The 243,793-nt window shown below is 43.9% G+C and overlaps 1 protein-coding gene across 5 annotated transcripts; it reads left to right on the top strand.

Annotated features, from left to right (window-relative positions):
• Positions 1–1,987: 1,987 nt before the first annotated feature.
• On the top strand, positions 1,988–188,714 carry LOC144679959 (adhesion G protein-coupled receptor B1-like). 5 transcript variants are annotated; one of them, XM_078540965.1, is made up of 18 exons: positions 1,988–2,157; positions 21,516–21,619; positions 33,766–33,868; positions 43,086–43,236; positions 49,973–50,042; positions 83,701–83,767; positions 83,908–83,993; positions 93,513–93,611; positions 113,516–113,687; positions 135,994–136,089; positions 141,466–141,505; positions 143,153–143,236; positions 144,287–144,930; positions 154,155–154,226; positions 160,906–160,941; positions 161,045–161,149; positions 186,277–186,330; positions 187,799–188,714. In XM_078540965.1, exons 2-18 carry the CDS (start codon positions 21,519–21,521, stop codon positions 187,991–187,993), a joined length of 2,175 nt encoding a protein of 724 aa, XP_078397091.1. In that variant the 5' UTR covers positions 1,988–2,157; positions 21,516–21,518; the 3' UTR covers positions 187,994–188,714. The 5 variants fall into 5 exon arrangements, with proteins under 5 accessions (XP_078397091.1, XP_078397095.1, XP_078397093.1 ...); XM_078540969.1 differs by lacking the exon at positions 93,513–93,611; XM_078540967.1 differs by lacking the exon at positions 143,153–143,236.
• The last annotated feature ends 55,079 nt before the right edge of the window (positions 188,715–243,793 follow it).

Genomic DNA, 243,793 nt, shown 5'->3' with positions numbered 1-243,793 from the left:
GTGTTGATTTTTGTGATTTTTATTCACTTGTAAGACTGATCTTGGCTCACTAATACCGACTGTAACACGTGACATACACCGTCACTTTATCTGTTACTGTGCAGGGATAAATCTTAGGGATTTTTTTTCTTATGGCGCTTGCTCTGCGGTTGCCAGTTTTCTGCCATATGGTAAGGTTTTTTTAATGGGTGATCCAGAAATTTCAACTGTGTGAACCCAGGCATCGTTTGTGACATGCATCTATCACTCATTTAAGATTAATAAAGTTTCAATGAAGATTTATCAGAAACAAGAAAAACCGCAAAACTCAACCCCAAATCCATTTCCCCTTCACTGCATGAAACCTGGCTAGTTTGGGGCAGCAAAAGATGGTAGCCCTTTAAGCATAGATGCTTAGCTATTAATGAAGCTGAAGGTTGATATTGTAAATAAATCTTTTGAAGGCTGCTTCGGACACATGCAGATACATCTGACTGACATGAACATGGGTTCAGATAACCCCCCACCCCCAAAGACCTGCAAAAATCAGACATATCTCCCTCATCTCAACTGAAAACAGACGTGTGTGTGTGTACACGGTTGTTAAAGACTGGATGCATATTTTCTGCACTAGGCAAATTTTGAAAACAGCAAGTTGTTAAATGTAATTTTTTTAAAAAAAGCCACTATCTTTTTGTGGTTATAGCTGCAGGTATATTGCACATGATAATTGTATCTAGTACAGAGGAACAATGTGTCCCACTGACTATTCACACATCTATTTCAGGAGAGACAGGTGTCATTAAACCCAAAATTTGTTCTAGCAGGAACAATTTGGATCTGAGAAATTGCAGCAATTTTAATTTGAATTCGTCCCTAAAGTGCAATGTGACTTTTTAAATTTTCAGTTTTGCGCTGTGACTGAGACTTAAATTATTTGTTAATTATTTATATGAAGAAATCATGTACACTCGAGAAAAGTTAAGCTCGAAAGCTCCTTTGCCATGGGTTGTTGCCAAATCCGTCACCGGCTCTTTGACTCATCACTTTAATGATGGCATACTTGCTTTTCTTCAGTGCATTTTGTTTCCCCCCCTTCCTTTCATTGCTTCCTTTCCTAAGTAGCTCCCAAACCCTTGGAACACTGTTACAGTGTGCATTTCTGTTTTAAGTCTGTGCTATTGGTAATGGTGCTATAGTGCTCTTGTTTTGGAAACAGGTTTGTGCGTGCACTTTTTGTTTAGTGTTTGTAGAATTGATGACTGTACAGTACCTAAATTATTTGGCATGTTTTCAGATGAGTTCTTTTTTTTTTGAAAAAAAAAGGCAATGTAAATTGGTGTTTGATGCCTGGGAAGAAATGTTAAATAATCTTCAAAAGGACAGCTGTCTTAGTATTGCCTAGACAACCTGTGGGGGGGCCAAAGTAAACTGAAAGCCGGCTCTCAGGTAGCAAGTAAGCTGCTGAATTTTATTAAATTTTCGGCGTCCTCCATTCAAAGGGATGAATCGTCTACCTTTTTAGATGTTATTTTGCTTGTCTTTCGTGCCGGTTTTTTTTTATAAAAAGGGGAAGCCGTCCTTCCGATATCACTCGGACTATTATAGACATTAATACATTGTTTTCTCTCTCTTTCTGTAAATAGCGGGACCTGTTAAAGAGACCGGGATTGTCTGCAGTCCCCGTCTCAAATGTCACTTTTGTTATACCCTGGCATGCAGGATGTGGGGAATTGAGTGTTGACTTTTATGTTTTGGTCTGGGTAAGGGCTTGCTGCTGCTGCTGCTGGTTCTGTGGGGAGAGGAATTGTCGTCCAAGTAATTGCAATCATTGCGTCCGTCGCTGTTTTCCTGGAAGGAAACTTATTCATTAAATGTTACTCGTGCGGTGCCGAGCTGATGCATCGCCTTGTTTTGATTTTATTATTATTATTATTATTATTGTTTGGGGTTTTTTCTCTCTCTCTGGTACATGCGTGAGATTTGTCGCATTTGTTTTAGCTCTTCATTTAGAGATGTGTATCTGTGTTTTCTCTTTTGGAAATTGTCAGCTTTGCCGTACAGGGGGTCTGGTCGAGTCGCGGCTGCAAGACATTCCCCATTGACTCGTCACGTACAAAATGCCAGTGTGACCGTCTCTCCAGCTTCGCCATTTTGGCTCAGCTCTCTTCAGATTCGGTGAGTCCTTTTTTACTTATTTTTATTTTTGGAAGGGAGAAAAAAAAAATGGTGCATTTAGCCTCTGGGAGAAAAAAATAAATAAACAGCATAAAATCAGCAGTCGAATTCATTGCAAGTGAATGCAACATCAAAAGAGACATGTCAGCTGTGATTAAAGGCTGGCATTTCATTTTTGAAATATATATTCATATATGGATGTGTGTGTGTTGGTGGCTGCTGCGTCTATTAAGAAGCTGGTATTTACGACGGCACCTTGGCATTGGAATACATTGCAATCAGCATTTGTTAAGATGCTCTTTAGATGCTTTCACATGATATTAGGCTGAATTCTCATTTTCTGTGGTCAGTTGCCTGAAATGTGTAGGAGTAAAATGGTTTTAGCACTCACAAATGCTGCCAAACGCCAATTTGTTTTATTCATCAAGTAAATATGTTCCAAATGTTGCGCGATACTAGTGCACATCTTGCAGAATTGTTAAATTCCGTCTGTGGCTGTGGATGGATTGTACATGACATCCAAAACATTTCCTAGAAATATAAACGGGTTGTCTCAATAAATTTTTTATTTCGCTACGTAGTATCCTCATCACAATATTCTTTAATGTTATGATGAGCATTAATACTTCATGTGATTAGGCGTGTTCCAAATACCAAATGCCAATTTATGAACAATGCAATTGGACTTCATAGTAAATATTATTGATATAAATCAACAGTGACGTAAGGGATAAATAGCAAGTGATTTTACGCCAGGATGATAAACTAAGTGTCACAGCTATCAGATGTACATCTACTAAACGTTCTGCCTTATGTGTGTTTCTTTTTTCTCTCTCTTCTCTACTGAATTTAAATAAACAGTTTAGGAAACAATTGAGTCTGGCACCATGTGTCAACACAAGCCCATTCTATTTGCAACTACTATCCATTATAATAGCCTAGGGAAGTAAAACTTTGGTACTCAGCTGCATATGTTAAATATACACACATGATTCCCGATCAGATCAACTCTGTTGTCAGTATAGAATGTGAAACTATTTGAATTGTTTTTATTTGGCGTGGCATTGCTAATGGAATTGGCCATTTATGTGAATGGACTAAGAATAAAATGGTTGCTGGTCATGTTCTCAGATAGAAGCTGTTTAGAATGGTCTAAAACATAATTTAAACACACTGTGATGATTCAGAATGTTGCCGTGAATTATTATCAATATAAATTTATTATTTTTGTTTGTTGGCGAGAGATTATGACATCTGCAAAAATTAATTTTCTTTTGCTTTATGGACAAGTGATTGTCACACTTTAGTAGCTAACATTAATTATTATACAATGCTTCATTTATACATGTTTTACTTTATGATTCTTGTGTAATTAAATCTCCAGTTTCATTATGCTTACTTTTATATGATTGTATCTGTAACTTAATGATAATGACAGTTGTTCTAATGGTTATTATATAGTGGCTTGTATATGGAAAAAAATGCCAATTTTTATGCGTGATACAAATATTGAATGTATATACAATATGGATTTTATAGATTATACCGATATCTACATAGACAAAAATACACTTCTAAAATTAATCGAGAAGAATAAATACTGGATCTGCACAAGACATTTTTTAATGCGAAATTAACCAGTTGGTGTATGCTATTGGGCTTGTAGAATATTGTGAATTTACCATCAGGCAATTGTTTTTGCATTCAGAGGATATATTTTTGTGCATGAGAAATGAGTAATAGTATAAATAACGACAGGAAGTGCAAAGCACATCAGGCAGCATCTGAAAGGGGAGGATGAAATATTATTGAAGGTGTGACCTGTAGTTCGTTTGAAAGGTCTGACCTGAAATGCTGACACCTGTTTTCTACTTCAGATGTTGATCCACCTGCTGTGCATCTCCAGCTTTGTCTGCACTGACTTAAGATTTCCCACCTTTGGAGGTTTTCCTTACAATCTTTACCAGTATAAGGGGCAGTATTGGCAGTTCATTTTCTTAGCAAACACGAGTTTGACTCCATTAGTAATTTCTTGCCCAAGTGATGTATAGCTGTGGAACAAATTAATCATTACAATCAGCTTGGTCTATTGCAAAGTTATTGATTGTGAGAGAAAAATTATTCCATCAAAGGAGCAGTATTGCTTCAGAGGCATGGTTGGTACTAATTAATTTTGTGACCAACAACCTTCTGGTGTACTAAAGATATGGGCTCGGAGGGTCCTGGGTAAATCCTGGTCCCAACAGACATGGGCCAGCAGCTCAAACTGCTGCTAATTTGACTTAATTGGCATTTATTCAATCAGCTGGATTTTATGGCCCGCCGCTGGGCGTGTTTTCGGTGAGGGGTGGTGAGCGGGGGGTGCATGTAAGATATGTCTGCTGGCTAAACCACCATCTTCCCGTCCACCTCTGACCATGTCCCATGTCTCCATAATGCGGGTGGGGGGGGGGGAGGGGCATGGGGGTCTGTGCTGGGTAAGGTGCCCACTAGGCCACTCGCCCTTAGGTCTATTGAGGTCCTTAAATGACTAGTTAAGGCCCACTTAAGACCATCAATCTGCCCCCACTGAGGTAATACGTTTGACAGTGGCAGGCAGGCGAGAGTGAGAAGGCTTTTGTTTAACACAGGTGGGAAGGAAGAAGGGATACGTCCTCCTGGGGGTGCTCTGTGCATCTGGGGCACCCCTCCCCGAAGGTATTACCCCTCTTTGTGCCTCCCCACCGGGACACCAAAACTCGATCTGCCACCCACCCTTGCCCCCCTCCCAAGGGTGCCCAATCCCTTCTTGCCCTAAAAGTCAGACTTACCTTACTCGGGTCATCACTGCTTTTCTTTGTGGTCATGCTTGCAGGCCCAGTAGTGACCACTACTGAGTTCTGGCACTGCTGGGGCTGCTAGATTTGCTGGTTGCTCAGATTGGCTGCCAGCTGTCAAGGGAAGGACTTCCTCTTGTTGAGGAGTGAAAGTCAGGCCTTCACCTCATTAAGGCCGCCCGACTGCATTATGACTGTGGGGCAGCCTTGTTTAAAGTTGGTTGGTTTGAGACCAACCTTTCTTCCTGTGGGGTGGGTGGGGAGCAGGGATGGGATTTTGAAGTTATGGGGATAGGATGGGGAAGTGGAGTTGGTATAAAAGTTCAGCCAGTATCTTATTAAATGATGGAACATGCTTGTGGGGCTATATGGCCATCTGTTCCTATTTCTTGTGTTCTTAAAGCTGAGGCCCATTATTTGGTTAGAGCGAAGGGAATTTTCATTCCATATACTAACATCCCTCTACTCTGGCCCCATAAAATCTGCAAAATAAATTATGTATGTAGTTGCCTCCTCTAACATTGCCTAGGCTGCTCTATGAGACAAACCTGATAATCGTGATTGTGTCTGCTGTCTAGGTTACACAGTAGGGAGTTAGGACAGTCATTGAGTTATGGTGGCAAAGAAAAGGGCTATTGGGCCCATCAAGTCCATGCCAGCTCTCTACAAAAATCCAGTTAAGTCCCATTCCCCCACTCCATCACCGTAATCCTGAAAATGTATTTCCTTCAAATGCCCATCCAACTTCATTTTGAAATCATTGATTTTCTCTGTTTCCACCACCCTTGTAGGCAGCAAGTATTAAATTATTACCACCCGCTACATAAAAAAAGACTTATTCCTTATTTTCCCCTGTATCTGTGGACAAAACCTTAAACCTGTGTCCCCTAGTCCTTGTACCATCAGCAAATGTGCATAGCATTTATTTGTCTACCTTATCTAAATCTGTCATTATCTTGTACACCCCTAGCAAATCTCCCCTCAACCTCGCAGAGATGAACTGAAGCAACTCTAGCAAAACGGAATATTAAAAACAAGCCCAGTGTTTATCACTATGTTTAAAAATTATATTAAAAATTATATATAGGACCTGGCAACATCGATCACTTGCAGTTTATTGCCTGGTATTCTTCAGAGTATTCTGTCACCATGGGCAGGATTTTCCATTTTGAATGGGGACCCTGACATTGAGATCAAATGGGGGTCCCAAAACTGGATTGTATCTGGGACAGTAACCCAAAATCAACGTTTGCTGGATTGGCTAATTAGTAGCTAGAAGGCATGCTTGAGTTAGGAACAGCTGATAGGCTCTCAAAGCTCGCGGGGCGGGGGTGGGGGTGGTTGCAGTAGGAGGCCCTTTAGAACTGAGAGAGCTTTCCAGTGCAGGGATTAGACAGAGAGGGGGACTTTCTGCACTATTAACATATTCAAAATTAAAAATGGCCATAGCTGCCGCCAACATTATGAAGAGAAAACCCTCAGGTATTGCAACTGTGGGGGGAGGCCTCAAAGTGATTCTGGAGTGCTAGTCCCTTGCTGGAAATTTCAATTTAGCCTCTCATCATTGGCCTTAACTGGACTTCTAATTGACTCAAACTACCCATTGCTTGTGGGCGGGTAGCTAGGCACAATCCAGCCCCCATGAAGACAGCTGGGAGTTGGGACTGTGGTGGGGATGCCGGCTGGCATAGGGAAATCCCATGCCTGCCAGTCTCTGTTCTTGCCCTCAACCGGGGCCAAAATGCTGCTCTATGGCTCAGTTGATAGTCCTCTCAGTTCTAGACCCAAAGATTGCTGGTTTGAGCAGCACAGTGGGGCTTGAGCATGTGAATGCTGATGGAGTGGTGCTATGTGGAAGAAAGTGTCTTTTGGATGAGTTGTTAAATGGAGGTTATGGCGTCTTCAAGGGCACATTGAAGATTGCATTCTTTGAAAAAGAGCAGTGAGTTCTCTTGGTCCTCTGACCAACATTTCTCTGTACTTCAGTAACAGCAAGTAAACAGATTTACTGATGTTCCTGTCACTGCTGTTTTGGGAAAATTGTTGCTGCAGAATAGATTCTGCCTTTGCCTATGTTTAAATGGTGACTGCACATTAAAAGTACCTCTTTAACTATAAGGTACTTTGGGAAGTTCTGAGGTCATAAAAGGCACTTTATAAATGCGAGTTATTTCTTTCTGTTGCAAAAGCCTTCCATTCCAAACAGCGTGAAATGCTTTCCGATATTTCAACAGTATGGTAAGGCTCTTGAAGAACATTAGTTTTTATTTGTACCTATTTAAATTCAAGGTAGGAGTTTAAGTTCTCTTGTTAGGCCTATCCTCCTGCAACTAAGCAGCCTTGCATTCTTTCTAACTGGACAACACAGTTTCTCCAATGGTAGTAAGTATTGAATTTGCATTTACATTGCACTATTCATTTTCTCAGCTTATCCAAAGCACCATGTTATGTGTGTAAACATGGTAGCTAAGTCGCTCACAAGACAGCCCCACAATCACCAAGTGAGATAAATGATCAATTACCTCCATTTTGATGTTTTTGGTTGAGGGTTTGGTATTGGCCATGACATTGAGAGTACCTCCTGCTCTTTTGCAAATAGTACCATGGGATCCCTTATGTCCACCTGACCAGGCAAGAAGGGACTCTGTTTTACGTTTCATCCAGAAGACACTAACTCTGATGGTGTAATGCTTCCTTGGTACTGCATTGATCTGTAATCCTAGATTAATATGATTGGTCTGACTCAGAAGTGAGAGGGCCACCAATGAGCCAAATTAACATGGCAGGTGCCATCTATATGCAAATGCATTGGGCCCATTACTCACTCTGATGCTGCACAAAATAAGATAGAACAATAATAAAGAAAATTAAACAGTTATTTATCTTCATTTACACTATCCTGATATAGGTGGACTGAAACATCTGTTCCAGAGCTGTTACTTGGTGGAACTATTTTTTTTTATTCTTCCTTGGAATATGGGCATTGCTGTCAAGGCCCACGTTACTTGCCCATCCCTGATTGACCTTGAATGAGTGGCTTGCTCTCCCATTTCACAGGGTGGTTAAGAGCCAATCACATTACTGTGGGTCTGGAGTCACAAGTAGGCCAGGCCAGGTTGGGATGGCAGACTTCCTTCCCTAAAGGACATTAATGAATCAGGTGGGTTTTTACAACAATGGTCACCATTACGAAGACTAGCTTTATATTTCAGATTTATTAATTGAAATTAAATTACACCAGCCACCGTGGTGGGATTTATACGCATGCTCCCGGAGCAATTTTTTTGTTCAAGGGACTCCAAATGGTGTAGTCAATCAACCTTGAGAAGTTAGATCTGTTAGATTGAGATTTCAAGATTTTAGTGTTGAGGACAGGAGCTTTTAAAATGTAAAATAATAAATAAATAATGAAACACAATATTCTGTTTACTTCCTGGTAATTAAACACAAGGATACACAGCCAGCATGCTTCACATAGGAAATTGGCTTGGTGCTAAGACTGAATCTGTTATGTGTTCTTACTTCTTATATTTAAAAAAAAATATGTTGATACATATGTTACAGATGAATATATTTCAGAACTGACTGTATGAATTGTATTGTAAGGACTCCCAGATATTATTTGGGAATTTGCAGTAAACAGTGAGGAGGAAAGTAGCAGACTTCAGGAGGACAGGATGATGAAATGGGCAGGCACATGCCAAATATAATTTAACACATAGAGGTGTTAATGTATCTTGGTAGGAAGAATAAACGGAGGCAATATAAACTAAATGATCCAGTTTTAAAGTGGTTACAGGACAGAGAGAACCGAGGTGCACACATACAAATCTTTGAAGGTGGCAAGGCAAGTTCAGCAGGCTATTTTAAAAGCACATAAAATCTTGTAAGAAGAAAAGCAATGAAGTTATGCCAAACTTTTATAAATCACTGGTTGGACACCGCACTTTAGGGCAGATGTAAAGGCCTTGGAGAGGATGCTGAGGAGATTTACTAGAATGGTACCAGGGATGCAGGACCTCAGTTTTGTGGAAAACCTAGAGAAGCCATGGTTATATTCCTTGGAGCAGAGTAGGTCAATGGGAGGTTCAGTAAAACGGTGATCAAAATCATGAGTAACAAGGAGCCTCTGTTTTCAGCGGCAGCAGGGTCTGTTTCCAGTGGACACAGATTTATGTAATTGGCAAAATAACCAGTGGAGAGATTAAGAGAATGTTATAGCTGTTAGGATATGGAATCCAATGTCTATAAAGGGTAGTGGAAGCAGATTCAATAAGAACTTCCAAAGGTGAATTGAAGGGGAAAAATTGCAGGACTCTGGGGAATAGGTAGGTGAATGGAACATATTGGAATAGCTTTTTCAAAGAACTGGCATAGACATAATGGGCCAAACAAACTCCTTCTGTGCTGTATCATTCTATGATTCTACGATGGGTACCCCTAATCAAATCATTGTTGTAAAGTGACTTCTCCTAGTTTCAAATCAAGCACACACCAGTGCTGTGAAACTCTCTGCCTACTGACATCATACAAATATGTTCCTGATTTGGCATTAGCTGGCATTAAAATGACAAAGTTACTCAGAGAGGCCATAACATGACACCATAGAATGGGTATTCCATGTTAGGTTCTCTGAGGCTGTCCTCCGTTTTGAATAATGTTGCAGTGGTTCACGCTACAGTACACGTGTCATTTATTATGGCATAAACATACCCAACAGCAAATATAAAGCAAAATTTTTGTTGCAGTTTTATTGACTGTTCTGGAAACTAAACCTGTCTGAAAATTCACATTAAAATAAGATGTATTCCTTTAAAAGACGACCAGCAAGACAACATTTTCAGATAAATTGAGGCACTTTAACCTTGAAATGACTGCAATTTAGCTAAAAACACTTAACACATTGACATGGTATTTCTGTCAATTATTTTAACATGGCATTAATTGATTTAAGTGTGTTGGTGCCTGCTTCAACGTGAGAGGCAAAGAATGTCATGTGAAAAGTTAGCGCGTTCATACGCCAATATTGCATGCAGTAATTTAGAGGATCTTGCATCTTGATCGTTTGTTTAATTACATTGAAACCTGTCTTAGAGGCCATCTGCTCAGAAATCTGTAATCTGATTATTCAGACTTGAACTTCTGTATGGAATCTATTTTTGGAGACCCTATGAAGTTGCTCTTGAAGATGATCGTGGTTGACATCATTTTTATTGTTATCAAGTAAGAACCGAATACCATGTAATTGTCAGTGGAACAATAATGCAATTAAAACTTAATAAACATTTGTTACGACCCCAGATGAGGTCCAATATTTGTTAAATTCCCAGAGGAGATCTCCAATTTGTTATGACCGGGACGGAACCCCAATTTTATGATCCCGGGTGAGGAGGAATGAGCTGGCTCCCTTTCTTTATTCAACCCCCTCGGTTGATCGCAACAAGGTTAATTTAAAAATTCTTTCCCCCGTGGACACCTTTTACCAGTCCAAATTTATTTACTTTTCTTATGGAGCCAATTTAACAGGGCTTTCTTGATTCAAAGAAGGAGTAAGTTTATTAGTTACTAAAACCTGAGAAAAATAATGAAAACGCGACACACATACACACAGATCAGAAATGAGAAGTTAAGAGTCCAAATAAAAGTTAAAAAAAATTACAAATCAGTCCTTTGCTTGCCTGCAGGGAGTAGACGCCAGTATGTTGCGGCCATTAGGTTGGATGAGTCGAGTAGAGCTGACCGTGGCAGATTCTCAGTTAGCTGGAGATACTTAGAGTGAACTTTTACATCACCTCCTGCTGGTGAAATTTTCTGGCCCCACCAAAGTCAGTGGACTTTGGAACAGCTGGCCGCATTTTATGGCTCTGCCCCCCGTTGCAACAGGACTGTAAAACTCCACCCTTCTGCAGGGTAGCTGAAGAGGCTATCTGATTTCCTTTCGAAGATGGCTTCTGCTGAGCCTTGCCTACAACAACAAAGAAAGAGACAGAGAGAGCGAGAGATTTCGCCTGCAACCCGCAGGGGCACTTGCTTGGTGTTTCTTCTTGTTTCTGTCACTCACCCACTGTCCTTCGGCCAGCTTTTTAACGCACTTATCCCTGTGTATTCCCAGGAGGGGAGGGGTGTGGGGGGGCAGGGGGAACGGCATGTCCATGCCCAGAATTCATTTTTTCTTTCACCTCACACAATTTTACACATTCTCACGGCGCAATTGACTCTGACTTTTCATGGCCTGTCCAACCTTTCGTTTGGCTGACGGACGAATCGGCCAGGCGGCCTTTGCATTTTTCATCAAACCTCATCCAAAGGCGGGATGAAATTTCCGTGATGAAATAAAATAAAAATAAATCTGTGCGGATAGCGTTTTTATCAGCTATATTTTCAAGTGATTGATTATGATGCATGGACACTTTTTTTTTTCAGCTTTTAAAACATTTAGTTTAGCCTTTTCAGGTCTCCAGCTCCCCAAGACAGCTGTCTGCCTCCAGGGACCTTTATCACAGCGCTCACCTGCGCCTGTGGAAATGTCATCGCCCGCCCTCTTCCTGCCCCCACCCCAGCATCACTGAGCTTTTCAGCTTGTGTTTCGCGCTGGCTGGCCATTAATTGGTCAGCCGGTGTGAGATTACTGTCAGGGGCCTGATTCCCAACTGCTCCCGGCCCCACCGATTGGGCGCACCCGCCAAAGGTAAAATTCAGGCCTCTGAGTTATAAATTAACAGGAGATGGATTTTTGAGTGACTGCTGAGACGTATAAATCAGTCTTTTGTCTCCGCAACCACAGGAGATTAAAGTTCAGTCTTTTGCATATTTCCTATCTCCCTTTCAAGTGTCTCTGCTTGAAGAAGGCCATGACACCTTTTTCAGGCGCAACATTCCATGTTCTCTCAGGACAGGCCTGTCAGTATAACCCACATAGGAATTTTCCGGAAAGTGGTCACTTTACATTATCAGCCATCTTTTGCTCAGTGTCTTTGCTTGTGTTTCTTTTAAAAACCACAGGTCTTCCTTTAAAAACTTCAATATGCCCATAAGTAATTTGTGGCTATAATCTGCTTTTCATGACATAATGTATATCAATTATTGCAGCTTCAACATGTAATAAAATGTTTTGCATAATGCACAGGAATGTGAAAGGGATATGGTAATATGAGATAAATACCAGCTTCATAACTTAGGGAGAACATGAACATTTTTTTTCTCACAAACTGAAGTGTTTGTTTCTCCTGATGAATGGGAGGACAAAGTGGGAGAGGAAAGGTAGAGAAGAAGTGAGGTGACATTAAAATAGAAAATTTCAGAGGCTTAGCAGCTGGAGAACTTTGATAGTTATCCACTATTCTTCCCATTAAACATTTTTCATGTTAGTTTTTCATTATATTGTAAGGAAGCTAATGCTGTACAAGAAGGGGAGAATAACTATATGGCTAGGTTTAAGAGAGGTTTCTGCTGAAAACTGTGGGGTACTATGATCAAAGAAGATGTAAAGAAACTTAAAGGGAGAAGTTACATAAAAGTATGCTGTTTTAACATCATAGTGGATTGGTGTACTGATCCATAGCAATCTTGACACACAGAATTGATCCCATTACACTGCTGAGATCCTGATTTTGGCTGTGCCGCTGTTAAGTAGAGATGTTAAGTAGATGCCAGACAATTTCCCACTCCTCCACCTGCACCCTCCCACACCACTGACATGGAAAATGTAAACAACCCAAGCTGTCATGCCTGTCTAAGCAATAGCTTTGTAGTAGCCGAAGCTTGAGAGAAGACCCCTGAACATTATAATCATAGTCTTGACATGTCCCAGGGAAAGAAACAGGGGGAAGAATCGACTGGGTGAAATTGATTTGGAATAAGTTTAAGCTGTTCAGCTCAGTGCTTTTCTGTGATGTTGATTTGTTTGAAAGTTGAAAGCAATGACAGTGTAATACAGAGTGTATCAAAACAGTTACTTTTTAAAACCTCCGAATCCTTGAACTCAACATGTTGCGTAATGGTACTTTAACTTTGGGGGTCACTCATTACTAGTGCCACCTAACTACCTTGATGTCAACATAGTGTCCTTTCATTAACATAGTTCTACAGAAAACCAATAATTAAATTTCCTTCCAATCACTAACGGACATTATCCACGTATATCCATCACAATCACTTACTTAACTGTGATCTGATAGTGAAAGCAGTACACTCGTTGAGAACTCTCACATGGGGAGTGTTTGTTTTTTTCAACTGTAGATCTTTCTTCCATCAGTCTCTTGTCAATCAAATAAAGCATTGAGGCCCCAAAGTGCGTAGGAAGAGAAGAACATATCAAAGCCATGTAGCTCCTTAAGCCTGTTCTTCCATCCTGTTAAATTATGGCTGGAAATGTACTTTACCTCCATTTACCTGCCTTTGCTCCATATCCCTAGATACCCTTACCTATTGTAAATCCATCATTCCAAGTCTTCGAAATTGCAATTAAGTGAGTATCTTTTGGGAAGAGTTCCAAATTTCCACCATATGCGCGATGGTAAACATGTGCTCCTTGAATTCACTCTTAAATAATTTAGCTTTAATAATCAGCTTGGTCTGCATTTACTCACCAGAAGAAATCATTTCCCTGTCAAATTTCTTAATTATTTTAAAGATCTCAAATAGATCACCTCTCAACCTTTTAATTTAAAGGGAATGCTAACCTAGTTTATACAACCTTTATTTGTGACCTATCCTTTTAAGCCCTCGTGTCATTCTGTTGATTCTGCACTGAAACCCCTTAAAGGCTTTTCCTGAGGCTTGGTTCCAAAAATTGAATGCAGTAGTCCAGTTGGGGTCTGATAAAGGCTATGTACAACTAAAGCCTTTTGTCAGCCTTGACTTAGAGCTAGCACACCCACGTTTGAAGGTTGTGGGTTGAAGCCCCACTCCAGAGATTCAAGCACATAATCCAGGCCGATGCTTCAGTGCAGTACTGATGGAGTGCTGCAGTATTGGAGGTGCCATAACTCAGATGAGGCCACGAGTGTCCGCTCAGGTTTAGAAGATCTATAGCGTTATTTGAAGTGTCGATGACCTGGCCAACATTGCTCACTCAACCAACAGCATTAAAAAACAATCTGAGCATTAATCTCATTGCTGTTTGTGGGACTTTGCTATGGCTGCTGCATTCCCCTTTATTACAACACTGACTACATTTCAGAAGTACTTCATTGATTGTGAAGTGCTTTGGGATATCCTAAGATCATGAAAGGCACTATATAAATGCAAGGCACTCCCTGCGTATTTACTCATCCTGGACATATAAGGTATTCAGAACCTCCTACATCCTGCAGGTTTCACAGCTTGTGGGCTTCAGCTACCCCATCCCCCACACTAAACTCAGTTGTTTAGCTCTAACAAACCCCCTCAATCTCATGACTGTTTGTCGGACCTTGCTGTGTGCAAATTAACTGACACGTTTCCCCACATTACAGCAATGACTACGTTGCCAAAGTACTTAATTTAGTTGTATAAAGCTTTGGGATGTCTGAGATTGTGAAAGACTCTAAACAAATGTAAGTCTTTCTTCTCTGAAAGCATCATTCCCTCACCTTTATATTCTTTTGAGATAAAGGACAACATGATATTAGACTATTTGATGACTGTCACCTGTGCACTAGTTTTTAGTGATTTTTATACATGGATGCCTCAATCTCTATGTGCCCTAGTTTTTCCCCACTATGTCTTTATTTCTTTGTAACTTCTTTCACGCATCTGCACAACTTTCTGTAGCATATTTGGATATACAATGCTGTATTCGCACATCCAGCTAATACATATGCTGAAGGCCAAATGCAAACCTATGAGGAAGACCACTTATTGCATCCTGCTCATCAGGATTATCTCCACTGTCACCGCCTTCCCAACCAGTTATTGATGCATGCCCCAGGTAAGCTCAAATTCCATGAGCTCTCGTTTTTGATTTTTGTGAAACTTTTTCAAATGCCATCTCACAATGCTTGTATTCGCTTCCCGATTCACTGTCCTACTAACTCCTAAGTGTGGCTGAAATTGGGAACTCCTCTTCACATTTGGTATATGTCCCACCAGTCTGAGGTGACTGTACTGGTCAGTGCTCTAACATGTTACACTGGAGTGTTACTTCTATCACAGCAGTAATTATTTTGTCACTCTGTTTCCCTTAAGTTGAACATAATCCTTATCATGGTAAATCTCTTGGTAACATAGAATCATACAACGCGGAAGGAGGTCATTCAGCTCAGTACATCTGTAGGGTACATCTGTCCAACTAGCCCCCACTGCCCTGCAACTGTTTTCTCTTAAATAATTTATCTAGTTTCCTTCCAGTGCAGTGCATTTCAGGTCACAACAATTTACTGTATTATTAAAAAAAAGTCCACATGGTACCTTTGGCTCTTTTGCCAATTAGCTACAGTCTGCTCTAGTTATTCAACTTTCTGCCACTTCAAAACAGTTTGCCTTGATTTCCTCTATCACAACAGTTCATGATATCTATCAAATTTCCTTTTAACTTTCTCTACTTGAAGGAACACAACCCCAGCTTTTCCAGTCTCTCCATATGACTGAAATCCTTTATCCTCGTACCATTTGAGTAAATCTCTTCAGCACCCTCTCTAACACCTTTACATCCTTCCTGAAGTGCGGTGCTCAGAATTGAATATACTACTCCAGCTGAGGCCTAATGAGTGCTCAATAAAGTCTGAGCAGCTTCCTAGCTTTTGTACTCTATGCCTCTCTTAATAAAGCCAAGGATTCCATTGCTTTTAAGTAGCCTTCTCAACTTGGCCTGCCACCTTCAAAGATTCATGTACATATACTCCCAAGTTTCTCTGATCCTGCACCTCCTTTAAAATTGTCTCTTTTAGTTTATATTGACTCTCCATATGCTTCCCACCAAAATTCATTACTTCACGCATTTCTGTTAAATTTCATTTGTCATGTGTTTGTCCATTCATGCATCAAAGAGAGCAGTGTTCCTCATAGTGATTCCTGGGGAACACCACCACATGTTTCCCTCCAGTCTGTAAAAACAACCATTCACTACTACTCTTTGCTTTCTGTCCCTTAGCCGATTCAGATCCAAACTGCCCCTGTCCCTTTAATCCCATTATCTTTCAATTTTCTTACAAGTCTATCAATGTGGTACTTTGTCAAACACCTTTTGAAAGTCCATATATGCAACATCAGCTGCACCAACCTCATCAGCCCTCTTCATTAACTCATCAAAGAGCTTAATTAAGTTAGTCCAACATGATTTACCTTCAACAAATCTGGCATAACTTCTGTTCATTCGCCAATGCATTTTGAAATGCCAATTAAGTTGTCTTGCATTATTATCATTAAAGATTTTTCCATCATCAACTTTAAGCTGACTGGCCTATGGATGCCGGGTTTCTCCATCTCCCCTTTTGTACACAAGGATGTAACATTTGCATCCCCTAGTGCCCTGGCACCACCCCTGGTCTAAATCTAAAGAAGATTGGAAGATTGTGGTCCAAGCCTTCATAATTTCCACCCTTACTTCCCTCAGTAACCTCAGATGCATCCTTGCTGGACTTTTCTACTTTGCGAGCTGCCAACTGTTTAAGTATCTCCTCTTTATCTATCTTTACCCAATTCTAGATCCCTATTACCTGCTCTTTCACTGCGACATTTTCTTCTTTAGTGAAGACAGATGCAAATTACTCATTTAACACCTCAGACCTGCCCTCTGCCTATAATTGAAGATCTTGTTTTTGACCTCTAATTGGCCCCATTCACCCTTTGACAGCTAATTCATACATTTATAAATTCATGAAAGACCCTTATATGTTAGCCACTAATCTGTTGTCAGACTCTCTCTTTTCCCCTCTTATTCCCTTATTTAGATCTCCTCTGTTCTTTACATATTCAGCTTGATTTGATTCCATATTATGTACTTTATTTCATAGCAGATTTTCATTTGATGTTCCAGAGCATCACCAATAAATACTCTGAGCAGTGTAGGGTAAAATCTGGTGTTGGAATGGAACTTCCTGTGTTTCAGCCATAGGGAAGAATTTTCCCCCCGTCAGCAGGGGAAGTGCAGGAGCAGGCGCGCCTTTGATCGGTGCCCCCGATTGGGGGCGCGCCGCCATTTTACGTGGGCAGGCCAATTAAGGCCTCCCAGCGTGACGTCCGCCAGGAAGCGCTATGCGCTCCCTGTGCTGGTGGGGGGGATTCCATCAGCCGAGAGTGCGCTCTTTCACGCATGCACGCGAAAGAGCTCACATCTCCCTGAGACTAAGTGCTGTCTCAGGGAGATTGGTGCCTAGTTTAAAAATGGTACATGTACAATAGTAAAATTTCTCTGACATGTCCATCACTTTTAATCAAACCTTTGTAAATTTTTTAAAACCCTCATGAAACCTCATCCTGCCCGAGGATGAGGTATCATGCTTTTTCTGAAGTCCGCCAGGGCTCCCGGCCTGCCCGCCAACCATAGCTGATTCGGCTGCTCCCCCGCTGACCTGAAAATTGAAATAACGCAGGGTGGCATCAGGAGTTATCCTGACGTTATCCTGCGTCATTTTACGTGTCGGCGAGCGGGTCCTGCACCCCCCCCCCCCCCCCCCACCACACCCGCTCGCTGACCTAAATATCCTGGCCGTAGTTTATGCAAATAGGAATCAGATGCATTTGATCTTTGCTAAGAGACTAGATTTATTTTCTTTTTTAATCGCTAGATGCAATTCTGCAGATATTTGCTATGAAAACAGTAACTGTATATCTTCTCGTTTAAATTAACGTAAAATTATATTTGGGCGTATTGTAATGTGTAGAATAGTCATCACAAAAGTTTAAGGCACAAAAGCATAACTGTTGCCCCAGTTATAAATGTAATGTTAATACTAGAGTGGGCCTCCATTGAGTCTCCAAAAGCAGATAACAGTAAATGTGACGCGGAAGTTATCTTTATAAAATTGTTTGAAAATATTCCATTTATCTCACTGCTCCTTTGAGATGGATGTTAGAATAAGTGACAGCAGCATCTTTAAATTTGCATTTCAGCGACAGTCACATAGGGCAGAACTTTCTCTTCGGCGTGCGGGGGCGGGCCGATGTGTAAAATGATGCGCGCCCGCCGAACTGGCAAAGGCCTGTTAAGGCCATTAATAAACCAAATTGACAGGGCTTGTCCATCCAACCTTAATTTTGGTGGACAGGAGAAGAACCCAAGTGGCCTTCGCATTTTTCATGAAACCTCATCCACGGGCGGGATGAGGTTTCATGACGGGTTTATTAAATTAATAAGTATTTTTTAAACATATCGTAAACATGTTCCTGCTTACGTGACACTGTCACATGAGGGGACATGTGTAAATGATTTTTAACTTTCTTTATTTTGAAGTTTCAAATTGAACTTAATCTCCCTGAGGCAGCTCCATGCCTCAGGGAGATTTCTGCGCTCTTTCGCGCGTATTCGACCAGCCCACCCGACAGGCAGAAGATTCTGCCCTTGGCTTTTTTAACTTAAACAAACACATGCAAGAAATTAGGAAAATGAACATTGAGATTCACAGTCATTTTTAGGGTATGCATGTATACAAGCACTCTTGTCTGCACTTTCATTGTGAGCTGGCTACTCATGCTTTGCCTAATGGATTTTGTTTGAGTTAAAAACAGGAAATACTAGAATTGCATCAAGACACTTTAACATTGCAAAATGAAAAAAAGAGTAGGTTAATGTACCTGATGAACATTATACGCATATAATATAACTATCTGGTCTCTCAGTTATTACTTGACCACTTTCTTACTTCTCCTACTTCGGTGTTATAGAAAGGACTGCGCTGTTGAAGATAGAATGCTATTTGACAAGCACTATCTAACTTGTGATCCCCTATGCTATTGTCCATGTGCAATCAAGAATCTGCTACATGGCTGTGATGTTTAGCTGCAAACCTGGTCTTCCCCTTTAAAGGCCCCTACTCTTAACAGACAAATCCAAAAAATTGCAACAACTTACAAACTGCCAACATCAATCAGAGGAGAACTGTAGCTGATTTTAAATTTTAGTGTTTAGTTATGACTGATATTTAAAATTATTTTTGAGATGGTTTTTATTGCAACAGAATGTGCCATGTCTAAAGTCTGATTATTGTATACTGGATATAAGCTTTTATTTTTGTACTAGTTGATGTACGATGACATTGCACACGGGGAACATTAGACCAAGTGCTACCTTCAGACGAAGCAGAATTCGAGAGCAGGAAACAATTGGAGCAGGGCACACAGATGTACTCAGTATCCATTTTAAAGTCGTACATTCTGTCCTTATTTTTGTATCCCGTTATAGATTCCTGTATCCCACATTTATTATGTAAAGTTGCACACTGTAATTACTGTGACAATGCTGGCATTGCAGCACCTCCACTGAAGGGGCGGGTTGGGGAGAGTGGAGTTACAGCCTAACAAGTTTTATATAACCAGTTTCCATTCTAAATGTGAACATGGGAATTATAATGGAAAATAAAATTACAGGCAATGTACATAGATATTAGATCCTTACTCTATTAGGAATAGATATGGTTTTACAGTACATTGATCAGACAATTATACGGTCACCTGTCCTCTTACTTGGCTTTATTTTTATTCAAGCATCATCTAGTGATGGCAGCATGGGCAGGTATCCAACTCTAAGCCTGTTCAGTGCTACTCCGCCTACAGGAAGATGGAGTTATCTGCCTGACTTTCCCTCCCTGCTCATCGCGAAGCGATTTATCTCTTTGATGCTTCCTGATTAGGATTTCAGCAAGTTAGAGAGATTGCAAAATGTAGAGGTTTTTAACCTCCACTTTACTGAGTTGCATTGTTACCTTTGTTTTAACTTTGAAATCCTTCCACGTGAGTGATTGGATAAATTCAGTAAACGATTTGGCATTGACAAGGCAAGAAGGTCCTAGCTTTGATTCCTGTTGGGTGGTGAATAAATTGATCTCCACTGGGAAAGCAGTTGGGGTGTTGACCACTGTACCGTACAGAAGGAGGAAAATATCAGCCTGGGTTCCTCCATTTGATTCAAGCCTTAATGGAAGATGTACTTGTGTGGACATTGGAAGCCAACGAATCAAGCTCTTGTTGATACATTGCACAATTGAATATTTTCTTGACATTAGGAAGGGATAATATTGAACAAAAAGGGATATAATTGGTTTGGTAACTTTGGTAACAAAAGTCTCTGTGAGCACATTTCAGGAACCAAAAATACCTGAAAGCCGTCCATTGTGACAAGAATTCTGGCATGATTCTCCCTGTGCGATCCTGAACACTGCCATCAGGCTGAAATGTGGATCAGAAGCCCGTGTTGTGTGGGAAACAGTCACTCATTGTGATTTTCCCTGGAGTGGCCAGTTAATGGTCAGAGAATGGACTCGCCATCTAATTAAGGATGGCGGGCAAGCCCTTGAAGCTGGAGGGCCAATCAGAAGTCTTCCAGCTTGAATGCAGCAACAGGCTGTGATGACAGGTAAGTAACAGAGAGGGCGCTAAAAAAGGTGGTGGGGAGCAACCCTCAACAGGGCAGCCTATGGCTGCCGCAGCACTCAGGCAGACAGGGAGGGCCATTAAAAGCCTGCCTGCAGCACTGGCCTCCTGCTCTTCTGCTGGAAGACTGCCTCCAAGCAGTTAAACTGGCCCCTGCTGCCTGTGGAGACCTGGGGCAGAATTTTCCCCCCACTGGGGGGGAAGTTGATGGGCTGGCGTGTGCGGGCATGCTTCCGATTGGCGCGCCGCCATTTTACGTGGGGGGGCCAATTAACACCCACCCAGCGTGATGTCCGCAGGGAAGTGTTATGCGCTCCCTGTGCGGGCGGGGGGAATCCCTAAAATCGAGAGTTCGTTCTTTTACGCATGCGCATGAAAGAGCGCACTCATCTCCCTGAGGCTATGTGCTGCCTCAGAGAGATCGGCTCTACTTTCAACAATATTAAAAATAGAGAAAAAAAAAATTCCTTTACATGTCCCCTCATGTGACAATGTCACATGAGCTGGGACATGTTCATAATTTCCATAACAACTTCATTAAAATTTTTAAAACCCTACATGAAACCTCATCCCGCCCGTGGATGAGGTTTCATGTTTTTTCTAGTTGCCGCTGGAGCTCCTGGCCTGCCCGCCAACCTTAAGGTTGGACGGGCAGGTCCTTTAATTGCTTTAATTCATCCTGTCAATGGCCTCAATTGGCCATTGACAGGTCGGCGGGCGTGCAGCTGATTTTGCTGCGGGCCCGCCTTCTTGGAAATTTAAATCGGGCGCGGTGACATCAGGAGTTCTCCCCCGACGTCACCACGCATTACTTTATGCGTCGGGCCGACGGTAAAATCCTGCCCCTGGAAGTCGACAGGAAAATCCCAGTTGGCCAGACCGAGTTCCTGAGATGAGTAAGTGATTTAAGTTGCTGGGGGGAAATAAATTTGCTTTACATCTTGTATTAAAACATGATAATGATAATTTATTGCATAAAGATGTTCACTGTTAGCTCTGACTTCTAACAATTACTCTATTCTGGCTTTCTCATAGAACATGGACAAAACGATCCTGCCTTCGGTCACTCTAATCGTTGGCTGTGGAGTTTCCTCATTGACTCTCCTGCTGTTAATCATTATTTATGTATCTGTCTGGAGGTAATGACATTGAATTTTGTTTTATTAATTAAACTGCATTGCAACCTATATTCAAAGGATTATATTGGCTGATATATATAGTCAAAAGGCCTGACATAATTACCAGCTTTTGATCCAGCGGAGAACTTCTTTAAGAAGTGACCTACCTAATGCAGCCTGTATCTTTATGGCCTTGACTAAAGGGGTCAATATAAAGAATTTAAATCAATTACCGCTATATAAATGTCACATGTTTTTCGTGACTTGCTGTTCCATATATTCATTTTGGTAGGAAGAACGCGGAGAGACAATATAAAATAAAGGGTAAAGTCTAAAGGGGATGCAAGAGCAGAGGGACCTGGGTGTGTATGTGCACATACCATTGAAGGTGGCAGGACAGGTTGAGAGTGCAGCCAATAAAGAAAAGGCTTTATTAATAGGGCCATAAAGTAGAAAAGCAAGGAAGTTATGTTAAACTTATGTAGAACACTGGTTCAGCCTCAACTGGAGTATTGCTTCCAGTTCTGGGTGCCAAACTTTAGGAAGGATGTGAAGACATTAGAGAGGGTGCAGAAAAGACTCATGAGACTGGTTCCAGGGATAAGGAACTTCAGTTACATAGAAAGATTGGAGAAGTTGGCACTGGTTTCCTTGGAGAAGAGATGGTGAAGAGGAGATTTGATAGAGGTATTCAAAATCATGAGGGATCCAGACATATAAACAGGGACAAACTGTTCCTACTTGTTTAAGGACTGAGAACAAGAGGGCACAGATTTAAAGTAATTGACAAAAGAAGCAATGGCGACATGAGGAAAAACCTTTTCATGCAGTGAGTGGTTAGGATCTGGAATGCGCTGCCTGAGAATGGAGGCAGGTTGAATCGAGGCATTAGAGAGGTAATTGGATTATTATCTGAAGAGGAAGAATGTGCAGAGCTACGGGGAGAAGGCAGGGGAGTAGCACTAGGTGAATTAGTCCCCCTGAGAGCCAGCACAGACACAATGGGCTGAATGACCTCTGTGCTGTAAACATTGTGCGATTCTGAGCTGGGATGTCAAAAAAGCGACTTGCTCTGGTCCCCAACCAGTACGACTCTTGAGTTGATCACTTTGGCCATCCTCATATGTTCAGAGGTCTTCATCACCTAATCTTCCCTCTGTGAAATCAAGTTTGCTGCCTAATGGCACATGGTTCCTGAGATCAAAAATGTTTAATTTGCTACTGTACTTGCTTCAGAAATGTTGCTGTTTGTTTTATTTGTACATTTATTTCCCTTCTCTCTAGTTGTTATTAAAATGAGAAGGCAGTGGAGGACATAATGCAGAATTGCAATGGCTCACTGTCCTTTCCTACTAGGAATATGGTTAAAATTGATTCCAGGTTAATAGGATTTGGATTTTCTCTCCTCCCTGGCAGCAAGAGTCGCACGTTGAATCAATTTAACCAATTTAAGCCCAGTTGCTACCAAATGAGAACTTGTCGCATAAAACTACATTGGCAATCTCACCCAGAAAGGCTCCAAGGATGGCTGTGAAATAAGAGATGCTTTTTTTAATATTGAAAGTAGAATGTAAATTGTTGGGAGCGTTTGGAGTAAACTTTATTCTGTATCTTAAGCATGTTAAATCTAATCTGAATCTGCTTAACATTGATGCTGACTGTTCAAAATGGAAAGATATTCCAGCATTCGAACTAGGAACAGGAGTGGGCTAATTGGCCCCTCAAGCCCGCTTCACCATTCAATAAGATCATGGCTTATCTAATTGTGGCCTTAATTCCACTTTCTTTTCAACCCCCTAAACCCTTTGACTCCCTTGTCAATCAAGAATCTATCGAACGCAGCCTTAAATATTCAATGACCCTGTCTCTACCACTCTCTGGAGAAGAGTTCCACAGACTCACAACCCTGTGAGAGAAAAAAAATTCTCCTCATCTCCATCTTGAATGGGAGAACCCTTATTTTTAAATTGTGTCCCCAAGCTCTAGTCTCTCCCACAAGGGGAAACATCCTTTCAGCATCCACCCTGTCTAGTTCCCCTCAGGATCTTATATGTTTCAATAAGACTGCCTCTCATTCTTCTGAACTCCAATGGATACAGGCCCAACCTGTCCAACCTTTCCTCAGGATAACCCCCTTATCCCGGGGATCAGTTGAGTGAACCTCCTCTGAACTGCTTCTAATGCAATTATGTCCTTTTTTAAATAAGGAGAGCAAAACTGTACACAGTGCTCTAGATGTGTTCTTGCCAATACCCTGTACAACTGTAGCAAAACATCACTACTTTTATTTTCCATTCTCCTTTCAATAAACAACAACATTCCACTTGCCTTCCTAATCACTTGCTGTACCTGCATACCAACTTTTTGTGATTCATGTACAGACGGCCAGATCCCTCTGCTCTACAATCAGAGTTCTACAATCTCTTTTCATTTAAATAATATGCTGCTTTCCCGCCAGCATAAAATTCCGCCTCTTATGTCCTCTTCACAACTTACTTTCCTACCTATCTTTGTGTCATCAGTAAATTTAGCAACCACACATTCAGTCCTATCATCCAAGTCATTAATATAGATTGTATATAGTTGGAGCCCCAGCACTGATCCCTGTGGCACTCCACACATTACATCTTGCGAACTCGAAAATGGCCCCATTTAAGCCTGCTGTCTGTTTCCTGTTAGCTAACCAATCCTTTATCCATGCTAATGTGTTACCCTTTGCACCATGAGCTCTTAGTGTAGTAGCCTTTGAAGTGGCACCTTGCCAAATGCCTTCTGGAATTCTAAATACACCACATACATAGATTCCCTTTATCCACGTTGCTTGTTACTTCATCAAAGAACTCTAATAAATTAATCAAACATTATTTCCCTTTCACAAAACCGTGTTGACTCTGCCTGAATGCATTGAGATTTTCTAAGTGTCCTTAATAGTAGTGCCAGCATTTTCCCTATGACAGATGTTAAGTTAACTGACCTGTCATTTCCTGCTTTCTTCCTCCCTTTTATCTTTTGAATAGAGGAGTTACATTTGCTACTTTCCAATCTGATGGGACCTTTCCAGAATCTAGGGTCTTTTGCAAAACCAAAGCTAATGCATCTACTATCTCAGCAACCACTTATTTTAAGGACCTGGGATGAAGTCCATCAGGACCTGGGGATTTGTCAGCTTTTATTTCTAATAATTCCCTCAGCACCCTTTCCCTGGTGATTGTAATGGTTTTCAGTTTCTTTCTCCCTTTCACCTCTTGATTCACACTTATTTCTGGAATGTTATTTCTATCCTACAAGATGCACTGCAGAAATTCACCAATGCTCCTTAGACAGCACCTTCTAAACCCACGAACACCACCATGTAGATGGACAAGGGCAGCAGACAGATGGGAACACCGCCACCTGGAAGTTCCCCTCCAAGGGGAACACTCACCATTCTGACTTGGAAATATATTGTTGTTCCTTCACTGTCGCTGGGTCAAAACCTTGGAACTCCCTCCCTAACAACACTGTGGGTGTACCTACACCACAGGAGCCGCAGCGGTTCAAGAAGGCAGCTCATCACCCTTTTTCTCAAGGGCAATTACAGATGGGCAATAAATGCTGCCTTTGCCAGGGACGCCTACACTCCATGAATGAATTTTAAAAATCCTCAATAATGAAGACAACTGCAAAATATCTGTTCAATTCACCTTCATTGAATATTCATGTCCCCAGCCTTTGTCATCTTGCAGCCATGTCTCTGTAACGGCTTTCAGATCATACATATTTATTTATTTCTATTTGAAATAAATGCCTAGCACGAATGTCAGCATGTATGGCACGAATAGTTCTCGGAAGTGGAAAAACTCTCTCAAAAAATAAATGATAAACAGAGTGAGCACCCTAGGCCAAACTTCGTCAGAATAAATTCTATTGAGAGAAGACTTATTTTAAAATAACGAGTAGAATTTTGATCCTTAGTACAGGGGCTCTCTGGATTGGTCATTTCTGGTATATTGTTTGAAAAAGATGACTTACAAAATTCATTATTAATTCTAAAGTTTTCTGAACGTTTAATTAGTTTGTATTAATTTAAATAGGTAGGATTATTTTTTATATATTACCCACATTGATTATAATGTAATTAATAACTGCTTCCTGGCCTATTAGGCTCTAATTCTTAGAACAGGTACAAGATCAGTAGAATTAAAGTGACTCCAGGGTCCAATAAGGTGATTCACATCATTGCAGTCAGACAACTCCTGCTTCATGTATTGGTGGAAGACCTGTACAACAGAGCAAAATGTGCTCTTCACATTAATATTTAAGAGAGAAAAAATTTGCATCGTAATTATTTTGTTCTTTCTCAAGGAATCAATCTAAGTCAATGAAGTTAAGGACTTAGTGTGGGATAGAATATCAGGAGCTGAGTTTTGGATAACTGAAGTTTATGAAGGGTGCAAAGTGGGAAGCTGGCCTGGCGAATATTGAATAAAGTGAAACAAAAGCAAAATACTTTGGATGCTGGAATGCTGTAATAAAAATGAAAATGCTGGAACATGCTCAATAGCATGGCTGGCAGCATCTGTTGAGAGAGGGAAACAAAGTTAACAGCTGGGATTTAGATCCCGTGAAGAGGTTCCCCCTGCACTGGTTGGAGAATCAGTGGCAGCCCCGCGTCGTTTCCGTGGTGGAGGCCCGATGCAATTAACTGCCCCATCGGGCACTTAACTGGCCAGCATCAGGCCTTCCATGGGATTTCGGACCCTGGGGGCGGACATCCCCTAGTGAAAGACCAGCAGCTCTCTGTTGCTCTAGGCCCAGCCCAAGTTCACCGCTGAAGCCAAGATCACAGCTGAGTGGAGACAGGATGGGAGTCGGAGGTTGCCAGAGAGGAGGGTGTTGGAGGCATCAGAGGCAAAGGCAGGTACGTGGCTTTGAGTGCCTCCCCCTTCCTAATGCCGGGTCCCAAGATTGGGCACTGAGTGCCTGACAACATGGGACCACCCGCTACAAGGCCACAGGTAAACCTCACGGTTTGTTTTGTGGACTTCAGGATGCACATGCGACTCCCATTAAATCCCTGAGTCACCACTGAATTCCAGTGGGCTCAGAAATAATTGGTGTCAAGTGGCTCGTGAATGAGCCTAATTGACATACTGCCTCTGGTGAATGGGATTCCTGCATCAGGCCCTTCCTGCCCCCAACTTAATTGGGGCCAATTTTCCTGACGCCAGGAACCCAGTGTGGGTTCTCCTGCCTGATTCCCCTGGCATCCCTTATCCCTGCCATCATGTACGCTCCAGTGGGTTCAGTTACATTGTGCCCAATGTATCAAGTCAATGACCTTTCTTCAGAATTGGGAAAAGTTAGAGATGTAACAGGTTTAATGCAAGTGAAATAGGAGGTGGTGGGGAGAAAGATCTGAAAGGAAGATCTGTGATAGGTTGGAAGTCAGGAGAGATTCAATGACAAAAGAGGTAATGGTGCAAGGCCAAAGGGAGAGGTAATGGGACAAGTAAAGAAACAAAAGATGTGCCTAGAGGTGGTGCGAATAGCAGGATAATGAATAGCTGCCGCCTGAAAGCAAAAACAATGAAAAAAGAAAGAAAGAAGAGACAAGAAAAGTAAAGAAACAGGAAACAAAATGGGACAGAGGTTACAATTTAAAATTGTTGAACTCAATGCAGCGAATACAGTATATTACATTGAAAGAAGAATAAGTAAATTATCGTCATCTGGAAGGAGTGTTTGGGGCCTTGAATGGAGAGATGGGAGGAGGTAAATGGGCAGGTGTTGCATCTCCTGCGCTTACACAGAAAGCTACTCATGATGTGATCTCTGTGTCGGGGAAGCTGAACACAGACTGGGTGACCGCTCTGCAGAATGCCTTTGTTCAGTCTGCAGGCATGCCCTGAGATTCCTGTTGTCTGTTGTTTTATTCCCCACCTTGTTCTAGCTCTGACTTTTCTGTTCTCTGCCTGCTGCAGTGTTCCAGTGAAGCTCAACCCAAGCTCAAGGAACAGAGCCACATCCTTCAAATGGGCATTTCTGGTCTCGACGTTGAGTTCAACAATTTTATTTTATAACCTCTGCCCCTTTGTTTCCTTTTTTTGGTGTTTTTTTTTTCATCTCTGTTCATCTTCCTGCCATTCACACCTCCTCCAGGCACATCTTTTGTTTCTTCACCTGTCCCATTACCTCTCCCTTTGGCCTTGCACTATCATTTTTTTTGTCATTTAACCTCTCCTGCCTTCCATCCTATCACAGACCTTCCATTTTGCCTTTTCCCGCCCTCCCCCATTTGACTTGCATAAAATCAGGGTACATCTCTAAGTTTTTCCAGCCCAATAGAAAGCCAGCCTGAAACGTTAACTCTCTCTCTGCAGATGCTACCAGACCCGCTTAGTATTTTCAGCATTTTCTGCTTTTATTGGATTAGTTGAATCTTGAGGTGGCAAAGGCATGAATTTATGTTTCAGTGGTCATTTGGCTGAGTTAGGGGCAGAGGTGGGCAATGTTGAAAAAGTGGCCTTTATATTGGAGAATAGCTAAAGTCAGAAACTCAGCTTAGGGTCAAACAGTATATCAGAAGCTGAAAATAACTTTGTTTAGCTTGAGACAATGTCTGGGGAGAGAGAACACAGTTGATGGCGAGGTTACACAGTTTATAGTGGGGGCCAAAGACAATTGATTTGTTCTTCCCAGTGTTTAGTTAGAGTAATTACAACTCATCTAAGACCAGGTGCCAGGCATGCAGCCTGATATTCATTAATAGGAATTCTTCAGGCTGCAATTTACACTGTTGGAATCTTAACCAGGAAATGTATGCTGAGATCACAGCCTCAGCTTGCCTGGTGGAGTGTAGGTGATATTATGACCTGGTTGTCTGGGAGCGGAGTGAAACTCAAATGTGGGCAGCAGCCCCTTTTCTGAAGCATACATGGTGGGTTGATCGAGCATTACCTTGAAAATATCTGTGGGCATGTCTCTGGTGGGCTGGGTTAACTTGCCCTCACACCCAAGGAGAATATAGCTCCAGGGAATAAAATAGAGTAAAACATAACGAAAGGGTGAAAAAGAAATGGGGAGCCACGATGAAATCTAATAGTAAAGCAGTAGTAATTTTTACTTTGACAAACCATCATTTTTATTTGGAAATTTGCTATAATAGTTTTTACTTAGACTAGTGCAGCAAAAAAAAAATCATCTTTACAGGTATTCTTGGTTGAATAAATGCAAGTCATGTCATTCGACTACTAATAGGCTGCCCAATACAGATCTAAAATAGAGGTTTTCCCTCAGTCTCAAAGATACATTTCTGCTCCCCTCCGTGACCTCTCTTTTCAGTGGAGACCATGCTGAGCAGGCCTTTGTTGTATATATCTATCCAACTGAAGCCCTTCAGCAGGTTTTTGGACATTGATTGGTTTCTTGTTTGACCTGTTACTCCAACCCATCTAATTTGTAGTGTGAGCAGCTGGCTGAACATTTGTTAGTGAAGAGAAAGTTACCCTCTCAAACAAGGGGTGTAAAACGTACTTTTCACTGGGAGAGGCAAGGAGGCAAACCCCTCTGTCACAAATCAAAACCTAGCAGTCTTTTACATTTCAAATATAACTCTGGCACAGCAGTTGTATATTTTGATAGATGGATGTCTTGTTGGTCTAGTCAAGCCAGGGATAGCTCAACAGATGAGTTTTGAGAGGCTCCAACACAGATTGTACAAGTGTTGAAATCAATACCAAAGGTCAAAGTTACATCGATCCAGGCAGGAGATGTAGGAGGGAGATTATCAGTATCAAGGATTAGACTAGAAAGGCAGAAAATTGGTTTGGAGATTGGAAATAAAATAGGGTCCAGAAAGGGTGAAAATCTGCTGAACCAGTTCTGTCCTTGAGTTCCTAAATTGGATCAATGATTTCAATTATGTATTTTGGGGAAGAGGACCTAACATGGAGACAGAGCATTGATATAATTATATTGTGGGATGTAGTGTGAACTACAAAGTAATCCTGACTATGTGTAATCTATAAGTTCAATATCAGAGGCAACTTGCAGTACAACAAAGCCTTTTGCTCTGTTACAAAGATGTATCAGTATTCATTTGGTGTAGTTATATCCATGTATGATCATATAATTCAGAACAGTTTAAAGATTGCACCTCAGCCTTCCTAGGCTTTATGTTTTTAAACCATATTGTGAACCAGTACATTTACCTGCTGAACTACAGCTTATTACTCCTTTAACAAAATGCCTATAATATATTCTAAATAAATATGTTTAACGAAAGACAAGATTTTCATACCTGTAAAAGCTAAGGGCACATAAAGTAACTACTTGAACACATTGGCGTTCTTCACTGCTTCTTTCTACTTCAGTGAATAGTAAACCGTTTATTGATTGAAAACCTGAACCATGTTTATGAAAGCTGAGGGTCAATCACCCAGCCCTTAGATTAAAGTCCTTGACTCTGAATGTTTTACTTTGAAACTCTGTTGTAGTTGACATTTACTCTGTATAATCAGTAAACCAACCATTTATTTGGAAGTCAAATCCATCATGATTGAAACCAATATAGAGTTAGATTGCCCCGAGATTGACTAGTTTATTTCTTTTTAACTGAAGTTGAATTGAAGTTAAAAGGTCATTTGTAATCCAAAAAAAAGATTTACTATGAACATTGGAAACTGTAGATTTTGAAATTGTCATCAACCAACCATGTTTGTGATATTCATGGCAGCACAATATTTATTGGAGATTGTGATTCAGGACCTTGGAGAGAGAAAGAGAGAGAGAGAAGCGCACTTCGAAATATTTCTGGTCCAAGTGAATGTACCTTATGCTGCTAAACTTTAAAGATTCCCCTCAGTCTTCCAACCTTCAGTGACAACATCCCACCCCCACCCCTTCCAGGCACCCCCGCCCCACTCCCTCAGCCCCCAGATCATCCTATTCTGTGAAGCTCGACTTCTTGCTACAATATGGTCACTGCTCACCCCCTGGTCTATTGACAAGCGAAATGGCTATTTTTCACATGTGAGTCTAGTGATTGTCAACAGGCTATTTGACTGCAGGAGCATCTCAGCTGAAGCTGATTCTGATCTCACCCAACTTTCACATGTGCACACTTGTAGTAAATTAGGATTCAGAATTCTTCCCTAACTCAAAGATGTTGGGGTCAGTTATGGTGCCTCTGTCACCACCCTAGCTCAGCTCAGAAAGCTCGACACAGATTCGGGACCAAACTTGAAACCTTCCTGAGTTCTATAGTTTATATGGCACAAATTGCTTTGCCCATCCAAGTTATTGGGGAGCCAAATATGTAACCTTCATTCGCTTGTGTTGCCATGACAGAATTCTTACGATTGAGGTAAAGGACGATGTGTCCAGATGTGTATGCAAGGATGAGCTGAGATTTTGCAAACCTCTGGCCAGAAGTGTTAAAAAGACTTTCAGGATTACTTTTCCCACTGGGAGAGTCCATTATAACATCTGTGTCACTCAGTTGCTCTCCAAAACGCTGGGCAACTAGCCTCCCTTTAACCTTATAAGTCTCATCTGCAGGACCTTTTCCATACAAAGCTGTCTATGCAATGAGGCTGGCTGTCCCCTATCTGGTGCTTCAGAATAAACTCCAAATTCCATCCAACTAATTCCTTTTGTTTTGCCTGTCTGATTAGTTTACCCTTTAGTTTATTGGCAGCCACCAAAATCCTCACCGTCATGAGGATGTCTGTTTCTAGTCCTATATTGAGACTGTTCTGTGGCCCTCCTTTCATTGTGTAATCTATCTGAGCCGCAGCCTCTACTTGCACTTTGATGTCTTTTGGGACAACTACTGTAAGATCTCTCTCTCGCATGAGCAGAAACCCGTTCACAGGCATCTAACACTGCACAGTTAAATAACTCCGTGACTAATACATTCATCACTGGAATAGAAGTTCTAGTGACGAGTACAATTCCTTCAGTCTGATCATCATCTTCAGCCTCTGAATTTTCTGTGTCATGCATCACTTCAAGAACTCTGCTGTTCCATTTGGGGCAGCTCACAGCATAATGATGTTTTGAGTCACGCCTGAAGCACCTGCTAAATGTTCCCCAGGTAGTCCTGGGATTCATTCGCCTGTTGCTGCCCCAATCCTGCCGTCTGCTGTGGTATCCAGCTAAAAATACTTTCATCCTCGTTCCTTTTATCTGCAACTCTTTCTTTGTACTGGTGCTTGCATCCAGATCCTGGATGATCTAGAAACGCTGCAATCCTAGAATCCTCCATCTTTTATGACATCGTAGATGCTGCTGGATCAAGGCTGCTGGAAATGACTGCTTCCCTAGGGTTTGTTTCAGGACAGTGGACAGCTACTCTAGAAGGGAGTCACTTTTCTGAGAACTGAGCCCCAGTTCAGACCTGTCTGTATGTGACACCTTCGCACAATCCAGTAATTTAACTGCAAGAACTGAACAAGGAATCTCCAAGTTGAATTCCAGTGGTCTTTTATACAGTCTGCTGAAGTCTGAAATATATTCCTCCATGGAATCTCTGTCTATCTTTTGAAATCTTATCAAAGTCTGACCACATCTCATAGCCATTCAATAGATCATCTCTGCTAAATTTCATCCATGAAATCTAATAAAAGAATCAAACCTTCCTCAGTATCCAGCTGACTGGCTTCCAGCTTACAAGATTTGTTTGGAAGCAACAGCGCCAAGGCCATACCTTGTTTCCTCTTCAGTAGGAATGTAACTCTTGTCCACATATCCACGTAATTCTTCAACTGGTCATAAGGTTCAGGCTCTGAGAACTTTGGTGGGTAATCATACCCATTCTTCATAAAAGCTACTCAGATTGTAAACTTCCGTCTTAACAAAAAATTCTTACTTTCCAACCTTCACCATGCAAAACTTTTTAACAGCCAGTTGGTGAAAGAAGAGCCCAGGAGCCAATTTTTACTCAGTTTTAGATTTATTCACAAGGTGAGCTGTTACAAAAGAATAACTGCTAACTCTAGAGCGCCCCCCCACCAAACAGTGTCAGTAAGTGCCTTTTTATACCCTTTGGAGTAGAACAATAAAATAAACAAATGAAATAACAGTGACGCAAACTAATTAACAGCCCCTTAAAGGGGCACTGTAACAAAAAAACTCCAAAACTTTAAGGGAAACTTAAATTAAATTAAACTAACATCCTTGGGGTTGATGATGCACTTCAGCCCCTGTGGTGTCATCAGTTGCGGAAGGCCTCAAGCATACCAGCGGACAGAGATTGCCTATCAATCGTGTGGCAGAGTGAATGTGGAGCATGGTGATGTGAGCAGCCTCTGCTAGCAGCAACAGCACCTGGCATTGCCAAATGGTCCCCCATCCGAATACTAACCAGGCCTGAGTCTGCATAGCTGCTGAGATTAAACAAGATTGGGCATTTTCAGGTTAGCACGGCTATAGCCAATTGCTTTTTTATACTCTATTGAGTAAATCAGTAAAAAAAAAAATAAACTAATAAACAATAATAAAAACAGAATCTCAGCAGGCCTGGCAGCATCTGTGGAGAGAGCAGCAGGGGCCGGGATTTTCCGGTCCCACCCATTGTGGGTTGGTCCGTCACATTTTTCGTCCCACCTGCGATGATTCCCGTCATGCGCGGGACTGGAAAATCCTGGCCTGAGTCAGCGTTTCGAGTCCAATACAATCCTTCTTTGGAACCCGGAGTTCTGAAGAAGAGTCATATTGGACTCGAAACGTTAACTCTGTTTCTTTCTCCACAGGTTCTGCCAGGCCTACTGAGTCTTTCCAGCATTTTCTGTTCTAATTTCAGATTTCCAGCATCCACAGTATTTTGCTTTTAAATGAATAAACACGTTAACAGTCCCTTAGACAAAAAGACAAAACTTTAAAGGAAACTTAGTAAATTAAATTAAAATGTCATTTCTGGGGCTGATGATGTACCCCAGCCCCTGCAGTCATGGAAGGCCTCAAGTGGACATCGTGTGCTCCTTTTCTAGAGACACCCAGGTGCGAATGTAGCTGTGGAATAGGGGGGGACAGTCTGGTTGAACAAAAGTGCCTTTTTTTCTGTGCACAAGTAATTATCCAATGAATGCCCCCCTCCTCCCTACCTGAAGACGCTTAACCTTAATTTATACAATTAGCAAAGTAATGTCATAGATTGTAACTTTTGTTTCTAATGTACATTGCAGGTACATTCGGTCAGAACGGTCGGTAATTTTAATAAACTTCTGCCTGTCAATCATTTCATCAAATGCTCTCATCCTGATAGGACAAACTCAGACAAGAAATAAGGTAAGTGGTTGATTTTTAACGACATGCACTGTGTGTGCATGTTATTTAGCAGGCATGCGTCTGGGTGTTTTAACCTTAACATTTTCACTCTAAAGAGATTCAAGATATGATGAAGGCAGTTAGAAAGCTGAAATCTGAGCAAATAATTGTGGTTTATTCATGACTGCGGCTATCAGCCTTGGTTCGATTGGTTGTAGGTTCAAGTTCCTCTGAAGAGTCTTCGGCACATAATCTAGACTGGCACTTCAGTGCAGTACTGAGGGACTGCTACGCTGTTGCACCTGCCGGAGATGTTAAACTGAGGCCTTGTCTTCCCTCTCAGGTGAATGCAAAGGACCCCAAGGTACTATTTGAAGAAGAGCAAATGTTTCCCAACATTTATCCCTCAAGCAACACCTAAAGCAGATAATCTAGTCATTATTTCTTTGCTGTTGTTTAAATTGGCTGCCGTGTTTCCTACATTCCAACAGTGACTGCACTTGGGCTGTGAAGCACTTCGGGGTGTCCTGGGATCATGAAAAGCACTTTACAAATGCAAATTCTTTCTTTAGTTTCCCTTTAAAAGAAAGGCTTGCATTCTCAAAGTGCTTTATCAGGACTCAGAAACATCTCAGATCATTTCACACGCACTGAATTACTTTGGAATAGCGCAATAACTGTTCTTACGTTGGCACAGGTGGAACAAATTTTGCTTGCAGCAAGATTTAACAGCAATCGGCTGAATCACCATTGACCATTTTTTAAAATTAATGTTGCTTGTAGGAGAAATCCTGCTCTTTAGAGAGTGGCAGAGGACCTTTCACTTCTACCTAAATCAGCAGAACATGGTTTTCATTTGATAGCTGTCTCAAAGGACAGTGCAGTTGACAATATGACACTGGGAAAGTCAGCCAGTTTCGTGCTCCAGTCTTGGAATACATCATTCTTGCTCCAAGGCAGCTGAGCCAAGCTGATATTTTTAATGCCATTGACTCCTTTTGTTTTTTTTTAATTTAAACTTGGTGCTGCAAAAATGTATCAAATATACGCTGTAAACATTCAGCATGGTCCAAATCCTGAAATGATAGGGACTCTAACTAAAACATTGATATATTAGAAGTAGAAACACAAGATTTATAAGATGTTTCACAGAATTGCCCAAAACAAAAAAAAAAGTGGGTGTGAGCAACAAATTAAGATCACCAAACATGTTAAATCCAAGAATAAAGAGAATTTCCTGTTGTTATTTCAGATTATCAGTAACTGCAGAATTTCTTTCTTGTCTACGAGATAAGTACTTGTAGAAGTTTTCAGTTTGCATGCTATATTCCTGAAAAAAGTATTACAGTAATTCAAGGCATGATACGCTAAGTACATAGCATAATGTAATGTAATATAATATGAAATTACTCCAATGTTGCATTTTTTAACTTTGATATTAAGTAAATAAATCGGAACAGAAGGTCCAAGTTTAAGACATTTGGCACTAGAAATTGGATTGCTCGGTGCACATTTTCCAGGCAAAGAAAGGGGGCTGATGGTCCAATATCACGTGGCGGAATCTTGCCCCTCGTATATGGCAGTGACAGGCCCACCAATACACATTGAACTGTGCTGTTTTCCTGCATACCTATAAGCTGCCTGAATTTAATGCTATAATGAAGGATCCTATGCCTGGAGCCATCTGCCATACTGGACAGAAACACGTCGGAGCTCGCGCAAGAGAAGCTCCTCCGACTGTTCTCATTTGTTTCCACAGTGGCCCAACCTGAAAGTGATTGCTGAAACTTGTGGAAGAAACACATGGATAAGGACTCCAGTTGCTATCTAATGATGCAGGAGGTCACATGGCCCTCTTGTCCATTCATTGAGGCACCATGGTTGTTGCCATTGCTTGGACTGCACCCAAAACAGTGTACAACTTACCAGGCCTTGATTCCTGCTTATTCTTCCCACCTAAATTCTTCACTCTCTCATCTATCTATATTATTTGAACTAATTTTTATTTTTAACTAATATATACTCTCTATACATTTTTTGAATTCATTCTTGGGATGTGAGATTCACTGGCAAGGCCAGCATTTATTGCCCTTGAGCTGCCTCTAACTGAGTGATTAGCTTGGGCTATTTCAGAGGGCAGTTAAGAGTCAAGTACATGGTGTGGATCTGTAGTCACATGCAGGCCAACCAGGTAATGCAGATTGCTTCCCCTTAATGTGTCAGATGGGTTTTTTATGAGATTCCAATAGTTTCATGGTCAATATTGATAAGAATAATATTTTAGAACCATAGAGTTATACAGCACATAAACAGGCCCTACACCCATTGTGCCTGTGCCGGCCATCAAGTACCTATCTATTCTAATCCCATTTTCCAGCACTTGGCCCATAGCCCTGTATTATATGATGTTTCAAGTGCTCATCTAAATACTTCTTAAATGTTGTGAGGGTTCCTGCCCCTACCACCCTCCCAGGCAGTGCGTTCCAACATTCACATTCCAACCACCCTCTAGGTGAAAAGATTTTTCCTTAAATCCCCTCTAAACTTCCTGCCCTTATCTTAAATCTATGCCCCCTGGTTATTGACACCTCCGCTAAGGGGAAAAGTTTCTTGCTATCTACCCTATCTATGCCCCCTATGAAGCCCATGTAGACTACATCAACTGCACTATCCTCATCTACACAACTAGTCACCTCCTTGAAAAACGTATTCAAATTTGTTAGACATGATCTCCCCCTGACGAAGCCATGCTGACTATCCCTGATAACCCTTGCCTCCCCAGGTGGAGATTAATCCTGTTCCTCAGAGTTTTTCCCAATAGTTTCCCTACCACTGATTTTAAACTCACTGGCCCGTTATTACCCGGTTTATCCCTACTACCCTTCTATGGTTTATTCCAGATTAATTATTGTCTTAAAGATGTAATTAACGAAATGCAAATTCTCCCAACTGCTGTAGTGGGATTTGAAACTTATGTTACTGGACGATGTGTCCAGACCACTGGATTACTAGCCCAGCAGCATTGCCATTATGTTACCACCCCCCTCCTCAAGCATCAGTTGTTCTACCTTCTTTTATGTTCAAGCTGTCTTCAAGCTGTTTTCTTTGGCATCTCTGATTCCACTGTCCTCCTGAGAGATAGAACTTGGATTGAAAATCTTAGGCTATGATTGCCTAAAATCTAGCCCTGGAGGTCATTTTGTCGCCTCATTGAATGCTTGAATCTGACAAGAATGTATGAGTCAAATTGAAATTGCAATCCTCAAGAGTAACATTGAAATGGAAGTTGACTAATCTGCAATACAAGTAGCCCAGTCAGACTTGGATGAGCTAACTCATAAGTCGGCCAATTAGGGTTATATACACATGACTTGCTCATCAAACACATTCATGTTACATACAGGAAGCAATTCTGCACACCCAGTGGCAGAGATGGGCACCAGGGAATATAGATTAGTAATCCTATCTCCATTTGCTCCCAGGAATGAGAAATTTGAACCTCAAAAAGTCAATAAGTTGCCCTTTTCAAATATTAACTGATTTACTGTTGCGCATTTCCAGTAAAATACCTTCAGTCCTGTTTAAAGAGTTCCTTTCTATTGAATAGCTGATTTCATTGTTGAAGTCTGCAATTTCTCATTCCATCTTTCACATTTCTGCCCTATTTTCCCCTCTCAGGAGAGGAGGGTGCTTTTTAAAGTCTGTAATGGGATGTAAGGTCATTGGCAAGGCCAGCATTTGTTGCCCTTCCCTACTTGTCTCTGAAAAGGTGGTACTGAGCTACCTTCTTGAACCACTGTAGTCCATGTGGATTAGGTTAACCCACAGTGCTGTTAGGAAGCAAATTCCGTGATTTTAACCCAGCAACAGTCAAAGAATGGGAATATAGTTCCAAGTCAGGATGTGTGTGGCTTGATGGGGAACTTGCAGATGGTGGTGTTCCCATGCGTCTGTTGCCCTTGTCCTTCTAGGTTGTAGAGGTTGCGGCTTTGGAGGATGCTATCACAGAACTATTACAGTGCAGAAGGAGACCATTTGACCCATCGTGTTTATTGAAAGTGCCTTGGTGAGTTGCCGCAGTGCATCTTGTATATGGTACACACTGCGGCCACTGTGTGTCGGTGATGGAGAGAGTGAGTAATTAAGGTGGTGAATGGAGTGCTGAAAAAGCGGACTGCTTTATCCTGGTTGGTGTTGAGATTCTTGAATGTTGTTGGGGCTGTACTCATCCAGGCAAGTGGAGAGCATTCCATCACATTCCTGACTTGTGCCTTGTAGCTGGTGGACAGGCTTTGGGGAATCTGGAAGTGAATTGCCTGCTGCAGAATTCCCAGCCTCTGACCTGCTGTTGTGGCCACAGTATTTATATGGTCCAGTTCAGCTTCTGGTCAATAGTAACCCCCAGGATGTTGATGGTGGGGAATTCTTGGTAATGCCATTGAATGTCAAGGAGAGATGTTTGTTGGAGATGGTCATTGCCTGGCACTTTTGTGGCACAAATTTTACTTATCACTTGTCAGCCCAAGCCTGAATGTTGTCCAGGTCTTGCTGCATATGGACATGGGCTGTTTCAGTGTCTGACGAGTCATGAATGTTGCTGAATATTGTGCAGTCATCAGTGAACACCCCCAGTCCTGACCTTATGATGGAGGGTAGGTCATTGATGAAGCAGCTGATGATGGTTGGCCCTACGTCACTGTCCCACAGAACTCCTGCAGCAATGCCCTGGGGCTGAGATGATTGGTCATCTTCCTTTGTACAAGGTTTGACTTGAACAGAGTTTTCTTTCTGATTCTCATTGACTTCAGATTTCCTAGGGCTCCTTGATACCACACTTGGTCAAATGCTGCTTGTATGTCAAGGGCAGTCACTCTCACCTCACATCTGGAGTTCAGCTCTTTTGTCCCTGTTTAGACTAAGGCTGTAATGAGGTCAGGAGCTAGTGGCCCTGGCAAAACCCAAACTGAATGTCAGTGAGCGGGTTATTGCTAAGCAAGTGCTGCAATATCGATGACCCCTTCCAGCACTTTGCTGACGATCGAGAATAGACTATTGGCCAGTAATTGGCCAGATTGGATTTATCCTGCTTTTGTGGACTGGACATATTTGGGCAATTTTCCACCTTGCTGGGTAGATGCCAGTTTTATAGACTGGCAGTCCTCTAGCACCATGACCAAACCTCCAGTCTCCATGCACGAGCACAAATGGTGAATGTTAGCAGATGATTTGGCCGTCTCACGCAATATCAGCTCACACTTGCTTTCCAGCAGAGGCCTGGTGAATGAAAGAAGGAAAAAGAACTTGCCCCCATCAAGCTCCTTTCACAACCTCAGGATATTCAAATATGCTTTAGGTCCAATGAAGTCATTTTTGAAGTACAGTCACTGTTTAATGAAGAGAAGCATGGTAAGCAATTTGTGCATAGCAGGGCCCCACAAATGCCAAAGAGATAAATGACTATTCAAACTGTTTTAGTTGATTGAGTGATAGCTATTAGAGTCATGGGGTGGAATTTTACAAGGCCATAAAATGCGGTGAGCTGTTCAATAGTCCATTGACTTCGGTAGGACTGGAAAATCCCGCCAGCAGGAGGGGCCATAAAATTCCGTCATGAATTGTCCTTCTCCTGTGCTATAACCAGTCAGCCTGCTGCATTCATGCCAGCAAGAGCAATTTAGCTAGTCCCACCTCCCAATCCCTCACCCCTTTTGTCGCAGCCCTGCAGAGCTTGTCTCTTCAGCTGCTTATCCAATTCCCTATATCAAAAGCCATGATTTAGCCTGCCTGCACTCCACTCTCAGGTGGTGCATTCCAGATCCTAACCACTCGCTGGATAAAAAAGCATGGTGGAGGCAGATACGACCAGGGCTTTCATAACAAAATTGGATAAGCACCTGAAGAGGGAAAAATTGCAGGGCCATGGGAAAAGCTTGGGGAGTGTGACTAGCTGAGTTTCCTTGCAGAGGGCTGGCATTGTTGGCTTCCCTCCATGTTGTAACCATTCTATGATGCTATGTACTAGCAAGGATTGAGTTATTATTAAAATGCTATTGATGATGTTAAAATATGGTCAACCTGGTGGATAAAGCTGATTGTTATCATATCTTGAAAATCCCGAACCATATTAATTGAGATAACAGATGGATTAAGAGGATCAGAGGCTATTGCATGCATTTCATTTGACAGAAAAGGCTTCTATTTCCCCAAAGAGATTACATGAGCAATGGGACACTGCTGCAATTCGTTGAAATTTTTGATGCAATTTTAAATCTGTAGAAGTCATACAGGACTATTCAGGGTATAGCCAGCAAGCCAAGTCTCTCTTGCTCCCATTTTCCAGAATTCCTGTTCCATTTTATGCTACATAAATATAAACTCTGAGCCAGTTGCTTTCCTTAGCCTAAAGAATCTAGTTTCCAATGCCTAAAGCACTGAGTGGAGCTAATCAATGCAGCTGCCAATTTCACCTTGAGACAGCTGTATTTTTTGTGAATGAATGATTTTGGCTATGGGACAAAGCCAACTGGCCAATTTCATCTGCAATTCAGAGTGCCTCATCTAAGCGTAATATTTATTGGCAAATTGATGTGTTTGTCAGAATTCAGCTGTGTAAGCAGACCATAACCAAGTTTTTTTAAATTTAGTACTGGTAAAATTACTGCTGATGAATGAAAGTCTTGAGTTGAAGCACTTACTGTAAAACAGGACCCTATTCTGCAATGTTAGCCAATTTTATCTTTCACTTGCTTCATTCACTCACTACCTCTCCCGGTTTTAAATCTCTTACTGGTTTCCGTGTTTTACACCAGTTTTCACATTATTATTCAGGATTTTTTTGTCCAATTTTCCACAGCAAGATTGTCTTTTAAACACTGGGTTTTTAAAGAAAAATATTCACGCAATCCCAAAAGATGGTGCAATGCTAATGAAAGTTGTTTTCCTGAAGGATTGTAAACAATAAGCACTTTGTTTTTCTGTCTTAATAATCAAATAAACACTCATGCTCATTGTGTGAAGCACCTCATCCTGGGTGTTCGCCAGGGATTGGCTGGAATAGGCTCTTCCATTTGGCAGAGATAAAAACAGACATGGACAGTTGGTTAATTCCAGCAAAGACTATAAAGTTAGTCAGATTTGAAATAGAAAAATACAAGGGTAACCTTTGACCAGGTGGAGTTTAGGTGGGCAGATTGTCAAATTACTTGGCTTGATGAACCACTGATATGAGGAAGCATAGTGTGTTTATTATTTTGTTTTCTCAGTTCACCTTTAAAAAGTTTGAAGATGCACGCATGCAAAAGACACAAATATCCATTCAGATTATTGATAAGCCCTAAGGTTATGCTATTGTATATTGGTTTATGTAAGATGGGCCAATCACTTAAGGGGGTTGGGGAGGAGGTGGGCTGCTGACTAGCATTGCTGCACCTGAGCAAAAATCTGAGGCAGCACTTTAAAAGTGTCATTTTGATTTCTGGCTGCAGTGACAAACAGCTGTCTCACTCCCAGCGGTTTCATTGCTGCTGTCCACAAGCAAGCGGGAGGAGGCGCTTGACTTTAATTCAATTTGTTCAGCAACCTGTGGAAAACTCTTTTGCTCTGCTTCTTCCCTCCCTGATGATCTGGTAGAAATGGGGAACTGATAATGTGGGACATTTGCAGGGACAGATCTGCCTCAGTCCGCTTCAAGAGCAACACAGTAGGGTCCATCAATCCATAGTGTAAGTAAATTGATTGGACTGACCATTTTAAAAATTAAAGCACAGGTTTCTTCATGTAAGAGCGATTTCTTCTGCTAAACCAATGTTATTGAATGAGCATTACTTAAGAAAAAAGCCGATCAAAAAAGTCAAGCCGGCCAGCCACAATTCAATCTTTTTTAACTCCCAGGAAAGGGCATTTTATTATCAAGGATATTTTTGGAATTCCTGCTTTACAATGATCCAGTTAGCAAACGTACATTGTACTTGAAACTGTTCAAAGGAAACTGCTCCAAATGTTTCTGTAGACTTGCTGCTGCCATTTCAACACCCTAAGATACAGCACCTGCTAACTGTAGAGGTTGCTGTACACAGTGCTCCATTGAAAGGAATTAACTCCTATTATCACACAGCTGCAAAATGACATTGACCCAAATGCATCTCGTCCTTGTGCATTGGCAGATTTGCCGCCAAGGAATTAGACTCTTTTTTTCATTAAGCAACCAATTCACTGCATTAGTTGATGTGCTGGCAAAGAGTGTGAGTTAAACTCCATTGGAATGACAAAAGTGGGAAATGTTGAAAGATAATGTGGTTTAAAACAAGAAATTGCAGATTGGGTCAGTGTGGCTTTCATCCTTATGTGAAGTAAGCTGCTTCGGAATACTTTTGGTTCAGTTCCCAGAGTTCTGAAGATAATCAGGTTTCAGAATATCGACAACAATTAAATTCTACGTCTAACATATTATTTGATGCACTCCAAAATAAAAATCATCTTTATAGTGCTGCGGGCGGAATTGAATAACAGCCAGTGCTTTCTGTGCATGAGGACTATTCATAGGAACTTTGCAATGTTGCATCCTGTACCATGGGATTTAGTGGGAAATGAGTAGTGACCAGGTACTGTATGGGGACTCAGCAGCGAACACTTTAAGTAGCAATAGTGGAATGAAAGGTATTCTGTATTAAGGGTTTTGGTAGGAATTAAGCAGTGAGCAAGTCTTTCTTCATCAAAGGCTTTAGTGGGAACTAAGCAAAGAGCAGATCTTTCTGTATGTAGCACTTGACTAGAGACTGCATAATGATAACTGTATATGAGGCTTTATTGATAATTAGCCATTCACAGATCTTTCTGCATAGAGGGCTTAGTGGGTCCTGAGGGAAGAGCAGATCCTTCTATGCAGGGACTACACAATGGCAGGATAATCTATATAGAGCACTTTAATGGGCATTTAACTGTTAGTAGATCTTTCTGTAAATGGGTTCATTGGAGTCTAATTGATTTCTCTGTAGAAGAGGCTTCAATGGGGACTGAACAGTGAGCTGGGAGAGGCTTTAGTGGGGTAAATCTTGTTGTAATTTTAAGTAAATGAACATTAAACAATTAAAAATGTGGGAATTACACAGCAGGCTATTTAGCCTCTGGAAGATCAAATCAGGGCTAACTTTGTAGGTGTCACCAACGTGAAATCAGTGATTTTATTGGGTCAGTGAAGATGTTTGCTAATCAATGTTCCTTTTACTTTTTATTTTACCAGGTGATCTGTACCCTCGTGGCAGCATTCCTGCACTTCTTCTTCCTGTCATCATTTTGCTGGGTGCTGACAGAGGCCTGGCAGTCATACATGGCTGTCACAGGAAGATTACGAAATCGAATCATTCGGAAACGTTTTCTCTGTCTTGGATGGGGTTAGTAGATAGCAATCTTTTATGTCCTATCACCGTGGAAAATATTGTGTTCCTTTATCAATTTTCAACCCCACTTCTGTTTTGCCATGGTCAGCTCACCCTTTCCATCATGTCCCCTTGTCAGGACAGGACAGTAAAAGTATTGTGGTCCTTTTCACAGGTTCTGGTTAATTCATCAGTAGCCACAATTGAGTATTTCAAAAAAGAAATCATTCACGGGATGTGGGCTTCACTGGCTGGGCCAGCATTTATTGCCTATCCCTAGTTGCCCTTGAGAAGGTGGTGGTGAACTGCCTTCTTGAACTTCTGCAGTGGATCATCTCACAGCTGGTATCACATCAGAAGGTGTCAAAGGCTCCCAAGATAACTGGGGATGCGGATAACCATTTGTCTTATTTTCACTTAACTTTCTTAAAATTAACCCTACATTTCTTGATCGTTGCAGAATGATTCTAAGGCTTTTGCCTCAACTGTCAAGCTCATTAGAACTGTTGAATTAAAAGAGTGAGCACAAGATAGTTGATGTTAGCTTTTCTGGCTTAGTGCACCTGCTAAGTTTGGGCATTGATTTAAAACCAATCGTTGACTGTGCAAATTCTTCAACCCTGAGACATGATTGACAGTGCTTTGACAGGGCCCTGAGAGGTTGCCAGAAGAGCAAGTTGTAGACTGATTTGTCTTCTGACCTTCCCCTTGGGGAAATATCTGGCTGCCTCTTGGCCTCTGCCACTGAGTAAGAATGAGCTATGCCATTGGGATGGGCTTCACTTAAACCAGGCTGGGACCTGGCCAACCGTATAACTAGGGCTTTGGGCAAGGCTTTAAACTAACAAAAATGGGGGTGGGGGGAGGGTTTGGGTGAAGGGAGAATTAGAAATCCAAAGAGAAAGGTCGAAGCATTGAATCAGTATAGCGATGTGGGTAAAGGCAAACAGAAAGGGAAAAGAAGGGACAGAGAGTTTATCAGAAATCGCACGTCTGCAAATAAAGCCTTTTCAGGGAATTGAAGTAAAAAAAATTAAACTAAAGGTTCTTTATCGGAATGCATGAAACATCTACATAAAATGGATGAACTAGTGGCACAAGTCGAGGTAAATGATTTAGATCTAATCGCCATTACAGAAACATGGTGACAAGGTAATTAAGGTGGGGAAATAAATATTCCGAGGTGCACAATATTTTGGAAAGACAGACAGAATGGCAAAGGACGAAGTGTAGCCCTGATTGTAAAATATGACATAAGGTTATTAACGAGAAAGAAGATGAAGTAGAATCAGTATGGGTGGCAATTAGGAGTAGCAAGAGTCAGAAAATACTGGTGGGAGTAGTTTATAGTCCGCCTAACGGTAATTAAGACCATAAGACGTTGAAGCAGAAATAGGCCATTTGGCCCATCGAGTCGAATCAATGAGATAAAGGCTGATCTGATAATCCTCAGCTCCACTTTCCAGCCTTTTCCCCATAACTCTTGATTCCCTTACTGATTAAAAATCTGTCTATCTCAGACTTGAATATACTTAACGACCCAGCCTCTACCGCCCTCTGCAGTAAAGACATCCACAGCTTCACTACCTTCTGAGAGAAGAAATTCCTCCTCATCTCTGTCTTAAATGGGCGACCCCTTACTCTGAGATTATGCCCTCTGGTCCTAGACTCTCCCACAAGGGGAAACAACTTCTCAGCATCTACCCTGTCAAGGCCCCTAAGAATCTTGTATGTTTCAATAAGGTCGCCTCTCATTCTTCTAAACTCCAATGAGTGCAGGCCCAACCTACTCAACTCCTCCTCATAAGAAAACCCCTCCATATCCGGGATCAACCTAGTGAACCTTCTCTGGACTGCCTCCAATGCCTTATATCTTTCCTTAGCTAAGGGGACCAAAACTGTCCACAGTATTCTAGGTGTGATCTAGCTAGTGCCTTGTATAGTTTTAGCAAAACTTCCGTATTTTTATACTCCATTCCCTTTGAAATAAAGGCCAACATTCCATTTGCCTTCCCTGTTACCTGCTGAGCTTGTATGTTAGCTTTTTTGGGATTCATGCACGAGGACTTCCAAATCCCTCTGTGCTGCAGCTTTCTGCAGTCTTTCTCCATTTAAATAATATTCAGCTCATCTATTCTTCTTGCCAAAATGCATTACCTCACATTTTCCCACATTATATTCCAGCTGTCAAGTTTTTGCCCACACACTTAACCTGTCTATATCCCTCTGTAGACTCTGTGTCATCCTCACCACTTGCCTTCTCACCTATTTTTGTGTCATCCACAAACTTGGCGATAGTACATTCATTTCCCTCATCCAAATCATTAATATATATTGCAAATAATTGTGGCCCTGGCACTAATCCCTGTGGCAGTCTACTAGTTACAGGTTGTCATCCTGAAAATGCTCCCCTTATCCCAACTCTCTGTCTGCTATTACTTAGCCAGTCCTCTATCCATGCTAATATACTGCCACCAACACCATGGGCTCTTATCTTATTAAGTAGCCTTACATGTGGTACCTTATTGAATGTGTTTTGGAAATCCAAATATATTACATCTACTGGTTCCCCTTTATCTATCCTGCTTGTTAGCTCCTCGAAGAATTCTAATAAACTTGTCAGGCATGATTTCCCCTTCATGAAGCCATGCCGACTCTGCTTGATTATGTTATGCTCTGCTTTTACATCCTTCGCAATTTTCCCAATGATGGATGTTAAGCTAACTGGCCTATAGTTACATTTTTTTGTCTCCTTCCCTTTTTGAATAAGGGCGTTACATTGGAAGTTTTCCAATCTTCTGGGACTTTTCCAGAATCTAAGGATTCTTGGAAGATTACAACCAGTGCATCCACTATTTGTGTTGCTACTTCCTTTAATATCCTAGGATGCAACCCATCAGGTCGAGGGACTTATCGGCTGTTAGCCCCCATTAGTTTCCCTAGTACTTTTTCTCCAATTATAGTTATTGTATTTATTTCCTTTCCCCCTTTTGCCCCTTGATTATTTAGTATTTTTGGAATGCTATACCATTGAACAGAGCATTAAACAATAAATTATTGGAGCTTGTAACAAAAGCAATGTAATTATTGTGGGGGACTTAATCTTCATATAGACTGGGGCAATCAGATTGGCAAGAAGGATCTTGAAGATGAGTTTGCAGATGTTTTTGCAATAGTTTCCCGCAGCAAAACGTTATGGAACTGACTAGGGATACAATTATCTTAGATCAAGTATTGTGTGATGAAGCAGGATTAATTAGTAATGTCTTAGTAAAAGACCTAATGAGAAATAATGATCATAGTACCATTGAATTCCATGTTCAGTTTGAAAGTAACAGATTCCAATCATAAACAAGAATCTTAAACTTAAACAAAGCCAATTACATAGGTATGAGGGGTGCACTGACTAAGGTTAATTGGAGTTAGGAACGCAATGGGTTGTGGCCAATGTAAATCTGAGATTTAGGTCTGCAAACGGGGAGAGAAATTGCTTTTACACCGAGTGTTTCGCTTTCAGACTCTCTCTGAAGCTTGAACTTTCCTGTGAAATAATTGGCATTCTAAATAGTAGTGTTTGAAACACAATAAATAAATGCACTTCCCTTAAGGGTACAAAAGATTGCTCCACGACTGTAATGAGGAGCAATAAGGGAGAAAGGACATAAAAATGGTGCTATTTAAATATGGAGCAATATCTCATTGCACTTCTATTATGTGTTCCGTGTATTTCGAATTTTCTCAAATGGTGATAAATTATTCCACGTTATTACATCATCGTTTTAGATAACATCCGAAGCAGTTTGAAAATGAACAATAAAATCACATAGATACAGCTTTGTTTCATTGCTGGTAATGGCAGCAGTTCACTTTAGATATTTAAAATTCATGGCTGGCAATGATATTACTATATACAGTGACTATTATGCAGTGTCAGTTCAGCTTTTCCCAGGTTAATGTAAAGAATTGTTCTGATTTGAGAGCTGTAGATACAGATATATACAGAGCTATTAATATGGCATTAAATCAAACACTTTTTCTTGCAAAAGACTACGGTTTATGCACAATCGTAAAAGATGTAATGTAGATTTTACGCCCATTCAATTTCTTTAAGAAAAGCCTCTGTATAAAACAGTCATATCTTTGCAATCAGATCATCATTTTAGATTGCTTGTTTTATTTTTCCCAAGGTTGTGTAATCCATGCTGTGTTGTCACGTCCCGTAATTGTGATTTTTTTTTCAGCTCAGCATTCCAGGCTTGTGTATTTGAGACAAGCAGAACCAAAAACAAAACTGGTTGGCTGTTCTGTCCAACAAAGAAAAAAATTGATTTCATATCACAGTTTATTACCTTTTCTTTTGTGAGGGATTCCTTATTCCAGGCTGCAGACGTTTATATTTTAAATGGCTGACACACACTTGAGAGTGTTGCTTTCGATTTGTCAGTTCAGTACCCTGCTTAAATTATGGAAGCACTTCAGCATGGTGTAATTGCCCATTTTTACTTTAGACCAGGTTCAGGATAGCACCTACAAATTATCCACTATGTTGGATATGTCCATACCTCTATGCCATGTACCCCAAGCGGGATCAGGAGAGAAAGGGAAAAAATAAATTCACTACTATTGCCAATTTTTCTAACTCACTTGGACTTAGTCCAAATACTGAGTCCATTCTTTCATAACTCCTAAAGCAACATGAATTTATGGCAAAGTTAGAACAGAACTTAACATAATCAAGCCTCTTCAGTAAATGAACAAATGCATAGGGAAAAATGGAGCAATGAAAGACAATTCATTCCAGTGAGCCTGTCCCATCTATGTTTTGTATACATTCTACTATATAAAGATTCTACCCTTTATCCCCCAAGGAATGGTTTTGAGAAACGCATTTTTATCTTTCTTATCCTGCTGCCTTTGCCATGGCAGCCTGGCAAGATTTGAGAATGCCGGGCTATAGTAAAGCTTTTTGGCAGTGCCTGTTCTCATGTTCGCAGCTAGAAGACAGTTTCCATAAGCAAACAGCAAATTCCTATGAATTGAAACTTGCATCCGATTCATTGATATCTATTAAAAAGTGAGCCCAATATTAATTGTTAACTCCTAATTATGGTAGATCACTCACTGGAGATTATCTGGGATGACCAGTACTTTCTATCTGACTTGCAATAATGGAAAATAAAAAAAGTTAGCAAATCACTGCATACACTTCAAGTTACTTGGCCAAAATCACATGGCAAAACACTGGAGTAACACAGTAATCAAATTTAGAATATATGAACAGTTTATGGATTTTTAAAGTTCTTATCAATAGCTTCTGAGTGACATTAGGATGGGTAGAAGTAGTAACATTGGGCCTTGAGGGTAAGCATGGAAAGGCAGAACTTTGGGAATCAAATGGCTGGACAACACGCAGAGCTTGGTTGGATGAATTATTTATTGAATATGCAGAGAGCCAATCAGAAATTCATGTTTGCATTTATATTCTATGTTAAGGCAGTTTGGATAGTATTACTTGTAACTTGCACTCTGATCATGGGCATTTCTTGTTATCTTGTTTATAGAAGGAATAGAGGTATTGGATGCCATGAAGTTGTCCTCACTACCATTATGATCCCCATGGAGACCAACAAACCAAAAAAAAATCTACCGAACAACCCCAATAGCAAAAAAGGATGGACAAGATTTCACTTTTTATAACTTTTACTTTAGCAATTAAACCAAAACCAACATAAATGAAATATTAATTAACAGGCAAACTGCAGTCAACAGAGACTATAGATTATACTTTAAATAGCAGATAAAATGAAGATAGATCTATTGGATTCACTGGGCAGTCCTCTTAGCATATATGGCACTACCTTCAACTACAAAGTGCTTCAAGCCTCTGTCTTCCTCAGCTATCGTTCTAGTTTCTTTCTCCATGCAGGGTTTAACCACCGATTGTCCTCCAGCAGCTACTCCCAACCAACCAGAGTCCCACAGGCACAGTCTTCTCCAAAATGGCCAGCTCTGGTTAATTGGTCCCTTTAAAATAATTGAAGCAGATGTAGTAACTTTTCTTAACCCCGCTCCCGTATTTAGTCTTCAGGCTTCCTTCTTTTTAAATTACTCCACACACAACCTGCCTGCATTGAACTGCACTGCTGAGATCATCTCATTGCTCTGTACTTTGGTTTCAACCAGCTTCCATTTCCTTAAGAACCTGAAGTCTCAGCCCATTTCCCAAAAAGCTGAAGTCTTAGTTTCTCTTTCAGTTAGAGAATGTCTTTGGTCTCAAAGCTTGTTTTTTTTTAGAGTTAGTGCACCCAACAAAACATTCGACAAAGCCATCTGTGCAGATAACAACTCCCACGTGCTTCCCCAAAATGTGGATTTCATCACACTACCATCAAACACTTTCAGAAGCTAGTGAAGCAACTTTGGGTGCAAATAGCATGTGAAAAGCCTGGAAACTATTTAAGTTGTATAAAATACTTCTCTGTAACAGTGCAAAATAACTCACTGTTATAGAATGTGGTAACCCTTACAAAGAGCAAGCATACGTATATATAAAATGGGCCAAATAGTCTCCTTCTGTGCTGTAAACACTTATGGTTCTTTGGAATAATTTTGGAGCATTAATGATGATACACCTAAACTCCCCACAGTAGTGTGTATATTGCTATCTAATGCATATATAAGTAGATTGCAAATATAACTGTTTAGGCACAACTAATATATATGTACTTATTTTACCTTTAATTTGTTTTAGGACTTCCAGCCCTAGTTGTCGCAACATCTGTTGGATTCACCAAATCGAAGGGATATGGAACAGTAAACTAGTAAGTAGGTCATGGCATTCCTTAATCGCTTGTTTAATAAATGTATAATCATCTTTTTACTGAAGTTTTCATCATAAAGTGATTGATTGCAGTCTTTCAGTTCACTCAGGAGTCTTACCTATTGTGAGCAATTGGTGCAGACTGTTTCTGCCTCTCGTAATCTGCCAACCATTGTTAATCCTTCAATCCTCTAACACCAGCTTGCATTGCAGTCCAAAGAGAAAATAATGCAAAATCAAATTTCAGTGACTTTTTTACTTCAGCTTTTTATTCCCCAGTGACCTATCATGGCTTATTACTTGATGTATATATGACCATATATACAGACTTTGTTTGTTCTATTGGCGTTTTCTTAACTGCAAATTAGCGTAATAATGCAATACTTGTAACACTATTATGTGTCAGGGCTGTTAGTTGAAAAACACTGTATTTTACAGGTCTCTGACGCCTATTGTATATATCGTTTAAAGGAGATAGTTGGCTGGAGGGAAATATATAGCACTCATTCAGACACGCGCTTTGATAACTTGTAAATGATGATGGGGATCCATGGGCAATTTTCAACTGTTGGTGGAATCACCAAATCACATTACACATCTTAAACTCATGGCCAGTTACATAATATTCTTTATAGTATTGTATATGATGTGTATATTTAGTTTAAAAATAACTAGTGATGTAAAAGGAAGACTTGCATTGAAAAAGAACTTTTCCTGACCGCGGGACATCCTAAAGCACTACATAACCGGTGAAATACCTTTCAAAGTGTTGTTATGTAGGAAACACGGCAGGCAATTTGCAAATGTGTTAATGAATAAATCTGGGCCAGGATTTTTCAGTTGGCGTGTGGGGACGGGCGGGCGTTCCGAGGTCATTGCGCTGTCTCGCGATGTTTCATAGAGTCATAGAGGTCAACAGCACAGAAAAAGGCCCTTCAGCCCATCGAGTTTGCGCCAGTCAAACAAGTATCTAACTATTTTAATCCCACTTTCCAGCACTAGGCCTATAGCCTTGTTTGCCATGGCACCACAAGTGCACGTCCAAATAATTCTTAAATTTTACGAGGATTTCTGCCTCTACCACCCTTTCAGGAAGTGAGTTCCAGATTCCCACCACCCTCTGGGTGAAAAAATTCTTCCTCACATCCCCTCTAAACCTCCTGCCCCTTACCTTAAATCTATGTCCCCTGGTTATTGAGCCCTCCACCAAGGAGAAAAGTTCCTTCCTGTCTACCCTATCTATGTCCCTCATAATTTTATACATCTCAATCATGTTCCTCCTCAATCTCCTCTGCTCCAGGGAAAATAACCCCAGTCTATCCAATCTCTCCTCATAACTAAAACTCTCCAGCCCAGACAACATCCTGGTAAATCTCCTCTGCATCCCTCTAATGCAATCACATCCTTCCTATAATGCGGATTCCAGAACTGCACGCAATACTCTAGCTGTGGCCTAATCAGCATTTCATACAGTTCCAGCGTAACCTCCCTGCTCTTATATTCTAAGCCTCGGCTAATAAAGGCAAGTATCCCATATGCCTCCTTAACCACCTTATCCACCTGTCCCGCTAACTTAAGAGACTGATGAACATGTACACCAAGGTCCCTCTGATCCTCAGTACTTCCCAGGGTCTTCCCATTCATCGTGTATTCCCGTGCCTTGTTTGTCTTGCCCAAGTGTATCAGCTCACACTTATCTGGATTAAATTCCATTTGGAACTGATCAGCCCAACTGACCAGCCCGTCAATATCCTCCTGTAATCTAAGGCTATCCTCACTGTTTACCACCCCACCAATTTTTGTGTCATCCGTGAACTTACTGATCAACATTCAAGTCTAAATCGTTTATATATACCACAAACAGCAAGGGACCCAACACTAATCCCTGTGGAACCCCACTGGACACAGGCATCCATTCACAAAAACACCCCTCGACCATCACCCTCTGCTTCCTGCCACTCAACCAATTCTGGATCCAATTTGCCAAATTGCCTTGGATCCATGGGTTCTTACCTTCGTTATCAGTCTCCCATGTGGGACCTTTTCAAAAGCCTTGCTGAAGTCCAAGTGGACTACGTCAAATGCATTGCCCTCAACTACACACCTGGGCACCACTTCAAAAAATTCAATCAAATTGGTCAGACATGACCTCCCCTTAACAAAACCATGCTGACTGTCCTTGATTAATCCCTGCCTCTCCAAGTGTAGATTAATTCTGTCCCTCAGAATTGCATCCAGTAGGCTCCCCATCACTGAGGTTAGGCTGACTGGCCTGTAGTTCCCTCGTTTATCCCTTCCTCCCCTCTTGAATAACGGTACCACATTGGCTGTCCTCCAGTCCTCTGGCACCCGTCCTGTGGCCAGAAAGGTATTGAAAATTATTGCCAGCGCCCCTATCTCCTCCCTTGCCTCACTCAACATCCGAGGATACATTTCATCTGGGCCTGGAGATTTATCTACTGTTAAGCCTGCCAGACCACTTAGAACCTCCTCCCTTTCTATGCTAATTTCTTCAATTATATCACAGCCCTTCTGCCTGATTTCCATACCCACGTCGTCCCTCTTGTTTCGTTCCGTGGGCGCGCACCAGAGTCGGCTGTCCGCCCGCCGATAATTGAAAGGCTTATTGAGGCCATTAATGAATGAATTAATGTCAAGTTAACACTGCCCATCCAACCTTACGGTTGGTGGGCAGGCAAAAAGGCCAAGAGGCCTTTATGTTTTTTAGGAAACCTCACCCACAAGTGGACTGCGGTTTCCTAAAGCTCTTATGAATTAAATAAAAAGTTTTCCTGAAAAATAAAAACATGTCCCATCTCATGTGACACAGTCACAAGGAGACATGTTTCATTAAATTTCTATTGATTTTATTTATTATTTTCAAAAGCGCTTCAGTCTCCCTGAGGCAGCTCCGTGCCCCAACTCTCCCTCCTCCTCCCCATCGCCTGCACAGGTAGCGCTGCTACCACTTGCGTATTATGCTGGGCGGGCCTTAATTGGCCCTCCTGCGTAAAATGGCAGCGCAGAGCCGATCACGGGCAGCGATCGGCTCTGCAATCGCTCCCGCCTAGCCTGCCTGATGCCAGAAAAATTCAGGTCCTGGTTTTCTTTGAGCTATTGATTGTGGGGTAAATATTGGCCGGGACACCAGTGATAACTTTCCTGTCATGGGATCTTTTATGCCCACCTGAGAGGGCAGACAAAGCCTTGGGTTAACTTGTGATTTCTCATCTCTGACAACACAGCATCTTCTTAGTACTGACCTAGGGTCTTAGCCTAGATTTTTGTACTCAAGTGCTGGAATGGAAATTGTACCCATAATCTTCTGACTCAGAGGTGAGAGTGCTATCCACTGAGCCACAGCTGACATACACTATGCCAGGTGTGCTGAGTAGAGAAGATGTACTTAAGGAAGAGAAAAATATTGGAAAAGTTGAAGGTACCTGACATCAAACACCTCTTGCAACGGTATTACTCAAGAATTTTTCTCACCAGAAATAGGCCTGCCATAATACTGTAATTAAATCAGATTGACTACGTACTATGTATTCAGTTTGAATAATAAGTGTGTGGGGCTATTGGAGTAGTATAGTAGGGACATATCAGTGTGATGAATTTATTTTACCCAACCATGGACTCCTTAGTAGCTGTGACAAGGTGCAAAATCCTAAAAGGCTAATCATCATTGATGTGATATTTTCCACGTATTTAAACGGGCCGAATCTCCCTTTTTAGCACATTCGTGCGATATTTTTGTCGGCGGGCGTGTGCCAGAATCAGCAGCGCGCCCACCGACAATTAAAAGGCCTAGTAAGGCCATTAAAAAGTTAATTAAAAGAAATTTTTCGCTGTCCATCCAACCTTACAGTTGACAGGCAGGCGAAAAGGCCAAGCGGCCTTTGTTCATTTTTGGAAACCTCATCCACGGGCGGGATGAGGTTTCCAAAAGCAAATAAAAATCAAATAAAAACTTCAATTTTTCATTAATGACATGTTCCTGCTCATGTGACAGAGTGACATGAGGGGACATGTTTCATTACATTTATAAAATCTTTCTTTTTTGGAAATCTGTTTATCTCCCTGAAGCAGCTCTGTGCCTCGGGGAGATTAGGAAGTGTGCACTCGCGCGCATGCACGAGGGTCACAGTCACCCAGCTCGCACCCCTCCTCACCCCCCCCCCCCCGGTCTGCACAGGCAGCACTGAGCGCCAAATTGTCTTCCGGCCCCCAGTCGTGGGCAGTGGTTGGCTTCCTGACCGCCCCCATGCTGATCCCGCATGCCAAGGGCAGTGATTCCGGCGAGCAGGACTCATAATGAGATGCTCAAGTACTGAAATTAGCTTCCCGACGTGTGGCAGCAGGAGACGCGGCCTGTTATTGACGGCTGGAGCGGACGATTGCAAACTGGTTTCACAACGGCCTAAAACCGATTTTTGGCCTTCTCACCATATTGCCCGCTCACGCCCGCCATGATGCCTGACGCCAACGGGACTGGACAAATCTGCCCAATGTAAGGGTCAACTTTCTTTTAAAGGACAGATGCCTTTAATGAATCACTGCATTATAACCTTCATTACAACACCCAATAATGGCATTTGAAGGTGTGAAAACACTTACCCTTCAGAATGTTCTCATTTTATTCACAAACTCTCAAACCTGCCGCGCTTTTAAAGGGCTTCCAGAACCCCACCCAACCAGATGAAAATGGCACGTGGGAGGAAATCCAATTTTTGTCCTCCATTTAAAATGGGGCACCCGACCTCAGTGGAGCGGGTATCTATTTTGCACACTAAGCATTCCCAAGCTGCCAAAAAGCCATAAGAAAATGGGGTCGGGAATAGGGAGGAAAATCTGTCTTCCTTCAAAAAGAAAGAAACCGAACGTGGCCATTCCTGTACCGAAGGGCATCTCTGTACCCAGATGGAAATTCGGCCCTAAATGTGAGTGACAAAGTTGGTGCAAATGTAAAGTTAGAGACTGTGAAGAGACCTTTGAGGGACCTAGTTGAGAAATGTTATCACAGATGAAATTTCAGGTTAATTACTTACCAAATGGTTGTACCCAACATGGAGGAAGGGTCTCCTTCTAGGAAATGTGAAGAGATTAATTTTTTCTGATATTTGTTCGTGGGATATGGGTGTCGCTGGCTAGGCCAGAATTTATTGCCCATACCTAATTGACCTTGAGAGGGTGGTGGTGAGCCACATTCTTGAACCGCTGCAGTCCATGTGGTGTGGGAACACCCACAGTGGTGTTAGGAAGGGAAGTGAGTGTTTAAAATATTGTGCCGGAGGATAGTAGGCTATATTTGACTAAGGCTTTGCTGCTAGTGCCTCATTCATAACAACATAGGATAATGATAGAACGCTTATGCTAACTCCACTACCCACTCCATATCCCTTCATTCCTTTAGTGCCAAAATGTATATCAGCCTTAATCTTGAATATACTCAATGACCTTAAGCAGCCACAGCTCTCTGGGGTGGGGAATTTCAAAGATTCAGAACTATTTGAAGAAATTTCTCCTCATCTCAGTCCTACATGGCTGACCCCTTATCCTGAGACAAGATCTCTCGTTCTGGAAAATCCATCAATGGAAAACAGCTTCTCAGCATCTACCCTGTCAAGCCCTCTCAATTGAAGTTTGATTGACAGATTAAGTGTCGAGGTCAGCTTGTTGCTTCGTGCTGCTCTGGGTTTTCAATTAAGTATTGGCAATTAAGCATGGCACAGTGCTTTAATCAGCACTCCCTTTGATTCAAGTTCTTGTCAGGAAACTTGTCTTGCAAAATCTACCTTAAGAGAGTAAGCCTTACTGATTTGCCTTTTGCATTGCTGCTATTAGCTTTAAAAGGAGAATGCGATCAGAATTATTATTTAGGAATGAAAACTGCTGTAGGTAAACAGAGAAAAAAAGTGTCCCTCTCTCTGCAGGGATGAGAAAATCACTTACACCAGCACAAAAACGTCTGAGGCAAATAACCAAAATCAAGACCACTTTAGTTGATGATGTGTTATGCAATCCATTAAAACTTTAATAGTTCAGGGCTAAAATTGAAAAGATCGGTCCCAAATTTTGATAACTTTGTAAAATAAAGTAATTTTACCTTTCAGTTTTTGATTCATTTCTTCCCTTTTGCACATTGATTAGAGACACACTTTCCAATTTGATCCAACCAAAGAAAAAACCCACACAAATGCTGGAATTCTGAAAATAAAAGGATACCTAAAAAATCTGTCAGTATTAGAAAAGGGAAGAGACAGGTTAGCATCTTAGAATAATGCTAAATCATTTAGCCCAAGAAATGTCGTGACAGGCTAACAAATGATTCCTGCTATTAGTTAGACTTACCTTGGTCCATTTAATGAGGAAAATATTTTGTGTGGCAAGTTGCTGTAAGTGAGGGATGAAAACAGTGCAGTGCCCTCTATAGGGCACCTGGGACCTGAGAGAACAGGGGAAGCAAACGTGTATCTCCTTAACCAATCAGATTAAAAGATTGTGAAATCAGCAGCACAGGATTGGAGAAGGAAGTGCAATTTAGAATGGGTGAACTTAATTAAAAATCAGGTACAGATAAATACAGGGAAGGAAAGTACGTTTGGATTATGAGAGAGAGGCAAAGAAAAGGAAAACAAAAAATGAATTCAAAACATTTCCGACATTGAATAAAGCCTTAAGCAATGAGACTCCACACGTAAAGTTAATTTTCAGTACCAGAGAGGTCAACTGATCGTAATTAATACTTATTCACATTCTTAAAAGGTTACTTGGACTTGCCTTTCTGTAGCAAATCTACTTCGGTATCGTGCAAGTATAGAAACACCATGTTGCTGAATTAATTTGAATGGGGAGCTAGACTGAGAGATGAAGTTTTCACATAACTAATGGTGGACCAGTGCAAAACCAACTGTAACTCCTCCATTTCTGAATTTACTATGGGATTTTCAAAAGTATAGCGATGAACCTATTAGCCTCACCATCATTTTGACAAAAAATTTTAAGCTATGAAATCCTTCATTGTGATCATCATTAACAATCCTGAATTTTAATTTTAATCTGCTGTTCTCCCCTTGCGTGTTCATTTTATTCAGTTCTAGAAATTGATTTACTTACATTTCAGTGTGACGTTCTGACAGAAGGCCCAATCTAGAACTGCTAATATGCCCTTTGTCTCCCTTTACCTCTGCTGCCTGCTTTCAGCATTTTTTGTTGTTGTTTTGGTATTCACTTATTATGTAGCAGGCCCCCCTTTAGCTGCTGGGTTAAATTTAAAGTGTAGATACAACCTGAGGTATGCAGCCTGATTAAAATATTTAAATGAGCAACCCATCTCCTGGGAGCAGGTTGGTTGGCTGTCCCCTGGCCTGCCTCCATTAAATCTGGAAGCGGGTGGGTTTGAGCTGGATTGTGTTCAGGTTTGATCTATTAAAAAATGTTTTTACATCTCACCTGATCTAACCCTTTTCGATTTTAGGGTTAAAACTCTCCTCTAGGGGCAGGTTTTTCTGGTCGGCGAGCGGGGGCGGGGCTCACTCGCCGACACGTCACATGACCCGGAGATACGTCAGGCGTGCGTCCCCACGTCACATAGACTTTCAGTTCGGCGGGTGTGCAGGCGCCCGCTATCACAATTCCCCCCCAAAGAGGTGAAAATGTTCCCCTAGGTTTCATAGCTTTTAATTTGCTGTTAGAAATCATTCATGTTATTTTGAACATCAAAAAATATATACCACACAGATATTTTGTAAATGTGTTACAGAACATGTCCATCAAACTATGGGTGTGCCACTTTGTTACACATGCAAATTCACTTTGACATTTATAAAAGGAAGCACTATAATTTGCAATCATGAAAGAAAGTCAAGATGACTACTAATTGACCTCATCATTCAGAATGTCCTCAAGTGCAATTAGCCTCTGACTGACTTCAGGAAGTTACAGTAATTAGACCTTCAACCCTTAAAGGAATAGGCCGCTTTACCCACATCTGCCTCTTAGCGACGGAGCAGGCAGTAGAACAAGTGATGTTCATAGGAAAGACAGAAGGAATTCTGCCTATCATGTCGGCATCAGCTTATTGCTAGAGCAATCCAAAATTAATTCAACCATCCCATTCTCTCCTTGCATATATTCTCCTTTAAAGAATATAGTGGCCTCTGCCTCAACAACTTCCTGTAGAATAACATTCACTGTACAGAAACTCTGTGGGAGGAATTTTACAGACCCCACCGCTGGTAGATTTGAAGCAATACCTGCCCCCACCTCCGTAAAATTTACCCCTTTGTGTAAAGGCTTTTTACTAACCCTCTTCCCTCACTTTCACATTGACCATTTTATATTGATGACCACTTGTGACTGACTCCCAAACAATGAAAATAGTCTTTCCCTATTCACTCTATCAGAATGTTGCATCATTTTAAAAACTTGTGCTAAACCTACTCAGAATTCTCGGTTCCAGTAGAAATAGTCCCCGTATCTCGAGTCTCTCCTTGTGACATATTTTTCCGTTACTGGTATTATACTAGCAAATCCATCCAATTGCTCTGTGCGTTTAATGTTATTTCTATAATAGGGTGACTAAGGCTACGCCCAGTAGCCTAACCAATGTTTTGCATAAATTGATAATTACATCTCTACTCTTGTACCTTATGTCCCCATTTATAAGACTTAAAATGCTGTTGGCCTTTTTTTAAATTGCTTTATCTACCTGAACCTGTATTTTCAGGAAATCATGTATTTGAATCTCCAGCTCCCTAAGGCATAAGGAGAGAGAAAAAAAATTAAATTCTGGCCCTCGGTATCTGGTTTAGCCCTGACTGAGCCCCAGGCGTGGATCGGATATTCTTTCCTCAGGCTGGGAAATTTCTATCAAGCCCTTGTTCACCTTGTGATAGTTACAGATTCAGTTTAATTAATCCTTGGGAAAGCCAGACACCTTGGCCAGGAATTTAATTTGTTGGTGTTGCCTGGCCTCTTGACTACACTGGAGAGATGTGGCCAACCTGGGGTAAGGAATTTTAGAAGTTGTTCCAATGTTCTGACTGCGGTGAAGCATCTTTAAAAAAAAAATCAGGCTGCCACTCTGGAATGGCATCCTGATCAAAATAGGAGACCTCCTGACGATAGCGGCCTGCAATTTTCTGACCACGTTTTAATAGTTGCAGGTTGAAAGAGGCACAGATTGTGAGCATGAAATTAAATTCTTGAAATCCTGAATGAACCTCCACACGTTGCCTTGCTTGCTTACATTTTTGTTGTCCATCAGCGGTTGGATGGGATGAGGACTGTCAGCGCAGAGCAGAAACAATTTGCAAAGTTAATGGGCTGTCTGCTGCTCGGTTATAGAGGGCACGGAGAGGAGCAAATTGCACTGGGTTCCCTTTTATCCCAAATGTCTATGGTGCCTGAAATTGACAGGTGCCCCCCCCCCCCTTCCCGTCCCCCAGGTAACTGAGGATTATGCATAGATATAATCTGAAAAAAGGTTTGGAAGTCAAACAGCATCAGTATTCATAGGAGTTTTATTTTCAGCTTCTTTGGGATCCTTATGAGGTAAGATTCAATCAGGCCAGCCTGACAGCTATTTGAGGATGTATAGGATGGAATTTGTCTCCTTTTTTTTAAAACCGTTTAGAGTTTGTGGGCCTCCAATTTATCAAATTTAAATGTCATTTAGTACTGAATATTATTTGCTATAGGCTGTTCTGAATGAGCAAATATCATCATTTATTGGTTAAGAAATGTTAATTAAAAAAAAATATCACATGGGTCGGGATTTTCCATTCGTTGGGTGGGCTTGACAGGCGAGGGAGGTCACGGAGCCGCCCGCGTTTGGCCAATTAAGGTCCCCCCCCCCGCGTGGATCGCGAGTCGTAGCGCTGAGCGCTACCTGTGCGAGTAGGGGGAGGAGGGAGAGTTGGGTCCAGCGCCCTTGCGTCTCATGCGCGCGAAAGAGCGCTTCAACCTCCCCGAGGCATGGAGCTGCCTTGAAGCGCTTCATTAAAAAATAAATAAATACAATAAAAAATTTAATGAAACATGTCCCGTCATGTGACTGTGTCACTTGCGATGGGACATGTTTTTATTTTTCCAAAAAAGTTTCTATTTAATTTGCAAAAGCTTTAGGAAACCTTATCCCACTTGGTGCATGAGGTTTCCTAAAAAACCTTGGCCTTTTCGACTGGCAGCGTAAAATTCAGGTTAATTTCCTGGTTAATGGCCTTAATAGGCTTATAAATTACTGGCAGGGCACAGCCGACTCCGGCGCACGCCCACCGAACGAAACATCATGCGACACCGCGATGATGTCGAGACGCATGCTCGACGTCACCACACATCATTTAACGTTCTGGCGTGTCGGGCGCACGCCCACACGCCGAATGGAAAAGTCTGCCCATGGCCTCAGCAGCAACAAGTATCGTTCTTTAAATACCTTGAAGGGAAGACTCCGACGTCTACCCAAAATCATTTTACATTTAACAAAACCTTTTCTCCCCTCCTCCATCAATGCTATTTCCCGCCATCCTGAAACAATGCATGTTTGAGGTACTGTAGCACACTGCATCCAGTTATCTGATATTTACTCAGCGGTCATGGTTTAGAATTTCTCAGCTCAACCCTGAATATCAGTTGCAATGTGGTGAAAGAATAGCACAATAAAAGAATGTTTATACAATAGAATGGATAGATTTTGAAGAAGTCAAGCAAATATTTTTGCGTGATTGAATTCAAGCAGAATGGCCATTATATGACAGCTTGATGTGTCCAATGATCACTCTGCATTTCATATTCCAGCACAATGTTTTAACATTGTGCTATTATTTGATTACATTGCAATTGATGTTCAGGATTGCAGAGTTAATGGGCTAAATTTAGAAGAGCCCACCGGAGAGGGTATGATGCAGTGTAAGCCGGGAGAATCTCACAGGAGTACCCACGACCCATTCCCAGCATGGGAAAACTGACACTAAGTTAGTGGGGTGTAAGGGCCTGAAATGGGAATCCTGCTTACTCGTGGTGGGGTGAAAGTAAGGCTTGAAATGATCCACTTAAAGCTAATTATCCCTGAGCTCACCAGGATTTAATGGTGGCTCGGGGATTTAATGGGTCTTGCACAGGTCTCCCGTGGCTCCCCAAGGCCACCCAGCAAACCCTTTTGGGTTTGCCGGCAGACTCTTGTTGCGCAGGGGGTGGGGTGGTTGGCTCATTGACAGGCACTCAGCACCCGATCAAGGGAGTGGCACCAGGAGTGGGGGCAGGGAGCTACTGAAAGCCAACCTCCTGCCCTTGTAGCCAACCCCCATCCAGCCCCACTCACCAGCAGCGAGCCTAACAACAGTGGCTACCAGGCTCTGATTGACTGGCTTCTCTCGGGTGTGGAATATTTGCCCTGCTCGGGCCTTGTGATCACGTGCGTTAAGTGCCTGATTGGACTTAAATTGTGTCAGGCCTCCGAGGCAGAAGTGATGCTGGCCTCCCACTGGTTCGCCAATCAGTGGGAGTGGAGGGAGCAGCCACCCCCTGCCACAGGAACTAAATTCTGCCCAACGTGTCAAGTCTATGACCTTTCATCATCATGGAGACGCTAGAGATGGAGGAAGTTTGAAGCACGTACAGTGGCAGGGAAGAGGTATGGGGACGGGAAAGGAGAAAAGGCAGAGGTCTCCGAGGGTGGATAGCAGGAGGCTTCCATGATAAATGTGATGATGGTGCAAAGTAAAATTAGGTGATAATGAGACAAGCAGTGAAACAAGTAATGGGTCAGAAGCAGGGTAAATGGTAGGAGCAGCAGAGTACAGGAGGAGGGAAGCAGGAGAAATCACAGAGAAAGCAACCATGGGCCAGAAATTGTATTGAAGAATGGTGAGAGGATCCCAGCGCTGTAAAGTACCCCACTCCCCTAACCATGTACCAATAGGGTTCTCCACCCCAAGCACCAGCACACACCTCCCCCATTTCCAGTGGTTCTGGTATAGCCATCCTCCATTACCAGCTTCTTCTGTCTGGCAAAAAATGAAATGGTTATTAAGATCCGAAATTGTTAGTGTTTAACATTGTTAGAAGTTCATTGAATATATTGAAAGGGCATGTGTTTGTTCTTTTCCTCCATGGGATGTGGGCATCATTGGCAAGGCCAGCATTTGCTGCCTGCCTCTACTCTTGAGGGCAGTTAGGAATCAGCCGCATTGCTGTGAGTCTGGGCTCACATGCAGGCCAGACCAGGTAAGGATGGCAGATTTCCTTCCTGCCCTAAAGGAAATTAGTGAACCAGATTCGTTTTTACAATGAATGATGATAGTTTCACATTCCAATTCCAGGTTTTTGTTTTAATTAATTGAATTTGAATTCCACCAGCTACCATGGTGCGATTTGAACCCACATCCCCAGAACATTAGCCTGGGCCTCTGGATTACTAACCCAGTGATATTGCCGGTATGCCACTATCTCCACACACTGGGTGGTGGGGTGGAAAATGGGGGGGCGGGGGGATTGGCGTGCTTTGCATTCTAGTGTGAAGGAACCATTCTCATGCACGATCAGGCATGTGATATCTGACTAAAGGTATACAGGACTTTGTAACTTCTACATTTATTTTGCATTTGATTAACTCAAATGTCAGCATCTGAATGTAGATTCTGATGCAGAATTACCTGGCACAGCATGATGATCTAAAAAGCACCTGTCATATTGGCTCACCTTGACTCAGATAATTGTGGTGGTTGATAGCCTGGGGGCAAGGTTTCAGCCATCTATTTCCCACTGAGGATGATCCTGGCAGTCAGCCACTCTCTTAGTCTGCTCTCTCTCCAGACTCGCTGCAGTGATGACTGGATTTGCTGACAGGAGAGTGGAAGGCCTACTGGAAGTCATCCCTCTTTCATCAAAGAAAACCTGCCCTGAAAAATGAGTTTTCTGTGACAGTAAAATCCCATGACATACCATGGGAGTCAAGTGAATTTGGAATTATATTTGCATGGTTGTTGTTTGGATTTCTTTTGTTTAAAAGGACTAGGAACGGTTAGGTTATGTAACTGCCCTGAAACCTTTTTTGTCGTTTTTGGGTGTCATGTTTATTTTGCATATATAGTAATTGGCTAAACGTCAAAGATAACTCTGATCTTCTGTGGTCCTGGTAAGATGCTAAATAAGTGCAAGTTTATTTGTTCACTCTTTAAGCAGATATTTCTTTTGAGTATCTGGGCTTCATTATGGGCAGTAATTTTAGCTCGGCAGGTGGGCGCACGCCCGACCCAACCGAGCATGAAATGACGCACGATGGCGTCGGCCTAGCGTGCCGACGTCAACGCGCACTCGCGCGATAGTTCAGTTTGCGGGCACACACCGGAGTCAGCAGTGCGCCGGCCAACAATTAAAAGGCCTACGAACGGCATTAAGTTCTCAATTGTGCTTAATTTTTCACTGCCTGCATTTTTTTGGAAATCACATCCACGGGCGGGATGAGGTTTTCAAAAGCAAATACAAATCAAATGAAAAGTTCTGAATTAAAAACATGTCCCTGCTCATGTGACAGAGTCACACGAGGGGACATGTTTTATATTTTTCTGTTTATTGATTTTTTTCAATTTCATCTTCATCTCCCTCAGGCATCTCCGTGCCTCAGGGAGATTATTCCGCGCTCTCTCGCGTGCATGGGCAAAGTTTGCACTAGGCCTGCTCGCCCTCCTCTACCCGCCTGCACAGGCAGCGCTCGGTGCTGCCGCTCGTGTATCACGCTGGCCGGGCCTTAATTGGCCCACCAGCGTGAAATCGCGCTGCGGTACCGATCGCAGGCGGTGTTCGACTTCCCGACTGCCGCTTCCGTCAATCCCGCACACCAAGGGCGAAGCTCTGCCTATGTATCAGCGTTGAGCTGTTGAATCTTCAGTGTTTTCTGCCAAGCAATAGAGCCTGAGACTGAATTGGCTGAGCCAAATCCTGCTGTGCATTGTTTCCTGAGGAGCCTTAGCAGTGGACATGCTGACTTCCTTTGTTGAACATTCCTTGGCATCCCTGAAATTTTGTTCATGTTGAACTTTGAATATATCAAGCCTTTCGTGTATGCTGCAGGCACATAGATTGTAATGTAGTTCAGCTTAATTACCATAGATTTTACCTTAATCATTTGATCAATTGAAGGAGCGTGCATATTCTTTTTTCCTTGATACCCAAAGCCAAGAATGCTGAGTTTCAGACCTGTTTATCTCTATCATGTGGTAAATGATTTGTTTGTGATCCTTTCAAATGAAAGGAAGTCATGACGTTCCTAGCTTTATGAGTTTGAGGAAACTTGATGGACTGCTAGTCTTTACTTGTCCATCGTTTTATATGCTAGAACTAATGAAACATTTTCCCCCACTCTTATGAAGTGTCTATATTTACAATGTATATCTGCAAATGTGCAAGATACACATTTCTCCTTTTAAATACTAAGGGATCTCCCATGTACTTCTGGGAATTCTACTTTTTGTTTCCAAAATCTTCAGGCGCGACAGGGATGGGGGTAAAAGAGGAGGAGGTGTTGCATTATTAGTTAAGGAGTCAGTTACTGCAGTAAGGAGAGATGATATCTTGGCGGGGGCATCAAATGAAGCTTTGTGGGTAGAGCTTAGGAATAAAAAAATGGGCCACTACATTATTAGGTATTTATTATAGACTCCCAGATAGTCAGTGGGAAATTGAGGAGCAAATATGTGTACAATTTGTGGAGGTGTATAAAACCAATAACAATAGGGTAATTATATTAGGTGATTTCAACTTTCCCAACATTAATTGGGATAGACATAGTGTTAAGGGCTTGGATGGAGTGGATTCCTTGAAATGTGTACAGGAGCACTTTTTAGGTCAATATGTAGAGGGTCCAACAAGGGACAGTGCATTGCTGGACCTAATTCTGGGGAATGAAGCCGGACAGGTGGCTGAGGTGGTGGTGGGCGAGCATTTTAGCGATAGCGACCACAACATGGTACAGTTTAAGTTTGTTATGGACAAAGAAATCGACAAGCTGCAAAAAAATGTTTTGGATTGGGGGAGAGTGGATTTTAGTAAAATAAGACAGGATCTGGCCAAGGTAGACTGGGAACAGTTACTTGTGGGGAAATCTACAGAGGAACAGTGGGGAGAACCATGGATGACCAGAGATATTCAGGTTACGATGAGAAGGAAAAGCAAGGCTTTTAGCAGGTACAAGGGAAGCAAATCAGCAGAGGCATTAGTGGAGTACAGACAGTGCAGGGTGGAGCTTAAGAAAGCAATTAGGAGAGCAAAGAGGGGATATGAGAAAGCTCTGGCTGGTAAAAGTAGGGCAAATCCCAAGATATTTTATAAGTTTATCAATAGGAACAGGGAAAGAGTAGGGCCCATAAGGGACCAAGGGGGCAATCTATGGGTGGAGCCAGAGGACATCGCTAGAGTGTTGAATGAATACTTCACATCTGTCTTCACCCAAGAGAATGAGGATGAAGGTATCGAACTCGGGGAGAGAGACTGCGAGGTTCTTAAGCAAATTGATATAGGGAGTGACAAGGTATTGGAGGTGTTGGTAGGCTTAAAACTGGACAAATCTCCAGGTCTGGATAATTTGTGTCCCAGACTGCTGAGGGAGGCAAGGGAGGAGATCGCAGGGGCTCTGACCCGAATTTTTTATTCCTCTCTGGCCACGGCGGAGGTGCCAGAGGGCTGGAGAACAGCTAATGTAGTTCCGCTATTTAAGAAGGGTTGTAAAGATAAGCCAGGGAACTACAGGCCAGTGAGTCTCACGTCAGTGGTAGGGAAACTATTGGAGAAAGTTCTGAAGGAGACTATCTATCTCCACTTGGAGAGGCAAGGTTTGATCAGGGATAGTCAGCATGGCTTTGTCAGAGGGAGGTCATGCCGAAGAAATTTGATTGAATTTTTGAGGAGGTGACCAGGTGTGTAGATGAGGGTAGTGCAGTTGATGTAGTTTATATGGATTTCAGCAAAGCCTTTGACAAGGTCCCACATGGGAGACTTATAAAGAAGGCAAATGCACATGGGATACAGGGTAATTTGATAAGGTGGATTGAAAATTGGCTTAGTTGTAGGAGGCAGAGGGTGATGACAGAAGGATGCTTTAGTGACTGGAAGCCAGTGTCCAGTGGCATACCACAGGGATCTGTGCTGGGTCCCCTATTATTTGTCATTTATATAAACGACATAGATGACTATGTGGGGGGTAGGATTAGTAAGTGTGCGGATGACACAAATATTGGCCAGATGGTTAACAGTGAGGCTGAGTGTCTTGGGCTACAGGAAGATATAGACGGGATGGTCAAATGGGCAGATAAGTGGCAGATGGAATTTAACCCTGAAAAGTGTGAGGTGATACACTTTTTAAGGAGTAATTTGACAAGGAAGTATTCAATGAATGGCATGACATTAGGAAGTTCTGAGGAACAAAGGGACATTGGCGTGTGTGTCCATAGATCTCTGAATGGCACGTTAGTGGTTTGGTGAAGAAGGCATATGGGACACTTGCCTTTATCAATCGAGGCATAGGTTACAAAAGTAGGGAGGTCATGTTGGAGTTGTATCGAACCTTGGTGAGGCCACAGCTGGAGTACTGTGTGCAGTTCTGGTCGCCACATTATAGGAAGGATGTGATTGCACTGGAGGGGGTGCAGAGGAGATTCACCAGGATGTTGCCTGGGATGGAACATTTAAGTTATGAAGAGAGGTTGGGTAGACTTGGAGCAGAGAAGACTGAGGGGCAACCTGATCGAGGTGTAAAAGATTATGAGGGGCACGGACAGGGTGGATAGGGTGCAGCTGTTCCCCTTAGTTGAAGGGTCAGTCACAAGGGGGCATAAGTTCAAGGTGAGGGGCAGGAGGTTTGGGGGGATGTGAGGAAAAACTTTTTACCCAGAGGGTGGTGACGGTCTGGAATGCGCTGCCTGGGAGGGTGGTGGAGGCGGGTTGCCTCACATCCTTTAAAAAGTACCTGGATGAGCACTTGGCACGTCATGACGTTCAAGGCTATGGGCCAAGTGCTGGTAAATGGGATTAGGTAGGTAGGTTAGGTGTTTCTCACGTGTCGGTACAGACTCGATGGGCTGAAGGGCTCTTCTGCACTGTGATTCTGTGATCCTGTAAAAATAAAAATTATTTTTCCAAAACTAGCCAATCTCATTCCAGAAATGATACTTATTTGTTTCTTACCCTAACAGTCTTCCACTAGTCACACCCTACCAACTTGAAAATGCTGCATTTATCCCTGCTCTCATTTTCCTGCCCATTAGCCGGTTCCCCATCAATATAACCCCCAACTCCATTTTGCATGTTAACCTTTTGTGTGGCACCTTCTTGGATGCCTTTTGGAAATTCAAGTATATTACATTGACCGGCTCCTCATTATCTACCCAATTAGCTACATCTTCAAAAATGCCTTAAAAATTGTCAAACACGATTCCCTTTCATAAAGCCATGTTAACTTTGATCATACAATAATTTTCTAAGTTGATTAAGATTTCCTTAATAATAGATTCCAGCATTTTCCTGATGACTCATGTCAGATTGGTGCAGGTGGGATTTTAAAAACTTTGACATGCCTTTTCTTTACACTTTAAAATTAATTTTATGAAAATTGATATTAATTGAATTATATTTATTGCATAATTGAATTGATATTAATGAATAAATATGCAACAATAGTTCCAAAGTGTTACAGATAAAATGAATTAAAAGTGTAACATTGAGTACAAAGGATAATGTTGTCAGGAAGATGTAATAATTCTCATAATATTATTGGAATTTATTGTAAAATAGAGTAATAATGGGATGTGTCTATATGTGTCTCTGAGACACGTGTGAGACTTAATTGAATTAGAGACAGCTGGTCTGGATGCTTTGATATAAGAAGATAAGTTCGGTCTGTAATGTTAATTAGGTGAACATGGGGAAGTTTAGAGACATAGGTGTCAAGGGAACATTTGCATTTTTAAATAAACCAGACTATATTGTTTTCAAAGGAGAGGTGAAATGTGTCACCTAGCCAGGTGAAGTTTAGAAAGAATGTGTTTATTTTTCCTAAAGATTACTGGTAAAACTTAGTGCTATGAGAGGTTTTTGTTATTAGGAAGATAAGGTCCAAAGACATAGTGAAACAATGGGTATTTGCATTCAAAGAGGAAAATATGTATAAAGGAGAGAAGACTGTAAGGGAAGGCATTTTAAGATCTTACAAGCGAAAAAAGCCTTCAGCATCTATGCCTCAACCTGCTGTCTTTGAAGGAATGAAGTTAAGAATACTCACTTTGAATTTGACTTGTTCAGGGTATTATATTTCTTTGCCTGGGTCTTTTAAAAACTATGTGTCTTACTGCTTTTTAAATACTAAGAGATCTCCCATATATGGTGTAACAAAAGTGTAACTGTAAGTTAGATTGATTTGGGGAATTTAGACATTATCATCATAATAATTTGCAGGTCTGCATATGTATTTAAAATCATTTCTCTTATTAATAAATGTTCAATCTAGTTTTGTAAAAACCTATAAGACCTATAAAACCTATAACCCTATAAGACTTGGGGGGTCTTATTTACTAATGAATCTTGAAATTTATACAAATTGTAAATAAGTTGTGGCAGTTGTTTCATGTTTCCCTCCAGGATTTGAACAATCCAGCATTTACCTACTGTTATGCTACAACAATATGCCTTGACCCTGATAGAAATCCAAGTAATTCAGTTATTTAAATATAATTGGTCAATAATGGTAGTCAAAGCTTTGTTTTTGTCTTTGGCTGGAAATGGATGTATTGGATTGACCTGGGACATAAGGATTTTGTTATCGGATTTAATGGCTGTTTATATGAAGAAGATCATTAGTTCTATCTCAACCTATCTATCTTGAGTAACAATTGAAGTCCTGCATCAAAGTATCCAATTTTTTTCTTGAATAACACAGGGATTTCACCTTCACCACGCTAACTGGACATCAGTTACACATGTTGATCACTCTTCGTGTGAAAAATAACTTTTATTAGTTTGAGCCTATGTCGTATTGCCCTAACAACACATTTTATTTGAAATAATGGCAGGGAATTTCCTTGGGATTGCTCTGGGTCCACTGCAGCAACTTTGGCAGAAGTCTGGCAGAAACCATGGCAAAGTTACCCTTCAGTTATTTTCTTGCTTATTCCCAGGTTTTACCCTGTAACCACACTGCTTTAATCTTAAATACTAGCCTTTAATCTTAAATGCTAGCCTTTCATGAGGGACATCGCCAAATGCTTTTGGAAATCCAAGTACATCATGTAGAGTTTTTGATATTAAACTTAGAACGTCCCTTCAAAAGCCAACAGTATTGGTCCGGTAGGATCTGACTCTATGTTGCTGTTATTTACTAGACAATTATCAACGAGTTAATTGTCAAGTTTGCTCTTGATAATAGTTACATTATTTTCATGGCACTGATGTAGGACTAACAGTTTTGAAGTTGCCCTGGGCCTGTTTCGAAAATGGACACCACTTCACCTGTTTCCCATTCACTAAGGTTTCCACAGTATTCAATCCTATGACCATCACTCCCTCACAAACCTTGTCAGTCAGGAGCAAGTGTCACCTGAAATTGTGGATTAATTTACTTCTAGCATTATGAGCCTATCGATGATTTAAATCAATTGTCCTTTTTACATCAATTATTCATATTTAGGGACAGCATATATCCATTTTTTTCTCTTGTAAATATGACTTAAAAACTTCCACCTACTCTTTGCTGAAGTGCTGGGAGCCTTCTCGTAAGATTATGTTTTGCGTCATGGTGGTCAACTATATGTTAAGCATTGCCTGGTGTAGCTCAGGATCCCCACTCTGGCTTGACATTGTCTGCTGCATTTGTTGCAGAGGAAGACAATGGGCTAAGAAGGTGCAAGAATCGCTGGCGTCTGTATTCTCTGGGCCCTCTTCTTGCCCAACTGAGGTTTTTGATTTTGCTCATTTCTTTCAGTGCATTTCCAAACAGTTAGCCTCAAGAGGTCACAACTGCCAGTGACTATCTCACCGTTGTCAATGTCAATATCCGCCATCTGCATATCTCACTTGCAGGTGTCATTGTAGTGGAGGTATGGAGGCCCAGGAGATCACGACCCAGTGGCCAGTTATCGTACAGAAGGCCTTTGAATGTACGGTCACCAATGAGTATATACTGATGGAATTAGTATGCTCCAGGACCTCTGAACTGGTGACCTTGTCATGCCAAGAAATGCTGAGGATATTTCTGAGACAGCGAAAGTGGAAACTGTTCAACCTATCTCCTGCTTAGTATATGTTGTCCAGGTCTCAGCACTGTAGAGGGATGTACTGAGGATGCAGGCTTGTTAGACTCTCAATATGGTATTCTCAGTCAGGTTGCAGTTGTTCCACATTCTCTTACTCAGCTTGGACATAACAGCTGCAGCTTTTGTGATACGTATGTTGATTTCAGCTTCGTGTCAGATTGTTGGTGATTTTACAACCTAAATGTGTGAAGCTGTCAAAAACCTTTAGCGTCACATTGTCAATGTTGATAGATGGGGGACCATGACATTTGTCTTCCTGATGGTGATGGTCAAACCAAATTCTTTGCGGCCTGCGAGATTCTGTCCATTTGCTGCTGCATGTGTTCCTCAGTATGGAATGTTAGTGCAGCATCGTCAGAGTGAAGCAGCTCCCTGGTGAGGACTTGGTACATCTTTGTCTTGGAACTTAGGCAAGCAAGGCTGGACAGCTTTCCGTCAGTCCTATATTGTAAATAGACACCCTCGATAGATAGCTTGAAGGCAGGTGACAGCAATAAAGACAAGAATATGCCAGAGTGTCAGTGCCAGAACAAAATCCTGTTTGACCCCTCTGTAGATCTCAAAGTGTTCTGGTGTTGCCCTGTATTTGCTGACCTTACATTTCATGTTGGGTAAAGTCAGCTAATATTGGGCAACATTGGAATCCTTTGATATCTTTGCTGAAGTGGTTTTAAATAAATTCCCCCAATTAAAATTATTGGTATTTCAACCTTTGACCTGTTTCAGACTGATGAGTTTAAATGTACACTATCAACATCCTGAGGGTTACCATTGACCAGAAACTGAACTGGACCAGCCATATAAATACTGTGGCCTCAAGAGCAGGTCACAGAGGTTGGGAATTCTGCAGTGAGTTGCTGTCCACCATCTGCAAGGCACAATTGAAGAGTGTGATGGAATACTCTCCACTTGTCTGGATGAGCGCAGCTCCAACAACACTCAAGAATCTCAGCATCATCCAGGATAGAACAGTTGGCTTTATCGTCACCCCATCCACCACATTAATCGTACACTCCCTTCACCACCGATGAACAGTGGCACCAGTATGTACTATCTACAAGATGCACTGCAGGAACTCACCAATTATCCTTTGGCAGCACCTTCCAAACCCACAACCTTTACCACTGAGAAGGACAGGGGCAACAGATGCATTGGAACACCACCTTCAAGTTCCACTCCAAGCCACACACCATTCTGGCTTGGAATGATATTGTTGTTCCTTCAAAATCGTTGGAACTCCCTTCCTAACAGCACTATGGGTGTACCTACACCACATGGATTGCAGTTCAAAATGGCAACTCACCACCACCTTCTCAAGGGCAATTAAGGATGGGTAATAATGCCAGCAACGCCCACATCCCATGATCGAATAAAATTTTTAAAAAAGCTTTATTTGTAAAACTCTGAAAAAAATACACACTATCCCAAAGAGCATAAGATATTTTCAAAACAACCAACTGCATTCCCACTGGTCTTAGTGCAACAATAAATGCTCTATAACTGTACCTTCTGTCCTTGAGTATTTCTAGAATATGAGAAGTGTTCTCCATGAGCTACGAGCCTTGGACTTTATGGTACTTATTGCGGATCTGTTACTGGGTTGGATTTATGTCCCTTTTATTTGCTGGGAATAGCTTTTGGAAACTCAGCTGGAGCTCTCATAAACTACGTTTATGGGACAGAATCACATTTAGTTCACATCAAAATGATCAATGCTAATTGTGGTCTACAAATGTTTATGAAGACACTTGAAGAGAAATGCAGATCAGGCTGGCCAAGTAATGCCATTTTGGGAACAGGTCTTTGAGGATAAAAAAAAGACAATTTGCCAACCTTTGTACATAGACAAATTTAATAATTTATTCATCACTCAGTCTAAATGAAAACCACATAAGGTGCAGAACAAAAATTAGCCTTCCTACAGAAGTGATGAAACTTCTAAAGTATGGCCCTGACCTTTAGGGGAAGTTAACAGCTGATTGATTGAGCATTGGAAAGAGTGGATAAAGGAGAAACACTTTATGTTAGATAAGAAATGTTATACACTGGAAATCAATGGTTTACCTCAGAGCTTCTCTAACTTCGGGGTGGGTGCTACATCTATCCAGGTGGGACGCAGCCTGTGGTTAAAGTGAAGCAGAATGTTTCAGGATGGTATCCAAGCTGCCTTTAAAATTGACCTTGCTACCATTGTGTTGTCTTCTGCCCAGCAGCTCTCATTCCTTACTGTCCACTTGTGAACAAGATCCTTGCCATCCATGACCTTATTGGGGATGCTTGCATTGACATCATGGCCATGACTCTCACTTGGTTCACAGATAAGAACATAAGATATAGGTGCAGGAGTGGACCACATGGCCCATCGAGCCTGCTCTATCATTCAGCACGATCATGGCTGATCTTGGGGTTTTACCGCCACTTTCCCGCTCCCCATATCCCTTGATTCCCCGAGAGACCAAAAATCTGTTTATCACAGCCTTAAACAACAATTGAGCAGCCACAATCCTCTGGGGCAGAGACTTCCAAAGATTCGCCACCCTGTGACTGAAGAAATTTCTCCTCATCTCAGTCCTAAATGATTGTCAACTTATCTTGAGACTGTACCCCCATATTCTAGATTCTCCACCCAGGGGAAACAACCTCTCAGTGTCCACCCTTTCAAGCCCCTTAAGAATCTTGTATGTTTCAATGAGATCTCCTCTTGTCCTTCTAAACTCCAGACAGTATGGGCCCAAATTACTCAGCCTTTCATCATAGGACAGCCTTCTCATCCCAATATAGGGAATCTTTGCTGCACTGCCTCCAATGCAAGTATATTCTTTGTTAAATATGGAGACCAAAACTGTAAACAGTACTCAAGATATGGTCTCACCAAATTCCTGTTGAATTGTAAGAAGAATTCCTTCTTGTATGCCAATCCTCTTGCAGTAAAGACCAACGTGCCAGTTGCCTGCCTAATTGCTTGCTGTACCTGTATAACCTTCTGTTGTCCTTGTGCGATGATGAAACCTTTTTGTCAATTCATTCCTGGGATGTGGGCATTGTTGATGAGGATGTCATTTATTGCCTTATACCTGATTGTCTTTGAGAAGGAAGTGGTGAGCAGAATCACAGAATTTTAATGGCACAGAAGGAGGCCATTCAGCCCATCGTGTCTTCACCGGCTCTCCAAATGAGCATTATGACCTATCGCCGTTGACCTGCCTTTTCCCTGTACCCCTGCACATTGTTTCTATTCAAATAATCATCTAATGCCCTCTTGAATGCCTCAATTGAACCTGCCTCCACCACACTTCCAGGCAGTGCATTCCAGATCTGAACCACATGTTGTGTGAAAATGTTTTTTCTCACGTCACATTTGCTTCTTTTGCAAATCACTTTAAATCTGTGCCCTCTTGTTTTTGATCCTTTTACGAGCAGAAACAGCTTCTCCCTATCTACTCTGTCCAGCCACCTCATGATTTTGAACATCTCTATCAAATCTCCTTTTATTTAGCCTTCTTCTCTCCAAGGAAACCAGATCCAACCTCTCCAATCTATTCTCATAGCTAAAGTTTCTCATCCCTGGAACCATTCTTGTAAATCTCTTCTGCACTCTCTCCAATGTGTTTACATCCTTCCTATAATGTGGCACCCAGAACTGTACACAATACTTCAGCTGATGTCTAACAAATGTCTTATATAAATTCAGCATAACCTCCTTGCTCTTGTACTCTATGCCCTATTGATAAAGCCCAGGATACTGTATGCTTTATCAACTGCTGTCTCCGCCTGTCCTGCCACCTTCAATGATCTATGTGCTTATACACTCAAGTCTTTCTACTTCTGCACCCCTTTCAAAATTTTACCCCTTATATTGTCTGTTCATGTCCTTCCTACCAAAATGCATCACCTCACACTTCTCCGCATTGAATTTCATCTGCCATCTATCTGCCCACTCCATCAACTTGTCTATGTCCTTTTGAAGTTCTACATTGACCTCCACAGTTTACAATACTCCCGAGCTTCATATCATCCACAAATATTGAAGTTGTCCCCTGCAAACCAAGATCTAGATATATATCAGGAAACGCAAGGACCCCAATATCAACCCCTGGAGAACTCCACTACAAACCTTCCTCCAGCCTGAAAAATATCCATTGACATCCTCTGCTTCCTATTTTTCAGCCAATTTTGTATCTACATTGCTACTGTCCCTTTTATTCCATGAGCAATAACTTTTCTCTCAAGTCTGTTGTGTGGCACTGTATCAAATGCCTTTTCAAAGTCCATGTATACCACATCAACAGCATTATCCTCAACGACCTTTTCTGTCACCTCTTCAAAAAACTCCAGCAAGTTGGTTAAACATGATTTCCCTTTTAGAAATCCACGCTGACTCTTTCTTATCAACACATATTTTTCCATGTGACTACTAATTCTATCCCGAATAATTGTTTCTAGAATCTTGCCCTCCACTGAAGTTAAACTGACTGGTCTGTAATTGCTGGGCTTATCCTTACAACCTTTTTCGAACAAGGATGTAATGTTTGCAATTCTCCAGTCCTCTGGCACCTCCCCTGAGTCTAGGGAAGACCAAAAAATTATGGCCAGTGCCCCTGCAATTTCCACTTTCACCTCCTTCAATATCCTTGGATGCATCTCATCCGATCCTGGTGCCTTGTCAACTTTAAGTACTGACAGTCTATTCAACACTTCGTCCTTATCAATTTTGAACCATTCCAGTGACAGAGTTTCCTTGCCTGTCACCATGGCCTGGGTAGCATCTACCTCCTTGGTAAAGACGGATACAAAGTATTCACTTAATACCTCAGCCATGGCCCTTTTGTCCATGTGTAAATTCCCTTTCAGGTCCCTAATTAGCCCTACTCCTCCTTTTACCATCCTTTTACTATTTATATGCCTGCAGAAGACTTTGGGATTCCCCTTTATTTTGGCTGCCAGTCTTTTCTCATAATCCCTCTTTGTTTCTCTAATATGTTGTTTCACCTCCCCTCTGAACCTTTTGTCCTCCTCTTGGTTCTCAATTGTATTTTCTACCTGACACCTGTCATAAGCACACTCTTTCTTCTTTATCTTAATTTCAATCTCTTTTTTCATCCAGGGAGCTCTGGATTTGTTTGCCCTACCTGCCCCTTTCCATGGAATATACCTTGACTGTGCCCGAATCAATTCTTTTTTGAAGGTGGCCCATTGTTCAGCTACAGTTTTTCCTGCCAATCTTTCATTCCAGTCCATCTGGCCCAACTCCGTTCCTGCTCCATTGAAGTTGGTTCTCGTCCAGTTAATTTTTCTTACTCTGGATTGTCTATCGTCCTTTTCTATCATCATCCTAAAACATACATTACAATGATCACTGTCTCCTAAATGTTCCCCCACTGACACTTGATCAACTTGGCCCACCTCATTTCCAAGAACCAGGTCCAATGGTACATCATTTCTTGTTGGATTGGACACAGAGAAAATTCTCCTGAATTCAATCTAGGAACTTTTGCCCCTCTCCGCCCTTTACACTACCACTGTCCCAGTCTACATTTGGATAATTAAAGTCCCCCATTATAACTAGTCTATAATACTTGCATCTCTCTGTCATTCCCCTGCAGATTTGTTCTTCCACGTCCTTCTCACTGGTTGGCGGTCTATACGCTACACCGAGCAATGACATTGCACTGTTTTTGTTCCTTAGCTCGACCAAATTGATTCTGTCCTTGAACCCTCCGGGACATCCTCTGTCTTCAGCACTGCAGTGCTCTCCCTAACCAATACTGCCACCCACCCCCTTTCCTTCTTTTCCTATCTTTTCTGAACACCTTGTACCCAGGAATATTTAACACCTAGTTCTGCCCTTCCTTGAGCCAGGTCTCTGTTATTGCCATAACATCATATTTCCACATTGCAATCTGCGCCTGCAACTCCCCAATCTTATTTACTCTGTGCATTCACATACATACATAGTAACACTGATTTAGATTTTGTTACTTTCTCCCTTACCCCGGCTTTACCTATTAACTTACTATTCTCTATACAGTGCTATCTGTCTCTCCCAGTATTTTGTGCACCCTGGTATTCCTCTCTAATATTTTCTCTGGGATCCCACACCCCTGCCATGTTAGCTCCCAACAGCACTGGCAAAATGCCCCACAAGGAACTCAGTCCAAGCTCTGTTTAGGTGCAACCCGTGTGGCTTGTACAGGTGCCATCTACCCCAGCAGCCTTCTTGAATTTAAGTGAATGACTTGTTAAGCCCTTTCAGAAGGTAGCAAAGAGTGAACCACATTACTGTGGGTCTGGAGTCACATTTAGGACAGACCAGGTAAGGATAGCAGATTTCCTTCCCGAAAGTGCTTTGGTGAACCAGATGGGTTTTTTAATGACAGTCCAGTGATTTCATGATTACCATCCCTGATTCTGGCTTTTTAGTCCAGATTTGCTTAATTAATTAAATTTATATTCCCCAATTGCCATAGTGCAGTTTGAATGCACGTTTCCAGGTTGTTAGTCCGAGCTTCTGGATTACTGGACCATTAATGTAATCAGCACAATATCGTCCCATGCCCTTAACTGAGCTCACGCCTCCATCTATTCTTTGCCCTGACCAAACCACTATGATGGCAGTGTGGCTCTTTTCGTGAAATCAAATCTCCTCTAGCTCTTTGCCTCCTTTGTCCATCACCAAGAGTGGTTCGGTAGCAACACTTCAGACCGAGCTGGCTGAGTCCTAAAGGACAAAGCTGCTAGGCTGGGTCTGCGTCAGGTGCTAAGGGAACCAACAAGAGGGAAAAACCAACCTGCCAGCCACAGATGCATCTGTCCATCTGACAGTATCAATAGGAGTGACCACCACATAGTCTTTGTGGAGATGACGTTCTGTCTTCACATTGAGGATACCCTCCATCATGTTGTGTGGCACTACTGTGCTAAGTGGGCTAGATTTTGAAGAGAGCTAGAAACTCAAGACTGGGCATCCATGAGGTGCTGTGGGCCATCAGCAGCAGCAGAATTGTGCTCAACCACAATCTGTAACCTCATGGTTATCCCACACTCTACCATTATCACCAAGCCAGGGGATCACCCCTGGTTCAATGAAGAGTGCAGGAGGGCATGCCAGGAGCAGCACCAGGCACACCTAAAAATGAGGTGTCAACCTGGTGAGGCTACCATTCGGGACTACTTGTGTGCCAAACAGCATAAGCAGCAAGTGATAGACAGAGCTAAGCGATTCCACAACCAATGGATCAGATCTAAGCTCTGCAGTCCTGCCACATTCAGTTGTGAATGATGGTGGAAAATTAAATAACTCACTGGAGGAGGAGTCTCCACAAATATCCCCATCCTCAATGATGGGGGAGCCCAGCATATCAGTGCGGACATAAGGCTGAAGCATTTGCAATAATCTTCAGTTAGAAGTGCCGAATGGATGATCCATCTCAGCCTCCTCAGGAGGTCCCCAGCATCACAGATGCCAGTCTTCAGCCAATACAATTCACCCCAAATGATATCAGGAAACGGCTGAAGGCACTGAACACTGCAAAGGCTATGGGCTCTGATAATATTCTGGAAGTACTACTGAAGATTTGTGCACCTACCCTACAGGCATCTACCCGGCAATGTGGATAGTTGCCCAGGTATGTCCTGTCCACAAAAAGCAGAACAAATCCAACCCAGTCAATTACCGCCCCATCAGTCTACTCTCTATCATCAGTAATGTGATGGAAGTGGTCATCAATAGTGCTATGAAGCAGCACTTGCTTAGCAATAACCTGCTCACTGACACTCAGTTTGGGTTCTGCCAAGGCCACTCAGCTCAGCCTTGATCTTGATTCAAACATGGACAAAAGAGCTGGACTCCAGAGGGAAGGGGAGAATGACTGCCCTTGACATCAAGGCAGCATTTGACTGACTGTGGCATCAAGGAGCCCCAGCAAAACTGGAGACGTTGGGAATCAGGGGAAAGCTGTCCACTGGTTGGAGTCTTGCCTAGCACAAAGGAAGATGGTTGTCATTATTGAAGATCAATCATCTCAGTTCCAGGACATCACCGCAGGAGTTCCTTAGGGTAGTGTCCTCGGCCCAAATATCTTCAGCTGCTTATTCAATGACCTTACTTCTATCATAAGGTCAGAAGTGGGATGTCTGTTGATGATTGCACAATGTTCAGCATCATTCGCGACTCCTCAGATAGTGAAGCAGTCCATGTCCAAATGCAGCAAGACCTGGACAATATCCAGACTTGGGCTGACAAGTGGCAAGTAGCATTCACGCCACACAAGTGCCAGGCAATGACCGCCTCCAACAAGAGAGAAGTTAACCATCTCCCCTTGACATTCAATGGCATTAGCATCGCTGAATACCCCACTAACAACACTATGGGGGTTACCATTGACCAGAAACTGAACTGGACTAGCCATATAAATACTGTGGCTACAAGAGCAGGTCGGAGGCTAGGAATCGTGCGACACATATTTCACCTCCTGATTAACCAAAACCTGTCCACCATCTGTAAGGCACAAATCAGGAATGTGATGGAATACTCTCCACTTGGCTGGATGAGTGCAGCTCCAACAACATTCAAGAAGCTTGACACTGTCCAGGACAAAGCAGCCCGCTTGATTGGCACTCCATCCACAAACATTCACTCCCTCCACCACTGACGCACAGTAGCAGCTGTGTGTACCATCTACAAGATGCACTGCAGGAATTCACCAAGGCTCCTTCGACAGCACCTTCCAAACCCATGACCACTATCATCTAGAAGGACAAGGGCAGTAGACACATGGGAATACTACCACCTGGAAATTGCCCTCCAAACCACTCACCATCCCGTCTTGCAAATATATCGCCATTCCTTCACTGTCTCTGGGTCACAATCCTGGAACTCCCTCCCTAACAGCACTGTGGGTATACCTATATAGCATGGACTGCAGTGATTCAAGAAGGCAGCTCACCACTACCTTCTCAAGAGCAATTAGGGATGGGCAATAAATGCTGGCCTAGCCAGCGAAGCCCACACCCCATGAATGAATAAAGAAAACAAATCTCACTTTATTCCACCTCTCTCACATCTTTTAAATTATTGTTCTCCACCATGCCCCAGCCCCCAACCCAAGTTTTCCCTGAAGCATTCTTCCTTTTTTCCTTAGCTTCTGCCCTCTGAGACCTCATTTTGTGATTTCAATCTCCATATCAACTCACCTCGACTTTCTGTCAGTGCACTCTATCTGATTCTTGAAGTTTAAGAACCACAGGTTTAATCTATTGCTACATACTCTTGCATTAGGACACTTAACGAGACCACATGACGGAACCTTTGAGAAAACAATTTTGGCATCATTTTTCTGTTTCTGTTTTGCATCTTTTTGAGAGGGACATGGCTATTGGTGTTTTTCATAACCATCTAGTAATCAAGATTTTTATTCTGTCCTCCCGTCAAAGTAGTGACTCTTGTTTCCATGGGTACGAGCTTCAGGATACATTACCAAAATTACCATTCTCTATGTGCAGTCATTGACAGTGAGTGCTGGAAGGATGTATAACAATGGGAATGAGCATCTTAGCCAATTCGGCTTTGCGAGCCCCACTTCCCACTCCAATTTTGCCATATAACAGTGCTAATTTTGTGCAAAATGGGGATATATGCTTCAGAGCTGCAAATGAGAGAGGGAAAAATATTTCAATAATGGCATCCTGGACAGTTACACCGCATGCAAGGTTATCTCAGCAATCTTCATCTTAAGTGTAGCATTGTAGCTGTTAACTAAAAGGAGTCATACAATATTGAATTGCATAGTTTACTTTAGTGGCTTCCATGCACATAGGTTAAATATCAATTAGCACCTTCATTCGACAGATCGGTGTTTGTTGAAAAGACTCCAGTGGGGGAAAAAATAGTAATGAGTTCAAATTTCCATCACAGTTGACTTCCCTATTTTTTACATTCCACCACAGGGTGGACTATGTTCTCAATTCGTTGTAATTTATTTATTAAAGGCTGCCCTGCATGCTGAGCGCTGAGCTTCATCAACAAATAGGGCTTAATGCATCATTCTTCTCACGGACATACTCCTGATGTTGAGTAATGAGTTTCTTTATCATATTTGACCTTAGAGCTGCTTTGCCAACCTATACTTAATTAATAAGCAAACATTATTAATGAAAAGTGCTCTCCATTAATCTTTGTTAAAAAATTCAAACTGTTAATGAGTATTGCAGTAAACAGATACAATTACTGGAGAAAAAAGGGCACACTTTGACTTAACTTTGTCAAGTGCAAAGCCTACAAATGTGTTATGTTAATTCACTAGAATTGTTACATTAGCCATTGTGGCTTCCCCAGGTTGTAACCTGTTCCAGTATTTTCAATTTTATCAATTTTCATTCCTGCTGACACTTGGTTGAGTCTTGGTAATCCTCCATTATCTTGCCCATGTGACAACTCTTCATCTTGAAAGTGAAGCTTGGGCTTTCCATTTTTGGTCAACTGTCATTGCAGCATTAGCCAAGGGGTGCAGTGGAAAATTCCGTCCTTTCAGAAATCTGCCCACTTTGTGCTTGAAGAAGGCTCAAGCAGTATGGAGCAAACAAACCAGTCCTTATGATGTTTTCATTTGAGGAGTGGACTGAGTTGTACTCCCCTCTGTGTTTCTCACTGAGCCCTTTGCTAGCTGAAGTTACTCCAGTCACCGCATGCTATGAGTAGGAAAAGTCTCAAGAGACAGAACTTGGACAGGAATGGACTTCAGCATTAGGAAAAGAAAGTAAAAGGCAAGAGGATGAGGGAATTGGAGTAAGAGAAGGACAAAGGTAAAGGGGGCAGGAATCATGGACAGAACAGAATGGTGAAGTGCACAGAGTAGGGTAGGGGAAAAATATGGTGGACTGGAGAGAGGGAAAAGTGGAAAGGCAAGAGAAGGAAGAGCAGTCAATGAAAAAGGAAAATGGATGTGGATGAAGGAAACAAGATGGACAAAACTGGAAACAGCGCTTTGTGATACAGGCAAAAGAGTGAGATTCACTGAGGGGAGAGGGCATTGAAAAGTATATTGATTCACTGAGAGCAAGGACGGAGACATGCCAGTATTAACTGTGAATGTTAAAGGGAAAATATGAGAGAAGAACATTTCAGCATGAATGGAGAAGTGAGGGGAGAGAAAGGAACATATACGCAGGGAGGGAAAGGAGAAATGTTGGACTGCAAGAGGATTGTGGGGAAGCAGAGTACCATGTTCTATAACATCTTTGAGCTAATGATTCCTTTATATTTCCTACCGGCCTATATTAAGTTAATTGGTCCTTAGTTCCCTGAACTTGTCCTATCTCCCAATTTCTGGATAGTAATCATATCAGCTGCATGCTAAACTCTAGCACTATTCCCTTTTGTAATGATTTTTTTTTACATGTATGTAACAGTGTGCCTGCTATCACTTCCCTCACTTAAACACATATGGATACATTTTATCCGGACCAAGGGTTTCATCCTCTCTAAGGGCAGCAGTTTCCCCCCGTTGGGGGTGTTGAGCGGGAGCGACCGTGAGTGGGCGGGTTCCCGATCGGCGCCCCCGCTTGGGGGCGTGGCGCCATTTTACGTGGGTGAGCCAATTAAGGCCTGCCCAGGGTGATGTCCGCTCGGAAGTGCTATGCACTCCCTGTGCGGGCAGGGGGGTTTCCCTCAGCCGGGAGTGCGGTCTTTCGCGCATGCGTGCGACAGAGTGCACAGATCTCCCTGAGGCAAAGTGCTGCTCAAGATTCAAAATTTCATCTAAGGCAGAAAAAAATATTCCTGACATGTCCCCTCACGTGACACTGTCACATGAGCTGGGACATGTCAATTTCTTTTATTTAGACATTTCATACAAATTTTAATACCCTCATGAAACCTCATACCGCCCATGGATGAGGTTTCATGTTTTTTCTGAAGGCCGCCTGGGCTCCTTGCCTGCCCGCCAACCTTAAGGTTGGATGGGCAGGTCCATTAATCAGTTTAATTCCTTTTTTTGATGGCATTAATAGGTCTTTGACATTTTGGCTGTGCGCCCGCCGAACTGAAAATCTAAGTGACGCGAGGTGACGTCGGCACACACACCCGACGTCACCCCGCGTTGTTTTATGCGTCAGCGAGCGGACCCCGTCCCCTGCTCACCAACCGGAAGATGCAGCCCTAAGTTTGACTAACTGATCAATCATGTCCCCCCTTTGTATCTTAAATACCTTTATTTTTTTTTGATCTCTTCTTCTGATGTCAAGTCCACGATGAGAAATAGTGAGGCAAAGTAATTATATAATACTTCTGCCATTAACTGAGAGTTTTCTGATGTGTGCCTTAGTGAACTTATTTGCTTTCTGATTTTTCTTTTGTTATTTATGTGTCTGCAGCAGAATTACTTACTATATTTATGTTCCTTGATAATTTAATTTAATAGTTTCTCATTCCTTTCCTAATTGTTGTTTGACTTGTTTCCTAATGTTTTTTGTATTCCCTTTTGCCATCCTCTCCTTTGTTGTCTGTGTACTTAGCGTGTGCCTTTTTTCTTTATTCATCCATCTTGTATCATTAAAGTTAATTTGTTCTTTTCCCCTGGACTCTTATCATCATTTTAAATGTTTCTCATTGCAGTTCTATTTCTCTGTCAGTAAGGTTTTCCAGTTTATTTTTTCATAATTCCTTTCTTATCCCTTTAAAATTAGATTTTTTTCTAATTTATTACTTTGTAATTACCCTTCAGGCTTTCGTTTGTTTATGATTTTTTGCCTTTGGTACAAGTGATGGAATATTAAGTGTACCTATAGCTTAAGTTAGATGCCCATCTAACAACTTGTTTTCAGGTGTTACGGAGATTATAGCCAGGCTTTGTTTTTGAGTTGTCAGGTTTTGGGAGCTGTGTTAACCTTATTTGAAACTGATGGTTTGCTTTTGCTAGTTTTCAAAGTTGGCTGATATTTATATTTATTCTGTACAGTGCTATTGACTGGCTAACTTTGACTAACATCTGCAGAAGGTGTCGGTCTTATATTGCAACCTAAAAATGGTTATCATCATTTGCTCAGTTAAAAATTGGACAGGGGATGATAGCCAGCAGCTGGGAATTTGTCTCAAAATATGGAAATTTGCCTTGATGTTGATGTAAGTCACGTGGAAAACTTTATGATGAATGACTCCTTATCATCAGATACTGAAATAAATGTAGATTTTAAAAATGTAATCCTATTTAAAGAAGCAGATGTCTATTTTCCATGTCAAAAATTTCTGGACATCTTCCTGAAAGACTAGGCTATCTAGTCATAAAGCAGATGCATGATAATTTTGCATTCTCCAGATCTCAGCAGACCCCACATCTAACCCTCTACCTTTGTACTGTTTCCTTGCAGTTGCTGGCTTTCCTTGGAAGGAGGTCTGCTGTACGCTTTTGTGGGACCTGCCGCCGTTGTTGTTTTGGTATCAAGTTTCCAATCTCATTTCAGTAACCATTGATTGCAGTCTCAGTAGTAAAGTAATGAAAGAAAAAGTTACATTTTGGAGCTCTGGTTGTTGACCGTAAAAAGATATTTTATGTTTATACATTTTTATTTCAACAGGTGAACATGGTTATTGGCATTCTGGTATTTAACAAACTTGTATCCAAAGATGGAATAACAGATAAGAAACTGAAGGAACGGGCAGGGTATGATTATAAATACATCATCTAGCATTTTATTATCCTTGAAAGATATTCACCATATTTCCTTGACTAGAAACAAGCAATACTGTCTTTTACTTCTGGAATACGAAGTTACATAACCTTAAATATACTTGCTCATAGTAACCTTGAAGTGTTAAATTATTAATGATTACCATATTCGGACATCATCGAACCATTGACATAGTATAATGTTCACACTGATACCATGTGTAGTCACCATATATTTTCCACGATGTTTAATTTTACTTCATAATTGGATCACCACTCTCTGTTGTGTTTGAAAGGAATGTTTGAATTTAAAGCAAAAGCATCATTTTTGTTGGCCAACAATGCATGCCTTGCTTAGCTAATAGGCAGTGTAAACTAGAGATAAAAACAAAAAACTGCGGATGCTGGAAATCCAAAACAAAAGCAGAAATACCTGGAAAAACTCAGCAGGTCTGGCAGCATCGGCGGAGAAGAACAAAGTTGATGTTTCGAGTCCTCATGACCCTTCCGCCGATGCTGCCAGACCTGCTGAGTTTTTCCAGGTATTTCTGTTTTTGTTTAGGCAGTGTAAACTCCTATTGCCCGACTGCTCTGGAATGAGCATACAAGGTTGCTGAACATAAATACAAGTGAAGGTGTACAGATCCTTTAAGCACAAATTCAAAATTTAAGTACTGCATCATTTAGTAGATTTTGCTGCTCATAGCACACATTTGGGCTATTTCATTGTATTAAATATTGATGCTTGGTATCATTTTAATAAAGTGTTCGTGTAATTATTTTAGAATTTTCTTTTCTCCCCTCCCAAAGGCTGTGATGCGTGCTGGTATACCATTCCTTAAGCATTAGCTTTCAATGCATCGCCTCATGTTTTAGTCTGTACAGTGTATGTATTGCTAAGATGTTCAGTCATGTGAAGCATTATAGGCAAGTCTGATTCTGAACTCACCTAGCAACTAGTCAGGCACACTAACAGGGATCTGAACAATTGGGATAATGTCCGTGGCTGGTTTTTAGCTTATGGAGGCTGATATAAATTTTGACAGTCACCACTGCCCTAGCTGAGATTAGCTAATTCAGCAGAGACCAGGGCCAGAATTTTCCCGTTGGCGTGCAGGGGCGGGCCCTGCACGCCCGCGCGTAAAATGACATGCGGTGACATCGGGCGAGCGTCCCAACGTCACTGCGCGCCATCGCAATATTTGGGAAGGTGGGCGTGCTCTAAGTTCAGATGCACGCCTGCCATCAATTAACGGGGAAGGAAGCAATTGATCTCGATTTTTCGCGGCCCAAGCGATCTTCAGGTCGTCGCACGGGCATAATGGGCAGGCGGATAGGGGACATTTGTATAAACCTCATCCAGAGGCAGGACAAGAGGGCTGAATAGGGTCGCGAATGTGATGTTTGAGGTATTTAAGTGTGAAAGTAACTTATACTTGCCTGAGTGAGCAGGAAGATTTCAAAACTCTTACCAACTGCTAGGACAGGAGTAAAAGTCTTGGTCAGGACTCTATAGTAGAGATTATTTCTGGGACCTGCAGCTTTCAGGAAGCCTTCCCTCAGCCTGGGAATGGGAATTGTGCTCTCCACTGGAGGCACCTGGAGGAGGAAGGGAAGGCCAGAAAAGGGAGGAGGCCAGGAGTCCACATTCAGCTTCCAGGGGAGCTACCTTTGGGAGGAGAGGCGCAGGGGCAGCAGGAAGTCCAAGGCAGAAGGGCCCACAGAAGACGCCACTATCCTGCTGCCAGGGTTTACAGGTGGCGAAGCAGCGACCTCAATATGTTTGGGGTGCAGTGCCGAAGGGAGACTGTCACCTCCATCTGTCAGAAGATAGGCCATGAGATCTCCGCAAACTTTGTGGGTGGACACCCCATGCCAGTGACTCAACTGCCCTCAACTTCTATGTCTCCGACTCTTGCCAGGGCTCGGTGGGTGATCCCTGTGGAGTCTCCCAATCAGCTGTCCACAGTTGTGTCAAGCAGGTGACTGACGCTCTATTCAGGCGTGCATTGACTTTCATCCACTACCGCTGGGACGATGCCAGTCAGACACAGCGAGCCAGAGGCTTCGCGGCCATTGCTGGCTTCCCCCGCGTCCAGAGTGCAATTGACTGCACACATCTGGCCATCAAGGCGCCAGCAGGAGAGCCCAGTGCCTTTGTCAAGAGGAAGGGCTTCCACTCCATGAACGTGCAGCCAGCCCACCACAGATGGGCCTTCAACACAGGCCAGGGCCGCAGGCTCCACACTCGATACCTGAGTGCTAAATCAGCCTGGATAGTAACATTAACTAAAGCCCTTGTCAATAAAGCTCAATGTCAAACAACTCACTCATATTATCATGGCTTCCCATACACATGCAGAAGTAAGGAATCACCCTGAGGCATGGCAACATGTCAAAATTTATTGAGTAAACAAAAATAACTTCATAAAGCAAAATAAAAACGGCATTGGACATCACACCAAGTCTTCCAGAAAGTATTATGGGCCAACATAAAAGCACAAGTGAAAAACCCGTGGTGTGCCTAAGGTGCCTTAAATTTACGTTTATGGGTGTTACATCTAGGTGCTGTCTCCTTGCTGGCACTGGCATCTGAGACAGCCTGCTCACTGTGCTGTCCTGTTGGCCTCAATGATCTTGGCGATCGTCCTCTGGCCCACGGAGCATTTGATGGCCCCGCCTGGAAGGGAGTGGCCAGTTCCACAGCTGGCTTCTCCCCAGTCATTGCAGCCTCATTGGATGCCACGGTCACTGGCGGAGGGGTGGAGGAGCTGCTGAGAGGAGCCCACAGAGACAACAGGCAGCTGCTGGGCTGACGTGAGGTTGCTTCGGACCTCCCTGCTCACCATAGATGAATGGGCACTGAGCCCATCTGCGGCCAATGCCACTGTAAGGGCTTGCAGGTCCCCAGAAGGACCTGATTGTTCTCCTGGAGGTGCCTCTCCATGAGAGTTGCCACTCTCTCCATGGAGTAAGCATGGCGCTCAGTCATGAGACTCATTGCACCGGTGATGCTCCACGTGGACTCCTCCAGCACGGGCACCATGCTACACATAGCCCCATGTATCCCCGCCAGATTGTCCCGCATACCCTGCTGCACCTCCAGCATGCGCTACCTCACAGATGACTCCAGAGGCACATCATCAGCCACCAACCGAGCAAGTTCTCCGACTGCCGGTGCCCTGGCCACTCTCTGTCTCTGCCCGCACCTCAAGCAACTTTGAAGTGCCCTCACCGCCGTGCCATGGGTCACTAGCCGAAGATCTAATTTCCACCGAGGTGCTAGTATCTGCACTGGTGCCTGCCTGGCTGAGGTGGTGTGATGCTGGTGAGTGCATTTGCTCAGGGGCTTCAGGGGTTAGAGGTGGGCCCTCTGCCTCCTCCTCCCGGCCCTGCTCCAGTGATGCTGAAAAGAAGAAAAACAGCATTTGATTAGTTACAGCGCAGACAATGTCAATTTGCATGCTGCTCCCCTGGATCATTATGTGCTCATCCTTCCATAATCAAGGCTAAACCCATGTTGTTAACTTCAATCACGAGCATTCAGCAGTGCCATGATTTCTGTGACACACATGGTGACCTGAGTGCTTGCTAAACATACCTCCCCGTGGCACCCCAGCCTCACCGCTACCGGTGGACCTGGGGGCATGGCGCCTCTCAAGATCCACGGCCTGCTGCTCAAAAGCCGATAGGATAGAAAACTGGGTCTGCCCTCCGCCAGTCCGCATTTGTTCCGATGCATTGTGCGCAATCTTCTCCTGAAAAGGAGAGAGGAGCATTGATTAGTCCAGCCTGTACCTGAATTCCCATCCCCAACCCAGCCAGAGTGGGACACTGCAGGGCTCCAGTGCTTCATCACCCTGCAGCTGCCGCACACTCACCCAAACAAGCCAGGGCTGACCACCCCCCCCATTGCCCAGATGCTGCCTCCTCCACATGTGGCACCACAAGGTGCCACTTTGCTAAGCAAGGACGCACAAGCATGTGGAGTGCAAGCACCAGAAGATGGATTGGTGCCCCGCCAACTGGAAGCTCCCCTCCCAGCATGTCAGCACCCTGACGTCGACATGCTTCCCAGTTCCAGCACTCTGCCTCGGTGCAGACCCTTGACGTTCAACCCCATTCTATACTCTGGGTGTCAGTGTCACACATGCTACGGATCTAGAACACATCCTAGCTCAACCCTCTCAGGGTGAACTGGGCATGGGCAGTCTCTGCTGTCACACCCAGCGAGGGATCCGTGCCATGAGGCATTCAATGATGTTACTGTACTCAGAGTTGGCGGGGTTGCTGGGGGGAGGGGTGCAGGGGTTCTTTTGGGGAAAGGGTGACGACTGCATTAAGTGACTTGGGGCAACATGTTACTCATCCTTCCTGAGCGCAGGAGATCATTGGACCTTTTGCGGCACTGGAGCCATGTACGCCGCACCACACAATGGGAGCTAATACTCTCAACTACCACTTCCCACGGAGGTTTGGTCAGGTAGGGGGCCTCGGCCTCCCGTCTCTCAGTAGAAGGACCTCCTGCCGTGCTGCCACCTCCTCCAGGAGGGCAGCTAGGCACTCGTCTGAAAAACGAGGGGCACGCTGCCCTGTTGGCCTACCCTCTGGCCTGGCCTGCCCCGATGGCCTACCCTCCAGACTTGCGTCACCAACATTGCCCCTCTGCTGAGTCCTTCTCCCAGCCATTGTGAGCAGCCTTTCCAAGGCTGTCAGACCTTTATACAGGCCGCCGGGTCGTCATTGGACCTGGTGGCCTGAGCGTGCCCGCCACCGCCCACCCACCTGCACCCGCTCCCGACCGGCCCGCCTGACATGGGGAAAATTCTCCCCCAGTTTGTGTGACTCAATTCCAGACGGATCGATGTATACACTGACTGAGCAATCAGAATAGCAAGATGTTTATCTTTGAAAAAGTGCATTTTATATTTTTGTGCAACTTAAACCTAGGATTTTCCATCAACATTAATTTTAACAAATTCATCAACTACATATGGCTATTGGTTTTTTTTTACAATTTCAGAAAGGCGAGTTGCTTTAGGAGTGAGTTAGTGTTTTAACCGTTGACAAGACAATACAAGATGTGCCTGGCCTCCTCATCTCTATTTTGTGATCTCCATGGTGATAGCAGAACAGTATTAAGTAAGGGTAAACTATTAATGTTCTTTCATTCAGGCTGCCGAAAACAAAATTAGTTCTTACAAAATGTGAATGCCATATATGGTGAGAGTTGCTGACTTCAAATATCCAAGACTTGCATTTAAATCCAAGGCCATTACGGTGAAAGGCCTGGCTTCTTCTGTAGCAACAGTCGACACATGTCGTTGCTTAGCAACCTACTTTCTCACAGTCGATGGAAAGAAAATGGGGACTAGCTGTGAGAACAAAAAAGATTTATCAGTAAAATATTATTTGCTATTGGAAAGTGTGGAATGGTGACACAAACAAAGATTTATATGTTTTACCGAAGGGATAACTGGAGACTCTGAAGCAAGGGCAGGAAATAAGTTGTAAAAATGTATGACTCCAGCTAGGTGGAGTTCCGCCAAGGTTGAGAATGCAGACCGTCAGCTCCTTCACATTCCCTGCCTGCCTTCTTCAACGCCTTCCGTGACTCCTTGCAGTCCTATATTTAGAGGGAGACTTGACTCCGCAGCAAAGCAACCAATGCTATAAAGCTGTATGGTGGCATTGTGAATATGTGTTAAGAGCAGGCTGCAAAAAGGATTTTTCAATTATTGACTGGAGCAGCAGTTTGCTCTGAAAGTTCAAATTCATGACAGTCATGTTGACCTTTACTGTAAATGTTCTTTAGAATCTGCATTCAGAAATTTGAGCAAGGAACGTTCCTATTAATACCGGGCATGCCGGTGCTAGGCATTGGACTGCGAAAGGCCCAAAAATCTTAGGACAAAATAAAAGGGGTGGTCTGGGATCCACCCCTTTCTCTTGACCGATGTGCCAGAAAAAATGGACGCTTTCAAGAAAGGGTCTGAAAAAATCGGCTGTAATGTATGCGATTGGGGTTGGTAATGGGGAGGTGGTGGTTGGGCAAGCTTATGCCGCAATGCAGCATGTTGTTGCTCCATTGTGCTATGCCACAATAAAATGTTTTAAACTTTGTTTTTAAATTTGTATGCTCATCTGAAATTTTTGGCAGCATTTCCGGGCTTTGAATAGGGCGAGAACACAAGTGGATAGGGATCGTAAAATGCTGTTAGGCTCATTAACTGCCCTGTTATCTCTAAAGGAGGCTGACTGGAAGTTTCTCACACTGGTGGGGAAGTGGGGTAGGGCAACGCTCCAGAGAGGCCAAGAAGCCTTCCCTGCTTGCCTGAGTATGAGAGCAGCCACATGCCACCCTGTAGAAGGGTAGACGGGTAGCCCCCCGCCACCCCCTCCATCTCTCCCCGCCCCCCAGTAGTAGCTTGGCTGCAAGAACTATATTTTGTTTAAGGTTTTTTTTAAAAATTGGTGTGAGGGCACCATGTTGAAGCAACCTCTCTGTTACTTACCATCCACTGCACGCTGCTGCTCCTCTCAAGCTGGAAGGCCTCTGATTGGCCCCGAAACTTTGAAAGCCTGCTTGCTACCCTTAGCTTCCCTGTCCAACTATCCCCATGGCAATTATTGAGATGCTTCTGTGAACATCCCAACCTGAGTGACTGTTTCCCAAGATTAGTGGACAGGAGCAAAAATTAGGTTGCAACCCCAAAGACGCGAGGGATCCACAGGAACGGCCCTCAACACAAAGTTGGTGATAGGGAAGTTTTTCTCTCAGGTGCTAGCCCTGGGAGAGAGAGGCAAGGCCAAGTCTAGGAAGGCCCAAGGACTCCTTGTGCGCTCGAGAAGAACATTCCTGCTCTTCATCTCCATCAAAGAATCTTTAGTAAAGTGAAATTTATACACTTACTATGTCCATGTCTTGCTATTCTGCTGTCTCCAGCCAGGTTTTGCTGTCAGGTTTGGCGCTCTGCGACCTTTGTATGTAAAATAGGTCCCTGCCCACCTAGGTTAAACAGCCCTTCCAGGTCTGATCTAACGTCAGTTAAGATGATGGAGGGACAGAAGTGCTTTGGCAATGTGGTGCGATCACCTTGTTAACTTAATGCCCCTGTCCGTGCCATTCCCACTGGGTGGGCAAGGTTAAAATTGACCTTGATCTGGGAGACTGTATGATTAATGTCGGATTGTTTGTTGGGAGTTTTAGGTCCATCATTCTACTCTTTTCTTTAGTTCCCCATCCTTGATCCCCTCAGCACCTCTCGTATTCATGAGAGAGTGGCATCAAAATCTGTGCTTATTCGGGTAGAGTATGGTTATTTGTGCACTTGCCTGCTCTCAAACACCTCAGTGGGCTGCAGCAATAATTTGTTCTTCTGGACTCTCAAGTCTGAAAGTGAGGTTTCGTAATTCAGCTAAATCAAGAGCTATATAGAATCCAAATTGAAATTATGAATTGCCAACCCCCTCAGAAACCCTTCAGTACTTCTTGCAGATAGTTACCATAGTGATAATAATAGAGATAAATTTGGAAATAAATACATTTCACCTATTAAAAAAAAACTTATTGCATCTTTTTCACACATCATTCGAAGTGAATTCAAACTATTGAAATAAATTGTTCAGCATATTCACGGATCAATGTAAATTGTGCAAAATTAAATTGCAAAGCATCTGTTTGGAGCATTGGCACTGAACATTAGCAGAGATGGCACAAGGGAGTGCGTGCAGGTATGCAGCCTGCTTTCTTCCACAAGCCTGAGGAATGCTCTGAAAGTCTCTGCGCAATCAGGTGCAATCACTTCGGGTGGCCCTGGTGAACTGCATTGTAAGGCTTAGAATCTGTCACTCATTGGCACTAGTTTAGCAGTCTCACTGGAGATCATCAGGAGCTGTCAAAGAGATCCAACCTGTCTCTGCACTGAAGTTGAACGCGGGGGCTCAGATAATGCTCCAAACCATGATGTTACTCTGCTCCTCCCAAGGGAATAAGAAAGGTCTAGTTGAAAAGGTTTTCATTCTTATATTTCACGCTTGCTTCTTCAAATTAGATCCCATTCTTTCTGTCCTGCATTTTTCTTACTATCTGCAGCTTTTTAAAATCAAGGTTAGAAACACCTCATTGTTACTGATTTATTACACCTTTCACCTTTTTCAATATTTAAATATTTTTTAAAGAAAAGTTCCATTCATTTAAATAGTTGGGTAATTGCAAAGATATCTTCATGGATATATTCAACACTTGAATTACAAGTCCTTCCTTTTATCCCCTACCCCATAAATCTCCAGCTGACATTCACAAAATTAGCCTGAAAGTGAAATCTAAATGCAGATGTATGTTAAAAATCCCAAAATAGTATGACCATTCATCCCATTGAATCTGGGTCAACTTTTGCAAAGAACAATCCAGTTAGTCCCACTTTCTGGTTGGTCCCAATCCACATATCCCTGCAATTCTTTCTCCTTCAGGTATTTACCCAATTCCCTTTTGAAAGCTAAGGTGCATCTGTAGCTGCCACACAACTGGCAGTATGTGCCGAATCCCAACAACTCATTGCTTAAAAAGGGTTTTCCTCATGTCCCATCTGGTTCATTTGCCAATCCCCTTAAGTATATGTCCTTTGGTTATTGGCCCTTCAGCCATTAGAAACTATTCTAAAAATTCTCTTTATCTAAACCCTTCATGATTTTAAACACCTATATCAAATCTCCGCTTCGCCTTCTCTGCTGTAGGGACAACAGCTCCAACTTCTTCCTGTAACTGTAATCCCTCATCTCTGGAACCAAGTCTAATATACCTTTCCCATACCTTCTCTAAAGCCTTCATGTCCTTTAATGACTGGTGCCCACAGTAAACTCACTACTCCAGCTCGGACCAAACTAGTGTTTTATACAGGTTTAGCATAACTTCCTGGCTTTTGGACTCAGTGGGCTGAATTTTATGGGGTGCCATGGTCCCTTCACCACTGGTGAAGACTTAGGACATGGAATTTGCAGCAGATTGATGTACACGACATTTTGACGAGGTAGCATATGTTTTGAGCGATTTATGTAGGAATTCAATAATATTTAACTAAAAAAATAGGCTCATGCTAAGGCAAATAAAAAGGATGCTCTCTTACATTTCTTTGATATTTAATTGATAAATTTAAAAGTAGCATTGGCACATGATGTGATAATTTACTTTTCATGTATTTACTTAACATATACCAGTTCACTAATTGGAAGAATAAAGTCTCAACACATTGCAGAAATATGTAAAATTGAAACGTGGGAATGGTTTTACTTCAGAACTTCATTGCATTGCCAGTGAAATCTTGCTTCCCTTCAAGGAAATATGGGATATTGCTTGTCATTTTAAGTGGATTTCTTTACTTGTGTGTCTTTCTTTTAAATACTGACAAAATGAACAATCTTTACAAAGTTTTATTTTTCTGGATGAATATTATTTGTCTCTGATTTTTGTGTTAAAGTTCAATTTTTGTTTCAGTCTTTTAATTTTAATTGCAGTCAGATGACAGTACCCCTTTACGGTATGACGCTCAAATGTTCCAAGTGTGGAGTTATATCTTCAGCTGAAGTATCGGCTACAGTCACCAGTAACGCCATGTTAGTTCTTGTAATTTCAATACTTGTTTTTATTTTTGTCTTCTGAAGGCCATACCAACAGTTGATCGCAGGTTTACTAAGCAGATTGCATGCGTGGGTGGTAAAATTTTTTAAAATCTTGTGCCGAAAATCAAATTGTGACTATATTTTAACAGCAATAGCAGCAGAGCTCCTGCTTTTGCTGCTGTTACACTCGAATGGTTTAAATTTTCCCTCATTTTAAAAGCCTTGAGCTACTGAAAAAGTTAAAAATCCAGCTAGCTATCTGTTTTCCCTCCCATTGTGGAAGCGGTCTCTAAATTTCTGTTCTAACCTTCCAATTAAGGTGGAATCAAATCTGTTCACTACCATGGATTGATGAATCTTTAGCTTTGTTCCTACCAGAAGTGGTTTTGAAATGTTCTTTCACATTTACAATTTTTAAAAAGCGGGCAGTGGTTAAAGAGGGAGTCCCTACACAGTTGTAACCCACGCAGTGCTTTGCTATCGACTCCCATCAATCCAAATGGCATCATTGTATTGGACATCTCTAAATTATTGCATCGCATGCTTCCAATTACTGTTGGATTATTCTGCCAATAAGTTTCCTCTCCACACTCAGCTTATTGACGTACTGTGAGCCATGGACCTTTTATAGATGGGCTATCAGATTTAATAGGCAGTTTGCGGTACACCTGGCTACTAACTGGAAAACATAAAGAAATTCCACTGCTGAAGGTTTAGATCAGGCAGCCGCAGTGCTTACAAAATGTACAACAACAACTTCAACTTTATGGTGCCTGTAATGTAGGAAAATACCGCATGGTGCTTGTTTGATGTTTCATTGCAAGAAATTGCTGCTGCTCTGTAATTGGATGTTGGATGAGCAACCTGACAAAACAGGGACAGTGGAGGCATTGAGAGAAGTGGTGGTGAGGTAAAGCTGGATGTCAGTGCATATGTAGAGCATGAGTTATTTCCTGGGATGATGTTGCCGAGGGCCAGCGTACATTTGTCTCGGACGCTAACCTTTTGACAGAGCTTGCACTTGGTCATTCACACTGGGAACATACTCGACTGCTACAGGAACTTGGAATGTGAAACCTCAGTGTGAATGCTGCAATTCTCAATTATTTTTCTTAAATGGGGAATTGGTAATAGTTGCAATTATGATAGGACAACTTTTTAAATTTGCCGCCCACTAATGGAACAAAAGATGTGTACAAATAAATGTGATGTAACAATATTCAGGCTTCAACATTACTGTTGCCAAACACCACCAATACTTTCATTATGCTAACATTTCCGGCAATACCTGCTCCATATTTAAGTGGAATACTTTCTCCATTCATTTTCATCAAATCATGGAATAGAATCATTGAATAGTTACAGCACAGAAGGAGGCCATTTGGCCCTTTGTGTCTGTGCTGGCCCTCTGAAGGGGCAATTTACTTAGTGCCTCCCCACTGCCTTTTCCCCATAGCTCTGCAAATTTTTCCTTTTTGGATAGTGATCTAATTTCCTTTTGAAAGCCTCAATTGACCCTGCTTCCACCACACTGTCAGGCAGTGCATTCCATTATTTGCTGTGTGAAAAAAAAATTCCCTATGTCACCATTGCTTCTTTTGTCAATTACCTTACATCTGTGCCCTCTGGTTCTCGATCCTTCTATCAATGGGAACAGTTTCTCCCTATCTACTCTGTCCAGGCACCTAAATTTTAAATACTTTTCAAATCTCCCCAACCTTCTCCCCAAGGAAAACAGTCCCAACTTCTCCAACCTTACTGTGTAACCGAAGTTCCTCATCACTGGAACCATTCTCATGAATCTTTTCTGCACCCTCTTTAATGCCTTCACATCCTTTCTCAAGTGTGTTATGCAGAATTGGACGCAACACTCCAGTTGAGGCCAAACCAATGTTTTATATAAGTTTAACATAACTTGCTTTTGTACTCTATATCCATGTTGATAAAGCCCAGGATGTCGTATACCTTATTAAACTCTCTCAACCTATCCTGCTACATGCAGTGATTTATCCATAGGATTTATCTGGAGGAGTCCGAATGGCACTGTAACACTTCTGTGATACAGCAAGGTCCCTCTGCTTCTATGCTACCTTTAGAATTGTAGATTTTATTTTATATCGTCTCTCTTGTGGACCAGAATCAGCTATTTTTCCCTTGTTTGGCACTCTTCATACAACAGATTATTCAGATTATCAATCTTGATGCTGTTTTCAGTTCTATGCGATGAGTGGAGTCCTGGGTGAATTTTAATTGTTGGGCCATTGACCAATTGAAGGTTTTTTCAGAGGTGACACAGCAATCTAGTGTAGGACTTAGCCAAACTGCTCCTGATACCCCGATATCACACTGCTTTCCAGAGTCACTTATTGGCTGTCAAGATATACATAAAAAAAGGGAGTGAGGGGTTCAGCTTAAATGTTGTTGACCACAAGAGATCCAGAATAGATATGATGCATCTCCTGCCCCATAATTACAGTGGAGAAGGCTAGTTAATTGTAATCAAAATAGCTTTCATAGTAACATTGGCTGTTTTTATTGCACAGAAGTAAATTGTTTTAAAGCACACAATCACCCAGATATAAATAAGAATCAGTCGAAAGTTCTAGATAAGTGAACACTGAACTATCATTGCATATTTCTTAATGTAAGAAGCGTTGACATAGGTTTTAATGAAACCTTTTGTATGCATATTTTAATTTTCTAACAAAAAACTATTTCCAGTTTTATTTTACATCTTTAAAAATTCCATAGAAAATCTTTAGTTCCACTAGTGCTGACTAATCCTCTAAAGCACTCGTAGCATCTGAAATTCTGTCATTTCCACTTTCCTGCGTAGTGTTTCTGAAGTTGATTAAAAAGGACTGTAACATTTCACTATAAATCACCTCCGTAGGGCCTAACCTCAGTATGCACAGAATATCTAAATGTTGACTCGGAACCAAAGGCCTGGAGCATAAACCTATGTGTATGCCTCTGCCACTTTCTTTTTTAAAGGGCAGCATTTTGGCACTCTGTGAATAATGAAGGTCCAGTTCAGTAAAGACTTCAAGGTTCGCCAAAGAGGCTGCAGGCTGCTTTCATGTGGGAAATATGCATGTGTACAGCACTGAGGTTCTGCGACTTTAGAGAACACTTCTGCAACAACAGTTAAGTTCAATGCTGTAGACCATGGCTTGCCTTCTATGATTAATGGGCCTGCATTTGTTAATTACAATTAATGATAACATTTTTTTATTCGTTCAGGGGATGTGGGCGCCGCTGGCTAGGCCAGCATTTATTGCCCATCCCTAATTGCCCTTGTTCAGAGGGCATTTAAGAGTCAACCACATTGCTGTGGGTCTGGAGTCACATGTAGGCCAGACCAGGTGAGTATGGTAGATTTCCTTCCCTAAAGGACATTAGTGAACTAGACAGGGTTTTAGAACAATCATTGATGGTTTCGTGGTCATCATCATTGAATTCAAATTTCAGCATCTGCCATGTTTGATTCAAATCCAGGACTTCAGAACAGTACCCTGTCCCCCAGTGTCCATACCACTATGCCATCACCTCCCCCAAAAAGTGTGATGAATTTTATTAGAGCTAATGCCAAATGTGCTGGTCTCTGAACACTTTTTCCACTCATTCAAGAGAATATATTGCCCATCCTCAGTTAAGAGTCACTGTAGGCAGACTAAAGGGCATGAGTGAACCACATTTATTACTGAGACTGTAATTGCTTATAGTTCCAGATATTTTTTTAACTCATTAACTGAATTTATATTCCACCAGGTGGAGTGGGATGGGGTTTGAACCCATGTTATCCTGGGCCTCTGGACTACCAGCCCAGTGACATTACCACTATTCCACCAACTCCCCTTAACGTTGTTTGCTGAAAGGGAAAGAGAATGGATGGTTCTCTAAAGGTCTACAGTCAGTGCCTGTAATTGTAGTGAAAATGAATAAGTTATTAGTATATATAGCTGATACAATACAGAACCAAAAGCAGTTTGTCCCTGACTAAAACACTTAGGCACTATCCAGAACCCTGCGTCCTGCTCTGATTCCTTCACATTAAGGCTCTCGAAATGGTTTAGAATAGGGTTACTAGATTAATATCCAGCCCAGGATCCCTGAGCTATCGCAATAGGTTTTTAGACGAGGGAGCTGGGTCACTTTAATGTTGAAAAGTATATCATGATGGTTAAGAGTTTCTAGCCTGGGTATTCAACTTTGGAAGAGGGTTGTGCAGTGGAGTTAGATGCTTGAGAAACATTCAAAGGAGAGTTGGACAAGTTCCTGGAGCAAGCTGGTAATGTTGTTGACAGAAAGTAGCCTAATGCACCCTGTTCTTACGTGCTAGAACTTCTTCTCAACTGTCTTTAAGGGCGGGAGAGGAATTTCCCAGAATTCGTTTTTCCCTGTTTTTACCTTTATTTTGCCTTTGCCAGGATATTAAGTGGCTGTTAGTCGATGAAGGCATATTGGCAGTCGTGTTGCAGAATGGGATAGGCTTGATGGAATCTGGTCTTCATCTGTCAGTCTTTTCATGTCAGTAGATCTTTGTTTTGTGGTAACTTAAGTCTGCTTGCCATGTCAGCCCATGGACAGTAAGTTCAATAGAATGCCATAGTAACGAGGGAGAGTGGAGGAAGCGTCCACACTATTGTGTCCCAATTATGTGCAGACTGCTTGCTTCTGCTTATCCCAGCATTGATAAAATGATGGCTGCGTCTCAGGTGCTAGTGATTATACTTTAATCTCAAGGGACTAGGTTATAATGTAGCCAAGAGTAATGCAATTCAAGATATCTATCTTTGCTTGCTTTAGACAGCTTGACATGAAATGGATTCAGGTAGTCACAATCCCAACAGGGCAATGATAATTTTTGTTTTTGAGGCGATAACATATGAGAGATAGCAATGTCAAACCAGCAAGGCCAAAACCAAATTTTGTGCTCTCTTAGGGCTGGATTTTTAGGTCAGCAATCGGCGGGCCCGGGAGCGGCTGGGGAACAGACCGCCGTCCGTGATCGGCCCCCAACCACGATTTCACGCTGACTGGCCAATTAATGGCTGGCCAGCATGAAGAGCGCACTGATTATATCAGCGTGGGCGGGAGGAGGGCGGGCGCTGAGGAGCACTCACAGAAAGCTCCCTGAAGGCGGAGAACTGCCTCAGGGAACCGAAGACTTCAAAAGAATGAATGAAAGTTTTTAAATCCGGAAAATAATGTCCACGCAACACAAGCAGCCACCTGAGCATAAACATTATAAAAATTCTGCCCATACGTTTTTATTGATTTTTAAAAATCTAATAACGGTAACTTCATCCTGCCCTTGGATGAGGTTTTTAACCCGCCTGCCAACCGTAGCGTTGGACAGGCAGCAAAAAAATCCCAGTTAATCGCACCGTTAATGGTGCTAACTAATTGTTAGTAGGCGCACTTCTGAGTTTTGCACGCGCCCGCCGACCGAAATATCGCGCGAGTGTACGATGACTTCAGGACGCTTACCCGACGTCATCGCGCACTATTTTACTCGAGCGTGTCAGGCATCCGCCCACCCGCGGGACATAAAATTCTGGCCATAGGATCATAGAATCTTACAGCACAGAAGAGGGTTGGTCAGCCCATTGTGCCTCTGCTGGATCTTTGAAAGAGCTACGCAATTAGTCTGGCACTTGCTTTTTCTCCATCGCCCTGCAATCTTTTCCATTTCAGTTTCCCTTTGAAAATTACTGTTGAATCTACATCCACCAACATTTCAGGCTGTGTATTATATATATTAATGACTTGGAAGAGGGAAGTGAATGTACTCTCGCCAAGTTTGCAGATGACACAAAAATAGGTGGGAAGGCAAATGGTGAGGATGACACAAAAAGTCTGCAGAGGGATATAGACAGGTTAAGTGAGTGGGCAAAAATGTGGCAGATGGAATATAATGTGGGGAAGTGTGAGGTTATGTACTTTGGCAGGAAGAATAGAGGAGCTGAATATTATTTAAATGGAGAAAGACTGCAGAAAGCTGCAGCACAGAGGGATTTGGGGGTCCTCGTGCATGAATCCCAAAAAGCTAGCATACAAGTTCAGCAGGTAATAGGTAAGGCAAATGGAATGTTGGCCTTCATTTCAAAGGGATTGGACTATAGAAATAAGGAAATCTTGCTAAAACTATACAAGACACTAGTTAGGCCACACCTAGAATACTGTGAACAGTTTTTGTTCCCTTTATGAGGAAAGATATACTGGCATTGGAGGCAGTCCAGTTCACTAGGTTGATCCTGGGAATGGAGGGATTTTCTTATGAGGAAAGGTTGAGTCAGTTGGGCCTATACTCATTGGAGTTTAGAAGAATGAGAGGTAACCTTATTGAAACATATAAGAATCTTAGGGGGATTAACAGGGTAGATACTGAGAATTTGTTTCCCCTTGTGGGAGAGTCTAGGACCAGAGGGCATAATCTCAGAGTAAGGGAGCGCCCATGTAATACAGAGATGAGGAACTTATTCTCTCAGAGGGTAGTCAACCTTTGGAATTCTTTATCGCAGAGGGCTGTAGAGGCTGGGTCGTTAAGTATTTTCAAGGCTGAGATAGACAGATTTTTAATCAGTAAGGGAATCAAGGGCTATGGGGAAAAGGCAGGAAAGTGGAGTTGAGGATTATCAGATCAGCCATGAACTCATTGAATGGCGGAGCAGACTCGATGGGCTGAATGGCCTACTTCTGCTCCTACGTCTTATGGTCTTTTGGTGGGTGTTAGATCATAACAACATGCAGCCTAATATCATTTCTTCTCATCTTGCCTTTCGTTCTTTTTCCAAGAATATTAAATCTGCATCAGCTAATTACTGACGTACTTGCCAGAGGGAATGGCTTCTCCTTGTCCACTATTCATAATTTTCTATGTTTCAATTATATCTCCCCTTAATCTTCTCTGTTCTAAGGAGAACAACCCCAGCTTCTCTAGTCTGTCTACATAACTCAAGTCCCTCATTTCTGGATTCATTCTTGTAAATCTCCTCTGCAAGTTCTCTAAGCTCTTGACATCCTTCCTAAAGTGTGGTGTCCAGAATTGGGCACAATACACTAGCTGAAACTCAACCAGTTCTGTTGAGATTAAGGTATGTTGACAATGGGCGCATATTTAGCAGCACTGATAGTCGTCAATTTGATCAGGGCTATAGGAGGTGAAGGGTGAAACTGTTGTTGGGCAAAATACACGAAAAACAAGATTTTCTAAGATAGGACTTGTTCAAATAAATAACTGTTGCACCTGATGGGGTAGATTTTGACTTATTTATCCATTTGACAATAATGGATGTAGACTCCAATCTCTATTTTGTACTGTGTTTTTGTAATCTAGTACTAGTTAGGAACCAAAATGCTCAATTGACTTCAGTTGTTTATGACAACTGAAAAATCCATAGATAGGACAATTCCCACATGTCAAAAATAAAATGGCACTGAATCCCTGCAAGATTTTTTTTTCCCAGATATCCTGCTGTAACTTCAGTGGGAGATTGGCAGAAAGCCTAGAGAAATGACCAAAAAAAACTAAGCTATGGCAGGATATATGGACAGATTTTGCAGGAATTCTATTCATGTGGTTTTCCAGGGTTTCTGCAGATTAATAGTAGAAAATTTGGCCAAACCTTGTAAAAATTTAGGACCTTGTTCACAAGCCCCGAATAAGATTTTACTTTAAAATCTCACAGATATAAGCCAAATGATGTGCTTTAGAGGGAATGTAATCACTTCTTGCACATGGCTCATTTCTAACAGTTCCTAAATTGGGCTTCATATCTCATCTGATATATTGTTCAGTGTCACTATTCACTGTCATCATCAGACCTATCTGACAGTTGAGCTACTTGCTTGAATGGATTCTGACAGAGCCTTCCTTCCATGTAGATACAAGGATCTGTACAGAGAAACTCATTAATTTCGTAGCTATGTGACCCCTGAGTACATTCTGAAGCCGAGCACTTGCAAATCATAAATTGAAGGGCAAGAGTCTTCCTCAAAAGAATTGTCTTCCGTCAAAATCATAGCCTTTTCCAGTTGGGGAGTTGTTTTGGGAAGGGTTTAATTTGTTGCCTTCCACAAAAATGTTTCTGCATGTATAAGGGATTACGTTGCGCTTTGTTAATGTCTAAGAAGGTTAATGCATCATTCTAAAATATAACAGGGGCATGGGACTTAATATGAGTTGTGTGCAATAGTACATCACTCTGTCCCTAGTGCAACAAAAGTAGGCTGGGTGAACATTAACGTATATTTTTAACTTTCCAGTCTTTTGCATAATGGTTAAATAATATTTGATCCACATGAATTAGTGTCAAAATAGATAGGTGGACTAATGTTGAGTAATTTGCCACTGGCAAAGCATCTGGCCTCAAATCTGCTCCCTCAAATCTGCACAAAGAAATCGTGAGCTGGCCAGGTGGGCTGGAATTTGCAACTGTTAAAATTCCCACAAGAAGTGGGGGTATAATGTGGCCAAAATTTTGCATAGTAATGTCTTATTGACTCCTCTTTGTGTAGTGCAGCAGACTAACCTTTGTTCTCAAACATTTTGTAACCCACACCACAGTCCAATCTCCAGAAGTATTTATCTAGCTATAAATTGGCCTCTGGATTACAACTACAATATCTTTAATTTGTACAAACCTGTTGTTTACTTGCTCCCCCTTTCCTTTCAAGCATTTTCGCCCCCACATTAAAGCATAAGCTTATTTTGTGTTTTCTCCCACCCATTTTTCCCTACAGGGTTGTTGGAAAGTGTTAGAAAGATGAGTAGTTGAGCTATCACTGCTTCGGTGACTGATAAATCCTGGAGTGGGATTTGAACTTAGAGCTTCTGGCTCAGAGGCAGAAAAGCTACCTACTGAGCAACAAGACCTCCTTATACAGTCTAACTATCATGGCCACATCGCACCATAACATATGGGCCAGGGTTTTTCAGTCGGTGTGCGGGGGCGGGCGTGACACACAGACACGTAAAATGATGCGCGAAGATGTTGGGCGTGCGTTCCGATGTCATCGTGCTGTCTCGCGATGTTTCATTCAGCGGGCACGTGCTGGAGTTGGCTGCGTGCCCGCCAATAATTGATAAGCCTATTAAGGCCATTAGCGAAGTAATTGATGTCAAGCTTACGTCTCCCATCCATCCTTACGGTTGGCGGGCAGGCGAAAAGGCCAAGCGGTCTTTACGTTTTTCAGGAAACCTCATCCAGGAGCGGGATGAGGTTTCCTAAAGCTTTTATGAATTAAATAAAAAGTTTTCTTGAATATAAAAACATGTCCCATCTCGTGTGACACAATCACACAAGGGGACATGTTTCATTAAATTTTTATTGATTTTATTTATTGTTTTAAAAAGCAACTCCGTGCCTCAGGGAGATTGAAGCGAGCACTGGCCCCGACTCTCCCTCCGCCCCCTACCCTCCGCCCCCCACCCATACAGGTAGCGCTGCTACCGCTCACGTATTACGCTGGACGGGCCTTAATTGGCCCGCCCGCGTAAAATGGCGGTGTGGAGCCAATTGCGGGCGGTGGTTGGCTCCACGACTGTTCCTGCTGAGCCCGACCGAAGCGGGAAAAATTCAGGCCATGGTTTCAGCTGTGAAATCGCAGACTGGATATAAACTACCTCGATGTTTGGAGTTCCTTTTTCATGAAGCAAAATTGTGGCCACATTTTTGAGTTCATGAGTAGCCCACTAAGAAAGTCTCTCTTTTCATCATTCAAATCTTTTGAAAGTACAGCAAGGGAAAGATTCATCATTGGTTGAATGGTCTTTCAGATATTTATACAACGACCATTACTCATTTCTTTTGCAAGTTACAGCTGCTGAATTAAAACATGACTATGAAAACTGTACCTTCCAAAGATGCACTGGGGTTCTCAGGTTCCCAGGAAAGGGTTTGCATGGCAATTTCCCAGAAGCATAAAATTCCCTGGGCAATTTCCCTGCACTGGGAACCATCCAAAAATGCGATTTAAATTGCAAACGTTGGATGGTCCTGACTGTGTTACACCAATAGTTACCCAGAAAAAGTTAGAAAAATTAAAACCTCTTCTAACTTCTGGGTAACTATTGTACAGAACCAAACCAACCCTACCCTGAATGGACCTCCCCCCAACTCCAGCGGACACCCCCCACCACCTCCCCACCCTGACTAACCATCCCCCCGTGGCATACCCCACACCTCCAATCCCCCGTGGGATTTCCCTCACCTGCACAGGACTCCCCTACTCCCACCCCATGGGCCCGATTCTCACCCCAACACACACCTAAGGCCTGCCCAACCCCCCCCCGTCCCCCCACTACATACTCCCCCACAGGCTCGACCTGACCCCCTCACCCCACCATCCCCTGCAGGCCCGGTCGGACTGGACCCCTCTGCTGATCATACCACCCCTGCAGTGCAGACCCAACCCAGCCCAACATGATTTTTCCCCCCCACCCCACCACCCCTATAGGCCATACCCATCCCCTCCCCCACCCAACCACTGCAGTCTGATACCCCTCCATCCTCATCATCTGCCCCTCCACCCAGGCCCGACGACCCCCACCCCCCCCTCCCCCAATACTTTGGATCATGAATAAAGACCTGGGTTGTTCAGTGTGCAGCAAATGGTTGACCCGGTGTGAGTACAAAAAAAAACTTCCACCCTTTCTGAATCTGCCAGCAAATATTACAGTGAATGTTAGCTTTAATACCACATGGTTAAATGCCAGTCAAATATTTTTGATGCCTCCGGGCATACTTCACGCTTTCACAGCACTTAGTTTGTAGACTGAAGCAATTTGAGATTTATAGTCAGCGTGTTAAAAGATTTTAAAGAGAAAGCCGATCCTAATAAATTTACCATGGCCAAGAGTTCAGTAGGTTCAAAATGGTGCACCTGAAAGGGCTTAACGTCTTATCCAAAAGGTGGCACCTCTGACAGTGTAGTATTCCCTCAATTCTGCACTGGAGTTGATTTTTGTGTTTAAGTATCTATAGCAGGACTCAAACCCACAAAAATCTGACTCAGAAGCAATGGTGCTACCCAAAGTTACCTCTAAGCTGCATAGGCATGCAGCAGTTGAGAATGTGCCATGCTGGGAACAAACAGGTTGCGCCCAAGCAATATTCACTTTAAGATGTGCTCATGCATGTCTGTGCATCAATCTTAAAGGGACTGTGTAATGCAACAAACCAGCCGTTCACATCATGCAGTAATTAATGGGACACAAATTAAAATCAGGAAGTTGAGAGTAAAGGAAGCTGGGCAGAATATTTTTGAACATTGAACAATAGACTTGTGGAACAAGTGATCAGGAAAGGTAGTAAGTTGAATGGTATTGATTTGGGTTGAAGAAATAACTAGATCTCAAGAAATAAACAGGACTGAGAGTATGCTGAAAAAAACAGATCAGTTAGGTTGATGTATGCAAAAAAGCAATAGTCAGACTGGGATTTACGACTCATTCTTGTTCCTGTAAATTCTTATGTTGATCAGCAAAAGCATTTCATGTTGTCTGCAGGGCATATGACTGAGTCAGTCTTAAAAATCCCATGAACCAGCATTCCTTCGTTGTGCAAAACTAAATCAAGGGAACCAATTTGTCAGCTGTACACTGCACAAGACGACTTGACAACTTCTGGCATAAATTTTTTTCCAGAAGTCAGTCAAATATAATTGTTGGCCGTGCAGGTTAAAGGCACCTTGCATCCATGGAAAAATGTTCATCACAGCTTTTTCTGATTGAGTAGCTGTATAATATGTGTAGATGTGCACTTGTCAAAATGTGTTACAGCTGGGCATGCACACAAAGATCATTACAGCTATCATTGGACTCGCTGTCACATGCAGTTACTGCATACTTTGTGATGGTAACTTCTTTCTCTCATCTCTGTCAAGACTTTTGATAATTTATCTTTGCAGTTTGCTGGCACTTAATAGATTGATATGTCAAGAAAATATAACCAATCAGCCTTCAAAATAATAGGCTTATTGATGTAAAACTCTGAAACCCTCTGATTAACATGATGCTGTTAACCATTAAATGATTGTCTCTTTACATAATTTACTGCAGTAGAGGAAACCTAAAAGGACTTGAATTTACATAGCGCCTTTCACGTCACAGAATCTTCCAAAGCGTTTTACAGACAAAAAGTACTTGCTTTTAAGTGAAGTCACTGTTCTAACATAGGAGACATGGATGCCAATTTGTGCACAGCAAGCTCCCACAAACTTCACCATGATAATGACCAGATAATCTTTTGGAATGTTGATTGAGGGATAAATATTGGCCAGGACACCAAGGATAGATAGCTCCCCGATTCTTCTTCAAAATGGTGCATCTGAAAGGGCTTCACGTCTCATCTAAAAGGTGGCATTTCTGACAATGGAGTATTCCCTCAGTACTGCATTGGAGTTGATTTTTGTGTTCAAATATCTAGAGCAGGACTTGAACCCAAAATCTCCTGACTCAGAAGCAATGGTGTACGCTGCATAGATGTGCAAAACGGATTGTGCCCAAGCGATATTCACTTTAAGATGTGCGCATGCGTGTCTGTGCATCAATCTTAAAGGGACTGTGTAATGCAACAAACCAGCCATGCACAGCGTGCAGCAATTAGAGGGAACATGGGTGCTACCAACTGAGCTACAGCTCCGGGTTCATCAAATAGTCAGAGGGATATTCTTTTGAAAATAAAACACAATCAAATCTCATTACAACCACCTCTGTTACCACGTTCCTTTAGTTGGACATAAGAGGTTTCTTTTTCTGATCCTTAATATTTCTATGGTCCCATGTGCCTGCATTCCCAGTTTATCACAAATCTTACAGCATTTCTATTTAAGGTTCTATTCTTAGCATGAGAAGAGTTCTTTAATAAAGAAGAGCTGTGTTGAAAATATCTGTGCAGCGATAATGTATGGCCCGTCTGGAATGCTGTAACTTTAGTGGAACCCCATTGTATTAGATCCTGACCTAAAGACGGAATTTCCTGAGAGATTTGTTGGCATAAAACAATGCTATTGGCATTAGAGGGAGTGGGCCTGAGAGGAGCTTTGACATCGAGAGATTCCATTTTCCTTGCTCTCAAAGGGTCCAAATGTAGGTCTCAAAAGTTGAAAGTGGGGCCCACCCTGGGGCCCAGGTCAACATTGAAGAAAAAAGTTTTTGTTTAGAAAGAACTTCAATGCAGCCCTTTGCAAGGGCTTCTGATACAGTGGAGCTTTTTGAGGATTTCCGGCAACCATCTTTCCCAGATCTGGCACCATGCACCACTATTTTCAAAAAGGCAGGTTCTCTAGTGGCATGAGACACCCCAGTGGTGTTTAAATAATTTATTCTTGACCCTGTGCATGTTGATTGGGGTTAATGATAGAGTTTTTGTGTAACTGCATCCTAATAGGATGAGAGTCTACCTCCAACCCCTTTGATTTTTGTCTTCCTGTACTTTAGCTCTGCTAACAAATTTGTAATTGGCCCAGAATTTGATTTTTTTTAAAAATCTCACACCGTTATTAATGTACAAACCAAACAACGGCTTTTAGCAAGAAGGATATACCCCATGGACTGCAAATTGTCAGAATTCGCTAGTCAATTTGCTTTGCAAAAATGACATCTCACCCTTAACCTTCCTGTGATTTTTATGACATTACTGCATTAATGGTCCATTAAGCTAGGCGCAGAAAGTTAAGACATGTAATTAACTGTGTAAGCACCCTTTTAATGATGTAATAATTAATAATGATTGCAATCTACCTCTCTGGTCCAGATAGTGAACAATTAGAAGTCTAGAGTTTCATTCCTTCAAGAAACGAATTGTTGGAGATTTGAAAAAATGTTGAATTTTTAAAAAAAATTCCTTTTTCATGTTTCTCGCTCAAACCAATCTTTCTTTTCCTCCCTTTATTTCTCTTTCTGTAACTGATTTGATGTTTAATTCACCCACTTGAATCCCCGCTCCTTCCCGGCCCTTCCTTTGTTTATTTCTCAATCCCTTAGTCTCATTGGTAAGGAGATACACTGTTTGCCCCAGTGTTCACCAAGGTGCCAGATGCCCTGTTGCCCTCGTCCCGTCATTTCTGCTTATAATTCCAGCAGCCTTGTGGGCCTGAAATGTAAAAATCTAAATATTTACAAACGTGTCTGCATAATGGGACACACTGTGAGATTATGGGATGGATTTTCATCCTTAAAGCAGGAAGCGACAATCGGGAAATTTCCTGTCTCAGTGCACCAGCCTTGGGAGAAAGTGACTGTACTGGCGAGAGTTTTTTTTTATAATTCGTTCATGGGATGTGGGTGTCACTGCCTAAGTTAGCATTTATTGCCCATCCCTGATTGCCCTTGTTCAGAGCGCATTTAAAAGTCAACCATATTGCTGTGGATCTGGAGTCACGTGTAGGCCAGAACAGGTAAGGATGGCAGATTTCCTTCCCTAAAGGACATTAGTGAACCTGATGGGTTTTTGCAACAATGGGATATGGTTTCATGGGCTTTCGTTTATTTCAAATTTCACCAATTGCTGTAGTGGGATTTGAACCCAGGTCCCCAGAGCATTACATTGGGTCTCTGGAATACTAGTCTAGTGACAATACAACTATGCCACCGCTTCCCCTTGTTCCACAGGGCGTGGGTGCTAATCGGAATCAGGCCCGCTGTCCCCAGAAACTATGCAGAGGCAGCCACAGGGACTGCCTGGTGTGGAGGAGGGATGTTTAAGAGGTCTGCCTCGGTGTTCTGGGACTTTGTCCCAGTTACAATAAAAACAATAAAATAGAAAATAGCCTTCACTCCCCCGCACTCCCCTTGCCCTCTCCATGCCAATTCATGGTGTTTTATGGCCCCCACCCCACCCCCTTTGACCCCCTCATACTTTCCATGCCAAACTATGCCCCCACACACCCCAATGGCCATTCATACCCTCCGTGCCAACCTACAGTACTTCAATGCCCATATACCCAGTATATACTCTGTACAGAACCAATAAACCCTATAGTAACAATGTCACATGTGAAAAGGCTTGAAAAAAAATTCATTCATAAATTTGTAACAAAAATCTCCTTTTACTATAGCCCTGTAAAAGTATCAATCAACCAGACCATTGAAGTATCAATAGCAGAAATTGCAGGCACTTGACAACTCTTTATCTTGTGTAAATAAATATTGAGCAATTGAGAATTAGATCTAAGAAGAAAGCTGTCAATCAAGCAATATTTTCCCTTGGTTGCAGCTGTTTCACCAGACTAATGGATGTCTGGGCTCTCAGCAAAGTCTCATTATGCATTGAAAATTCTACCACTGTTTATGTTATCATAACCACTATAATTTTGACAATTTGTTAAGTTACAATTTAACCTTTTCAGTTTCAGTGGAAGAAATCCCTAATGTCCCCTAACTGTAACTCATCAGATGGATTCACGGGACAAGTAGTAAAATGGATAGCAAACTGGCAACAAAACAAAACCAAGCATAGGTGTTAAGGGAAACTACTCAGACCGATAAGACAAGAGTCATTCGTCCCTACAAGCCTGATCCATCATTCACTAAGATAATGGATGATCTTTGACCTTAACTTCACCTTCCCGTATGATACCCACACCTCCAGTTCCATTGGTATCCAAAAATCTAGCGTTGAATGTACTCAATGACTGAGAACCCACAACTCTCTGGGATAGAAAATTCCAAATATTTGCAACCTTTTGAGTGAACTGAATTTCTTCTCAATTCAGTCTGAAATGACCAATCCTTATTCTGAGATTGTGATCACGAAACATGCAGGGGAAACAAACCCCCTTAAGATATTAAATGGGGCTAAATAGGTTAGTGTAGCTCCAGCATCAATCTCCTGGGAGCAGGCAGCACACGGGCCACAACCTGCAGTGGCCTGTGTGGCGCTCTTCATTGATAGGATGGCTCGGTGACTCAAAATAATTCTGTGTAGCAGTGCTCTCTGAATAAATTTTTCTCCCTTTATGTTTCAATTCACGTCTCCTCACTTCTTCTTCTGAACTCTCGGGAATGTAAGTCTAGTCTAGTCAGTCTGTTCTCAGGACATTCCCCTCATACCCGGAATCAGTCCAGTGAACCCTCATTGCACTCACTCCAAGGCACGTCTGTTCTTCCTTAAATAAGGAACCCAAAACTATACAGTCTTCTAGGTGTGGTCTCACCAAGGACCTAAATAGTTGCAGTAAGACTTTACCCTTGAAAGAGCCCAATTTTAACTCTGTGTAAGTGAATAGGTTTTAAGTGAGTTAAAATCAGGCCCTTATACTCTGGACCCTTTGTAATAAAGGCTAAAGTACCACTTGTTTTCCTAATTGCTTGGTGCAGCTGCATACTAACTTTCTATGATTCGCATACGAAGACACTTAGGTCTCTCTAAATACCAATATGTTCCAGTCTCTTCACATATTAAAATATACTGCTTTTCTATTTCTCCAACAAAAGTAGATACCTTCTTCTCCCAAGTTTCCATGTTTCTACTTTTCCATATTCCATCTTTCCATGCATTCTTGTCCACTCACTTTATCTATCTATATCCCTTTGCAGTTTCTTTGTGTCCTCACAGATTACTTTTCAACCTAACTTTGTATCATCAGCAAAACTGGACACATTATGCTCCACTTACCTAAATCATTGATAGTGAATGTAAATATCTGAGACCCAAGAGGCCCAAGCTCTGATCCTTGCAGTACCCCACTAATTCCAGCTAACCCAGATGATTCATTTATTCCTATTCTGTTTTCTGTCTGTTAACCAATCCTCTGACCACGCTGATATATTACCCATAATCCCATGAGTCCTAATTTTGTGTAATAAGCTCTTGTGCGGCACCTTGTCAAAACTTTTTTTTGAATCCAGTTACACTAAATCCATTGGTTCCCCTTTATCTACCCTGCTAATTATAACCTCAGAGATGCTCACAAATTGTCAGACATGCTTTCATAAATCTGTGTTGACTCTGCCGAATAATACGATTTTCTAGACTCCCTGTTGCTATGTCCCCAATTATAGATTCTAGCATTTTCCCTGCTGCTGGTGTCAGATTAGCTGGTTTATAGTTCCCTGTTTTCTCTCTCTCACGGCCTGATGCTTTTCTGCTGCTCTGCTCTCAGCCTCACTCTTTGCTACTTACAAAAGGTGGGAAGTAGTATTTCAACAAAAGGTGGGAAGTAGTATTTCATATACGAACACAACATACGAACATATGAATTATGGGCAGGTGTAGGCCACTCGGCCCTGCGAGCCTGCTCTGCCATTCAGTGAGAATGAAGGCTGATCAGATTGTAACCTCAACTCCACATTCCCGCCTACCCCCAATGGGTGCTGTTCACTATTTACATAAACAACTCGTATTCTGGAATTGGAAGTGCAATTTATGGTAGTCACCAAATAGTTTGGCAAAATACAAAATAAATTAGTAAACTTTGAGTATAAGCATGTAATTTGCAAATTAATTTTAGTATAATTATTTGATAATGTTCATTTTGGCAGGAAGTATAAGGAGAGTACATACTCCAAAGGGATTGGGGGGACAGATATATAAATCACTGAAACTAGGGGAATAAAGCAATAGAAAAAAGCAAGCAACATACCAAAAACTGTAAACTCCAATTGTGACCAAATACGCATATATGACCAAATACACATATATGTTACATGTATGTACACATATATACACAGATACTGATAACAATAAACATACATACAAAATATATGTTCCATTATTTGTCTACTGATTGCACAGCTACTTTGACTATACTTCCTTCTACCTGGCTTCCCTTAGGAAAACATTTCCAGTTTCCCAGTTTTTCAGTCCCTGTCCCATCTGTTTTGGCTATGCCACCTTCCACATCAGTGCATCTGGTATGTCTTCCTTTCTCCTCAACCCAGGAATTCCTTCCACCATGGTTGACAGGGCTTTGAACTGTGTCCATTCCATGTCCTACACTTCTGTCCTCACACCTTCCCCTCTCGTCCAGAACTCTGACAATCTTCCACCTACTGGCTACCGCATCCAGCAAACCATCTTCTACCTTTTCCACCACCTCCAGTGTAATGCCACCACTAAACTCATCTTCCCCTTTCCTCCCCTCTCAGTATCCCGAAGGGACTGTTCCTGCACAACTTCTTTATCCCCAACATCTTCTCCCATTCCCATGGCACCTTTGCATGCAAGCACAGGAGATGCAACAGCAGCCCTTTGACCTCTTCTGTTCCCACTGTCCAGGAATCCAAACAGATCTTTCAGGTGAAATAACTTGTACTGTTGTCAATTTAGTGTACTGTATTCACAGCTCACAATGTAGTCTCCTCTACATTGGGGAGACAGTGGTGCAGTGGAAATGTCACTGAACTAGTAATCCAGAGGCCCAGACTAATGCTCTGGGGACACCAGCTCAAATACCATCATGGCAGCTGGTGGAATTTAAATTCAATGAATTAATTTAAAACAAAATAGAATGAAAGCCAGTTTCATTAATAGTGACCATGAAACCATCATTGATTGCCATAAAAACCCATCTGGTTTACTGATGCCCCGTAGAGAAGGAATTCTGCTAGTCTTCTTGTAGCTCCAGACACATAGCAATGTGGTTGACTCTTAACTGCCCTCAGGGGACATTTAGAACCAAGGACGAATGTTGGCATTGCCAGCAACGCCCAAATCCCATAAAATAATTTCAAAAAGGGCGACCAAATGTAGATTGGCTGACTGCATTGCAGTACCTCCTTTCGATGTACACGCATTCCACTCCTGCTCTGTCCTCAGCCTCCAATGAAGCTCAACATAATTTTCAGGGACAGCACCTCAAATTTCGGAACTCAACATTGAGTACAACAATTTCAAATCATAACTTCTGCTCACATTTTTTGTGGACCACTGCTGTTGGTAATAATTCTGCTATTTCCATTTGCATCTGTTGATTTGTCTTTTGTTTCTTCACATGTCTCATTATCATCTCCTGCTGCCTTGCACCATTTTCCCTTTTGTCATTTAATCTCTCCTGCCTCCTACCCTATACAGACCTTTCCTTTTGTTCTTCCTTCCCTCCCCGTTACACTTTTACCTTCCCCAGCTCTACTGAAACATTAACTCTGCTCCTCTCTCCACAGATGCTGCCAGACCTGCTGAGTTTTTCTAGCATTTTCTGGTTTTATACCAAAAACGCACATTTTTTGTTATGGGAAGTGATTGGGCGCAGCAGGATAATGTAGAGTTGTGTAGATATGTTCAAATTTTACTCGATCACTTTAAGAAAGGGCAGGGAAAATCTTCACAGAATATTCCCTCTGGAGAAATGGACTTGATGAATCAGATCTTTCCCCATGTCCTTATTATATTTATCGCATCTCACTGCTGGTAATGACATATCCTCCAGTTATTCAAAATGTATTTTTAAGTATACTGAGTGCAACATGATTACGCTGCTTTATGAAGCTGTAGATGTTATTGGAGTAGTTATTATGGTAATAATCATTAGTATCTTGAGCGTAGAATGCATAAAATTGCATCAGAAAATAGACATTTAGAGGAAAAATGGACTTTCTCACTGATAGCTCTTCTTCTACCAAGTTCCATTTTAATAAACCTTTCTGTTGATGGAATGAGTTATACCTTTTAGCTGAAATGAAACTAAAGGTATTTGTTGCAAGTCTGAATGGTTTAGAGTGGCTTTGTCACCCCCGTTTTATACATAGGGAGCTACACAATCCTCAGTTTACCTAACTATAATGGGGATTTTAATTACGTTGCAATAATTGTTTGTTTGGCACTTCTGTTTTATTGTATTTGGATTATGTCTTAAACCGGGCCTTTGATGAATGATATCAGTGACCTGGTACTCACAGAAGCCATTTCTTAATTTCTCCCTAACATCTTTTCTTTTTCCCCCCTTGATAGGGCGTCTCTTTGGAGCTCTTGTGTTGTCCTACCACTTTTAGCATTGACCTGGATGTCTGCAGTGTTAGCCATCACAGATCGAAGATCAGCCCTCTTTCAGATCCTCTTTGCTGTCTTTGACTCTTTGGAAGGCTTTGTCATTGTAATGGTCCACTGCATTTTGAGAAGAGAGGTATGTCACATGGAAATACATGTGAGATTAAAGGGCAGGGAAAATGTTTTGCAGGGATAATGAAATGAAGTTCCTACATGTATGGATCTATCTTTAATTAACTGGAAGGGGAATAAAAATTGTGTGAAGTGGTGATGCCAATGGTGTGTTTGATTTACATGTGTTTCCTCTTAAATCTGGATGTGATATCTATTTTACATGTTTCAAAAATATACAGATAGGGCATCAAAGATTCCTGCCAGTGATTGTAAGGTACTAATCAAGGATCTAGGTGACATTGAACACCACATGAGTAAAACTCAGTAGGTTTATATGATCCCAGGCCCCAAGGTCATTTCTTGTGACAATTCAGAGAGGCTTAGTACTTTGCTTTAGAAAGAGGTCATCCACACAGCACAGTAAGGGTTATTTCATTCCAGTGTATGATCACGTCAAAAGTTGGTCAAATCTGCTAAATGACATTGATCGTCTTCATTGTTTTGCAAGGCGTTTTTGCAGAAATAGCCCTCTGAAGTGCTTTCCAGTGGTTGATTGTTCTGATTTGGAAGCCTTTTCCAGAATAAATGGTGGCACCTAATACTAATTTGTACGGTGCTTAAGGCTGGGAAGGAAAGTTAATGAATTGAAATGTCAGACAAAGTTATGTTAGTTAAAGTTAAGGTATCAAAAGCAGAAAACGGAGAATGAAGATGAGAAAATGGCAGTGAAAGGGAAGACTAAGTGAGCAGAACAAAATTGTTTGAAATGGTTTTTATTTGTATTTAGAAATGGTGCATTTATTTTAGTTGTGTCAACAGTAATATTCAGGTAACCTTTTTAAAATGTATATCTGTGTGTGTACCTAAATCAATTGAAACGTTTTTTTTAAACTGACACATTCCCTGGAGGGATTGGCAGCCTGACGGTTTATATCATATATCCTCTCTACACACTTTCTGGAATGGTTCTTAACATGTCAAAACTTCAGGCTTTAATTGTAAGATAGTCGCTAAAAAAATCAGTAAAGAATTCAGAGAACATGTGGAACTGAGAACCACATGGAACGTTTGAGATGATTAACATGGACAAATTTAAGGGGAAGCTGGATAAGCATGAGGGAGAAAAAAATGTAGAAGGGTAAGCTGATAGGGTGAGACAAAATAAATCGAATGGAAGATAAAAAATAATGTGGGACAGAAAAACTGGCACTGTGCCGAATGGACTTTCTCTATGTTGGTAAATTCTACGTAAAATACAGCAACAGCTGTCAGTTTTGATGTCTGATATCGTATTATGGATGAATAAGTGTGATATGAGAGCTGTAAATGAATGTACTGAATGAAAATGGAGTTATTAACTGGGAAGTTGATGTAGGTCAATGTGTATTAGATGTATAAGATATTTAACAAACTGTGTTTGAAGAACCAGTTGTGTCACCAAAAGACTCTTGAGCAATTGTATTTTCTTGAGCTTCCCCTTAACTCAATAAGTCATAGTGTAGACTATAGCATGAACCAGTGTATGCATAACTGCTGGCAGTATGTTGATATACATAATGATGGGGCCAATGTTATAGGGTCAACAATTAACAAATGAATTTCTTGCTGAAAAAAATACTATTTTAAATGAATGAAATTTTCTATGTTGTATGAATTAAGTGTTTCTCACCCTCGACTAGTAAAGATATGAAATGAAAACCAAAGAGAAAAATAAGTTATTTAGAAGGAGATGGCTGCTAGTTGGAGTGGCATTCTGATCAGAGTTCGCCTACACCCCCCCCAGTTCCTGGATGACAAATTCCCATAACTCTTGAGCAACATTAACCTGAAGCAAAATGCAGGACCAAAGGTTTGGGTGAAGAAAGCTGCCATTCTCAAATCACATAGCACCTGCTAATAACCAAACCAAGCACAACATTAATGGTGTCCTTTCAGGTTTGTCTCATTTCCAGGTACAATACCTGAGGTCAAAGTGGATCACCAGCATACAAGGGGAAATGGTGTTCAGGCGAGGAAGGGAATTTTTAAAAACATGTTGAAATAAAACTATTTTCTTGAACCCACTAAGTACTAAAAATCCTTCCTTTGTGGACTTTCATGCATGGTTTCCATCACATGGCATCTATAGAAGTGATTCTCTGTACCTTTCCAATTCTGAATATTTTTAAGTAGTAAAACAGTACAATTCTGATTATTCTCTGAATAAATGGATTACATGATTACTCGAATTACAGGTTTTGTTTTATTTTGAACACAACTGTTACATGCAATCTTAAGGGTTAATATTGCACAGTTTGTGATCCATTCTCTTAGAGGAAAACATGGATGAACTTTGCACTCAAGGGCAGAATTTTGCCCTCGTCGGGCGGGCTTGGCAGGGCTGCCCACGATTGGGGCCGGACTGCAATTTCACACTGGCGGGCCAATTAAGTACGTGCAGGAAAAGCTCCCTGAGGCACAGAGCTGCCTCAGGGAGATGAAGATATATAAAAATAAAGAATTTTAAGGTGTTAAAAAACATGACCCCTCATGTGACTGTCATATGAGCAGGGACATGTTAGAAATTAGGACGCAATTTTTTTTTTAATGACGGATCAAAAACTCATCCCGCCCGTGGATGAGGTTTCGCAAAAAATGCAAAGGCCGCTTAGCCTTTTCGCCTGCCCGCCAACCATAATGTTGGACAGGCAGCGAAAAGTTTCATTCAATTACATTGTTAATGGCCTTAATAAGCCTTTTAATTGTCAGCGGGCGCGCTGACTGAAATATCATGCAAGTGCGCGATGATGGCAGGACGCTCGCCCAATGTACCCTTGCCACCTATTTGACTCCTTCATCAGCCATTGCCCCAGGTTGAACTAGACTGTAACCCTGGCATCCTAAACAACCTTGACCGCCATTTCCCTTTGATGTAACATAGCTCGTATCCTATTCTTCACCCTTTTACACTTGCAGACTTGAATTCTCCTGGCCCTCCAATTTAAAATTTCAAAATCTCTTCATAACCTTGCTCTTCACCATCTCCCTAATCTCTTCTATCCCTACGTCCGCCGCTGTCACCCACCCCTCCTCGCAGTACTCATAACCAAGAGAGAGACTGGATAAGAGGGAGAACATACTGACGTAGCCACTTGAAGTGGGACGCACCTTACAACAACTAATTGATATTAGTCAATGAATTAAGTTGAGTTTAAACTGAGTTAGAAAAGAAGAGAAACTGAGGAAATAATGATAATGAATGAGAAAATGGTAAAGAAAGATCAGAATGACCTCTTATACATGGATCCAGCATGGGCAATTATGCCTCCAGTCAGACCCCATATTTCAGAGTGCCCTCCCTAAAGCTCCCTGTAGCTACGCCTCCCTCTCCTCCTCTAAGCCCCTCCTTAAAAATGCATATTGTTAACGTAGCTTTTGTTCATTCTTCTTAAAACCTTTGGGTGGAGTCGTACCGGATTTGCACAAAGTGCAGGAGCAGACAGGAAAAAGGACGTTTTATCCAACGGCGGCTTTTCACACCCTAACATCCCGTTCCCGGCGCGTTCTGCCTCATTAATAATGCGTTCATGGGGAACACGCTGAATCGCTCGGATTTGTCCACTACATCATCACCTCAGCACTTCCTCGCTCTGGGCACCATATTTAAAGCACAGTGGAGCGCATGCCTACTTCATGTCTACAGACCAGGACTGCTCCAGGGGACAGATGGCCCCGAAAGCAAAGAAGACGGCAGACCCCAAATTTAGTGCCGCCTTTCTGGGTGCCTGCTGGACACAGTGGAAGGCCGCCCCGATGTCCTCTAACCCTGCTCTGGCCGCAGGAGGTCCACCAGAGTCACCAATCCAACCTGGGAGACAGTGGCAGCAGTAGTCACCGCCACTGGAGCACAGAGGAGGTCAGCCATCCAGTGCAGGAAGAGGATGAATGCTCTCATCTGTTCCGCCAGGGTAAGTAAACCACATCATCACTCTTAACTCACACACTTACAAACACATCACACTTCCACAGGGATCTCACATCTCAAAGGGACAACACCGCTAACTCTCACACATATCCTCACGTCTTCATCAGACACATATCCTCTGGAACTTGCGTCCTCATCCTGTCTGTGGCTCTGCTCACTACACAAACTACGCGCAGTGCCATGTGTCTTGCTCACACACTCTCTCCGTCTGTTTTAATACAGGAGGAGCTGGCTCACAACAGCAGGGCAAGCTTCCTGACGGGGGTGGAATGGCCCAGATGAGGCCCCTCACTCATTTTGAGGAGCGTGCCATCGCGCTGACTGCTGAGGACGTGGACCATGCCTGTGGCAACGGTGAGGTTGGCGGCAAACACCCACGTCAGAATCCTGCACCACATCATCCATCTCTCAATGCAACTGTGAGTGCTCTCTCTCCCACTTTTGACTCTGCTGCCATGCACTAATTATCTCTAGTTTGGTTCACAGGGAGCTCTGCCAAGAGCCCGACACCCTCAATCAGCCAATCCCTCACCTCCATCCAGGCCCTCACCTCCAGCCAAGAGGACACCTCCTCCAATGAATAGCTGGAAATAAGCAGCTTGGAAGACCCATCACAGCGCTTACCCACACCCTCCATCAGCGCAGAGACACTCACCTCAGTGAGACTCAGACCTAGAGCAGGCTCGGGTTCACACTGTGGTGGTTACCGCACAGACATGTGTCCGTAGCAGGAGGAAGCAGGTTCAACCGAGCTCCCCGGCACTCGGAGGGCTGCTGGGGAAGACGCATCTTTGAGGCCTGAGTCAGATGACGAGCATCAGGATTCAGTCTTCCAACTTATTGTGGAGAGTCAGCAGAAGTTGGGGGAATATCACGCAGAGCTGATGGAATCCTTCAACAGAGTGTCATGCGAGTCAGAGGAATGTGCCCACCTGCACTCTGAATAAGTGTTGCCCACATGTGTACGCATGGGGGTCTCCATGAGAAGGATAGTGGACGCCATGGAGACCCTGGTCCAGCAGAACGCGGAGATGTGCAAAGGCCTGCACTCCATCGCGGTAGCCATGGATGAGTTCCTGCAGTGGCAACACAGGAGGGAAATGGGGCACCTCAACATCCCTCCAGGTGCTTCTACCCCTCAAGGAGTCAGGTAGGGGTCCTCAGGTACCCGAAGGGAGGAGGAACGGCAACTGGACACCCCTGGGTCATCCGCTCCAGGAATCTCAGAAGCTGTCCTTTCCCTCTGAGCCCCCTTTGCCTGTGAACCCCCTTCAACCTGATCCTCTGTCACTACAGAGAGGGTGGCTGGCCCACAGGAGGACAGCCAAAGCAAAACCCTCCAGGCTTCGGCTCTCCAGAGGCTGCATGCCAAAGTCATCAGAGGCAACAGGGCCAACCATTGCACAAGCTGTCTCCACTCTTGCTGCGGATGTCAGGGCAGCACCTAGAAGAAGTGGTAGGCCTAGAAAGGTTAAGAATTTCTGAGCACAACTGGTTGCACAGGTGAACGCATTTTGTCACTTTATAATCTGAAAATATATTCACTATCGCTGAATAATGTGTAATGTTATCTTTCAGCTTCATTGACAGGCTTTACCAGTCCTTTGCCCTGCATACCCCCCATTAGCAGTTCAGCTGCATGCAGCCAAACCACGAGTGATTCTGGAGGGAGAAGTGTGTGTGTGGCAGAGCCTTTCAGAGCCTCAGACAAGCACTCTCCCACGCACGCAGAGCCTTCCTCCATCACACTCACCTCACTGTCCCGAGCATTTTCAGTGCTGCCTGTTGGGGTTCTCTTTCAGTTGTCCATCTGAGCTGACCTCCATCTCCGCCCACTCACTGATCATACTCCCATGCAGCACCTGTGTCGTCCAACAGGAGGCTCCGCTCACTTTTGATTTGACAAAGATGGTCGTAGTCGAGCTTATGGTAAGCTCCCCCATCCTTTCCCCTCCCTCAGTCACCCGTGTCCTTTCCCCCATCACCACCACCCCTATCCTCCTGGCTCCCCGGCTTCAACTTCCACCTCCTCACCGTCACCTACCAACCTGAACCCTTTTCTTCCCAGGATGTCCAGGTGCCTACCTTCCTGAAAATCCCACCCCATCCACATTGACCTTCCCGAACCCCTCCCTCATTACCCCGCGGAGTTCCTCCACCCCCACCTGAATTCCTTCCCCCCCTCCGAACTCCTTCCCTTACACCTTCCTCCCCTCTTACACCTACCTCCCCACTGACCGCATTCTCCCCCGTTACACCCTCCTCCCCCGTACACCCTCCTCCCCACTCCTAACCTCACCACCCCCCCGATACTTTCATCATCTAACCACCCCCCCCTACCCCCCGCAACCTCACCCCCCCCACGACTCCTTCGGTCACCTACTCCCAACTCCCAACCTCACACTCCCTGACATCTTTGACTCCCCCCACCCCACCTCTCCAACCTCACCCTCCCACTCTGGTACACCTTCCTCTCCCACTCACAGCTGAAGTTTCCTGTCTGCCCCCCCGCCCCCCCTTGCCGATCATCCATAGCAGCCCATGGCTAAGATCATGATGTTCTAAAACAGACCCCAGACATCAACAAGACCTCCCACCTTCTGAGGGCTGCTTTGCGGTGGAGCCATGTCCATGAGAATCCACCCAGCGTGCGATGCAGGTGTTCCTCCAGGGTCCGGTAGCTGTCAGGCTCCAGCATCTTCTGCTCCTCGGGTTTACGAGATTTGAGCAAGGCCCTAACAGCAAGTCCCGACTTCTGCACGTCACGCTTGTCCCGACGTGTTCTGGGCCAGCGTGTTTTCCCGCCGACATAACGTTAAATCTGGCGTGGGGGAATGCAAAGCGGGTTCATGCTTGACCTCCAGCGGGATTGGCATTCTACCTTGGCAGGCACCACCGGATGATCCCACTGTGCTTTCAATCCGGCGTGAAAGGGATTTTTGGCCCTTTCGCATATTGTGCCCCCCATCCCCCAGGAGGCCCAACGCCAATGGAGCCGGAAAATTCCGGCCTTTATCTTTGTCTCATCATCTATTAACTAGCAACATAACATGATCCTTTCCTTGTATTGTGTTTAAACTCAGTTGCATAAAACAATACTTTGGGGCGACATTTCTGTGCCTATATTGAGATGAAACTCTCAGAATATTTTGTAACATTTGAATAAATTGCTGGAATTTTTCTGTGCTGTTCAAAAAATTCAGCACAATTTTCACCTCTTGATAGCTCACACGAATCCTTGAGTTAACAAAAGCAAGCCAAGCAGCCATTTTGAATTTAGCTCACTTATGTACTAAATGCTGATTTAGATATAGGCCTCTCCAGTTTTAAACTTTCAACTATGACAAGCAAATATTGGCTTTATTTAAATAATTGGAGGGTTCAGCAATTGACTCATAACATCATTTCTCAGTGAAATCAACTGTTGAAGATGTCTGATTTCACATTCAGCATTTAAAGAGAGAGCTTACGGAGTGTCTTGCCCTTAATTTCTAAACGCTACAAAGAAAAATACAGTGTACTAAGCAACCTGTTGTGAGTAGTTATGTAATACTAGTTTCAGGCGTTTTATATAGATGTGAAATTTTGCTTCAGTGATACAATATGTGAGCTATAGACCTTTCTTTTCAAAAGCTCTTCAAGCATTCCCTCTGACATAAAAGAATGGAGTCTCACAGTCAAAATAACTTTCCATAGAGCCATAGAATGATACTGTACAGGAGGCCAGTCTACCTATTGTGCCCATTTTGGCTCTTTGGAAGAGCCATCCAATTAGTCCTACTCCCTTACTCTTTCCCTATAGCCCTGCAATTCTTCCCTTTTCAAGTATTTATCAAATTCCCTTTTGAATGTTATTATGGAATCTGCTTCCACCATGCTTTCAGATCACTGTGTGAAAACACATTTCCTCATTTTCTGGTTCATGCATCTGGTTATTTTGTCGAATACCTTCAATTTTATTTCCTCTGGTCATGGACCCTTCTGTCATTGGAAACAGTTTCTCCTTATTTACTGTATCAAAACCCTTCAAGATTTTGAAGACCTCTATCAAATCTCCCCTTAACCTTCTCTAAGGAAAACAACCCCAGTCCCTCTCGCCTCTCCACTGACTGAAGTTATTTGGTCCAAGCACCTGTAAAGTAAATCTCCTCTGCTCCTGATCTAAGGCCTTGCTCCCCTTTCTAAATTGTGGTGCCCTGAACTGGCCACAGTACTCCACGGGGGGCATAACCAGTGTTTTGTAAAGGCATGGCATAACTTCCCGTGCTTTCGTTATCTATTAAGGATTTAGTAGGCCTTTATAGCAACCTACTTATCTTGCCATCTTCAAAGACCTGTATAAGTTTACCTCAGGCCTCTCTGTTTTTGCACCCCTTTCAAATGGAATCATTCACTATGTTGGCTCTCCTCATTCTTCCTGTCAAAAATGGATCATTTCGCTGGGTTAAGTTTCATCTGCCACATGTATGTCCATTGAACCAGTCTGTTTTTGTCCTCCTGAACTCTATTACCATCCTCCACACTGTTTACTACATTTCTAAGTTGCTGGATGGAATTTAATGCCCTCCCCCATGGTGAGGCAGGAGGATGGCGGGTGGGGATCCTGCCATCTATCCATCTCCGCCCCGATTGATGCCCAGTTAAGGAACCCATCCCACGGCCTCTGATATTCACCCAGCAGTGGGCAGGGTGCTTGCCATGCAGGGAGCACCACAAGCAAGCCAATGCAAGGTTGCTTGCAGGCTCCCAAAGAGGGAAGGTGTAGGGGGCCTCGTTCAAAGGCAGTCATTGCCTGATAAAGCAACCTGGCCTCTGGGAGGGAGGGAACCTGCTGTGGTCCACCCGCCTTCCTTGCTGCTGTCTCTATCAACATCCTGGGGTTTAACATTGACCAGAAACTGAACTGGACCAGACATATAAATACTGTGGCTACAAGAGTAGGTCAGAGGCTAGGAATTCTGTGGCAAGTAACCCACTTCCTGACTCCCTAAAGCCTGTCCTTCATCTACAAGGCACAGGTCAGGAGTGTGATGGAATACTCTCCACTTCCCTGGATGAGTGCAGCTCCAACAGCACTCAAGAAACTTGACACCGTCCAGGACAAAGCAACCCACTTGATTGGCACCCCTTCCACAAACACCACCTGCTGGAAGTTCCCCTCCAAGCCACTCACCATCCTGACTTGGAAATATATCGCCGTTCCTTCATTGTCGCTGGGTCAAAATCCTGGAATTCCCTCCCTAACAGCAGTGTGGGTGTACCTACACCACATGGACTGCAGCGGTTCAAGAAGGCAGCTCACCACCACCTTCTCAAGGGCAACTAGGGATGGGCAACTGAACACCAAAAAATTCCTCCCCCTCCGCCCCCGCCCCCCCCACCCCCCCCACCCCACCATGTTTTCACTCACCTGTGTCCGGGGATCCAGTGAAGAACCTAGGCCTCGGGTGGGTGCAGTACCAGGCAGCAGCTGCTCCCTCTCCAGTGGCACTGCCGTTCAATAGAGCTGATGGCTTCTGATTGGCTAGATTTGGGACAGAGATGGGGAAATTTCTTCACTTAAACGTACCCTGGAGGACCATGGATACTCAGACCTTGAGCATATTTAAAATTGAGATCGATAGATCTTGGGGAGCTAAGAGAATCAAGGGATATGAAAGTAGGGCAGGAAAGTGGACGTAGGAGTTCAGCCATGATCTAATTGAATGGCCCAGCAGGCCTGCAGGGCTCTAAAGCTGACTCCTGCTCCTACTCCTTCTGTCCTTACCCTATGCACAAGCTGGCTGCCATGTTTCCCTGCCTAACAGCTGTCACTGAACTTTAGAATAATAACACATGTGTGAGGCACTTTGGGACACCATGAGAAACGTGATGAGGTTCTATAAATTCAAATGTTTTCTTCTTCCTTTCAGAAACAGGTACCTCCTTCCAAATCACAGAGGCACTTTCGCCCTGTGAACCCACTGCCTTCTAGCTGGGGGGCAGTTACTAAAACTGATTTCAAGAGAGATCAGCTGACGTCACTCAAGTACATTCATTAAACAACAGTGCTATGTGCTATCATGCACTTCTCATTTAAGATGATTGTCAATTCACCTCTGCTCGCCTAGCCAGATTCACTGGCCACAACACCTACTAAGGCCCGCCAACAGGCACGGGAATCATGATGCACGATTAACCTGGGCCCATTGCATCTGATGTAGGCAGCACACCAACTTCATGTTGCCTGCTAGTTTACACGATTGTAGCATGCAGTGAGTGCTGATGAATGTCTGCACGCTACATGTGGGGGTGGGGAGGGGTGGGTGCGCACAATCATGACAGGCTGCTTCAAGTGAAAGCTCAATTGCACTACTTAAAGCCAGTCTGCACTCCTGAAGGGGGGAGTTGCATTTTAGGTGGGACAGGTGCAGAAAGTAATTATAAATGTTAGCATGATGCGGATAAGAATGGCACGACATGGTGGAGAACGAGCTCAAGATTTTCTGATGTTGCAGTGGAGAAGAGATGCCATCTATCCACATGGAGCTTAAAAGACAAACTTTGCAAAGGCACTGGGACCAGATAGTTGTCACTGTTAGTGCCATTTCAGCCCCGAGGACCTAGATACAGTACCACAAGAAATTCAACAAGTGGTCAAGATCAGTGAATGTAGCTTCAAACGCCATATCTTATCAACTGCACCACTTTCCTCTCACAGTGCTCAATTCACCATACCTCCATCTTTGACCTATCAATGATCTCGTATCAATCACCACTCATGCCTAACATTTATACCTTCACCTCACTCTACGCACTCAGCACTGTTGCAAGACTTACGCCTATATCTCATAGTTTGAACATACTGCCAGATATTCAACCATGCCTGCCATATCAACCAGACAGATTGCACCACACTCACTGACACACTTCCCGCTCTCTTGCAGGACAATGTGGTGCATAAACAGATACAGCAGCACTTAAACAGTGGGAGGCAGGCACGGCTGCATGTTCTCAATCAACACCATGGAGGAGATGGTGCTGTCCGTCATTGGAGTGATCATGACTGAGGCTGTAGTCAGCAGCAGGGCTGAAACTATCAAACATGATGGATTGCTCATACCTAATCCACCTTCTCATATACCCCTTTTCCCTCATCTGAAAACCTCTTCTAATTTACAATCTGCAGATGATGGAGGCCTGCACCCCTTTCTGTCCACTGCTCCCCCACCTCAACACTAGCCTTGTGGCCTTCTCCTTTCAGATATCAAAGAACCATAACCTACCCACATGTGGTGGAAGAGCAACAAGTGGAGGCAAAAGAATGGATTGATGAAGAAGACATGCTATCTCACTTGCAGCCAGCTCTCTACTAACACTGCATGTATGTTAGAGGATAGTTTAGAACCAGGATATGCATGTCGTGAGTCAGCGGACATGAACAGCCTGTAGCCAGGGCAGGGGTCAAGGGTAGTGCAAATGCCAGTTCACTGGAAGGTGAGGTCGCACACAAGTTCTGCTGAAGAGGACTCAGGTGAGGAATTTGATGTGGCAGCCTACAGAAGAAGGCTGATGGGTATTCGCAATGAAAATGCTCAGTGCATTGGCACTATCAGAAAGGCTGTGGTCAATGTCAAGGAGCATGGAGGAGCCTGGCACTAACTTGGCACAGGGCTTTGCGCAGAGCTTGGATTCCACCTTTTCCAACGCGGAAGTGTTGGCCAACTATGATGCTGCACTTGATGGCATTTGTCTTGGCTTGCACTGCAGCAGAACCCACTCGACATTGGGATTCTACAGTGGTTGCTCAGATTCAAGCGATGCAAGTTCAGCTTTCTGCCATCATAGCTGTGTGAACCCGTGTTCAGGGTGTCACAGCAGTCCAACAATCTTATCTTCCAACACATTAGGAGAATTGCGGCACCCGTCCCAGGGAGCAGCAGTGGCACAGTGGAGCACGAGCTTGTTGTACTCTCAGGGTGACAGCATTTCTTCTCCCACCATTGCCGCTCTGCAAGTGCCTTTTCTGTCAGCCAACCCGGACCACTGCCACCCTTACTGAGATGGTGCAGTCTGAAGCCAGGCCTTCTAGGACCAGGGCTGGCTGAGAACATCTTGCACGGCCATCTGCGGTCTCTCCCAATGAAAGCCAGTATTCTGCAGCCACTGGGGTGCAGTGTGTAGGAGCGCTAGAACAGACAAAGGCACATGGAAGACAAGCACTAAGGGAATTCACAAGGGTGATTAGTTGACATTTGTATGCAATAGGCCATGCTTTGATTTATAAATTTGGTTTGGAATATTGATGTTCGTTTTTTAATGGCTTTTACTTTTGCATTGTGGCTAAGCAGAAACTGGGCAGTCACAGAGGGAAGGTAGATGTGGGACTTCTGGTGAATGGGAACTGGGGTTGTGTTTTCTGGTAACACAGATGGTTGTGTTTATTCTAACCAGATAGGGACTGTGCTGGTTGCCTCCTCCCTTCCTACATTTACTTCTCCTTCTCTTCACCTACTCACTGTATCACTGGTGGCAGTGCTTTTCTGATGGTGATATTTTGAAGCACGCAGCAGACACATCTTTTCACAGGCTCTGCCGAATGCTGCAAGTCTCCTCCAGACTGGTCCAGGCAGTGGAAGTGTTGGTTAATCACCACAGTGGTCGACTGTATCATATTTCTTATGGCTGCATGGCCTTCATTATATGGATGCTGTCTGTGTGTACGTGGGTTGTGCAGTAGAGTGTCATGTCATCAAAGTTGGTCATAGCGGTTCAACAATAAATAGCAGAGTTAACTTCTTCAGAGTAAAGACATCATGAATGCTGCCAGGTGACCAGACATTGGTCTGCATGATGCATTGAAAGTGGTCACTCATTAAGGAAGTGGAATTCCTTTTAATCCTAGTACATCTTGTGTGGAGCCTGCAAACCACCGTGCATGTTGTCAGTGGCATCCTGCATCAGGGAGAAGCGTGAAATCCTGATGACGTCATGTGCCCACTCTGGCTGCTTGTGCCTGGAAGGGGAGAATGGGATTTCTTCAGCTCTCTTGGAATTCAGACTTTCAGTGGCTTCCTTTATGCAAAGGGGGATGGCAAACTGGGCAGTGTTGCAAATACCACATGGAAGGAGACAGGCGTGTAAAGATTCATGGCCTCAGTTACTCTGACAGCCATTAGCAACGTCGTCTTCACCCTGCTCTGAGGCTGCAGCAGGTGACAAAATTCAATGAGGATGTTCTTAGTACGGCAGAGATGTCTGACACTGTTCCTCACTGAGGTTCAGGGAGAATAATTGGAACACAAGAAATAGGAGCAGGAGTAGACCACTGAACCATTGAGCCTGCTCCGCCATTCAATGCGATCATGGCTGATCTTGGGTTCTAACTTCACTTCCCTACCCACTCCTCATATCCTTTAATTCTCCAAAAGACCAAAAATCTGTCTATCCCAAACTTAAATGTATTCAACAATGGAGCATGTACAACCCTCTGGGGTCGAGAATTCCAAAGATTCACAACTGTTTGAGTGAAGTAATTTCTCCTCATCTCAGTCCTAACAGCCCCTTATCCTGAGACTGTGCCCCTATGTTTTAGATTCTCTGACCAGTGGAAACCATCTCTTAGTGTCCACTCTATCAAGACCTTCAGAATCCTGTGTGTTTCAGTGAGATCGCCTCATTTTCCTGAGGGCATTGGCCCAGTTTACTCAGCCTCTCACCATAGGAAACCTTAGGGACCAATTTAGTGAACCTTCGCTGTACTGCCTCCAAATGCAATTATATCCTATCTTAAATGTGGGACCAAAACTGCACACAGTTGGATTGGATGGCTAAACTTTCTGCTGAGAGTCCTTCTCCCCCTTTCTCCTCCCTCTTCCTGTAGTTTGCACAGAATCCTCGAAGTTAGGACAAAGCTGATCAGCAAATGCCACATCACTCTCTAGAGACCTGAAACAACCCTGCAAACCACCAAAACTTCTACAAACTCAACAATGACCATAGAAATCAATCAGCAATGAACCTGAGTGTAGTTGATAATTGTTTAATTAGAACTTGTGATGAGGATCCTTCCTGCTGTTGTATGCATGTTAACCTGGATGTGGTTAAGAGAGGACTTTAGTTGGAGTGTTGAGCTCCAAAATATCAGCACTGGCGTCAAATCAGCGTTCCATACTGATTTGCAACATGACCTGTTTACTCTGCATACTTCCGGTCAACGCTTCCCTGCGCGCATCCTAATGTCCTCACCAATCTGACACAGCATCAGCAATGTGTGCAAGCTCACTGAGGAAACCGTTTTGAAAGCAAAATGGCACTCGTGTGAAAACAATGGGCTCTATGGAACCCAATTTTGTAACCAATAACTCCTGAAAGTCATTTTCCTCCATTCATTCATTCATTCTTGCTTTTAAAACAAAGATTTCAAGAATAAGCAGGTGAGAAGAAGGTGCACGACGTGAAATTGGGTTTATTAACGCTTGCCTTTTTCAGTATGATGATTGCTCTTAGAGCTCCAAATTGGCGTCCGTGGTATGGACGCACACTTGTGGGGTGAATTGTGTCGGATGCCATTTTGGTGCAAACGTTATCACGTGAACGTGAATGCCCACCATGAGTTTGCGGAGCAGGTAGATCCTGACTTCAGTCAGCATTGAGTGTTGATTTGATGCCAGGCGTGCCATTTTGAAGCACAATGCTGCAGCTAAGAACCTCCCTGAACCTCACATAGCTGAACATCCATTCAGCAGCAAGAAGGAGCCCCACCCACCCTCTGCCCACCAGTGTCATTTAAAGGGATCAGCAGCTAGTAGTTGTTAGTTGTTTGTTGATATCTTCTGGTTGTGGCAACAATTCTAAAAGTCTTTGGTGCTTTCTGTAATTGTTTAAATTTGCAATGGTCCACAGGGAGTGAGGGTGGCAGATGCTGAAGGACTTTTCGCTGACTTCAAGGCCAGGATTTTATGGCCCCTTATGCCCGGCAGGATATTACGGTCCCACCAAACTGAATGGAGATTTAAATTGTTCACCGCATCTACTGGGGGGGAGACACACTGCGGAGGGGCCGTAAAATCCTGGCCCAAGTCTTCTGCGCAAACTAGGCACTCGCAGGCTTGAGTAGTGCAACATGAATTGGAGAATGGACAAGGAGCCATGTAGAGGAGGGTGAGTAGGGATCATAGCAAGAAGCCACATCCAGGGTCTTCAGGAGGCAGTTCTCCTATCTAAACCTCAGCAAGAAACAATCTATGAGATGTCTGCCCTTTGCCATCTACTATATGGCAACCAGCTGAGGAACAGCATCATGAGAAGGAAGATGAAGAAGCGGGAAGTGGGAGGAAACCTAGACAGTCCTTTTATGCCCGAGATGCCCGTGAAGAACTCTGAAGTCTGAACCCAGTAACCGCAGTCCCAATTCCCCATTCAACACCTCACCTTCCCTTTGTCACTGACCATCAAGCACCCACTCGGCCACAATACAAAAATAAAATTAATCATAAAATACACATTCCAAATGCAATTTATAAATCAAATCATGCCATATTTCACACAAGAATCAACTAATTACCCTTATGTATTCTCTCAATGCCTGCCCTCTATCTGTCTTTGCCTGGTCTAATGCTCCTACATAGTTGCTAACCCAGTGTGGCAGCAGTGTGACTGGTGGAAGACTGCTGAATTTCAGTGGAGAAGATAACAGATGGCCGTGGAGAACGGCCATGAGCAATTCTGGGCTTAGAAGGCCCGATTGCACGCTGAACCATCTTGGCCAACCATAGACAGCAGCAGTTTGGTCTGGCTGGCTGATGAGCAGCAGCAAGGGCACTGGCAGTGCAGCAGTGGTGGGAGAACCAGTGCTATCATCCTGAGAGAAGACAGCAGGATCATGCTCCATGGAGCCACCCACCCAGGGTCGTGCCTCAGCAACGTTAGTCACCTGCTGGGGGACTGATTGTTGCACTGCAAGCCTCTTTGGACATTGTAATGCACAGTCACGATGGTGGCAGTATGAATTCTCATGACAGCAAACTGACCTGGCGTAACAGTTGTCTGAGCATCCACTGCAACTTGCACCTTGCAACCTGGCACCACTCCAAGCTCAACATGAACCTCTGTGCCAAGTTGACGCTGGGTTCCTCTGCTCCAGGATGTTGACCATAGACTCCCCAATACACCAAGCGTTTAGTTGTGTGCTCCTTCGAAGTGCTCATCTGAATCCTCTGCACTGATACACATGTGCAACCTAGCTATGTGTCTCACCATATGCAAATCTTGCCTCAACTCGATCCTTTAAGCGATGCACAGTGTCAGCATCTGTGTTGGTGGCTCCAAGTGTGAAATCAAGAATTGGCGCTGTGTCTTATCATCACTGTCATGTTAGTGTTTCTCCACTGCCTGGTCAGGTCAGCCCTCTTGGGTATCTGAAAGGAAAAAAGCACAAGGATAGGGTTGTGGTGAGAGATGGGAGGGCGGGAGAAATAAGAGGTGAATTCTTAGGTCATCTGCAGCTTTTAAATCATAAGGCGTGAAAGATGAGGGGGATATGGGTTGTGAAAGGGAGGATTAGATACCAGGAATGCCATCATCGTTGATAGATAAGTTCCAACACTGGCCACAGCTTCAACAATGGTCATCCCAATAATGACCAGTACCATCTCTGTCATGAGGATTAGGACCTGCAGCCACATCTGTCCACCTTGAGTTAACTCCTGCTGCCTTTGATTATGTGTCAAATTGTTCTTCAAGAGAGAAGTATGTGTGGCAGTGAGTGTGGGGCAATGTGTTTGGGCGATGGTCCTACTATAGTTGAAAAGCTGGCAATGTGTGCAGGCTCTGAGGTGTGAGTGTGAAGTTTGCAGCAGTGTTAAGTGTTTCAGGTGAGGTGATGTGTATGAATTTTAGATATGAGTGCTGCTTGATAAAGATTGTTGGCTGGTGAGAAATGGGAGTATAGCGAAATGAGCAGTCAGTGGGATGATTCACCGATCATCTTGTGAGGTCATTGAACTTCTTGTAGTACTGCATCCAGGTCAGCAGGGCTGGACTCCTGGCATTGACCTCCACAACTACCCACCCCCTTATGAACTTGTGCCTGGAGGGTCGCCTGGCCCCCTGCAGATACATCACATTGCTCCTACTTTCCACCTCCTCTACCAAGGCCTCCAGGGCAGCTTCGGAAAACTTTGCGTCCCGTACTTTCCCGTGTTGTCATTCCTCACGGTTTCCCAGGTCAAATTCAGTTCCCGCATCACTGCCAACACCTGCTCCAGGCACAACGCTTGTCCCCTTTCAGGGGCGCAGAACAGTGATGCTTGGGAATTATGATTCTGGGCTCCCTACTGATGTGTGCAGCCCATGTACAATATGGTTCGCGCAGGCTGTGTGGCCCAGTCATTCAAATAAGCAAACAGCACAAGTTGCTGTGTTTTACATTGAGTCATCGGCTAATTGAGCATCACAATCCGCATGCGAGTTTTTTGCGGCTATCCAGTGCAGCCGCTCTGCAGACCAGCATTTTGATGGTTTGTTCAGAGGTGAACCCAGTGGCTCTAACTGAGAGTAACTGAGGGTGGGGGGGGGCGGGTCAGAATTTGAGACTTAGGGCAGAATTTTATGGTCCCCTGTGGGTAGGCTTGGAGGCAGGGGTGCACGTAAAATTCTCTGGGTGGCTTTCTTGCTTCCTCCCCACCCGCCCCCGGCCTCTCCGCGATTTTATGCCCCAAATGATATCACAATTCTTTGGTCAGCGGCAGTGAGTCCACAACAGATTGAAAGCTCAGAAGGTTAGCCTGCTCAGTCCTTAAGCTGGAAAGGGAGTGTGCCTTGTTGACAGGCCCCCTTTTCTGATCAGCTTCCGCCCCCCACACCAAGGTCTTCACCCCACCCCACCAGGAGTCCCCTCTTCCCCTCTCCACCCCCCCACCCCCCCCCCCCGCCGGCCAGCCACCCGGCTTTACTCTCTTTGCAATGCCTGAATACAGTCCCAGCAATGGCCACCACTGCTGAGACCAGAGAGATGCCGGCCATTCAGATGGCCAGCAGCTCTGGGGTGGCGGGACTTCCTCCCCAAATGGGAGAAGAAGGCCTGTTTCCAGCCATTTAATGCTCCTCAGAGCTGCAGGGGAGCCATCCGGATTGGGGGTGAGCTCCCCACCGACTTTTGCAGCGACAGGGTTCAGAACCCTGTCACCCATTAAATTTTTCCCTTAGAGAAGACGTGCAGTTATTACCACTTTTATCTTCTGCCCTATATTCCACCAGAAGTGAGAGGGTGTAAGAATCGCCTGGCCCAGCAAAAACACAACCATGTAAATGATGGATTTAGACCAAGATCACAGGAACAAGGGTAGGTCATTCAGCCCCTTGAGCCCTTCTGCCATTCAGTTAGATCATGGCTGTTCATTACCTCACATCGATTTACCTGCCTCTGCTTAAAATCCCTTACTTCATAAAAATCTTTTCAACCTCAGCCTTGAAAATTTTAGTTGACCCAGCATCCATAACCTTTCGGAGAGTGAATTCCGGATTCCCTCTGCCCTTGCATTAAATCCATATGTAATTTCCACTCGTTGACCTATTTTTAAGTTGTGCCGTTGGAATTCCTTCTGTGTGGGCCTGACTGTTGTATTGACACAGCTAATTTCAACACAGTAAAAATGATGTCATTCCACTTCTCTTATTGGTACCTTTTTGACCTGTGGTTTGAAATTGTTGCAGGCTGGTGCTGTTTTCAGTGTAATTGCACTCAAAACACAGCAATTCTGCCCTTACTGGAGACTTCAGGCTGAATATTATGAGGGAGCAGATGACTCAGACCCCCCCCACCCCCCCAATGCCTCCCACCCCCTCGTCCCTTCCAGAAGCAAAGTCGGCGTGGAGCCAAACCACTTCATGCTGGTCCACCTCGCAGCCATAAAGCACTGCCCGCAGGCTAAACAGGGCCAGTGTGGGACTTACTGGGGAGGAAGTCCTGCCCTCGGGGGCTGCTGGCCAATCCGATTAGCCAGCAGCTCCATCAGCCCTGGCAAGGCCAAGAGTGTATTAGTGAGCACAGGCGGGACTTCAACTAGGAAGAAAAAGTAGGCCCATGGATACCCGGAAACAGGTAAATCCGGGGCCTTGGACAGGGAGGATTTGGGCAGCTTAGGGAGGGGGTTGGCGGGGGGTAGGGGGAGATGGGTTGGTGGGTTTAAGGCAACAGGTGGGTAGGAAGGGGTTCTATCTTAAGGGGACAGCTCCCCCCCCAACTCCCAATCCGCAAAGGCCATCCCCCGAAGATAGAAACCCCCCTCCCGCCTTCGTTGCTGCGCTTAAAAGATTTTTTTTTAAAATTAGGCTTGATTATCTATTTAAATATGGCGGATGGGCTGCTGATTTCAGCATCTGCCCACCCCTCATATTGTGGGAGTGATTGTGGGAGTGGGTGGGAAGGTGGTGGGGTAGGCACCTGCCCTATTTTACGTGCCCCCTGCCGGAAACACACCTGGCAGGGACATGTGAAATGCAGCCCATCATTATCCCAAACAACCATGCACCTTGATATTTTATATGCAGGCTTTTACCCTGCGTAGTCCTCAGAATTAGGGATGGAGTTGCGCATCATTCAGAGTCTTGCTTTACCACACTTCTGTTGGCAGATCATGGGCCTCAGAATTTGAGGACCATAAAGTTACAGAATCACAGAATTGTTACAGCGTAGAAGGCCATCGATTCTGCACTGGCATTCCAAATGCCTGATTCACTTAGTGCATCCTCCTGCATTCTCCCCATAACCCTGCACATTCTGCCTTCTCAGATAACAGTCAAATTCCCTTTTGAATGCTTCAATTGAACCTGCCTTCACCACACTCAGGCAGTGCATTCCAGACCTTAACCACTTGCTACGTGAAAAACATTTTTTCTCATGTCACTTTTGCTCGTTTTGCCAGTTATTTTAAATATGTGTCATCTCATTTTCAATCATTTCACGAGGGGTAGTTTCTCCCTATCTACTGTTTGTAGACTCCTCATGATAATACATAACTCTATCAGATCTCCTCTCAGCCTTTTCTCCAAGAAAAAACCTTTTCTAAGTTCCTCACCCCGGAACTATTCTCGTGAATCTTCCCGGCACTTTAAATCATGCTTATTTAATTGTTTTTAAAGAGGTTAGCAAAGACAATGTTCCCTTGTTAAAGTTACATGTATAATATGTCAACTAATGGCACCTAATGCACATTTATTAACCACCTCCCACTTTACCATAAGTAAGGGCAAAAAAACAGTGGTTGGCAGCAATCTCCAGAGTGTCAAAGATGGGAAGCGGCCAAGACTTCAGTACACTTTGATAATAGTGGTAGAATTTTGCTTTCAGAGCCATTGGCAAACAGGTTAAGAAAGACAAACTTTAATTAAGTCCAAACTTATTATTAATGTTAAACTTAATGCCAATGCTTGTTTTCTTTCATGGGCAGAATTTTACAGCCTCCCGCTGGCAGGTTTCCGTCTGGGGAGCAAACCGGAAAACCTGTGGGCAGAATTTTTCCCGCATCGGGCAGTCGGGAACCCAACCGCCGCCCGCAATCGGGTGCGCGCTGCCATTTTACAAGGGCGAGCCAATTAAGGCCCGCCCAGCGTAACACGCAAGTGGCAGCGACCTGTGCAGGCAGGGGGAGGAGGGAGAGTCGGGGCCAGCGCTCTTTCGCGCATGCGCGTGGAAGAGCACAACAATCTCCCTGAGGCACGAAGTTGCCTCAAGGAGATTGAAAGCGCTTTTGAAAATAATAAATAAAAAGCAATAAAAATGAAATTAAACATGTCCGCTCAAGTGACCGGGTCACAAGAGATGGGACGTCTTTTTATTTTTCAGGAAAACTTTTTATTTAATTCATAATAGCTTTAGGAAACCTTATCCCGCTCGTGGATGAGGTTTCCAAAAAAATGTAAAGGTCACTTGGCCTTTTCGCCTGCCCGCCAACCGTAAGGTTGGATGGGCACCGTTAACTTGACATTAATTAATTCATTAATGGCCTTAATAGGCCTATCAGTTATCGGTGGGCACGCAGCCAACTCCAGCGCGTGCCCATTGAGCGAAACATCACGAGGCAGCGCAATGATGCTGGGACGCACGCCCGACGTCATCACGCACCATTTTATGTGCCGGCGTGTCGGGCCTGCCCCCGCATGCCGACTGAAAAATCCTGGCCTGGGGGTGTCCTTCCCACTGACCACCCACCCACCCAGCCACCCACAACCTGGCTGCAATTTCACGGGAGGTGGTGGCAGGGTTGGGGGGGGTGGTGGTGGAGGGGTAGCTGTGGGCGACCCACCTGCTCTCATCTCAATTGAGGCCCTTAAGGGCTGCCTCAGGCCAGCAGGAAGAGGTCAGCCTAAGGGTGGCAGAAGCCCAGCAGGTTAGCTTGCTCAGAGCTCAGGCAGAGAGGGCCTTCCCCATCGTCCCCCACCACCCCCACCACCTCCATGCTCCTCTTCTAAAGTGCCTCCTGATCCCAATCTTGCCTTCGTAACCCATCTCCCCTCTTCTCATCCAGAACCACCCCCCCCTCTCCCCCAGGTCATCATGCCTCGTCCCCTTCCCTGAAAGAGCTCCAGTACTTGCCTTCTATGAGGATCCTGGTTTTTCTTCGCTGGGACTGGACGTAATCCCAGCAGTGACCATTGCTCCTGGTGGTGCTGCCAGGACTGGAGACCTCCCGGCCAATCAGAGGCAGAAGTCCTGCCTCCGCCCAACACTCTACAGAGGGTTAATTGGCTGTGGGGGAACCATTGGTGGGGTGATTGCGTTCCCCAGCAAATTTTCCGGTGACAGGGCAAGAAACCTTGTTACTTTTTACCACTCAAAATTTTGATCCGGCCACGAAGGCGTTGAGGGGTCCGAAGGGAAGCAGTGTCTGTGGGGTGTTAGTTGGATGGAGGCCCTTCCTGCCTGAGCTCTGAGCAAGCTAACCTGCCGGGCTTCTGCCACCCTAAGGCAACTAATGTGCCTAAGTCAGGTGTCAAATGACTGAACCAATCCGAATTACTATCTATTGAAATCAGTTCGCACTGTTGGCCTCAGTAACTCTGTCGAGCTAATTTCCTTTGTTGTCCTCAGCAGTACTCGCTATTTAAATAAAATAATTTAACTGAAATGACCACAATTTCTTTGATTCTGAGGAACTTAAAGGATGTAATTACACTTCAAGAAGTGAACGCTGACGGTGAGACAGCATCTTGAAAGACCTGTCCTCCTTCATGTTTACCTTGCGCATATTTGACTTTGGCTGTTCATTCAGCTGCGTTAAGGATCAGCTGTTTACCATGGGTTTGAACTCTTCCTATTTGATCCTGTTTTCCTTCCCTCAATAATATTTTAATTTAACCAGGTATTCTTGTCCTCACTTCACAGGTGCAGGATGCAGTGAAGTGTAGAGTCGTAGATCGACAAGAAGAAGGGAATGGAGACTCTGGGGGATCATTTCAAAATGGACATGCACAATTAATGGTATGGACATCTGTGCTAAAAAATACCATACTTGTGTTGAATGCTTGCCAACCTTTCTTGAATGATTGCTTGTGAGAAATGTTATAACAAGTTCTGCTGTATTGGCTGAGGATTCTTTTAATCTAATTTTTATGCTTCTCCTGGGATATAATATGGCAGCTGCTGGGTGGATTGTATTGGTGATTGTGTTGCCTGCTTGCAACACAGCAGAATGGGACAGACTCAATTGATCCACTGGTCTTTTTTCTGTCCATCCTTTTTGTACATTCATATTCAGAATTTAACAGTCTTGAGAAAAATGTAACTATTAGTTCAACAGATGTTGCATTATATAAGAGTTTATAGTGAAGCCAGAGGATTTCCTGTTCTCATTCTGAAGCATTATGGTTATAGCTGGAGGTAAGTTATAACTGGAGGAGTCTACAGGTCTTTTACCTACTACCATACCAGGAGGTTCCAGCACTACTGAAGTTGTATATTCGTGCCTTGTCAGCATGAACACCAGAGGAATAAGACCACGGCTCTCTAAGAGAAGAAGAAAATTAATTTTTCTTCCATTCCTATTCTCTTTGCTCTTCTGAAGATGCTAATCTTACTCTTGGTAGGTTTCTGTGGGCACCAACAGCTTGATAAACACACAAAATAGAGGGAAACGCAAACAAGCAAGAGTTTGTGAACTGATTTTACTGTTTCTTTTTAAATTACAATCTGAACAATCTTTCCATCAGAAGTCACTGAGAAGTGACCCTCTGGAGCAGCCAACAAGTGTCAGGAAGCAGTTCGATCTGGAGGGTATCACAGTCGAGATCATTTTTATCCTTATCCAGTGTCTGGACATGTACACTGCATAATGATCAGGAACAATGGCCAATTTATTTTTCCTTTACCTGAAGCACTGCTACTTCCATGTGATGTCGGCTAATAACACAGAAGGAAATTTAAGACCTTCTAATGAGGCTTAGTATCAAACGATGCAATGAATCTATCCAAAAAATATACAAGGACATCGTTGTTATCTAATTGTGGTTTGTGTTCATCATATGATTAATGAGAAACCTTGGCTGCTGTTTGTTATAATGACAGATTTTTAGTAACAAAACAGATGAAACCTCAGTGGAAAATGGGATGTGTATAACAAGTGGTTGAGCTGCTGCCATCCATTTTGGGAACTCACTCAAGCTGGGCTTTACGCCCAAAAAGTAACAAAGTATTGGGTAAGTAAGGCAGGAGGAGGCTCACCGCCTTGCATGGAGCAGAAACACCAGCGTAAACCCCTGTTGGGTGTAATGGTCTGTTTCTGTCAAGTAAATTTTAGGTAAAGCTCCCCCCCAATTGAGGGTTGAGATAACCGGAGACTGCAAGAAGCATATTGCTGGAAAATATATTTGGAGCACTGTTTTCCACCGATTGATTATTAGTATCAACTGTTTGACACAACATGCTCAAAATTTCATTCATTCAAATAGTCAGCATAAAGAGTGGGCTCACCATTCCTTTTTGCACTGTTTACAATCCTGTAAGACAAACATCATTATTGGAAGAGTGTAAGAATTAAACATGCAGATAAGTCGGGCCCCATGACACGTTGGAGCACTTGGTGATTTTTGATGAGAAGGTCATTCAGATCATCTGTTTTAGTAATGTACCAAAATGTTAACGGTCAATGTTGATCATAAAGTCATAAGAAATAGGAGCAGGTATGGGCCTTTTGGGCCATCTCCCCTGCTCTGCCGTTCAGTAAGATCGTGGCCAATCTGACTAAGGCCTTAGCTCCGCTTTTTTTGCCTACCCTCATAACCTGTGACTCCATTGTCAATCAACAATCTGTCTCACTCAACCTTGAGTCTAGCCAATGACCCAGCCGCCACTGGAATTCCAGACAATTCCAAAAACTAATCCCAAAACCTGACCCCTCTGAAAGAAGGCCCAGTGTATTACGCTGGGCGTGCGGGCACGCGCCTCACACGCCCAAGTGTGAAATGACACGCGATGATATCGGGCGGGCGCCCGACGTCATCGCGCAGTCTTGCGATGTTCCGTTTGGTGGTCACGCGCCGGAGTTGACTGCGCACCCACTGATAATTAAAAGGCCTATTAAGGCCATTAACAACCTCATTAACTTGAAACTAACGCTGCCCGTCCAACCTAACAATTCGCGGGCAGGCGAAAAGGCCAAGCAGCCTTTACATTTTTTAGGAAACCTCATCCACGAGCAGGATGAGGCTCCCTAAAGCTAATACACGTTAAATAAAAACTTTATTTTAGAATTAAAAACATGTCCCATCTCATGTGACAGAGTCACATGAGGGGAGATCTTTTATTAAATTTTTACTGTCTTTATTAATCTTTTTAAAAAGTGCTTCAATCTACCTGAAGCAGCTCCGTGCCTCATGGAGATTGAAGCAATCTTGCGCGAGCATAACGCGAACTGCGCACCAGGCCCGCTCTCCCTCTCCCCCCCCCACCCACCCCCCCCCCCCACCATCTCCCCCCACCTGTACAGGCAGCGCTTGGCACTGCCGCTCGCAGTCCACACAGGGCGGGCCTTAATTGGACCACCCGCGTGAAATCGCGGTGCGGAGCCGATCACAGGTGGCAGTCAGACTCTCAACCAGCCCCACCGAGCACCCCCACCAAGGGCATAATCCTGCCCAAGAACTTTCTGCTCATCTCAACCTTCAGTGGGAGATCCCTTATTTTTAAACTGTGCCCCCAGTTCTAGATTTCCCACAAGAGAGGACAAATCCTCTTCGCATCTACCCTGTCAAGCCTCCTCAGAATTTTTTTATGACTCGAGAAGATCCCTTCTCATTCTTCTAAACTTCACTGTGTATAGGCTCAACCTACTTAACCTTACCTCTGAAGACAACCCTTTCATCCCAGGAATATTGGATACCCACCATGTATGACATTTACACTTTTCTTATGCATTGGGAAACCCAGATGGTTCCTCACAACAGTTAAAATGCCCAAAAATCCAAGCCTCTTGTACAAGATGAGACTGAACATTACAAAGTTGTTTAATCATTTTCATGCCACGTGACATCCACACGTAAATATTCTTTGTGGATTGTGACCCTTCATGCTGTGAGTTGGCATATAAGATTCTGAAGGATTCTTATGATACTCCAGTCCTCTGGTACTGGGCAATAGCTTACAGGAATCCAATTTTATGGTGTTAGGCTAGGTTCGTCTTTCATGAAATTACTTTGTCACGAGTGAAACCTGAGGGCCAGTATGACTCCACCACCAACTTTTATCCCCAATGCAGGGATATAACTTTACAGCCATACACAAGAGTGTATTGATGTACATCCGATGAGTCTGTGCTGCATGCTGGTGCCAAATTATAACTAAAAGAAAGATACACTCGCATTTATATAGGACCTTTCCTGACTTCAGGATGCCCAAAGCACTTTGCAGCCAATGAAGCACTTTTGAAATGCTGTAATGTAGGAAATAACTATTCACGAAGACACAGATTGATTGCTTATGCAACCAGTGGAAACCATCTCTTTCACCTGGCGTTACTGGGGCAATAGCAGTCTTAAAATGGAGTCAGTTACCTTCCTGCCCTGTCAACACCTGTGAAGTTGCTGTCCCCATTTTGACAGGGACTTATTGCCAGGTGTTCAAAGTGCCTGTCTGTGTAGGCCCCTTATAATGTAGGAATCAGGGTTCAATGATGCAAAAAGGACCTTGATAGCCATTTTGGGTCATAATTGGCTAAAGTCTGTGCCGTGCACACTCTGACCAATTCCACAAACGATGAAGCCAAATAGGACCAGCAAAGGTAAGTGACAGCTTTTTCTGGGCTTCAAGGGGGCAGGGGGTCTCTCAATAAGACAAAGGCCTTTGCCGCCCTGGGAGCTCTACCCTCTCTGGCCGCAATGCAACCCCCTCCTCACACTGCTTAACTCACCAAGTTAAGCAGCCACACAAGCCTGAGCTAGAGACTTCAACCTGGCAAGCTGCATCAAGACACCTATTGATGTCCTGCAGCTCATTGTCAAATTTAAATTAAGCTGTGGCCACAAATTTACGGGTACTTTATTTGCTGCTGTAAAAATGGGCTGGTTAATATGCTCTTTCAGTTGGACAGCCATCAATCAAAATCAGCCCTAATATACCCTCGATCGAGCACTTGGGAAAATGTTGTGTGAATTCATCAAAAAGGAAGCACTTGTACCTTCACATTCATCTTGATCATTGTACTGAAATCAAAAATTTGCAGCTTATTCCAATAGGCTCTTCGGAATGTAACACCCACCATCTTATAGAAAAGAGGAAACTCTAGCTACAGAGCGGTAAATTAGGACTTGCAAATTGGAAGGGGGCAAGGGAAATATACATGAGCCATGAAATGTGGAAACTTGCTCATGCCATTTCACAAAGGGTAATCCCACTAGTGAGCTGGCATGATGACTGAACTGCACCCCTCTTCCCAAACAACCCTGTTGAATTGGGGAACAAGGCAATCACTTATTTGGTCTGTCACCATCAAACAGAAGATCATGATACCAAAAGTGTCACATCTGTTGTAGAATTCTTGCTTACCATTCAGGTCAGAAACTGAGAGACAATCAGAAAGATCCAGTGCAATTACCTAAGAAAGCATATTGCACGAAGGAAGCTCTTGACATGTTCTTGGCTGACATAACCGTAGGATCCTTCCAAATCTGAAATGTTGTTATGGTTTCAGTTTGCCTAGAGGCTTGCTTTGTGCCCAATTTACAAATTCCATTTTTTTGAAAATGCCTTGCAAGCCAATTTGTTTTATTCAAAAATGGAAATTGGGCTATAACAAGGTAACCATGTGCCTTTCAAACCTTTGTTTATAAATAACCAAGATAAATATGTTAATAAAGTAATGACCAGTGTTTGAATTCCAGTGAATGGAAGGGTAAATTATGTGACACAGGGCCACTGGTGCAGCACCTCACTTGGGAACGTGGACTGGACAATTTGGCACCAAGGTTAGTATGCGCCAATTATAGTGCTTCCAATTTTCCAGTGATTAAGTTATGGCCTGTGTCCTGATCTGTTCCCTGATCAAATGAGGTTTCCAAACACAGATCTGCCTTGCCAAATTTACGCTCTGGTGGAGTCTCCTGAGCAGTCTACTCCTCTTTTGGGCATCAGGATGGCTCCAATTCCATTACACGGTTAATTTTGAGGCAAGTGAATCATTCACCACAGCAACTCCCAGATTGGTGCAGTTTACAATCAGCGTTTGTCACAGTTCCTCGATGAGGACTAACTGATTGCATGAGCCCTAAATGTTGAAGCAGGAGAGGAGCATTAAATGTCAGGAAAAAGACGCCCTGCAGCCATGTTTATCATCATTTCTAAACTGTTTCTCCCTAACTTTTATAGACTGACTTTGAAAAGGATGTAGATATGGCATGTAGATCAGGTAAGTGATTAAATAATTTTATATAAGATTTACCATCTTGTTTAAATGGAATTTTATTTTCTCCGCTCTCCCCCCACCGCCCCCAAAAGATTTCATGCTATACTACCATCCTACAGGTGCCATCTGCTGCTTTAGTCAAGTAAAAGAGAGATGATGGCATAGCGGTAATGTCACTGAGCTGGTAATCCAGAGGCTCTGGCTAATGCCCTGAGTCAATGGTTCAAATTCCACTATGGACTTCAAATTCAATGAATAAATCTGGAATATAAAGCTAGTCTCCGTAATGGTGACCATGAAACTATCATCAAGTCTTGTAAAAACCCATTTGGTTCACCAATGTCCTTCAGGGAAGGAAATCTGCCGTCCTTATTTGGTCTAGCCTACATGTAACTCTTGCAGACTTGCAACAATGTGGTTAGCTCTTAACTGCCCTCTGAAATGGACTGGCAAGCCACTCATTTCAAGGACAATTAGGGATGGACAACAAATGCTGGCCTTGCCAGTGACGCCCACATCCCACGAAAGAATAATGAAAATCACAGCAGTGATTATTGTCTGCAATAAAAAAAATGCTGGAAATACTCAGCAGGTCTGACATCATATTTTGAGAGGAAAGCAAGAGTTAGTGTTTCAAGCTGATGACCAGGTTCTGATGTAAGGTCATTGATCTGAAACTTTAACTCTGTTTCTCCTGTTCAGCGTTTTCCAGCATTTTCTATTTTTATTTCTGATTTCCAGAATCTACAGCATTTTGCTTTAATATTTAGTGATTATGGCTGGCTGTTTCTCCAGTGGCATCATGGCTATGTCCAATCCTATTCTTACCTGATGCTCCCATCATTATCAATAGGTGATCACTGAATAATCACCAGGAGGTGATTATAACTTTTCATGATTTTTCTTTTCCCTTAAAACCAGTGGTACCATGGCTATTTCTAGTGCCACGCCTGGTGCCCAATCTGGTTTTATTAGAATATGAATGAGGTGAACATGCTTCATGCTTTTTCTTTTTCAACAACTCTTCTATGCTGGCCTTATTTTAAGAATTGCTAAACTCTGTCTGGTGATTTGGGCTGAATTTCCTTGGAGCTTCTGCTGCTTTGCTACTGTAACTTGAGTGGAAACCCTGTTTACGTGTACAGAAGGGGTTTCCATTGGCGTTACGAGAGAGCGGGAGGAGCTCAGAGGAAGCTCACCCCTCCTTCATTTCCTGTGCTTTACTGACTGTTGTGAGACACTTGGCCAGTTGTCGCCACCGAGGACTCATGAAGAGCCCATGGCCCAACTGGACACTGGATGTTTATGCTTAATTAGCAGTTCAAGCACAGTCAATAAAGTATTGGAAATAAACCTGTTATGTGATATTTGCTTGTTTGTAGTGTAAAATATAACTTCCAAGACCCTCTCAGGAGTGACTTTAGACTAGAGACTGTAACTGATTGGTTGCCTCTGAAACAGCTGTAATTAAAGCATGCAGTTGGAATTTCACTTGCTGTTCTCATGGAAATTATGTACTTGTAAACTTCACATTTTAGTGTTAATAATTTTCCTTGAGGGAAGCTGAGTGTGGGTGCTGATGGATTGTATTGCAACACTACTTGAGACACAGTTTTAGTTATTCTTTTTTTAAATTCATATTCTTTTTAGTTTATCAAGGTGAAGGATGTCAGCGCTGGGGAGTGGAACACTTTTCTACTTTGAGAAAGCAGTGTCAGGATCAAGCACTCCCAGGTTAGGAATAGCATGGGCTAGATAACTGAATAAAGCTCCCTCTACTCTGCACCAACACCATGCCTATAATCCCAGTCACCGGACAGCATACCCCCAACCACACTAACATGTCCATTTTTGACACCAGCCACCTTTATGTCCTCTCTGTGTGAAATTGCCAGTTTAGTGCCAATGTGTACTGTGGGATTGTCACAAAGAGCTGGGTTCAGAACACCTAAATATCAGCCAAAAAAAATAAAAATCACATTTCAGAGAATGTTTCCTTTGGAATAGCTGACACAGAAAGGAAAACTTAAAAGAGCAGACGATACAGAGCAATGTAAGCTAACTGGGGAGATTTCTTTTAAAAAGCCTGGTGCCCTTTATCGTTAATATGCAGAGAGTTCTCTGGGTGAAAAAAAAAAGCATGATTGTGTTATTTTAGGGTTTAAACATGGAGATTTTGTGAGATTTTTTTAGATATTGGTGCAATAGGAATGTGTTTATAGATAAATTTGCTTATCGATGTTCCCTCAAGCTAAGGAAGATGTAAAATCTATGTTCAGATAAAAGGAAAGAGTCAGACTAAGGAACATAGAACAAGGCCACATAAATTGTTGACTTTGTTTATATATATATAAAATATATATATATATATATATACATATATAGATCAAATGGTGATATATATACATATATAGATCAAATTGTGTTAAAGTAATTTACTGATTTATTGTTAATATTATAGCATTAAACTATTCCTATATTTGAATAACTTCATTACCGTAATGTTAGCGTTTTATTACAGTGAACACAAAGAAAACAAACCCGGTCACCCAGGGAGATCGTAGCAAATAAATTCACATTTATGTAAATAGAGCCCTGAATGAGCTTCAGTAAAACAGCTGTGAACGTCTGGTGGTCCTGTTAGTGATTTCCTGTGCATGTAGCACTTTGCCGCATGTTGCTAGCGATTACGCACTCACAGAGCCATCCAGAAAAATTGTCTAATGATGTGCAGCAAATATTTTCTAGTAACAAAATATAACACAGTTATTCTCAATCTTACAGTTTTAAATAAAGATATCAACGCCGTCAGAACAGGAACACTCACAGGAACTCTAAAGCGCTCTATGGTCCACGATGAAGACATGAAAATGAAATTCACCCATCAAAAGTTGTCCGGTTTCTCAAGTCTTCCAGCAAATGTGTCAAAGATGCATCTCCAGGGATCACTGAACTATCCAGGATCGTTAAATATGAATGAGTTTGGCGACCACACCTTAAAAATAAATAAGAGTGAACAGCCGAAATCAATATATATATGTGACGGTGACATTTTCAAGCAGTTAGACTCGGAACTAGCACGAGCACAGGAACAAGTGATTGATGCTAACTATGTTATCTTGCCCACCAACACCTCAACCCTGAGACCCAAACCAAAAGACGATAGCAAATATAATATTAACATTAGTCAATTGCCCCAGACTAGACTTATTCATCTCAATGCAGACAGTGGGTTTTGTGCAAAAAACTCACCGATGGATCACGTTAATATTGCTTGCAATGAAAGGGCTTCTCCTGGCCACCAGACACCGAGTTCTGCAAATGAAACACAGCTCCCCAATAACCTGTGTGACACAGGTGATTCAGGGAACTCAGGGATGGTGTCCAAAAGTGAGACAGTATCTACACTATCCACAAGCTCGTTGGAGGTAAGGAATTAAAATAGGAATTTTCTTGCTTGCATCCAATTTCAGATTTCATTTTACTTTTCCGGTGTTTAATTGGCAGTAGCACTCACATTGTGAGAGGAACCGGGACAGTTGAGAGCTGCAAATAATTACCTAAAAGGTCTGCTATAAGTTTATTTAAATGTAATTTACTACTGGCCAGTGTTAAATATTATAATGGCTTCAGTGCACTATGACATGCAATGTTTGGATATTGTTTTACTTGCACAATTTCCCCACACTACCAACTCTGCTTCCTGTGCCTTTGTGAGAGGTGTGCAGAAATCAGATGATTCGCTGCAGGAAGGAAGGGACAGGTGGAAATATCAGGTTACCCCAGGTTAGGTCACGGACCTCTTGTGTTGTCCCAAGCAATGTCAAATGAAAGAGAACAACAGCCTGTTCACTTGACTGTCAGATGTTAAGCGGCTGGGGCTACAAGAAGTGGAGGAAGAAAGGACAAAAATCAGAGCAAAAATAAATAACTTCCAAGAGAAAAACCCATCAAATCTGCTTTGATATCAGACATTTTTATCTCCATCACCTCCTTGCTCCTATGTAAGCAGATAACTTCAAGAAATAGCCTTTGCCCATGTTGAGTCACTTCAGCAACCAGTTTTCCATCATAACAAAATCTTTACCTCCCTCCTTCGCTTTTTCAGAAGAACTCAGAAAAGAATAATAAGCTCTCGTTGGAAGCCTTATACTTACCTGAAATGATTAAAAGTTGTTTTAATTTCCTCATATACCAATGTGATGACATTGAAAATGGACTACTTATGCTTCCTCCAATGTGCTGTAGTTGGACAGGGTCTGCAGTATTTCAACCCAGAGAATTTACCATGGAATACCGGTGTATAAAAAGCTCTAACTCCTCTTTTCTGGATTTTAACAAGGTTTAATCTGTTTATTTTAAGCAGAATACTGCTCTCACTAAAATAGCAGGGAGAGGAATTGCGATCGAATGCTTTAAGTGTTTGTACACAGTTTAAGACCTCTGTTGAGAGAGGAATTTTAGATGTGTCAAACATTTGTGAGTTAATAACCACTGTATCATTTCAAGGCCATTGTGTTCAATTAGATGAGAATAATGTTGCTGTTAAGGTTATGATGTAGGACTGGAGCGATGACAAATTTTGACTGCCAGCTGTCCATATCTGGCCTGTAAAATGGGCAGACAGCAGTTCAAACTTGGGCCATGGGTATCCTGGTTGCTTCTTGGATGTCTAAGACCTGCCTGGTACAAATGTTAGCAAGCCTGCAAGTAGGAGACCAGCAAGCCCACCTGAAGTCGGCGTAGGGCTGCTTAAATATACAAATCAGGGTCCTATATCATTCATAGGGCAACTAGAGGCTGCTCAAAAGAACGTTTCAACAAGCTCCTGCTACTATAATAGAAGAGTCATAGGGGCTGGAAATGTTAACTCTGTTTCTCCCTCTACAGATGCTGCCAGACCTGCTGAGTTTTTCCAGCATTTTCTGTTTTAATTTCAAATTCCTGCTGCTGGTTGTCACATTAAAAAATCTGGCTGCCCATCTGTTTGAAATTCCTCCTCGGGATTGACTTGCCAGAGGGCTCAAGTGTGAAAGTAGCTGATTACCTGCTTCCCAAAACAGGAGGACTAAAATGACTGGCATATTTAATGGCATTTCTAGCTTTCAGGCATCCAATTTGCCGACTTCAAGCCAGTTTTACGTACTACTTGAAGATCGCCCCCGAGGTGTGTACAGTGGGTGTGAATCATCGAAAATTGTTTCCTGTTGTTGCATAATTTTTCTTTCTGAGGTTGTTGACCTCTGTATTGAAGCAAGTAGCAGCAGTTGTTTTTACTCCTGTCAAATTCTTCATTGATTTCTTTTTGGTACCTTTTCTTCTTATTGAGTCATCCTGTAAAGCAGAAAGGTTTTATTTTACTTGTGGGCACAGTTTACAATCCCCAGACTTGACTCAATAGCTGTGCCAAGAATGAAGAACTGTATGTTTTCTGAGTTTGCATCCATGCAGTATTTTTACAAGCAATATGTTTTTCCTTGGACTTTCGCAACTTATAATCTCCTGCAGGTTTCCTCTTCCCCCGTCACGTCCACCTCTTGTCACAGTGACTTCTGTTAAGAATTGAGAGACTGCAGTGGCAGGTGAAATGGACTCTACAAATGCAGTCATCAGCTGGCAAATTAGAAGCAGCTTTCACCAGGCAAGGAACAATCCCGGCAGGCTTTTCCCATTCCCATGTATGTCCGAATGAGATGGGAATCCTGTTATTAATGTGTATAATTAACTATCCAATTGAGCGTACACAGTGAGGGCATGAGAGATATCAATGATAGTCGTTCAAAATGGGATTACAATATTGAGCCCCCCCCCCACCCCCAATAGGGAGTCAGATGTCATTGACTAGTTCGCCTTCATGCAGAATTAAATTGCTGCTCGCATTATTAATTGAGCTGGAAAGAGTCCACTTTGGAAAATGAGCTTCTGTTTGCCAAATGGGAACGCTAGTCTTCGAATTGCCTCATAAGCTTAAATATTGAAATAATAGGAGATACATGTACACTGACCAGTGTTCATCTCAATCAACTCTTATGCTTTAGAGCTGTTAGCTATGTACAGGCTGGCAGCTGACATTTGTTTCAACACTCCTTTCCAATCACAAAATGTAATGCATAGAAGTGATGATAGAACTGGATTTGAACTTTATGTCGTCACTGCAGGAAAATAGATACACCGAACATTTTCTCTAAGCCTGTCATTAACTTTCAATTTAGATTTTTTAAAATTCTTTCACGGGATGTGGGCGTGGCTGGCTAGGCCAACATTTTTATTGCCCATCCCTAATTGCCCTTGAGAAGGTGGTGGTGAGCTGCCTTCCTGAACCGCTGCAGTCCTTGTGGTGTAGGTACACCCACAGTGCAGTTAGGAAGGGAGTTCCAGGATTTTGACCCAGGTTCAGTGACAGAACGCTGGTATAGTTCCAAGTCAGGTTGCTGTGTGGCTTGGAGGGGAAGTTACAGATGGTGAGGTTTCCATTCATTTGCTTCTCTTGTCTTCCTTGGTGATAGAGGTTGCGGGTTTGGAAAGTGTAGTCGAAGGAGCCTTGGCCAGTTGCTGCAATGCCTATTGTAGATGGTAGACACTGCTGCTACTGTGCGCCAGTGGTGGAGGGACTAAACGTTGAAGGCAGTGGATGTGGTGCCAATCAAGGTGGTTGCATTGTCCTGGATGGTGTTGAGCGTCTTGAGCTTCACTCATCCTGGCAAGTAGAGAGTGCTCCATCACACTCCTGACTTGTGCCTTGTAGATCATGGACTGGAGTCAGGAGGTGAGTTACTCTCTGCAGGATTCCAGCCTCTGACCTGCTCTTGTAGCCACATTATTCACAGTCCAGTTCAGTTTCTGGTCAATGGTAACCCCCCCAGGATGTTGATAATGGGGGATTCAGCAATGGTAATGCAAAATGAATGTCAAAGGAAGGTGGCTGGATTATCTCTTGTTGAAGTTGGTCATTGCCTGGCACTTGTGTGGTACGATTGTTACTTGCCACTTATCAGCCAAGCCTAAATATTGTCCAGGTGCTACACATGGGCACGAACTGCTTCAGTATCTGAGGAGTCACAAATGGTGCTGAACATTGTGCAATCATCAGCGAACATCCCCATTCCTGACCTTATGATGGAGGGAGGATCATTGATGAAGCAGCTAAAGATGGTTGGGCCTAGGATACTACCCTAAGGAACCCCTGCAGTGATGTCCTGGGACTGAGATGATTGACCTCCAACAACCACAACCACCAGAATGAAAACAACAGTTCAGACCAGTACTCTTATTTCCCAGTTTTTACTGGTGTTCCATTTTAAGGTATACAAGACCAGTTCGGGCCAGAATTCTTATTTCCCAGTTTTTACTGTTTTTCCATTCTGGGCATCTTCCTTTGTGCTAAGTATGACTCCAACCAGTAGCAAGTTTTCCACCTGGTTCCCATTGACTGCAGCTTTGCTACGACTCCTTGATACCACACTGCCGTCAAGCCAAAAAGATGTCTGCCTATCACACAAATGAGTAATGTGATGGAATGAATTTCAGTGCCAGCGTGATGCTAGGTATGTACGCCGTATGTCCCAAAGACCGGCAGATCATATCAAACAGCATGCCCTTCTGCTGTTCACAATAGGCAAGGTTTGGATCATACCCAACCAACCCATGCTTGCAAAATCAAAACACAGTGCCCAACATTAGACGTGATCCCATGATTTTACAACATTTGCTAAATAATCCTCAGTGCGCTAAGAACTACACTGACAACGAAAATAAGATTGTCAGTCAGGCACGCGGTGTGGCACATTTATGTGTACTGGAAGCTATATATATTAGTACACAGGGCCCTGTTCTTTGCAAACAGAAATAATATGTACACATACGTTTTGGATAAACAAAATAAGTGACAGCCATTTGCTCGGTCACTCCACAGTTCAATGTCTTGACCAATCAGAGTCAAGTTGCCTGGTTTAAATTTCAAACAATACTTGGCAGCTAGCTGTCAGCTTCCATCAACTGGTGCATTCTCCATGGCAACACCTCTACCAACCACAGTCCGCTTGCCAACCAATCAGCACTCTCTTCTCATACGGTATAAATTTTTTGTTTCCCCTGTCATTGGCATTTTCTTGCGAATTGTCCTGGTGAGTGCAAGAGGAAAAGCTTTGGCAAAAAAATGTCTCTTTTTTCAGCACTTACTAGACTAATAATCCAGGGGCCTGGACTAATCATCTAAAGACATAATTAAATAAATCTAGAATTTAAAAAAAAAATGTGGGTATCAGTAACAGTGACCATGACAGCACTGGGGTTGTTGTAAATTCCCATCTGAATCTCTAATCCTCTTCAGAGAAGCAAACATGTCCTCTTTACCTGGTCTGGCATACACGCAACTCCAGACCCATAGAAATATGGTTAACTCTAAACTGCCCTTTGAAATGGCCTAGCAAGCCACTCAGTTTTTAAGAAGGCAGCTCACCACCACCTTCTCAAAGACAATTAGAGATGGACCATAAATGCTCGCCATGACAATAATGCCAGCATCCTGTGAATGAATAAAATAACTGTATGGATATAGTACCAGAAAAGCTGATGAAGAATTCAAATTAGAATTTGAAAACATCTAAATCACTTCAGGAGACAGCAGCTCTACATTCTTGATCGTTAAACGGTCATCTTGTTGCCTTGGATGCAGCATGTCTGAAGGAAGCAGTTGGTTTTTGTTCCTCTGAACTTAGAGATGTAGGGCTGGATTTTCATGGAGTCAGGGAGACTCCATGGAGGGGTGAAAATAGCGGCCAATCCTGGGATTCCCGACCCCATTCCTGGGATTTCCTATTTTCAGTTGTGCTGTTTAAAGATGCAGGCTGGCTTGGGCCGTAGGCCACAGCCTGCACTCCTAACCTGGCAGGCTCCATTGCAGGGATATAGGCATGCCCTTGCCCTCCACAATTATTATAGCGTTGGGCCAGCTTTTCAGAGTCGTGCTTCACGGCACCTCAGAGGTGTTGTGAACCATCGTCGGGATGAGGCAACCTTTTGAAAGGTAAGATCAAAAGGTCCTTCCCATGCACTCCACCAACCCCCTATGGCCATTCATGCCTTCCATGCAAAGGTATGCTCCCCCCAACCACCTATCCTCTATAGCCCCTCATACCCCCATGCCTAGCTATGGCACTTCCATGCCCCTAAACTGTATCGAACCAATGAACCCTATGGTGACAATAGGATGTCAAAAAAAGCTTTTTTTTAAAAAAAAAGTCGTTAATTGATAACTTTACACTTTATTAAAAAAAACCTCCATTTTACTACAGGCCAATAAAAGTGGCAATCATCCAGACCCATTAAAGGATCAATAGCAGAAACTACAAGTGCTTGAAACCTTAGCCTGGATTTTCATTCTCGAGGCGGGTAGGGGAAGTTGGGAAATTCCTGGCTTGGTCCATCCACCTCGGGTGAAAGTGCCCGCAAAGGCGGGATATTCAATGTGGGGGCTGGGTGTGAGCTGGAGTCAGACCAGCTGACCCAGAAAGAAGTATGGAGGCAGCTAGAGGGGCTGTGGGTACAGATGTGGGCTGTTTAAAAGGCCCAACTCTGTGTTGTGGGACTTTGTCCTAGTGAAAAAAAACAAACATTCCCTCCACTTCTCACACCCCCTTCACCCTCTCCTCATGTCCCATCTGTGCCACCTAATGTACCACACTCACCCTCTATGTTCTCTCTTGTCCCCTATGCCAAGCTCTGCCCTTCCACCTGTCCCCTATGTCTTATACCACCTCCAGTGGCAAGCTTTGCCCTTCCACCCACTCTTTCAGGTCCCCTAAGCCAAGCTCTGCCCTCCACCCACCCCTCATGCCGCCTCATTATGTATGCTTGGCTGAGAGCCCAGACAGCTGTTAGAATACTAGAACAACCACTCCCCAGATGAAGAATTGACAGCTCATGCTCTCGAATCTTTGCTGTCAATTTCACAATGAGCCAGAATTTCCAAGGAATGGCAAGCACAGTTGCCACTCTGCTCCTTTTCACCTACCTTAGTTGGGAGCTGCACCTTCCTTGCCCGACCTTGCAACTCCAGCCTGGTGAGAAAAAAGTATACCAGTTCCTGGGATTATTCATTTTGGGGCAGCAGCATTGGGGGAAGAAACACATCTTCTGAGGTACCTCTGGGTATGATGCCACACCCCCCCTTCCTGGAGATCGGAAGTTCTAGACCATTGTTTGTTGACACAAGTTAATTGGCTTCAAGGATTTGTGGTTTGTGGCTTTTGAAACTTTAAAGGGCTAGGTGATTGAGTCTTTTACTAGCTTGCAGCACTTCAGTTTGGGGCAGCCCTAGCTGCCGTAGAGCAGGTAAGTTTAAAGATCCCAGCCACTTTGAAACGCCAGGGAGAAGATAAGTATGTAAGGTAAGTGGGTGACAGATTAGGTGGGGGGGAGCGTAAGATGAGTCGGGGGGGATAGGATGGGTCGGGGGTCAGGTGGTCAGCTGCAGGTACAGGATGGGTTGGGGGGGCTAGCATGAGTTTGGGGTGTAGGATGAGCCAGGGGGTAGGAAGCGTCAGGGCGTCGAGTGATCATGAGGTAGTTGGGCTGGCGGTGTAGTCGGGGTGGTGGGGGGAAGGTGTCAGGAGGTGTCAGGAGGTGAAGGTGTAGTCGGCGGGTAGCCGGGTGGAGGGATGGTCGGGATTAGGTTGGTTAGGAAGGTGGAGAGTAGTTGGGTGATGGGGGACGGTAAGGGAGTGGGAGGATAATTAGGGGGTTAGTCCAGTTGGGGGTTGGGGGTGAGGGTTCAGTAGTGTAGTTACCCAGGAGTTAGAAGTGCTTTTAATTCTTCTTAATTTTCCTTGGCAATTATTCTGCTAAGAGAATGGGAACCATCCGAAGTCTCTGATTTAAATTGGAGTATCGGATGGTTCCCAGTGCAGGCAAATTGCCCATCGGAAGTTTGAACTTCCTGGACAATTCCCATGCAGTTCTTGCATGGGGACTTCAAGAGAGGTGCCCCAGCACATCTTCTGGGGTATCTCCCAGGTAGCATTCCCCCGAGAGACCGGGGAGGCAGTGGCGTAGTGCTATTGTCAATGAACTGGTAATCCAGAGACCCAGGGTAATGTTCTGGAGACCCAGGGCAGATGGGCAGAGCCAGGAATTTTTCCGACTCCCTCTACCAGCCTCGAGGATGAAAGGAGGATTTGGAGTCATATGATGAAGAGTTGTAATCAGAATCAAAAAATAATCTAAATCACTCCAGAAGACAGTAGGTCTATATTTTTGATCTTTAAAAAGCCACCTTGTTGCATTGGAAGCAGCGTGCCTGAGGGAAGCAGTTAGTTTATGTTTCATTAAACTTAGAGATGTACTCACCAACCTGCACAGGAGCTCAAACTCAAAGTTAAAAGGAACTGGAGGACCTTCCTGATTTTAGTAAAGACTGCATGGAGCTGAACCAAACAGATCCAGACGTCCCGGGGTGGAATTTCCAGGGGAGTTTGCCCACAACTTTGGCAGAATTTCAACAGGAAATCAGGAAAAATATCCAAGGAAGTGGCCAAGTACCCTGGGTTTCCACTGATGTTGTTGTGGGTGAGCCCCTGCACAATATTACCAACAAACAGGTTTGACTTTTGGTCAGTGCTGAGCTGATTTCAGCCTTTACAGTAGCTGGAACACTGCAAATTGGCCTTTGTGCCCCTGGGCTATGGCATATCCAGTGTCCTTTGGTGAAAAGTGTAAGTGTATGTATGTTGGGCAAGGACAGGATTGGAAATAGCTAAACTGCCACAACCACTGAATTTCCGACACATGCTTTCTGGATTTACACATGACTAGTAACCACTTGAGTGAGACACCAAGTTAAAAGGCCATCAAAAAATATATTTTTGTAAAATTGAAGAGCAGAACACAAATGCAAACAGTGCTGATTCATATTTGAAGAGGAAGCATCCAAAATGAGGATCTGGCATTGAAATAGATGTTTATAGAAGACATCTTTTTTTTAAAGAAAACAAAACAACCACATTAATAAGGCAGAGTTTCTAAGGCCTTGTCAGTAGTGAGGTCTTAAATTGGAAAATCATAAGCAGTACATTCATGATTTTTGGATAGGCTGCACATGAGGCGCTGTCATTCAAATGGGATTTTCCTAACATTTTGCCCATAGATTTACAGTCGACCAATCAGTTTGAATTGAATTTAAGTTTTGTAATTTCAGAGTCAGCCTTCAGCTGGAGATGCCTTATGTTTATTTTCCCTGTCCCTCTGCCCCCATAAACAAAGTAATCAGTGTTAACACTTGATAACTGGGAGGAGCAGGAACTCACCCAGATTTTTAATACATTTTTGCATGTTAGTTTCCCTCAGTATCACTTTCAGGTCTCGGAAGAATATAAGTACGGAATCCAAAAAGGCTATTTGGTCAATTTAGCCTATTCCCTCTATTGACCCTGTAGATTTTGTTCTATCATAGATTCTGTCTAACCTAATTAATGTCTCTGTGGGGAAAATATCTTCTAATCTCTACTCTTGTTGAGCACTTGCTAATTTGTACTTCTGTCCTCTGATTCCGAGGTTGAAATCTAAGTTGAATAACCTGTTTCTGTCTGTGTGTCCCTGAATCATCTTTGCTTCAGTGAAAATAAGTTAAGTTCTTTGTGTCTTTTATAATCTTTAGAGCCCTAAGTCCCAGAATAATCCTAGTCGCGCCTCCCTGAACTCTCTCCAATGTGTCAGTGTACCGTTGAAGGTAGGATAATAAAAATTGTACACGGTCGTCTAAAGGGCTGATTTTATGAAGTTGTGCCCTTAGTGTGGAGTTTAATTTTGTTGGAAGCTCATATTGGGAATTTGGGCATACATGATTTACCGCCCATTAAAATTGATTGACAGAAAACTTTGCAGATGCCCAGATTCCTGCTATGCAGTCCTAGCAGGCAATGCTTCACACTGGGAGCAGAATGAACAAAATTACCCTTAAATGTGCTGTTTAGTCATGAGTTTTACAGATCCGACACCCCACTGTGTACATGTTGTTTCATATTTATGTACGTTTTCTTATCCTTGTCTAAATGAAAAACGATTTGTCATCCCTTACCCATTCACTTAATGTATCCAGATGTCTCTGAAGGCTACAAATCATTCTGATTACCTAGTTATATAGTTTTGTGTCATTATCAAATTTTATATTGCAACAGAATTCCTCCTGCATCTCATTTATGAATAGTACGAGCATTAAGGGACCTAGAACACACCCCATGAAATTAGACTAGTCACTAACAACACCCCCCCTCCCCCGCCCGGTAGAGCTTATTCTATTTATTACCTTTTGCTCCCTATTCCCAAGCCAGTTTCAGTAAAGTTAGTTAATTGCTAAAGACCTTTTATATGTTGGACTTTATCAGGTGCTTGCTAAAAATGTAAATGAAATTACATGAACTGAACAACTCTCACCATATAATTAAGTTCCTCCACAAAGAACTTCCGTCAATTTATGAGGCATGACCAATTGCATCTAAAATCATGCTGACTACGCCATACTTCGTAATAGCTATTGTGTCGTTGAGATGAACGCTATTAATGTCCTACAAAATGCACTGGAGCAGTTTCCCCATCATTAATGTTAGGCTAACTTGCAAATGATTCCCTGCTTCACACTTCAGTCCTTCTTTGAATGTGATGATAGTCACTAACTTGTAGTCCTGAGGTACTACTCTCATATTTGAAATGATGGAAATTGCAACTGGCAGGAAGCCATTCACCTGACCTCAGCTGTGTTGGCATTGGCTCTCCAAATGTAACAGTCTGCTTCTATCCCATTTACCTGCCTTTGCCTTAAATCCTTCTATATTTCTCTTTCCAAAAACTAATCCAATTCTGGTTTAAATAATACGATTTTCACCTAATCGGCCACTTGTAGGAAAGCATTCATGTTCAAATAGTCCCCCATTATGGAATGTAAAATCTTTTAACTTTTTGCTTCAATTTTCTAGTGAATGTTTAGAGTTTATACTTTTTTATTACTGATCTGCTTTTATTACTGATTGGCCCAGTTCTTTGCAGACAGAAAGAACATGTACACACATTGCACCTGTTTCAGCTGCACAAAATAGTGACAGTCATTCACTGACATGCTCCTCAGGGCAATGCCTTGACCAATCAGGGTCAAGCTGTCTGGTTTAAATTTTGAACAATGCTTGGCAGTTAACCGGCAGTCACCATCAATTGGTGTACTCTCCATGACAGCACCTCTACCAATCACACTTGTCAACCAATCCGCACTCTCTTCTCATACAATAAAAATTGTTGTTTCCCCCTTGCATTGGAGTTCTTGCGAAATGTCCTGATTAGGGCAAGACGAAAAGTTTTGACTTGTCTCTTTTTTCAGCAATACTCAAGCTCTGTACTATCAAATGACTATTTCAAATATAGTTTAACCAATGCCATGTACAAATTCAATATTGAATTTTTGCGTTCAATCCCCTTTTGTATAACATTCAGAATCCCAGCTCCTACCTGCATGCCCATACCTGTGCACACAAATACCTCTTTGTTCTTCTACTCCAATGTCAAATTTTCAGAGCCTTGTGTTTAGGGTAAATTCATTCACTGTTCTTTTCTCAACAATGTCCACATACACAAGAACACAAGAAATAGGAGCAGGAGTAGACCACACAGACCAAAATTGCACACAATATTCCAGATGCGATCTCACCAAAACCCTGTACAATTGTAACAAGACTTCATTATTCTTGCTATAAAGGTTAACATGCCATATGCCTTCTTAACTGCTTGCTGCACGTGCATGGTGATTCTCTGTGTTCCTTGTACAAGCGCACCCTCACATACAACTTTCTCAGCTTTCAAAATTTATTCTGCTTTTTTATTCTTACAACATTGAAGATTATCTGGCAACTATTGACTCACAGTACTAACCTGTTCATATTCTTCTGTAATTCCTTGTATTTGACAACTATGGTCCAGCAGTTGGTACACAGGCATCTTATCACACAATCAACCTTACCACCCAACTAAATGCCCCCCTCTCCATCAAATACGCCACGGGGAGGGCAAAAGATTCCTGCCATGGAGATCTTGGCAACCTGAAATCGCATAGGTCATCGAAATTTTGGTTAGTTACATGGATTTTTCAGAGCTATGTGATAAAGTGTCACTAAATCAAAATTTAAGGCACATGATATTAAAGGGCATAAACATAAGAACAGAGGTCAAGGGACAGAAAATACAGAGGAAGGATAAATTGATTTTTGTTTAATGAAATAGTTAGTGGTGTGCTACAGCTATCTGTGTTAAAACCTGTCTTGTTTTCTAGTTATTTAAATAGTGTGGGCATAGGAAAGGAAGAACCCAAACAAGGTTTAACACCAAATTAAGTGGTATTGTGACCTGTGAAAGATATATATGAAAAAACTTGCATTTATATCCCATCTTTCACAACCTCAGGAGGTCCCAAAGCAAAGACTTTATAGTCAATGAATTTCTTTTGATTGTGTTCTGTCTAGGATTCTAGACTCTGTTGTTTTCCCTGTCCTCTATTTGGGTTTCTGGGAGCCGTACATCTCCCTTTTCATTCACTGCAAGTTGTCGGTTTTCACACTTTGCTGGATTACTGCTGAAGTTTCATTTTTTGACCAATTGACCTCTTTTTCGCCTTTCGGGCCAATAAAACATTTGGTTGATGAAGGCCCAAACCACCATTCCCATCAAGTCACCTCTCAGCTGCTTATACCCAGGGTGCATTACAAACAGCTTTAAAAATATATTCAGGAAACCAAATTAAAGAAGTGCAGTATCTGAGCTAATTCTTGATCAATAGGAAGAAAGCTTGAAGTAGCAAATTCCCAGGATTCTTACATATGACTCTACAATATCCTTTCTTGGTCACCTCCTCTCAGGAGTGAACAATCTAAGTGTCACCTACTTTTAAATTTGAGCTAAGAATGAACCCTATCTGACTTCATGGTGTAAAATTTCTGTGGCGATTCTCCAATCTTCCACCATAACCTTGGCGAAAGATTGGTGGAAACCCTGAAGAAACAGCACAAAGCTTAAAGTTCTACTGAAACACCTCAATTGAAAGGTTTACTGAGGCACCATGTACAACAGCATTGTGAATGTGTTCATAAAAACCTCCAGCAAAATTACGAGCATATTATGAAAGAGCAGTTGATAAATGACTGCTTGTGACGCCAGTATGCTTAACATGGCCATATGACTATTCTCTCTCCATGATTCTAATTTTAATATAATCCTATTTGTTCTAAGGCAAGGCACACAGATAACTCTCCCACTGATCTACTTGCCATAGGTGTCACACTCTTTCTTTAATTAACGGTACCATTCTTACTGAATTCACAGTTAATGCCACCCCCTGCCTCACTTTTGAATAATAACGAAAACTGTTGGAAGTGCAAAGTAGGTAATCCGGATAAGTTAATATTTCAGATGGAACTTTTCATTGTTATTCTGATGAAAGGTTTGTGTTTTGGTTGCAGCAATTCTTTCAAGTACAGACCGATCTGCGTTTCACACAGTGCTGGAAATAACAGTGATACAAATGACAAAACACATCTTTAGTTTGAGTGACCATTCCCTGAAATAGGAATTAGTTTAAATTCCTAATGAACCTAAGCTTGGCTCCTATTACAACAACAGCTTGCATTTAAATAGCACCGTTAATATAGGAAAGCATCACAAGGCGCTTTAAAGGAGTGTAATTATACAACAATGATGCTGAGCCAAAAAAAGGAGATATTAGGAAAGGTCATTTAAAATTAAATTACCCATTTAAAAGTTTATTTCAAGGAGGTCCTTAAAGAAGGGGAAAGAGAGGTAGGGAGACTGAGGAGTTTAGGGAAAGAATTACAGAGCTTGAGGCCTAGCCATATGGAATCTTGGCCACCAGTGGTGGGTCAAAGGGAGTGGGGATACAGAAGAGTCCAGAGCTGGATAGGGTTCCAAGAGAGTTGTACGGTTGGAGGAGGTAACAGAGATATGGATGGATAAAGTCATGGAGAAATCTGAACATGTGCATTCAAATCTAAAATTGAGCCATTGATGAACTGGGAACCAGTGTAGGTCAGTGAGCACAGGAGTGATAGATAAAGGGAACATGATGTGGGCTAAAAGAATGGGCTGCAGAGTTTTAATTGGAATCAACTTGATGGAGGCTTATGAAGGTTTGTGAAGATGCGAGGTTGGTCAGGAGAGCATTGGAATAGTTGTATCAGGAGATAACAAAAGAGTAGATCATGCTTTCAACAGAAGATAAGCTGAGGCAGGGGCTAAGGTGGGTGATGTTACAGAGGTGGAAATAGGCTGTCTTGTGATGGAGAGAATATATGGAATCAGAAGCTCAGCTCAGGATCAAATAGGATGCTAAGTTTGCAAATAGTCTTGTTCACCTTTAGACATTGGCCAGGGAGATGGATGGAATCAGAGCCAGGGGAATGAATCTAGTAGCGATGGCCAAAGTCAATGGCTTTGGTCTTCCAAGTATTTAATTTGAGGAAATTACAGCTCATTCAAGACTCAATATCAGTTAGATAAGCAGCCTCAATAACACAGGCAGTGGATTGGTCAGAGGTAGAGGTGGTGAGGTAGAGTTATGTGTCATCAATCTACACGTGGAACTTGGCTTCATGTTTTCAGATGATGTCAAGATGAAAAATTGGAGAAGGCTGAGGAAGGATCCTTGAGGACCCTTGGTTCAGGGTAGAGAAAATAAACCCTTAAGAGGGAATTCTCTGATTATATCCAGATTGGTAAAATGTGGAATTAGGCAAGGGAGTCCTACCCAGCTGGATAATGAACAAGAGACGCTGGATGAGGATAGTATGATCAACCATGTTAAAGGTGGCTGAAAGGCCGAGAGGGGTGAAGAGGGATGGTGTACCACGGCTACAGTCACGTAGGGTGTCATCTACAAGGGAAACCTGATTGGAACGTTCAAACATTAAATTGTGTGAATGATAGGCACAATTACCCATAATTATACCTGAATCTTTGAAAAATGTATTAATGCTATATTCATTAATGTGAGGTGAAGTATAAGTCCAGTTTCAGCACTCCTCTGCTCTGTATTGGAATTAATTACAGTATATTCAGCTCTCTCATATTGTCAACTTGCTAAGCATGCTGGAAACAACACAAATAAAAACTTCCACCATAGTTTGATTATTTATTGTTTTACATTCAAAAATTTCTGTAATTGCAGGTGTAACTTTGGTCAGTGAGTATCAGACAAGCATATAAGCAATCCTGATATAACTAGAGTTTCCCCCTTGATCCAGTGAAATGGATTTCTGTCAGTGAATCACCAAGCAGAATTTAAGCCCGTTAGCCTGATTGTGTCAAACTGTAAGAAGCAATGAACAATTGCTGAAGTATTTGTCCTGTATACTTCAATCGCCTCACCCAAGATAAAACAAAGGTAAATTGATAATGTTGGAGCATTCCTATTCATTACCCTTAGTGCCATTTTGAAACCATGCTAGCTGCCTTACAGTACTGTTTTCTCCCAATCCAAACCCTGATTTGGGTGACATAATGAAGTCCTTTTAACATCTATCAATGTGTTTTGACCCAAAGTGGTTGCAGCTAAGCACTATCTTCATGACTAAGTGTTTGGCTAAAGTTTTTGTATGGGAGCAGCATTATTCTCAGAGTGGCATCTGCTGCAAAGGGTACAACATGCATTTCAGAATGATTTATGTCTTTGTTATGTGGCTGTGAACAAATGAAAAGTGTTTGTAATGTTTTCTCATTTTAAGAAGGACTACTTCAATAACCCTTCACGTTTGAACATTTCTGTTTTCTGTGTTTGTCAAGAAAGTTAATTCAAAACTTTCCATTTCCGGCATTCAGTGTCAGCATGAAACATTTCCAGGTTAGGTCTAACACAATTAGATGAGAGTCAAGTTCTGTGCCAACAAAGTATCCCAGTTCTAACCTCATTAAAGCAGCCCCTTGCTGCAGCAATGTAACATTATTGAGTTTCCCACATCAGCCATCCTGTGGCAGTTCTGAAAGAGATTGCCGTATCAGGGCAATTGTGTGCTGTGGCTCATACCCTTAAGCAACTGAGTTAAAACTGCTTAAACTGATTGAGCCTAATACCTTAAGAGGCAGCAGAAAGAGAACACTTCAATTTCATCAGCCTGGACTTGACGTTATTTGGGTTCCAGAAGTTAGAGAATAACATCTAACCCACTGTCCAGAATTCCCCTGGCCCCTCGCAACTTAGTTTTAAACTGATAATGAGGACATGGGGTACATTAATGATTATGAAGAAATGCTACATTGTTCTTTAAAATAAAATTAAATTACAAGTTCACATTGACATCTACATCACAATTTCATGTTCATTTTTGAACGGATGCTGCTAATTGTCTATTTTTTATTTCTAGAGAAGAAAATCTAGGTATGCTGAGTTAGATTTTGAGGTAAGCCTTTTCTTTACTCTGCCACATTCACTAATTGAATGCCTGACTCTGTCCCCGATGCATCTTAGCTGCATTTCATTGACGTCTTGGTTTTTATCTCTAGAAAATAATGCACACAAGAAAACGGCATCAAGACATGTTTCAGGACCTAAACAGGAAGCTTCAGCATGCTGAGAAAGATAGAGAATCTCCCACAATAGACAGCAAAGTAAGAATGGGTATTTTTAATCTAGAAGGACTCAGTTACATTTTGGGGCGCCCACGAGGCAAAAAGTCTAGTGAAGTCTCCCGCCTGTCTTCACATTGTTGCTGTAATTCATTGCTGCTCTTAAGTTTTTTGAGACCCCAATTCAAACCACAGTGTTGCTCTTGACCAGTTTCAGTCATGTTGTAACAAGCTACATCAACGAGAGAGGGAATGAGGATTCCCCAGCTATTCTCCAGTGATCTCGTCCAAACCTATAAGAGAAGTTTGGGTCGTTCAAATGAACTCTTGAATTAAATGCCACTTGTTTGGGAAAACACTTCAAAAACCAAAAATGTAATTGGATACCTGAACTAATTTGAAACTTTTTTTTCATTTCTTAAGTTCCCCTGTTAAGTGATACCCACTTTTACAAGGTCCTGAAGTTATCATATTCACATTCATTGCATATATCCTCATTTAAATCATCTGGCTTTATATTTCAGTGGTAACGTCAATTTAAATTGGCTTAATTCAGGACTGACTCTCCAGTGCAGTGCTGAGGGAGCATTGCATTGTCAGAGTTGCTGTCCTTTGGATGAGACGTTAAACCAAAGCCCCATCTACTTGCTCGGGCGGATGTAAAAGACCCCTTGACACTATTTCAAGGAAGAACAGGGGGGTTCTCCCCAGTGTCCTGGCCAATGTTTATCCATCAATCAACATCACAAAAAACAGACTATCTGGTCACTGTTTGAGTGCAAATTAGCTGCCACGCTTCCTATGTTACAACAATGGCCACACTTCAAAAAGTAAAAACGGATAGCAAGAGCTTCTACAGGTATTTAAAAAGGATAAGAGTAAGTAAAGTGAGTGTTGGTCCTCTAAAGAGTGACAGTGGGGAGTTAATAATAGCTAATGAGGAAATGGTGGATGAAATGAGCAAATATTTTGCTTCTATCTTCACTATAGAGGATACAAAAAACATTCCAGTAATAGCTGCAAATCAGGAGATGGAAGGGAGAAGGGAACTTGGTGAAATTACAATTGCTAGGGAAGCAATACTGAGCAAAACTGATGGAGCTGCGGGCTGACAAGTCTCCGTGTTCTGATGGACTTCATCCTAGGGTCTTAAAAGAAGTGACTAATGAGCAACTAGATGCTAGATTCTGGAAAGGTTCCATCAGACTGGAAAGCAGCAAATATAACCCCTCTATGCAGAAAACAGGAAACTATAGGCCAGTTAGCTTGACATCCGTCATGGGGAAGTTGTTAGAATCAATCGTTAAGGAGGTTATAGCTGACCACTTAGAGAAACTCAAGGCCATCGGAAAGAGTCAGCATGGTTTTGTGAAAGGGAAATAATGTTCAACCAATTTACTGGAGTTATTCGGAGGAGTGACATGTGCTGTGGATAAAGGGGCCCTGTAGACCTGCTGTACTTGGATTTCCAGAAGACATTTGTTAAGGTGCAACATCAAAGATTATTGCAGAAAATAAAAACTCATGTGTAGGATGTATCATATTAGCATGGATAGAAGATTGGCTGGCTGGCAGAAAACAGAGAATATGCATAAATGGGTCATTTTCTGATTGGCAGGTTGTGATGAGTGGAGTCCCGGAGGGGTCTGTGCTGGGGCCTCAACTTGTTAAAATTGAAATCAATGACTTAGCTGAGGGGAGTAAAGGCATGGTCGCTAAATTTGCAAATGACACAAAGATAAGTAGGAAAGTATGTTGTGAAGGAGACATAAGGAGGTTGCAGATGGATATAAATAGGTTTAGTGAGTGGGCAAGAACCTGGCAGATAGAGCGTAATGTAGGAAAATGTGAATTATTCACTTTAGTAGGAAAAATTTGAAAAAAGTAGAGTATTGCTTAAATGGAGAATGGCTGCAGAATTCCGAGGTGCAAAGGGATCTAGGTGTTCTAGCACATGCATCACAAAAAGTTAGTATGCAGGTACAGTGAGTAATTAAGGAGGCTAATAGAATGTTATCCTTTATTACAAGAGGAAGGGAACATAAAAGTAAGTATGTTCAGTTAAACAGGGCATTGGTGAGACGACTCCTCGAATATTGTGTGCAGTTTTGGTCTCCTTATTCAAGGAAGGGATGTAAAGGCGTTTGATGTGGTTCAGAGGAGGTTTACTAGATTGATACCTGGAATGAATGGGTTATCTTATGAGGAAAGGTTAGACAGACTGGGCTTGTTTCCACTGGAGTTTAGAAGAGCTTAATTGAAGGAGATAAGATCCTGAACGTATCGACAAAGTGGATATGGAAAGGATGTTTCCTCTTGTGGGTGAGTCCAGAACTTGAGGGCACTGTTTTAAAATCAGGGGTTTCCCTTTGAAGACAGTGATGAGGAGAAATTTTTTCTCTCAAAGGGTTGTGCGACTTTGGAACTCTCTGCCTCAGAAGGCGGTGGAGGCGGGGTCATTGAACATTTTTAAGGCAGAGATGGATAGATTCTTGTTAGGCAAGGGGATCAAAGGTTATCAGAGGTAGATGGGAATGTGGAATTCGAAACACATACAGATCAGCCATGATCTTATTGAATGGCGGAGCAGACTGGAGGGGCCGAATGGCTTACTTCTGCTCCTATTTCGTATGTTCGTACTTTGTTGGCTGTAAAGTGCTTTGAGATGCCTGGTGGTTGTGAAAAGTGCTATTTAAATGCAAGTTTTTTTTAAGTCAACCTGACTGGAGAATCGAGAACGATTGACACCAAAAGGATCTGGATTATGTTTGATTGACCCACAATATAAGACCCATCTACTAGGCAGGTGGAGAATAATTTACACCAACAGGTGTCACACAGGAATGGTGTTAAATGGTTTATTAATGAAGGAAAGTTTGAGCAACCAAGCAATTGTTGAGAGAGTCAAATCACTTTGACTAGAGAGAAGGGCTTCTACTCCTATGCCTTGGCTGAGAATGTCCTCTGATCATAGCGGTCACTAGCTGTGCAGTTCCTTCAAAATATAATTTTAATCAAATATTTTTGTTGGCATTTATGAGCTGATGCAAAAGCCAACTAATTAATTCCCTGCTGAGCATATTCTCAGTGTGAAGCTGGCATATCAGCTTTGGCTCAGTGTTAGCATTCATACTTCAGCATCAGAAGGTCATGGGTTCAAGTTCCACTGCAGAGATTTACTTTAATGCAGGACCGAAGCTGACGGCAGAATCTTGTAACAGCGGCGAGTGTCCTGATGGTGCAGTTAAAAGTGAGCAGGACTTGCACTCAGAGGCAGGACAGCTGGCCATACGCAATCATGCAGCAGCCAGACAATTAGCTATACACAGTCAAAGGGCACGGCCAATTGGGTGGCGAGGGCAGGCAGAAAGTTGCTGACCCTGCCATTCCTTCACAGTGGTTGAAGGTTGTGCGTCATATTCAAACGGCATCCGGACAGGTACCCACTCCCTGCAAGCCAGCAACATTGTTTTGTCTGTCTGAGAGGAGGATTTTGAACTATTTTTATTTTCTATTTTTACTTAGTTCTGTTGAAGAGTCATACGGACTCGAAACGTTAACTGTGCTCCTCTCCGCAGATGCTGCCAGACCTGCTGAGTTTGTCCAGATATTTTTATTTTTGTTTTGGATTTCCAGCATCTGCAGTTTTTTGCTTTTATTTTAAAAGTAGTTCATTAGCTGTGAAGCACTTTGGGGCATCCTGAGGTTATAAAGATCTCTTTATACGTGCAAGTCTTTTTTTACATTGAAATGTGTTCTGCGTGTGTACACATGCTGAGCTGGAGAGATAAGTAAGTGAAAGTGAGTGTAGACAGATGTGCAAGCTATAAAATTAGGATAAGGTATAAAGAGTTCATAAAACACAAGCAAAGGCAATGAGCATAACTTTATTTTTTTTTTACTATTCTTTTCACGGGATGCGGGTGTCGCAGGCTGGGCCAGCAATTTTATTGTCCATCCCTAATTGCTCTTGAGCAGGTGGTGGTGAGCTGCCTTCTTGAATCGCTGCAGTCCGTGTGGTTTAGGTATACCCACAGCGCTGTTAGGGAGGGAGTTCCAGGATTTTGACCCAGTGACAGTGAAGGAACAGCGATATATTTCCAAGTCAGGATGTTGTGTGGCTTGGAGGGGAACTTGCAGGTAGTGGTGTTCCTATTCATCTGCTGCCCTTGTCCTCCTAGGCGGTAGAGGTCACTCGCAAGTTTGGAAGGTGCTGTCGAAGGTGTCTTGGTGAGTTGTTGCAGTGCATCTTATAGATGGTACACACTGCTGCCGCTGTGCGTCGGTGGTAGAGGTAATGGATGTTAAAGATGGTGGATGGGGTGCCAATCAAGTGGGCTGTTTTGTCCTGGATGGTGTCATGTTTTTGAGTGTTGTTGTAAATGCACTCAGCCAGGCAAGGGGAGAGTATTCCATCAAATTCCTAACTTGTGCCTTGAAGATGATGGACAGTCTTTGGGGTGTCAAGAGGTGAGTTACTCCCCATTGAATTCCCAGCCTCTAACCTGCTCTTGTAGCCACAGTATTTATATGGCTGGTCCAGTTCAGTTTCTGGTCAATGGTAACCCCCCAGGATGCTAACAGCGGGGGATTCAGCGATGGTAATGCCATTGAATGTCAAGGGGAGATGGTAAGATTCTCTCTTGCTGGAGATAGTCATTGCCTTGCTCTTGTGTGGCACGAATGTTACTTGCCACTTGTCAGTCCAAGCCTGGATATTGTCCAGGTCTTGCTGCATATGGGCACAGACTGCTTCAGTATCTGAGCACTCATGAATATTGAACATTGTGCAATCATCAGCGAACACCCCCACTTCTGATCTTATGATGGAGGGAAGATCATTATGAAGTAACTGAAGATGGTTGGGCCTAGGACCCAACTCCTGCAGTGATGTCCTAGGACTATGATTGACCTCCAACAACCATAACCATGTTCCTTTGTGCTAGGTATGACTCCAAGCAGTGGAGAATTTTCCCCTGATTCCCACTGACTCCAGCTTTGCTTGGCTGCTTGATACCAAACTTGGTCAAATGTTGCTTTGAGGTCAAGGGCGGTCACTCTCACCTCACCTCTTGAATACAGCTCTTTTGTCCATTTTGAGCGAAGGCTACAATGAGGCCAGGAACTGAGCGGCCCTGGAGGAACCCAAACTGAGCATCAGTGAGCCGGTTATTGCTGACTAAGTGCTACATGATAGCACTGTCGATGACCCCTTCCATCGTTTTGCTGATGATCGACAGGAGACTGATGGGGTGGCAGTTGGCTGGATTGACTGGCCCTACGTTTTGTGGACAGGGCATACCTGGGCAATTTTCCACATTGCTGGGTAGATGCCAGTGTTGTAGCTGTACTGGAACAGCTTGGCTAGGGGTGCAGCTAGTTCTGTAGCACAAGTCTTTGTCACTATTGCTGGAATGTTGTCAGGGCCCACAGCCTTTGCAGTATCCAGTGTCTTCAGCGATTTCTTGATGTCATGTAGAGTGAAATAAATTGGCTGAAGACTGGCATCTGTGATGCGGGGTCTGAGGAGGACCGAGATGGGTCATCCACTTGGCACTTCTGGCTGAACATTGTTGTGAATGCCTCAGACTTATCTTTTGCATTGATGTACTGAGCTCCCCCATCATTGAGGATGGGGATTTTTGTGGAACCTCATCCTCTAGTTAGTTGTTTAATTGTCCACTGCCATGACTGGATGTGGCAGGACTGCAGAGTTGTGGGATTGCTTAGCTCTTTTGCATGCTGCTTTTGCTGTTTGGCACGCAAGTAGTCCTGCGTTGAGGCTTCACAGGTTGACACCTCATTGTTAGGTATATCTGGTGCTGCTCCTGGGCATGTCCTCCTGCACTCTTCATTGAACCAGGATTGGCCTTCTGGTTTGATGGTAATGGTAGAGTTGGGGAAATGCCGGGCCACGCAGTTACAGTTTGTGATTGTCTACAATTCTGCTGCTGCTGATGGCCCACAGTCCCTCATGGATGCCCAGTTTTGAGTTGCTACATCTGTTCAAATTCTATCTATTTATGCTCCCCAGGAGGCAGGTTTGCAGATAGGGCAGCTCATAGACCATCATAGGTGCCTTTCCTTCTGCCTATTTGCCTGCCCCCACCCTCGTCAGAATTTTACGAGGTGGCCCGCCTGCCCTTGTGCCAGCTGAGTCCCTTAAGTGGCCAATTAGCGGGTGGAGGCCAGCAACGAATGAGAAGCCCGGCAAATACCCCACTCAGGCTTTGAGCAGGAAAGGCGGGGGTTGGGGGTGGGGCGGGGGGTCCTTTGTGTGGCCCCTTTTTGAATTGGAGGCCTCCCCTCAAGGTCTGGGTCCGTCAGGTATCCCTCCCCGCTGGCTCTGCACCCCACCCCCACCACCTCCTCTAACCTGGCCCCACCCGCCCACCACCCCTCCCCACAACTCACTCCTCTATTCAGCTCCTGTCCCCTCAGCATTGTGGACTGGATGTAGTCCCACTCTTGGCAGCCCTGCTAGGACCAGAGAGCTGCAGGCCAATTAATTGGCGCAAATCTGGCCCGAAGTCAATTAACACCTCTCCAAGTGCTGAACGACTGTGGGACAACCTGTCAGATCGGGACCGGGCTCTACTCTGACATTTTCACCAGGAATGTGGGAACCCAAGACAACCGAAAAGTCCTATCCAATATGAGGTACAGGCAGAGGTACGGTGTTTTTCCCGCAGGTGGTATTCGAGCAGAGGCTATGGATCAAATGTGAAAATAGTATCCAAATAGGTCACGCGTTAGTGTGTCAACTACTCAATATTCCAGGATCATCCAAGGATGCAAAGATAACCCCTGGCTTCTTTTCTCCATTGCAAACTGTCTTCTGGACAAATGTGGGTAAATTAATGGAAAAACATGTTTAGCTAACTTGCTGGAGTTTTTTTGAAGAGGCAACAGAGAGGTCTGTGAGGGAAATGGTGTTGATGTGGTGTGCATGGACTTTCAAAAGGTGTTTGACAGAATGCCACACAACAAACTTGTGAGAAAAGTTATACTCATGGAATAAAAGGGACAGCAGTGACATGGAACTGGCTGGGTGAAAGGAAACAAAGTGTAGTGGTTAATGAAACAAACAGAAAATGCTGGAAAAGCTCAACAGGTCTGACAGCATCTGTGGAGAGAGAAACAGAGTTGCTGTTTCGAGTCCATATGACCCTTCTTCAGCAGTGATTAATAGATTGTAGTGATGTTCCCCAGGGATCAGTGTTGGGAACATGTTTTTTCTAATATATATTATTGACCTAGACCAGGCTTATCCAACCTTTTCGCTCAGCGGAGAGGCCACATTTGCATATTTTTCTCTCCCAAGGCCCCGGGGAACAAATTTCAGTAAAAGTTTGGCACAAAATAAACTGAACTTTAAAAACAAAAATATAAATAAATAAATAAATAAAAAGGCCTTTAGGTAAGAAACATTTGCTAAGCAAAAGTACAGTAATGTTATGGTAATAAATTGTTAAGCTAAAAAAGAGTAATTAATAAGAATGACCAGAGTGTGAGAGGGTCAGAATGTGTGTCCAGCTCACTCCCAGTCTCAGGGTGCTCACTCATCCATCCTCTCCCATTGTGCGTGGGCGTGTGTTAGTGTGTGGTAGTTAGAGTGAGCTTAAGGCAGACTCACACTCACCCTCCCACACACACTCAGTCTCTCGCATTCAACCCCACACACTCACTCGGTCTCTTGCACTCACCCCCGCTCACTCATTCAGTCTCTCACACTCACCCCACACGCTCAGTCACTCACGCTCACTCCCACTCACACACACACACACTCAGTCACACTCTCACTCCCACGCATACACTCAGTCAGTCTCTCACTCACCCACACAGACACGCTCTCTCTCACTCCCACGTATTCACCACGGCAACATCTCCTCCTCGGGCCTGCCAAAACTTCACTCTCTCTGGGCCAGCCAAAATTTTGCCCTCCTCAGGACCGCCAAAATTTCACCCTCCCCGGGCCTTCCAAACAGCACCCTCCCTGGGCCCGCTAAAATGTTGCCCTCCCCGGGCTTGACATGACTTGGCCCTCCCCAGGTCTGATATACCTGTCACCAGCCCCACTGTTACTTGGCTCCCTGGTCTCCAGCCCCGCTGTTACTTGGCTCCCTGGTCTCCAGCCCCGCTGTTACTTGGCACCCCGGGCTCCAGCCCCGCTGTTACTTGGCTCCCCGGTCTCCAGCCGCGCTGTTACTTGGCACCCCGAGCTACAGCTCCACCATACCTTCACTTCCCTCGGCCTGGCAGCCCTCAGCATAATCACCAATGCCGGTGTTCACTGCTCCTCAAATCAGAGACTCTTTCTCTCCCTCATTTGCTGCTAAAAGGCTCACCAGTGAACCTTTCAGCAGCAAGCGTGGGAGAGAAATAGCCCGTGATTGGAGGAGCAGCTTCATGCAGAATCTTCCATTCAAACTCATCTGTTTGACCGGAATTTTGAAAACTGGCTCCGGGAGCCGAGTTGAGGGGCTTCACGGGTCACATCCAGCCCACGGGAAGCATGTTGGACAAGCCTGACCTAGACCTTGGTGCACAATTTCAAATTTGCAGAAATTGCAAAAATTGGAAGCATTGTGAACTGTGAGGAGGAGAGTGTAGAACTTCAAAAAGACATAGACAAGTTGGTGGAACGGGTGGACAGGTGACAGATGAAGATCAATGCAGAGAAATATGAAGTGATTAATTTTGGTAGGAAGAACATAGACAGTTTAAAATAAAGGATGGCATTATAAAGGGGGTGATGGAGCTAAGGGCCCTGGGTGTATATGTGCATAAATCATTGGGGATGGCAGGACGTGTTGAGAGACTGGTTAATGAAACATACAGTAGCTTGGCCTTTATTAATAGAGGCATAGAATACAAGCGCAAGAAGGTAATATTGAACTTGTATAAGTCATTAGTTGAGCCTCAGATGGAGTATTGCACCCAATTCAGTATGCTGCACTTTAGGAAGGAAGTAAAGGCATTGGAGAGCGCGCATACAATATTCACAAGGATGGCTCCAGGGATGAGGAGCTTCAGTTATAAAGATAGATTGGAGAAGTTAGGACTGTGTTCCTTAGAAAAAAGAAAGCTGAGAGGAGATTTGATAGAGGTGTTCAGAATCATGAGGTGTCTGAACAAAGTAGATCGGGAAAAATTGTTTCCAATTTTGAAAGGATCAAGAACAAGGGGGCACAGATTTAAGTTAATTAATAAAAGAGGCAAAAGTGATATGAGGAGGAATTTTTTCATGCAGCAAGTAGTTATGGTTTGGAATGCACTGCCTGAGAGTGTGGTGAAGGCGGGTTCAATTGAGGCATTCAAAAGGGAATTAGACTATTATCTGAAAAGGAAGAATGTGCAGAGTTACGGGGAGAAGGAGGGGAATTGCTCATTTGGAGAGCTGGTGCGGTCAGGATGGGCCAAATGGCCTCCTTTGCTGCCGAAACAATTCTCTGATTCTGACACCCTACTTCCTATTCCTTCAACCCTCATCTCCAACGACAAGTGCAAGAAGCTCATGTACTTCCTTGTTACTAAGATTGAAACTATCTGATCAACTGTCTATGCCGCGTCCCTCCATTCCACTAACCCACTGGGCCAAATTTCCTCCAAAGTTTCTTCCTGCCCTACACCGATACTAACGTCTTTCTCCAGTTTCTCTCCTATCTCCCCTCATGCCCTCCTTGAGCTCACCATGCCCATGAGACCCACCTACTTAATGCACTCTCGACCCTCTTCCCACTAAACTGCTGGCCACCCAATTCCCTTCTGGCCCCCATGTTAGTCAATGTTATAAATGGTTCTCTCTCACGAGGTGTTGTTCTTCTCTCCTTTAAACCTGCCGTCATCAGCCCTCGCCTCAAAAAAAAACACTTAACCCCACCATACTTACCGTCCCATCTCCAACCTCCCTTCCCTCTTCTAAGTCCCTGAACGTGTTGTTGGCGCCCCCTAAATCCATGTCCGTTTCCTGGAATTCTGGGCAGAATTTTGCCCTCGTCGGGCGGGCTCGGTGGGGGTCAGTGGAAGCGATCAGGAAGCCGACCGCCGCCCATGATCGAACCACAACCGCCATTTCATGCTGGTGGGCCAATTAAGGCCAACCCAGTGTGAAACGCGCACTGCGGCGCTCAGCACTGCCTGTGGGGGGGGGGAGATGGCGGGAGGAGGGCAAGCGTGCAAGTTCGCGGATGCGTGCAATGGAAGCTCCCTGAGGCACAAAGCTGCCTCGCGGAGCTGACGATTAAAAAAATTAAATATTATGAATTGTAAAACGTTAAAAAACATGTCCCCTCATGTGACTCTGTCACATGATCAAGGACATGTTATTAATGAAATGTTAAATTTTTAATTTAATTTTTAATTGCTGTTGGAAACCTCATCCCGCCCATGGATGAGGTTTCCTAAAAAATCCAAAGGCGCCTTTTCGCCTGCCCGATAACCATAAGGTTAGGTGGGCCGTGCAAAATTTCATTTAATTGGTACTTTAATTACCTTAATAGGCCTGTTAATTGTCGGCAGGCGCGTTGCCAACTCCTACACGTGCCCACCGACCGAAATATCGTGCGTGTGTACGATGACGTTGGGACACTCGCTGACGTCATCGCACATCATCTTACGCCCACCCAATGAGCGAAAAATTCTGACCTCTATGTTTGAATCCCTCCAATCAGGTTTCCACCCGACCACAATACCGAAACAGTCCCTATCAAAGTCAGCAGTGACATCCGATGTGACTGTGGCAAAGGTAAACTTTCCCTCCTCATCTTTATCGACCTGCCAGCAGCCTTTGACAAGGTTGACCTCACCATCCTCCTCCACCGCTATTATCCAGCTGGGTGGCACTGCCCTCACCTGGTTCCATTCTCATCTACCTAATCATAGCCAGAGAATCGCTTGCAATGGTTTCTCTTCCTGCTCCTGCACTGTTATCTCTGATGTTCCCTCAAGGATCAACCCTCAACTCCCTCCTATTTCTCATTTACATCTGCCCCCTCAGTGACAACATCCAAAGGCAGGACATCAGTTTTTACATGTACGCTAACGGCACCCAGCTCTATCTCAGCACCACCACTCTTGACTCCTCCACTGTTGCTAAATTATTAGATTGCTTATCCAACATCCAGTAGTAGAGGAGTAGAAATTTCCTCCAATTAAATATTGGGAAGACTAAAGCCATTGTCTTTGGTCTCCGCTTCAAACTCCACTCTCTAGCTACCGACTCCATCTCTCTCCCTGGCAAGAGTCCAAAATTAAGCCAGCCTGTTCACAATCTTGGTGTCACATTTGACCCCAAGATGAACTTCTGACCTCATATTCATGCCAATCTAAGACCACCTACTTCCACCTTCATAACATTGCCCAACTTCTCACCTGCCTCAACTCATCTGCTTTCAAGGACTTATTCATGCCTTTGTTAGTCCCTGGGCTGAACACACTCTTGGCTGTCCGCCCAAATTCTACCCCCCTGTATGATCCAGTGGGAGGGTTTGGGGGACCCACCCCAAACCCTCCCACCAGATCATACAGCTGCCCGCCTCCAAACGTGCTTTGTGAGGGGTGTTCAATTCCACACCATGCCAAATTAATAAAGGGTTTCCTGTGGAGTATATCCCATCTTTGCAACCTTCATTTCAAAAAGAAAAGGCAGATACCACTATATAACACTCCATAACTCCAGCCCACTTCCCCTGGACCCATCTCCAAGCCAGTGGTCCAGTCAGCCACTCTTGCGCCATAAATCCAACATGATGTTCTATGGAACTTGACATTTTAATAACTACCATAGAGGACTGGACTCATTTGCTCCCTTTGGAGCCTTCAGTATAAATATTACTAAAATTAGTATTAAACATATACGAATGTAGAAACAAGAAGCAGGAGTAGGCCATTCGGTCCCCCGAGCCTGCTCCACAATTTAATGAGATCATGGTTGATCTGATGGTAACCTCAAACCTGCATCCTTCCTACTCCCGATAACCCATCACCCCCTTGCTTACCAAGAATCTATCCACCTCTACCTTAAGAATATTCAAAGACTCTACTTCCACCACCTTTTCAGGAAGAGAGTTCCAAAGACTCACAACCTCCTGAGAGAAAAAAAATTGCCTCATCTCCGTTTTAAGTGGGCGACCGCTTATTTTTAAACAGTGACTCCTAGTTCTGGATTCTCCTACAAGAGGAAACATCCTCTCCACATGCACCATGTCAAGTCCCTTCAGGATCTTATATGTTTCAATCAAGTCACCTCTTACTCTTCTAAACTCCAACAGATACAAGCCAACCTTTCCCCATAAGACAACCCGCCCATTCTAGGTATTAGTCTGGTAAACATTCTCTGAACTGCTCCCACCGCATCTACATCCTTCCTTAAATAAGGTACCAATACTGTACACAGTACCCCAGAAGTGGTTTCACTAGTGCTCTGTATAACTGAATCATAACTCCCTACTTCTGTATTCAATTCCCCTCACAATAAATGACAACATTTTATTAGTTTTCCTAATTACTTTCTGTGCCTCCATACTAGCCTTTTGTGATTCATGCACTAAGACACCTAGCTCCCTCTGCATCTCAGAGCTCTGCAATCTCTCACCACTTATATGATTCTCTTTTATTCTTCCTGCCAAAATGGACAATTTCACATTTTCTCACATTATACTCCATTTGTCAGACCTTTGCCCACTAACTTAACCTATCTATATCTTTTTGTAGCTTCCTTACGTTCTCTTCACAAATTACTTTCCGACCTATCTTTTTGTCATAAGCAAATTTGGCAACCATCCCATCCATCCCTTCATCCAAGTCATTTATATAAAATGTTGTGGTCCCGGCACTGATCCCTGTGGTACACCAATCATTACATCTTGCCAACCTGAAAAAGGCCCATTGATGCCTACTCTCTGCTTTCCCTGTTAATCAACCAATCTTCTATCCATGCCAATATGTTACCCCTATACCGTGAACTTTTATTTTGGTTAAACATGATTTCCCTTTCATAAAACCATGTTGACTCTGCCTCATTACCTTAAACTTACCCAAGTGCCCTGCTGTAGCTTCTTTAATAATAGCTTCTAACATTTTCCCTATGACAGATGTTAAGCTGACTGGCCTGTAATTTCCCACTTTCTGTCTCCCTCCCTTTTTGAATAATGGAGTTACATTTGCTATCTTCCAATCTAATAGAACCTTTCCTGAATCTAGGGAGTTTTGGAAAATTAAAACCAATGCATCAACTATCTCACTAGCCATTTATTTTAAGACCCTAGGATGAAGCCCATCAGGACCTAGGCACATGTCAGCCCGCAGCTCCAACTATTTACTCAGTACCACTTCTCTGGTTATTGTAATTTTCCTGAGTTCCTCCCTCCCTTCCATTTCCTGATTTATAGGTGCCTCTGGGATATTACTTGTATCCTTTATAGTATATGTCTGGTCTTTGATAATCTAATGCTGTAGTTTATGCTTAGTAGGCTAATGTGTTACCTTTTTTTAAAATATCTTAAAAGTAACATGACCAGGTTTTCAAAAGTCAAGGTCAGGTCACATTGAAAGGCCTTGCAAAGGTGGGGCTTTGTGATGATTTATATGTCAGGCAATGACATCACTGGTGGGAGTCTAGCAGAGACCCAGAGTCCTCCGGCTCTTACCCTGCTGATCTTCCTCTCTCCACAACTCGCCTTTGACTGCCACCTCCGCTGGCATCCTGCTCTTCCCCTGCTGGTCTCCAGCTCTCCCCTGCTTTCCCCATCTGACCGCCTCCTGCTGAACTCCCACTTTTTTTTTAATTCACTCATGGGATGTGGGTATCACTGGCTAGGCCAGCATTTATTGCCCATCCCTAATCACCCTTTTTCAGAGGGCATTTAAGAGTCAACCACATTGATGTGGGACTGGAGTCACATGTAGGCCAGACCAGGTAAGGACAGCAGATTTCCTTCCCTAAAGGACATTAGTGAACCAAATGGTTTTTTACAACAATTGACAATGGTTTCATGGTCATCATTAGACTTTTAATTCTAACATCTGCCATGGCAGGATTCAAACCCAGGTCTCCAGAGCATTACCTTGGATCTCTGGATTACTAGCCTAGCGGCAATACCACAACCCCATCGCCTCCCTCTCGCTGTCCCCTGCTGGCCTCCCACTCTCCCCCCACTGGCCTCCCGCTCTCCTCCCTGCTGGCCTCTAACTCTCTCCACCCCCCCACCCCCACAGGCCTCCCGCTCTCCCCCTGAGGGCCTCTGGTTTGCCCCTGCTCACCTCCTCCATGGAGTCCCTGATTGGCCAATTGGTGAGTTCAAATAGAATGGCCAACCTTGACACTGAAAAGTGGACCAACCAGGGCAGGGACCCATGGAAACCAAATCAATTTTGGGGGAAAACAAATTCACCCCAGCGCCAGCTCTGGATGCTGGAGAGAAGGATTTCTGCACATGCAGGAGAGTGCCGCTGAGAGTGCCGGTGCAGCCGCTTATGGGTCAGCAAGTGGCAACATTCTGATTTGCAGGGTGCAGCAGAGAAGGTTTTTTTTGTGTTTGCCAACAGTAAATGGAGCGCGAGGGAAAGGGGGAGGGGTGAGGTACTGAAAAGGAGTGACACCGATGCTGCTGGGAAAAGGTGAAGAGCTAACGGAAATCTCTGATATGGTTCATGTAAAGAAGGAAAAGCTGCAAACCGGGACATTTGAGTTATTTCGAGCACGTTGTCGGGACACCAGGCTGTTTAATGAAACTCTGGGACTGTTCCGGCAAAACTGGGACATAAGGCCACCATTCTCGGACGTGCTTGTACGAGTAGGGTAACATTTTAGCTGAATACATCCTGGTGTTCTGCAGCTGAAGCAACTAAATGCTGCTTGTCTAATCTAATCTGTATTTTCAAAAACAGTTTACAAGGAAACTACAGCTACTTAACGCTACATGTGTGAGACAGAAGTTGGAAGAGGAAATGCCCTTTATCAATGATATTAATGAGCTGAACTGTGGCGTACAGGGCACAATTTAAATTTGCAGATGACGCAAAGCTTTGAAGTATTGTGAATAGTAAAGAGGGGTGGTGATATACTTCAAGGGGACATAGGCCGGTGGAATTGGTGGACGCATTGAAGATGAAATTTGAGGCAGAGAGATGTAGGAAGAATGAAGCAATATGAAATAAAGGGAATAAAGAAAAATGAGGAAGAACTTTTTTTTGCACAGCAAATGGCTTGGATCTTAAATGCATTGCCTGAGAGTATGGGGGAGACAGATTCAATCATATCTTTCAAATGGGAATGGATAATCACATGAAGAGAAAATAATGGTGGAGTTACAGGAAAAGGGTGGGCGGGGATGTGGTAAAGCTGAATTGTTCTTAATTTATTAAACAATACATAGAGAATAAACAACTTATGCCCTTAATTCACAGTGTTACTGTCCTCTTTAAATACTTTCCTAGAGAGCACCTCTGAGTTTAGTTTAAAGAGACAAAAAGAGATGAGAATTTGATTGAAAACCATTCCCATTAGCAAATCCCACTTTCTCAGTTATCTGATTTCAGCTGAGGTGGCAGTGCCCAATGGAGAAAAGAACTTGTATTTATGTAGCACATTCCAAAACACGTCACAGCCATTTAATTATTTTTGAAGGTCCATCTCTGTATTGTAGTGAGCAAATGCGTCATAGGTTTGGATTGACCAATTAGGTCTCTTAAACAGCAAATGATGTAAATTAACCATTAATCTGTTTTTGTTGGTGTTGGTTGAGGGATAAATGATGATAAGAATACTAAAGAAGCTCCCTGAATTGCAAATTATGCCTCAGAGTCTCTTAAGACAGAATTTCTATTTAACATCTATGTGAAAGTCAGTACCTTCAGTATTATGACACTATCAGTTTAGATCAAGTGCTTATGGCCTAACGTAAGGTTTGAACCTACAACCACTTGACATAAAGTGATTGCCACCTACTGGGCCAAACTAACACTATACAATTAAGCACAGCATCCCTGCACTTGGAAGTGAAAGAAAATATGTAAAAATTTCCACATCCCGATCCCATACTGTTAACCCTGCTAGGATAGGGTGCAAGTATAGATCTCATTCATTCACAATCATTGGAAAGTTTTTTTGGTTACTTCAGCAATCAAGTGTTGACAATTTGTATTCCCCATCAAACTCTGTCAGGCTTCGGTATTACTTTTCCTCTCCAATCTTTTGTTTTTCGATCAGTTGTTGTGGGGTACAATCCAAGTGTAGACCATGTCAGATTCATAAGTTGGACTACAGAACTGACATATCATTTAGCCACTTACGTCATCAATCATAATCAGTAACAGTGCCCTTGCACTTGTGCTCATACATCAGAAAACTGCTTCCGATAGGGAAAATGTAATTTTGTAAAATTGGCCCACATTACTGATGAGCAGTAAATGCAGGAATATCACTTTTTTAGATATCAAATGTGGACAGGGGCGTTTCTTCCAGTTTTCTCTCCTCCGGTTTTATGGGCAGAATCTTGCCCTCGGATGGCGGGCGGGCCCCACCGGCTTGGCAGCGGGCGGGCAGCTGACCCCCGCCACTGAAACGGGGCCTGCTGCCATTTTGAGTGGGCGGGCCAATTAAGGCCCGGCCAGCGGCATCCCCGACGGGAAGTGCTATGTGCTTCCTGTGAAGTGGGGGGGAGGGATTCCCCATCTGTCAAAGTGCGCGCTTTCGCACATGTGCACGATAGAGCACACTGCTCCCTGAGGCAAAGTCCTGTCTCAAGGAGACCAGTGACAGTCCAAAAAACTTTAAAAATACCAAAATTAAAAAATTATTAACATGTCCCCCTCATGTGACAATGTCACACGAGATGGGACATGTTAAGAAAGACCACATAAACTTTATTAATTTTTTAAAATACGGACATGGAACTTCATCCCGCCAGTGGATGCAGTTTCATGAATAATCTGGAGCCTGCTGGGGCTCCTGGCCTGCCCGCCAGCCTTAAGCTTGGACGGGCAGGTCTTTAACTACTTTAACTAGCTTGTCAATGGCCTCAATTGGCCATTGACAGGTCGGCGGGCGGTCAGCTGATTCCGCTGTCCGCCCGCCTTCCTAAAAATTTAAATGGTCTGTGATGACGTCGGGGATCCCTCCCGATGTCGTCCTGCATCATTTTCCCCTCAGCGACCGGGCCCCGCCCCCAAATCGCCGAGGGGAAAATCCTGGCCTATGATTTACCCCCATCCTCATTGCCATTATCTAACCATCCTTTGGCTGAAATCACCCGAGCTGGTGGATGGCACGCAAAAAACATGCAGTTTAGTTCTTTTTTATTTGTTCATGGGAGGTTAGCTGGATTTGTTGTTCATCCGAATTATCCATGAGAAGGTCGTGATGATTAGTTTAAAGGGATTGTAATCTTGGCTCCGGGGCTCGTGCGTGGCCTTGACTCTCGCATCCTCTTCCTCTTCATCATTCTCCTTGGTACCAGCACCTTCAATGTCCATGAGGAATAAGATCAGTTCTCTCCCGATCCTCTTTGTTGTCGTCTTCATCATCATTCCACACACACCCCTCCCCCACAGCCCCCACCCCCCACCCCCACTCCGGAAAAGTCACTGTTGTGGCTCTGCATGTGGAAGCTAAGGATGGGTGAGTGTAGCATCCTTGGGTAAATAGAGTCTGAGATGTGGAGGCTTGTTGCATTCTGCTGCTTCATTAGGATGGCACAATGACTGTCTGGTGAACATCGAGTCGCGTGGTGTTGACATTATGCCATTTAAGTTTCTTTTCCCCATGACTGGGGAAGTATACCTTCCCAGTATCTGCAGCCTGCTCATCATAGATCATCTGTCTGTCTCGAGAGACACTAGACTGCATCTGGGCTGTAAGTCACTTTTGTATTGAACAATATCTATTGTGGCTGTAGAGGCTGATTCTTGAGTGGCAGTCCCTTCTGCAGCTGGCACAGATGAGTAGTGTTGGCCTGAGGTCAGCTGATTTTCTTTTTCCCTCTGACGGGCTCCCTTTCCCACTATCTGCTCATTTCTTTTCCCCTCTGCTTTTTCCACACCCTCCCTGACTGCTTGTGTCCAGGTACTGCGGTCAGTAGCGAGAACTTCCCATTCATTGACTCTGACCCCAGTCAACTTGAAGTCCCGCTTGCAGAGATCCATGTATTGCAGACATGGGCAACCTGTCGGTCTCATGCTGCTAGCAAGCTCCCCATTGTGCGTGCCTTTGGGGATGCGGCCATCATCCATTCGGTTCACATGACCCAGCCAATAGAGTCACCACTGATTCAAGAGGGCAAACATGCTGGGATCCCTGCACTCTGGTGTACTTTGGCATTCTGTTTTGCCAGGAGATTCCCAATATTCATCTGAGGCAGTCAAGGTGGAAGCTGCTCAGCTGCATTTCTTGGCTTGCATTAGTTGTCCACGCCTCGCTACTGTAATGGAGGGTGCTGAGAACACAAGCCTGCTACACATGGAGCTTTGAATTTTGGTTAGTTTGTTGTTGGTCCCCATTCGACTTCTCGATTTTGACATGACAGCTGCGGCCTTGGCAATCCTGGTACTAATTTCGGCATCAAGGGGCAGGTTACTGGTGTGTGAAGCTGCCGACAACCTCCAGAGTGAGGTTACCAATATCGATGGAAGGTGGAATCTCTACACCCTGGCCCATAACTTTGGTCTTCCTGATGCTGATCAGTCCAAACACTTGGCAGGCCTGGGAGAACCGATCCACAAGCTGTTGCAAGTGAACTTCAGTATGGAATGCCAGCCCAGCGCCATCAGCAAACAGCAGCTCATGGATTAGGACATTATACACTTTAGTCTTGGCACGCAGTCTTGCCAAGTTGAACAGCTTGCCTTCAGCTCTGGCATGCAAGTAGACACCCTCATTTGAGTCTCCGAAAGCGTACAATAGCAGCATGGAGAAAATTATGCCAAAGAGAGTTGGCGCCGGTACACAGCCTTGCTTTACCCTGCTGCTGATCTTGAAAGCGTCTGATATTGTTCCATTCTAACTGATGGAACTGTGCATGTCCTTGTGGAAAGAAGAACTGATGTCCAGGAGTCCAGATGGGCAGCCTGTTTTCTGCAATAGTTTCAAGACTCTGTCCCTGCTGATGAGATTGAAGGCCTTGGTGAGGTCTATGAAGAAAGTGTAGAGTGGTCTGTACTGTGACTACCAGAGTGAGAAAATCCTGTCACCTGTTGATCAGTCAGCTCTGAAGCTGCACTGAGATTCAGGGTAGATGCATGATTCCAGGGTCTGCAATCTGGTCAGAACAATGTGAGCAAAGGCTTTCCCCACAATACTTAACAAGAAGATGCCTCGCAATTGTTACAGTCACTGACATCCCCTTTGTTTGAATACAAGGTGGCTATTTTTGCATCACACAAGTCTTGAGGCACAAATCTTTCCTTTCGGCAGAGACATGAGATGCTGCAGCAGTCCCCATTTCCCACTTTTGAGATTTCCAGGAATGCCATCGTTTCCTGGGGCTTTAGCACCAGCAAGACAGCTAGTGGCCTTGTTGAGCTCTACTATGGTTAGCTCACTGTCCAGCTCACCCATGACAGAAAAGTCTGGAATGCCACTGAGACCTTCTTCGGTGACAACATTTTCCATTGCATAGAGTTCGTAATAGTGCCACCTTTCCATCTGCTGGCTGGGTTCAGTAATAATCACCTCTCTTTGCCTTCAGGGGAGCTGATTTGGTTGCTGCTAGGCCTGTTGCATTCTTATTCCTTCATGCATCCCTTTAGCATCCCCAGATTCAGCAGCAGATTGTATGTTGTTACAGAATTTCAACCAATATTGATTGGCACAGTGTCTGCTGAGACTTATTTCGGCAGTTCTAAGAGCATTTGGATTTTGTTTGCTGGGAACTTGCTTGGAGTTCATGTGGGCTCTCCTCTTGGTTACAGTAACTGGCTCCATTTCATCCAGTAAGCCTCAAACCAGTCCGCATTCCTCTGATCTATTTTCCTGTATGTCGTGAGTGTAGAGTTACAGATGGTGACGTTCAGATGATCCCACTTTAACACCGCGCTCTGACCTTGGGCATTGTTAGTGGTACGGCAGATGTTGATCCGAGGATGACCTTTGGCTGAAGGCCTGACCTTGCTCGACACCTATGAAGGTGTGATAGAACAAGAGTCCCTTAATGTCAGGGATGCTTCCTTTGGCCCTCTGTCTCTCATGGAAATTGTGCACTAGCTGTTGTAACAGGGTTGCATGAATTAGGGGAAGGCTAGCGGTTGAAAGTTAGGCCCAGATTTTCACTCCTGGGTCAGGTACACAGAGACAGGAGAATTCCTGGCTCTGTGAACATGACCTTTAAAAACGGCCGCCCGCAAGTCAGACTTTCATGGTCCCTCATACCCACTATGCCAACACATGGCCCTTAATAGCCCCAATGCCAGCTTAGTACCAACTCGTTCCAACCTATACCCCCAGCCACCACCCTTTGCCCTCACCCTCTGCATGCCGGATCACCTAATATCCCTTGACAGCTCCTTGACAGCTTGACACCTCAGGTGAGCTTTTGCATAAAAAGTGCATAATCATGTTCACTTTAAACAATCCCAAAGGGATTTACTTCTCCCAAAGGATGCCTTACCTCTCTCAAAGGTGTCCTTGGACCATATCCAAGGGGGTATCTTACATTTCTAAATGGGTGCCCTGGCTATCCAAATGAATCTACCAAGTTCCGGCCTCCTCTTATCTATTCTGATCTGCACACTCCTGACCGACCAAAATCCTACTTCTGTGGAAGCAACTGGTGATTTAAATAGCTAGCTGCCTCCATAAACAGCGCATGCATGAACCCTGGCCTGATGCCACTCCCACCCTTGCAAAAATGGAACATGTTGTGTTTGGGGGCAGGATTTAGACCTTTTGACAATTTTGACCATAATGGAGAGGCTCTCCTTCCCTGCTGAAAATCGGGGCCTGGGCAGTAGATATAAGAGATCTGGTGGTTACACCGTGTGAAAGTGGGGGAAGTGGTTTCAAGGTTCTACATGCAAGTAAGTGTTATTGGGGGAGATGATGATACATACTGTAAGATCTGTAATGATTGCTTCCCTGACCGATAATACAGCGTGAAGGGTTCATTGTACATCTCTTAGTTTTAGAGCTTGAAGAGTGCAGCGACCTGACTGTGAATTGTGGGATTCAATATGTGCTTGATGCTGTTTCCCCAAACTACTGCTCCAAACTTCCCCCAAACTTGGCATTTTAAAGGCTTCACTGCCTGCTCAGATTTCCAAACATGGGGTGTGCCCCCTTCCCCCCACCCCCACCCAGGAGGAGGCAGGCAGGTGAGAGGAAAGTGTAAAATCAGATGACATGACAGAGACACCGGGCCCATTGGAGGCGGCAGCTGCCCTGCCCATTGGGCCAACTGACGCCATTAATTGGCCAATTAATGGCTACTTAAGTGCCTTTCCCTGTGACCGCCAGTATTGTACCAGCGGCAGGGCTGCACAGTGGTGGCCCTGTTGGGGGCCGGAGAGAGGACTTGTATGGCCACCCTGTCCCCTACTGAGGCCACCCCCTCCACCCCGCACCCCCAAACCTGGGCCTCCACCCGCCTTGATGGGGCCCTGTGAAACTCCTCTAATTATCTGCGTGTTCAGTTCCAGCAACAATCACCGTTGGGGATTGGATGCATCCCAACAGTGGCCACTTCACCCAGCGGCCCTGCTGGAAACAGAGCATTTGGCGATTTGATTGGCTAGCCGCTCTCAGAACAGGATTTCCTCCCAGTGATGGGGGCAGATGTCTCACCCTGAGCTAATTAATGACCCGAGGGGGGTAAAATTGGCTCAGGGTGACACGGACAAGTGGAGGTGGGGTCACCCTCAACTTTTGCCTTTACCTAAAATTCTACCCAAGGTGTGCAGAGGAGAGGTGCCAGTGGATATGTAATTGAGCTGACACATACAAATCAATTGGATTCAGCTCCACTGAGCTTTGGTGGGTCCAAACCCAGACTCTTTGGTGCAAATCCCAGGCGTAGGTTTCCACAAGGAAATTTGGAGGCATTAGCTTTACTCCCGAATAAACCTACATTTTTATAAGGCACTTCATAAGAATTTTCACAATTTTACGAAAAAAAAATAGCCTAATTTTCAGAGGACCCATGGCTTTGTCGTTCGAGACTTGGGCTCAGATTTTCACTCCTGAGGTGGGTGTGCAAAGTCAGGAAAATTCCCTGTTGGGTGCACCTGCCTCATAAAAAAATTCCCAAATGGCTGGATTTTCATTCAGCAGGAGGGTAGGTACATGCTGGAGCTCCTGTAAACAATTCAGAGGCAGCCATATGGGCTGCCGAGTACCGAGGCGGGATATCTAAAAGGCCCCGGAACTTCATCCCTGTTGTAATAAAATGAGTTAGGCCCTCTAGCCCACCCCTCACATCCCCTCACTTCCCACCCACTCCCCATGCCCCATCCATGCCAAATCATGCCTCTCTATCCACCCCCATGGCCCTTCATACACTCCATGCCAACTTAGTGCCAACTCATTCCAATCCGTGGCCCCCCACTCATCTCCATGGTCCCTTATAGCCCTTAAGCAAACTCATGACAATCCATGCCCTCTGCCCACCACCCTTGCCCTTACACCCTCCATGGCAACTTACCCAGCATCCACTATGGGCAGACATCAGGACCATGCTGAGATGAAATAAAATAAAGTTCTGAGTATCTATACATAGACTTCACTATATATAAAAATTGCTCACATTGATAAAATCCCATTCAATAAATTTAAACTCCTTCAAGTACTTAATCCTGTATAAAAACAAACATTTGTATTCATAGCTCCTCATGGAGCTATCAATCAAACTGTGAACTTACAGCACCCACCCCCAAACCCCTCAACTGTGATAATGATAGGTTGTGGATGCTGGCAAGCAGTAATAATACTATAATGATAATCCTCAGGCTTATGTCAATAAACTGCTATTGAAATTGCAAGCATCGACTTTTTTTCAACTCAGAGACACAGCAGGCTATTTCTTGATAAAAATTTAAAGACCAGGGGATTTAAATATCTTGACAGGCTGACAGTTCCACAAACCTTATGCACCTTAAACGTCTACTCTCAAAAACTGTTAGTCACATACAACAGGAAACAGCCCTCGGCACTCTGTTCAGAAGGCGCGGGCTTGGGTTTCCTATATGTGTGAATCACACACTGACCCCTTTCTCTTATCAGTGAAAATAGGATCTGTCAGAAACTGGGCTGGACTTCCAGATCTGGGATCCTGGTGCCATTTTGGTTAAGGTGCAGACCCTCCACGATTTTGTGAAAATCCAGGCCTTGGTCTCTATCACTGATAAGCACCAATCAGCGTCCTATCCTTAATGTCACTCACATCAAATATTAGTGTCGTTGAGTTTATTTAAAAACAATTTTTACATAGTATTTAGTCCTCAGTCAATATAAAAAATTGACGTGCAAGTCAAGGCTCATCAAAATGTCACAACAGGGAGTCTATTTGAAACATGAATCTGCTGAGTTATGGGTATTGGTTTGGCTTTACTTGGCCATGTGCTATGTTGCTGTATTTAAACTAACTGCTTCTTAAAATTTCAGAAGTTGAGAGTGATGAATAGTAAAACATAAAGAGAACTATTAGCATATCTTTTTGAAGCACCTTCTCCTCTCCATTTTATTTGTTTTATTAGTAACTGCCTATGCAAATAAGCAAACAATTAACATTTTTTCCTTTACATATTCAAGAACTATTCCAATATTTTGGAGCTTTTTTTATCTGTTTATGTACTACCCCTGTTTATTTTCCTATCTGACTCCAGTTACTGTGACCTTTCTATTGCATTACACTAACCCTGCACATTGTTTCTTAAACCCCGTTATTTCTGGCTACCCTGTGCCTTTTCATAGAACCATACAGCACAAAGGAGGCCATTCAGCCCAGTGAGCCTGCGTAAGGAATCTGAGCTGAAGTCCAAAGTTAAGGCATTTTCTATCTCTTCTCAACTTTCCCCCATTTGCTTCCTCAGGTTTTCTATTTTGTTCCAGACCAGCTCCAAAATCTGTATCTTACCAGACTATTCTCAGCCTATAGAAACAAAAAACTCCGTTTTGCCCGCTTGGTAAATTGCATAGGTACAGTTGTTCCACAGAGCTGTACAATTGTCAGAATCTGAAAACTGGATTTTTTGCTTGTGATTCTGTTTTTGAGGACAAATGGGCATGTTTAAAAGAAACATTTTTTTTCCAAAAAAAAAAACTACACCATGCAGATTTTACTGTCAATAGCTTAGACTAGTTTTATTTGATCAAATCTCTTGAAGTTTGGGTGAATTTGATTTTTGGCTCAGGTTACTGGTGGACCTTAGCTGCATCAGAATATGGCAATGCATTCTAATGTGTTAAAGGGCAATTATCATGCTTCTCTGAAGGGAATTGTAATTTTGTGCTACAGTGTCTGAACCAACACTTTTATCATTGCGACATCACGGTAACAAGCCTTGCAGTGATTTTTTTATTTGGCACCCAACGGTAAAACAACTCTCCGTTTATAGGAACAACTCAAAATTCTCCCTAGTGTAAGAATATTCTTTTCAATCACATGGTTAACATTTTGTCCTTTGTATTCCTAACATAATAATTGTAAACCACAGGAAAAGAGAAAGCTAATGGGAAAAGCGTTGTACAGTATTTAACAGGAGTTAATGTATTACAATATTTCTGTCAGCAATTCTTGCACCACCTAAATATATTACATTGAAAGATTTGTTGTGATATTCTAATTAGTTTATTTGAAAGGACATTGCCACCAACAATTTCTGACTTACAGCCCAGCCCCAGGCCAAACAACCAGTGACACTGGCTGCTTGGGTCTACAGGATCAGCATGAGAATGTCAGTGTGAAGATCAGAGCAAATGTAAAATGTGGAATTTGAAGAATTAATGTAAAAATGGCCATAGATTATTGTCATTACTAGTCCTTCCCTTCCTGCGCCCCCTCCCCCGCCCCCAGCCCTGCCATCCCACAACATAGCTTGGCCTGTGTTAGGCAGATACCTATTGATATTGCTCTTCTGACAGACTATTGTAGTTTCGGTGCTGATTGTTAATACTGTAGTACTGTTGCCTGTCAATACTGCACTGTACTTTTAGTTTTTAGAATTGTTTTCTTTATTAATAGGCAGTGAAACGATGGAGTGTTTCATCAGCAGGAAGTGATAAAACCAATCTCAGTGTAAGTATGGTGCTTTCTAACTGAATTCTTAACAGTTCACTGTTTGCAGGTTGCCTCTGGCACAATGCTTGGTGGAATAGCCTGGTAACTGCAGAGAGTTCTCAATGGGAGTCCTGGAACTCAATGACTTCACAGCAATAAACTCTGTGTGTCAAAGACTAAATACAGAGAGAACAGCTTGTATGGAAAGATCCATCTGACAGAGGTCGTGACAGACAGCTAACCTTCACTTATGTTTGTTTATGGGAATCCCTTTGCGGTCTACACATGGCTTCCGTAACCATTTAAACTTTGTGCTTGCCAGCTTTGCTTCCCCATTTTTGGCCATTACACAGAAACATTATTACGGTCTATTTACTTAATCTACTGACAGAAAGCTTCATGAAACCACTTCCTGATCGATAAAGGTAATATAGTGAAAGTCTTTGAAAATATCCTAAACTTACAGCTTGCTTTATTTTGCTCTGACTAACTGTTTTCCACGGATGACATTAGATGATCCAAGGAACATTAAAGATCATAGAATGAATTAGATACAGGATAAAGGTCCTGAAACTTTAGCTGTTAACAGTGTTTAAAAAGAAAAAATTTCTGCAAACTCATGATTCACTCAACTGTTTTTCGTTCAATGTCTCATCAGTGTTTCTTAATCCAACTTCAGAAGACCCAGAAACAGCCTCTCTGACTAACCATACAATGTAGTGCCATGATGTACCAAATCACAATAAGTTTTGTGATTACTAAGTTTTGTGGTTTCTGAATTGAGCTACCAGTTTGGATTGTTACCATTGCTGGGGGCAGAGGGTGGAGGGTGAGCCAGCAATTGTCCCAGCTTGAAACTGAGATTGTAAAATGAACAAGCCTTGTTCAGTGTTCTAGTATATGGAAGCACCATGCCAACTCCTAGAGAGACTTCAGTAAAAAATTAGAGAATATGTGGGCCTGGAGTTTCCTTCACATTTGTACCCAGAGACTCTCATATTCTAGGCCTGAACCTATTGCATGGCCTAACCGATTACAGAAGTTACGGCTTAAGTCAGTCATATGCCCAAGTCTGCTCAATCTTTTCCATCCATCAAAACTCCTGTCCGAATGAATCTCTGCTGCAGATCCTTGCCCCAGCCCTCAAATGCGAAGAGTTACTTAGACACAGCTACACGGGAACAATTTTATTCCAAGAAACTTATTTGTTTATCTCTGTGTGCACATTTCAGAAACTAATACCACAAGTACGTGATGCAAAAGCAGCTTGGTTCTAATGCAGCTTCTCAGCTGAAAAAAATAACCTTTCTCCTTCAGATTGCTGATTGGTCTACTGTGCACTTCCAGAATGTTCTGCCTTTATCTCAGTCCTAGCATGCATTAGTGTTGTGCGTTTCCAATGAACAGGAAGCAGTTTGATTGGAATCCTGGACTTGGGTTTCCTTGGACTTCACTGTAATTAATAAGCTGCCCATTGCCCCAACAGCAAGAGAAGCAGACTCCAATCAAGCGGCCTTGGGAAGGAATCCGAAAGATGCAGTCTCCACCCACATGGATAAAAAAGGAATTGGATCCCACCCATCAGTCTCCCTTAGAAATGAGAACGGTGGAATGGGAGAAAACAGGAGCAACGATACCACTTGGTGGACAGGACATCATTGATCTTCAGACTGAAGTCTGACCCGAGGAGTGACTTTTTTTTTAATTTTAAAACAGATTGGTTTCTTTTGAAACCTTATTACAGTACAGATATCTTGTTCTCAGAGAGATATTGTTTTAAACCTTGTGATGCAGTCAGCGTCGTGTCGTCTCACTGCGGTGAGAAAACACGTTAGCGAACACAGTAACCGTAGTCCAGAAACTCTTATCAAAGACAGTAATGGGCAAATATATATATATATAAATATATATATAAATATATAAAAAAAAACAAGTAACTTCAGTTTAGTGTTGATTGCTTGATATGCAAGCATTTTTTGCATCAAAATTTAATGGCATTTTCTTGTCATATTGTGTATTATATTAAAAAAATGAAATTTCAAACAGTAAATACAATGAACATACTTAAAAAACTGTGATGTACCTGTCAAATTTTAGATATATAAATTGAAAGCACAAGGCCTTGGCTGCCCTGCTGTATAATATGTAATTATTACACCTATTGACTTTTAGCTTAAATATCTTTCTATACTGTGTTTAATTTCCTGTTAAGTTAACAGACTTTAACAGTGTTATGTACAATGACAGAGTTAAGCTAATGTTATGCCATGTGTTTAATAATCGTTGACCCTCGGAGATTCTACTTTTATGGTTGGTTAAACTGGTTCTGGTTTCCTATATCTGTGTTTGTCAGTTTTATGTACAGTTTTCAGAGCACAAAATGAATGTCTCCTTTCTAATAAAAGCATAAACTATAAGCAGTGTATTTATTAAAGCTCATCATAACGATGCAAGAAAATTTAGAGAGTGAGATCATCTGAAACGTGCAGGAGTCTAAACTTGCCATTTTTAGTGGTCTGATCCAAAGCCGTGCAAAATGGATTTTTAGTAGAAGAATGGAGATTTAATCTTCCCTGGCCGAGTCTAAGTTCGGTAGCAGGCATGGAAGTGGGAGTGATTTCTGCTGAGGGGGAGGGCGCGGGACAGTTGACCACACATGACCTTGAATTGTGAAGCTCATTAAATATACATACGCAAGGAGCTCGCCAATTCTCACGGCAGGGCCAGGAAGGAAGTCACCGCACCCGCCTTTACCTCATGGGGTCAAAGGTCAGGTAGCATATTTAAATGGCACCCAGACAGCCTGCACTATCCCTTCCACCTTTGCCCAGCCGCTCCCCCACCTTTCCCCGCTAACTATTCCCTGGTCACCCTCCACGCAACTTGCACTGCCACCAGCCAGTCTCAAGCTGGCATTTACAGATGCTCCAAAAGAGGACAATGCTGTGACAGCCCACCCTTAATCATGGACGAAGTCCACCTTACCAGATGCAGGTCACTTATTTGCAGTTGTAACAGTGAATGTTCTAATTTCTTGCTGGCAGGGAACGTAATTTGGAGGGGGAGCTTAATTATGGAAAGCAGGCCGTTTAATGAGCATGCATGACATGCTAATGCATGATAAAGGGCATCCTGACAATGTGCATCAGGATGCTCAACCCGCCTTCCACCTGATGAAAGCAAAATACTGTGGATCCCGGAAATTTGAAATAAAAACATAAAATATTGAACAAACTCAGCAGGTCTAGCAGCAGATGAGAGAAACAGAGAACGTTTTGAATCCATATGAATTCTTCAGAGCTCCCCTCCCCTCACCGCCCACCCCTGCTCTCGAGAGTCCTGCTCTTGAGAGTAGTCCCAGTAGTGTCAGGACACAGTAGTGACCACTACTGGAGCTACAGGTAGTGGCAAGAAGGAAGACAACATGGATACAGGACTGAGGTAAGTCCTGGGTTTTTGGGGAGGGATCAGGGACCCTCAGGAAGGGTGGAGATGTAGGGTGGGGGGGGCTTAAGTTGTGGAGGCTGGGGGCAGTCACAAAGGGGAGATGAAGTCCCCAAAGGGCACAGGGTACCTTCCCCCCGAAAGGAACCTCAAGGACTAGAGGGCAAAAATACAAAATTATTGGCAAAAGGAGTAACTGGGATGTAAGGAAACATTTTTTCACCCTTGCTGACTTGGGGGACCATAACATTTCCCTCTATGATTCTATTCACGACCTGAAAGACAATCTATGAGAGATGGTCCCGACTGAATGCCCAGTACAGAGGTTTCTCATAATAGGTTTGATCCATCACAGTTACAAGAGGATGCTTGGAGTCTGGAACAAACTTTCTGAAAGGGTGGTGGGGGCAGCTTCGTTGGAGTTATTCAAAAGGGGAATTGGATTGCTACCTGAAAAGAAATAATGTGCAAGGTTACGGGGATAAGGCAGGGGAGTGGAACTAGGTGGAGTGCTCTTTCAGAGAGACAGTGCAGACTCGATGCGCCGATTGGCCTTCCCCTGCACTGTAAAGATTCTGTGTGAGGTACCCCTTTCCCACCTGTTCACCTGAGATGGTGAAGTAGCGGGCGGGCAACCTTCATTCTGCCTTCCTCAGACTCATGATGGAGTGGAAACAGGCCCTTAACTTGCCAAGTCGCCTAAGGGTGGGCAGGCTGGCTGACTGATGCCTTACCCGCCCACCGTATTATGGGGGTTAGCTTGGGGTTGGGTGGGAAGGCAGCAGGCTAGCCATTTCCATGCCTCCCACCTGCAAATATGCTGACTTGGGGGACCATAAAATTTCCCTCTATGATTCTATTCACGACCTGAAAGACAACCTATGAGAGATGGTCCCGACTGAGTGCCCAGTACAGAGGTTTCTCATAATAGGTTTGAACCATCACAGTTACAAGGAAAACAATGTCAGGGCTTAGCTCAATATTATTTTAATCGCCTTTCATCCCCTTGCCTTTATAAAATGCTTCCTCATTAAATGCAACAACTCTTTAATGTTAACAGAAAATGCAATGAAGGAAATCTGCGGATGTTGGAAATCTTGAAAGGAAAACGTAAAATGCTGAAAGCACTCAGCAGATCAGCCAACAGAGCAGAACAGCTACATATTGGACGCAGACCCTTCTTCAAAGCAAATGTTCTGTCCATAAATGCTGCCTGGCCGGATGAAAGCTTAAGGTGTTAATGTAACACTTGTTTCAAATCCATTTTGTTCAAAAAAATGATTTTTTAAAATCCTGAAGTGTGACAGACATTTTAGATTTGACATTTCCCGCTAAAAAACCTAGAGTTCCTCACAAACAAGATGCTTATCAGAGATGTATAAAATTGCCCTTGTAATTTTATTTTGGTTCAGTGCCAAGGACTTGCATCTTTGAAAACGTTAGGCAACATTACAGACTCTGACTGATCATTATTAAATGTTCTCTATATTGTCCATAGTTATTTTTCAGTTTCCTACCTGCCTCTCCTGAAGGTGTTACAGGGAAGGTCATCATTATCCAAACCTGATCTACATGTCCAATATGCACATGTACACTTTGCAGGAAAGGGTCCAGGTTACTTATTATGAGCAGTAGTATTTGCTAAAGCTTTTTTTTTCCCCACGATGGGTAAAAGATAGAAAGAGGTCAAAGATAGCACTCCTTTCTCTGTTGTGACTGAGTTTAAGAATCTCAGCACAGATGGGGAGTATTTTTGGACTCGTACTAGACACGTTATTGACCAAGTTACTCATCAGGACAGCCTGACTTTTCATTTTCAGACATCCCACTCATATTGGCGACCTTTCTAATGGCCATCATCCTTGTGGGAGAGCCTACAACTAGGAGTCACTGTTTAAAAATAAGGTGCTCACTTAAGATAAAGGTGAGGAGAATTTTTTTTCTCTCAGAGGGTCGTGAGTCTTTGGAACTCTCTTCTCCAAAAGGCAGTGGAAGCAGGGTCTTTGAATATTTTTAAGGCAGAGATAGCTAGATTCTTGATTAACAAGGGGGTGAAAGGTTATCAGGAGTGGGTAAGAACGTGGGGTTGAGGTTACATTCAAATCAGCCATGATCTTATTGAATGGCGGAGCAGGCTCGAGGGGGCCGAGTGGCCTACACCTCCTCCTAACTCGCATGTTCATATGAAACGTTAACGGTTCTCTCCAGAGTTGCTGCCTGTCCTGCTGGATATTTCCAGCTTTTTTTGTTTTTCTTTCAGATTTTCAGCATCCACAGTATTCTGCTTTTATCCGATTCGTATCACTGGATCACTACAGGATAATTGCAAAGTCATGGCATCATTGACTTGACAAACAAGACCAACCAACACTTCAGCAATTGACCTAATTACAGGGGCATTGTATACTTTAATTGATACGCAAAACATGTTATCCCTGAAGTATATCACTGTTTGTAGTATGTGAAGACAACAGTCGGCCTCTAGTGTTTATTATACAGGGCCTTGAGAGCATGAAAGATTTAAACAACAACCGGCTTTCTAAACTGTGGATTTCAAAGAAAATGCTCTACTGGCTTCAGAAATAGATACGTAACTAAAATGGACCATTGTATACTTTTGAATAGCTTTTCAGTGCATTGTTTTCTCCATCCTCTACTGATTGCGTAATCACAAATATTTCCTTCCCAACAGTCATCATCTGTCAAATCGAAAGCTTTTGCTCACTCAATATTGGGCATTGTGCAGTGATGTGGAATAACCACTGAATGTCTCTTTTTTATGGTATAAATAAGCTGACTATAAATAGCATCGTGGTGCCGCATCAGTCATGGCATTGCACTCTTTTCAAAACAAAAGCCTAAACAAGTTACATCCATCAGCTAAGGATTAGCCTTCTCTCCAGGGAGCTTTGACCTTTTGGAGAGTTGAGCCCTTCAACTGACAGACTAGCAGAGATGATCAAGCATTGCTTGCTCCTGGCTAAGAGAGCCCCATGCCTTCATTTCCTAAAGTCTCTTTGCACTTTAAACCAGTACGAGGCCACTCACTGCTGTCATGAATTTACTCAACATGCAAAGTACGGGGGTGGTTATTATCATGCAGAGAATGTTCAGCGTGTTAGACAGTCCTGGAATCATTTTAATTCTCTTGGCTCAAGTTTTCTTTGCCTAAGTATTATCAAAGAGTTTCCTCACTAGAAAAAGATGTTTATTAGTTGCTGCCGTATTCAGTTGTTCACGAGAAATCCAAACAACAGGATCATTTTAAACAGAATTTAGTTAGATGAAACATATGAAACAAATCCCTGTTTAATACTTTGCTACCTAAGCAGTGTACCAAATAATGAAGTGCATTGACATAATTATAAAGTTACTAGTACTGTATCTTTTATCACTCGGTAAGGTTTCCATAACGTGCATAACTTCTAGTTAGAACCTTTTGCATTCTTTCTTTTCCGAGAGAAACCCAATTCCCTTTTGAACACCTCGATCAAACTTGCCTCCACCACCATCTCAGGAAGTTCACCCCAGACTCCAACCACCCTCTGGGTGAAAGTATTTTCCTCACATCACTTTTACTCCTTTTGCCAACTATTTTGAATATGTGTCCTCTAGTTCTTGATGCTCCCTTGGGAGGGCACAGATTCAAAATTATTAGCAAAAGGAGTAGAAGTGATGTGAGGAAAATTTTTTCACCCAGAGAGTGGTTGGTGTATGGAACAAACTTCCTGAGAGGGTGGTGGAGGCAGGTTCGATCAAGGTATTCATAATGGGAATTGGATTGCTTTCCGAAAAGAAAGAATGTGCAAGGTTACAGGGATAAGGCAGGGGGGTGGGACTAGGTAGAATGTTCTTTCAGAGTGCCAGTGCAGATGGGCTAATTGGCCTCCGTCTGCACTATAAAAATTCTGTGATTTTGGTGATGCTCATTTAGCACAAGGTCAGCCTCAATACATCTCCTGGTGACAATCCTGATTATACATTCAGTACATTTTCCTACATTGAAATGTGAGAATGATGGAAGCTCACACATTTGGAGAGGGAAAACCAGCATTGCTGCAGCTCCTTGAAGGGTAGCAGCAGCTACTTAATGGGGAAGCCATTTTTAATGAGCATTTTTTAATAAGTGCTTTACTAATATCATGTAAAGTGAAAACAAAACAACCTATGTTTATGCGTGCAGCAGTTGAGGTGCAGTTGTAAGAGTCTGTGGACAAGAGGGCCGCTCTTTTTCATCCCTAGTGCACCTCAACAGAGAAACTAATCTCCCCTCCTCAGCATGAGCTGGTTCAACGGACTTAACATGGCTGCCACTGTTCAGTGACAATGGTTTAAAATTAGGAAGATGGTTCTGAACTAAAAAAAAATCAGCGACAGTAAGGCTACTGATCAGTAATTTATATTAAGTATGGGCAACATAGACTTGTCAAACGTGGACCAATCTTTGATTGTCGAGAGCTGAGTGGGTTAAAATCACTGCTGTCTGATAATAAATCTGAACAGGCTCTGCTGTTCACCACATGTTTTCTGCCAGCGTAACTAGCCCTTGTCCCAGGCAGGCAAAGACCTAATTAAAATACAGCAGTTGGGGGCTGATAATGTAATTTAAACCCCAGCGCAATTTTAATAGGTTTTTGGCAAGGTGCGCGCTTGATGCCCACCTCACCAGCAGGAAAATATGCCAAGACTGAGCAGGCCTTGAAGGAGCTAGGAGAAGAGCACTTCTGAAAGCCTCTCACTGCAATCGTGAATAGAGGTAAGATTTTCACAGGGAACTTTGAGCCATTTAGTGACTCTGGCATCAGCAAAAAAAGGATCTTACAACGCAGAGTTTAATATAGGACTTTATATCAGTATAGAATTAAAAGGCATCGTGGATTTTTTTCTATTAATATTAATGCGGATTTTCAAGTTGGGCGGCATCATTAATTTCAGATCTGATAAATTTAATGCCAATCAAAAATTTTGCAATCTTGCTGCATGCATCTAAATGGATAGACCTCCCCAAATGTATTAGACATGGCCCTCATAAACTAACCACCTAACTATACTACTGAACCCCGCCACCGCCCCCCCCCCGCCAACTACACCTCCACCTAACACTCCCAACCAACTACCCCTCATTCTCCTAACCGCCCTTCCCACCCCCCAACTATCCTACAGACCCCCCCACCGAGTACTCTCCCAATCCTCTGGCTAATCCTCGACTACACCTGATTACCTTCCCACTCTCCTCCTAACCACCTAGCCCGAAACCCCCCCAACCACCTGATCCTGACACCCACAATCAACGAACCTGACCCTCCAGGCCTCCCTACCCCCTCACCCACTAACCAGCTCCTCAACTACCTGATCTCCAGTGGGTCATACCCAGGAGGTACCCCAGAAGATGCGCTGGAGAACCCCCCAAGTGTCCCCATGCATGGACTGCCCATCGGAAGTTTAAACTTCTAATGGCAATTACCCTGCACTGGGAACCATCCAATACTCCAATTTCAATCAGAGACTTTGGATGGTTCTGACTCTCTAAGCAGAATAGTTACCCAGGAAAAGTTAGATGGATTGAAACCACTTCTACCTCCTGGGTAACTATACTACTGAACCTCCCCCTCCCCCCAACTACACCTCCACCTAACACGCCCAACCAACTACCCCTTATTCTCCTAACCACCCTTCCCACCCCTCAACTATCCTACAGAACCCCTCGAGTACTCTCCCAATCCCCTGGCTACTCCTCGTCTACACTTGATTACCTTCCCACCCTCATCCCCCACCAAGGACACACCTGCCTCCTGACCCCCGCTTGGCCGTCTACTCTCCCAACCTCCTGACTCCCCTGCACCTGTCCTGACAGCCCCCACCCCCAACTATCCAACCGACATACCCTCCCCTTCCCCCAGACCACCCGACCAGTCCTCCCCACCCGACCACCCTCCTCCTGACCACCTAGCCCAAAACCCCCCCAACCACCTGATCCTGACCCCCACAATCACCGAACCCGACCCTCCAGCCCTCCCTACCCCCTCACCCACTTACCTCACACATTTACTTCTCAAAGTGGCTGGGGCCTTTAAACTTACGTGCTTTATGGCAGCCAGTGCCGTAAAAAAAGAAGGGTGGAGTGGGGGGGGTTGGGTGGAGTCACTTTCCCCGTGCTGCTGCCATGAACTAGAAAGAGTCTGGAGCTGCTGTGCTTCACTTTTCTCACCAGGCCCAGGTCAGAAGATTGGGCGAGAAATATGCAGCTCCCGCATAAGGTAAGTAAAAAGGAGCGGAGTGGCAATCTGACAATGACTTCCACTCCATGGAAGTCCTGACTCATTATATGATTCAGCCATTTGAGTTGTGTTTGCAACCCTTCCATTCTGTCCTCTGAATGCTCAAAGTGATGCTTAAAGTCCCGGCGCTCCAGCATATTATACACAAAATTTAGTATTATGTAACACCATAACATTTTACCCTCTCTTTGGGAGCTTCAACATCTAACTTCTCACAATTATCCTGGCTCTTAACGTAATGGGACAAATCCATTTACCTAATAAAAGCTGCAGAAGAATAATGGTTGTTCACAGCTGGGTTTTGAGCCAATAACTGAGATACCAAAGAATCGTGATTTTCATCACCAGTGTGTCCGCCAGACTGTGGCTGGAAGGTGACCCTGCGTGCAGGCAAAAATAAGCATTCATTCAGCGCTCTCTTGGTCCAAATATCAGAAATGAAGTTCATAAAACCAGCGAAAGCAATTTATTTTCTACAAGGGGATCCACATTTGAAATAATCTCAGGAATTGTCATTTATTCATTTCTCACACGAGCGTCAATCTATGCTGTTCTTTTGACAAGAAGGTTTCGAACTTTAATATTCCTTTGACTGGGGAAAGCTAGTGAAAGGCTGTCATTCACAGAATCACGGAATGGTTACAGCACAGAATGAGGTCATTCAGCCCATTGTCTCTGTACTAGCTTGCTGCAGAAACAATTCACCTAGTACCATTGCCCTTCCTTCTCCTCTGCACATTCTTCCTTTTCAGATAATAATCTAATTTCCTCTTGAATGCCTCGATTGACACTGCCTCACCACACTCTCAGGCAGTACATTCCAAATCCTAACCACTCACTGCGCAAAAAAGTTTTTCTTCATGTCACTATTGCTTCTTTTGCCAATTACCTTAAGTCTTGTGCCCTCAGGTTCTCGATTCTTATGCCAATTTATCTATTCTGTCTGGACCCCTCACAATTTTGAATACCTCTATCAAATCTCCTCCCAACCTTCTCTTCTTCAATGAAAAAAGTCCCAAGTTCTCCAATCTATCTACATAACGGCTCAGTTGGAACTGTTCAAAGGCTCAATGGCCCAGATGCAGCTAACTTTCTGGCACAATTGTTGGTGTTGACTGAAGGATAACAAAGTAACAGATATGCTTACTTCCTGATAGATGTCAAAATGTACCATGGTAATGCTGCCATTCCCATTAAGGGTCACCACTTCCTGTCAACTGCTGAAAAGCAGATTGCAGAATGTGAGTGGTTCCTCCAAAGCCCCTATCTGTATGGTCCATCAATCCATCTGAAGTGAATGCCCACTCTGGAAGAAATTGATGAGAGGGCAGGTAGGGTTGAAATAAGTGGTTGTCAGGTATTGCTGAGAGACATGGCCAGACTTACTGCAATCGTGAGATAATTGAACTAGTTTCAACATTGCACCCCTGTTCTAGGGGTGACGCTGGTGACATTGGTGACCTCTGATAAGGCCTGGATTATTGTTGCCTTGGACTCACCTCCATGTAGTGGGGAAGAGGACCTCTTTCTTTGCCCATTTTTCCCCCCTAAAATATACTTTATTCTTAAAATTTGTTAAAGTACATTCGAAAATATTACAAATTGGACCTTACAGAAAGTGCAATAAAATGCAACTTTCCTCCATACAGCATGTTGCACTCTGAGGTGCCTCAATGCAACTACAATACACATGATATTTACAATACACAATACACATCCATGTCAAGCATTCAGGCCAAGGGATTCTACGCAGTTTCCAGCCGCTTGGTATACTATGGCAGGCAGACCTTAGACTGAGGTCTTTCCCCATTCAGCCTTTGCAGCAGAGGCATCAAGCTTTAGTGCATCCCTCAGCATGTCGTCCTAGACTTTGAAATGTGCCAGTCTGTAACACTCGGACAACTGGACAACCAGTAAGTTTCGGGCAGACCAGTCTTTCATCGAGTTGGTGGTCCTCCAGCAACAGTTGATGTTTGTCTCATTGCATTTCCCTGGAAACAGCCCGTATATCACAGAGTCCTGCATTAGAGAGCTGCTCAGGATGAACCTCGACAAGAGCTCTCTTTTTAAACCTTCTTTGCAAAGATACATTCCAGAAGTAGGTGGCTGATGGTCTTTTCCCCATTGCAGCTGCCTTAAAGGCAGCTTTGTGGTAGTGCTCAGTGCCTTATGGAAGAAGAAACTTGAGCACATTTCATCCTGCTTCTCGGAGCAGACTCTGAACCGGAAGATGATCTTGGAGCTCTCTGCTGGCTCCTCACCTATTGCAAATCTTCTGTGGCATCACCCCCTAGCGATTGCAGCAGTAGCGGATCCTTCATGCTTTCCTGGAATCGGGACACTGCCCCTGCCTCTCTCTCTCGCTGTCGCTATCTCTCTCTCACCTTCTGAACACCTTTAAGTGTTCATCTCTCCATGTTTGCCTTGATCGCTTCCCAAAAATGTTTTGGGGACTCAAAGAGGGGTTTTGCAGCTCTCCAACGTTTCACATTCAGCTTCCATGTCCCCCTGCCACCTCACTGGTCTTCCTGCAAGGGACAGTCAGCCAGTAGGAGACAGTGGTCAGAGAAGAACACCGGTGTTTTACGTCCGCGGATCTGACTGTCAGTGCTCCGGACACAAACAGAAAGTCTATCCCGGAGCAGACGGATTCATTTGGCCTTGACCAGGTGTATCTATGCGGTGATCTGTCTACAGCGTTGCTGAAGATGTCACACAAATTGGTATCTTTTACCATTTCCATTAAGAGTCTGGACACGGCATCCAGTCTGCTGTCGGTCCTGTTGGATAATCCATCTGCTTCGATGGTGCAGTTGAAGTCACTGCCTAGAATGACCAACCTGGACATCACCAGCAGCAATAGGAGCTGTTGGAAGATGGCCAGCTACTCGCTCTTTAGAGCTGGGCTAACTAACTGGCGGGGAGCATTTTTGTACATTACATCTGCTATGAGAAGGTGATCACCCATCACCTCCTTAAACTTCAGTGATGGTGAAGTTGCCTCCCCGCAGCAGAATACCCAGGCTGGAGGAAAGGCAATTATTTCCTCCTAACTAGATGGTCCATGGAACCATCACCTCAATCAATTTTGCTTTATCATGTCCCTGTGAAGTACTTTGGGATGTTTTAATACATGAAAAGTGCTTTATAACAATTATAACAGCCATTGTTGTTGTAGAGGAGCACAAATTTTGGCTTCAGCCTGTCTCTGAAATTCTTAATATACTGATATTGCAAATGTTTGAAACAAAATCAAACCACATGATGCACACTCATGTAGCCAAACACATGATGGCCAGCAGGATGAATACTTGACTACCACTTATTGTGTTCTGTACTTTTCAAATTACTCAATCAGGGCAAATAACTTTAATACTGCCAAGGGGACCTGTGCATTACTGATAATTGCATATGATCCACGTGGTACTCTGGGTACTAATTCCCCCATTATAAATCTTCAATAGCACTCTCACCAGCTGAGTGCTAGAATAAGTGCCATTGAGGCCTTTTGAAATTCTCCAAAGCTGATGCAGATTAAGGTAATCCACCTCAGAGAGAACTGACCACCTTTAGTTTGCCAGTATGATGGTCCCTCTTTGATTTAACGACTTGTAACTATGCACCCATTTTCTTTGACTTGGAAGGGCCTTGGGACATCTCCGTGAGTGGCTGTGGACCATCCTGCCTTGCAAAGTTGGATTGTGGTAAGTGTCGCCGAAATAACTTTGCAGACATCAGCAGCCTTCCCCAACCATTATTTTGTCACTTTAGGTCAAATGATCAGTCCCTGAAACTTAACGCTGGGTCTGTGACCTGCTGAATAGGCAAATTGGAATCTTGACCTACTGCAGTTTCATCTCCGAACAAGACTCCTGGAGTTTCAAGATCATAGTCCATTGGTAGTGAAATTCATCGGACAGTGCCAGGCTTATAGTTAAGATAGTCGGCAGCTCAACTGTAGTCTACAGGGACAACTCCATCACACGAACATATGAGTTATGAGCAGGAGTAGACCACTCGGCCCCTCAAGCCTGGGGCGCCAATCAATAAGGTCATGGTTGATCTAATTGTATCCCACATTCCTGCCTACCCCAATAACCTTTCACCTCCTTGTTAAGCAAGAATCTATCCACCTCAGCCTTAAAAATATTCAGAGACTCTGCTTCCATGCCTTTTGAGGAAGAAAGTTCCAAAGAATCATGACCCTCTGAGAGAAAAAAAATTCTCCTCATCTCTATCTTAAATGAGCGACCCCTTATTTTTAAACAGTGATCCTTAGTTCTGGATTCTCCCACAAGAGGAATCATCCTCTCCACATCCGCCCAAAGGTTTCAATCAAGCTGCCTCTTACTTTTCTAAACTCCAGTGGATACAAGCCTAACCTGTTCAACCTTTCCTCATAAGACAACCTGCCCATTCCTGGTATTAGTCTAGTAAACCTTCTCTGAACTGCTTCTAAAGCATTTACATCTTTCTTTAAATAAGGATACCAGTACTGTACACAATGCTCCAGATGTGGTCTCACCTGTGTCCTGTACAACTGAAGAATAACCTCCCTACATTTGTAATCAATTCCCCTCACAATAAACAATAACATTCTATTAGCTTTCTTAATTACTTGCTGTGCCTGCATAATAGCCTTTTGTGATTCATGCAATAGGGCACCCAGATCCCTCTGCAATCTCTCACCATTTAGATAATAAGCTTCTTTTTTATTCTTCCTGCCAAAATGAACTGTATCAATATATGGAAAGGGGCAATGGGTTTGTACATAGCCTCACAAGGGGCATCACTACCACCAGGGCAAACATTAGGCTGTGAAAGCAGTTGTTTTCTGAAGGTCCCAGGTAACAATGTAAACACAACTAGATTCATCAGGGCAGGCGCAGAGTGATTGCCACTCAGTGAAACAGGATTACATAGAAGTGCTGCACTACAATACTGTCACTTTGCAAATCCATAACTTTGGAAAAAAAGTACTGGATCATGCCATATTGCATACTCTTCAATTTAACCAGTATACCTTTCAGTTTAAAGTACGATAATGTGTAAAAGCTTTCAGTGGTTTAACAATGGAATCAAAAGGCTGCCTGATCTGCACCAAATGGAATTTGTTCATTGAATAACCTATTGCTGTGATAGGCAAAGAATTTCTTGTAATATTAGCTCACTGAGAAGCGAGAGACATATGGAAAGAATGAAGAAAGAAAGGCTTGTATTTATCTAGCATCTTTTGGGAATTCTGAAAGCATTTCACAGAAAAAAAATCTACTTTTTGAAGTGTAGTCACTGTATCAATGTATGGAATTGGGCTGCCAATTTGTGCACAGTAAGGTCTCACAAGGTGCAACTGATAATGATATTGGGGGCTTTCAAATATGTTATGATCTTGGAAGAGACCGGTAATGTGTTTATATATTTTTTTAAGAATTCAAAAACCCAAGTATTTACTAAAAGAATGAAGTCACAAGGTGCATTTTAAAAAAAAGAATTTTACTAGACAAAAATCAAAGAACATGAATGCTAATAACTACACTCTATCTTAAAGAGCACAGTTACTTAAAACCAAACTTCTTAAATCAAAGTTGCTTCTTCACCTATTTGACATACCCCCCTCCAATAACTCAAGTCAGATCCTAATCAGAAATTGGAAGTTTAAGCACTTGGTCTGAGGACTGTTTCACAAATTCATATAAAGGTTGAGGTTTCTTGGACCTTCCACTTACTCCCGGCAGGGTTGTCCCCTTAATTCTCCTCCAACCATTCCACGGTTGTAGACACAGATGCCACCAGCATCTAGCGCATAACCTCAGGTCAGAATGTTCCTGGTTCTACAATTCTTTAACTCTGGGATCTTGCATGTAAAACTCACTCTCAGAATTTCACTGAATCCTACTTGAAAGGGATGTCCTCTGCAGCTTGAAATTGAACCACACCCACAATCAACTCACTCCTGTAATTAACTACTTCTTGACCCTTTGCTATTCTATTGCCTATCTCCCAGGCAACTTGGTCACATGAACATTTATTGGAAGCCAAGTGCTTTACCAGAAAACCCATTTCAGAGAAGGCTAGCTTTTAAAGGGACCATCACCCCAACATAAATATAGTTTCTTTTTCCCTAAAAGCACATCACAAATACCACACCCACTCCACATTTAGGAAAATTGAGAAAGATAAAGAAGTGAACTTGCACAGCTCAGCTATGCTACACATGGGATAGTTGAGACAAAGCTTATTAACTAACTGCAAACTCCCACATGTGCACAAATTATCTTTTATCCTGTAGCTTGGGTAAACATTCATGGGTAACGCATCCAAAACTTTACTGGCAGCATCTTAATTTGTACTAAGGTCCATTCACTCAACAGCTCTCTCTGTTCACTGACTCACATTGGCTCCTGGTCCAGCAACAGATCAATTTTAAAATCCTCACTCTTGGCCTTGCCTATCTCTGTGTAACCTCCTCCAGCCTTACAACCTACTGAAACCTCTGCACTTCAGGCCTCTTGGAACATAGGAGAATGGGGCATAGGAGAAGGAATAGTCCATTTGGCCCTTCAATCCTGCTCTGCTGTTCAATAAGATCATGGCTGATCTGATTATAGTTTCAACTCCACTTTCTCGTCTGCCCCCATGACCTTTGCCTATCAAAAACCCATCTAACTCAGCCTTGAATAAATTCAATGACCCAGCCTCCACTGCTTTCTCGGGAAGAGAATTCCACAGACACACAAACCTCTGAGAGAAAAAAAATCCTCAGCTCTAGCTTAAAAGGGAAACCTCTTATTCTTAAACTGTGTCCCCTAGTTCTCGTCTCCCCCACAAGAAGGAACATCCTCCATATATCCTCTCTATCATGTCCGCTCAGGATCTTATATCTTTCAATAAGATCAGCTTATTCCTCTAAACTCAAATGGGTATAGGCCCAACCTGTTCAACCTTTCTTCATAAAATAAGCCCTTCATCTCAGGAATGAGTCGAGTGAACTTACTCGGAACTGCTTCTGACACAATTATATTCTTTTTTAAATAAGGAGACCAAAACTGGACACCGTACTCCAGATGTGGTTCACTAAGGCCCTGTACAGCTGCAGTAAAACTATCCATGCTAATATGTTACACCCTACACCATGAGTTTTTATTTTATGTAGTAACCTTTGGTGTGGCACCTTATCAAATTCCTTTTGGAAACCCAAATACACATATATAGGTTCCCCTTTATCCACCTTGCTTGTTACTTCCTCAAAGAACTCTAAAAAATTAGTTAAACACAATTTCCCCTTCATAAAATTATGCTAACTCTACCTGATCCCTTTATCATTTTCTAAGTATCCTGCTGTAACTTCCTTAATAACAGGTTCTAGCAATTTCCTATTACAGATGTTATAGTTTCCTGTTTTCCGTGTTGGAATTTAAATTCCACCAGCTGTTGTGGTGGGAACTGAATGTGTATTCCCAGAGCATTAACCTGGTTTCTGGATTACTAGACCAATGACATTACTATGATTCTATCATTGCCCCTTGCACATCCCTTATGTGAATTGCTCCACCATTGGTAGCCTTACTTTCATTCCCTTAAACTTTGGTATTCTCTCCCGACACCTCTTCATCTTTCTACCTCTCTCTCCTCCTTTAAGACACTTCTTAAAAGTTACCTCTTTGACTAAGTTTTCAGGCATCGTCCCTACTATCATCTTATGTCACTTGGTGTCACATTTTGTTTGATGATGTTCCTGTGAAGTGCCTTAGGACATTTTATTGCATTAAAGGCATTATACGGGCAGAATTTAATGCTTGCAGAGGCGGACCCGCCACCGTCTAGAGAGCTGGTGGCAACCCTTACATGCCCATTTCCGGGACCCCTGTTGGGATTAAACCCCAGTTAAGCAGCTCACTGGCTACTGTTGCATTTCCCAGTTCTTTCAGGGGCAATTTCCCACCACACCTTCTGCTGTGGGGTAGATGTTCTACCTCCAAAAGCTGCTGGCCAAGCAGCCAGTGGTGGTGGGGGGAGGGAGGGAGGTTGTTGTGAGGGGCAAGGGGGGGTGGCTTCCCATGGGTTCTTTCCTTGTCACAGGATGCCGGAGAATGAGGGACCCTCCCCACCATCCCCCAGCCCACCAGGCCACAAGCATACTGCCAGGGTTTATCTGGTTGTTTGCCCACACAGCATGGCCCCCGCCTGCCCAGACATCCTTTGGGGGTTTCAAAGAGTTTTATAACCTAGATGAAGAAGATAGTTTCATGAAGGAACAGCAACAATAACGTAAAAACATAACATTTTGGAAAAACTCTGGCAGCATCTGTGGCGAGAGAAACAGAGTTAACGCTTCGAGTCCTCATGATTTCTTCAGAGCTAAAGAGAAGTAGAAATGTGATCATTTTATACTGTTTAAGAGGGGGTGGAGCAGGTGGAGCAAAATAGGTCAGGGATAGGTGGGAGCTAAGGAGAAATTTGGCAAAGTTGTCAGGGACACAAGACAGAGTGTCAATGGTTGTCTTAAAGACGAAAGAAGGAGCTGATAGTGGCATAAAGGTGAGATAGCAGAATGTGTTAACAGCAGAACAAGGGCCAGCACCCCGTGAAAGCACAACATGGAACAAGTGACAGATGACCCTGTGGGATGTGGGGGCGGGGGTGGGGGGGTGGGGGGGGGGTGGGGTGCAGGAGGGGGGCAGTTGGGCAAAAGGATTTAAATAAATTACTTAAAAATATAAAAATAAATATAATTTTTTAGAAATTGGGTTTAAAAGGGGGTAAAAATGGAGGAGAGAGTTCATGGTCTGAAGTTGTTGAACTCAATGTTACGTCCGAATGCTGTAAAGTGCCTAATCAGAAGATGAGGTGCTGTTCACAGAATCAGAATCACAGAATCACAGTGCAGAAGAGACCCTTCAGCCCATTGGGTCTGCACTGACATGTGAGAAACACCTGACCTACCTACCTAATCCCATTTACCAGCACTTGGTCCATAGCCTTGAATGTTATGACGTGCCAAGTGCTCATCCAGGTACTTTTTAAAGAATGTGAGGCAACCTGCCTCCACCACCCTCCCAGGCAGCGCATTCCAGACCGTCGCCACATCTGGTTAAAAAAATTTTACCTCACATTCCCCCTAAACCTCCTGCCCCTCACCTTGAACTTATGCCCCCTTGTGACCAACCCTTCAACTAAGGGGAACAGCTGCTCCCTATCCACCCTGTCCATGCCCCTCATAATCTTGTACACCTCCATCAGGTCGCCCCTCAGCCTTCTCTGCTCCAAAAAAAAAACCCAAGTCTATCCAACCTCTCTTCACTCTTTAAATGTTCCATCCCAGGCAACATCCTGGTGAATCTCCTCTGCACCCCTCCCAGTGCAATCTCATCCTACCTATAATGTGGCGATCAGAACTGCACACAGTACTCCAGCTGTGGCCTCACTAAGGTTCTACACAACTCCAACATGACCTCCCTACTTTTGTAACCTATGCCTCGATTGATAAAGGCAAGTGTCCCATATGCCTTTTTCACCACCCTACTAACATGCCCCTCCACCTTCAGAGATCTATGGACACACACGCCAAGGTTCCTTTGTTCCTCAGAACTTCCTAGTGCCATGCCATTCATTGAATACTTCCTTGTCAAATTACTCCTTCCAAAATGTATCACCTCACACTTTTCAGGGTTAAATTCCATCTGCCACTTATCTGCCCATTTGACCATCCCGTCTATATCTTCCTGTAGCCCAAGACACTCAACCTCACTGTTAACCACCCGGCCAATCTTTGTGTCATCTGCAAATTTACTAATCCTACCCCCCACATAGTCATCTATGTCGTTTATTTAAATGACAAATAATAGGGGACCCAGCACAGATCCCTGTGGTACGCCACTGGACACTGGCTTCCAGTCACTAAAGCATCCTTCTGCCATCACCCTCTGCTTCCTACAACTAAGCCAATTTTGAATCCACCTTATCAAATTACCCTGTATCCCATGTGCATTTGCCTTCTTTATAAGTCTCCCATGTGGGACTTTGTCAAATGCTTTGCTGAAATCCATTTAAACTACATCAACTGCACTACCCTCATCTATACACCTGGTCACCTCCTCAAAAAATTCAATCAAATTTGTTAGGCATGACCTCCCTCTGACAAAGCCATGCTGACTACCCCTGATCAAACCTTGCCTCTCCAAGTGGAGACAGATAACTTCTTTCAGAACTTTCTCCAATAGTTTCCCTACCACTGACGTGAGACTCACTGGCCTTTAGTTCCCTAGCTTATGTCTACAACCCTTCTTAAATAGCGGAACCACATTAACATCCAGTTCTCTGGCACCTCCCCCGTGGCCAGAGAGGAATAAAAAATTCGGGTCAGAGCCCCTGTGATCTCCTCCCTTGCCTCCCTCAGCAGACTGGGACATAAATCATCCGGACCTGGAGATTTGTCCACTTTTAAGCCTGCCAACACCTCCAATACCTTGTCACTCCTTATATCAATTTGCTTAAGAACCTTGCAGTCTCTCTCCCCGTGTTCGATACCTTCCTCCTCATTCTCTTGGATGAAGACGGACGTGAAGTATTCATTCAACACTCTAGCGATGGTCTCTGGCTCCACCCATAGATTGCCCCCTTGGTCCCTTAAGTTCTTCCAGTTTGTGTTGGGCTTCACTGGAACATTGCAGCAGGCCAAGGTCAGATATGTGGGAGTGAGAGCAGGGTGATGTGTTGAAATGGCAAGTGACAGGATGGTCTGTGTTATGCTTTCAGACTGAGTGAAGGTGTTCCGCAAAACGATCACCCAGTCTGTGTTTGTTCTCCCCAATGTAGAGGAGACTGTATTGGGAGCAGCGAATACAGTAGACCAAATTGAAGGAGGTGCAACTGAACCGCTGCGAAGCGTTCCTCTCTCCACAGGTGCTGCCTGACCTGCTGAGTTTTTCCAACATTTTCAGCTTTTATTTCAGTTTCCCAGCATCCGCAGTATTTTGTTTTAACAACAATAACATGCTGACATATTTTTTGCTACACTTGTCAGAGCCCAGAGCTTGGATTTACAAACCCCATCAGAATCACAATAGACTAGATCTGTCTTTGCCACTGAACTGTATAAAAGAGACTTACAGTATGTCACTTGTTGCAGATTGACCTACAGATCACATCTGGAGCAATGATGGCTCTTGTCAGGATATGCTTGCAGCAAGCAACATGCTTAACACTTTCCCTGAAAAATACATTTATTGAATAATTTTAAGATAGCAAAATGTTTCTATACCTTATCCACTGTGCTTCTTTTTGGTGTTTCTATTAGGTACATATGTCCTATTACATAGCCTAGTGTTATAGCTAAATGCTATATGAGCAAGAGGCAAGTTTGCCCGCCATCAGCCATTGGGAAAATGCTTGAAATACAATATTAAGGAAGCCTTGACAATGCACTTAGAAAATCATAGTGGGATCAGATCAAGCATTGTTTTATGGAAGGGAAATTGTGTTTGACAAGTTTCTTGGAGTTTTTTTGAGAACGTAACTAGTGAGGTAGACAAAGGGAAGCCAGTAGAATTAGTATAATTGGATTTCCAAAAGGCATTCAATAAGATGCTACACAAAAAAGGTTACTAGGCAAGATAAGGGCTCATGCAGTTGGGGGTAATATATTAGCATGGATAGAGAATTTGTTAACAGGCAGGAATCAGACAGTAGGGATAAGTGGGGCATTTTCAATTTGGCAGGATAGTGGAGTGCTGCAAGGATCAGTGCTCGGGCCTCAGTTATTTACAATCGATATTAGTGACTTAGACAAAGAGACCAAAATTATCTGTTTCCAGGCTTGCTGACAATACAAAGCTAAGTGAGAACGTAAGCTGTAAGGAAGACACAAATGTAGTATAAAGGGTTAACAGAATGGATATGCTAATCTATGATGTAGATGATGATGTAGCACTGATATCAGCCAGTCAGGTGCTAGGCACTCTGTGTAGCAGATGGGCAACTCTGAGAAGAGACGTGCTTCTCTGTAACCTACCCTGTACGTACGGCAAATAATGTAAATAAACTAGTTTTTAAATAAACATCCTGGTATGCCTACAGTTCCTCTTCACAAAAGCTCAGACCTAGCATGTTCCAAAACAACAAAGAGGCTGCAAAGGGCTATAAATAGGTTAATTGAGTGAGCAGCAAGATGGCAGATGAAGTATAATGTAGGGAAGTGTGAGGTTATTCACTTTGGTAGTAAGAATAGGAAAGCAGATTTTTTTTTTTAAGAAATGTGAAATTTTCAAATACTGATGTTCAAAGAGACTTGGATGTCTCCTTTTTAGGCAGTCCCTCAGGATTGAGAATGACTTGCTCATCATTTCAGTGAGTTCTGAGATGGCTGATAAGTCCAATGCATGATCTGCAAACTCTTCCACATGTGGGGCAGGTGATTCTTGAAGGGTTGGGTAGATGGGTTGTTTGGAGGTTTATGTACTCCCTCTGACACCTTGCCTTTGCCTTTGCATGTCCCAATGAAGTCTCACAATGTGTTCAGTGCCTTCCTCGATGAGCCTTCTCCATCTTGGTTAGTCACAAACCAGGGACTACCATGAGTCAGCAGAGATGTTTGACCTCTTCAAGGATGCTTTGAAGACATCTCTAGACTTTCTCTGCTGTCCTCCTGGGAGGCTCCTGACCTGAGTGAGTTCTGAGACTTAGGTGTACTTGTACAAGGAACACAAATGCCTTAACCAATCAGAGTCAATTTCAAACAATGCTCGGCAGTTAATTGTCCGTTACCATCAACTGGTGCATTTTCCATGCCAATGCCTCTACCCCAATCAGAGTCCACTTGCCAACCAATCAGCACTCTCTTCTCATACGGTATAAATTTGTTGTTTTTCCTTACATTGTATTCTTGCGAATTGTGCTGATGGGTGCAAAAGTTTTGACAATATGTCTCTTGTTTCAGCAATACTCAAGTTCTGTAATACCACATGATTTTTTCTTATGTTCTTATGTATTTTTTTGCCCTTCTACTTCATCCCAATCCCCCAATACCAAGTTATTTACCTCCAAGATAATGATTAAGTGCCCAACTTCATGCATAATCATAAAATCACACAGCACAAAAAAAGGCCAGTTGCCCCATCTTTGAAAGAGTTATCCAATTAATTATCTGCTCTTCTTTTTCCACATAGCCCCGCAAATGTTTCCCCTCTGAGTGTTCATCAAACTCCAATGTAGTGGATGTGACCAAATTCCTGGCTCCTGCCTTTTATTGCATTTATGCTAAATATGACAATATCTATGGAAAGCAGCCCAAGTTCACTTGCCTGCTAATCTATCCATCCTTACTCTCTGTGGAAAAAGCACATAAATACATTCTCTGCCTCCTCCGGGATGACTGGGCTCAGATCTGGAAGATTACAGAGCTGACATAGTTATGAATTCATATTTTAAATCATGTCTGTATTTGATACATATGCATTCATCATATTAAACAATTTACAGAGGTGAAACTGAAGACCATAGTGGTCTTGGTTCCTCCTGCAAACCTACCACAGCATCAGCCTGTAGGTGGGTTATTAAAATTAATTTTATTCGCTGCTTCTCATCATCCTTTCTGAGGCATCTCCTACCCACTTCATTCTCTTGTTTCTTTTTTGCAGTGTACAGGCAAAATCCTCATTGTGAGACTATGTTAACAGCTTCACTGTCTTCATCACCTCCTTCAGTATTGCATAATATTTCATGTATAATGCAACGCTCAGCCATCTGAGGTGGTAAAGAACAATCTGCATACTTAAAATCTGTCAAAGATGATCCTCATTGCTTCAGATAGCACAAATCCCATACACAACCATGTGGCTGGATTTAATGGAGGCGACGGGGATCCCTCCCACTGGCTGCAGAGCTGACGAGGACCCTGTGTGACCTCTTTTAGGGAGGGTCTGCTGTGTCATGTGCCTCTTAGGCATTTAACTGGACAGCGATGGGCCTTCCCTGGGATCAAAGATCCTGAAGCAGAAGTTGTACCCAGCTGCATGCCAATCAGTGATGGACAGCTCTATTGTACAACAGCGCCACCAGAGAGGCAGTGGCTGCTGCCGGTACTGTGTCCAGCTGAGACCCAGGATCTTTATGACCCAGGCTACAGGTGAGTGATAGTGGGATGGGGTTTGCAGTTTGGGGTCAATGGGGGGAGAGGGGTTATTGGCAAGGACATAGGGTGGCTCTCAGTAGGCCCCCTCCTTCCCGATGCCAGGGCCCTCAATCAGGCACTGAGTGCCTTTGAACAAGGGACCCCACCATCCTTCATTCCCCGGAAGCCTGCAAGCAACCCCTTCCAGAATTACTTGCTGTGTTCCCCGCATGGTGACTGCCTGATCCACTGCTGGGTTAATACCAGTGGCATCAGGATGAGACCCTTAATTGGGCACCTCAGTTGGCAGCGGGACAGGAAGGCCACCATGAACCTTCCCAGCATGGAGTTATCAGGGTGGAGGTGGGAAGGTGGAGGGGGGTCGTCACCCACCACCTTCACACCCAATTAAATGCCCCGCTACCTAACTCACCATGGGTTACATTCTGCCCATCCTACGTGTTCCAAACATCTCCAAGTGTTAACTCAATTCTCTACACAGTAATGAACATATCTTTTTATTTCTGTTGGACTGTTATAAACAACATATCTTTTTCTTACTTTCTGTTGGACTGTGGATTAGAATTACAATGGCTGTAGCTTAAGAGAAATGTCCTGGAACGGAGTGTGCATGAAAGACAAGATGGTGCCGGAAAGGAGTCCTGGACCAAGGGAGCTGCCTGACAACAACATTTTAATTAGCTCCTGAGCAGGTGACCACGCTTTGTGTGAGAAGCAGTGCAGCAGATATCTCCTGGCCTGCAATGAGAAAACATCTAAAATCACTTTAACTCATACCTCTACAACCTACTCTCTCTCTCTCTCTCTCTGAGGAAACCCCTGTAAAAAGGGAAAGAGGGAAACCACTGTCAGAGACATTGAAAAGCGAGTTCTCAACCAGTGAACTAAATACCGAAAGTTCTGGAAAACCACCTTGTGTCATCAACAAGAAAGGAATTTGGAAGGCATCAATCAAAATCAACCCAACAAAACCTGTACTCCAGTTTGGTGCTGTTCAACTGTTTTATTCCACCCTTAAAATCCATGTTTTTTGTGTCTTATGTGTCTTGTGTGTGTGTGTGTGTGTAGGGACTTAAGAAGGGGGTAGAGTTTAATTTATAGTGTTAGAAGTTAGCAGTTCATATTTCTTTCTTTTTCCACTAGTTAAAGACAATTTGTTCAATAAACAGCTATTTACTTATTGGCCAGGATTTTACACAGGTCAGGCGGGCTTGGCGGGAGTGGCCAGGGGCGGTCAGGGGCAGTCAGGAACCCAACTTCTACCCGTAATCGGGCCCACACCGCCATTTTACACGGGTGGGCCAATTAAGGCCTGCCCAGCGCAATGCGCGACTCTGGCATCGGCATGAAGGGGCGGGCGGGGGCGGGGCTCAATGTTCACTGGGTCCGATGGTGACCCGGTGGCCTATTCAAAAATGGAGCAGGCAGCCATACGAAGGCTGCCATTGACTCGGAGGACCATTGTCATTCAGAACGTCAGTGCTGAACACGGCAGGCGGGAGGGTAGGTCGGTGGGTCAGTCGGCCTTGCGGTTTTCCAACGAGTGCCTCGCTGCCCTCCTGGAGGAGCATGCCGTGGTGGCAGGACGCCGGGATATCCTAATCCCCAGGGACGGGAAGAGGAGGCCCCCCCACCTCACCAAAAACGCCTGGCAGGAGGTAGCATCCAGGGTGCAGTGTCCCAAGTGCTTCAATGACCTCCTGTGATCGGGAAGGGTGTGTGCTGCGTTGGGATGGGTCACTTAGCACTGCAGCTAAATGCGCCCCCGCACCCACCCCCCCCCACCCTCCCTGACCCCGGACCTCAGAGGTCTTAGAGTGTGAGTGGCAAATGTCAATGAGGCAGCATCTGGACAAGGGGGTGAGCTCTGGCTGCTTGGAATGAGAGTCTTGTGGCTCCAGGGTCATGAATCAGCTGAGCCCTGTGAGGTGTTCCTCAGGTGGGGTTGGCCAGGCTGCAATAGCAATGCAGGTACAATGTGGACTAATCAATGCTCCTCTGTCCTTTCAGGAGAAGACAGCCCACAATAATGCTGAAAGGTTGCGGACTGGCGCAGGGCCACCCCATCTTCTAACCCTGTCCAGTTATGAGCAGGAGGCACTGGAGCTGGAGAGGCGCCATGCACCTAGGTCACCCGGCCGCGGTGAGGTTGGGGTGCCGCAGGGAGGTAAGAATGCAGTGCACTGAGGTCAGAATGTCTGTCATAGCAACAATTCTACTGTTCTGTCTATATTGATGTGAGCCTCGAACGTGGAATCCCCATTGATAATGGAAAGACGAGGGCACCATGATCCAGGTGCCAGGCATGCACATTAACAGTGTAACGACTTCAACTAATGACATGTCCTCATTCTTCCTTTCAGACTCACCAGAAGCTTGTTGGGGTCAGGAGCCTGAAGGCCCGCTCCATACCCCAGAGGACACAGACGATATACACGCACCAGCATCACTCTCAGCCAGGCAGGCACCAGGGCAGATACCAGTGGGCATTAGTTCGGTAAATAGTATCTCGGTGCACAGTGATGAGGCCAATTCACACTCGATTGAGGTGCAGGCAGAGGCAGAGAGTGCCCAGGGCACCGGCAGTTGGAGGAATGTTGGGGGCAAGGAACATGCTCAGTCGGTGGCTGATGATGGGCCTCTGGAGTTGTCCCTGAGGCAGCAGATGCTGGAAGATCAGCAGGGTATGCAGGAGGATCTGGTGGAGATACATGAGGGAAAGCGTGCCATGGTCTCCGTGATGGAGGAGTCCATGCAGAACATGAGCAATGCAATGACCCTCAAGGCTGAGCACACTGCCTATTCCATGAAGAGAGTGATGACTCTCATGGAGAGGCTCCTCCAGGAGCTCAAACAGGGGTTCCTGGGCATGTGCTCGGACCAGCAAACCCTCATACCAGCAATGAGCTCTGGCCATTGTCAGTGTGGGAGGTGGATTGGGCACCCAGTACCCCAGCTAGGTGCCCATCCATCAATGGTGAGCAGGGAGGCCCAGGGCGACCTGACGTTGGTGCATGAGCGGCTTGTTGTCCCTGCGGGCTCCACTCAGGGCGCTCCGGGTGAGGGGAGCAGCTCCTCCGCCCTCCTGCCAGTGACCGTGGCATCCGATGAGGCTGTGCCAATGGGACAAGTACAGGCTCCATGGGCCAGAGGATGCTCGCCAAGGTCATCAAGGCCAACAGGACAGCAGAGTGAGTAGGCCATCTCCAATGCTGGTGCCAGTGAGGGGGGACCACCTAGACGTAGCACCCGTAAATGCAAACTTAAAGCACCTTAGGCACAACATGGGCTTATCGCTGGTGATATTTTTTCCCACTTTTGAGTTAGTTATGAGTAGGTGTGATGGAGAGCAACTTTCCATTTAACTTGTTTTATGTATGCCAGGCACCACACCGTTAAATGTGTTTGTGTTCAACAAGCCTCTGGGTGCTTCATTAGTTCTGCAGGCGCAGGGTAACCCATGATGTTATGAGTGACTTGTTTGTCATTGAGCTTTATTGAAATGGCACATAGTACATGTTGTTCACCAAGCAAATGTTCCTGTCAGGTATTGAGTATGGAGCCTGCAGCCCTGGCATGTGCTGGTGGTTCATCTTTGGTAGGCTAACTGAAGGAGCATTGGAACAAAGCCTTCCAGGTGTCCCTGTCTCCCTGGAGGTTGCCCAGGTCAGTGTCTATCCCCTCAGCGTTCTCCTGAGCGTCCTTGGACTCACTACTGGACTCATTACTGGACTCATGTCAGAGCAACGACTTCAACATCTTCTTCCTCCACTGCGTCCCCCCATTTCAGTGCCAGATTGTGGAGACCACAGCATGCAACCACTATCAGTGACACACCATGGAGAATATTGCAGTGCGCCCCCTGAATGTTCCAGGCATCGGAAACGCATCTTGGGAAGACCGATGGTTCTCTGTACCACCGGTCTTGTGGAGGTATGACTCCTATTGTACCGCTACTCGGTCTCTGTTCTTTGATGGCAGAGAGGCATCATGAGGAGATAACCCTTGTCGCCCAGCAGCCAGCCTTCCAGCCAGGCTGGAGCACTGAAGAGCCTCGGCACCTGGGAGTGTCTGAGGATGTAAGTGCCATGAGAGCTGCCTGGGTACCTTGTACAGACTTGCAGAATCTGCATCCTGTGATCACACACTATCTGCACGTTCATGGAGTGGAAGCCCTTCCTGTTGACGAAGGCACGGGCTCACCTGCTGGCGCCTTGATGGCCATGTGTGTGCAGTCTATTGTACCCTGGGTGCTGGGGAGCCCGCCTGGTTGGTCTCGTCCGAGTGGTAGTGAATGAAAGCCAATGCACGCCTGAGCAGAACGTCTGTCACCAGCTTGACACAACTGTGGACAGCTATTTGGGAGACTCCACAAAGATCACCCACCGATCCCGGAAAGAGCCAGAGGCATAGAAGTTGAGGGCCACTGTGACCTTCAGCACCACTGGCATGTAAAATTCTGGCCATTAAGTTTACAAACCTGGTACTCGTATTCTGTTAACCTAAATTAAACAGTTAGGCAGAATTGGGCCAACCTGGTGGTTTGAACAAACTTTTTGCATTTGTCGTGGCTCGGGGAATAGTGGGGCTTGATGTTACAGTGCACTATCCCCAGTGAGTCGTGACAACACTCTCTCTCTTGCCCCCTCTCCATCTAATTATGACCAAAATTTTTAAATCTTCCTGCACTTTGAATATTGGAATTAGAGTGTAGCCCTTGTTCAAGAGAGGGGAAGGAATAAATTGGGTAACAATAGACCAGTCAGACTAATGTCAGTTTGTGCAAATTGTGGGCTTGCATGAGGAGTTGGAGTGGGCAGGGTCCCCGATGGGAAATCCAAAATTGCAGTGTGTCAGTCAGTGAATTGTTAACTCAGTCCAGTCATTTCATTGCACTTTGGGTTTGTCATCCAATTAGTGAGCAATGATGATGACCCACATGACATGATTTCAGCTCTAGTTTTAAAGGAACACTCCAAACATGCAAGTTGAAGCAGTTGCAGGCGGAATGGGGAGGCAAACAAGTCTTGGAATGGAATCAAGATGGACAAAGGCTGTGCCTCGCTTCAGCCATACCTCCTTGGATATGCTGTTGGCTGCTTTAAGGGCCCAGGTAGATACTGTTCTTTAGTAATGGAATGAAGAAGCCTGTTGCTGAGTCAATCAGTAACAAGAGTGTAGATGCAGCTCAAGAAGCACTTCAGTGACCTCCAACAGGACAAGAGAAGTGAGAGCAATAGCGCATTTACCTACGTCCAGATGTGCATATCACCCTAACCCTCTCACTCCACTTTCTCAAACTTAGTTCAGCTCATTATTACTCAAACCAGCTTACCTTGCAAATGCACCCACCTCGCTCTGTCTTTGGACTTCCTCATGTCCTCATCTGTTCATCCACCACTGACACTTATCCTTATCTGTATGCCTATTCCTCATGGTCACCCTCAACAAATATTTGTCCTTTATTGGGTAAATGCACTCCAGTACTCTCAATGATAGGCCTCCTCTTTCTCTCCTTGTAGGAGAGGAAAGCATGGAACTCCAGGGAGAAGTAGAGAAATGTAAGTGGCCCTACGCAGATCTCTCAATGCAGAGTAGAAGGCACTGGAGATCAGTGTAACCTTGGTGTGCTTGGCCTTTAGAGATGGGGAGAAGGTTGTTTTCAGGAATGCTTTGTGTTGTTAGCATTATGTTGCCAGGTGTGGGTGGCAGAGTGTGCACAAGTGGCTTTTGCATGAGATTATTATGATGGCTGCAGTGGTGAAACCTAAGTGAACCTTGCAATAATTAAGATACCCAGGGGAACAGTGTGTGCTGCTGGTAGTGCATTTCCTGCATCTCCTTCCATCTCCTCTTCCTCCTTTTCCTTCTTGAAATCCTCCAAAGCGGATCTGTACTTTGTGCCTCATTCCTCCTGAAAGCCAAATCTCTCTGCTGTGCAATATTGAGCAGAGCACAGGACACCACACAAGTACCAGGCAATGATCATCTCTAAGAAGAGAAAATCTAGCCATCACCTCTTGACATTCAATGGCATTACCATCACTGAATCCACTATCAACATCCTGGGGGTTTCCATTGGTCAGAAACTGAACTGGACCAGCCATATAAATACTATGGCTAAAAGAGCAGGTCAGAGGCTGGGAATTCTGTGGCGAGTAACTCACCTCCTGGCTCCCTGAAGCCTGTCCACAATCCAAAAGGCACAAGTCAGGAATGTGATGGAATACTCTCCACTTGCCTGGATGAGTGCGGCTCCAACAACTCAAGAAGCTTGACACTATCCAGGGCAAAGCAGCCCACTCGATTGGCACCATATCTACCACCTTAAACCTTCACTTCCTCCACCACTGATGCATAGTGGCAGCAGTGTGTACCATCTACAAGATGCACTGCAGAAACTCACCAAGGCTCCTTAGACAGTGCCTTCCAAACCCATGACCACTACCATCTAGAAGGACAAGGGCAGCAGATACATGGGAACACCACCACCTGGAATTTCCCCTCCAAGCCACTCACCATCCTGACTTGAAAATATATCACCGTTTCTTCACTGTCGCTGTTATAGCAGTTGTTATAGGCTGAGTTATTTAAAATCCCAGAGGTAGATGCAGGAAGGATGTTCCCGATGGTGGGGAGTCCAGAACCAGGGGTCACAGCCTGAGGAAACGGGATAGACCATTTAGGACTGAGATGAGGAGAAATTCCTTCACCCAGAGAGTGGTGAGCCTGTGGAATTCGCTACCACAGAAAGCAGTTGAGGCCAAAACATTGTATGTTTTCAAGAAGGAGTTAGATATAGCTCTTGGGGCGAAAGGGATCAAAGGATATGGGGAGAAAGCGGGAGCAGGCTATTGAGTTGGATGATCAGCCATGATCATGGTGGAGCAGGCTCGAAGGGCTGAATGGCCTACTCCTGCTCCTAGTTTCTATGCTTCTATGAAACATTAAACAACTGGAATAACCTTTATTTTCAATTGGTATGTTTGAGATGCAACTCTGAATTCAGAAATGAAGCCACCAAGCCTCCAGAGGTTTTTTTATATAAAATAAATTAAGCATTTATTAATTTTAATAAGAAATTAAACACATACATATCTACAAATTACTACCATAATAACTAATAAACAAATCCCCAAATTAATCACTCCCAAAACCTTCACCAAGGCAACAATAATCCATGGACATTAAACGGGCACCAGGCAAAGCACATTTTATCTTATGAATTCAAAATGAGGTTCCTTTCAAAACAAGAACAGAATTACCTGGAAAAACTGAGCAGGTCTGGCAGCATCGGTGGAGAAGAAAAGAGTCGACGTTTCGAGTCCTCACGACCCTTCAACAGAACTGAGTAGAGTTAGGAGAGGGGTGAAATATAAGCTGGTTTAAGGTGGGGGGGCGGAGAGAGATGTTGAGGGGCGGGGGTGGTTGTAGGGACAAGCAAGCAGTGATAGGAGCAGATAATCAAAAGATGTCACAGACAAAAGGATCAAAGAGGTGTTGAAGGTGGTGATATTATCTAAGAAAATGTGCTAATTAAGAATGGATGGCAGGACACTCAAGGTACAGCTCTAGTGGGGGTGGGGTGGAAAGACTGACAAGGTATTAGTTGTAGATTTTAAAATAATGGAAATAGGTGGGAAAAGAAAAATCTATATAAATTATTGAAAAAAACAAAAGGGAGGGGGAAGAAATGGGGTGGGGATGGGGGGAGGGAGTTTAAGATCTAAAGTTGTTGAATTCAATATTCAGCCCGGAAGGCTGTAAAGTGCCTAGTCGGAAGATGAGGTGCTGTTCCTCCAGTTTGCGTTGGGCTTCACTGGAACAATGCAGCAAGCCAAGGACAGACATGTGGGCAAGAGAGCAGAGTGGAGTGTTAAAATGGCAAGCGACAGGGAGGTTTGGGTCTTTCTTGCGAACAGACCGCAGGTGTTCTGCAAAGCAGTCGCCCAGTTTGCATTTGGTCTCTCCAATGTAGAGGAGACCGCATTGGGGGCAACGAATGCAGTAGACTAAGTTAGGGGAAATGCAAGTGAAATGCTGCTTCACTTGAAAGGAGTGTTTGGGCCCTTGGACGGTGAGGAGAGAGGAAGTGAAGGGGCAGGTGTTGCATCTTCTGCATGGGCATGGGGACGTGCCATAGGTGGGGGTTGAGGAGTAGGGGGTGATGGAGGAGTGGACCAGCGTGTCCCGGAGGGAACGATCCCTACGGAATACCGCCGGGGGGGTGAAGGGAAGATGTGTTTGGTGGTGGCATCATGCTGGAGTTGGCGGAATTGGCGGAGGATGATCCTTTGAATGCGGAGGCTGGTGGGGTGATAAGTGAGGACAAGGGGGACCCTATCATGTTTCTGGGAGGGAGGAGAAGGCGTGAGGGCGGATGCGCGGGAGATGGGCCGGACACGGTTGAGGGCCCTGTCAATGACCGTGGGTGGAAAACCTCGGTTAAGGAAGAAGGACGACATGTCAGAGGAACTGTTTTTGAAGGTAGCGTCATGAGAGCAGATGCGACGGAGGCGAAGGAACTGAGAGAATGGGATGGAGTCCTTACAGGAAGCGGGGTGTGAGGAGCTGTAGTCAAGGTAGCTGTGGGAGTCAGTAGGCTTGTAATGGATATTGGTGGACAGTCTATCTTCAGAAATTGAGACAGAGAGGTCAAGGAAGGGAAGGGTAGTGTCAGAGATGGACCATGTGAAAATGATGGAGGGGTGGAGATTGGAAGCAAAATTAATAAATTTTTCCAGGTCCCGACGAGAGAATGAAGCAGCACCGAAATAATCATCGATGTACCGAAGAAAGAGTTGTGTGAGGGGGCCGGAGTAGGACTGGAAGAAGGAATATTCCACATACCCCATAAAGAGACAGGCATAGCTGGGGCCTATGCGGGTACCCATAGCCACACCTTTTATTTGGAGGAAGTGAGAGGAGTTAAAGGAGAAATTGTTTGGTGTGAGAACAAGTTCAGCCAGACGGAGGAGAGTGGTAGTGGATGGGGATTGTTCGGGCCTCTGTTCAAGGAAGTAGCTAAGGGCCCTCAGACCATCCTGGTGGGGGATGGAGGTGTAGAGGGATTGGACGTCCATGGTGAAGAGGAAGCGGTTGGGGCCAGGGAACTGGAAATTGTTGATGTGACGTAAGGTGTCAGAGGAATCACGGATGTAGGTGGGAAGGGACTGGACAAGGGGAGACAGAAGGGAGTCAAGATAACGAGAAATGAGTTCCATGGGGCAGGAACAGGCTGACACGATCGGTCTGCCAGGACAGTTCTGTTTGTGGATTTTGGGTAGGAGGTAGAAGCGGGCCGTCCGAGGTTGGGCGACTATCAGGTTGGAAGCTGTGGGAGGAAGATCTCCAGAGGAGATGAGGTCAGTGACGGTCCTGGAAACAATGGCTTGATGTTCAGTGGTGGGGTCATGGTCCAGGGAGAGGTAGGAGGAAGTGTCTGCAAGTTCCTTTCAATTTGTTTCCTTTGCAGACAGCTGTAGGCTTACAGGTGCTTAGATATCACATGCCTCTGACTTCCACACACAAAACTCTTCTATGTATACCTATCCTTCCCTTTGAATGCAAATTTCATTGTATCACCAGGCCCTTTGAACTCCACCTCTTCGAACAATAAAACCCCTTTCATAGTACTAATTTTATCAGTAATATAAACATATTGCTTAGTGTCTCCTGCTAGGTGCAAGAATTCACTCCCAGTCTTTGAATGGCTTATTCAACAAAATGCAAATGTACCCTCTACCTTACTGTTTAACATCTCAAAACTACTATACATCAAAGCACCCAGATTAACTGGTTTTAATCCAATTAACACACACACACACACACTCGCACCCACAGACACAAGCCCCACTACAACTCCAATTTAACATAATTTCCAATAATATTATGTACATTAATATCTCTTCAAGACAGTCGCTGGGTCAAAATCCTGGAACTCCCTCCCTAACAGCACTGTGGGCATACATACACAACATGGACTGCAGCAGCTCAATAAAGCAGACCACCACCACCTTCTCAAGGGCAATTAGGGGTTGGCAATAACTGCTAGCCTAGCCAGCGATGCCCTCATTCCATGAATGCAGGAGGTCATCAATGCCCTATTTAGCAAGGCTCATAATTACATTCAGTTTTCTCTAGATGACGCCAGCCAGGCTGCCAGAGCAGTGAGCTTTGCTGCTATCTCCAGATTCCCACAGGTGCAGGGTGCCATTGACTGCACCCATGTGGCTTTGAGAGTTCTCTGGCAGTGGCCACTGCAATTCATCAACAGGAAAGTGTTCCACACCCTCAATGTGCAGCTGGGCTGCAACCACAAGAAGGACATTATGCAGGTATGTGCAAGATACCCTGGAAGCTCCCATGACTCGTACATCTTGAATCACTCACAGGTGCCGCAGATATTCGAGGGCCCTCAACGCGCCCAGGATTGGCTCCTCAGTGACAAAGGCTACCCGCAAAAGATATGACTGATAATGCCCGTTTGGCGGCCATGAAGTACCTCAGAGAAGAACTATAACGCTGCTCATGCCTCCACATGCTCATTGATGGAACAGATCATTAGCATCTTGAAAATACATTTTTGTTGGTCAGGTGGCGCTTTCCAGTACGCTCCCCAGAGAGTCTCATGCATCATCGTGGCTTGCTGTGCCCTGCACAACCTGGCGCTCCAGAGGGGGGCTGTCTTGCCAGATGCCAAGATGAAGAAGCTGCACATGTCCTCCAATAATGAGGACATCGAGAGGGCTGAGCATGAGGAGGATGAGGAAGCTGAGGATCTGCGGAAGAAGCCATAGCACCTGGCAGGCAAGGCTAATGTTCAGGTGATACGCCAATAGCCAACAGGTTCCAGGAGGATGATGACGACCAGCTATGATGATCCTCTTTCGCCAGCGCCCTCCATGCTGGGTCCACCTTACCACCTTCATTGCTAACCTCCTCATTTCAATGCACCACTTCAATCTCTGAATCTAGAGTCACAATGTCCTCATCCTTGGAAGGTACAACAGCTTTGGGAGCATGTCGCCTTTCTGCAATGTGATAATAACTGCAACAGGCCATTTTGTGCAAATAGTTGAGATGGTGCAGCATCTTCAAGCATTTCAGCAACATTCTACTGTGTATCGCAGCCTACAAAAGGCTGGAGCAGCACTGCAATCCTCAGTGCACTCAAGGCTGTATACCTGCATTGTGACAACGCGCCTCACGGAGAAAAAAAACTTCATTCAGTGGATATTCCTTTCATGTTGAAGCCGATTCTGATTCTGCACTGTGGTTTTCCCGCACAGCCAATCCTTCATGGAAGACAAGTGTTGGTGCCTTGTTGTCTGTGATGACCTTGACGGGTGTCCTCTGGAGGACCGAGACCTGGAGGACCCCAGCCTGCTTTGGGTCTCCTGCTGTGGGACACCCTCCTCTGCCTGTGGAGCTGCAGCTGATGGAGTCACAGGCAGAGGGGATTGGAATTTGCTGGACACTCCCGGAGTCACCTGGGCGGATGGCCCCAGGGTTTCCAGCTACTGGTCCTCCACCCTATGGGTGCCTGAGGGCCCCTGACTGGCTCCTTGAGGAGAAGGTGCAACTGGAGTGAGGTTGAAGTGCCCCTCTCGCATAGCCACTGATGGATCCCACATCTGCCTAGAGCGATGGAATGCAATTCCTGGCACACATCAGGCCTTATGCCTTAGACTAAGGACTCCAGGGTGGTCGTCAACCTACCAGTGTCAACCTTGGTGCGCTGCCATGTTGGTGCTATGACCTTGGACTGAATGTGGATGGATTCCTCCATCGTCCGTTGCAACCTGTTGCAACAACCCCCTGCCTGATATTCCTGTGTCTGTCGTTGCTGAGTCCTGAGGCTTGTCATCTGACTGGAACTCAGCAGAATCCTGGCCTCCAGCAGTCCTCTGGGTGCCGGTGACCTTGGATGACCCTGCCTACACCAGCTGTGGACCAGAATCTGTGGTGTGCTCATCAGGTGATGACCCTGAGCCTACTCTAGAACTAAGTCCCACGAGGCGCGTGTCTCTGCACTGGTGGAGGTGCAGGTGAATGCAGTGATGGCTCTACATCTAGTGGGTCCTCAGGAACCTCAACGGAGGTGGTCTGGGGACTGGGGCTGAGGGGCTGGCTGCCAACGAGCTTCTTCTGTTTCCTGCTGGTGCGTGTTAAAGAGAGAAGAGATAATTAATAATTTTCTGCATTATTATTGGCATTACAAAGCATCACAGTTTTGTTGTGTGAACGATGAGCTAGCTGTTGATGGTGTCTCATTCGCTTGGGAGACACCACTTTCACCCTTGGCGTTGTCCCGGTCCTCACTGGTCAGCTCTGTCATACACCCTTCAAACTGAGTGAGGCCCCTCATGATTTCCCTTTCACAAAACCATGTTGACTGTCTAATTGACTTGAATTTTTCCAAGTGCCCTGCTATAACATCTTTAATAATAACTTCTAACATTTTCCTAGATGTTAGGCTAACTGGCCCATAGTTTCCTGCTTTCTGTCTCCCTTTTTGAATAAAGGAGTTACATTTGTTATTTTCCAATCTAATGCAACCTTCCTCGAATCTAGGGAAATTTGGAAAATTAAAACCAACGCATCAACTAGCTCACTAGTCACTTCTTTCAAGGCCTTAGGGTGAAGTCCATCCAGACCTGGGGATTTGTCAGCTCGCAGCCCCAACTATTTGCTCAATATCACTTCACTGGTGATTGTAATTTTCCTGAGTTTCTCCCTCCCTTCCATTTCCTGATTTACAGCTATTTCTGGGATTTTACTTACAGCCTGTTTAGTGAAGATTAAAAACAAAATAACTGTTTAATTCATCTGCCATCTCCCTACTTTCCATCATTAATTTCCCAGATGCACTTTCTATAGGACCAAAGCTCACTTTGTTAACTCTTTTCTTATTTAAATATCTATAGAAACTCTTGCTATTCATCTTCATATTACTAGCTAGCTTTCTCTCATACTGTTTTTTTCCCTCCTTATTAATCCTTTTGTTGTTCATTGCTGTTCTTTATATTCTTTCCAATCTTCTGACCTGCCACCTGTCTTTGCACAATTATATACTTTCCTTTAAGTTTGATTTTGTCATTAACTTTTTTAGTTAACCACGGATACTGGGCCCTCCCCTTGGAATTTTTCTTTCTCATTGGGATATATCTATTCTGTATATTCTGAAATATCCCTTTAAATGACTGCCACTGAACCCCTATTGACCTATCCCTTAACCTCATTTGTCAGTTCACTTTAGCTAGTTCTACTTTCATACCCTCATAATTGCCTTCATTTAAGTTTAAAATACTAGTCTTAGATACACTCGTCTCTCTCTCAAAATGAATGTAAAATTCAATCATATTATGACCGCTGCTACCTAGGGGTGCCTTCCGTATGAGGTTATCAATCAATCCTATCTTGTTGTACAAAACCAGATCCAATATAGCCTGCTCTATGGTTGGCTCCAGAACATGCTGTTCTGGGGGCTGGGGCTGAGGGGCTGGCTGCCAACGAGTTTCTTCTGTTTCCTGCTAAGAAACTATCCTTAAAACATCCCTTAATTTCCTCATCAATGCTACCTTTGCCCATCTAATTTTTCCAGTCTATATGTAGATTAAAATCTCCCATGATTATTGCCATACCTTTCTGACAAGCTCCCGTTATCTCTCCTTTTATACTCTGTCCTACCATGTAGTTACAAGTACACCACTCTGTTACAGTTACACTGTACACCACTCCCACAAATGACTTCTTGCCTTTATCATTCCTTGTCCCAACCCAAACCACTTCTACATCCTGGTTTCCTGAACTCAGGTCATCCCTCTCAAATGTGCTAATACAATCATTAATGAACAGAGCCATCCCTCCACCTTTTCCTAACTCCCTTCTCTTCGTAAATGTCACGTACTCTTCATTATTCAGGTTCCCATCCATGTCATCCTGTAGTCATATCCCTGTAATGGCTATTAGATTGTACTTATTTATTTTTATTTGCACTATCAGTTCATCTGTTTTATTTCAAATGTTACGTGCGTTTAGATACAGAGTCTTTATTTTTGTCCTTTTATTATTTTTGTAGCATCTAGTCCTATCTGCTGGTCTACTCGTAGAATTGTGTTCTCTGTCCTTTCCTGTCACAGTCTGTTTATTATTTCCCATATTAATACCTTTCTCTCCTGCCTTGTGTCTACTTTTTGGTTTAATATATCATCCCAAATTTGATCCCTTACCTCCACTAATCAGTTTAAAACCCTGTCTACATCCCTAGTTATGTGGTTTGCAAGGACACCAGCCCCAGCACTGTTCAGGTGTAGACCGTCCCAATGATACAGACCCCACTTTCTCCAATACTCGTGCCAATGCCCCATGAACTGGAACCCACTTCTCCCACACCAGTTTTGAGCCACACATATATTTCTCTGATCTTATTTGTCCTATGCCAATTTGCACATGGCTCAGGTAATACTCCAGAAATTATTACCTTTGAGGTTCTGTTTCTTAATTAGGTGCCAACACATCATACTGACTATGCAGAGCCTCCTTCCTCATCCCATCCAGGTTGTTGGTCCCTACCATGACCATTAAAACCCCCCCTCCCCTCCCACTGCAAGTTCCTCTCCAGCCCTGAGAAAATGTCCCAAACCTTGACACTGGGCAGGTAACAAAGCTGTCTGAACTCTCGTTTCTTGCTCCAGAGAACAGTGTCAATCCCCCTTACTATACTGACTCTGACTACCACTACATTCCTTTGTGCTCCCCCAGCTTGAATGGCTTCCTGTGCCACAGTGCCATGGTCAGTCAGCTCATCCATCTTGCATCCTCCAATCTCATTCAAACAAGCTGAAATAACCTCAAACCTGTTGTACAATTGCAGATGGCTCACACTCCTACACTCCTGCCCTCTGGGTCCTCTTACCTGCCTCAGCTGTAGTCACACCCACCGGTCCCTGACCACTGACCAAATCAGAAGACCCTATCTTAACGGGTGTGACCGCCTCTTGGCACAAAGCGTCCAGGTAACTTTCCCCCTCCCTGATGTGTCGCAGTATCCGCAGCTCAGCCTCCAGCTCAATGACTCTGAGCCAAAGCTACTGAAGCCGCAGGCACTTACTGCAGATGTGCTTGCCCTGGATAACACTGGTATCCAGGTGTTCCCACATGCTGCAGCCATGACACATCACATGTCCTGCCATATTTATGTGTTTTTATTAATTACTTAATTATTTTATTCAATTGTTCATTTTCTTTTATATATTTATTAATCATATCACAAATTCTTGTACTATTTTAAACTTTAGGAATAGAATAGACCTTGCCCACTTACCAGATACTCACCAAACAGTTAGTTTCTCCCCCTGTAGCAGTGCAAGAACCAGTTCCCACAGGGTGAAAAAGTTAGAAAAAGCAAAGGAGCACCAACCTCCCATCCTCACTGAACTCCCTCAGCTCACCAAACTCTCACACTCTGCTGAAGTCGCAAACTCAGTGCCGGTTGCACCGAGAATGTTTGAATTTATATGTTATAAACAAAGGGACTAGCTGAGCCCAGGTGCACCAAGACCAGTTCAAGCTAGTTTCCTTAATTAACTATTTTAGCTGCTGCCTGTGGATAGCTTCTATCTCCCTGCTTAGGCCTCTGGATGAGACTTAGAATTTAAACCGTACTTGCAGTTAAACAGTATTTGGCTGAAGACTGACGTCTGAAATGCTGGGGGCTGAGATGGATCAGCCACTCGGCACTTCTGGCTAAGATGGCTGCAAATGTGCCTTCTCTTCTGCACTGATGTGCTGGGATTCCCCATTTTTGAGGATGGGGATATTTGTGGAGCCGCCTCCTCCAGTGAGTTGTTTACTTGTCCACACCCATTCATGAAAGGATGTGACAGGATTGTAGAGCTTAGATCTGATCCGTTGGTTGTGGTATTGCTTGGTTCTATCACTTGCTGCTTATGCTGTTTGGCACACAAATATTCCTGTGTTGTAGTTCACCAGGCTGAAACCTCATTTTTAGATATGCCTGGTGCTGATCCTGGCATGCCCTCCTGCACTCTTCATTGAACCAGGGTTGAACCCCCGGTTTGATGATAATGGTAGAGTGGGGAATATGCCAGGCCACGAGGTTACAGATTGTGGCTGTTTACAATTCTGCTGCTGTTGATGTTCCACAGCACCTCATGGATGCCCAGCTTTGAGTTGCTTCTGACTGAAAGATCCTGCAAATGCTTCTGGCAGAGCCCTAGAAGGATCCAGAGGCAAAAAGCGTTGAGGGTGCGGACGACTTGACACCTACTGGTAAACTATGGCTAACAGATCCAGCTGGCAGTAGGTCTTGTCCCACCAGACTGTAAACATCTGTCACCAACTGATGTGATATCCTGAGCTTTCTGAGACATTGGTGTTGCAACATGCCAAGGAAGATTATCCCTTGCCTGCAGACCCTGTGTGCCAGGTATGGTCTCCAGAGTGCTACAGCTCTGCTCCCCTCTCTTGTGGGGCTACAAATCTGCAAGCAGAAGGTGATTGCTGCTGCTTCTGCTGCTGCTCTTGCTGGTGCTGTCGCTGGTCATGCTGGACCTCATTTGAAGTTCAAAACAGTTGCGAGTACTGATTACTTATTGGGGTGTTTCCCAGTCATGTTTTCAACCTCTTCAATCGCTGCTGTGGTCTCACCTTGCTTTCACTGGAAACTCGGGAATCCCGTGGGCCCAATATTAAAGTGCAAAACTCAGTCAATATGGTTCTAATTGAGTGATTAACGTGTGGTAACAGACAACCCTCGTCTCCTGCAGGGGTTGCGTGCAAGCTGCCTAATGTGCTGCAGTGAATTGGAGAAGCTCGTGGGTTGGAGCCAGTTTCCCAACGCACTCTCATTCTTGCAAGATTTAACCCCTTACTCATTACTGCCAACAGCGAGATCCTGCAAACATTTCTGGCAGAGCCCTGGAGGAATCCAAGGACCCAAAAATGGTCAACGGCGGTGGTAACTTTGACAGCAACTGGTAAACGGTGGCCACCAGGTCCAGCTGGCAGATCTTGTTCCAACAAACTGCAAATGCCTGCTACTCTCTGACATAACATGCAGCACCTCCTGAGGCACTGGTGGTCTAGTATGTCGAGGAAGCCACATACCCTCAGTATTGATGGATTCTACTGCTGCTACCATGATATATTCTGTTGCCGCTATGTTTGAAGGATACTGCTTGGACACCATGAAGCAGTCTTGTATAAGTTATAAGGAAATCTTTATTAACCACACTGAACTACATACATAATTACAGTAGGTTTGGCAAGGATCACTGTGTGAGTGGTACTGTACTCAGTCTCATGTAAATCTTTTAGGTACCAGATTCTTCTACTTCATCTCCCTACAAGTCTTTATCCCCTGGTTAGAGACTGACATTAGTTTACTTCCAGTTTGCTTCAAGTCTTACATTACTATAAGTCTTGTGTGCCAACTTTAATGTTACAACTATAAACTATTGTAACTCTACGCTATTTCATTATAAACATTAACAATATTAACATTAACAGCATGCATTAACAATTTTCCTATTACCTCACCTCCCCACTTCCTTGACATCAGAGATTCAGGCAGTCACGAGGTTTTGCACCCCTGCCACATCTCGTTTGTCGTACTGTCAGGAGATGGTAGACTCTAGAGACTCTGGCAGTGATTTGGATGTCATTTAGGGATGAAGGCATGGCTTCATTCACTTGTTCCATTGATGGATGGTGTCCTGTGGCCTGGTCGGCCTGGATGGTTTGGTGGTTATTGGTTTAAGTTAGCTGTGATCATTTCTTTCTGGGTGGACAAAACCAAAACTGGCATTCGTCAAGTCGTCAGTGTTTTTTCTTCATCTTTCATCTTTTTGGGCATCTGGAAACTCTTTGTGGTTGAGGGAGAGCCTTTCTGTAGATAGAAGAAGGCTGGGTAGGGTTGTGTAATGCTGATACCTGGTTGCAGCAGATGCTATGGTTTCGGCGCGCTGGCCAGTGGTTGTTGGGTTTGTGTGGTAGTTGGCATGTCTACCGTCACTGGTGGAGGTAGAGGCTTCTCTGAAGGTCATTCTGGCCCTGGCGTCTCTTCCACCAGGCGTGCTGTGTTAGCCTCCTGTGCGGCTGGTTGGCCTGGCCCTTGGAAAGGTTCAGGGACCTGGAATAGAGAAGAACAGACCTGCTCCACAAAAAGAGTAGGGAGATTACAAATGAAGTCAACAAGTGAATGCTGTTTTATGGTTGAACCTTCAGGAGGCTGGCGTTCGGGTTGGGTGGGGACTGCGGTTGTTTTCACCTCTTTTGCTGGCTGGAGAAGATTGAGAGCTGTGCACGTATCCCTGTTGAGGAGAGAGAAGGGCTGATTTCTCATGACATACATCAGCTCCGTGATCGTTTATTGCCGTACCTCAAGGGCTCCTGTATCATGCCAATGACCAGAAGTTGGACCCCCCCCCGGCGCGCAGTAAAGTGGGGTGTCTGTTGTTTGGACCCAGAGGGCTTGGAGCCATGGTTCCTTGTCAGATAGGACTGTCACTCTGACAACTGAATCTAACTTAAAGTTTGTTAGATGGCCATTCACCAAGATGTCTGTGTTCTGGAATGAAGAGCCACATCATTTGATGTGTCACCCAAGAAGAGAAGCTGTATACCTTCTGGGTCACTGGCCTCGGCCTTGTGGCTTTCAGGTTGCCTGTGTGGTGCTTGGGTCTTGACTTGCACAGCTGACTGAAATGCCTCTGTCTGTGGCAATGGAAGGAATGGTCAGTACTAACGGAACATTGATCATTCCTGTGAGGGAGCTTTGCACCACAGCGCTGGCAAGGTCGTTTTGGCAGGATGGTTCAGGGGTGACTTATGCTGACTTGGGGAGTCCCTGTGCTTCTGTGCCTTGATATGGTGAACTGGCTTCTGCCGCATGAAGCGTTGAGCCCAATAGGATGGTTGCGCCTTGTTCATCAGGAGCATGGAGCCAGGTGACCTAGCTGTAGGCCTCATGGCTTACAGAGAGCAGAGACGAAGGAGAAGAGAGTGACGGAGGCGGCTGGCTGGCAGCGGGGGGAGCAGCACCCTCAGGAAGAAGGGGCGGCTAGGGCTTTCGCACATGTTGCTGAAGAGCCACAACCAGCCATCGCTGGTCAGCGCCTAGCTAGATCCAGAGTCTATATACGTTGCCTTTCATTCCTGCAGATGACCAAGGACCACTGTCGCAGAAGACTGCGCATGTCTAGGGAACTGGTCGGTCACATCTGCCACCTCTGCAGAATTTGGTGCCACAGGGACATGAGGGCATCCACTACCAGTGGCTGTGAAAGATATCGTGGTGCTCAATTTCTATGCCAGTGTCTCCTTTGAGAGCTCCACAGGTGACCTCTGTGGGATATCACAAGCCTCCACCTACAAATGCATCCATGAGGTCATTCATGAAGACACACAGCTGTGTGCATTTCACCCGGGACCAGGAAAGCCAGGATGCAAGAGCAATCGGGTTTACCCAGGTTTCCCACAGGTGCAGGGTGGCATCGACTGCACTCACATGGCGCTCAGGTCTCCATGAGAACAAGCGGTCAACTATGTCATCAATGGGATTCCACTTGCTGAATGTTCAGCTGGTGCGCGACCACCACAAATGCATCCTGCAGGTCTGCACACGGTTACCAGGGAGTGTCCACGACTCCTACACCCTTAGCAGGTCTCAGATTCCAAAATGTTTTCCAGGGTCCAGAGAGGCTGCAGGGTTGGGTCCTTGGGGACAATGGCTACCTGCAGAGGATGTGGCCGATGACACCTGTGCGGTGGTCTCAGACTGCAGCAGAGAGAAGGTAATACGAGGCCCGTGCTGCAACTCACGTCTTGGTGCAACAAACCATCGGGATGTTGAAAATGAGGTTCCAGTGCCTGGACCGGTCTGGTGGAGCCCTGCCATGCAGTTCGCAGAGGGTGTCACGCATCATCGTCACCTGTTGCGCCCTTTACAACCTGGCTCTGCAATGGGGAGAGAACCTGGCTGAGGAAGAGATGGAGGAACTGCACGTCTCCTCCGATGAGGAGGGTATCGATACGGATGAGTGTTAGGAGGTCCTCGAAGGCAAGGATGCCGGTGATGAAGCCATTGCACTGGCCAGGCAAGGCAGGCACACTCGAGAGGCCCTCATAGCTGCTTGATTCGTGGAGGATGATGACAACATGCAGCGAAGAGACACCATAGATCCTCACATTGCATCCGTGAATGTTTGACTCTGTCTGGCTGATGGCAGTGCACATACCCTCTGCGATAAGGCTCCTGTCATGGAGATGCAGCAAAGGCCCTAATAGTCACTAGATTTCAGGAGGATGATGATGACATGCAGTGAGGACACTCCATAGATCTTCACATTGCCTCTGAGAATGTCTGACTCCTGTCTGGCCAAGGGCAGTTCACTTGCGCTCCGTGATCAGGGTCATATCATGGAGATGCAACTGTGAAATTTTAAATGCACCTGATCCTTTGTCAGTTTTCAGCACCTGACCCCTTCAGGCACACAATGCCACTGGTCACAGATGCTGAAGAGATGGGGGGCCAGCCCCACCTCAAAGGTGCTGAGAGGACACAGAAAATGACAGAACCCATCATATTCTGGTAGCAATCACGAGCACCATCAAGGTGCAGGCACTAATGTGCCCATTGAGTGTGAAGCCAGACCATCACTTTGGTCTAAAGGTTACAGGGAAGAGGCCCTGGACTGAGACAGGAACCAAGGTTTCACACCTGAGTGACATGAACACTGTTCATCAAAACAAGGAGCCATAGCAAGGAGACATTCTTGGGAGTTTATTTGCCATAGTGAACAGTATGTGCAAGTGACTAACACCGGAGCCCAGGCTGTGCAAGGCTGTGGCTCAGTTCATAGGACCCTCGCCTTTGAATCAGAAGGTTGTGGGTTCATGTCCCACTCCCGGAAACCAAGAACTGTGAATGTACTCGAAAGAGTTACAATCTATGACTGTTGATAACTCAAAAGAGTTACATCTTCTTTACCTTCCTAATCCTGCCGCTATGTCTTGGTGCTCCCCCAACATCCACAGTGGAGGTGGAGACAGCCTGCTGACTGCTACGCCCAGTCTGTGATGACCTTGACGGGCAGCCTCTGGATGGCTGAGACCTGGAAGGTCCCGGCCTGCTTTTGTTGTCCTGCTGTGTGGCAGTGGTACCCTCCTCAGCCTGTGGATATGGAGCTGTTGGGCCCACAGGAAAAGGGAATTTGGATGGGCCGGACACTCCCGGAGTCACCTGCATGGATGGCCCCAGAGTGTGCACCAACTGATCTTCCTCCCTTTGGGTGCCCGAGGGCCCCTGGCTGACCCTTGAGGAGAAGGAGTGAGATTGAGCTGCCCTGCACCCCTCTCACATACACACTGTTAGAAGCCAACTATGGCAGCAGTGATGGAGTTCAGCCCGTGCAGCCATGCAGGGACAATGTCCTTGACCCAGACCTCCATGGTGGCCGCCATCCTACCAGTGTTGACCTTGGTGCATTGGCATACCAGCATTATTACCTCAGATTGAAGGCAGATGGATTCCTCTATTGTGCCTTGCAATCTGAGGAGTGCAGCGGACATCCCTTCCTGATGTTCCCGAGCTTGCCTTTGCAGGTCCAGCAACTGTGACACGACTGGGTCCAGAGGCTCATCATTTGACTCGGACTCAGCAAATTTCTGGCCTCCAGCTGTCCTGCGAGTGCCAGAGGTTTTGCAAGTCCCTGCTGCCGCCTTCTGTGGATCAGACAATGAGATGTGCTCACCAGATTGTGATCCCGAGGCTACTCTAGAACTAGGTGTGTATCTCTGTGTTGGTGGAGGGTGTGGGTGAGTGCTGGGATGGGCCTTCAATTGGGGTTTCTGCCGATTACTCTCTCAAGGTTTCTTTGGGGCTCGAGTCGAGGACCTGGATCATGGACTCCCTTGGCTTTTACCCAGATGTGCCTGCGAAAGCAAGGAGAGATTATTAGTGCATAGCAGTGGCCTGTGAAACAGGACACATCACTCGCATCATAGTTGTCTGATGGATGTTGCACTGCTGTATCCTCACTTGGTAGAGCAGCGCCGACCTCACCATTAGCACAGGACTGGTCCAGATCGTCACCAGCCAGCTGGATGACTCTATTTTCAAAGTCCGTGAGAACCTTGCTCTCGGGCATTCCTTCACCAGTCTGCAACCTCTCTCTGTTGTGTGCCAGCTTTTCCTGCATGAATAGAGATAGAGAGAGAGTGTAAGAAGACGCCTGCCAGGGCAGATGATAAGTATGCCTGGCATGTGTGAGCGGTGAGTGGTCCCATGGACGGGATGAGGATAATGAAGGTGTGTGTGACAGCGTGACTGATGATGTCCCTTGAACTGTCAGTGAGTGAGATCCCTGTGGATGTCTGATTGGTTTGTCAGTGCGTGAGTTGAGAGTGGTGAGAAGAGCAACTTACCCTGGCAGAATGGAAGACATCATTCATCCTTTTTCAGCACTGGATGGCTGTCCTCTTCTGCAAGGTATTGGCTTTGAGCACCTCTGCCACTGCCTCCCGTGTTGGATTGGTGATGTTGCTGCCCCTCCTGTGGCCACAGTGGGGTTCGATGACATCACAGCAGGCCTCCATGGCATCCAATAGGGCCGTGTCTTCTGTGCAGCAGTCTTGGGCTAGAAGCACTGAGAGGTGTGCAAGTGGCTGTGCTTTAAAAATGATGCCCAGTATGAGGAAGCGGTGAGGTGACAGCTTGGCGGGCGATTGAGAGCCTGCCCACCATCGAAGCGGCATGTTTCCCAGGAATCCATGATTATTGTGGTGGGTTTGGGACGATACAGTGTGAAAAGCCCCCATTACAGCCAGCTAATAAAACATTCTTTTTCCTGCCTGCTACCACACTTAGTGCAACCCTGGGTTGATTCCACCCACAGTCTCTCTCTTTCACTCCTCCTGTTTACAGCATCTCTATTTCCTTCCTCGTGATCACAGTCTCTCTCTCTCTCTCTCCCTCTTCCCAATCACAGGTTCTCTCTCTCACCTACCAATCACAGTCTCTCTCTCTCCCTCCTCCTATTCGCAGTCGCTCTCTCCCTCCTCCCGATCGCAGTTTCTTTCTTCCTCCTCCCAATCGCAGTCTCTCTCCCTGCTCCCTATTGCCAGTGCCAAATTCAAAGGGGAGTAAAAATTGGGCAGGATATAAAACCAATGTTGCACCCAATCTCAACAGTTTTGCGAAGGGAAATTTAGGTTAAAATTGCCCCGTTATTTCGAGTTGACTTGCTTACATGAATCATTTATTGCGAATAATTGCTATTTGGTTCATTTAAGCATGTTTTGCGTCTCATCTTCATTCCCTTACCAGGTTTAAAATAACATTAACCCTGAAGGTTAGGTTTTACATGTGATTTACTAGAGATCTCAAAGGTTTCTTTAAACAAAACAGTTCTTATAGGTACAGAACTACCCTGAGGAAGAGCTGGTTAAATTTGAGCAGTCTGACTTCATGGAGCAGGTCTGTTCACCAGCTTGGGGAAAATGAGATCGCAATTGCACTAATTGGATTTTGCCACAGTGAAAAATGGCTTTTGTCAAAAGCGTCCTTGCAAATCAAACTGAGGTGCGAAACTGCAGGAACAGTTCAGATGTTAGCTTGTAAAACACACATTGGTGAGATCCCCTCTTGAGGATGCGTACAAGCAAACTTTGGCATCCAACCAAAGGACTTCAGGGCATAAATTCAACCAAGGTGCGCATCACCTCAGGCAAAAAGCAACAAAGTGTGTCTTTTGTGTTGTTATTGCCCACAGTTTAAGGGAACACAGAGAAGATGAGGACATTTTGTGTTGCAGCATTATATTGTCACCTGCAGAGGCAGGACCATAACAAATGTTCACCAACTTGTTAGATGTGTGAATAAATAGTCCAGGGTGAGACAAGCATATTTCGTTTCTTGAACTGTATAAACTGTGGTTGGCAGCCAACTTAAAGATAGGCCCGTGCAATGTCTGTGACAAAACGCCTCGACTCAGCAACTAAAGCCCTGACAATAACCTTCCATGCTGGAATGGGACTGGGCATGCAAAATGTTAAAATGACAGCAGTGTAATAGTCACTGAGCAAATGTTTAACTCACTCAAAATCCATTTCCTTATACAGAGTTAAAATCTGGCCCAGAATGCACCAGAGATTAATTTTGCTGGCGTGATTTTGGCCGAGGCCTCAACAGAGGGGAACGGGTAATGAGAAGTCCAGGGATGTGGATGTACTGCCAAACTTAACAGAAAATTGGCAGTCTGACCAGCAACTGTGAGGCAAAACCAGGAGGCTGCAGTGAAAGTCCCCAGTGTAGAGTAATGGGTTAATGAATATGTTAATGAGACCATGATGATATTAGTGATGTAACTGTGACATCAGTAGTCAGATGACCGAGATGCTGCAAGAGAGCTGGGAGCAGAACAGTCTGCCTCCTGAATACCATGTGCTTACTGCAAGGTCTCTCTAACTAGTTCATAATAAAAGGTTTAAAGTTAAATTATACCAACTATCTCAAGTCGGTTCAAAGGGAAGCAAAGCCTCATCAAGGTTGGGGTAAGCCAAAGCATCATGGTATTGGTGGAACCTCACCAACACTCAGCAACAACACCAAAAGCAGGGTGGCAGAAGCTTAGGTAACTCCTTACCAAACTCCCAGGAATCAGGAGGGATGAAAATCATCCTTCGTAGTAGGGAACGAGTCAGCTATTGGCACCTGGAAAGGGAGAAGATTGGTCAGTGCAACAGTGGGGACTGATCAGGGCTGGAGGAGGAGCGAGGCTATTGTGACAGTGGGGTAGGGAGGAGTAACATTTCCTTGAGGGACCATTAATCTGCTCCACCTGATCGACAAGGAGTGCTGGAAAATGGGCTTACCTTTGGGGCCAGCCTATCTCTTTCCTATGGGTCAATGCCAGGTTTCACCACTCCTGGGGAACCCACACAGCAGCAGTGAATTTTAAATTAGGCTCCCAATTGCACTGTGGGAGGCCAAGTTAAGTAATTTACAAAGTGACTCGCTACTCCACAGTGGGGCACTTGGACACATTGACAATCACAGCCATAAAGAAGGCAGCAGACTTGTGCACATCATGTTAGGGCTTCCCATATTTAAGTTTTTAACCAACTTTGCTACCTTCTCTTGTCCATTATGGTCATGGTCTCTCAAAGCCAGTTTCTCAGGCCCTTGCCCTTGACATGCTGCAAGAGCAAAGGTTAGGGGCAAAGGGGGGAGGGGTGGTGGTGGTGGGGGCAGGTGTGGGTCTGGTGATGTCATTGGGGCCCTGACATCATTTTAACAATATTAAAGTGAAATTGGCTCCTGGTGAGGGCCTCAGCAACAACTATGATTGCCAAGAAACAACAGGCCTAAAAAGTGGTTTGGAAATGTAAGCTCATTATCTTTTTAAATAAACAGTGTTTTCCTTTTTGACCAAGATGAGGAGCAGGTGGGATCCTCTGGGTGTCATAAAGAAACCTGGAGGGTCCCCAGCCCTGGGCTTCCCTACTTCCCCATGATAGCTTATGGACACCCACCCTCCCCCTAGACTTCTCTCTCAGACCCACAAGTTAAAATGACCAGGGATCTTATTTCAACAAGAATGCGCTTGCTACCTGAGCCCTGGGTGAATGTTTAGAATGTTTAAAGTCATTATAACTCTTGAGTGCTGATGTAAGCCAGTGAAGTAGGGATATATACTCTGGGATTTAGAATAATGAGAGGTGATCTCATTGGAAAGCATCAAATTCTTAGAGCGTTTGACGAGGTTGATTCCAAGAGACCGTTTCCACTAGCTGGACAGTCTAGAACTAAAGATCAGACTTAGGATAAGAGTTTAGCCATTTAGGACTGAGATGAGTTGAGTTTTTTTCACTTAGCAGGCTGTGAATCTTTGAAACTTTCTACTCCAGAGGGCTGTGGATGCTCAGTTGTTGAGTATCTTCAAGATAGAGACCGATAGATTTTTGGACATTAAGGGAAAGGGGCTGGCAGGTCAAGTGGAATTGAGCTAGAAGTAGAGCTATGATCTTTTTGAATGAGAGAGCAGGGTTGAGGTGCCGAATGGCTTACTCCTGCTCATATTTTTATATGTTCTTATAAGTAAGCATTAGATTCCTTTATGTTAATAAGTCAAACAATTCATGTATTGATGCTCCAGTTGGCCACATAACCTCATTATGACTACCAAGAGACTTGATGCTTGTTAAAGCTTTTTTCGTTCCTTATTAGGAGCCATGTAGTTATCTCTGTAAATACAAAAGACGTCAAAGATTTGAAAAGGCCTTTGGCTCATTGAAGCTCATCACGCTAGTGTATTGAGTTTTCCATTATGCCATTTAATGGTATTTTGAATAACATAAATGTTTATCAATTTATTTCCTTGGTTGGTAGACCATTCCAAGTATTTATCATTTTCGGTGTAAGGAATTGTTCCTGGTATTCGTTTTTATTTCACTTATCATTGATTTCTATCTAGCACTGCTTGGTTGACTTATCACTTAATGATTTCTATAACTCTATTAGCCTCCTCAACTTCCCTAAAGACACAAACCCAAATCCTGTTTGACCAAACTTGTCTACTACTTCAAGTACCTCTTTTGTACCTCTTGACAGGGTACAATAAGAGTCCCAGCTTTTTGGATCATTTACAGACCAATGTTCATGTGCTCACATCCACCAAGAGAGGTTTGCTTGTGTGAGCTGGAATTGTATTTACTTCAGCGACATAGTCTTTTTTAAGCCTTCCCTTGAGAGAAATATTTGCAGTTCTAGAGCTTATGTCAAGCCAGGTGTTAAAACTGGTGCTGTACTGACAGTGTAAAGTACCATTTGCAAATAGCACCAGAGCCCACTGGCAGTTAAGTAACTTGATGTCCTCTAGAAAGTGCCAATGACTTTGGATGGATGAGCGCATGGAGAAAGGGGTGGTAGGATGTTTGAGAGAGGAATCCCCATCAAAAAATGCACTTGTTAATTGTTGAATTAGCAAATAGGGCATTCTTAACCTGCAAGACTTGACACAGCAACACTGCATACCTAGTGAAAGAGTAGCCATGGACAGTCCAAAACACAACACCACTGTTTTCCTAAGGAGGTGTTGAGGATAATCATGGGAGCTTCAATGATTGTCAATGGATGATGATTAATGCTTTATTGTATTATTGTAAAGTCTCACAGTGTTTAATGCCGAGTTGCCTTTTGAATGCTATGACTACTGTTATGCACACAAACTGCAGTCAAATTGCAATGTGCTTTTAATAGAGATCAATGTCAGCATACAAAGCTCACACATTAAAATATATCATAAATTTCACATTTAAATATTCTTAAATACTCCTTAAATTAACCTCAATCATGGCACGCAAGGACAAGAATATTAAAGAGCAGTGAATGAGGAAAGACAATTAATCCCAAAACCATTCATTCAAATTAATAATAACTAAGTGTAATTACCATTCATGGGCTTTGCTCAACTTACATGTTATTATTCTTTCCATTTTGTTTTTAATTACACCTAAGTTCTTCACCTTTATATGGTCTGTCCATTACACAGATCATTTGAGAGTGTACAACCTCTTCTCATATCAGGACAGCTATGTCTCCAACTACTGTGAGTGCACAAAAGAAAACCAGATTGAGTAGCCTGCCAATTAACCCTTCCTTGATATGAAGCTGTCTTCCTCCTTCTAACATCTTAGAAATCCTCAACATGAGGGAAACCGCTGTCACAGTCTTGTACAGTCACTTTCGAAGTACCCCAAGGTACCAGTTTGGGCCCATCTTTTTTCTCATCTTTCCATGTTCCTTGGCGAGACTATTCATGGGCATGAAGTCAGCTTCCAAATGCACATCAATAACATTGAACTCTATTTCTCAGTTACTACACACAACTGTGGTGTCAGATTTCCTGTTTAACATGGTGAGCCAAAGCAATCTCCAAATTACCATCACAAATGTCATCTTTGGTCTCCCCATAGACATTTTTCATCCTGTTCACAATCTCTATTCCTCTTGCAGCTGTACCTGATGGTGCCACAAGCTTTGTTTCCTGTTTGGCCCTGAGCTGATATTCTAGCTTCATTTTCTCTCCATTACCAATTGGTTTCCTCTTGCCTTTGCAACACCTTCCATCTCTGTAATTACAAAATATTGTTGGTTGCTGAAAATATTCAGCAAGACTGGTAGCATCTGTAGAGAGAGAAAAACAGTGTTAACATTTCAGGACAATGACCCTTCATCACAACTGGGAGTGCTAAGAGATGTAACAGGTTTTAGGCAAGGCAGGGAAAGCCAGGGGATGGGAGGGAAGAACAAGAGGGAAGATCTGTGATAGGATAGAAGGCGGGAGAGGTTAAATGATAAAAGGGATGATGACAAGTGTATAGGGTAATGGGACAAGTGCCGTAAGGAAAGAAGTGTTTAGTGGAGGTATGAATGGGAAAATCAGAATGCTTACCAACAGCTGGCATCCAGAAATAAAATGAGGACAGAGGTTATGATCAAAGATTATGATCATCCACCTCAGCCCTTACTTCAAACCAATTTCTGCTGAAATTGTGCTGATGCTATCTATAGATGTGACTTCTCCAAAGTATTCAGCACAAGAAGTGGAATCATCTGCTCCCATTTGCGACATGGCGGGCGGGTGGGTGGGGCATGAAAATTTGGTGGGAGGGGCGTGAAATCACAGCGGGATCATCCGTTTATGTGGCGAATCCCACTGGAGGCCGGCGTGAACCCGATTTGCATCCTGCTAATGGGATGCAAAGTAAGGCCTGGCCTGTAGAGTCCCTCCCCACACCAGATTTAATGTTACGCCGGTGGGATGACACGCTGGCCCAGGACATGTCTGGACAAGTGTGACGTACAGAATTCAGGACTTACCTTTAGGGCCTTGCTCAGATCGCAGACATCCGAAAAGAAGAAGATGCTGGATGCCTCCAGCTACCGGACCCTGGAGGAACACGTGCATCGCATGCTGGGTGGATCCTCATGCACATGGCTCTGTCACTAAGCAGCTCTTGGAAGGTGGGAGGTTTCCACGCAGCATCGGCTTTGCTGAGGCTTTGGAACTTCACGGACTTCACCATGGGCTGGTACGGATGATCGGCGAAGGGGTCACGGGGGTGAGGTTGGGAAGGGGCCAAAGGTATTGGGGACGTGAGTTTGGGGGGGGGTCGGTGTGAATGTGTCAGGGTGGTGAGGTTGAGAGGGGGAAGAAGGGTGTCTGGGGAGAGGAGGGAGTATGGGGGTGAAGGGAGTAAAGGGGGAGAAGGGAGTCTGATGGGGGAAGGTGTAACAGGGAGAACGATGCAAGGGGGGAGGTAGGTGTAAGGGAGGGAGTTCAGAGTTCAGAGGGGAGGAAGTGTCCAGGGGAAGTAGGGAGTATGGGGGAGGAAGGCATAAGGGGGGAGAAAGGAGTAAGGATGTATGAAGGGGTAGGAGGGCAGAATGTCCAGGTGAACGTGCAAGGGAGGGGTCTGTGGAGTCAATGGCTGCCTCCTGGAGAGTGAACTCAGGGTGGGCATGGTAGGAGATGGTTAGAGTAAAAGGGGCAGAGGGAGCCGGTAGGGTGGAAGGGTGAGGGTGCGATGGTATTGGTGGAAGGGGCAGCGAGGTTGGTTGGTGGGGTCATGGAGGCAAACACAGACACAGTGGGAGGGAAGGAGGAGGTCAGAGAGGTCATTGTTGATGGAGGTGGGATCTTAAGGGAGGTAGGGAACATGCAAGTTCGCCTGGACATCCTGGAGTAACAAGGGTTCAGTGGGGAGGTTGAAGGTTATGCCAGGGGGGGTGTATGGTTATGGGGGAAAGGATATGGGTGACTAGTGGGGGTGGCGAGGAATAGTGGGGGAGCTCATGAGGAGTTTGACCACTACCAGCTTGTCGAAATCAAAAGTGAGCGGAGCCTCGTGTTGGACGGCACAGGTGCTGCATGGGAGTGTGATCAGTGGGTGGGCGGAGATGCAGCTCAGCTCAGATGGACAACTGAAAGAGAACCCCAGCAGACAGCATCGAAAATCCTCTGGACAGTGAGATGATTGTGATGGATAAAGGCTCTGCATGAAGGGGAGAGTACTTGCATGAGGCTCTGAAAGGCCCTGCCACAGATACTTCTCCCTCCAGAACCAGTACTGGTCAGGCTGCGTGCAGCTAACCTGCTATTGGTGGTAGTGGGGGGTGGGGGTGGCGGGGGGTGCTGTGGGGATGTGCAGGGGGAGCATTCATGAAGCCTGTCAATGAAGCTGAAAGACAATATTACACTTTATTCAGTGAAAGTGAATATATTTTCAGATTATGAAGTGACGAAATGTGTTCACCCGCGCAACCACTTGTGATGAGAATTTCTTAACATTTCTAGGCCTACCACTTCTTCTAGGTGCTGCCCTGACTTCCACAGCAGGGGTGGAGACAGCCTGTGCAATGGTTGGCCTTGTTGCCTCTGATGACTTCGGTGTGCATCCTCTGGAGAGCCGAGGCCTCGAGGGCTTGCTTTGGCTGTCCTCCTGTGGGTCAGCTGCTCCCTCTGTGGTGACTGAGGGTAAGGTTGAGGGGGTCATAGGCAAAGGAGACTCAGAGGGAGCAGTTAGCCTCTGGGATTCCTGAGTAGATGACCCATGGGTGTTCAGCTGCTGCTCCCCCTCGTTCAGGTGCCTAAGGGCCCCACACCCGACTCCTGGAGGGACGTCGAGGTGCCCAATTTCCCTCTTGCGTTGCCACTGTAGGAACTCACCCGTGGCTACCGCAATGGAGTGCAGGCCTGTGCACATCTTCATGTTCTGCTGGACTAGGGTTGCTATGGCATCTGCCATCCTTCCCATGGATATGCGCACATGTGGGCACCACTTCATCAAAGAGCAGGCAGAGGCACTCCTTCGACTTGTCTGCCACTGTGTTGAGGGCTTCCAACAGCTATGCATGATCGTTCACCCACCTTCTGCTGACTCTCAATGATGAGTTGGAAGGCCGAATCCAGAGGCTTGTCACCTGATTCCACCTGACAGATGCCTCTTCTCCAGCAGTCCTTCAAGCGCTGGGGACCTCCTCCTTCTGCGGATGTGTCTAGATCTAGGTCTCACTGAGGTGTGTGTCTCTGTGCTGGTGCAGGGTGTGGGTAATCACTGTGATCGGACTTCCAGGCTGCTTATTTCCATGGAGGAGGTGTCCTCTTGGCTGGAGCTGAGGACCTGGATGGAGCTGAGGGACTGGCTGGCTGAGGGTGTCAGTCGCTTGGCAGAGCTCTCTGTGAATCAAAGTAGAGATAATTAGGGCATGGCAGCACAGTCAAAAGCAGGAGAGAGAGCACTCACAGTTGTGTTGAGAGAGGGATGATGTAGTGCAGGATCCTGAAGGGAGTGTTTGCCGCCGACTTCACCGTCACCGCAGGCACAGTCCGTATCCTCACCAGTCAGTGTGATGGCACGCTCCCCAAAGTGAATGAGGGGCCTAATGTTGGCCACTCCACCACCAGTCTTGGACCTTATCCTCCCATTGTGAGCCAGCTTCTCCTGCATGATAACGGTTGGAGAGAGTGTGATCAAGATGCATGCCACAGTAGGCGATGAGGATATGTGGATATTTGTGTGGTGAGCTGAGCCATAGATGGGATGAGGATGCGAGCTCCAGAGGATTTGAGCCTGATGGAGATGTGAGGGTGTGTGAGAGAGTTAGTGGTGTTGTCCCTTGAGGTGTGAGATCCCTGTGGATGTGTGATGGATTTGGGGGTGTGCATTGAGATTGATGAGGTGGTTGCCTGGCAGAATGGATGAGATCATTCATCCTCTTCCTGCACTGGGTGGCTGACCTTCTCTGTGCTCCATTGGTGCTGGTTACTGCTGCCACCACACCCCAGGCTGGATTGGTGACTCTGGTGGACCTCCTGCGGCCAGGGCAGGTGTAGAGGACATCGCGGTGGCCTTCCACTGCACCCAGCAGGTGCTCCAGGGAGGTGTCACTAAATTTGGGGGCTGTCGTCACCTTGGCTTTGAGGACCATCTGTCGCCTGGAGCAGTCCTGGTCTGTAGACATGAAGTAGGCTGCATTCTGGTGCGCTTTAAATATGGCGCCCAGAGCGAGGAAGCGCTGAGGTCACGGCATGATGGGAAAATCCGAGCCCACCCGCCAGCGGTTTGGCATGTTTCCCATGAACGCATTATTAATGAGGCTGGATGTGCTGGGAGGTATGGCACGAAAACCCGTCATTGTGGTTGGCAAGTAAAACATCGTTTTTCATGCCCGCTATTGCACTTAGTGCAATTCAGGGACAATTCCGCCTTAGGTTTCTGAATTCCTTCCTATCTAAACTTCAGCCTGAGCAGGAATCCATTCACTGAACACTATCCTGCACCAAGTGCAAATCATTGCTCACTCCTGTTCTCAGTTACTTCTGTTAATTCCTTGTCCCCAACACAATGAAAATCTCTTCATGGCTTCTCCTCATCAGACTGTTGTAGAGTGTTGGATTCCATTTGCTTAGGTCTTAATGAAGTCATTATATTCTTTTAAACATGGGAACTATGTATATATATATATATATTATATATACACTATAGGGTTCAAGGCTGTCTCCATGCTTGCTTGTGCAAGCGGCTCTGTCCAACACTACACTGGCCCCTAGGTGTGGGTCATGTGTTCTCTTACATCACTGTGTGGGTGGTATTGGACTCAGCCCCATGTTAAACCTATATGTGCCAGACTCTTAAACTACACATACCTCTACAACCTCCTCCAGGCCTCTGCCTCAGCCGTGCCCACTTGTTTTGTAACATGAGTCTCTGGCACTTACCCTGCCCCTCCTTTTTATCAGAACTACTGAAACCTTCTCTGCCCCTGCTCTATGCAACTAAATCTTTGCTTTGCTGCCTTCTGCTCACATTTAAAAACCTCCTCCAACCACATTTTAGTCACCTACTCTAATTCATTTTTTTCACTGATGCCTGGCATCTGTTTTTCTGCCACGAAGCACCTTGGGATGTTTGCTATGTTAAAGGAATTATGTAAATGCAAACTGCTGTTGTCATTTATTTCTCTGCACCTTTTCCAGCATACAGGGAACACACAAGCTGGCAGACCTGTACATAAGATGGTGTGCTGATCTCATTTTCTGGGGTCAGTCCGCTGCAGATCATCCAAAGATTATTGTTTCTTTCCTCTGTTCAGTGTCTCACTCTGTCAGGCTGAGATGGGAACTTAGTTTAGTCCAGCAATCTATTACACAGCTCACAGAGGCTTCAATGTGATAAGCATTGCATCATCTCACCAAGGCCCCTTCGGCATCACCTTTCAAACCAGTGACCTCTACCATCTGGAAGGACAAGGGCAGCAGATGATGGGAACGCCACCACCTGCAAGTTCCCCTCCAAGCCACACACCATCCTAATTTGGAACTACGGCTGGAATTTTCCTGCTCCTCCTGCCAATGCGATCTTCCGGTCCCGCCGAAGGCAAGGACCGTTGAGTGGCCTGCCGCATTTACAGCCCTGCCCCCACTGCAATGGGGCAGGAAAATTCCATCCTATATTGCTGTTCCTTCATTATCGTTGGGTCAAAATCCTGGAACTCCCTTCCTAACAGCTTCCTACCTACACCACATGGACTGCAAAGATT

Source organism: Cetorhinus maximus, chromosome 4, assembly GCF_964194155.1.
Source record: "Cetorhinus maximus chromosome 4, sCetMax3.hap1.1, whole genome shotgun sequence".
NCBI classification, from domain to species: Eukaryota; Metazoa; Chordata; class Chondrichthyes; order Lamniformes; family Cetorhinidae; genus Cetorhinus; species Cetorhinus maximus.
Note: the sequence above shows the minus strand (reverse complement) of the source record. Positions and strands in the feature narration are given on the sequence as shown.

Coding starts and splice junctions, on each gene's coding strand:
- LOC144679959 (XM_078540965.1), top strand. CDS start 21,519: ATGGACAAAACGATCCTGCCTTCGGTCACTCTAATCGTTGGCTGTGGA. Junction 160,942..161,044: donor ATGCTGAGTTAGATTTTGAG/GTAAGCCTTTTC, acceptor TTTTATCTCTAG/AAAATAATGCACACAAGAAA. Junction 186,331..187,798: donor GTGATAAAACCAATCTCAGT/GTAAGTATGGTG, acceptor TTGCCCCAACAG/CAAGAGAAGCAGACTCCAAT.